Below are 288,358 nucleotides of genomic sequence, written 5' to 3'. Positions count from 1 at the left end.
ACTGGCTACCTGGACAATCGCCCAAAGTGTCATTTGCAACGTTGGAGCAACCAACTTTGGGTAAGGCCTAGAGTAAGAGAAAGACCATTTTTAGAGGCAAGAAAAATTTCAAAGCTATCTAAATCTGTCATGGCAAGGTTTGGCAGCCTTTTTTTTTTAATCCTGCTTGTCAAGTCCATGAATTTTGTCAGTGATCGAGGCATGGGCAGTTCATTGCCAAAAACCAGTTTTGCCAAAAAGAAAACAAGCTCCAAGTGGAGTGTCTTTGGTGATCAATAGTTTTTCTGGAATAGATCAGTGCTGCCAGCAGCAATAGTGACTCACATCAACAGAATCCTGAGTTATTTAAATGCCATATACTACATGTCTTTGAAGTTGTTGAAGATTACCTATGTAGAATACAAGCTCTATGCATCTAAAGAACTTGATTAGTCTAACTGTAAGTATGGCAAACAGGAATGACTATTGAACTATAATATTAAATACCTGCATAACTTAAAGACTACAACTTCATATTAGAATATTAAACAATCTTTAAACAACTGTGCAGCAAATGAGGACAATGACCTCAAAATGCAAACAATGTATAAGTATCTTGATCAGGGGTAGAAATGTATAGGGCAATATGATAAACAAATCTTAAAATTGCATCAATATATAAAATGTCTTAAACAGAGGTAGAAACATGCATGCATATAATCTGAAAAATAACTTTGCATAGGTGTACAAATATTGTAAACAGAAATAAAAGCATATTCAACATAACAAATATAATTTGAATTTGTATCTATATTCGAGACTCTATACCATTACAAATTGTCTATAAAAAATAGCTCACAAGTATTTACTCCATTACTTACTACTATTATTATTAATGTGAGTAAGCTCACACTAATCGACCTATTATCCCATTCCATTTTCTTTCATTTTTTTTGTGAGATCTCTAAGCCTACAAAATTTCCACTCTGACCCCTAGCCCTATACCAGTAATTATCAAGTCCTAGATGATATCCCTAAATCTGATTACAAACTTTGTTGGGGGAAAGGCCGAGACTGAAGGAGGTTCCCCATCAAGGTATGTCAATCTAAGTGATCCATTCATCTAGTCTTTATTTCCCCAATATTTGTAAAACATTTCTTCATTGAGGTAAGTTTGTTCAGATCATTATTTAAATGGTAATCCTTACTTTTAAGTAGCTCAAAATAGAACACGAAGGGCAAAATTTTTGTGTACCTGAGTTTAAATCTCCAGCACTGATATAAAAACCAGACCCTGTGGTGTACTGATGCAGCCCCAGAACTATGAGGATTAAGAGATAAACAGATGTTGGGGGCTCAGTAGCCATTCAATCTAGCTGGCATGATGAACTTCAGATGCAATGATGAACCACTGCCTCAGAAAAGTAAAGCACAGAGCACCAGAGGAAGACAACTGACACAGACTTTTTACTTTTACTTCCACATGAGAACACAGCCAAGAACACACAAAAACACACACCTAACTAACATACATACATAAATATCACAAACACCGTAATTTAATAGCACTAGGATTGGACAACTTACAGCAGGTGTTTAGGGAAGGCAGCCTAATGTAACAGGAGTGGTTTAGACACCACACAATTCTAAACCACCACCTTTAAAAACCTAGCTTATAATCTTACTAAACAATATGTTTGTTAAGAAACAGTAAAAAGCCACTTTTTAGTAGAAGGAGTAGAGACTGAGGACGATTTGAAATCAGAGACAAGCTATAAGCAAAGTATTAAAAAGTTTTATGCAATGATTTTATTAGACTCTCGGGGTGTGTGTGTGTGTGTGTGTGTGTGTGTGTCTGTGTGTGTCTGTGTGTCTGTGTGTGTCTATGTATGGGGTGAGGGAGAGAAACTGAATGTCTACTGGTAGATGTATAAGTGTGTCTATGCCTTATCATATCAGCAACTGATGACTTCCCCATCACGCTCTACCTTATTTTTTGACAAGGTTGTTCACTTAACCTAAATTTGGGTAGACTGTTTGACTGGCAAGCTCCAAGGACTCTCCTGTCTCTACCTCACAGTCCTGGGACAGAAACATGTACATCCAGGCCTAGTGTTTTACATTGGTTCTGGGGGTCCAAAATCAGCACCTTAAGCTTGTTCAGCAAGCACTTTACCCACAGAACTATTGCCAGGCATTTGAAATGATTTGTCAGGCACATTACTGTTGTCCTCCTCTGTTCATGTGCTTTTCCAAAGATGATTTTGTTTGCACAGAATTCACCTGGGATAATGCAATATTTTATGCATATATTCAATGGAATATTTTAATTCTTTTTGTGGTCTACTAGATTGTCGTTGTAGATAACAGAATTTCCGATGGGGTAGGATGAAAGCTGAACATGAAGTTTTATTCATATAAATTAACATTCCATTTAGATAGTGGTTACAGTTTGTTTATCTTTTGTACACTTCTAGAATGATGGCCAGTGGCTGCTCTCTTCAAGGTAGTTCAACATCATGTAATTGCATCACTATAGAGTAAGACACGAGTTAGCTCTTCTTGGAGAAATCTATGCCATGCATATTGAAGAAAAGTTTCTCCTCCACCCACCCTCCACCAACATGTAATGCTATTGTGAGTACATTTGACCAATCAGATATTTAGTCTTGCTTTATCAATTAGTTCAAGGATTGACACTCAGTAAGAGTCAACTCAGGACTATGTGAATAGTACTGTTATAAAAATGTTCTTTTGTTTAAGGGTATTTTAGGTTGCATTTCTATTGCTTACAACCCATAGTCTTGATTAATACTGCAGTGAGATTTCCCCTTTCATACAACAAATGCTTCTTTGAATAGCTTAAAAATGAAGCAGTTATACCTGAATACCAACATACTGCTTCCTTTTCCAGGAGTTGGCATGTGATTTTAAGATCATTGTCGATACTTGGGCCCCAGTCTGTGTTAATAAATTCTTCGTTTTATTTCATGAACATTGGCACTGTTTATCAAAACCAAGAACTAGAAAGACTGTAAAATACTTGCTTGTACATCTGTGAAGCTGAGACATGCATGTGTAGTGACTGATGACTGTGAAGTGCATGTTCTAAACAGAGCAAGTGAGTCCTCCTAACTACCTGCTGTTGTTCCTAAGAGAGCCATAGCATTAATCTGTTAATTCATTTTCAAAACACCAAAAGTATAACAGTTTAAAAAATAAGTCGAAAACTTTCCAATACTGAACCAATAAAAAGAATAAAGTATATGTTTCTTGGTTGAATTAGTCTGTATGAGATGAATGCATGAACACTCCTATTTTAGAAAGAAAAAGAAAAAGAATAACACTTCCAATTTTAGGGATTTTTCACATGAACAAGCTTGACTTGACTTTCTAACCAAAATGTAGCACGTTCTTTATTGACAGATTCAAAAGCATTTTTCATTTTTTACTCTGGAAGAAGCAGTGAGATTCAAGAAGCTGCAGCCTCAAGAAGTGGATGCACTTCCCCGGGAGAGAACTATGGAGCACTATCAGGATCTCCTTGAATTCTTTAGAAGCCAGAGGTCATGCCAGGCTGATGAAAATCCCTTTTGTAAACCCATGCTATTTTGAAATATACAGCAAAAGATATAGGAGGGAAAGGGGAAAGAAACATCATCTCCACCTGAGAACTCAAACTTAACACTATATTTTGGAATATCTCCATTTTAATCATACATGGATCATTGATAATTGGCAAAGGATATTATCAAAATGTTTTAAGTTTAGTAAGATTCATAACATCACTCTAGTGAGCATGGGAACATCACATAATGCAAAAGAAAAACAAGCCCTACAGTGCTTTCTGTTTATCTGACTAAGGTAAGGATTGGGAACACAGAGCATGTGTGACTGAACTTAAGAACACCTGCTTCAGAAAAAAAAGCCATGCCACTTTGAAATGCTAGCTTTCTGGGCTTTTCTGTCAGTGCAAACTCTGGCTCCTTCAGGAGACTGAGCATTTAAAGGAGGTTTGTGAGCAACGTACTACAACTTGCTTAATGGCAACATGGACCTGCTGTGTGCCTAAAACTGGGGCAATGTTCATGGCTTTCAGAGGCAGTGAATGGACTTCCACCATGTTGGACTGGGCAGGTCAAGGAAGCAACATATATACCCTAATAATGCTGCAGCTTTAGTTTTTAAGAATTGCTCAGCATTTTAAGAAGCTGTCTGGGTCAGCAAAAATTACAGATACACAATAAAAACAAATTCAGATGGAAAAGACTCTAAATGGGTCACAGTGTTGGATAAATGTTCATAGCCTTGGGAAAGAGAGGTAAAAGAGTATAGAGGTTTTTAATATATATAAAACAATGGCTTTAAAGAGATAGAGTACAGATAGTCATAGATTACAAGGAGTAAAGAAAAATAAACCACATAAAAACAGAATATGCAAAGAGAGTCTAGATATTATGTATTTTTTGAAATTTGTTACTGTGAAGGAGCTAAATACAGAGAGATATTTCATTGTATGGGCTGCTAAGCTAAACCAATAAATATATTTTAAAGGTATCTTGAATTCAAAATATAGGTATAAGGATATGTTGCTTTGGGGGAAAAAGGTTTTTCTTCTTTGTTTCCACAGAGGATGAGAACCTGTGGATTGCTTCCAAACTAATATGGTTTGATGGACCAAGAACTCCTGAAAGGTTGCCATGAATACCCATAAAAAATTATTTCACCCAACTGCTGACTAAGATGAACCTACCTAACACACAGGATATACCATGAAAGACCTGATTATCAATACCTCCAACCAGCTGGAAGTAGTCTACAGAAATATACCCAAATTCCCAAATATTGTTTATAATTTTTTTTTACATTAAGGGGGGATATTCTATAGAGATTTGCATTGGTATGGTTTATTGATACAAATTTAAGGTCAATTTTGTTTATATATATATACTTTCTAAATGATTCTTTTATAGAGCTCCTATCTCCCTGTAGAGAATATCTATTTTTCCCTTTATTTCAGGAGCGTTTGCTTTTTGGTAGGGGTTGTGACTCAGTGGGTAAATGTACTAGCTAGGCAAGCATAAGGACCTAAGTTTGAATCTCCAAAACCCCAATCAAAGCTAGAGGTATGATGTGTGCATCTGTATTCCCTGTACTTCCACAGAGAGATGTGGGGCAGATACAAGGAAATCCCTGGAAGCTCATGAATCAGCTAGACTGGTCTACTCAGCAACAGTGAAACTCTATCTCACAACAGGCTGAAAAAAGAAGTGCATGAGATTGTCCTCTGAGCTCCTCACACGTAATGTAGCATGCATACACCCACATTATAGACATAAACACACACACACACATGAGTACCTGCTTTTCTCACAGAGACACATGCTAGCATTTGCTCTTATATCATAGCGTAAGGCTTTAGAAATCTCCTTAACATTTTTTTTCTAATTCTAACACTGGGGTAAGATAAACATTAACATTTGTAGATGACCACCCTTTTCTCTGAGAAAATTATGATGATCTTAATTCTTTGGTTGTAAATAGTTTTAGAATGTGTACTTGCATACTTTAAATATTATGGAACAAGGATTGCTGCATAAAATCCAGTGGGATATTAACTATGTGTTTGCTCATTTCTGTTTGTAATCAAACCTAGCTTGGCTAAGACCAAAATTCCCATTGGTCTTCAGTGGATTTGGCTCCAACATCAGTTTAATTATCAAAGCCATGTTGACTACTTAGCACACCCATATTAAATGTGCACCACAAGAGGACAGTTGGGGTACCTGACAATGGAGCCCCCAACATTCTGTTTTCCAAGCTATACTTCTGTGCTCTGTTTCAATTTTACAGTAGAGCCTAGAGACTACAGCCTTCCTCTGAAGGCTCAATTTATCCAATTCCCTTCTTCCTATTACATTTCCTTGATTCCTTGAGTCCAGGAACTTTTGCTACATGGTCATAGTTTTAACCTCCTTAGGCCATTTATATGTCCCATCACTGAATGACCCTCTGGACAAAATATGAGCCAAAAGAGAGGTGAGCACCCCATCCTCCACACATCTCATCTACCTCTTTCACAAGTGCTTACAGAGACAGAGAGGGGTTTGCCAGAGTTTGTTGTCCCCGTGCCACTGCTGCAGTTGCCACTCTGTTCAGATCAGGAAAACTTGAAACAGAAAACACCAGGGGATTGGTCTCTGCTTCACTCATAGACACCCTGTATGGGCTCTAACATGAAGGAGGATGTTTTTCACTGAAACTTTTTCTGTGTATTCAGGATTTCGAGGTGGCAAGAAGCTATGGGAAAGAAGAGGAAAACAACAGAAATCACTTCTGTGTTGGTCATTTTTTAAATTTATATTTCTGGCCTTTTGCGACTGGAGGCGGACGAGGACGGACCGCCATGAAGGTCTCCGGCACACTCCGGGAGTACAAGGTGGTGAGGCGCTGCTTGCCCACCCCCAAGTGCCACACACCACCGCTGTACCGAATGCGCATCTTCGCACCCAACCATGCGGTGGCCAAGTCCCGCTTCTGGTACTTCGTGTCACAGTTGAAGAAGATGAAGAAGTCATCCAGGGAGATCGTGTACTATGGGCAGGTATTCGAGAAGTCCTCCCTGCGCGTGAAGAACTTCGGCATCTGGCTGCGCTATGATTCCCGCAGTGGAACACACAACATGTACTTGCGAGTACCGTGACCTGACCACTGCTGGGGCTGTCACACAGTGCTACCGAGACATGGGTGCCCGGCATCGTGCCCGTGCACACTCCATCCAGATCATGAAGGTGGAAGAAATTGCCACCGGCAAATGTCGCAGGCCGGCTGTCAAGCAGTTCCATGACTCCAAGATCAAGTTCCCGCTGCCCCACCGTGTTCTGCAGCGCCAGCAAAAGCCTTGCTTCACTACCAAGAGGCCTAACATCTTCTTCTAGACCCAGAGACCCACTGAATAAAGTTCCAGAGTTCAAAAAAAAAAATATATTTCTGTCCTGAGTTTCAGAACTATAATTTACCTCCTTACAGGCCCATTACATAGGCCTTCCTTCCTTATTTCCTTCTTTCCTTCTTTCCTTCTTTCCTTCTTTCCTTCTTTCTTTCCTTCCTTCCTTCCTTCCTTCCTTCCTTCCTTCCTTCCTTCCTTCCTTCCTTCCTTCCTTTCCTTCTTTCTTGATTTTTGTGAAAGAACTTTAGCTTTTGGTGGAAAAAAAAAACAATGACTAAATGTATCCTTCTTAGCTGAAATGAGAAACTGTTATTTTGGAATAATAGTAACTGGATTCTGTCCTTCAAATTTTCTTCTCTCTCATTAGTCTACATTTTCAGTTATCAGTTGTGTGTTTTGTACTCCCACAGGGTTAGAGTTTAGCACAGTTTCCTCTCAAATCCTTCACAACGTAATTTCCATCCATAATGGTAGTTTTCTCTTTAAGATAAGTGATTTACCTTAATTTTCTGATGCTTTTGAAAAAAGTTAAGTCATCAAAATTAAATTAATTTTAATACTTCAATCTTGAATTTGAGTATACAAAAGGACAACACAGCGCATTACCTCTTTGAGGTATGCTTTCTTTCTAATTTTTTCCTAAGACTGAAATTCTTTAGAATGTAATTTATGAAACAACTGATATTAAATTTTCTTATTTTGTCTTATTTATTTCACTCACTCTAACCTTTCTTCCTTCTGTGTTTACTAAATGATATCAAAGACTTTTTAAAGTATGTATTTTATATACTTGAAGAGCATATGTTGTCACCTGATATTGAAAAGTATTCAATTTCCAGAAAGAATATATAAAATGTATAGTTTTATGACATGTAAATAATAAATGAAAAAATACTCATGCAGATCTTCTCAAAGCAGTCTTGAAATAAAAGGAAAAATTGGGAGTCCAAGGTCACTGTAACTTCTTGAACAATGACGTAATAAAATAATAGATGATTGGTGATGGTTATAATATGATATATGAGAAAATATTTAACCTCAAGGATTACCTTGTGTAGATAATAATAAATACTCCTACCATGTATAAAGAACTTCATATACTAAATGCTATTTTTTAAGTGTTTCATTAAACTGGGTGTGGTGGCACACACCTTTAATCTCAGAAGTAAAGGCATGAAGACCTCTGTCTTTGAGGTCAACTTTTAAGTGAGTGAGTTTTAAGACAGACATAGAGAAACATTTTCATGAAAACCAAAGTAAACCAACACAAAACAGAAAAAGATGCAATATTAGTTACTTTTCTGTTGCTATGATAAGTAGCATAATCAAAAGCAATGAAGTTTATTTGAGCTAAGACTTTTAGTGAGAGAGTCCATAATGGAGGAAAAGACATGGCAGAAGGCAGTCAGAGCAGGAGGCCCACAGACCACATCTCTAAACACACACAAAACCTGCAAAGAACAACTCACAAGTGAGACAAGGCTTTGAAGTCTCAATGACATCCCCCATAAATGCCACCTGAAACTTTCATAACCAACTGTTCCAATATCTGAGTACATGGGGTGGGAAGTGGGGCAAATCTCTCATTCAGACCACTACATGTGCATGTGCTAAGGGTACAGATGTCATTAAGTATCCATTCTATTTTTTTTTAATTTTTGTAATTCCTGGGATGTAATAAGTATATCAAAATAATCTGATGATTACATTCTATATCAATGCATCAAGATTGATAGAGATTCAGATACATCAATTTTAGTGACTATCAGAACTAATTTTGAGACTCTGAACAAAAGACACCACTTTTTCCTGGATCATTTAAGATGCAGATATAAAGCAATGAACATGCTTGTAGCAAAATTGCTGCCATTATTTTTTCTTGGAATTAATGGAATGAATGTACAAAGAAACTAAAAAATGTTTCAAAAGTCATAGAAACACATATATAAATGCTTGCTCATTTATGCTTAACATTTATAAAAAATCTTTAATAAGGTAAGCATTTAATATATCTTAGGTTTGTCACTAAATCAGAAATTAAGATAGCACACTGTTGGATAGCTTATCTCTGCTTCATGATTACAATGACTCAGCTGAAATATTTGAAGGCTGGAAAGCTGTGTGCTGGAATCATTGGAAGCACATACATGTGAAGTCTGGTATTGGCTGTTAGCAGGGGGAACTGCTAGAAGGGTCAAAGAGAAAAATGTCTATGTAAGGAAAGGTTCTCCCCACCTTGATAGCTAGACTCAGAGTGAAGCAAAGAGAGAACAGAGAGAAGAAATGAGAGAAAATCTTGGAGAGAGTATTTAATATGTAGTACATATTTACAGGGAGCATATCAGAGAAAAAAATAAAGTATGAGATCTCTAATTACATAAGCCAGTTAAGGTTAGATGATTTTTTCCTTACAATTATATCATATAAATAATGTTATGTTTATATGTTATTACACATTCGTCTGAGCAACATCTATGGTATGAGTATGCTTTTACAACATGTATCAATCAGGGTTCTCCAGAAAAAAAAAACTGATAAGATAGTAAGATAGACAGATGGATGAATAGATTGTTTACTTGGTGGATGTAATGATGAACAAATGGATAGATGTTATTATATGTAATTATAATGGTACAGAATCCATGAAGAGGGACAAAGGATAGAAATCCAGCAAATGTAATGATTAAGTCTGAGTCTGAAATTTCTAGAGTAGGTAGCCATGTTAAATACAGAAGAGTGGATGATGTCATCAGAAACTTGAAATTTTGGGGAAGTGAATCTGGCAGCTCAGCCAGGATTTCCACACTGTAGACACAACATAGAATTCCATCTTTGAGAAACTAGTTTCTTCATCTGGAGGCCTGAATTTTTTTGAATCACATTTATCTACAAAATTAAAAGTAAGCACATCACCTGTTGGTGTTAGTCACATCTACTCCACTATGCGACAATATCCTCTAACCCTGAACTAATTTTTTTTAATTTTGAGATCATAATAAAATGACATTTCTTCCTGTTGCGGGAGCTCCTTCTGTTCCTTCAGCCAATAGCCGCTGAGATACCAGCTCATTGGGGTGTGGTCTCTCTCCCTTTAAAAAAGCGGCCACTTCCCTCTCCTCTCTCTCTGGCTTCCTGCTCCACTTCCAGCGACTAGGCTCCTTTCCTGATTGTGCAGAGGGCTGTTTTCTGGGAAAGTGATCTGTAAGTTTTCCCCTTTAAATAAATAACCATTCTATTAATCATAATTCCAAAATGGTGTGGGATTGTTTGTGACGCCTTCACCTTCCCTCTACTTTCTGCCTCCAAACCCTCCTGTATACCACTCCTTGATATCTTTAAAATTCATGAATGTAGTAAGAGGCCCTGTGTTCATTCCCGGCCAATGCACCAGACCAGAAATAATCACACAAAAACTATATTATTTGCAATACTGCTTGGCCAATAGCTTAAGCATATTTCTTGCTTACTCTTATATCTTAAGTTAACCCATTTCTATTAATCAGTGTATTGCCACATGGCTGTAACTTACCAGGCCAAGTTTTATCCAGCGTTTGACAGGGCTACATGGCTTCTCACTGACTCCACCTTCTTCCTCCCACCATTTAGTTTTAGTTTTCCTGCCTAGCTCTATTTTGCTAAGCAACTGGCAAAGACAGTTTTATTCATTAACCAATAAAAGCAACACAGAAGGACTTCCCACACAACATGAATTTTTATTAGTTGTTATTACTATTACATGTAATCATTATTGAATATAAATATGTTTATGTATGTACACACACACATATATATATATAGATATATATATACATACATACAAGCTGCTCATTTGTACAATGTTACTTATTTGGATCTTTTTCAGGACTGATTACTTGGTATTGGATAATCAGTTTGTATGTGCCTTAGTGAAGACTATTCTCCCCCTCCCAGATTCTTCAGTCACCTGTAGTATTTTGTGTAAATTTGAGGCCTTGTGGAATTTTCCCCATCCACATTGGCATTTCTGCTGGTCTTTCCTTGTTCAAGCCATATTTGGGTAGTCATGTTCATGATACTTTGTAAATATTGCTCCTGACCTTACTAAAAGACACTATATCATATCAGACTTTCTGGTCCTTTGGCTCTTCTGATCGTTCTGCCCCTCTTCTTCAAAAATATTAGCTGAGTCTTAGGTGAAAGCATATTTTCTAGACATATACGTTGGGATTGCCTCCACAGCTCTATAATTTGATGGATTGTGGTTTTCTATGGTTGTTTCTTTCTGTTGCAAAGTGAAGTTTCATTGATAAAGAGTAAATACTCTCATATCTGTGGATATAAGGACAGATGTTAATGGATTATTAGGGGTTATGTTGGTTTACTAAAACAGTGGTGTTGTTTGATGTTTCTGTCCTGCACAGTCCTTGTCCTGCCTGATTCCAACAGTCATTAAATCCCAAAGAAATCACACAGAGGTCTACATTAGTTACAAACTGATTGGCCCATTAGCTCAGACTTCTTATTAACTCTTATAGCTTATATTAGCCCATTATTCTTGTCTATGCTAGCCACGTGGTTCGGTACCTTATTCAGCAAGGCAGTTACATCTTACTTCTTCTGTGACTGGGTCAGGACTGTAGAAAGATCTTTCTTCTTCCCAGAATTCTCCTGTTCTCATTGACCCACCTCTACTTCCTGTCTGGTTGTCCCGCCTATACTTCCTGCCTGGCTTCTGGCCAATCAGCATTTACTTAAAATATAATTGACATAATACAGACCATTGTCTCACACCATAGTGGTTATACATTCTTCTTCGATAACCATGATTTCCCTAGAACCAGCTAGATTTCTAACACTACGCATGGTTTCCCTCTTGTAGAATGGGTTATAACTCCAATTAGAGAACTCTTGGTTAATGCCTCGATTTACATGCCAGCACTACATCCTTTGGGTTATTACTTTGTATTATGTTATCATGCCTTTGATGTAGTTCATAAGCATCAGAGATGGCTAGGATGGTTGGTTCCCTCATGCTTTTGGAAGTTTGTAAGATGTCTTCTAATACCATGAAAAATAATCCTAAGGAAGAAAACTTGAAGCTTAGGTAGCCCAGATGTTCTTCAATGTTTGCTACTCCTGACCCGTTTTTCCCTGATCAAGTTGTACACTGCCCTATGTATAAGTATTTGTACCTCAGGTACGTAAATTAAGCCTTTACAAACAATGCATCATTTAAAGAAAGTATTAAAATGACTTTCGGCAATTCTTACAATATACAGGTGTGGATTCTTCACCCAATGGGCTAGTTTGCAATTTAGAAAATCATTTTACTTTGCAGATCCCTCCGTGTCTCCTCCAACATGAATCTATGCCCTAAATTACAGACATGGGCATTCATTATGCCAGGATGGAAAGGAGGGTCTCTACTGTCATCTGTATTCTTCTAGATTCTATTACAATTCTATAAATGGTTCTCAACCTGTGGGTCATAACCCCTTTGGGGGTTGAATATCAGATAGCCTACATATATTTTCATTAAAAGTCATAACAGTAGTAAAATTACAATGATGAAGTAGCAACAACATTATTTTATGATTGGGGGTCACTACAACATGAGGAACTGTATTAAAGGGTTGCAGCCTTAGCAAGGTTGAGAAACACTGTGTATAACCAAAAGGAAATACAAAAGAGGGAGAAAAGATAATCTGAAATATTTACCCTTCAGCTTGTTCCCTGATGGGATTCTACAGTGAGGTTACTTTTCCTTTAAAGCTTCATCATTGTGGACTTACAGAATGTCTTCTCCTTTACCACTACATTCCACAAAACATCACCATAGCATGAATTTTATTGATCTTAATAAAAAGAACTGGAGTCAGATATTAGAGGGTGAAAGATGAAAGATCAGAGAAGCACAACAGGCAGCCACAGTTCTTAACTCTATGAAATCCTCAGACCAAATGGGGCATCCTGTCTCTACAGCTCCTTAGACTGAATGCCCTAAGCTCCTGTCTCAGCCCACCTTATATTTCTCTCTCCGCCAAGACATATCCCTTTCTATCTCCAACTCCCTATTGCTGGGATTAAATGTGTATGACTCCCAAGTACTAAGATTAAGGGTTTGAACCATCACTGCCTGGTTCTGTTTCTCTTTGATATTGGATCAATCTAATATAGCCAAGGGTAGCCTTAAACTCATAGAGATTCGTCTGCCTCTGCCTTCCAAGTGCTGGATTCCAAGTGTGTGCCACCACTGCCTGGCCCCTGTGGCTGACTAGTGACTTACTCCACACTCTGATCCTTGAGCAGGCTTTCTTAGAGCACAAACAAAATATCACCTCACATCACTCTGGAAAAGTAAGTTATCTAGCAAGAATTGTAGCAGTTACCTCAAATGCATGTCATAGTACCTTGATAAGAAACAACTGGTTTGTAAGAGTATAGGAAGGCTTATCTGAAGGTTAGCTAGTTGTTCATTTCCTACTCCATCCTTTGTGTTTTTTGTGTATATTCTCTGTTGATACTGTAGTATAAATGTTTGAACTGCAGTCAGTATAAGATGCTAATAGAACCACATGCAATTTAATTGGATATAGGACTAAAAGGTGGAAGTAGAAAATCATCCCTTCTCATGATTTTGTCAAGTAATTCATTTCAAGAGGGTATGTTTCCTCTCCTGGAAACATTAGGCATGGGGAATTTAATAGTCCTTACCTGGGGAACAAATGGTTGTACCAAGGGAAGAGGGATAGCACAACATTAAATGTTAGTCTAGGAATAAAAGCTATCTATTCCATACTAATCTCTGAACTATTAGGAACACAGAGACTTCATCCTACTGAATTGGTAGTTGATCTCAGTTACCCAGTGGAAATGTCTTGGTTACCTGCAATGGCAGCAAAAAGAACAGCGACTGGAACTTGTGAGTTTGTAAAAGTTCCACTCCGTGTTCCTTTACACATGGCTCTGGTCGATGGAAACAACTTAATGAAGGCAAACAATAAGAATGCATATTCACGGCTGCATGTATGTAGCTCAGTGGTGACACACTTTTTCTGGCATGTGTGAGGACCTCAGCTCAAGACTCAGTTCTGAAAAATTTACATTCTAGAGTTTTAGTCACACTGAAGGGTTAGATGCTAGTCAGGATACTGATAAGCAGTAAAGAGATTACAACTTCATATCAAGTACACTAGCAAACCTTAGGGATTTCTTTTCCTGGTAAGCGTGTGATTAAATTTATTCCATGGTGATGGAGTAGCCGACTAAGACAGCTGTGTTTCCTGCAAAGAAGGAAATGGATTTCCTATCAAGAGAAGTGTCAGGAATGGGTGTGGAGGGACAATGGGCTTAGAGTATTCTGAGTATTCTGTCCATCAGATACACTCAATCACTTTTCACCTTCTCTTTGCTCTGAGGTCATCCCTTGTGGTATTTTCTGATTAGTAGCAGTTGATAGACTCTCTAAGGGGATCAGAGTCAGGAAGGGACACATTGGCAAGTATTATGGCCTCAACCACATGTCACAGATTTTTGTGTGCCTTGAGCACCAGTCTGATCATATCTTTCTGTTGTTCCTAGAACTAGGGTGCTTCATCATCATTGATCCTTCTTAGTTTCCCTTAGTACCTGCCACGAGTGCAAATGATGCTTTCATTAAATTCTCTTCTATCACCATTTGAAGATGCCATCTGTTTGGGACAGAAACATCTTTCCAAGAAGTGATGAGTTACATTTTAAAAGCCTCATGATCATATTTAACCTACTAAAGTATTATTGTTACAACCTGCCTCTGAAGTTACTTTATCCATGTGAACATGGTTAGCTGCTGACACAGTACTCTTGACTTTTGGCTAGCTCTGCCAAGGATGAGAAGTAGTTATAGGTAGTATCAGTATTTCAGAGGGCTTTGTGAACTCTTTATCCTCCTCAAATTAGGCACGGTTTCAAGGACCAATAAGTAAAGCCAAATATGTTGTAATTAAAATAATGCCAGAAGTTATAAGGAAAGGGGTACATAGGTTATCATACTAACAAAGAAAAAAGGATGAAATGTTTTAATTCATTACTTATGAACAGCTACAGAATCTAACACAAAAGAATATAGTTCTAAGAAAGTAACAAACTAAATTGATAAGGAAGATAACCCGAGAAACTTTTAACTTTGCTAAAAAATTCTGGGGTTAATTTAAAAATCCATTTAAGACAAAACTAATTTCCGAGAAAATTAATTCCAGGACTGCACTGTAATGGTCTGAGTAAACAGCTGGGTGGAGCGTGCACGCTGTGATGCAGTACGGCATTGGGGACCTCCCAAGCCATAGCCTGCTCAGCAACTGCTAACAGAGTGGTGTAATAATCGAGGACACAGATAAAATCAGATAAAGATCTCAGACTGAAAACATGCTAAATATTTTAAATAATGCATCTTCTTTCTGAACACAAAAATGTTTTGATCTTAGTGAGTGCCCAAGTTGTCCCACCTCCCACCCAAGCTAAACAGCAGGCAAAACCTGAGTGTTCTCATTAGTTGCCTCTAATCATGAGTTTCTGAAATCCAAAGCTGCAGAGGCATGGACTAAGCACCATCATTGTGCTGAAGCATTTCAGAGACAAATCAAGTTGTAACCAGAGAGAATAATGATCCTTTCAGAAAAGCATATGGAAAAAATATTTCATGATTTATTTAGTCTGCTCCTTTTTACATAAAAATCAACACTTCAAGTCTACCTGAAGATGAACTTTGCTGAGAACTTGCATTTGTTAAAATGTGACAAAATGGGAATTTTCCTATACGGGTTCTTTGGAAAGGTTTCAAGAATAGGCCATGCATATGACCAGATTATGTAAGTGATGGAGAATTTTGACATTGCAGCAGTGATTTTAAGAATCAAAATCAGGAACTCAGGAGACAACTATTCAGTGATTAAAATGCCAATCATGCAAGAGTGAGAGCTGAAATACTGATGGCCTGAGCCCTGGTAAATGCCAAGTGGGCATATTGACATTACTGTAATTCCAGAATTCGGAAGGTAGAAATAGAGGATGCCTACAAAAAGCCAGATATTTAGACTAGACATGCAAGTAAGCATGTCAATCTACTAAGAGCTCCTACCTCATAGAACAAGATGGAGATTGATCAAGAAAGAGTCCCAATGTCTACTTCATTTCTTCATGTATACACACACGTATTTGTGAAGGCACATGTATGTGAGCAAGTGTGTATATACATGCCCATCGTTTCCAGCAATTGCTGGCATAAATTTGCAGTATGAAATGAGATTTTACATTATTAATACATTTTGACAATCTTTTCTATTAACATTTTTATTTAAAATGTAATTGTATCACTTCCCCCCTTAAATAGTTGCTGGTTACCACCAACATGTGAGTGTCATACATGTATCATACTCATACATGGTAATGGCGAATATAAAATTTGCAAAAGTTCCGTTTTAGACTTTTTAATTTAATACCAACATAATTGAAGTCACAGATGTTAGGAAGCTCGTCTGAAGAGTGGTTGATATATTTTGGTTATCAGAAGAAAATTATCAGTGTCATGCCTTAACTCTTTCAAAATGCTTAAATTTTTTTATTTAAAGGAATAAAAACAAGAGCAGAAAATAGTGAAGATGTTTGGTAAATTTAAGAGTCTGTGATATTGTGGCACACTGCCTTTGCTACGTCAGCCATTTCTGAACAGTATATAAGAAACAGGTGAATCTGGATATCGAGTCACAAGTTGAGTGTGAATATGGATCAGCACAGCTAAGTCGAGTGCCTTTGAACACCAGGGTGACTGACATCACAAATTTGCCAAATGGGAAGCAATTAAAGAAACTATTTTCTGAAACGCCAAATGCAATACAATTACTTAAAAATTAGACCCTAGATACTTTGAAATAACCCAAGAATAGCGAACTTAGAGGGGAAGCAAAAAATGAGACACAATTGGCATCTTTACTTCTCATTAAACTGTAACATTTGAAAGTAACATTTTATTCCTTTGTTCTGTTGGGCAGGGACTTATGTTTGCTGAAAATTTCTTGACTTAAAGATAAGGAGCATAAGAGTCCAACTGCTAGGTTTTATTTACTTCTCTACTTAAACAAGCTATCTAAATTATGGTCATCATGGTCATGGTGGCGTCAGAGGATTTGGGAACAAGACAATCACCCAGAAGAAGGGCAGTTTTTCTTTCTAGGTATTGAGACTAATCTCTAGTGTCTTCTAGACATTGTCGTGTGACAGAAAACAATACCTAGAAGTGAGGAGAGTAAGGGATTTGCACAATCTACCACCAGATTACATTTGTACACACAGAGTTCTTCTCCCTTATTTCAAGTTCGGTTCCTCTATTTAATAGGTTAAGGTTTGAGTTACAAATCCTTCCTGTAAACAGTATAAAAATGACTTGAGATGAAGCAGTGATTAATATTTTTACCTTTGATAGTAAGTACAGAAAACAAACAAAACTAGTTGGTATGTCTGATGTGGTCTAACTTTAAGGGGGGCAAACATCACTTAAAAATAATTTGAGCAAAATATTAATTAGTTGGAGGAAAGGGTAAAAACAATTCTGCAGTACTAAAGAATATAGAATAGTTAAAACATGCAGTCACTTCACCTGTTTAGTACCGCAAACATGGGCCTCAATGGGAAAAATTCATTAATTATTCATGTGAATGTTCAAACTTTCCAACATACAACTTGATGTTAAATCACAGTACAAGAGTGCATATAATGAAATTCTATAGGTTCCGTGGAACTCCTCCAAAAGATATGAATATCCTTTCTATGCCAGGCACTGTGTTCATTGCTGCACTGAATTTATGCTAGGATAGTACTTCTGTGCATTTGACCTGTGGCGGATCACTTTAAATGAATTTATCAGAATTCTGTGGCAAGAAAATGAAAAGAACAAATCATTCCAGACAGTAGTAAACCATGCCTGAGCCCTGATTGATTAAACTCACAGTCATCCTCAAGACAGGCTTTCCTTCAGTGTTCACTATGAGAACATTAATAAAAAACATATCCCAGTAAGGGTCAACTTTAGACCGCTGCCAAACTATAAAGAAAACACAGGTCATTCTTCTATGGGTTTGCCAGCCACCATTAGTCATCTTTTTCTTCCGTAGCATGTAGCAAATTTTTTCCACCTCCTATGTTTGGTATTATTCTTTGTAGTTGATATGTGCTCTTGGAAAAGTCAAAATTCATGTTTGCTTGAACAAATCTCACATTCTATAGTTAAAATGTTCTTATAATTCTCTTTGTGCTCTTGTCTACCTAATACCCTCTAGTGCACTGCTTATTAACCCCAGGTATAAGATTCATAGAAAACTTGTAATAGCACAGATTTGGGAGAATTTCTCAGATCCTCATCCATTAGTGAAGAGCATGAAACTAAGATTTTCATTTTCTATAAGTGATGTAGATGTTTCCAATGCACACTGGGTATCACTTGCTCTGATAGCTGGAATGTCAAAGTGTATTTCAGACCAAGAGTTCAACAAACTCATGATTTCAATGTTCATCGCCACACAGAACCCACGATTCTAACAAGATCTATAGAATGTTTTTTTTAAATGTGTCATAGAAGAAAGCTACACATATATAGAATATAAGTTGTCATTCCTAGAGGTCGCCTACCAACGAATCTTGAAGGCTGGAGGGCCCATCCTGCTTATGTAGCTTTGTGTTGGGTCTCTGTTGTTTCAACTAACACTAGGATGCTTGTAGTATTTGGTAGAATTAATCACCATTGTTGCAACTTCTCTTATTCAAGGGTGAAGTCAATTTTCTTACTTTTTGAGTGAAGCTGGATATGTGTTTGCCTGGATCCATAGAATTTGAAAAACCAACATTGTAAAATATAAACAAAAGCCTCAGAATTTTAGTGGATAGGTTTTTTTTTTCTACCAATCTAATATGAAAAAGCGCAGGCAGAAGTGTTCAATGGCAAGGAACACAAAGAATTCAGCTGCAACGAACAGCCACGATCCCTCAGATATAAAAGTGCCTGGATAACCAGAAACTGCATGAATAAAAGCAGGAATAAGACATCTGCCCAACTGAAACCAAAGCTTTAGCATTTAAGCCATGCACTTGTGGACTAAGATACTAGGGATATTAGCAACTAAAATTTCTGTAAAGGAAAAGTATCTATCCTTCTCCTAAATAATTTTCCTTGAGACTCATAAAAGAGAATTATGATAGAAAAGCTCAGAAATTTCTCCATTTTCAACTTATCAACTTTAATAATAATAACAAATTAAGATAAAACAAAATAGCACAGTGAGAAAAATTGGTATTAACTCTTATTTGAAAATATGGTAGAAGTCTACACTAAAACCATCTATCCCCGGGCATGTTTTGGTTGGTAGACTTTTAATTACTGCTTCTATTTCACTGGGGATTATAGGTCTTTTAATTGATTATCTCTTCTTGACTCTATGTACTTAGCTGTAAATATTTGCTGGTAAGCAATAACACTCATTTCAGCAGGCATTACCATCATCAAAACAACCAAACAGTTGTTACTTTTATGAGTAAAATGATAGAAAAATATTCATGTTAAATATGTTCCTGAGGAATAGCCAAGTATTGGTTCTACTGTCCTCAGACATCCAGATCAGTTACCAAGAAGGGGTTCCAGAGATGTGTGAAACCTCAGAAGTAGTCTTCAGAGCCCCTCAAGCCTTTGTTTCTTTATATATACCCATCCATAGCTTTTATGTTTTAATGACCTATTCATATAAAGTTTGAGAAGTCTTGCCATAAAAACTGTATGTGATCCATCTATAACACAAGTTTAAAAGGGTGTAATATTTCTTATTAAACTTCTTATATTAATGAGCTTACTACAAGATCCTATTATGTTTTGACAACAGCAAAAGTTCATATCTGAGGACAATTAGAAATCATATAAAGTAGGAAATGATAGTAAATTATGATGATATATATTTGTAATAATAATAATACCCAATTTCAGGGTTGACCATTTGTTCTTGGATAACCAATTGATGTTCTCTTTCTTGAGAAAGACTATAACAATTGAAAAACAGGTTGTGAATTTGAAAATAAACCAGGAGGAATATATGGGATGGTTTGTGTGGCTGGTTAAATAAGTCCTCATAGTCTCTAATGCTTATGAACTTGGCCCTCACCTGGTGGAACTATTTGGGAAGGATTAAGAGGTGTGGCCTTGTTGGAGGACGTATGTCACCAAAGAAAAGGCTTGAGATTTCAGAAGTCAGTGCCATTACCAGGTAGCTCTCTCTCTCTTCCTCACTCTAATGGGCGAGATGTATCCTTTTTAGCTACTGCTAGAGTGCCGTGTCTGCCTTCCTGTTGCCATGTTCCCCATCATGATAGTTATGGACTCAATCTCTCTGAAAACATTAGCCTCAAATTTAATGTCTCAAGCCTCTTTGCCACTAAGGGAAGTTCTGGCTGATAATTGTTAGGAAGAGTTAGAAATCTACAAGGATGATGGAACTTCTAAGCAGGAGCTAAAGAGTTTTGCCAAGTGGTCTATGGATGTGAAGAAAATAATTTTAATTTATGGATATCTGTTTTGTGGGATAGTATTGCTCTGTTGTTAAGCACCAGAATAGAGGCATAAACAGACAAATAACTTTAAAAATAATACTAATAACCACTGTGTGACTATGTCTAAGTTTATACATACAGTCTTTAAAAAAATTGAGTAAAATAAGTAATATGAATTTCCTATAAAGAAATTACTGGCAGGTTGGAATTATCATTAAGACATGAAACAACCAAGAGTGGGCCAAAATATCAGTCATGGAAATCATTTCAGTAATATATTATTTTAGGATCTGCAACTAGAGGAATACTGCTGGATGTTTTGTAGGGTGGGCTTTTAGTCATAGCATTTTATGAAGGTATGAAGGTTACAAAACTCTTCCCTCGAGTTTATAGGATGGGGGTGGTGGTAGCTTCAGACAAGTGCTTTCATTAATAAATATATTATTATATTTAATATATATATATATATATATATATATAGAATGCTACTGTTGATAGGAAAGAGTTCCAGCAGGATGTCAGAGCCTCACAATACATTTTCTGGGTAAAGTACATTTCATTATGATGTACAAAAGTAGAAAAAAGTCTCAAAGACATTAGCTGGTTATCGGTTTGTAGGGCATATCTGGACTTCAATCTACATTCAACAAGCTAACCTGTAGAGGATGCAGCCGCACTCTGACCTAACAAGGAAATAGGTCCTCAGAACATATTCTATGCTGGGCGGAATCAAGGGTGTTCTCACCAAATACTTGAAAAGTTAAAACAAAGAGAACATGCACAATGGAAACCTAGCAATCATTGAAAATGAGCATGAGATCCCCATTCATTTTGATTCCTCTAGTAATAAATGTTTTCCCTTTTCAAATATTGACACACAGAGAGAAATGTCACTGTTTCCTGTAGGACCACCTCATGTCCTGTCTCTTCCTGGAAAAGAGAAGTCATATGTCAGGCAAAACAGACTGTCACCCTGGTGACTGGGAAACTGTTAGCAGTGATTTCAAAAAGAAGGGGACTGCATGTGGCCAGTCTACACAGAACATTATTGCTGGGATTTCTAACCAAAACTTGCCCTTTTATACATTATTTGAATCCGTGAAAACAAAGCATATATTTCTAGACATATTTTTGAATGCAATGCTCAAATGTTACACATTTGAATCACACAAAGTTCCTTAAATTTGGATGCTGATTTGAAAAGTCTAGTGTAGAACCCAGGATAGCTTTTTAAAAATATTCTCAGGTCACAATGCTGCTGCTGACCTGGAGACAGACTTTGCAAACCCATGATAATCTTGGTTGTCTGAATCTATCAAAGTTAGTGCAGTCTTTATTTCTAAGAACAATACACTGTGTTTTCCTTTTTCATGGAAAAAGAAACAATCAGCATAATAAAGCTATCTACCTCAGAATATTTTGTAATTGTCCATCTGACACCAGGCTGACTTTCAAAACATATAAGAAATAACGCAAAAGAAAAAATAATAAAACCATAACTAATGATAACGGACAATAAATAAAAATGAACATTTCACAAAGGAGGACAAGTAGCCCACAATCCCAAGAACAAACGTTACAATCACGCATTTGCAGTAAAGTGGAACTCAAAATACTGGTGAGATATTACCTTATGCCAACAAAAATGACAACTATCCAAAAGATTAGGGAGAACTAGTGTAGGTGGGGATGTGAACAACAATCACATCGATGATGGTGAGGTTTGTGCCTTTATTATGGAAGACAGTGTAGAAGCCCTTGCTAGACTTATCTAGCAATCCCACTACTGGCTCTATATCCAAGGAAACTGCAATCAATATGTCAAAAGATATTTGTATTCCTCTTTTTATGGCAGGAGATTTCAAAACAGTGAAAACAAACAAACAAAGAACACGATGAAGTTAGAGTGTTCATTAACTGATTTATGGATAAAGAAAATATGATATGTAATCACAATAGAATAGGTTTTAGCTATATCAAAACTTAGCTCCCCTCATTTGTAATAACATGGGGATCACGATGCACAATGAAGTATGACAGGTACAAAGAGACCATCCCTGCATGATATCACTCACATGTGGAATATATAAAGGTCATATACAAAAGTTAGCAGTAGAATGCATCTGGATGATAAAGACAGTATAAGCAAACAGGAAGTGTACAAAGGCTCCTCTACAGATATTAAGTTGCCATTAGCAAGTAGCAAAAAGTTCTGGTAACTTCAGTAGAGTGCAGGTAACAATAGCATATAATATGTTTGAAAAAAAAGCAGAAAAGATTTTGTGTATTTCAACACAAATAAATAACAAATGTTTAAAGATACAGAAATATTGACTTTGATTTGAATTAGCAGTCACTATATATTCCATTGAATATATCTGCATGGAACAGCAGTTTTACTGAAGAAAGTCTGCATGATTCAGAAAAAAATTATCACATTTGTTTTGTCGCCAACTTCAGGTGACAAATATTTTAAATGTTAATCACTTTGACATTAATGTTTCAGTGTTGTCTCAAAGAAAATTTCTTATAAAATTGAGTTCCAAGCTAAGTTAGTTGCCTTGTTTATAGATAATTTAGTTTACTTGAAGGAAGCAAAGATTTATAAATGGTAGTTATTCAGACTGGCATTTGGTAGACATAGTCTCCAGGCTGAATAAAATGAAACAACTGACAGCATTTGTTGGCAAGAATACAATCTGAGTTTCCAAGCAAAAGCAAGATCTTTGGGAAATTTATATCAGTTACAATTTTGACAGCTTCTCAATACAGACCTCTCTAATGAGATTAACAAATGTTACTATTTAATAATGTATAATAAAATGTTTCAACATTTGGAGGAACTGCATAATTCAGTGGACCAACACTTTCCAAATGGCTTATGCATGTTACAGAATCAAGCATGGCTGAATATGCAAAGATGCTCTGAAGACTGTAATGCAGTGTTAATAGAGTGGAAATTTGACCCATATAGTTTCAGTTTCTTTGTTGTTACTGCTTTTAAGAAGTAGATACTAGTAGAGCTTCAGAGTAACCTGCAATGGACTGTGTAAAACTGCTTCCAAAACCTTCCTGGCTCTTTTTTGTAATCACTTATTTTTGTAGCATTGCCATATCTTTGTTAACTTCAAGTAATGCAACCTACACCACAGAGAGACCGAAAGCTGATACATTAATCTGGCTGTCTTCTACTAAGCCAGACATGAAGATATTTTGGAAAAAGAGGAAAGTAATGTCATCACTTGGTGATTTTTTTTTGCCTTGGAAACTCAAATAATTTCACACATATATTCATATGTTGATAAGTAGTGGGTTAATTATTGCTTTTTTAAATATTAATAAGTTGTTTAAATTTTAATATCAATAGTCATTGCTGTAAGTATCAAAGATAATACCTTACATTTAAAATCCTCTTTATTATCCTCAGTTTTTTACATCAAGAATCATGAGACCAAAATGTCTGAGAACCACTGCTCCAAGAGATACATTGTGTTCTCATTGGTTTGGGGATTCTGCTCACGTCCTTGTGTGGTCATCCATCCTTATAATCCCAGGTAGACCATGCATAAACTTCAAAGACTCACTGTTAACGTTTTTTTCTCTGAAACTAAAATAGAACTTGGTTCCTATTATCCCCGAGACATTTTGCATTCTCAGGTAGTAAGATTCTCGAAGAAGAAAGTTTTGTTTGTTTGTTTTGGTGTTTGTTTGTTTTTTATTGAGTTCTACACTTTTCTTTGCTCTCCTCCCTGCCATTCCCTTTCCCTTCAACCCTCTCCCAAGGATCTCATGCTCCCAAAGAAGAAAATTTAATCTATCTGTCTTTCCTAGAATTAGAGATTGAAAATATACCACACTTTAAAGTACATCCTGAAAATCAAAATCTGAAGATGCTTTCATACTTCCTGCCTGGCCCTATGTGGCTTTGAGTAGAAGTGTTTCCCCAGCAAACAGCTGAAATCCTAAGCTCATGAGTTAAACTACAAAGACTGAAAACAGAGGGTTAACCTCAGGTACATGCCATATGGCGATATTATTACCATCATTTATCAGCAGCAGCAGCATGGCCTATTACTTCCATCTATGCAGCATATATGGTTCCTCATGCTTAAATAGTATATGTATACTACTATTCTAGGGAATTTAGTAAATTACTTCAGGCACAATAGTAAGATGTAGGTGTGGTATCTTTCCCACCTTTGAAAAGAGACAATGATACTGAGTGACTGGTTCATTTTAAGTCCCAAGTCAAGACTTGAAACGATGTAGGGTTAATAAAATTCAAATTGCTACTTTTAAGTGAGAATTCCTCAGCTCCTCATCAAGTTTATGTAAAGGAAGTTGATGGATACAGATCTGAGAGGATTTGCCTTCCTTTTGGTTATTATTCTTCTATATCATAATGCATGGAATAGGAAGGGGTTTGTATTAAAATTGGAATCATGATCTGGAATATTTCACTGGTAGAGATCTTGATAAGTTATGAGTCCTTTATTGGGAAGATTTTATGAAATTGCACTGTTTTCTCCTCATGCTTCTTTCTTTGCATCCTGTAACATAAATGAAAATAATGTTCTTATCAATATTTCAGAAACCAATGCATGCGAATTTGAATAGTAAGTCACTATTATGCTTTTTCAAATAATAATAATAATTAAAGAGGTCTTTATCCTGTGAATCTTGTCCAAGAAAGTTTAAGCTAAAAAATAAACAGTATCTCCAAATTCTAGTTTTCAAGAATGAAGAAATGTTCTGTAAGGAGACATTTTTCTCATTGGCCCTCTACAGGAACTTAGAACTTTAACATGAGATCATACACCTGTGAAAGTGTTTCTGAAAGAAACTAAGGTACTATCACTCAGGGATGATATTCTGGCAGAACTGACTTGATACAGAGTTTCTGTGAGTGGTTCAGAGCACCCAGTGCAATGAATAGTTAATATATTCTTAGCCTCTGTTACTGGTACATCAGCAAGCTGATGGCAACTGCTGGCTCGCAGTCAACTCTTGATTAGACTTCCTGACATTGCCTGAAGAAGTGATATTATGTTTTGTTCATTAGAAAGAAATCCTAACGTTGTAGATGCCAAACACTCAGACAGCTGGCAAGTCTGCTTTCAGAATTTTGAAGGCTGTCACATTCTTGGCAAAGGAAGCATCTTAAACCCTATCTAGGTGATCAGAAGCATGAACAGAACTTGGCCTCACTTTCCTCCTTGTTGAACTTATCCAAAGTCCTCGATGGACAAACATAAGTTCTGGGTCTAAGCTGAGACTGGGTGACACTTGTCCTGAAGGGGCACATTGCAGAAGGGGAGGTTCTGAGGAGTAAAACATAACAAGGACCAACACCATGAATAATTTAATTCACAGTTTCCAGCATGAGTAAGGGGTTTCCTTATGCTGAATACAAGATGCCAGGATTAAAGATTCATTTCCATACGTCTCCAAGTCAGTGTCTGTGAAGAAGGTCACTGTTACTCCACTAGTCTCTTCAAACAAACTTTGATCCAGACCTGAGAAAAATTCTCCTCCGAGACCACAACTGACATACTCATCACCACTCTTTTGTGCTTTCTTATAAACATGAGATTGAAGATTTTGCAGGTTACAGTAAATGTAGGATGGTTAGCTTTGTAGAGCTTATATTTGGGCTTACTTAAAAAGATATCACAAGCACAAGTCAACAGAGACAATTGAAGTTATACAAAAGACGATTCTGTAAATAGTATCTATTAATTCTCTTAGAATTTCTTGCACTTTATTTTAATCATGTTCACCCCTCCTCTATGACTCCCATATCAACCCTCACCTCCCTACCCAAAGTCATATCCCCTTTCTATTTCCCCAAGGAATCAAATTTATGTTGCCCATATATTCCTGAATGTGTGGGCTTCCATAGGTTGGTAAATTTACCAGTATCACTTATTTAAGAAAAATAGACTCTCCTTCTCCCCAGCAGCTATCAGTTGGTTTTGTAAGCGGAAACTGCTTGTTTGTTTCCTGACTGCTCAGACCAGAATAATGGCACAGAAACAATATTAACTGTTTGGCCTATTAGCTCAGACTTTTTATTAACTAACGCTTACATCTTAAATTAACTCATTTCTATTAATCAATCTGTGTACCACTTTGAGGCTGTGCCCCCCCCCACCCCGCATAAGGTTTTGGCAGCAATGTCTTTCTCCTTTGGCAGCTACCCACTCTTTCTCTCTCTCTCTATGTCTCTGTTTAGATTTCTCACATGGCTTTATTCTGCCCTGCCATAGGCTGAAGTAGCTTTATAACCAATAAACCAATAAAGCAACACATATACAGAAGGACATCCTGATGTGGGTCTCCTCTATGTGATTGCCATTAATGAATAAAGAAACTGCTTTGGACCTATAGCAATGCAGAACTTAAGTAGGTAGGAAACCTAGACTGAGTGCTGGGAAAAATGAGGGTGGGGTCAGGGAGATACCATGGAGTTGCAGCCAGAGTCTGCCAAAACTTTGCCAGTAAGCCACTACCACGTGGCAATACACAGATTAATGGAGATGAGTTAAATTAATATGTAAGAGATTAGCCAGTAAGAAGTTAGAGCTAATGAAACAATCAGTGATCTAATTAATACAGTTTCTGTGTGATTATTTTGGGTTTAAGCTAGCTGAGCAGCCAGGAATGAACAGTTCCTTACTATAACATCCCACATCATTTCCTCTTTTCTGTATAATTAAAAAAGGAAAGTTTTGACTTTAACAAAGTAAGGTTACATATACAAAAGAGTTGTACAATATGTAATCTATTTACATGTGGCAAATTCAGAAAAATTACTATTTATCCTATCTTTGTGAGTTTAAAGTTTTAAGTCAAATTTATCTTTTATTGTAACTAAAGAGAACTATAACTGTCTTCAACTCTTCAAAGACCCAGAAGGATATAATATTACCTATGTAAGCAAGAAATGCACTGTAAGCAATTTCTAAAGTTCTAGAATTGACAGAGACATCTTGCTGTCTGGAAAATTCACCCAAAGTTCTTCTGTAATGTTGGAGCATCCATCTTCAACCTACAGGCTCATAGTATCCAGGAAACTTTTCCATAAAGCAGGAAATTTGAATATCTGTCCTGCCTTGTAATGACAAAGTTCATCAGTTGCTTTCTTCTGTGTTCTGTAGAATGTCTGGCAGCTTCTTCAGTGGAGCAGGTACACTGAAGGACCTCTCGTCTTATGGCACCAGCACCATAGCTAGGGCTGGTACTTTTTGCATGCCTCCAGTCTCCATACTGGTTTGCGTTTGACTTGAGCTTGTATAGGTCCTGTACACATTTACAACTGCGATGAGTTCATATAAACAACTTCTATGTTGAGTCTAGGAAATGCACTTTTCCTATAGTCATCCAGTACAGCTTGCTCTTATTGTTTTTAAGTATCCTCTTCTGAGATCTTAACCCTGAGGTTTCTAGGAAAGAGTATGAATGATATAGATATCCTATTTATGGCTAAAGATTATCCAATCTCATATTCTATGCTTGTTGACAGGTTGTTGGTCTTGGTGTTATTCACCATCTCCTGTATGAAGAAGTTTCTCTGAAGAGGACTGAGAGATGCACTCATATGTGAGCATGAGTATAAGTCATTAACAATCAGTTTAATACTATGTACCTTTAGCAGAAAAAAATACTAAGTAGTACATTCTCCATTAGTTTGGGGCCATACATTTATTTACTGTTGCATCTCTGCTTTTTAGCAGCCAAATTAAGAAATTTATATTCGTTTTTTAATTTTTATTTATTTATTTTATGAACATGGGTTTTTTTATTGCCTATAAGACTGTACACTGTGTGCATTCTGGGTACCTGTGGAGGCCAGAAGGAGAAGTTGGAGCCCCTAAAACTCCAGTTACAGATGGTTGTGAGCTACTCTGTGGATGCTGGGAATTGAACCTACATCTTCTAAAAGAACAGTCATTGTTTTTACCTGCTAAGCCATTTCTCCAGCCTCAAATTGACATTAATTTTAAAATCACAGATAAAATATAAATTTAATTTAAATTATATAGTTAATCATTATCAAGATTGCATATATCAACTAATGGCTCACTTAACTTTACAATGAATAAGCATGCGAAAGACTCTTATACTTATCTACTAAGCTTAACATTTTAAAGCCCCTAATACATTATGTATGTATGTATTCATGGACAGTGCACCAGGAATCAATAATGGATTATACATCACCACTATGGAAGATAATATTTTATCAATTAACAATAAAATTTGTTCACCAAACTGTGACCATTACATTTTGAGAAAATATATGCAGCAAAATGTCTTTCTATTTGAAAGTAGATAAAATATTTCTAAATATTACTAAACAGTGTTTAATTCATACTGACATATGTGTTTGACACTAAAATCAGCATAGATGGTGTCTTAACAATGTGTGTTAAAAAGCCAGTACATGCAGTAGAAAGAAATCCCAATGCCTTTATCAATGGCTTCTCAGTCAGCCCCTATTGTCAGCCACATTCAGAGAGTCCAGTTTTATCACATGCTCATTCAGTCCCTGTCCAGCTGGATTTGGTGAGCTCCCATTAGAACATGTACACTGTCTCAGTGGATAGAACAACCCCTCGTGGTCCTGACTTCCTTGTTCATCTTCTCCCTCCTTCTGTTCTTCAACTGGACCTTGGGAGCTCAGTCCTTGCTCTGATGAGGGTCTCTGTCTCTATATCCATTCATTGCTGGATGAAAATTCTATGGTGATATTTGAGATAATCATCAGTGTGATAGTAATGTAATCAATGTAATCAATGGCAAGGCCAGTTCAGGCACCCTCTCCTCTGCTGCCCAAGGACCTAGCTGGGGACATCCCCGTGGACACCTGGGATCCCCTCTAGAGCCAAGTCTCTTGCCAACCCTAAAATGGCTCCCTTAATGTAGATATCTTCTTCTGGACCCTAGTATATTTGGATGCAAAACTTCCTAGGCCTGGATGTAGGGGGGAGGGCCTTGGACTTCCCCACAGGGCATGATTCCCTGCCCTTTCTTTAGAAGGGAGGGGGAAGGAGGAGGATGAGTGGGGAACCAGGAGGGGAATGGGAGAAGGGTAGGAAGTATAAATTTTTGAATGGAAAAAAAATAAATTAAAAAAAAACATGTGTTAAGATACAAAAATTCCTTTAAAAATATTTATAGGTCCTTTTCAATTTTATTTTTTTATCATTTGAGAACTTCATACATGCATATAAAGCTCAGAAAGTTCCACATTTACCTGAGCCGTTACTGCCATTTGATGAATACTAGGGCAGGAACAGTTTGCTTTCTTGAGGATAGTGCCCTTGAAAGATGATCTGTGCTGCAGCAGATGGTCCAACACCCATGTACATACTAGTCACACAATTTCAAATTCCATTAGTTAATGTGATAACTGAAAAAGCAAGAAAGAAACCTGAAAGTTAGAAGATGCAAATAAGTATTTCATAAAATTTTTGAAACCTAGAGTTGTAATGCGCAAGTCATCACTAGATGATTTTAATCAATCATTCATATGACATATGCACTTCCATTATTCACAACATTTTATACTATACTACTATTATTAGATTGGACCTGATAGCTAAGTCCATGCCTTTCTTAGATTAATTTAATTTAAGAAAGAATAAGTTACTTTTAAAAGGATTGTAAACTAACACATTTATGAGTGTCTCCATCTGAATTCCAATTGAGGTACTGTGTCCCTCTATTGCCAATTATTTTTATTACATTTTATATATATTTTAACTTCCTGGAAGTCTTGGTTAAAATATGGGTATGAAAAGCATGAGTTAATACAGAATGGTCAAGATTCATTTAATCTTCATGTCAACCTATCAAAAGTTATCCCTAAAAGACAGCTGAGAAGATTTATCAAAACTAGCTGGACCTAAAACACTGCTGATTAAGAGAGAGCAAATATGTCCATATTAATCTTCTTCTATCTTTCAGTCAAACTAATAGAATTATGGTAATTTGCAACTATAATTAAAATATTCATTTCTAAAATCATATTAAATATAAAAGTAGTTGTTATAAGAATTTTAAGTTTTTGTTGGTGACAATCTTTAGATACAATGTGTATTGTTATGATAGCTAATATTGCTTGTCAGTGTAATACAACTGAGAAAAAGTAACCTCTTTGAAGAATTATCTCCATCAGATTAGTCTGGGGGCATGTCTGTAGGCCCCTTTTTTGACTGTTAATTGATAGAGGTTGGCCAAGCCCACTATAGCCAGTGTCATCCCTAAGCAGGTAGAACTTAGCTACTTAAGTAAGATAGCTGATCCTTAGAATTAGAACAAGCTTGTAATCAATGTTTCTCTACAGGTTTTGCTTCAAGCACCAGTTTTGAGTACCTGCCTTGGCTCACCTCAATGGTGGTCTGTAATTTAAAATGAAATAACCTGTCCAACTTAGTTTTCAACCATGCTGTTATCACAGGAACAAGGATCTAGCTAGAATAGACATTGGTACCAGTAGAGTAGAAATTTTACTGTAAGCAACTTGATCATTGTGTTTTCTTTCAACTAATCAAATACTTGGAACCTTGATCTAGCAAACCATTGAATGATAGTACTTAATTTCTAATGGGATCCAGGAGGATAAGAATGCTGCAAAGAATGCAAACAATATAGGCTTGGTTTGACCTTTCAGAAGGAAATGAAGACTATATGACGGCTGTTTCTGATATTTTGGATAAAGAAAACCATTTGCTCTATTCGGACAACAAAACTCAATGCAGAAACCATGGATCAATGCTACTGTTTAGTTGGCGATAAAGAATAACCTGTGATTAATAAGAGATCAGCATCACTGAGGTCAAATCTGGGGGGATTTTCTCAAGCTCAGCAGAAGATGTATGGTCTAAGGGGGCCAAGGCTACATCTCAAACAGGCAGCTTAATTTGACAAGGTAGAAGTCACCTATGTACTACTTGTTTGAGAAGCATGAGAGATAAAAGTTTGAGGGATTTATGGGGAGTAGCTAAGTTCCTACACTGTGTAGTGAAAGTGGCGCACGCCTTTAATCCTAGCACTCGGGAGGCAGAGGCAGGCGGATCTCTGTGAGTTCGAGACCAGCCTGGTCTACAGAGCTATTTCCAGGGCATGCTCCAAAGCCACAGAGAAACCCTGTCTCAAAAAACCAAAAAGAAAAAAAAAGGAAGAAAGGAAGAAAGTTGAGTTCCTGAAAGGAAGGCATCAGTTTATTTGCAATGGAGCTTAGCATGATTCAAGATGCCAGGACTGTGGGATGGCCATGAAGAGCAGAGGCTTTTGTGGACTAGAGTGACCTTAACCTATCAGATAAAATGTATGTACAGTTGAGGAGAAGTTTCTTAAGCCCTTTGGCACCAAGGAGATCAGAAGTGTTTCCCAGATATTAGACAGTTTGTTCTTTGGTTTGTTTGTTTTATAGAGTGATATTAACATATGATCTTAAGGACAGGGAAAGGTCATAATTTAATAGTGATGTGTTTGTATGTCAAGTTGACAAGTAGTAGGAATGTATTGGATAATCTTTTTGACATTGTGCTTAACCTGGGAAGGAGATCCTCAACTGAAGACTTGTCTCGATTATATTAGCCTGTGTCATGTGGCAGGGGACATATTCTTAGTTGTTAAAATTTGCAGAATTTTTTGGCCCACAGTTGGTAGTACCATCTTTAGGCAACTACATCTAGGATATATATATATATATATATATATATATATATATATATATATATATATATATATATATATAAGAACCAGCCAGTAACCAGCGTCACTCCATTGGGTTTTGCTTCAAGCTCCTGCCTGGAGTCCCAGCCTTGATGCTCCTTGATTGTACTAAAGAGGGGCAGTGGGCTGCTTGTCGCCCTGGCTGCTCCGAGAGTGGCCCTTTTGTTTGGTCCTGCCCAGCTCCCTGCTGCCTGGCTAGCTTATGCCCGATATAACCACACAGATACCATATTAATTAAATGGCTGCCTGCCCCATTAGCTCTAGTCTCTTATCAGCTAACTCTCACATCTTGATTCAACCCATTTCTAATAATCTGTATGTCACCACAGGGAAGTGGCTTACCGGGAAAGATTCAGCATGTCTGACCTGGCGGCTGGCTCCATGGTGGTTCTCTCTGCCTGCCTTCTTCCCAGAATCCTGTTCTCTTTTCCCCCCCCTATCTAAGTTTTGTTCTATCAAAAGGCCAAGGCAGCTTTTGATTCAACTAATGAAAGCAACACATAGAAAGAAAACCCTCCTACACCACTTGATAATGGGCTGTAACCTATAAGATAAAATAAATTCTTCTCTCCCAAGTTTGCTTTTTTGGTGATGTGTTTATCAGAGCAACACCACATTTGTGTGAAAGTCGAAATGAAGCATTTGTATAAATGGAAACCTCAAAGAGATGTATATTCCCGACATATGATAAATCTCAATAAATGATGTCATCTTTATGTGTCACAGAAGAATCATGAATAGCATATGCACTGAAATTGACCACAATATAAAGTGAAAATACCATCTCTCCTCAAATCTGTCCTCATGTGTGTTTTACTGAGTGTCTCTTCCAGAAAGCTCTGGTCAGCATCCTTTATCCAAAAACAAGTGTTGGCACACTCCTTACCATGTTGACTTATGCAGTGAATGGATAGAACGTTAACTACAGAATTAGAACTGAAATGAGCCAATCCTATGCCAGATGATTTCAAATAAGAGTGTTACGCCTGCTTGCCCATTTCTCAATCCACCTTACCCTCCAGTGTCTTCCATCAAGTGCTCAACCTATGCATCAAAATTAAGTTTATTAGATTTGTCTGAATGAAATGCTTCCATTTGCATTAAACAGTTTTCATTTGTTTGTTTGGCTTGAAATTCTGTGATCATTGAAAAATGCTAATGTCACATAGACCAGCCAAGTGCTGTTGCTCATGAATATTGGATGTGCTAGAATTTTGCCTGTTTTTCACTTCTTTGGAGCTTTAACACTTAACTGAGCACAATATTATTTATTTCCATTGTTCACTAACCTAGAGACAAAGGTAAAAGGGATGATCTTGTTACTACTAAAGAACAGTGTTAGGTCATAGTCAATAGGAAAAATGTACAATTCTCATTGTGCTATGAAAAAACAAGAAAAGCCTTGAAAATAAAATAGATTGCACACTGACATTGAATTTGCCAAAAGAGCAGGTTACTGTACTAAGGCTAGCATTCTTTACCTTACTAAGCATTCTCCTGTTTGTGGAGTTGGGCATGAATGTTTGGGAAATTCCTGCTTTTATATCTTAGCCTCGCTATTACCTATGTGCCATGTCCCTCACCCAGGTATGGTGTAACTAATTGTATAGTATAGGCTAAGTAATCTTATGTGAAATTCCATACTCTCCAAGTGGCTTATAGTATCCTATGTTTCCTGTTGGTATTCCAATCTATGACTCATATTTCAAAATAAATCTAAATTGAGATAATAAAAATTCATTAATATGGACCATGTTTATAATCTGACTATAACAAGTATGTTATAAATGAGTAAATGTATAAAAGGGCAGACATTTCATTTCTTCATCCAAATTTTCCAAATGTTTTCCCTCTCATTCTGTATGTGCCTATTTTTCTTTGATTTCTGACTGACTATGAACTGAAAGCACTGTGCAGCAGTAACAGTAATGCAATGTCAAAGTCTTGGAGTCGGACACCTGGGTCTACATGGTAAATGATGTGACCAAGGTTTTTCAGGAACTTTTTCAAGTGCAATTTTTTTTTCAAATACTGAGGAAAGTCTGGGAATAGGAGATAATTTTACTAATTAATTGAATTTTCCTGTGAAGTTGCAGAGCAAAGTAGACAAGAATTAGGTCTAAATCAACTGTGTGCGATGGCTTTCTCTTGCATAAGTTCCATGCCTGCAAGCGCATTGTGCAACTTCCTTGACGCACCGTTTCTTTCATCTCTAAAGAGAAAGGGGGAAAAACTAGCATCTAATAAAAGTTTTGTGATGATTTAAAATAGGTGAAAAGTTTAATTGATGGTATAGTTTCAGGAGATGCCAGTTATCAGTGTTTGTCATTGTAACAGAATTAGGGGTGTGTCCAGTGGTGTAAGTTCTGAACCTGAGTTTTAAGTTGCTAATCATCAATTTAGAAATATTTGATATGTGTTTTTCAAATATCACCCACTTACTTCTTCATTTTACTCATCTTTCTTAATCATGTATTGTTTAAGTGCCAATGTAATAAATACAAGGTTAAATGCATCAGTATGGTGCAAGGAGGATCATAGTTTCCAAATCGTAAGTTTGGATGCTTAATGTGGTGGTCTTGGAAAAGTAAACAGTTTAAGCTTTACATGAGATGTTAATGGAGATGTTTTAGAACTGAAAGTATTGATTTTTTGGTATGGAAAATACTACTGCAGAATAGAACAAGGATAGAACAGAGTAAATATATGATGCAAGCCATGTAAGCAAGAACTTTTGAAGCATCATCACAATGGTGATGTCATTGCTTGACTGAGGAATAAGAATAGGATTTAACAAAAGCACATGTGTGCTCAAAACATGGAGGTAAATCACTTAATTTAAATGTGAATGGTTCACTGAAGAGAGAATAACATGATAAGTATGTTGGGACAGTTGATTTGCATGTGGGAGGTGTTGTACATTATCATTGCAAGCATAAAGAACCTATTATGTATTCAAAGTGGATAGAGATAAGGATCAATTAGATACAGGAAGAATTAGGAAGCAACAGTGGCTTCGAGGTGGAAAGTATCAGACGCTGGTGAGATCAGCAGGATCTCAGATACTCTTGGAATCACATTTAACCAAATATATTTGTTTATTGCTCTGTTTGATGGACAAAATTATTTGTATCAGGAAGTAGAATGAAAAAGGAGCTTCCAAGAGCTGACTGAGAACCTAATCAGAGGAAAGGACAATGGAGAGACTGAAGAGTGTGATAATGATGGCTATATGTCAGTTTCTAGCATGTTTATGTCAATGTAATTCAATTACACTAGCCAATAGGATCATCATATAAACTTAATGTTATGAATTGGAGGTACTCTTGTGTATAACTCACAAAAAATCCACTAGAAGTATTAACTCAAATAATATTTTTGCATTGAAAAATAGAAACGATATGCTACAAATTCATGAACAAGATGAAACAGGGAACATGAGGAAGAAAAAAAGAAGAGAGGAAGTTGGGAAGAATAAGGAGGGAAGAGAGCGAGGAAGAGTAAGGAGGGAAGAAAAGAGAGGGAGGGAGGGAGGAAGGGAGGGAGGGAGGTAGGAAGGGAGGAAGGGAAGGACGAAAGGAGAGGGGAGGGAATAAAGAAGGAAGATATGAGGGAAGAAAGCAAGGAAGAAGACTAAAAAGAGCTTTCACAGAAATGGCTTGAAAGAAGAAGGTAAATATTTGTGAGCGGGGCCTTTGCTGACACCCTCAGTTTGAGTGTAGTGAACAAGGAGTTGATTCAGACAATTTGCTGAGAAGAAGGCCTTGCAATCAAAAATACCCTGAAAACTTATTAGAGAAGAAAGACACAAAGGCAACAGGAAATAATTTTAGATTCAACAAGAAAGAGTCCAGCATGCAATCTCCATGGCCTAGGAAAGGACGCAATGTAACTTAGAAACATGAAATTGAAAACAGGCATTGACGAGACGGCTTCTGAGACAAGAGGCCTTCAAAATTGACATAATTTCCAGATCTCCCATGAAAGTACAAAACATAAATCCAGGAAAGTGCATTGGTTATTCTCCAGGTATGGACAAGCTGTCTAGTAGCAGCTCTTCATAACACCCTTCAATTTTACTGTGTAATTGTTTTTACAGAATATCCACGTGTTCTGAATACAGAAACAACTTTCCTGAGGTTGTAGAGAGAGGGTTGTAGAGATGCTAATTGCAGTTGACTCTCTCCAGGTCACCATCCAGGACTGCCTTTGAAGACTCTTGCTGTGAGTTTGTTTTACCTACTTCAATGAGATAGTTTCTAATGCCCTCAGGGTGAAGTACACAAAGCAAACTGATGTTTGTACTTTCACTCTCCTGAGTGAAAAAAAAATGTATGATGATTTAGCATAGCAAAATTCAGTATGGAATATTTGGACAAAATTAAGACTTACTATTTTTAGGCAGATATAAATCTTTCTTATTGATTTTATTGAGCTATACACTTTTCTCTACTACCCCCTTCCTTCTCCTCTTCCCTTCAACCCCCCCCATGGTCCCCAAACTCCCAATGTACTCAGGAAATATTGTCTTTCCCTAATTCCCATGTAGATTAGATCCATATATGTCTCTCTTAAGGTCCTCATTGTTGTCTAGGTTCTCTGGGATTCTTTGCTTTATGTTTAAAAAAACACTTATGAGTGAGTGCTTATGATATTTGTCTTTCTGGGTCTGGTTTACCTCACTCAATGATGTTTTCTAGATCCATCCATTTGCCTACAAATTACAAGATGTCATTATTTTTTCTGCTATGTAGTACACCATTGTGTAAACGTAGCATATTTTCCTTATCTATTCTTCAGTCGAGGGGCATTTGGGTTGTTTCCAGGATCTGACTATGACAAACAATGCTGCTATAAACATAGTTGAGCACATTACTGTGGTACAATTGAGCATCCTTTGGATATATACCCCAAAGTGGTATTGCTGGGTCTTGAGGAAGGTTTTTTCCTAATTTTCTGAGAAATTGCCACGCTAATGTCCAAAGGGGCTGTTCCAGATGGCATTCCCACCAGCAATGCAGGCACGGTCAACAAGAAAAAAACTGCAGCCTACAGAAGATTGTTGCTATTTTTTTTAAAAAAAATTATCGTTTTATGCTATGATACAATTCAATCTTTAAGTTGTAGGAGATTTTAGTTATTTTGTTTAGCTTTGAACGCAACAGCTTTAATTTCTCACTTTTAACCATTTCGCCCTTTGAGGAATAATTTTCTGCACCTCTATGATACAGGACGTAGTGATCACCCCAGACTCACAAATTAGAGTATGTTTACCACATCACAGAGACATGTCCATCAGTCAGCTAGGCCATTACTCTTCCAGAGTGCAGCCCCTAGCATCGATGAATCATTTAGAGAACTATGAGGATTATCCTTTTACAGGAAAATGATTAACATATATATGTTCTTTTAGTAGACTATGAGGATCATGTCAGCATTAACACTGGAAGGAAAGGGAAAAAATCAACTCTTAGTACTGATGAAAGGGTAATTGACAAAGTATATTGCGTTTTGTAATAGTCTCTATCATCTTTGAAGGGCTGGAAAGATGACTCCACGATTAAGATCACTTGTGGCTCTTGAAGAGGACCAGTACTCAGTTCTTAGCACCTACATGGTGGATAACAATCATCCACAAATCCAGGTCCAAAGAATCCTACACCTCCATCCTCCATAGGCAAAAGCACATATGTGGCACATATACCCACTTCAAACAAAACACTCAAACAAATAAATAAACCTAAAAATATATTTGAATCATTTTTATTCTATCTGTCTTAGTTAGGGTTATTATTGCTGAGATGAAATACCATGATCCAAAGCAACTTGGGAAAGAAAGGGTTTGTTTGATTTATACTTTCACATCACTGTTTGTTCCAAAAAAAAAAACTGCACAGAAATCAAACACAATAGGAATCTGGAGGCAGAAGTTGATGCAGAGGCCATGGAGGAGTGTTCTTTACTAGCTTGCTTCTTATGGATTGCTTAGTCTGTTTTCTTACAGAATAAGGACAACTAGACCAGGGATGGCACCACCCACAGTAGTTTGGGTCCTCCTCATTCATCACTAATTAGGCTTTCCTACAGTCCCATCGTATGGAGGTAGTTTCTTAATTGAGGTTCCCTCCTCTCAGATAGCTTAAGCTTGTGTCAAGTTGTCATAAAATTATCCGGCACACTACCCAATATTAACTGAATATACTGACATGGAACTCCTGATTTGATAAGTTGTCTGCATTTCCAGTAACTTGTAGGACAACATTCTGCTTCAGAGAGCCAGTAGTTTACTTGAGACCACAGGTCATGTCAAAGCCTAGCATCTTCAACTTCAGTGGCATGTGGAACATATGTTTTCATTTCCAAATTCAACCTGAAAAGAGTGAACTGAATAGATATCTCTCATGTATGGTTTCTAGTTCTGAATTTGGAAACATCAGGGGGGAAATTGCAAAATGCTGTCCAAAGAGTATTCTTCATATTCTAAGTCCTTAAGAGCTACATAGCTGCTTTTAAGATCTCTCGTCTGGAATACCTCATTAGTTTCTTTTTTTATATATATAAAATGCTTAATGGTTTAGTATTAATGGTTTCTCAAAAATTGATCTTTTAAAAAGGAGTCTTTCAATGCTGTGCTAAGACAACTGGGATTTAAATGGAAAGGATTGTGAAGGTTTCCTTGGTCTGGAAGAGATTTTCAGACCCCTTGCCATCATTGAACTGATGCTGAGAAGCAAGGACAGTGTTGAACAATTAAGCATCATTGATCTTATGGGAGAGCCGCGGCTGAGCTACATCAGTGTGTTCATCACAGACATAACCTTATCCTTTGTTTAGTATGTTAAGATGAAAGAGTTTTACTGTAAACGATAACATGGAGAAGTCTGAAATAAATCATAGCAGCCAAAAAATGTTCTTTAATATGTTTTAAATGACAGAAACTAAAAGAGTAACCACAATTAATTGACATTAGTTCCAATACATTTTAAATGACTAAAACATGACAGAAAACTCAGGCACAATTATATGTAATCTGAGTATTCCCCTTTAGAGTGTTTGAATCTAACACTTATTATCTGTCAGTAAAGTTATACATGCTTCATCCTTTGTTATTTGCCACATTGAAATTATCATATGTGCCTCATTTAAAAATATAGTATACATAAGTCTTTTTAAAGATCTGAAAGTCTCAAGAACTATGGAGACTTACTATAGGATGCATCTTTATTAATATATAAGATATAAAGTAAGATATAGTTCTATAACAAAAATATAGAATTGTACCTAATAATTTGACTAGAGTATTGTTTTCAAAAGAATGGGGAAATGAAGGATTGTATAAAGGTTTATTTTATGACCCAATTCCTGTAAATATGAATATGAAAACAGGAAATTATGTATGAGAACCGATCTAACTTGACTAATTTATTATGTTTTGTCAAGGTTGATTGTCATTATATAAAGATTTTTAATTAAAGGAGAAAGTATATAAATAAAAGAGCCACACATTGCTTTTATAGAATAATTAGTCATTTATAACACAATGTAACTCATCAAAGTAAAATTTGGAATCATGAACCACACCCAGATGTAAGTGACTGGTTGTCCCCAATATCTCTGTCTTATTTTTCTTCTCAATTTATTTGATTTTTTTTCTCTCTGGAACACAGGAAATAGCTATTGCTGCTACTTTTTTGCCCCCGGTGAAAACCTATTTTTTGATTTTGTTTGTGATGATAGAAAGAAATAGACTCAATCTCTTGTTTTAATTCCTTTTCTCTGTCACAAGGCACTTGGTGGGTAGAGCAGTTTGAAGTGAGTTCTCTGACAGAATCTTTCCAGTACTATAATGTTTTTTTGGTTTTTTATTTTGGAAATAAAATACATGGATAGAAGTTGTTTTATGGGTATGGATAATCAGTGTCTTAGTTTCCTTTCCACTGGTATAATAAAGACATCATGACCAAAAGCAACTTCAGGAGGTGAGAAAGAAAGGGGTTGTTTCACCTAATATCTTATTCTACATTTTGAAGAGAAGTGAGACAAGGAACTCAAGGGAAGAACGTTAGGGCTGGCAGTAAAGCAGAAGTCCTGCAGGAGCATTGCTTACTGGCTTTTCCCCTTGACTAGCTCAGCCCAATTTCTTATAAAACCCAGGAATACTTGTAAATAGATTTTTTCTTTGGGCCACCTGTTCACCAAAAAAAGAAAGAAAGAAAAGAAAAAAGAACAAAAGACACAGAGACTTACTGTTAATTATGAAAGCTCAGCCTATAGTTTAGACTTGTGCCTAACTAGTTCTTATAACTTAAATTAACCAATTCCTATTAAACTACATTCTGTCATATATTGCTCATCCTTCTTCCTCTGTGTCCTCTCTCTCTCTCTCTCTCTCTCTCTCTCTCTCTCTCTCTCTCTCTCTCTCTCTCTCTCTGTGTGTGTGTGTGTGTGTGTGTCTGTCTGTCTGTCTGTCTGTCTGTCTGTTTTGTGAGTATATATTCCTCCTTCTACTTCCTCTCTCTTCTTCCTGGAAGTCCAATTTATACCTCCTGCCTAGCTATTGGCCATTCAACTCTTTATTAAATCAAATCACAGCTGAATATCTTCACACAGTAAACAAATATCCCACAACAATTCCCCGCCCAGAAGTGATATTACCCACAGTATACTGAGCCCTCTCACATTAGTCATTAATAAGGAAAATGTCCTACAGGCCTACATACAGATCAAGCTTATAGGAATGTATCTTCCATTAAGGTTCTTTCTTCCCAGATGGAGGTGCATATGTAAAGGTGAAAAATCCTAACCAGAACAATTGAACCTCTGTCAACTTGACACACAAATACATATATCAAATCAGTAACTTTGCATTTTGATTGATCCCCAAGATCTCATGTAAATCACAATATCAAAACTCTTCCATTTTTAAAAGTCCCATAATTCTTAAAAATGTTTAATACTTTATAAGTTCGTTCTTCTTAAAATGTCCAAATTCCTTCTAAATATCAAACATCTCTCATCTGTGATCCCTTGAAAATATAAAAGAAGTTAAATTCTTCTTATTCCAAGAGTGAAGAACCAGACATAGTCACAATCAAAGCAAAGCAAAACCAAACTTTAACAGTGTCTTAAATCCTGTACTTCAATTTCTTGCATTTTGGATTCTCGTATGGTGTTCTGAGCTTCAAAGGGCTTGCATAGCTCCACCTCTTACGCTCTGTCATTTGCAGCACAGGCAGCTTGTGTACTAGTTCCAGGCCGACTTCACCCCACCTGCTGCTGTCCTTGGCAGTCAGCTCACGGTCCTGGCCATCCCAGTATACTAAATCTCCACTGTCACTTGACCACACCTTCACTACTGCCACTCCTGGGCTTTCATCGGGGTTTGTACCCCTAAAACATGGTGCAAAGTTCCAGCCTCTCTCCACCATCTCTTCAATCCTAGCATTCCCCCACTGCAGCAGAGGCTGTACCTTCACCAATGCCTTCTCCTTATGTCACATAGTGTCAAATACAGCTGATCTCTGTGACACCTTAAACCTAGAGCTCCCTGCTGCCAAAACCGGGATCATGCAGGGACTCTTACATTACCAAGTTCAGCAACCAGCTTGAAATTCTTCCTTGCCACCACTGGCCCATAACTTCTGCAATGACAACCTTGGTAAATACTTCCAAGAAGAATTTCCCTCACTAATGCTAGTCTTTTCTCAATTACAGCTGAATCTGACTCTTCAGCTCTAGCTCACCAGAAACTACGTAGTCTCACTTCAACATATATAAATGATGACTTTGGTATTCTTCTGGAGACCTTCAACCCCCCTCTGTGTCATCACAAGCCCTCCATCCTCTGTAATGTCCCACAACAACTCGTGATGCTCGGAACACTCAAGAGGTTTTTCTGACCTAAAGTTTTAAGCTCCTCACAATTTTCTCCCAGCACAGTATCATTTTTGTCACAGCAACTCCCCACAAACCTGGTTTCAATTTCCATCTTAGCTTGCTTTCTATTACTAAAATAAAGACAACATGACCAAAAGCAAATTGAAGGAGGAAAAGTTTGCTTTACTTCACAGTTGCTTGTCCATCACAAGGGCAAGTCAAAGAAGAACAAGGCAGGAACCCAGAGACAGGGACTTAAAGCAGAGCTCATAGAGGAATGCTGCTTACCAGCGTGCTCTCTTTGGGCTCCTTTCTCATACAACCCTGAGCATTCTACCAGAGAAGTCACAGAATGGCCCATCAACCATTAATCAAGAAAATTCCCATAGGCGTGCCTGCTGGTTAGTCTTACGGGGGCACTTTCTCAATTGATGTTCCTTCTTCTGAGATGACCCTAGCTTATGTCAAGTGACAAAAAGTCTAACCACCATGATCAACAAGCATAGTTATACAGACATATTGACCTGCCTTAAAACACATGATCCGGAGACTTTAATAAGCATAGAGGATTCGTTTTTCTTTATTTTATCACAATATCCTGCTCATACTTTCTGTATTGTATACAACTTAATGATTTTTTCAGATATAGTCTAACACATTAACAATTTATATGTCTACTCTTTATTTGAATTTCCTCTTAACATAGGTTCTCAATTACTCATTCAATTCTGATCTGCTCATTATCCAACATCCTATCTCCCCAGTACCTACACAAAACCAACTTGGGATTAGGTTTAATAATTATGTGCTGTAATAATGAATCAACTTCTACTTTAAGTCTTTTTTTCCCTATAGAATTAATCTACTTACAACATTTGAGACTTAACTTTATACAGTATTTCAACCTCTTCCATTTACCTGAGGGAATATTCAGGAACCATTAACTATATCTCTACTTTAGGATATTGTATTACTATCCTTCTTGAATGTAATAAATATTACATCATCATAGTATCCATGTATGTGCTTTTTTTTTACTTCGAGTCATGAAAAATATTCTATTAAAAATTAACAGCTAAAAATTCAAGATGCATGCCTTTAATCCCAGCACTCAAGGGACAAAGACAGGCAGATCTCTGTGAGTTTGAGGCCAGCCTAGTCTTCAAGAGCTATTTTCCAGTACAGGCTCCAATGCTACAGAGAAATCCAGTCTTGAAAAACAAACAAACAAATAAATAAACAAATAATTCAAGAATACAAGAAATAGTTAAATTAGTTTTGACCAAACCATCCTGAACAAGTTTGAGCTCATTAGTCTTAAAGCTAAGAAAAGCCACCCTTGGTTAACACTTGGTTAGAAGTACCTAAACTGTGGTGGTTTGATCATCACCCCAATACTTGACGAAACTTAATTCTCATGATAATAACAATATGCATAAATGGCTTTAGGATGTATGCCATGAAGTCTACAACATCATGAACAGGATTTCCATGTAAAAGAAGTTTTATACTTTGATGGTCTCTTTTTTTTTTTTTTTTCTGCCTTGCCATGTGAGGACACAGTTAGCAGACGTCATCTTGAAACAAATGATACCCTCCTCAGACTCTGGACCTGGTGTGGGAGCATTGTCTGTATTCTGTCAATCATGTTATAAGTAAACACTGATTGGCCAGGCAGCAAATATAGGTGGGAAAACGAGACAGGAAGTACAAATGATGTAATGAGAAAAGGAGAATTCTGGGAAGGAGGAAGTTAATTCCTCCCACTCCTGCCCAGACCACCGAAGCAGCAGGATGTGATCTGCTCCACTGAAAAAAAGTACTGAGACACATGGCTAACAGAAATCAGAAAAAAATGAGTTAATCAAGATGTGAGATTTAGCCAGTGAGAGACTAGAGCTAATGGGCCAATCAGCTTATAATTTATGGATCCCTATGTGTGATTTTCTTTGGGGCTAAACAGTTGTGGGGTACCAGGTGGGACAAAAACAACAACTAACAAGCAGCCTGGCCCCCTCCATGTTACTTGGACCTGCAAGTACATTAATGTTGAAAGTCCTGGCCTCTGTAAATGAGAGAAATAACTATATTCTATGAGCTAAGACACAACAAAATAAAACATAAATTCCAATTAAAACCATGTAATATGTAAAGAAAATTTGGAAGAGTAGTAAAAAAAATCCTACTTGAATATTGGTTTCTTTCAAAAAATTAATTAAAAGATTAATATTTCATTTACAAGTAAGACCTGCATACGGACTTTGTTGTTGATATTCATCTATAAATCTATAACTTTTGAGAAAATGGATTATTTAGCATGGCATGTTAATTTTCTTTTAAGTATAGGGGGTATTTTTCAAATATTCTAATCACACCAAGCAATACAACTCCTGGAAACAAATAATTAAAAGTTATTACATTAAAAGCTGTATTTTGATAGCAATTTCAGCCTGTTGTTTTTGTAGCCACATGCTAAAGACATCTACTGAAACCAAGCTGAACATTCAATGAATGAGTGACTGGATGAGTATATGGAAGAATGAAAATATTTCAGTGTGAACAAGCTTTCTTTGCAGCCTAGTGGGGTTAGATATTCTCATCAGGTAATTTGTAAAATTCCCACTTCAGATGAGTCCTGGGGTGAATGATTAACATATATGTCAATATAGATGAGCATAGGAGGTTTGGGATGAGGTAAGAAAGTAAAATCTTGTTTCAGGAACAAAAGCTCTAAGATTATGAAACCCCAGTGATCACTTAAAATGTACATTTTTAAAGGAATATTTTTGAAGTTCAAATTATATAACCAATAATCTAATTTAGTGGGAAAAATAACATTGTAGAAAACATCAAAATATTAAATGGTACTCTCTCCTCCTACTTTATTAACCAGATAATGTGGTGTACTGCTGTACTGTGTACATCAGGGGGAAAACCAGAGGCAATGCCCAAAAGTATGTAAATTTAGTAAAAGAAGATTTGGGGACGCAAGCTACTAACCCTTATTACTCATCTAATGACTTTTCTAATGTGTACTTTTCCCTTATGACCTCTGTAGCAGACAGTTTATTTGGCTTGAGCAACCAAATTGATTGAGTATGAGCAACTTAAGAAAAAATACCTTTTAATGTCACTTCCCATCTTCTCTTCCCAACTTGCCTTTTCATTCACTCCTGCCCTGCAGTTATGTATATAAGGCTCATAATAGATTTGGTGCAGTAGGGAATTACAACTCAGATCGAAGGTAAGAGGCCAACCCTTGCCAATAGTTTAAGAGTCAGTGAAAGCTGTGACTCATAGTCTCAATCACGAGCTAGATCTAGGAAAGCACACTCCTGTGAGCTTTCATTATGGGGAACTCTGCATTAGGCGTGACCAAAAAGATCTGAAGAAGAAAAAAGGGTTGCACACTAGGAAAAAGTGGTTTAAATATATTCCAGGGAAAGAAATTAGGAATGAATAAAAGCAAGGAGGAGTTCACAGAAAAAAAAAATCTTGAAATGTATCATTCCTCATACCTACAATGTGCTCGTTTGAAATACACTTTTCAGGACCTGTGATGGTTAGTTTTGGTTGTCAACTTCTTAAGATTTACAATGACTATTGGAGCAAATCTTTGATCATTTATGTGCGGTATTATCTACATTAGGTTAATCCAGGTTGGAAAACACATTCTAAATGTGGCCTGTTTCGCATTGTTCGATGGGTTGGACTGAATAAAGGCAAGAGAGCTAGCTCTCTCTGACTCATGGCTGAAATATGTAATGAGACAGACTGCCTTAAGGTTCTACTGCCATGGATTTCAAGCCATGGTGGACTGTCAGACCATGTTGTAAACCAAAATAAGCTCTTCCTTCTTTAGTTTGATTTTGTCAGGCTTTTTTTTATCACAATAATAAGGCAAGTAACTAATACAGGGTTTTGTTACAGCAATCTCTGAAACATGATTACTACAATGTCTACCCCACAATATTGCCTTCCTGCTTGAATGAGAGAATACATGAAATATGCAGAGTTACAGAGCCCCTTCTCAATGGATACATCTATAAAACCCTGCCATACCTAAGGATCAGAGAACACTGATGAAGAGTGGGAAGAAAGATTGTAAGAGTCTGAGGACCAAGAAGTTTGCTAAGAGATTCTCAAGTAAGATCAAAAGCTACACTTATACAGGCTCACCAACATGACAGCCGAAACCTGAGTTTAGTAAAGATGATACCAACAAATATGCCTGCCTGAATCGGAAAAAAAACATAAGGCTTCACGTTTACACAAAAACTGCAGGCAATTGAATAAAGCTGGAAGTAGAAGAGGTGAAAAAGCACATCAATTGGTTCTCCAATATCAGATGATCAGTAACATCACAGAGATTATACAGGTTATATTTGAGAATATATATGTATATGCAAATACATACATGCATAAAGAGTGGAACCAGGACCCATACCCAGTCTACTCTGACCTTTGAGCTACAAAGCTTTAGCATTTTGAGAAAGAAGATGACGCAACTTATCTAGCTAGTTGTCATGTGGTACAGGATTAGTCTTTTTTTAATGTTTTTGTGTCCTTATTTTCCTATCTATGTATAGAAATAATATTGATGAAATGTTTTAAAGTTCCAAGGACAAAGAGTAAAGCTTCTTTCACCCACAATCCCTCCCTGCTTCCCTTTATTCATATTGATGGATATTATTCTGTCAATAGATTCACTCACCTGTAATTGTTGGGGAAAAAGTGCGCTACAGAACACTCTGAAGTGCTCCTTTTTGCCTTCATCTAACAACAACTCTGCTAAAAAAGCCAGAATTGGCTCTATATTTTAAATCAATACTTGTCCTATCCATATCTATAGAAAATAATGCAATGAAAATATTGTAATATATCGCAGACTAATATTTTGTGAAACTTTGCTTCAATCTATGCATGTATATTCACGTGTGCATTTACATATAAATTTATAAATGATCCAGATCACAAAAAAAAATCAAATACATACAAGCATGCAAAAGCAACTGATTAAAAAAAAGGCCATGAAATTGAAGGAGAAAGGAAAGGAGAGTTTGGAGGAAGGAAAGGGAAGGGAGAAATGTTATAGTTAGAATACAATCTCAAAAATAAATTTTTAAAACCACTTAGATAAATATCTGGCAGATGCTTGAGTGCCTCAGACACTTTAAGAGTCTTGTTTTCAACGGAACTCACCCCATCTAGTCTTTTCCATATCCAGACAAATTGCATTACATGTTAATAATTTTAACTGTTTTAATATTCATCTCCATTTAAAAATGACTTCTAAACATCTGTTGAACTGCCAAGGAAATGGACTTTCGGAAATGAACTAGTGACTTAATTTAATACTGTTCAAAGAAAGATACAGCTATCAAACCTCAAACTTGACATAAATAATTTTGGACATTTCTTTCTCTATATTTACCTTTTTATTAAATGAATCTGTATTTGTGTTTTATTAAATATTAAAAAAAACAGTGAAGCAAGTCTGTGTTCTCACTTCCTTTAAATGTTAGTCTGAATTTATTTTCACCACATATTTATATTTATTTTATAAAAGGAAAATATCAAATAATTATCATTATTTTTCAAGAATTTTCTGCCTAAAATATCCTTATATTTTATTATATACATCTTTTTCTACATAGGATCAACATGAATTATGAAGAAGCCTTATTTCCTCTAAGTATTTTTTATTTTCATTTCTTCATTCACCAAAAATGAGCTATGAAGATCAATGGAAAGCATTTCTCAAAAACATACATTGCCCCATAGTAACTACCTGTTATTTGAATAATAATAAGCTTATATAAGAAGTCCAAATGATTCAAATGACAGCTGGCCACAAATCAAAGTAACAAATAATTAATTATTTAGAGTTCAGACTAAGCTACAAAAATGGACTGAAATGAAGAGAGTTGACTCATAGAATATGAGAAACATAAATATGGTTATAAAAATTACTAATTGCAGCCAGATGGTGGTGGCTCATGCCTTTAATACCAGCACTTAGAAGGCAGAGCCATGAGGCTCTCTTTAAGTTTGAGGCCAGCCTGGTTTACAAGAGCTAGTTCCAGGAAAGACCCCAAAGCTACAGAGAAACCCTGTCTTGAAAAGAAAAATTAATTGCAAATTAGGAATACAGAATATCTGTCAGATTATTATTGTCTCTAGAAGAAGGAATACATATGTATAGTTAAAGGTGAGACACAACATTGCATACAAGTGAACTTGAAATAACATTGATCAATCCATGTGAAAATTATTTGAAAATCTTATGTCTAAAGACATCCTACTATTAGTATCTGAGGTTACATGAAGTCAACTAGCTGGCCCTTAAATAAATATGAAAGTAGAGTTTGTGAGAAAGAAACTAATTTTATGAAATAAGCCTGTGGTTTGGAATTCATCTTTCATCTCTTCTTTTCCTCCTAGTGATTATTTTTTTACCATATTAAAATGAGGAAACAAGAAAAATAGCCTACAATTGGCTTTACTTGTATATCTTTAAGGTAAATTTTAAATAATCTGAGCTTAATTTATTAAGAATTAAAAATAGCAATAAATATTATGTTTTTTTCTAATATTCTTATCTCTACCAGTCATTAAAATCAGTATTTCTAGTGAAAATTCCCAAATTTACTCGTATGTTATATAATCATAGCTTAGAAAGTTAGGAAAGGATTGGTGGGATTTTAATTTCAATGAAAATTAAGTTCAAAATATTCTACCATTAATTATATTTGACTGATCTTTATATAGTTTTTCATTCCATTTTTTCTTTTCCTTTCTTTCTTTCTCTCTTTTCTTTCTTTATATAGAATTGACTTCCATTTATATATTATATAGAGACAAAGCATTTTTATCATAAGGGGCTCTTCATTCCTGTTCTTTTACTTGCCAGCTTCTTGTTCAGAACTGAAGGAGTAGATGAAGAAGATAATTAGTGTAATCATGCTGATATCCTGAAGGAGGTCATCTTACTTTGCCGTTATTCGCTGTATGATTCCAGATTCCTTAAGCTCTAAGTTCTGACCTTCATCAGAAAGATGGTTGATGAAGTTTATATGAACACATCATCATGCCATGTGTCACAGAGCTTAGCAGAAAGCATGATGTCATATGCCTTGTGGCACACGGTTTAGCAGAATGCATGAGATCATCATGTTATGTGGTATAGGACTGAGCAGCAAGCATGGTACCAAATAGAGTTTAAACATTATAACTTCCCCCAAGTGTTATTCATGCCAAAACTCCCTTTTATTATTATGAAAATCTAAAGTAATAAAAACTCAAGCAAGAAAAAAGTCTTTATAAAATACTATGAAATATAGCTGAGTACCATCAATTGAAACCATTTCTTAGCATAAAACAGGAAGCCTATATATATTAACATTAAGGCTGTTATTCTTCTAACCATTATCAAACAGCAACTTCCTTTCCATTGGAGTAGACAGTTGAAAGCTGAGTAAAATAAAATATGTAGGAAAAAATCCATAATTGCTTGAGAGAGAGCGTATTCATGAACAGATTAATTTTGGTGCATAAAAAGGTCTCAATTTACAGTGATTTGACTTTGATTTTCCTGATAAAAGTGAGGCATATTTAGTACTTCGAATTTTGACCTTTCTTGCAAGGTAGGCAAATACAGTGCAATATACTCTCGAGGTCCTAGACAACAAGAGTGGGCTGCAGCCCCCAGTTATCCTTGCCAGTGTTGAATAAACAAGTGGCACTCTAGAGTGTGTGGTATTGCTACTGAGGGTCAGTAGGTTAGAGGGATGAGATGCACTTTCAATTTACAGTGCTTTCATCTAACAATGATTTTATCAGAACATGCCCCATTTTGAATAACGGAGCATCTGTGTCTTCATATTAACTGCACATATACAGGATGAATTGTCTTTCAAAAAATGTCACGAATATTATCAATACATGATTTAAAAACATAGACACTACTGTGTAATGTTTAAACCAGTAATCAGCTGTGAGTCCACTTTGTATACATTTCTGAAGCACAAATATGTCCAACTAAAACTCTCCACTACATCTATTTGCATACAGGCATCACTGACTGGACTCACTGGCTTATTAGACAAAGAACACAGAGAAGACTTGAAATTGGGAAGAATGTGGTGGGAGGCTGGGAGGATTTGCATGAGAGTGGGGAAAGTTAGGATCTAAATACACTGTCTTTACGGCACAATCAACAGAGCATTAAAAAAGCACTAAGTGTAGACGAACATTTTCTTCTGTTTGCACCAAATCAGATTCTGATGATTACCTCAGATGTCCACCACTCCAACCATCAGTTAGGGCAATTGCACTCACTGAGCCGGGTCTGCACAGCATTATAAGAAGGCTAGGAGGTATTTTGGGTGGCACATAGCCAAGAATTTGAAAGTAAGCATTCTTACAGCAGAAATAGCAGTAAATACACAAAAAGACAGTCACCTGAGAGATGGTCCCTGACATTCATATTGATGAGTGATAGTATTATATCTAACCCTGTATTGATCTGTTGAAGAACTGATCACTTGAAACCATAAAATTAAGTAAAATCTCTGCAAACAGCATTGGCTACATCCACTTTTCAGCTAAACATGGGAGGGAAACTCTCAAATTAAAACAAGCAAGTGACATCAGATTAGTACCAACATTGACCTGTACTCTAAAATAGGACCTCTTTCCCTGAAAGAGTTATACATAGGTAAGCAGGAAATGAATCCTACTTTTTTCAGGACCCTCAAATGTGGTGTTGTCCTAGGAGCAAAACCTAGGTTACCTCAAATAGCATAACTGGCTCAATGATTTCCTACGGAGAGGGAATATGCAATCAGGTCAAAGCAGGCAATTAATCGGCCTGACAATTATATTTAATATATGAGAAAATTGTCTAGAAATTGATTTCATTGATGCTTTATAAACTTAAATAACAAGTAAATGACTTGGTGTCTAAGACCTTAAGAATTAAATCAAATCTGTAGCAAGGAGAGCTATGGCTTGATTATTGGAAACTGTCCAAGCTCGGTGGTTAAGAGGTGGAGTGTTGTCTTTGCCAGGAGCTCAAGTGAGATCCATCTTGAGCAGTATCTCAGACATTAGAACAGACCCTATGCCTATGCCCCATTTTCTGTTCAATTTTATTATTTAAATGGTAACCAGATGCCAATTTCTATTCTTTCTCTCTTACTCGTTCATTCTCATTCTGTCTCTGTCCAGTCTTTCTCTCTCCTTCTCTTTCTCCATCTCTCTCTGCCTCCCTTTGTCTGTTTCTCTCTCTCTCTCTCTCTCTCTCTCTCTCTCTCTCTCTCTCTCTCTCTCTCTCTCTCTCTCTCTCTCTCTGTGTGTGTGTGTGTGTGTGTTTGTTTGTTTTACTGCATTATGTTAAATGGAACCAAATAGCGCCAGTGGATTGGACTCCTAACTCAATCACTTCTTAATTGTGTAACCTAATGTAAATTGCTTTAGTCGCTGTAGGTTTTCATTTATTTACCTGCCAGTGAGATGCTTAATCTCACAATTTTGTGGTTAGAATTAAATGTGATTCTTTTAGTAAATAGAATGAATAGAAGCTGTTTGAAAGACAATGTGTAGCCATTAACCTGCCCTGGAGCACATATACTGAAGTTTTGGCATTTGTATTAGTTCACCTCTGTGGTGATTTCCAAAGCATAGTCTCCTCCTGGTATTCATATCCTTTTATGTTCTCTTTTGAATGACTAAGCATATCTGTTTGTAAACCCAGTATTAAAGAAGCGTCCTCATGATTTCTGCAGCTAAGCCGTAAAAAGCATTGCAGCTACCATCTCAAGCTCTCTGATTGCTCACTAAGAAAAAAGCCAGGTCATGGGGTTCAAGAGAGAAGACCAACAGAAGGAAGGACACAGGCAGTCCTCCTCCCATCAACTATTGCCAAGTTGCCAATCATACATGTGAGGTGTCCAGGCCTCAGAGAGCATCACGGGAAAGTAGAAGTTGTTCGTTCACCTGTGCCTCTCTCAAACCATGACGTGCAAAAGCAGAGATAACAAATGTTTGCTTTTCTTTTAAGCAACAATACCAATTAGGGCGATTCTTGTGCACTGATAGGGAACTAATGTCATTCTCCTTTGAGTTTTGTTCTGCAGGCTTGATACTACAAACCATCTGTTGATTAAGCAGCAAATTTGTATTCTCAGAGACAAGGTGATTGAATTTGTACAGTCTTCACAGAACACTGTCAGCCTACATACCGCAGGAGCAAGATTCCCAACAATAACAATTTGCTCGGCAGTGAACCATGTGATGGGAAATATGTGGGCAGGGGAGCAAAGGAAGGCAAAGGCTTTTCAACAGCATAAGAAAAGCTGTTTTGAAACAGTTACCTTTGGCTACAGGGATCGCTAACAAGTATGATGTCAGTTCAAGGTTGGACTGGCAGTTGCTAGGCAGACATATTTGTAAACACTGTTTTTGTTTTATTTTCGTTAAGTGTACAATGGCTGCCATAGCAGTTGATGGTTCTGGAAGAGGCTTCTGTGATTGTTCTTGTTATCAGGTGTAGCTGCATGATATTACTGTCCCTCAAAGCCTCACATCTTAGTTTGGTTTTGTTAGGGTTTGACAAAAGTCTCTCTAGGTTCATTCTGACAACCTCCATAATTTCCAAAAGTCATTTTCTTTAGTCCAACAAGCCATCATAGCGCCACACAAGGTTCTAATTTACTTCCACGTTGTTAGTAAATGGGATATTATCTTCTTGTTTCCATTTCCTTCTCCTCGTTTATTAGTCTACATTAACTTTGAAACCTAGCACTGTGGGCTGTTGCGAATATGGGTTTGGGATCTCTATTTTGATGCTTCCCCTCCTAGTTTTAATACGAAGCTTTTGCTCAAAAATGAGGAAGCTTTTAACAACAGAGCCTGAAGCAGCATATCATTTACCATTCAGTTCTTGTAAGTGGAAAAGTAAGTGTGCAGGAGAGAGATGGAGTCTTTCAGTCTCCAAATGCCACTCTTGGCATAGCAGCCCTGAGGCCTCCAGCCAAGTGCTCCAAAATGTTAATTGATGAGTACCCCAGGCCCCAATTTCTATTCCTAAACAGGTCTCCTGTTATTAGCCATTGATGGGATACAATGTTGTGCCAATTGCTATGTTAGGCTTGTGACTCTGACAATGCTTTGCCTTTCTTTTCCTTCATTTTCTTTTCTGCTCTTCTCTTTCTTGAAAAGGGCCAGAGATATATTTTCAGATGTATGTAAAGAACAGACACAGGCAACTGTCCCAGTTACTACATATATCCTAGCCTTCACACGCCTGTGCGTTTTCTGCTTCCACCTGAATGTGTGAGCACGTGACACCAATAGCTGGCAATCGCAATTCATGCTAAATGAAACTCTAATGGACAAGTGACAATCAGTGGCAGATATGAAACGGTTACTGCTGTGTGACCAATAAAAATATCAATGAAATGACCACAGGGCAGAAAAACTGAAAATTCTGAAAGGAAATGGACCATAAATACTTACATAGATTTGAAAGGATTTGTTTCTTGTTACATCAGTAGATTTGAATATTCTGTGTTTTATATCTTATCAACAGCTGGGAATATAGTCTTCTTATTTTTGCCAAGCTAATAATTTCATATAATGTTCAGAGTGATGATGCTTTCATGTCTATAAATGTGTTGTACTTACTCCACAAAGCTTCAAGCTTTGTTCCTTCCTGGCCAGCAGTAAGAAAGCACGTGTCTGTTAGTGGGGAAAATATTTCTTAAGTATATTGAAAACAATTTCAAGGTTGCTAGTTATCCTGAAAAAGCACCTATCTATTTTAGATGTTTCAGACATAGTATTATTTGTATTGTCCAAACTGCCTATTCTTAATAACCAAATAAGTGTTACTAGGACATGAAATTGATTGTCATACTAGATGCCAGTCTGTGCAGATGTTCAAAATAATTAACAAACAGAATGGCATTGGTATAGACAATCGGAATTGGCACTGGAAAGAGCATAAAGCATTATCATGGGTTAATCTGGAGCAAGTAGCTAGGTGATTGGATGAACCTTATTTGGAGGATCCAAAGGAGTGGCTTTTAGTAACAGACATGGGATTATTTTGATATTTTAGTAACTGAGAGGAGCCACATGGAACTGCTGTCGACAAAACTTGATGAGATCATATGGTGCTGTTGCCATTATTTCACCATGTCTATTTTTATATAATGTGTATGATAGTTGGTACCACATACATGGTTACGGAGACCCGAAGATGGAATCAATCCCCAGTGCTGGAGTAACAGATAGTTATCAACTACTATGTGAGTGCTGGGAAATGAACTAGGTTCCACTAGAAGAGCATCCAGTGCTCTGAACCATTTTGCTATCTCTCCAGCAGTACCCCCATTGTGTCAGTGTCATTGTTACTACCTGTACTATGTGTGGGACCTTTATCTGCAAATGCCTTCAGAGATACTTTACAAGCCAGGCAGACAGTCTCATTAATTTCATCACAACATTTTCTTTACCAAAAATGGTCTTATCCAGCTTGCTCACATGCATTATTCAATAACGTTGGCTCTGAGAGGGTTTCAGCTCTTTCCAAATATCATACTTAAGCTGCAAAGACAAAGGCATGTTAAGCTTGTATTTTATAGTCTTTGGTTTAGTATCTAAAGCAACTCCAAATGAGGAAAAGAAAAGAGAAAAAGAGAGTTTAAAAAAAGACTATGCTCTTTCTTACTATACATCATTGCAGGACTGTGAGTTTGCATGCAGGCATTTTATGGAATTTATAGTCTTTTAATATAAATCATTAAAGACTTAAGAGTCTGAAACCCAGACTGAAAGATTTTAAAAGAAATATCCACAGAGCTATAAAGAGACTGACTCTCTCTATAAGGATAGCCCATCTCCTAATTACAACCTCTTACTCTAATTACTAGATTCATGGGTAATAACACAGTGAAAGAAAACAACAGGGACAAAGTTTTCAAATACTTTAAAATAAAAGGAACTAAGATTTATTGCATGTCTATTGCATGCCAGGGCTACCACATGTCAGAGCTAGCTTTTGCACATATGTAGTAAATTTTAAAAGACTATAGTTGGACAAGCAATGTGTGACATTTCTACATATTTTACTATTAACTAACTGCTGACTGGAAAAAAGTTTCCATTAATATGTGTTTTCACTTAGCATTTTAGAGTCCCTATTAGTAAACAAGCAAACATATATAGAAATTGTATATTATGTTGTTTAATTCCCTCAATAACACCATAAAGTAGATTTTAACTAAATTCCCACCTTACAGATAAGGGAATGAGGCCTTTGTGCTGTTAAGAAGATTGTTTATGATGACCTGAAGGAAATGAAGGTAGCTTTGCTGTGGAGCTACACAATGATGGTATATTGAAGGGACTGAATATACTGACAAGGCTTGTGTTGAGTTTCTAAACCGAAATATACCACGAATTGGGTGCTTTCAAACAGTGGAGGTTTCTCATACTTCAGAAGAACTGAGAGTCTAGATGATGTGAGCATGAACAGCCTTAGAACAGAGCCTCTACCCAACTGCAGAAGACATTAATATTGTTTCCTCACAGCAAAAGAGAGCTAAGGTTCCTTCTTTTAGATGCTCTAATCCCACTTGAGAGGGTTCTATCCTTGTGAACTAATTAAGGCCTCGTCCTCACATATAGTCTTACTTAAAGTTTCTGTATATGATGTTTTAGGAGACAAACTTTTAGCACACTTTAAAATTAAAATCAGAGGACTAACAAAAGGCCTCAGTTAGTGAAGTTACTTGCCACCAAACCTGATGACTTGATTTTAGCCCCCAAGACCCACAGGTTGGAAGGAAAGAGTCCCTCAAGTTGTTCTCTGACATCCACAGCTAAACCACAGCATGCACCTTGCCATCTCACACATAAAGAAATAGGTATTATAATAAAAATATCAGAGCTATGATTTTATTTTTAGAATGTTGTCTGCTTTGTCAAGTGTGGTGTATATGGGTGAGCACATATCTGAAGATAAGACAGAGAAGCAGGAGACAATACTTACTGTAGAGAGAACAGTCATTTCTCAGCATCCCCAAAATGTCTTTGCTGAAGTCTGAGGTTAGAATGTCTGGAAATATCAACATGAATCTGTCTTCTTGAAAGTGCAAGAAATGGGTTGTTTTTAGTCATATTATGCAAAGCAGCTGTCACAAGCAATTGGTAAACTCCATACTAAAAATACACAATTTGCCTTTAACTTAGTTTGTGTGAGTAGTTTATTGTTCAGTCTATATATACGGAAAACTACAATGTATGTATATAGTTGTGTATTATCCATGTACAGATATGTGTACATGTATATTAACATATACATAAAATTAGAAGGAACTTCAATGTGTTTTAAATATCTTGCATATCACTATAGAACCTTCATCTGGCAATGGAAGGAGATAGATACAGAGACCCACATTGGAGGACTGTACTGAGCTCCCAAGGTCCAAATCAGAAGCAGAATGAGGAAGAACATGAGCAAGGAAGTCAGGACCGCAAGGGTGCACCAACCCACTGAGACAGTGTGGTTGATCTGAACTGGGACTGATGGAGAATGTGATCAAACCAGACTCTCTGAACGTGGCGGACAATGAGGACTGCTGAGAAGTCAAGGACAATAAAACTGGGTTTTGTTCCTACTGCATGTACTGGCTTTATGGGAGCCTAGTCTGTTTGGATGCTCACCTTCCTAGACCTGGAGGACCTTGGACTTCCCACAGGGCAGAAAAACCCTGACTGCTCTTTGGACTGGAGAGGAGGGAAAGGGGGAGTGGGGGAAGGGAAAGAAAATGGGAGGAGGGGAGAAGGTGGAAATTTTTAATAATAATAATAATCATAAAAAGCTAAAAAATATTTTAGATTACCTCCTAAATAGTTACGTTCTCTCTTCTTTAATATTTATCTTACTTTAATTATGTATATTTTGTGGGGGGATGAAAGGGCCTATGAACACAAGTACAGATGTCCTTGGAGGCCAACGTGCAACAGAGAATCCTCTGGAGTTGGATATTCTGTAGTTGTAAGCAACCAAAAAGGGTGCTGAGCAACAAATTCTTACCTATTTAGAAAAACAGTATATTCTTAACCATGGAACTCAGCACCTTTTTCATTGTTTAAAAGTTTTTAAAACGTGTGTGTGTGTGTGTGTGTCTGTGTGGAGTCGGTCTGTGATGCTGCCATGTAGTATGCAAGAATGGGTGTCAGAAGACATCTTGGAGGAATCATTTCTCTCCTTTTATCATGTGGGCCTGCTGATTGAAATCAGGTTTGGTGACAAGAACCTTTAACCACTGAGCCATCTCAGCGGCCCTCTCGTGTAATGCAGGCCCAGTTAACATCACAGCAGCGACATTGCTAGTGAATGTTTCTCTCCAAGTCGGTCCTTTCTGTCTACCTGAAATTCTGCTGCTCATGTTGACTTGTGCAATTTCAATTCCTTACATTTTTTTTCCAGTTTACCATTAACGCAGGTGTCTCTAAGATTCTGTATTTTTAAATGTTGCCCTTTTTAACTTTATGTAAATGGAGTCATTGGCCTGGTTTCTTTTAGAATATCTGTAAAACGTGGCTGTGTTGATTAGCATTGAGAGGTTTTAAAATTTGTAGCTATATAATATATACATTTCACTTATTCTTTTCATTTTTAATGAATTGATTATCTGCAGGTTCTTGATAATTGTTGCTGTCACTAAGACCATGATACTATACATCACACAGCCTGTATTAGAAACATTAGGTCCTCACCTGGAGTAAAATGGCTACGTTATAGCTTCTGGTGGAGGCAATTCATTTCTACTCAGTCTTCTCTCATTCCTTATAAAAAAGAAGACTGGAGAAAACCATCCCCCAGGCTTCTTGCAACTACATGTGACCATGTCTTCATTGATGACGTGGAAATGCAAAGTAATTGAGAAACATATTCTTCTCACTCCTAACTTTCCGGACACCTGTGCTCTCTGTACTTTTTTTCTCTTTCCACACTCTGTGACACCAGTGTGCCTACAGTTCAGTCTGAGGGTATTGTAGGATTGGAAAATAGCCTAAAATAAGAGACGGACCAAGTCATGAGACAGAAAAATCACTGATACTTAGATGACCCTGGGGAAGAAACCACTCACAAAACGGGAACCTTGATGTGGAAGTACATCCATGAGGTAAATACCATCATCACTGTTTTCAGGACCTGGGCATGTCTTTTGTAATATTTTGGGTATGCATATATTTAAATTGAATAGGTGTGGCCAGCATGTATTTCAAGGGGGTTCTGTTAATCTGCACGCCCACCAGAAGGGCACAAGGTCACCATGAGTGCACCTCATAGCTCACATTTGCTATTGTTGTTCATTTTAATTGACAGCACCTATGCATGACAACTGCTATCTCATTTGGTCTTCTCACATTCCCTTGACTGATTTTTTTTTCTCATGTGATGTTTACTTGACCTATGTTCTTTTGTGAAGTACATGCTTAAGACTTTTGGTCCATTTCTCTTCCTGATTGTTCCTCATATTTTTCAAGAGATGTTTGTGATTTTGGAAGATAGGTTAGCGTATTGGTAAAGTGTGTGCAAATAATTAGAAATCTTTCATTATCTTTATGACATCATGATAACGTTTCTGTCTGAATTAAGTAGACACCTCCAATTTTTACTTTTTTACTTGTTATTTCTTTCTTTTTTTGATGATCTAAAGGTCTTCTCTGCCTTAATAGCATGGAAATGGCAATCCCGGTTAACCTAAAAGCTTCAGGCTCTGTTGCCTTTGAATTTAATCAAACATTTACTTGCCCCATTTTCCAATGTGCTTTTACCACATAAGAGCAAGAAGTAGAGGTCCAACTGGTTGCTATGACACACAAATCATCACAAGCATGTCTGTGGGTGTTTCCACGCCATATGCATGTCATCACTCATGTGGACTGAGAGGGAAGAAATGTGGGGACTAACAGGTTAAAGGCATTTTTCCAGAAGTTGCGTTGGCAGGATTTCAAAAAAACAAAAGTAATGCCGTTCTGTTGAGCACACTATTGTTTACTTATGTGCAGAACAGGTTGAACCTGGTGTAGACATGCTCATGTGCAAAAGACATAAAGTTCTGACTGGAGGATGGCAAGCTACACATGAACTCGAAGGTGTATAAAGGTTGCTAGAAATCTGAGCTCTTAGCTTCCACTCACCTGTTAAAGAATGGAAGGGCCAGGTCTTAGGATACTCTCCTCTCTCTCTTTCTCTCTCTCTCTCTCTCTCTCTCTCTCTCTCTCTCTCTCTCTCTCTCTCTCTCACACACACACACACACACACACACCACACACTAGTTCTCAGTAAACAGCAAGAAGATTGTTGCAATTTAATTTAGAGATATTTTTTAAAAACTACATAGGTAATACAATCAGATGTTGACAAACTGAGAAACCACGACAATCAACAAAAAATGTAAAAGAATTTGAAATTCTTAGATTGAGTAGATGAGATATAGATTAGGATTATAGGTGCATATATATATATATATATATATATATATATATATATATATATGTCAGTAACATATGCAAATACTACAGATGATTATTAGAATCTGTAAATTAGGTTTTTACTAATCACAAAGGGACTGACACCAGTTGGACAGTGTTTCTTAACAAGGAACTGATTGACTAAAGAATGCAGAAGTCTCCTTCCCCAAGACTGAGGACACTGAAATGGAATCTGAAAGATCATTTATCAAGGAAATTACCAGTAATGGCTAATATCTATTAATGCTACTACTGACAAGGAATTATTCAATGTGCTTTGTCTGCATTTTCCCCCTTCATCCTCACGGAGGCCCTACAAGATGTGAAAGATTTTTGTCATTCTCTAATGAAAGGGCTGAAGAGCAGCGAGGTTAAGTAATTTGCCCAAAGTCATACAATTTGTAAAAGGCAGAAATCACATCTATCTTGTGTCCAGAGTCTAGATTTTCACCCGCCCAGTTTCTCACTTGTCAGTGTTGTGAAAAGATTTGTTGCACCAGGAGAGAAACTCTACTGTGGGGGTTTCTAATTCTGAGACTACTTGGGTTTAACATATTAAAAATGTATCCCCCCTAGATTCATAAAACAGTATAGAAAAGAGAAGCTGAGCGGAATATGAAAACGGGTAGGTGGCATTTCAGGAGGTTTAGATGACATTTCAGGAGGAAAGGGAATATCTGCAAAGATCTTACGTGCAGGGCATTGCTCCAAAAAAACCACAGTCCTGACAGGTTGTAGGCAAAGGACACTTCCTGGAGGTTGTGCCTACATGAGGTGATGAGGGAGTAGGAAGTGGCAAAGATATAAAACATACAAAATGATCCTGCCTGGCTGAGGTGTTACTGTGTAATCAAAATGAGGTTCTAAGAGTTACATGTTTGTGACAAGGAAGAAGGAACTAAGAGAGAAATAGCTTTTGCCATCAAGTGTCAAAAGCCCTGCAACAGTTTTACTTCAGGACATTTTTTTCACAGTTAATTAACACTTCTCCATATTGAAATTTAGTAGCAAGAGGATAGTAATAAAATCTAAATGGCAAATTTTAGGCATTCATTCATGAGAGCATTCAAGTAAGAGGCAATGAGTGCTACTACTATTTACACTTTTCCAGGAATTAGGGAAAATGACATGAACAAAGTATTCCTCCCTACTCCTCAAAAATCAGTCTTTTTACAGATACTAGCTATATTCTCTGCATCAGGAAAGCACACAAATAAACTACACAGACATGTAAAAGCTAAGCTGTGATACGATAGTCATGAGATGAAAAAGCAAAGGAAGAAAACATTGAAGGTGAATGCATGTGAAAAACTGCTGAACTGTCATAGGAGCTTAAGTGTCTGAACAGATAAGAAGGAAAGCCATCTAGAAAAGAGGATGTGTTGAAAGCATGTGAGTGTAGGTCATGCTTATGAGTCATAAGCACTGTGAAAGTCTCTCCACAATGTGGAGAGGATGGTGGGCGAGTCACTTCCCTTCTCTTGCCTTCATTTCCTCATCTTTGCAACGTAAATCCTAATATTAGCCCTCCTTGTCATTTGAGATAGAGTTGTGCTTCAAATGAGCCACTGAACTTGGGTGTGGCCTTCAAAAATATCAAACATGGCATTTCATTTTACTATAAAATATTATTCATAGTCTCAAAATTAATATTCTCAAAAATTTCCCTCCAATTGTCTAATTGTCAGGATAAGTGATATATGTCATCATGCACACAGAAGCAGATACATATACAAAATTGGATAAAGAATTCTGCTATTGAGTGTAAGGGCATATACGCATGGGCCCCAATCCAACTCTGATTTTATAGAATCCATCTAGAATGATTACCTGACTAAAAGAATAAGTATGTCTGTGGTTGAAACTCAAGAATGGTGTACTCAGAAGCTCCCAGAAGCCTGTGAGTAGAACTGGGAGACAGTTTCCCTCCATTCAGCTTCCCTGGATCACCGAGAATATAGCAAATCGCTCTCATTCACCTCTCCAAATGTGAGGTGTTCCTTCTATGTCCAGAAGCCCCAACAACATGGAACTTGTCAACTCTGCTTATGGTAATAAATCTCTTCTCTGCAATTCTCCTGACATTCTAATTCCTCCCTGAACATAATAAAAAGGTCATTTTCCACCTGAATTCATCTTCTCCACGCTATCTTATATTTCTGCAAATCCAAGTTTCAACAAGTTAGATTTCATTCCATCTCGAGTATTTTATTTGCTTTAACCAAGTAGAAATACCGACTGCTGCCCGAAGCCCTACTCTAATAGCTCAAATGGGGATTATATTTTATTGTCTGACTGTATAATGCAGACACATTTTGAGAACAGAACTGCTTTTTTCTTCTTGAGTGACAGAGAATTAAATGCTCCTTTTCAGATATTGCCCAAGGATTTCTTATAATTTTGTTTCCCACATCAGCTCAATAATTTTTCTATGTATCAATTATGCCCCGACCAACAATTCTCACCTAAATTTAAAACAGTTCCCCAGAATCCCTAAGACTGAACATGTCTTTTGCTTTACAAGAAAGTTTAGCCATACTGCCTTGTATTTCAGTCTTGCCTCTACTTTCCAAGAGGATGGGTTCCAATGGTAGCCTTAAAAGAGTTTCACATTTCTGCTTCCTGAGAATTCCTTCCTGTAGAAAGTAAGTGTCTCCTTCAGGTAGTTCTGGATATTAATTGAAATGTAATGGTCCTTTCTAGTGAAGATTATCCAGAAGATAACATTTTTTTTTCAGTTTTGTTTTGGTCTTGTTTTTAATGTAAAGTGTAGAACTATTGGGGCATCCCCAGGCACAAATTTGAAATTTGGAAAAACCTTTGTCTCCTTGTCCATAGTGTGGGGAAAAAAAAAAGCCTCCATTTGTTTGTTTTGATTTGCAGATCTGTGAGTTTGGTTAAGTAAGTAAACCCCTCCACTTCCCTAAAATGATTGGTCAAAGCTTTGTGATTAGAAAAGCAGACTGTAAGTTTTTTTCTGAGAAATGAAACCCCTGGATGGCTGGTGGTCCACACCATATGTTGTCTTCTGCATAAGACAGGACACATGGTTACTCTGGAGAAAGACAGTTCACCCAGCCTCGCAAGAGGCCTCATCATTGTTAAGAGCAATGTTAAATGCTGTGCTGTAGCTACCAGACACTGTTACGCCATAGCCAAGCCCTGTGCTCTGTCTGCTTCCTGGGTGAAGCACAGTGGTCTCAGTCATCAAGAAGAGAAAGAGGAGGGACAGTTGGAGACACAGTCAACTGTACAGTAATATCAGGTTCTCCTCCTCCTGCTGCTGAGACAGCAAGAGACTGGTTGGCAGAGATGAGCTATTGTAGGAAGGAAAGTCAAGAGAAGAGAACAGGACAGCCAAGTCAGTTTGCTTGCCTGTTTGGAAACCGGTTCAATGAGACTCTGATCTGCTGAAGAGAAGCTCAGAACTGCATGGAGCATGGAAGGATGCAGGGCTTTGGGCATGAAAGACAATATAAACATTTGCAGTAACAAACCTTTGCCTGTGGCCTCCCATGCTGAGGAAAGTTCACTTTAAGGGACAGGGTAAAGAAAAGACCAGCAGGAAGCCATTTTGTCACTGTTGAAAAAAAAATGATAACCACATTTTGGTTTTGCTTTTGTTTTTTGTTGTTGCTGCTGTTTTGGTCTGTTTTTCCACCCTTTTGCTTAGCTCCACAGTGAATCTGCCAGAACTTGCCTGAAGACCATCGCGTAGGTAACTTTTAAAAAGTGAACATGCTCTTTTCTTTGAAATTAAGACAGCAGTACTTCCTTTATCCACTGGTTCATTTTCTCTTTTAATTCATCCTCGGTCTTAACTGATTAATTTATCTCAGATGCTCTGCCCTGTGCATTAGGTATTCATCTTCCCAAATGCTTCCTTGGTATGCTATTCACATGGAAGTCCCTTTCCAAAGGACTTCTTGAGCCATTGTCTGTGTCCCTTGTATAGATGAAGTCATTCCTTCCTCCTTCCTTCCACAAGAACACAGATTTTCAAGGCTATCCCTTGCATTCCATGACCTGACTGAGCTGCTGTTGCCTTCAGGCTGCATAGGACTTCAAAGGAGGCTAGCTTTGAACATACTTAGAACTTTCAAGATCTGAAACCACACATTAAAAAAATCAGAAAAAATAACAACAACAAAAACCAAAAAAGCAAAAATTCTACCTCAGTATCTGCTAATAAAAACAATCAAGAAAGCAAGATGTTGAGCCAAAACTCGGAAAAAGCAAACTGTGGCAGTGTCCTGTACCCCTAAATAAGCCTTTTTGTTCTCCCTCCCTTTCCTGCCTTTCCTTTCCTCATCTACTCCCTGCTCTCCACCAGCACTCAAAATCTGACATTCCAACTTTAATTCAACGTTGTTGACTCTGATATGGAAAAGGATCTAGTTTTAGTTATTTTGGCTTTGCTGTAAGGTCACACAAGGTACTACCAACCACTCTTTCTATAAGCAGCCGTCAAACACTTCTTAGGTGCCAGACAGTGGGAATTGGTCCAGGGGCTAAAAATATAAATGTGATTTCTTTGGCATCACCTTTCTTCTCCCACTGCCCTGCCTGCTATCTCCTCCAGAGGAGTCATCATCGCTCCCATTAATATTCATGAATATACGTCAAGCATTGGGTGGGAGCTTTACCTTTACTTTGTCATTTGTGTTATTACAAGGATCCTAGGAGACCAGTAGGATATTAGCTCCCTTTTATAGGTGAGAAAACTGGGGATTAAAGAAGCTGAGCAGCTGCCTCAAACTCATATATCTAATGTGTGTTGATGCAGGTGTTTGTAAACGAGACAGTCTGACTCCAGGATTGTGGCACATCCCTTCTAAGGAGTCACTGTTTTAGTGGAGGAGGCAGACGTGTAAACAGATAAATATATCAAAGAGCTAAGTGCCAGAGCTGTAGAAATACAGAGGCAGCAATGACTAACATTGCCTAGGGGAATCAGGAAAGGCTTAAAAGACAAATTGACATGGGAGGTGGGTTTTGAAATATGAGTAGAAACATCTCAAGCAAACAAAGACTTGAGTGTGGGAGGTATGTTTCAGGCTGAGGGAATCTCATACGCAAAGGCATGGTTGAGAAAGACTGCCATGGTATGTTTGGGAAACAGTGAGTTCATGAGAGAATGTTGACATGCGAAACTGAAGAGAGCCAGAGATAAAACTAGATGCAAGAATGTAAAAGTGTTCACAGTTTCACAGACTTGCTTTCACTGGACTTTTATTGGGAAGGTACGATTATTCCAGCACAGGCTTCTGTTGTTCTGATTTTAGGAGACAAAGGAGTGTGTGTGTGTGTGTGTGTGTGTGTGTGTGTGCCTGTTTTTTTTTTTTTTTTGCTTTTGATGAGTAACTTTATGATGAGTAGAATTCTAGAGAAAAAAAAGAGGAACCCAATAATACGACAATATTATAAAAATCATGTACAAATGTGTAAAATGACTGTGCTCTTAGATGAAAACAATACAAAAATAAAGGATATGTGCTCTAAAGAATATTGGCATTAAGACTTCTAAGTGTTTTGAGAATGAAAAGCTGGAGAAGGCCCACAAGAATTCAGACTAAGAAGGATTTTTAAGGGCACTCATTGTTCCCTTCACTGTATATGCAATGCTGGGGATCTCACATCTCTTAACCCTGAGCTACATCTCTTAGCCCAAGTTGTCTAACTTAAAGGGTATACTTTCCCTATGGGCTTTAGGAAAATTAAAGTCATACAGTCAACCACTGATGTCACCTCCTGTGCTGAGACTACTTTCCATACATTAGTGTCCTTTAGAACTGTTGACCCTCAAGACAACTTTGCTGTTGTCATGCTATTGTGCTAAGATTAAAATGCATCCACGGTCTGGGGAATCAGCTCAGTTGGTAAAATTTCTGCTTTGCAAGCATAGGGGCTGGAGTGTAATTCACAAAAATTGCATGAGAAGCTAAATTTAAAACACCGAACCCACATTTTTTAGAAAAAAACTAGCGATGTTATAATCTCAGTACTGTGTAAGCAGGGGCAAAAAATCCCAAGGGCTCATGGGCTAGTCCAGGCAGGCAGACAACTTCTGAGCCAGTGGGAGATACTAACTTGATGTGTGATTCCCTTCTGTATGCTGTGAATACTATTGGTTAATAAAGAAGCTGTTTGGGACCTGTGATAGGGCAAAAGAGTAGAGTTAGTCAGGGAAAACTAAGATCCATGCTGGGAGGAAGAAGGCAGAGTCAGAAAGAAACCATGGAGCCCCATCAGAGAGACTCTGAGCTTTACCTAGTAAGCCACAACCACATGGCGAGACACAGATTAATGGAAATGGGTTAAATTCAGATATAAGAGTTAGCCAGAGCAAAGAAAACCAGCCTACAAACCACAATCCCAGAGAATTTAGACAACAATGAGGACACTAAGAGAGACTTACATAGGTCTAATCTACATGGAAAGTAGAAAGTAAAAAAAGACAAGATCTCCTGAGTAAATTGGAAGAATGGGGACCTTGAGGAGGAGAAGGCTGAGGAGAGGGGAGAGGCAGGGTGGGGAGGAGAGAAAAATGTAAAGCTCAGTAAAAATCAGTGAAAAAATAAAAAAAAAAGAGTTAGCCAGAAATACGCTTAAGCTATTGGCCAAACAATATTGCAAATAATATGGTTTCTATGTGGTTATTTCAGAAGTCTGGGCGGCTGGGCAATGAACAAGCAGCCTCTATACAACAAATTGGCACTCCAATATGTGCTAGCTAAATCCACTTAAAACCTGAGAGAGTTTGGGAAGGAATTCTAGGCAAATAAATAAATAAATAAACCCACCATACTTAAGCATGGCTTAATGCTGTTGCTCCTTTAAGAGAGGTTTTCCTGATTCAGCGGTAGCAGAAAAAAAAATCTGTGCTGTTTTGAAATGGTGGCTTCCTGAGCCTTGCTGCCAGAGCGAACTCTGGTTCTTCCAGGTGGCCAAGCACTTGAATGGGGTTTGTGAGCAGTGTGCTCCAAGTTACTTGGTGGCAGCTTGCACCAACTGGTTATCAGAGTTGAGGTGATGAGCATGGCTCGTATCCAGCAGTCTCAGAGGCAGTGAACAAACCTCTTCCCTGTTGAACTGGCCAGAGCCAAAAGGCAAAGCAGCCTTGGCCCTAGTCACACTGCAGCTTAGCATTTTAAGAAGCCTTCCTGGTCTGAAAAGGATTGCAGATACCCAATAAAGACAAATTCAGATGGAAAAGACTTTTAAATGCATCACAGTTTTGGATGAATGTGCGTAGGCTTAGGAGAAAAAAAGAGTAAATGGGTTTTGAAAAAAATCAAATAAAGTCTTCAAAGAGACAGAGTATAGATAGTCATACATTAAAAAGAATAAAGAAAAATAAGTCACGCAAAGATGGAAAATTCACAGAGAGTCTGGATTATGTATATTATTGTATTGAATTTTTTTACTGTGAAGGAGCTAAGTACAGAGAGACCAAAGCTAAATTTAAAACACTGAACCCACATTTAAAAAAATGCTAGTGATATTATAATCTCAGTACTGGGTAAGCAGGGGCAAGACAATCCCAAGGGCTCACAGGCTAGTCCAGGCAGACAAATTCCAGCCAGTTAGAGACACTATCTCAATAAACAGAGTAAATGGTCCATGAGAAAAATCTGTATCTCATGTTGTCTTCTGGTTTTACATGTGTGCATACATGCATGCATACACACACGACATGCATGCATGCACAAGCACATGGGTAGATACATATGCACATACACAATAAATATTTTAAGATTCCAAGCCTGTAGAGATGACTCAGAAATCACGAATACTAGTTGTTCTTCCACAGGACACAGGTTTTGATTTCAAGCCCTCACATGGTGACTAACAACCATCTGTAACTAAAGTTCTGTGGGATACAATACCTTTTCCTGGCCTCTGCAAGAAAAGCACACATATGGTACAAACAAAAATTCACACAAAGCACACACACACATATAATTAAATACTTTAGACATTTTTATTCCTTCACATTCTAGGGTTGTCTTCCCTAGAATTAGCTGCCTTTATCTTTGCTCAATACATTCCAACCATTACTGGTCATGCGTTTCTTACTGGCAACCTACACTAATAAATGGATTTAATGTAGATTCTTTGCGTAAGAGACACACTAAGAAAGGTACTATAATAATCACATTTAAGAGCTAGAATAGTGGTTCTCAACCTGTGGGTTTTGACTCCTTTGGGGGCCATATATCAGATATCCTGCGTATCAGATATCTACATTACAATACATAACAATAGCAAAATTATAGTTATGACATAGCAGCAAAATAATTTTAATATTGGGGATCATTATAACTTGAGGAATTATATTAAAGGGTTACAGTATTAGAAAGACTGAGAACCACTAAGATACAGTTTTATGAGAAAATAAAACAGAAAACATGCTTGATATCTTCATGAAACAAGAGACACAGATAATGAAAACTTCCTATAAATGATACTAAAATCAGAGGTAGGGAAAGCACCATTGTGGTGGGTTTGCTTGAACCATAGGATGAAAATGTTTTATATTACTGGAGAAAAATAACATGAATATGTGAAATAAGTCTCTTAGCATTGCAGAGCTCCTAAATGAATGAGCTGAAAGTTAACCTGATACCAGACTGCCTCACAAGTACTGCAGTGCTCATTAGTCAAGACACAGATCAGTTCCATGCAACCAATCCTCAAAAGTCAAAACAAAATTAAAATAACAACAAGCAGAAAAGGCAATTTGTAGTGTTCAGTAACTTTCGAGTGCTATAGGGGAAATACCATGGTACCATATTGGTTGTCTTTAAGTTGCCTGCATGAGTAGAAGCAGATTGAGGACCTGTGTACTTATCCTGCGGATAATCATTTCCACCATGTAAATGGAGGAGGAGGTACAGGAGCAGTAGTTTTAGAGGCAAAGTGTCAGAGAACTTGGGCAATCTTTGTAGAAAGATTTCACCGAGTGAAAGCTGAACTAGGGATTCCTTTGGTATTTTTAAGATGGGCAGATGAGCCAGCTGCCTTTCCATGAAGTAGAAAAATGGGCTTAGGATAATCTAGGCTGGTACTTCCTTAACATTGCTATTCTTGAAAGGTTGGCAGTTTTTAGAAGAAGACAGATAATGACTTATATTAAGAACTTTTGCCAAGTCCTTGTCTAATGACTATTAAAACTGACAGCATATGACATTAATCACAAAGTTAGATTAATCAAAAAGCTTAGCCCAATATGAATTTCTGTGGGTTTTTGTTTTCCGCTTTTCTCATTCCTTCTGGCAAGGACAACAGCAAAAACAACAACGAAGGTAATATATTGATTAAAAGATGTGCCTTGGGGAAAAGCGTAGCAAATGAAGTTGAAAAAAGTTACTTAGTTCTCAACCTTCTAAGCCTACTTAATATTGACCTTGCATGCAGGAGTAAGAAATACATTCACAAATACTTTTCATTTTTCACTTTATTTCACATGTCTTGGAGAATAAAACAATACCAAAGCTTCATTATTCCACACAGACTCAGTGTATATGATAGTGACAAGAGCAAGCATTATCTGGTACCTGCATATAATTCTTGCCCTTTGCATCATTAATTGAGAGGAAATGAAAGTAAAACTAGATTCCCCAATGGTATAGTATTTCTGTTTTGTCTTTTGTTTGTTTGCTCTTATTTGCTTGCTGGATAGAGAGATATATGGGCCTGAAATTTAAACAGAAATGAAATTTGATGCACCTTAATTTTCATGGTTGGCACACAGATGGCCACTCACTTATTCTTCATTCCTTCATGCATAAGTTGTCATGACTTCTCATTTATTTCAACATCCTACCTTCATAGAACATACAGAAACATGACATTAAGTTAGAAGGAAATGAAGGCAGAAGGTAAATTAATTGTTTTGAGCTGAAAGGGTAAATCAGCAGAAGAAAAAATTGAAATTTCATAATTTGAATTGGTATGGATGGAAAGAGCTGCCCCCATGGAGGAAAAAAATGCTGAAAGTTTTCATTCCTTCTATGAATATCCCATAAGCTACAGAAGGTAGTCTGGAAGAAATAAACACATACAACTCAGTTCTGAGTGTGGGGGAAAGATCTGAGTTACTCCAATCTATCTTTTTGTCATGCTCTGTGGTGAGATCCCCTCTACACTCACTTCTCAAGCTGCCCCTGGCTAACTTTTTGCCTTTATTGGGAGAATTGATGAGATGAGTGTTCATTTAATCCTGAACTCAATATTGACTTCAACCTTTAAAATCTTAAAAAATAACTGGAACACACACACACACACACACACACACAACTTTGAAATGTGGAATCTCAAAAGTCTGAGAAGTATATTCTTTGGAGATTTTCTAACTGCTATGTTAATTCTTGGACAAAACTGTTTATTATTTGGGTGCTGTCATAGTTTTGGTCAACACAACATAAACCTAGACATTTCTGGAAAGAAAGGATCTCAAATGAAAATTGCCTCTATCAGAATATCTTATGGGAGTGTCTATGGGATATTTCTTTGATTTCTAATTGATGTCAAATTGCTGAGAGCACTCTGCGCAGTACCTTCATTAGGATGTGGATCAAGGCTGTATAAGAAAGGTAGCCAAGCAATTCAGAGGAAGGAGGCCAGGAAGCATCATTCCCCCATAATCAGTGCTTCAAGTTCCTGAGCTCCTACCTTGGCATCTCTTAATGATGGACTGAAATCTTCAAGCAAACAAACACAAACAAACAAAAAACTTTCCTCTCCAAGTGGCTTTTGGTCCGTGTTTACCACAGCATTAGAGAAATAAATGGCACCAGATACCATTCTCTTTGACAAGAGAAATCATTCTTAGGCCCAGAGATGTTTATTAACTAGTTATAAAAAAATAAATCCATAATCATTGGTCAAGTTCCTCTCCTCTACCTCCTGTTAGTTAGCTAGACTAAATGGCTAATTTTGCGCATGCCATTTAAAACATGTTAAGGTTTTTACATCTTTGTCTGCGCAGATATTTTAATATGCACTGCTTTTCCTCACAAGCTTCTCACCTTGAGGTACAACCATTAGGTGAATTTCCTGCCCTTATAAAGAAAAGCAAACATATTAAGCACCTGCAAGAAATTTTATAATGCTGGACAATAAGTTAAATTAAATATTTGTCCTACAGTGCTGTGAGTCAAATAGGTTATGAGTTGTCTATGTTTGTGGAATCCATTGCTCAGAATTATAACTGTGCCAAATTTACTCCATAAAGAACAGAGTATAAAGAACACCAAGGCTTAAAATCTTTAATGCTGTACTAAGTCTGTAGACCTTGCAATATTGGTACCGGATCTATAATCTTGCCTTAGTAAAATGCAGTACAGAACGTAATGCAGAATGTTTGCTCTGCAAAGGGTTCGGATAAATGTGCTATATTTAAAATTGACTAATGCTGTCTCATATACATCCTGATTTTTTATTACCCTTCAGACTTTAACTTAAAAGTTTTAGAAATCTTGTATAGTTCCTCTAATTGAAAGTTTTCTTTCTTTCTTTTTTCTTTTTTTTTCTTGCATCTAAACAAGAAGAATACCCAAAGCTATGGAATTTTTGTTGAAATTTTGACTCTTGAGACCTGAATTACCTCAACTGTTCTAAGAGCTATTTCTAAGAGCTATTCTAGAAAGCTTTAAAGCAGTGATTCTCAACCTGTGGATCATGACCCCTTCACAAATCCCTACAGTTGAAAACATTTACATTACAATTCAGTAATTACAATAACAGTAGCAAAATTACATTTATGAAGTAACAATGAGAATAATATTATGGTTTGAGGTCATCACAACATGAGGAACTGCATTAAAGGTCATAGCATTAGGAAGGTTGAGAACCACTGCCCTAGAGTGTCTCCAAAGTAAAGTGAGACTTTAGGCTACGTACTAAAATTCAGTCAAAAGAACCCCACCTTCATCTGATTGCTAAGTACCTTGCACAATGATTTCTTTGTTCATTCACATATTATTGAATTCATTAATCAAATGGTATCATTTGCGTTCTCTATGCTATCTGTTGCAGACAGAACATGGAACAGAAACAAGCCTCTGCCTTCCCTGAGCTTTCACTGCCCTAGCAAGACAGAGAATAACCATCAAAATATGTGTTTAATATACTTTATGATAATAGAGACTATAGGGAAACGTGAAGCAGGAAATACAGGGCATCAGTATCTAGGACCTGGCATTCAGTTGAGAGTTTTTATTGTTGTTCTTGGAAAACTTAACTGAGAAGGCAAAATATAAGCAAAGGCCTCAAAGGTGGCAATGTAATGATCTATGTCAACGGATGGGGGAAAGATTTCCAAGTCATAGAAATATCATTTGCAAAGGCCCTGGGATGAGTGTACAGCTGCTCTAAATAGGAACAATGAAGGAAACACTCTGATATAAGAAGCTATAACAATGGGGAGAATGTGAAACTGGAGTTCAGATATATAAGAAGGAAAAGGCCTGTTTATTTATTATATAAATTTAAATGTCTACTTAAATTTATATTTATTTAAATATAAATTTATTGTTTAATTTATTTACTTAAAATATAATTTGAAGTTGAAGATTGTTGAATTTCTTGAATATCCCTGAACAACATTAAAATTTCAATATGTTTACCTGAATTATGTGATCAATAAGTCTTGATTCAGCATTGACAGTCTGGTTTTGATACTTAAAATGTCTTTCCTGTTCAGGAATTATAAGTTTCTCCAGTAACTGACTTTTAATACTCTCATGTAAATCCAAATATATTGCATATCAAAGGAAAAACAGAATGGATTGCCAAGACTGGTACTTGATGTTCCTTTGGAGAGGATCATGATTTCTACAGTGATTTGTTTGTTTTTAACAGTGAAATATACATTATTACACTATACTAGAGCTATTATTTTTGTAACTGGTATTACTTAAATACGTGTTTTATATAACGAAGGAAAATTTAGTGTATAATAATGAAATAGAGATGACTCCTGTGAGCTTCTGGAATCGAGTTGAATTTTCTCATCAGGTTCTGTACTTTCACACACAGAGTGAGTCACTTTCTGCATTTTCAACTCTAAGAGAGCTGTTGATCTCAGTGGAAAGTCTAAACCACCTAGTGACTTTTGAGCAGAAACTCTTACATTGTGTTGTGTTAGAGTTTTGATTCAGTTCTATGCACTTACTCAAAACCCTAATGAGTTATGAGTGTTTAACACACTGAGAGTTTCTGACATCAGTTTTATAGGTGTAAGTTCCTTGGCCCAATAGCTTTGCTGGGTTCTTTCTCCATTCCTCATGTCTAAGGCAGGAAGCAAGATGACTAAGTGGATTTGTAGTTGCTCTGAAATAGCTATGCATGTCTTTTTGTACCTAACAGAGAACACACTGCAACCTGAAATAAGAGTTGAATATTTACCAAAGATTTTGAAATCTTTTGCCTTCCTGAGTTCCTATGGTATGTTTACTAGCTACTGAGGGCATGAGCAGCTGTATCTTAATTAATTGATGAATAATGTTACTTTTAAAATTAAAATTTAAAATTAAAAATGAGATAATTAAGTCCATTGGAATATGCCTTAGGAAGATAGATATTTGTAATTTCAATACATATCTGAAAAAATTTGAGAAATAAGTTACCTAAAAAGAAAACTTAAGATCCAAAAATAAAGGAGTTTTATCCTGTATTTATACTGCCTTTGAGATCCTTGGAATTCTTATAAATCCGAAGGCTTAATACAAATCCTACTTATTCTTCTATATCAGTCTTTGCCATCAATGTTTTATAAGCATTTAAGATAGTCACTGTGGTGGTTTGAAAGAAAATGTCCCCAAAAGGGAGTGGCACTAATAGCAAGTGTGGCCTTATTGGAGGAAGCATGTCTGTGTGGAGTCAGGCTTTGAGGGCTCTTTCTCTCAAGCTGGGTTAATTTAAGATGCAAGAGCTAGCTAAGAATATGCCTAAGCCATTGGCCAAGAGTGTTGTAATTAATATAGTTTTTGTGTGATCATTCAGGTTTGGGTGGCCAGGAAACAAAAGCACAGTTTTCATTGCACTTCTCTCAGTGCGATAGTCAGTGAACTTCCTATTGCCTATTGTTAAGATGTAGCACTCTCAGCTCCAGCACCACCTCTGCCTGCAGGCTGCCATGCTCCCCTCCATGCTGAGTATGGGAAATTGCAAAGAGTAACATTTTGAGGAGAAAAAGAGCACCAGGAAGTGGAATGGCTCTAAATCCTATATTCCAGGAGAGAAACAGATAAAGAAATGGAATAAAGGAAGTGGTAGCCCAGCTAAGTTTCCAACCTGTGGAAAGGAACTAAAGAAAAATTTAGAGCCGCGTATGGTGGGGCACAACAAGTTCAAGGACAATCAAGCTTGGGCCCTAAAGAAAAACAAAAAGCTGGTGAAGATTTAATTAAACAAGGGGGCTATGTTCCAGCCCCATTAAGCAGCAGAACTTGGCAGCTTTGGCCACGTGGTTCTGGCTTTAGAGTTAAGGATAGAAGAAATGGGTTAAAGAAGTTTTCTCCCAGCCTAAGACAGTCTCTGAAGCCAGGCATTTATCAGGGAGGCCTGGTAAAAAGGCCATTGTGTGAAGCTGAAAAGTTGCCGCCTGGATTGCTTGGAGAACCCAAGATGTTATAGATGCCGGAGTCATGGGATAGCTGCTGGTGAGAGTTGCTAATATGAGTGAATCCAGTCCAAGAGTAAGAAGTGTGTTGCAGTCAAAAAAGCTCAATGGAATTGGAGATGTGGAGTATTTTGACACCAAACATAAAGATGCAGAATTTGGAATTTGCCCCGCTGGTTTTTGGTCTTACTTTGGTCCAATATTTCTTCATTCTTCGTTCCCTGTGTTTTGGAATGATAATGTATATACTGAATCATTATAAAGTGGAAGTATGTGATCTGCTTTTTTGATTTTGATGTTACAGTGGAATTACAGCTAAGAGATTGCCATGCATCTCAGAAGAGACTTTGTACTTTGAACTAAGTTTAAGAGTGTTACAAATTATGTGATTTCTTTGGGACTTAACGACTGTGGGGAACAGGGCAGGACAGAAACCCCGACAACAGGCTACCAGTCCAGTGTTGGTGCCATTCACAATGGACCAGGTCATCCTACATCAGTTATTAATTTTTAAAAAAATGTACTACATGTCTGAGTACAGCCTGATGTTTTAGAATCATTTTCACAGTTGGGGTTCTTTCTCTCAGATGATTTTAGCTTGACATAAAAATTAGCCATCCCACACCTAGACATACACTTTCACAAATAGGGCTTATGAGGACGTACATTAAATTTGTTGCCTCCTTTTGGGCAACATACATCTTTGACAAATATAGAGAGATACTCTGATATACTAGAGTACAGAATACATTTCTCCAGTTTCCAGACATTCTTTGGTGAAATTTTAGCTGCAGTAAGAAACAGTTTTGATTAGTCAGTGGGGACAGGGGTGGGTCTCCTCTACTTGTTAAATGCATACATACTTACCAGAGAGTTTTGGCACAGGATAATGGGGTTTGTTTTATGAAGAAATAAGATCATGGCCTGAGCTTTGGAAGCGGGGTGTTGAGTTCTGATCTCAGTAGACACTAAATAAGAAACATCTTTCATATCAGATCACTTCTTTGAATATACAACCATGGTTGATGATAAATTATTTTGTGCTCTATGATGTGAAGTTTTTCTTATGTTTTGGGTAACATGAAATGTCTCCATCCCGGATAAGCAGTTTTTCATTTTACCTCTTGCCGTAAGGAATACCAATGCTCTGAACCAAGACCAAACTGAGAAATATCATTGGGATGTTATATATTCTTGACGTTCACAAACATGTCCGTGATGTCGATGCAGCTAATAACTTCCCTCTTAATAATGAGGAAAGGAGATTCTCAGCCCTGCTTACTAGATTCTGAAAGACAAATTCTCTCTTATGATGGTACTAATTTTAATTATCAACTCAATACAACCTAAAATAATCTGAGCAGAATGCTGAAAAGGAATGAGGGATTTTCTAGATAAGGTTGGGATTATCTAGACAAGGTTTAGGATGTCTAGATTAGGTTGGGATTCTCTAGATTAGGTTGTGATTGTCTTGATTAGGTTTGGGATTGTCTATATTAATCTGCCCTGTGGGAATGGCTACCCAGGTACTGTCATTATTGTTAATTGATGAGGGAAGACCCCAATTACTGTGGGCAACACTATTCCTCAGGCAACGTTTCTGAATTATATAAGAAAAGAGAAATCCAGCTGAGCAATAAGCATGAATGTGATTTTTTTTCTCTATTCTTGACTACAGATGTGATATAACTGGTTGCTTTGAAGTACTGTTTTGACTTCTGGGCAATCTGGGTAACCTCTAAGTTTTAGCGGAATCCTTTCTTCCTATTCTATGACTGGCATTTTACCACCACAAAATAAAAGAAGCTAGAACACCTTCCTGCTGCATTGCTTTGAAATCCACATTCCCTTGTTCACTTCTGACTCTTGGCTGTTATTCATGAATGAATGTCATTTCCCACTCTCACTTCTCATGCAGGACTCCACAGCACAACCAGACAGTGTTTGCTGCCTAATTAATGTCCTCAAGGAAAATCATGCTTGACTGTAGAGCTGTTATTAAAACTTTGAGAAGATGGAGGACTTTATGTCTAAGTGGAGACCCCATATTCCCAAATGTATAAAGTTACTGTAACACAAATCCAGTAAGCTAGATGGGTAACGGTTCAAAACTAGAATCAGAGGCTCATCAGGTCTAGAATTCTAGCTTACTTGTTGCTTTAAATCATTGTGAAGCCTTGAGGAAGCTACTTCTTGTTCTGCCTTCAGTTTCTAGTAAGTATAATACTGACAGAGTTTTTTTTTGAGGGTGAATAATATTTATTGATTCCACAAACATTGCTTGGAATTTTCTAACATGAGCACTCAGCAAAAGTTGCTAATTAGCTGAGATAATTTGGTGGGCCTCTGATCATCTCCTAATTCCAGCTAATATAGTCGGATCTTGTCTCTTCCTCTGTTCTTATTCTCATACCACATCCTTCTGCTACATTCCTATCTTGATATTTTATTAATTTATCTAATACAGAACAATGCCATTATTACTTTTTGTGATCCCAGTTATATATGAGCTTTGGCCATTTAAATTATTATTCCAAGCAGTTTACCAAGACATTTTACTATAGTAGAACATATTCCTCATTAAATGACATTCCGAAGACAACTGACTATAAGTTTATATAGAGAGAAACATATATATATATATATAATATGTGCATAAGTCTGCTGTGCATATTACATGCTTGCATATACAGTCAGCTATTTCAGGAATCGTGTGCATATTTAATATCTGCAATTGATACATTTTGATGTCTCTTTAAACGTGACTTGCTAATGTTTCACCACAATTTAATTTGTGAGAGGCTGATTTTTGATCAAGGTCACCCACTCAGTGAAAATCGGGACTCTCCCTAGGCTCTCTCTATTCCCTAAAGCCCATCACCTTCTACTGTGTCTGGCCAGTGTCCTGTGTGAGCTCATCTGATCACAATAACCAATCCAGTCAGCCGGGAACAATGGCTATCCCCTTTGCAAGTAAGGTTTTGAGAGGTTGACTTGACTGTGAGCATTAGAACCAGATCAGACTTTCTTTCTTTTATTTTTTTCAGATCAGACTTTCTGCCTTTTGTCATTTGTACAACTGTATACTGTGCTGTTTCGCCTCAAAATAGTCTGTCTTAAGATCCAGGAGAAATACAGGATGATTTGTACTAAAACATCCAACTGAAGGCTGGCTGCAGTTAGAAGAAAAATGCCCCAAGGGAATCTAGCAGGATTCCCAGGAGCATGCCAGCCGTTTAGCTCTGTGCATGGAATACAGAGTTAAGGGGCATTTGCCTCCTAGCATTTATCCTTCCTGTTGATTCATAAGATGCAAATGAAATGGAAATTTTAAAACCGCGTGGGAAAAATTACTTATTTTCAGAGAAAAAAATATAAGAGATCCAACCTCGAATACTGTAAACGCGGGGAGAACTAGACGGAGAGATTCTGGGAGGAAAAAAAAATCACACTCGAAGATGGAGTTTAATAATTTCAAGCACGAATGGAAAGGAATTCGAAGATGACTGTGTGCGCGCTTGCGTGCTCGAGTGTGTGTGTGTGTGTGTGTGTGTGTGTGTGTGTGTGTGTATGCACGAAGCTTTTGCCTGCATACTGGGACACCCCCATCTCCACCCGCAGGTAGCTGGTGCTTCCCAGCCTTTTGAAGACGGAGCTCTGTGGGACTAGTTAGCATTCTCTGCCTGAGTGTGGCTTCTCACAGGGGATGACCCTGTGATGCACGAAAGACTATTTAATGCCCTCGCGAGCTGGTTCACGGACCAGGATTTTATATGCTACCGGCGTAAGAGTTGTAATCCCGCATTCCTGAGTTAGAGCCACTTAGGGCCCCAACAGCTCCACCCCGGTGTTTTAGAGGAAAATATTCTTTCATGCTTTCTGCCTGAACTGAAAGCGGCACGGTTTCCTGATGCGAAGCCTGGGAGGTGGTTCAAGCATTAGCAATCGCCCTAGAAGCCTGCCCATCTGCTGGGTGCCTGGCTTTCTGGAACGGACCAGGAGGAGTTGGCTTTTAACCCGAGTAACTGGGTTTTGTTTTGTAACTTAAAATCGCCTCCTAATTAAAAATAAACATGACACCTTTTTTAAAGGGACATTAGGGAAATCCTTGTGGCGAAGTATAGTATGGTATAAAGTCCTAATTCTCACTGGGAGGGAGATGGGGGGGGCAGAAATATCTTCTGACTTTTTGGTACTGGATACTTGTCTAAATGATCTGCTTTGAGGATGTGCGCGCTAGCTGGGACTAGGGGTAGAGAAGAAAGGCTAATTAGAGAAGTAAGGAAGTGGCTGTTTCCATCTTTTCCACCTCCTTAGTCCTGGTCCAAGAGGACCAAATTTGCTCTCCTCACCCCCGCGGAGCTGCCCCAACAACTCCTCAGAAGCTGAAGGCGGTATCCTCACCGAGGAGAAAAATCTCTAGGAGTGAAGCCAGAGAGCTGGGCTTCCGGATGGAAGAAGATAGCTATGTGACTAGGCGGGGCGGACAGCAGATGGTCGCAGATTGTGTGTCTTGGGGGCGCTGAGAACCCCATGGCAAGAGCCAGTCCACGGCGAATCCAGACGGCTCTGCCGGGGTTCGCAAGCCTGCTCCCTATTGGCGGGTGCGCCCTTGGGAGGCGGAGTCAAGGACAGCCCCGCCCACCCGAGCGCGGGAGTTGGGGGGGGAGCAGGGGCGTCACGCTCTCCTCCCACCCGGGACTGCCAGCTCTGCTCAGTTTCCGACTCGGTCCTGCAGCGCCTCTAGGCTGCGGCTCCGCGCTCCAACCACCTGCTCCTTGCCGCCGCCGGGGAAGCAGGGCGGGAGGGAGGAGCGGGAGGAGGAGGAGGAGACAGGCAGCTTACACACGCCTTCCCGTCCTCCACTCAGAGCAGCCCGAGCCCGCGGCCGCCGCCACTGCTCCAGCTGCCGCCGCTCCAGCCACTGCCGCGGCTGCCACCTGAGGAGACCCACGGTGCGAGCCCAAGGCGCTGCCCCGCCGACCCCTCCGAAGTCCCCGTGACCCGCGGACGGTGCGACCCTCATTACTCTTCTTATCCTCTCCTTGGCAAGAAGAAAAAGTAGCAGAAGATAGCAGCCAAAAAGCACCGCGTCCACCTTGACTGACTACTGAAGCGTCGTCTCCTGGAATACGAGGGTCTCCTGTCCTGGGAGGAGCAGCCAAAGACACTGAGAGAGGGCGTGGAGGGGGAGGAAGGAGTTGCGGATTGCGTGTGGAGGAAAGTTGCGTGTGGCTTAGACCCGACGGCGCAGCGCCACGATCCCCCAGGGACCGTGTGTCTGGAAAAACGCCGCCGTCCCTTTGAGTCGGGACCCACGAGCGAGCGGGCCCCGTGGGCCCGGGGACGACGTCCCCTTCTGCGGCGTGGACTTTGTGGGTGGCCCTCGAGGAGGAGGAGGAATATGGCACCTAAGGTGTCCCCTTCTTGCCGTCTGATTTTCTGCCTCTTGATCTCTGCCGCGGTCCTCAGACCAGGTAAGCAATGGCCTCTGAGCAAGCAGCCCGACCGTCGACCGTCGCTGTTGCTGTGGCCCGGGGGCGGTTCCCTGGGTGACCTGGGGACTGTGCGTCCTAGCGCGTGGTTGAGAAAGTAAGGGAGCCATAAGGCGCGCGGGGACACGGACCTATCCCTGGAAACAGTCACTTGTGTCACACGTTTTAGGCTTGACTGGTCTGTTCAAGTTTGGACAGAGAGAGCTAGCACTGAGAAAAATCTCCAGGAACTTTGGATGAGGCTTAGCTTGAGACTGAGGAGCCCCCAGGATTTGCTGTACTCTCTCCCCCGCAAAGTCCCTCCAGTCTCTGGGTGTCAAAGTCCACGTCACTGAACCCAGGGCAGTTTCCTTTTGCTTGGCTTGAGCTGAAATAACTGCCTGCACTTCGTCATGATAAATCCCCTAGTAACTTCCTCTTGATCATAATGTAAGACCTGAGAGGGAAGATAGGGCAAAGGGAGGACTTTGACTATCTCGGAAAGGAAGGGAAAATTAACACTGAAATAGCAGCTGCATTGTCTGGTGGGTGGTGAGTGTAGGGTTGATGGCAGCCGAGTCACGCAATGTGGACTGTGTTAGCAGGCAGGTTTGTGAGCCCTGTATGAGGGATTTCTTGATTTCCACACCCAGCGATAGCGCCTCAGTTCTCACCATTGAGTCCTCGAAAGAAGACAACAAAATTCCCACCAACCAGAATATCTTGCGGGGAATCCCTTTTCTCACCCTAGGGGACATCCCTAGCCCTGGCGTCCACCAGCTGGCCTGCAGGCTGACACGCCAGAGTCCTGCCCTCTCAATTGCTCCCCTAGTCTCTAGTCCAAGCGGCAGGTACTTTTCCCTGTGGAGCCCTAGATCTAACCGTTTGAAGTTTTGATTTTACACCATTTAGGGGCTAGCTAGGGGTTAAACTACTACTCCCTGTTATTTTGCCTTCTGTCTGCTTCTCTCTCTCTCTCTCTCTCTCTCTCTCTCTCTCTCTCTCTCTCTCTCTTTCTCTTTCTCTCTCTCTCTCTCCTTTCTCTCTCTGCCTCTCTCTCTCCCCTCTCTCCCCTCTCTGTCTCTCTAGTATTAAATCAAAGAGGAGGAAAAACAGGACTCACTTTCTTTCCGCATCTTTGCATCTTTTATTCTTGTACACCCCTTCAGTGTTGGCGAGCTGAAGCCACTGAAGAGGCTTCAAAGGCTAGGAATCTTCCCCAGGAAGGAAGGGAAAGTAAGGAGGCCACAGGAGCCTGAGATCCTCGGGGTTTCGGAGCCGCTACTGGGGGCGGAGGGGGGGAGGGGGGAGTGTGTGTGGGCTGCCTTCTCCATATCTCTATATCAAAGTTGCATTTCAGGGTGAGGTAATGAGCTTACTGATTCTGAGGCTGGGAAAGACCTCAGTGACCAATCTCAGGCTCTGGGGCGGGGACCCTAAAACCTGAGTAGCGCCAGATTTAAGACAGGTAGGGTAGAGTGAAAACATTCAGCAGATGAGCGCCTGGCCTCTCTTATCTTGCACAATGTAGTCTCACTTTTGGGGGGATCCCAGTGTAGGATGGGGGAAGGGCACCTTGGAACCTAGGATAGAGTCAACTAGAGAGCTTGGGGGCCAGTTTGTGAAATGTGACCATCCACACGCCTATCTCCGCTCACTCCAGGTTCCGAGACTGTCACTTACACTCCCACCCCCGGACTGCAACACTCAGCAGTTAACCTTTCATGCGGTCGCGCTGGAATTTATTTTCAGTTGGTCCCGTCGAAAAACAGGTTTTTCTTCACTCGGGACTGCCAAGAGGGGAGAGGTTCCGCTTTCAGACCTGATGGCCTTTCTTTCTGCACCGCAGGCTCCAGTCCAAGTCACCAGCTGTGCGCTTTCCCGCAGGAGCGCGCCTGCTGATCCAGGATCGCAAGCCACAAACCCTTAAATTCATTTTCCCCCAGAATGATAGCGCTGACGTTTTGCAAACTTCTCCATGGAATGTCTGTGTGCTTTCAATGGAGAGATTATGGTTCGAAGGCACGGGGTCTCCCCTAAGTGAGTCCTGGACTGGAAGAGCGCCTCCTGCAGTGTCCTCTGCAGAGAGAAGTCTTGGGAGTGAGGTACTGCCTAGCTTCATCCTTGGGACTCATATTCCTGGCCACCTCATTTCTGGAGCAGTTAGAACAGTATGTGTCAGGTGCCAGGGGACAGACGCTGCTCCTCCAGGTCTTTTGACTTGTCGCTACCGCAGTCGTCACCCATATGGGTTAGGCCTCTTGTACAATCTGTTTTGAAGGTAGAGGGAGGCAAGAGTTCCAGCAACAAAATTTGAATATGATAAAGGCATTGAAGTGTGTGCTCAGCATCCTAGGTAGCCAAAATCTCATTATTCTTGCAGAAAGAGCGTCAGCCTGTGGTGACATTTTGTACTGCTTTAAGGAAAGCTTTCCCTGGTTGTTTGCAAGGAGGTGTGGCATGGCAGTTAACTGTTTCTTCTCTCCAGTCAGCTGAGCACAACCCTCCCTGGGATTTTTTTCATTTCTCAGGATACAAAGGCTCACTGTAAGACTTAAGGACACAAAAAACGGTGGGGTACCTCGTTTACCAGTTTATTTCATCAGGTCTTTGGGGGGGAGGAGCCATTGAAATCACCTCCTTTTAGAACATTCACACTAAATTATTAAAATGTATCAATTTTGCAACCATACACTCCTTTATAAGCACTATATGCTGTTGTTTATGTGATTTATTTAATCAAATAGCAATTTACAACGTAATGGAGTACTGCTTGCAACAGATTGCTTTTCTAGGCCTGGCTCAAAACCTATATCTCCATTCGGGCACTCAAACATGACAAGAAACATTTTGGGGTGTCAGCTTTCTTCTATGTAAAGTTAAAATTGGGGGGGGGGCGCATAGAATCTGTTCCTTGAGATTTCCTCCAGTTCAGACACTGTTTCTTGAATTGAGGTAAAAACATCTGAACTGACAGAATCATTTTCCAATAAAGTGTTTATTATATTCTCATTCTGGGCAAACTTCATATGAATTGTATTGCTAGAAAGGTTTCAGTGTGTATCCCAATTACTAACTTTCTCCCTCTATAAATTCATGAGAATGTGTTGCTCTTATTCTTCCAGGACCAATTAGGACAATCAAAACAAAATGAGATGTGTGTGTGGGTGGTGGTGGTGGTGCTGGTGGTGGTGGTTCATCTCATTCAGTCAGGAGACGAGAAAGATTTTAGACCATGGGAAACCTGCTGGAATAGCAATCTGCCTCACTCTTAACTGCATGTGTAGTTCTGGAATTAGGCATAAGCCAACTGGTACTAAAATGCTCATGTAACAGAACGTGTTCTTCTAACCTTAATGGTACTCATGATATAGGGAATAGAACACACCAAAATCTTCATGTCATTTTAAGCTATAGAAATCCAAGCTATTTTGCATTGCTAATTCCCAACTTTTCTGACATTTTAGGATATTTGAGCTTACTTTTTTTGTGATAGAAATTCACATGTGAATGTATGTATAGCATTGACTTGTGAAGTAGGCAGTCAACAAGAGGCTATTCAGTAGTCTTAAGCACTATTTTTATTGAAGCTGCTATTCAGAGAACAATTTCTTACCTCTTGCTTCCAAGAATGCAGTGACCTTGAGATCTACTGCTCTGCCCCTGTTTGTTTCCCATCCACAATTTTTTCCTTTTATATAATCCATGGTTCCGATTATAATGAGATTAATCCTTCCACAGAAATTTATTTTGGAAAATTTTAGCAGTAAGAGGTGATAGATTAAAACTTTAATATATTGTTCACAAAATATTTTTGATTTAGTCCACTTAGTTATCCCTTTATTGTTTTATTAAAAGAGACCAAAATGCTTTTTTCCTTTATCTTAGTTCCCTTCTCATGTCCCCAATTCTCATGCTATTAAATTTAGATCTTATTGAAACTGAGTGCTGAGTTGCAAGCATGTTTTCATGTGAAATCGCAGTATTTTAAGATAGCATTTTGAATGCTTTGTGAGCATCACACCTTCTAGTCCAGACATACCTCTTCTGTTCTGACCATTTGTTTAGCATCAAATATCAAAGAGCCCTGTAACCCAAATAGACGCAGCCCATTTGAATCCAAGAATATAGAGGGGAGCCACTCAGGCTCCCCACTTTAAAAGCAAAAGTGCATCTATACCTTTGTACGGACATTAGAATCAGTACCTTGAAAGTGTTACTTTTGTTTTCCCTTGTCAAGATGTCACACAGCTCCACGCCGTTGCGGGGACAAGACTTTTGTGACGCACAAAGATTACATCATTCACTGAAATAACAAAACCTACCAAGAATATTTTCTTGGGAGTGGTGATAAATTAATGTTTGTTGATTATTGCTTTCAAATTACAGCTTATTTTATTTTCAATGAGAACTAAAAGGAATGAAAATGTGTTCATTTCTACTTTTATTTACTTTCTTTTTGAGGAGAATTTTTCTTTCCCTATGGAGAACAAAGTGAAATTTGAATGCATATATATGTATATATATATATATATATATATATATATATATATATATATATATATATACATTCTGTGCTCAAGAAGAGGCTGTTGCATGCTATATACAAAGCTGTAGTCTACAATTATTCAAGTATTCTTACTATATGTAAAGTGCTACATATTTCTAGAGTTATAAATATTTTCATTTAGCTAATTATGTAAATGACAAATCTCACTTTTTTACTTTTTGTTGTTCACTAGAGTAGTATACATTTTAGAAAGAACTAGTTCAAAAATGTTGTGATATTTAGTCATTGTTTTATCGTAACTTATTATCATTGCCCATTTTTGTAGTGTATGTTCCAAGAATGAAATTAGCTTTTAATGATTCTTCTTATTTATCTAGTCAGTTCTCAATTACCCATTGCATCAGTAGGAAAATCAGAGTTGCAGGCAGTGCATACCAGTTCTAATTAAAGGATTATTTAATGTGACTTTAAGTTGAGTTAGTTACTTAATGAACATACCTGTATCTTGTCTTCTAAGGGTTGATTGTATTTAAAAATAATGAAATCAAACCACATGAAGAATAGATGGTTCCAAAATTGAGTGTCTAACTTCTGCCATTGGTTTCTCCTTTCTCATCTCTGTTATCTATGGCTCTCCAAAAAGTGTGGTGAATTCTTGGTCAAAGTAAGACTATAAGACTAAAACATCATCAGATGTAATTAAGTTTTAGAATCTTTTCAGATAGAAATACCGTAGGCTCTTGACAGTTACAAGGCAAGCATCCTACGACCATACTATTTCATCTGATCTTCTAATTTGTCCAGTCACATGTCAGTCACTTAGATGGACAAAATCATACTTTCCAGATTGTGTAAGATTTTCCCTTCCCTAAGTGACCCTTTCTTAGCAAACTTCTTCCATTATTTTATATGAGTTCCTATGTATAAATAAAGAGGCGGTTCCTTTTTCTTGATATAAACTGGATTAGCAACTTGGTAGATTGATTCCCCAAAGGCTATTTGCATACCTGCTCTTAGTAAACACAGCAGAACTTTCAGTGGAGTTCAAAGCCGTTTTAAGGAGTGGCAACCAATAATGTGAAATTTATAAATACCAGAGCGAAATTGAATTAAAAGAGGTTTATAATTACTTTATTGTGATGATATAAACGGAGACGTTATCTAAGTTTGTTTTAGGACATTAACTGCCATTCCAGTTCAACATTTTGAGAACATAAATCTCAAAGATCTCTCACTTCACAAATCAGTATAAAGAGACTTTTCTTCTGTGCTGAGAATCAAACCAAGTGCTTTTCACGGTGTGTACAAGCACTGTCCCACTGACTTATTATGCGAAACCTGATAGAAACAGATTTTTATCCAGATAGAAACAGATTTTTTTATTCTTGTGAGTATGTAGATTTCAGGATTCTAGGCTCTCTCATTCAAACTATAACTACTTAAATGTAACATCTGCCTTTATAGAAAATCATCATTGCAATAACCAAACTACGTTTTGACATTTTCCTTCCCCAGTACTTATCTGTGCTTGGCCTTTGCCCTTTTGTATCAAGATATGTGTTATTTGTCTCTTATTGGACATGAACCTTTACAATATCACATAACTTCATCTACTGATCCTTCAGTCCTACAAAGGGTTTGACACCTGTAAGCTGATTTTTTGCACAAAATACATATACAGAGATTTGTATGTAGCATCATACAAATCACCCCCTACTCAGGAGTTAACAAATTTCTCTTCCTAAAGAACTTGGAATTAAGGGTATAGTATTGCTCTCTGAGAACTAAACTAGGAAACATAACCATATTGAAAGAACAGTTGCCTGAGGGAGCAAAAGGAAACCATGAAGGCACAGCAGCCCTCTCGGCATGCAGTCACCCAGTGCTCTCCAGGTAGTGGTTGTTACACACCTATAGTGTGCTTCGTGAGAGCTCCTTGTCGTGAATGTTTAGTTACCATTCAGTGTTACTGAGATTGATAATTCATTACTAGTAGGGTAACCATGCCTCCTGGTGGAACCAAGGCAGGATGGACATAGAGTATGCTTGAGGTTCTACTGGGTATGATAATTGACTGATTGATTGACTGTTCGATTTGATTCATTTTTAATGGCACTGTCTCAGATTTTATCCCACTTCTTTTTTTTTTAACCATAATGCATTAGTACATGGACTGTTGAAGTTAGAAAGAGTCACTCAAAATTTTTGTGTCTTTGTTTTCTTATTTGTGCTGGTGGGAATCAGACCTCAGGCCCTATGCATACCAGGGAACTGCTTTAACTTTCAACTTCAGACTCCTCCCTTTGGTTTCTGGAATGAAGTTTGAACATCAAGTTATATGAACCATATGCTCCATTTTGGGTGTTGCATATCCTCCAAAGGATTGTGTGTGAAAGACTTTGTCCCCAGGATGGCAGCACTGGTAAGTGATGGTATTTTGGAAAAAGAGGCCTAGTATGAGGCCCTTTAATTACTGAAGGCACTAATATGGAGTAGTTTTCTACCCAAACCTTTGCTTTCTTTTCTTCTCCCTGGCTCAAGATGTAGACAATTTGTTCTGTGGCATACTCCTGTCATGAAGTACTGTGTCAACACAGATCAAAAATAATGGAGCCAACTGAATTCCAACTAGAACCTTCTGAACTGAGATTCAAAACCTTTTCTCTTTGTAAGTTAATTATATCAAGTATTTTATTATAATAGCAGAGAACTGACTAGCAGAACATAATTATTATTATCTGCTCTGTCTATATGTTTACCTTACTGTACTTAACTATAAAAAATACATTTCTCATCCTAAAAAAATTTTCATATTCCTAACAGTTTAAAATTTAAATGTCAGTTATAGTGTAATTTTACCAAGGGATCTGAGCTTGATTCTTGTAGAGCACAAGAAAGACAGAGTTATAGCCTATTACTGTAGTGAGTTTGCTCACCTAGATCCATAGTAAAAAAAAAAAAGGAATGAGGCAAAAGAAAGTGTGTGTGTGTGTGTGTTTGTGTGTGTAAGAGAGAGAGTCAGAGAGACAGACAGAGAGAGACACATGCATACACAGGGACTTACCAGTGTCTTCCCTTAGAAGTAATTTCTTACTCCTAAAATCATAACCTATAGAATGGGAAGATGGAAAGTTTCAAGTGGGAGAGAGGAGACTGAGACCCAGATTCATGCTTTGGAATGGCATAGAGTATTGTGGGACCTATAAGTAAAGAATTTGTTACCAGTCAATGGGCACATTGTTGGCCAATCCAAATTTAAAATTCATAGCTACTCAACATATATAGCATTCAGTAACTGCCGAGTCCTCAGACTGCACAACAAAGCGCTGTGCTTTGAGAGGAGGAAGTGGACCAATATCTAGGAGGCTATCTCTCCAGCACTGGGTTCTTTGCGGAGCAGAAACTTGGCCAAAGTATGTAACTAGAGCAAGGGAGGATTGCTAGGTGTGTCAAAGAATAAAGAACAGCTTACGTGACAACAGTTGGGTCTGGTTGGGGTTAGGATAAACTTGGAAATGGTTTAGAAGTGGTACCTGAGGCACGGGCTAAGGAGGAGCCAAGCAAAAACAATAGGATCAGAGAATGGAAGGATTAAGGAGACTGGCAGGGGTGTGGTGGTGTTGGGGGGTGTAGAGGGGTGAGGGATGTGGCTCTGACAGGAGAGAAGTTGTATCTGTTCCGTTTTAGTGAAATAAAACAAGCTCTGAAGTTGTGAGAGACCCTGGGGGATTCTAGACATTTCTTCAGACTTTCCTGCAACCTGATAATTTGCTTGCCAGTGTGAGGCTCAGAAAACCCGTTTCATCCAACTACTCACACAGTGGCAGATTTTTGCGCATACACTCCCCTCCTTTAGGAGGAGTGAGGACTCATTATATCCACATTTTTGCAATTTTCCTTTTTCTTATGAACACAGTTTAGAGATGAAGAAACTCTGTCATATCAACACATTTGCTCCACCTCTCCTAAAACTAACAATAAGTATGAATTTACTTATATTGAGTCATTGTGATGAACATTTTGTCACTTTTGAAAATATTGCTATTCCCATATTTTTATTGTAAATAGAGCAACAGACATTCTTCTATGGGCTGTTTTCCATATGAACAATTATGTTGGAAGGAAGATATTTTGAAAGTGAAATTACTGAGTTATTTAATACTTTCATTATTTAAAGAGAGATTCTAAAATTATATTTCAAAAAACATGCTCCTTCTATAATTGTGTTATTGCCATATAACAAAAATAAAAAAATTGATTTAATATAATCAAAAGATACTGGAAAATAAAGTTATGAGTAATGAACATACATAAACAATATACATATAGAGACCTGAAGTTACAAATACATTTGTGCTGACTTCATTGTACACAGATGGAGCCAAAATTGATGATGGAAAGTGTTGCAAGGAACTGCTTGTTCCTCCTGGCCGCCTAGAACTGAAATAATCACACAGAAACTATTAATTAAATCACTGCTTGCTTGGCCCATTAGCTGTAGCTTCTTATTGGCTAACTCTTACATCTTAATTTAACCCATTTCTATTAATCTGCATATCACCACAAGGTCGTGGCCTACCAGCAAGGTTTTAGCACATCTACCTCTGGCAGCGGATCCATGGTGTCTCTCTGACACTTTCCTTCTCCCAGGATTCAGTTCTGTCTTCCCCACCTACCTAAGTTCCGCTCTACCAACAGGCCAAGGCATTTTCTTTATTCATTAACCAAGAAAAGCAACACACAGACAGAAGGACCTCCGACACCAGGAAACCTGACTCAGATGAGTTTTTAAAATTATTGTTCTTTATATATAACTTTACAATTAACTTATAGAATACCTAACTTTTAGAACATCAGCTGTAGTTGGTAGCAATGTTTTCTTTTATTTACAGATTGGCTGGCTTGAAAGTAGATTTAGAGGAAGCCATATGTGTGCCTTGAAAGAATTTGACATTGCTTTTCCTTAAGCAAGTGTTCATTATACTTGTGTTCATTCACTGAAGGTACAGCACACACTGTGGGTGGTCTAACTAACGCCATTTGCAATGCCCAGACAGGAGATCTTACTGAGCAAATTTCAGGTAGTTTTAAGTAAATCATATTTTGAACAGTACTTCCAGCAATTCTGTGGATCAGGGTCATCATTTTTATTTTTTTGTTCATGCTGAAAAACAGCATTCTTTACAAACACTAAAGAGGTTAATATGTGTAAACACATTTCACCCTGTAATTTTTGTACCTATTAAGAAAAGTCAGAGTGAAATATATTTCATGATTATTTTTTTCATAGAAAAAGGCATAGCAGTCTATATTTGGAAAGTTTCCACCAAGAATATGCTGAAGATAACAATTTTAAACCAAACAAAATTATGTTCACAGAGGAGTTAAGATGTAGTTTCGAACTTTTTCTGCTTGTTATTTATGTTTTTATATTATAGTTATTAGTTGGTGTGCTCATTCGTGTGTGTGTGTGTGTGTATGTGTGTGTGTGTGTGTGTGTGTGTGTGTGTGTGCCCACAGCTGGAGGATGGAAGTCACAGGATGACTTGCTGGAGTCTATTCTTTCCCTGTGCTTTTTGGGTCTTGCCAATCAAGACCAAAAAAAAAAAAAAATCAGATTATTGGGATTGAATGAAAACACCTTTGTTCCAAGAACCATCTCACTGGCCCTTACTTTGGTTGTAAATGTTCAAGTGTGTGACAGTGTACTTTACTCTGAAGACATTTCTTCTATCTACTGATAGAGCTGACTATATATATATATGTGTGTGTGTGTGTGTGTGTGTGTGTGTGTGTGTGTGTGTGTGTGTGGTTTTTTGAGACAGGATTTCTCTGTGTAGCCCTGATTGCCCTGGAATTCACTTTGTAGACCAGTCTGGCCTTTAACTCAAAGATCTGCCTGCATCTCTTGAGTGCTGGGATTAAAGATGTGAGCTATCACTACCCAGATAACTTTTTTATATTTTTATAGAGCTAACCAGGATTCTTCATAGCATAGTATTTTTTGATATCAGATCAAGGAGAAAAATAGAATAAATTTTTACATTTATCCTTGTATATAACCTGTTTGACTTAGCTTCTGTGGATGGTAACCTAGTTCTCAAATATGTTATTTAAGCAATGCCTGTTTAGTGCAAAATTCAATCATGTGTCTTATTATGCTAAAATATAAAATAAGTATCTGTTTATGAAGCAGACTATGACTCAATTATTTTCCCTTTGCTGATAATAAATGTCCCCCATAAAAATGGTAAAATAGAGGGAGAAGGAGGGGGCAATTGAGAGTCTCAGGATTGACCCAAAATGTTGAGAGGTAAATCATTAGAACTCTAGAACTCCTTAAACAACAGCTTCCTCTTGTAGGTTGTATGAAACACACTTGGTGTTAAAACCCATTCTGTACTTGCAACAGTCATGACTCATGGCTTCCAGACTGAACGTCACCTAAAGAACTCGAGAACGGCAGCTGTGCACAGGTGTTTTTGCCATTTTATTGTTTTGTTTTTTGTATCAGGTAGTTTCCCAGCATTTTTCTGTTTTTTTCATTGTAAGTTGAGGATGATAGTTATTAACTTTATTTGATGTGGCTGTTCAAGAATGTATTGAGGTACTTAAAAACTATGCATTTTAAAACTCCATTAGTTAATAAGTTTTGCTGTGTACAGCAAATTATCAGAGGAAATTACCACAGGTAGTAGATAACAAAGGTATAGTAATGCATGAAGATGGAGTTTATTCCCATTGACAAAAATAGTGCATGTCTTTGTAATAATCTGTGATAAATATTAAAGTAAAATATATTTACCTGACTAGTAGACAACGTATGTTTTTCTAATTTTCTGGATTTCTACAACAAAATGGCATACACTCATAATGCTTGCTTCCTTATTTTCTCAAACACTTCCTTAATTCACACAGATATAGCCGTATTTTCACTCTGCTCATTTCATGGTGTCTTCCATTCTAGGTTAGAATGTCAGAATGTGACTTCTGAGCTGTGAAACTCATGTCTCTATGCTTTACTATCCCAGCTCAGTGGGCCAGTGGCTTTACCCCATCTCCGAAAGAGCCCATGCCCTGAGGATGTGTGTCTTAAAATGAGGGCCACAGGAGTGTTGCCAGGAATGAGAAATCATTACTACACATAAACCTCACTCAGTGTTGTGTGTGTTAGAGCATATGGTCTTAATAAAGGTGACTATTATTTATATATTTTATTTTTAAACTTTCCCCTCCAAATATAATTAATATGCTTCCATTGGTAGAGAGAAGAGGAACCGCAGATTCTTTAAAATTAGGAAACTGCCAGTTCTAGTGTCTGTCCACTCCACAGATGAAAGTGCAGCCCAGTGACGTGACTATAAAAGGAACTGAAGGAAACAGACATGGTGTGACTTCTCCTGAATGCCCTTCTAACCTCCCTATAATCAAATCCTGTCTGTTGCCGTGGCTCAAATCGTGCTGCTGCCTGCTTACAATACAGTCAGGGCAAATGTGAGCTTTTAACCTAGCCCTTGCGGTTCTTATGATTTTCATTCACAGTCTTCCTTGGAACCCATTCTGGAGCTATAGTTTTAAATATGCCATGCTCTTCCATTCTCTGGGTTGCTTACACACATGTCTCTGACCTCTGTCTTATACTACCAAACTCTCTCCTCCTGTCCTCCCACACACCCTCCTTTAACGGAATTAGCTGTGTTTCCATCTTTAGTCTACCTCCAAAGACTTCCCCCAGAGCTCCCTGAGGCTCCTGTCCTGTGCAGCTCCAAAACTCATTTCATTAATTCTTGTTGTTTATTTATTCTTACTTCTCTTTTTTTCAAGAGTCTTCCTTTTCCTGGAGACAGGGACAATGACATAATAATCTTTCTCTCTTCAGTGTATTCTGATTTATATTTCCCTGGTACCTGTACCACTGTGTAATTGAATTAGTCAAAATTTCAATTCTTTATAATAAAGGAGACATAATTTTAGAGGCTTACACTTATTTACTTAGAGGAGAACTCATGTATCATGGCACACATGGAGTCCAGAGAACAACAGGGAAAAATCAGTTTTTTTCTTTCCATCATCTGGGTCCTCAATATGGAATTTGGATCATCAGGCTGGGTGGCACAATCTTTTACCAGCTGAGCCATCCCACAGGATTAGAAGCACATTTTAAATAACAAAGTATATTCTAATATGAATACAAAATAACTGTAAATGGAACAGTTTTCATTTTCTTTTAGAATTTAGAACATTTAAAAACAACTTCTTTTAAAACATATGCACTACTTTTGTCCAAGCACTTGTGAGACAGGGGCAGGCAGATGTCTAATCGTTAGAAGCCAACCTGGTCTACAGATTTTCAGGTGAGCCAGCACTACATAGTGAGACCCTGTTTCAAACAAATAATTAATAAAATAAAATAAGAGCAAAATCATTGCCCTAGTCTACCTGAGGCATGCAAATGAAGTGGAAAAACAAATGAAACATTTTTCTAATTGTTTTCAAGTATCAATACAGATTAACATAAAATAAAGTAGTTCTATAACTGGGAAACAGTCCTGAAAACTGTCTTCTATTTTGCATAGTCTATACACTAATATGGGGTCATCTATGTCTGTAGGTTTCTGAAGACAAATTAACTGTACTTCTGTTTCCAATTAGTAGCACATGCTCAAAATTGGCAATGAATGGTTGGTATTATTTCTATTATTTTAAGTTTTAGCTTATATTCTCTTTCTGTGTGTGTGTCTCTCTGTCTCTCTGTGTGTGTATCTGTGTACATAGACAGTGTAAAAGCCTCTGAGGATGACTTTCTGGAGTAAAAGATTTCATTAGCAGATTAATCAGTCACTTAGGCACATAACACATATCACTATTAATGCTTTTCAAATACATTTCGATAAAACAGTTGGAAAAATTTTGATGTTATAGTTTGCAAATGAATTGTAATGATGACTAGTCAACAACTTTCAGAAAACACCCAAAGTTGGGAATACTGGGTAATTCTTACAGTCCCAGCACCGGTAAGGCTGAGGAAGGAGATCAGGTACAAAGCTTGTTTGGGATAGGTGGTGGGGTCTTGTCTCCACAAAAAGATATTTGATTTTTACTGCACAATAACCTTAGATCTGGCAGGAAGGATAGGTGGGCAAAGGCTGCTGCCACCAGGACTGTCTGGTTAGGACAGTTGCCTTTATCTACTCTGAGTTAGCTGTGCAGTGGCTCAGGTATTTCTTCCTGCCAAGTTGGGTACAGGCTCCATTTCTGAGAATTATTCCTAAATTGTTGGAGGTACGCCACTTGTTTCACTCCCGGCTGCTCAATCCCAAAATAATCACACAGAAACTATATTAATTAAATCACTGCTTGACCCATTAGCTCTAGTTTCTTATTGGCTAACTCTTACATCTTAATTTAACCAATTTCTAGTAATCTGTGTATCGCCACGTGGCTGCGGTTTACCAGCTAAAGTTCTGGTGTCTGTGTCCAGCGGGGCTACCTAGCTTCTCTTTAACTCCTTCTTCTTTCTCCCAGCATTCGGTTTATTTTTCCCTGCCTTGCTCTGTTCCCCTATTAGCTCTGCTATAGGCCCAAAGCAGTTTCTTTATTCATTAATGGTAATCAAGCACACAGAGGGAAATCCCACATCAGTAAGTAGCACTTAATTAAATCCATTCTCATGAGTTTAGAACATTACTCCTCACACTGAATTTTTGTCCAGCTTTTCCCCCCTCTGTAACCTATATCCTTATCTCTTTCCTCTATTTCCCATGATTCCTATCACTAGACTTTAGACCCTGCTTCCTCACAGGCCTGTAATCCCAGAGCAAACATCTGTCTCTGTTTTCTGGCGAATGGTGGATTTTTCTTTTCAAACTCAAAGTTTCGTGAAACTTGAATTGTATTCTTTACTACTAAGCTAAGCACACGTGGGAGCACACTTGTGGGCACATATGTGTAAGCACACTGTGGACTCAGTCATACGGAAAGGACAGGAAGAAACTGATATCGTTTTTTGCTCTGTCACGCTCAGCAACATCTCCGATTTAGAAAGCTTTCATTCCAGACGCTTTCCTTTAACTCCAAAGCAAGCAAAGGTAGTCTGAACAAATTACCTAAGCAGCATTATTTTTCCAGTGTTAAATCTGCCTGCACTTAAAGTCATATTAATTCATGATTGTTCAAGCTGATGAAGTATTATAGTTTCCTTCTTATTTGCACCATAGTTAACTTTCTAAAATAGACGTTCGATGATTTCTCCATGAGTAGATAGGATAACATGGGAGTAATTCATGTTTTCCACAGTGGTAGGTCATAGTCACTCAAGCTATTTTCAAATGAGACTATTACAGGAATGTTAGGTGGAAAGAAAAATTAAAAAAGAGTCCTTTCTGTTCACACATACAGATACACACACACACACACACAAATATAGAAAAGGAGGGAAAAAAAGAATGAAACCTTCAAACAAAACTCAAATTCTTGAAATGTAAGATCTTCTTTTGTTTACCTCTTGGTTGTTTATTCTGCATTCTGAAAATATTGCCCAACCTGTTAGCTTTTGTTCATTTGTAAGTTCCAGGGTACTGAATCTCCTAAAGACTTAACTGCATAACTAGTGTGCATATTCAACAACCACAAATCCATATTATCAAATAGCATTTCTTTACAAATAATAAAATGAAAAACTTAGAAAACTGACCTTATGATAACATCCCATGCACCTCATTGCTCAGTGACTTAGCATCTAAAGTGAGAGTTGGTCACTGCAGCATCTGTAAAGGTTCAGGGTCATAGTTGTTCCTGGGCTACTGAGTGTCTGATGATGAAGTGACGTGGAAGATTGGAGAGGGAACGGAAGGCTTGGCCTTAGTTCTCTATGGGAGTTGGGTTAGTCACTATGTATTTTGCTTCTGTAAGTATTCCCTCGTTCAATGGTTATATTAGACTGCTGCATGGTTGGCTCTCTTCCATGACAATTGTGTGATTTTGATCACTGCCATATAGAAATAATCACTTCATCATCTCTGTTCCGTATTATTTGTGCATTATTTGTCCTCATAACTATGCATTATTAAGAGCTAACCATGTAACACTTTGCAGATTGAGATCCCCAGTGATAGTGGACCGTAAATAAAATAATTGAAACATTGAAATAAAAAATATGATACAAGCAGAGTGTGAAATTAGGTTAGACAAGGAACAGAGTAAGCTTTCCCCTATGCCTTGCTAAAACTAGGTTTCTTTTATGATTGCCTTTTTTTTTCTGTTTAAGAGAAGGGCTTGTTATGCAGCTGAAAGCTGGTCTGGACAGTCCTCTTTCACAGTGCTTTAGAGTTGCATTTACTGACATGCACCTCTAACTCTTGCTAAAGAAACTTTTCCTATGACTGTAGTATAGTGCTTTATTGAATGCAGTATGGTTTACTTGAAGTTGAAAAAAAAATTGTAATTGACTTGCAAAGAAAGAACACAACTGATTGATTAAACATTCAGAATACGTGTCTGTAAGGAAAGAGACCTGGAGAAGAAAGGATCAGTGGCTGCTAACATATAAAAGGCACGTGGTTGCTCAAAGCAGAAGCTAGTCCCTTCACTTAGTTTGTTGTTTTTCAAAGAAAGATCAGGCACCATTATATATGATAAAAAAGCAAGAACAACGGATTACAATTTCTAATTCTGCAGATTTTTCTTGGATTTTGAGCCATTGAACCTAAATCCTTGTGACTACAGAAATATTTGCTTAAGAAAACTTATTTTGAATGAAGAAACCATGCATTTCTTGCTTGTTCTTTTGATCTATAGAGTGAGCTCATTTCTAACTTAATGATTATATTACAAATGGTTTTCACCACCACACCCTATGGATCTCTGACTATTGAAGGTTTAAACTCAAGAGGCTTCACGGTCAAATGTTTTCTTTTTATTTATTTATTTATTTATTTATTTATTTATTTATTTATTAAGGATTTCTGCCTCCTCCCCGCAACCGCCTCCCATTTCCCTCCCCCTCCCCCGATCAAGTCACCCTCCCTAATCTGCTCTAAGAGCAATCAGGGTTCCCTGACCTGTGGGAAGCCCAAGGACGGCCCACCTCTATCCAGGTCTCCTAAGGTGAGCATCCAAACTGCCTAGGCTCCCCCAAAGCCAGTACGTGCAGTAGGATCAAAAACCCACTGCGAAATGTTTTCTAAAGAAAGGGATGAAGAAGGTGTGAAGTTGATTGGGGGTAGAAGTGGGGAGGTTCTGGAAGGAGTTCTGGGAGTTAAAACAGTCAACGGTATATGTTGTATGAAAAAACATTTTCAATAAAAAAATAAGACTTACTTAATATGAATGAAATGACTTTATTAAAGATTGTATAAAAGAAAAGAAAAAGAAAAAAATTAAAACAAGTTACATAATTTGGCAGATCCCCATGCTGCCTCTAGGTTTCTTTTCTTATCTGCAGAGGAAAGAATAATAGCAATTACTGGAGACTTTTGTTGAAAGAACGGGGTGAGATAATGTTTGGAAAGTGATTAGCAAAGTAAACACAAACAGGACAAGCCTGGGAATGCTGGCTATTGTTGGTTTTGCTTCTATTGTTATTAACATCTTAAGGAGAATTTTTTAGTATAATAGGCCTTCTAAAGAGAGGTTAGATATTCAATGTGCTCAACCATAATAGAAAAAGAGGGGATCCATGCAAGGTAGAAAATTTTATTGTCATAATTTTGTTTGTCTTTATTTACTAAGATATTTAAAAGTAAGAAAAGCAGAGTGGCAGAATTATGTGCATATATTTGGTGATACTAAACAAAGAATGAAACACATTCATAAACAAATTCATTACATGTTTCTTGCTCATACTCACCCAAATGGTTATCTCTGTAAAAGATACCTGGGAATAGCTAGCGATCATTTTTCACTCTAAAATCTTTCATATGATCATAGTATTTCATTGTTTATTATTTAAACTGCTAATATAAACAATATTGTAAAGGTACTACCACCAAAACTGTAGACAGATATATTGTCTCTAGTACTAATGAACTTAATGTGAATTAAGAAACCAGGACACAAAAGTAGATATGATTTTTTAAAGATTTGGTGACAACTGTACACCTTTTTGTTTGTTAATTCTTTTTCCTTCCTTTCTTAAGATATGTGATAAGATTCTGACTTATAATAAACTTACAGACAGAATTAAAGTGATTCTCCATTTTTATTGTATTCAGGTATCAGTCACGTAAGATGAGGTTGCTTAGATTGTTTTTTGGTTGATGGGTTAAATGATTTGTGCATAAACATTTAACTGACAAAACATCACCAAATTGTGAACAGTAGAGCCCAGATATATTAATGTAAGTCTATATGCTATGGTACGAAAAGGACTTGAGAGAAAACTGAGGAAACACGGATTCAAGCTTCACTATCCTTGACTTCTGAGGCTGGAAGCAGATCACGCTTTGTGGAGGACATTATTTTACATGTTTCTGTCACACTATTTCTAGAGAATTTTTCCTTCAGTTCATGCAGTCTTAATTATTAGACTTTGATCAAATCAATTAGTAGATGGTGTATGCTTACACTCACTTAACAATTCTCTAATCAATTGAATTCTGATAATTCCTGATGTAAGTAAAATTACTTAATATTGTTTAATCGTGTGCCTAACTTAAGATATTCTGAGAGCCAGTGTTTGAGAGACATTGTTTACAATAAACTATATTACACATCAAGATACATTGTCCAGGTTTGGGCTTATTTGCTTTCCAGTACCTTCTAGAACTGTATTTCTACATTATAAACAAAAACACACAGAAAATCATAACATCTAAAAATAAAAGAAACCTACTATTCATTTCCATAGGAAATATGACTTTCAATTTAGATTATTCAAATCACAATCATAAGTTCATTCAGATATAGGCAATCACTAATTAGGAGGAAAAGACAATACTAACATTATTATTGTTGTAATAATTTTCTGTTGAGTTTGATAACTTGCCCTTCAAAAGTGTAGCAAGCTTAAGGGTTTTCAAGAATACTCCTCACCACAGTGGATATAGAAAAAAAATGTAATTATTTCAAAGTTTAGCTATCTATAGTATAAAATATTTCTGTTATTCTAAGTTGCTGCTTAAAACATGGAAAATATTATGCCTCTCTTCTTTGCTGGAGATTCACTGGAACAGTGTCACTGAGCTAAATACCATGACATCTAGAAAGTCTCAGAACAACAGTGTTGATTTTCATTTATTTTAAATTCACATGAAATATTTGCATAACGCACAGAATTCAGAGAGGCTCCACCGTGCCTCGGTCTCTGCATGGCTATTGTCTCTGATCTTGTAGAAACAGCACTCATGAAATGATTCTCAGATGATAGGCTTTTGGAGTAATGGCTTCATAGTTTTAGAATATATTTTGGGATTAAGAATTCCAAATTGTCCTGGTTTCTGATCCTTCTTTTGTGTCTGACATTTTGTTCACAGGTAGGAAAAAGCTAATTTAAAAGCTATTAGACATTAAAATATATGTCAACATGTTTATAAAGAAACAACTAAGAAGCAGAACAAAAAAGATATCAGAAAGAAAGATAATAAAATTAAGACAAGGTGTAAACTTGTACTTTTTAAAATTTAAAAATGCAGCTAACACCTGCAGGGAAGTAAACCACAATCCTGGATTATTTTAATTGACCTCACTCATCAAGTGTTGAAGCAGGACTGATTTGAGTTCAAAAAAAAAAAAAACAAAAAAAAATAAATAAATAAACTTTCAGTTTATGAGCTGAATGGCATGTGTCCCCAGGCCTTATGAGTCTGTCCAAATCACAAAACAAGTCTAACTACTACTAGGGCAAATGGTGCATGTGTTTTTACGAAAGAGATCAGTTCATTTCTCAAGAGTTCCGAGCCAGTAGCCAGCTTTTGTGCTCTAAGTAAATACTACGATAAGAGGTTACATGGAAAACAAACAGGTGAGAGAATTCGGATTTAGTTCTTAGATAAATGAAGCCACTCTAAAGTACAGAGTATTGGGGCAGTAGCTTGGCTGTGCTTTGTTCCATTCTTTTTATCCATGACTGCCCATGATGCATGTCTCATTTCCTGTGTGTTGACACCTGAGATCGTGTTACACAAAATGGATGTGGGGTGGGAGGGAGCTGAGGTCAGCTTAGGTGTCCTAAGGCTTGTGTCTGCTCCAGTCTGGAAAACACTGCCCCACAGTTCCGGATAAATACCCACTGCCCACACTTCTCTCAGTCTGCCCTTTCCCCTTCAGCTCGTCCCTGGGCAGGTCTCCACCTTGCTGTAATAGTTTACATTGACTGAGGTGTCAGAGATTCCCTGAGACTCCTCCCTTCCATGCTGATTTGTAGACCTGAATTTAAGAGAAAATTTTGGAGCTTGTCAGTACAATGAGGAATACTGAGAACTCAAGAACAATCGCAGAGGGTTTTTGATCCTACTGCACGTACTGGCTTTGGGGGAGCCTAGGCAGTTTGGATGCTCACCTTAGGAGACCTGGATAGAGGTGGGCGGTCCTTGGGCTTCCCACAGGTCAGGGAACCCTGATTGCTCTTAGAGCAGATTAGGGAGGGTGACTTGATGGGGGAGGGGGAGGGAAATGGGAGGCGGTTGCGGGGAGGAGGCAGAAATCCTTAATAAATAAATAAATTAAAAAAAATTACAAAAAAAATAAATAAATAAAATCCTACTGCACGTACTGGCTTTGTGGGAGCCTAGGCAGTTTGGATGTTCACCTTACTAGACCTGGAAGGAGGTAGGAGGTCCTTGGACTCCCCACAGGGCAGGGAACCCTGACTGCTCTTTGGGCTGATGAGAGAGGGGGAGTTGATTGGGGGAGGAGGAGGGAAATGGGAGGTGGTGGCGGGGGGGAGACAGGAATCTTTAATAAATAAATAAATAATAAAAAAATAAATGAAAAACAAAACAGAAATGAGGCATATATCAAATTCCTCACGGCACAGATGGAAATAATGTTCCATAGTTTAGAATTACAGAGTATCCTCTTAGAACGACGCTTCCAGAGCTTCTGCAGCCACGTCTAGATTCACTGTCAAAACAAAATTGGTTTTAGGTAATACCGTACCTTTCCCACTTTATATCAACTTTATACCAACTGCTGCTATATACAAATTGCATCAAGCTATTCCCTACATCATGGAAAATTATTAGTGCAGTTTACAGATGTAGCCAACTGTCTCTGCTGAACCCCTCACAATGGCCTTGCTTTATAAAGTGGCACTTTTTCTTAATGCAGAAAATAGGCTTTTCGTAACTGGTGAAGTAAATATGAACTTATATTATTTACCATGTTCCACAGAGATCTTTCCTAATTTGTCACCATAGTTATGTTAATGAAAAACATATAAGTGAGAGAAGCTATAGAAGGTAGAAGGCTGCCTAGTGACCGAATCAGAAATGAGGGCAGGAGCAGCGTCAGCTTCCTCTTCCCCCCCTCTTAGAATTCATTCTTTATCTATCAGTTGTCTATATATTTATCTTCTATTTTTCTGTGTACAATCCTTTCTTGATCATAAAGGAAAATGACAGCTATTCATACTTAAATTTAATTGGCTTTTTTCGTTGTTGTTGTCACTCAAAACAGTAACCAACCTGTTTTTGGCTAATTCTGATTTTAAATTCACAGGGAAAGGATTCTCATTGACTCAGCTTGACTCAGGTGTGTCAGGTAAGACCAATGAACTGGGAATGAAGCAGGGACAGTTGGGTAGCTTTCTACAAAAGTCCAAGGAAAGCTCAAGAGAGAATCTGGAGAAAGACTGGCAAGGCAAGAAGCTTAACTGACAGTTGTGAGGCAGCCCCTGAGTAGGACTGCTGTGCTGGATAAAATGAGTAAGACTAAGGTCTGCTTTGAAGATGTTCAGGAGAGCAGCAGCTCAAGAAACTTCTGGAGTATACTACAGCAGAGAACAGGGCGCAGCAGGGTTTCGATTAAGTAGCTAGGTGATTTTGTACTTATGCAATATTTAAAAGATAAAAAAAATGTCTGGGGTGAAAATGAGGCAAGTGGCTAGCAAAAGGGGAGGAAGAGAATTTAAATGAGTGAAGCCCGGTTAAGTCTGAAAGGGAGGCAAAAACATGCTGTACAGTGGTTGTGGGCTTAATCCGCAGAGACAGAATCAAAGACAAAGAACACAGAGTCCAAATAGCAATGTTAAGTTAAATTCTCCCGTGGAAGACATGACAATGCTTTGGATAATCACCTGTAGTATCAAGTCGGACTAAAATTAAGTGAGACCACAGCGTCTTCCTTCTCCAAGCCTCACCTGGTGTCCGTTCCTTTTCCTTTGTCGTTTGCCCACATGTAATTTTATTCTAACTGCAAGTAAAAAATCATTTAGATTGAACGTTTTAGAACAGCTGAAAAATATGGTGCCAATGAAATTTATTTGCTAGTACACCAAAATACCAACAATGATTTGGAATACCTCATGAGACTGACAGTACTAAGAATGTATTTTGAGCAACTACTGCAATTCAGCCAACGTGCTGGATAGGTTGCTTCTGTCCAGAGATGAGCGAAGAATATATATATATATATATATATATATATATATATATATATATATATATTTACCTTATAATGTGTTAGTCTGATGGTTCTCAAACCTGGACATACATTAGAATGACCACAGAGCTTGTTCAAATGGACTTTTTGGTCCAATCCCTAGAGTTCCCATTCACTATTTCTGGCTTCGAGGTGGGGAATTTGCATTTCTAGAATTGTCCATGTGCTGCAGATAAGACTCGTCCTGGGCACATTGGGAGAGCAGCTGTGTGAGGAGGCACAGACTCTAGTTGACTCTTCACTAGTCAAAGCACACTATGAAGCACACCTGTCTAGTTATTGCCACTAAGAGAGGACATTTTCTATAAATCCAGTCTCATATCTGTGTATTGTTTAGCTGTATAACTTAACAAAATTATCGATAACAAGGTCAAATAAATACAGTGTTCAAAGACGAAGGCTCCCAGTTTACTCAGTAAAAATATTTCATCAGCTTTTCGGCCTCATTTCTAATTTAGCTGTTGCTTTAATTTAACATAAAACTTTTCCTTCTGGTCTTTGGTAAACATCCGGTCTTCGATAATCTTTGAAATGGGATGCCCAGTGGTTCATTTATTGCAATAATTAAGATGGATAACAGCGTGCCTGCTGAAATGACTGCACTTGTGTTCAGTGTGTAAATTGTGTCCCTGCTATGAAAGCCTCTTTTACTGCTTCTGCCCTCGTCCAGTCCCTTGCATTCTAAGCCATTAGCCACAGCATGTTTTGGAAAGGTATTTATAAAGAAGTTGGTCACATTTACCAAATTTTGATAATTATTAATTCATGTCTTCAATTTCTTTTAGTACTGAGGATTTCCTCTCAAGTTCATTCTGCCAAAGGGACAGGGTGGAAAAAAGAAAAGCCTTCTAGGATTTGTAAGCCTATTTTTTATTTTAAAATCTTCCTACTTTTGGCTTGTTCCAGTTTTCATCTCTTCAGTTTATGACTCTTATGTGACTATGGGCAGTTTACTCTCAGTACGTACAAGTGCAATGCCAAATGTGGATTTCTTATACGATTCTGAAAGCCCATTAAAATGGAGATAGCAAAAGACTTGAAAAAATACTGCTTGCACTTGCCACCTTTTTTATTTCAAAACTCTATGTACTTCAAGCTCTAAAAAAGTTATTCAGATAAATGGACATTAGTCAGGTCATGTTTGCACCCATCACTGCATTCAGAATATTTCAGTTAATATGTGTTTGCTTTTCCAATTTAGCTTCAACGGAAATTGAACTCCTGTTGCCCACCTGTTTTAGGGTAGTTCATTGTTACCTTTACAGTATTTTTTCGTTTTAAATATTGTAGATCTGAAAAAATAAATTATACTCCAGAAGTTGTCAGAGTGGTATTCGTTAGTATCTATGTCAATAGCCTGCTGAAATAATTTAATAACTGAGTAAGGACTGTCCACAGGCAAAACAAGCTCACAGTCGCATAGGCACGCTCTTATTAACCTGCTTATGCTCATGGTCTGCGATCCTTCAAATGTCTTATTGGGTTTCACTAGGAAAACAAACAATAAACCTAATGGAATAAGCCAAAGACTATACTGAGTTAATGTCTGTAGTAAATATTTTTATCATCTTTATGATTTAGTGTTATATCTTGATAGATTTATGATTTTAGGCTAATTTCTTAGGTTGTCTTTTCCTAATGACCCAAACAGTAAGGAAAAAAAAAACCTGTCTTCCCTGGAAAATATAAACGAGCTGCTTATACAAAGACAACAAGACTTACTCTGTTTGCCAAACTTTGGCTCTTTTTCAGCATTCTCCGTGGGCCTGAGAACACAGAGCTCTCTCACTTACTAATGGCTAAAATTAACTTGCTTATCAGACAGCCTGCATTCCTTTGTGTGAAAACTGCTCTGAAGAGGAGCTGGATTTGTCCTTGATCTCCTCACCCTCCTTCTCATTGCCACTACTTCTCTGTCAATGACTTGTTACTATCTTTATTTTTATTTATCTACTAGTATTGCAGTGCCAGGAATAGAAGGCAAAGCCTGGCCCATTGTAAAATTACTCTGCAATTAAAAGAACCCCAACCTGTTTTGTCTTTCTTTTTTATGATGATTTTGCATGTTACTCCGTTTTAAATTGTAGCAACTGACAGGAGTAGCTACAATATTCTGTATAAGGTAATAAAACACTTTGCAGGCAAACTTAAATAATCAAAAGAAGAATGGGAAAGCAAATATTCCTATTTCAAATCCTCAATACTGTGATGGAGTTACCACTTTTGGAGATATTTGAGAGCTTTTATTCTGCCACTATAAAACAGATTTTTTTATTTTCTTTCTAATTAGGCTTTCAAAACTGCCTTTGCAGTTCAAGTATCTAAATATTCTAGATGTCATTTTATTTACGAATAGCAAATTAAAGTATATAATATTTATGTCTATACATATTGCTTCTACATAAAATGTATATTGTATATACACACATATATAAAACAATACATACATATACAGATACTTTGGTGAATTTTAAATTTTACTTGGCATCTTAAAGTAGTCTAAAATAATAGAATGCTCTGACACAATGTATCATTTACACTTCTATAATGAGTTTATTAATATCCCTTTGTAACATACATTTGAAACTATGATACAGAAGTAAGAAGAATGTTGAAAAGATCTTAGCCATGTTATGGAGTTGAGCAAAAGGCTCTTGGAATATATACAGAGGGAAAGAATCAATCCTAAACAGATCTGAAGAACTCTTCAAGTGAAGGTTTCTATGTAATGGGGTTGAAGTTTCCATGGTCAAGTGAAAAAACTAATTTACTTATTTTTGATATCTTAGGTAAACCAGTGACCAGTTTTTGCTCTAACTACCTAGTCATGTGTATTTGACCAAATATCACTAGTCAATTAAGTAATAATCCCTAGGTCTAGGACTCTGCCTTTTGTACTTTTTGGAAACTTTTCCACAGACTCTTAGTGTAGCTATGATTAAGAACCACTGCTTAAATGAGACGAATAGAGAAACAGTAATGACTGTGTGATCCTGTGATGGGAGTAATGACAAAAGTCATCGAAACCAAGTGACTGTAATAAGACTTGGGAATTTTACGAGATTTCCCCATTATACCAAAGGCAAGTAAGAAACTTCAGTTAGATTATCCAATGACTACATGTATACTCAGTGGAAATTTTTGTTGTTATTGAGAAATATGTCAAAAATTGTCACACTAAGACTTCCCTGTCCTAAGCATGAGTAACTATTATGTCATACATTGCCAGTGGGAAGTGTATGAATGCTATGAATTCAGGCCAGATCAATACGTTTAATAATTTATTTTTAGAGAAGTTTTAGGGTTCACAGCAAGTTGTAATGGATGGCACAAGGGATCATCATGTACCACTTTCCCTACCTTACTGCTGAGACCCTTCACTGCCAGTTTCCCTCCCCAGAATGCTATGAATGCTACAGCTCAGCATATGTACCTGCCAGAATTGATAGTTTAGATTGGAAGATTTTCTGGGTGTAGGAAGTGCATAATCACATTGATATTTATTTTTAAAATAGAGGTAACCACATGATTTTGAATTTGATATTGGTAACCTTAAAATACTGCATTTATTGTATCTTAATAGTCACCTTTGGATGTTATGGGGGCACCTTAACAGTGAGTGGGCTATACCACTGGCAGGTTCGGTCTCTAAGATTGTCAATCTGGGTCACCCAGAATTAACACAATGAGAAACACTGGTTGGGCAGGCTGGGAGAAAAATCACAAAGATGTGCGGTCTAGTTGAGAAAGGAGGAAGAGTCTAATGTGGCATTCCCTATAAAACTCCTCAGAGGATTAGTTGGTTCAAAATTAATGGGAACATAAGAATTTTTGTCCACTTAGTGTGTTAGTGTTACCTGTGTGCAGAGGAGGGCAATGCATGTGTGTTTGCCCACCCAAAGTATTGATATCAGGCTCTGCTAACTTGGAATGCTATCAATAGTGGTGTTAATTCACTAATAAATATAAATGTTGACCCCTGTATTCTGTTTGCCTGTCAGAGGCAGGTAGGCTTCAATTGACATAACAACATCTTAGCAACGCCTAGACTGAGAAATCTAATTACATTTTGGCTACTGTTAAACTGCCTTATCTCCATGCTTTAGGCACTTCGTGTATGAAAAAATGGTAGGCGAAAGCCTCCTTCACCCAAGGGCTTTCCACAAGGAACAAATCCTAAAAATGATTATTGGGCACTTTAAAGTTCAAATGGTTATGAAAAGTTAATTATTTTTTCACTATTCCACTGACATTTGTACATGAGGAAAACCCAATATTTTTCATTATAGAATTGCTAATGGAATTTAACATTTTGTTTATCACTACAATTCTCAGTACTCATGTACCCTTCTTCTCCTAACTCAATATTAGAGTTAGTTATCATCATACAATATTGAATGATATTTTTGTTATATAAGCTTTCAAATATTCATGTTAATGGAAAACCTTAATGCATATCTTACAAGACATCAGCCTGTCAGAGAGCGATCTCAGGAAGGGAAAGGACCAGAGACCCAGAGTCCCCGATCTGAATAAATATATTGCAGTATTTTTGTCAAGTGGCTAATTTTTTTTAAAGATTTAGGGATCTAGGATAACCCAGCTGAACTAACTATGTCATTAAGAGGAAGTGAGAGTACTAAGGAGGCATTTCCCAGTTCCACAAGACATTTCAAATTCCAGTTCAGTTGGATGCCCCAATTACTAGAAGAAAATGCATTAGCCCGAGTATAAATAAAGGCACGAGCAGCAGAAGTAGCAGCAATGGTAGTAGTAAGCCAATACCAGGAGCAGAGCCTTCGGTAGCAGTCACAGACCACAGAGACATAAGCAACATAGTGACTACAATTGGACAAGGAGAAATAATAGCAGAGACAAAAGAAGAAATGGATATGATCTATTGATGATTAATGGTGTGCCAGGCATCATGCAAAGATGTCTTTATGATATAATTCCTTTAATTATCAGAATGGTTTCTGTATCATGAAACTCTTCATTTTAGGAAATATTTTCATACAGAACCTATTTTACCAAAAAACATGAGTAAAAAACCCATGGGGAAATGTATGCTACTTATAGTTTAGAGGCGCCAGCTAGTCACTTGACTGGGGCTGATCAGACCCCAGTCTTTGTTGTCTTTAAAGGTTCTCTTGTCATCTGTCAGCAGAGAGCTTCTGAGGCTAAAGAGAAGAACATAGTTTTGGTTTTGAGCCTAGCTTTTAACAGCTAAGCCATAAATGTTATCTAAATAAAATTAAAGAAAAGAGCAAAGAACATAGAGATTGCTATGTGTTACAGGTTTGAAAAACCAACAGAGGAGAGAGATAAAAGTCAAAATGAAAGAGCTAAAATGAAATACAGTAATTTTCTACTCAACAGTAAAATTTAATGATCCATAGTCATTTGATTGAATGTATGTAAATATTAATTCTGTGGCATGGATTATGTTTTAAAAAAGTACAAACTGTGATTTAGATTTGGACTTTTAAAAATCCCATATTTTTTCTTTTCCATCTGGGATGACTGACAATCTGCAGCACTACCTTCTTCAGAGGGAAAGTGACTTACATATGGGCTAGAAGTCAGTATGAGCACAAAGCAAATGATGCATGTATTTCATTCAGAAACTTTTCCTACTTCAACATGCTGGCAAAACATTAAGAGAGTATGTGAATAAAAGTCTGAAATATATATATGGATATATGATAGCTCTGCTTTGTTTCTTCCTTTGTAAAATATGTATAAAGATAGCTCAGTGCTCTATTGATGAAGTCAATTCATTGTTAACTGTTTCATAGAGTGAATGATGTGTGATATGCATCAATGAAGGTCGTATTTTAAATGAACCTCTGATAGCAATATTTTACAGTTTAGGCTAAGAATTGTCTAGACAGTATAAAGGAATACATCTATCCAATGTTTCTTTCTAGCATTAATTTCTGCCTGGGTTGACTAGTGAATACAGATATGAAATTGTTTTGCCATCTTTATATGCATTTGCATATTATTCCAATCTTGCAGACCTGCAGGGCTGTGTGGTAGTTTAAAATGTGTCAATTCTATAGTCAAATATATAATTTTTATTTTCTTCTCTAGTAGTTAATAGGAAGTTGAAAATATCACTTAATCCATCTATAGCCTTACTGTCCTCTGTAATATGAGAGAATTGATGGTTATCTGCTATGTTTCATATAATTAAGAGTAAAACCAAGTCAGCAATCTCTGTGATTAACACAGAGCAGGCTTGCCATTGACTAAGGAACATGTCCACAGTTTTTCTTTATTGCAATGTATATTTGATCATCATAGGACTCCTAGTAATTATAATCTTTTGTTGCAGGAAAGCAAAAGGAAACATGAATTGAATTCAATATGCACATTACTTTTTAAAGAAAATTTGTAATGATTGAGAAGGGTAATGGCCTAGTAATTAAGGTGTTAATGTACTTAGGCCTAAGATGGACTAGTCATGCCCTAGAATGTCATTCATACAATATTATTTAGTTCAATTTAGAATTTTTAATGCCTACCTTATGCAAAGCACCATGCCCAATTTAGGCAAGGGGAGAAGAAATATAAATAGATTAGGCATAGTTCTGGTGACTTATAACACAATTGTTAACAGAAACAGAGTCATAGACAAATGCCTTTGAAGAAACACATATGAAGTTAAAAGAGAAAGATTTGCTCTAAGTGGGATGAGTCGGGCAACCCCTGGTACAGCTGGAATGGGAAAAAACTGCTCTAGGGTTTAGTACACTCTAGGAAAAAAATTCAATTCAATTTAGACCTGAGGATGCATAGCACATTTTCAGGGAAGTTAATTTCAATATACTTTTGTACAACTTTATTTGTGAGGTGGTGTTTCTGTAGAAAAATCAGATGTCAGTGTATAGAGGCATATTATTTGTGTTTTAATAAATAAGATTTGCCTGAAGATCAGAGGGCAAAGCAGCCACACTAGTCAGCCATACAGGCCAGGGAGTGATGGCACACACCTTTAATCCCAGGACTCAGGAGACAGAGAGGGAGGAATCTCTGAGTTCAAGGCCACCCTGGGCTACACAGGAGCTATCCAGAAACAGATCCACGCGTTTGTGTTTCACATCTTTAATCCAGTGTTTGGGAGTCACACACTTTAATCACAGCACTAGGGAAGTGGAGACAGAAGCGAAATGGCTGGGCAGAGAGAGCAGTATAAAGAGGAAGAAACAGGAGCTCACTGGAGTGTGGAGTCTGAGGATTCCTGGAGACAGCATCTCTCCCTTTTGGTCTGAAGATTTGGTAGAGGTAAAAGGTCTCTCGTGTGGTTGACTGCTTTACTTTTCAGATCTTCAGCTTGAACCCTATATCGGTCTCTATCGGTCTCTGGGTTTGGTTTTTTTTTTTTTTAATTTGGGCTACATCAGTGCAGCGATAGACAAATACAACAGAGTTATAATTACAATGAAGGTGGATTTGAATTTTCTTTGGATATATAAGGAACACATCAAATTTCCCGAAGCAAAGGAATGAAGAGATCTAATGTTTATGTGAGAGAGATGTCTATGATGCTAGTGTGTCATGTGTGCATAGAATGCATTTGGAGGGATAACACAGTAGTAGGTACTAGAAGATGACTGTTCTAAAAAGTCTACTAATGTGTCTTTATCACTGCAGCAAAGCTATAACGAACATAAAACATTTGCCATTCATTTATAAGATTACTTAAAGTGAAAAAAGTCTCAAAAGAGAAAACAGACAAAAAAAAAATAAAACTGGGTTCTAAGAAGATGTATAGTTCTATCAAATATAAGGGGTTGTAGTAAAATAAAAACTAATTTATATACAGACACTTTAATTCAAAATGCCCACCCTTATGGTTTTAATAGAGAACACATAAATGTTTGCATGGCTGTCCAATCCATGGCTTTGGGGTTAGTCAGCAGGTTGCTTTCTTACAGAATAAAGCTATTACTGGAAAAAATGTCAGTTTCCTATGTCAGAGCTAGTTCCGGGGAACTTGCTATCAGTGCTTGTTGTCTATCTTTAACTATACACAGTTTCTGGTTTCCTTTTATTTACTTCCAAACACAGGCTGAGGAGTGTGTATAGAATTTTCTGATTTTAGGACAACAGCGTTTTGTACTTCATACTTCATTTTTTGGAAAATTTTCATCTTACCTAAAGAATCCTTATTTCCTGACCAAAGTGAAGACCCGTGATTTAGGCTCCCTGGAACTGAACATGGTTGGTCATGTTGTTGTTGGTTGGTTGGTTTTTACCTTTGTTGTGTCTCTGGCCTTGGAAATTTATGGTTGCACTTCCTCAGAACACTATAAGAGCTGCACTTCTGTCTAGGCCACATGTGATGAGCATGTTGAGACACCTAACTTGCTCTCATTGAATAAACTTGGTAAAAATATCACTGGCTGCATCTTATGCTCTCTCTGGAGAGCTGTACAGCATTTTCAGGATCTCAGTCATGCAAGATAGCACTTTATAGAACAGCTGGCAGTATGTGAAAGCCATAACTGGCGTTGGTGCCCTGTCTGTGACTTCTGTCCTTCAAAATGTCCTTGCTACTTTTTTCACTGAGGAATAAATTACTTGGACTATCTTGGAGTGACTTTTAGAACACTACCAGAACTCTTGGACATCTTCAAGCACTGTGACATTTTGTTTCTCCTTAATGTTTTCTTTCATACATTCTATCCAGCTGGCATTGTCTTATAGTAGCTCTGTGATATTGATAGAGCTACATACATTTCAATTCTTACTTATTCCATTAACAAAATTGAGAGAGAGTAATGAAAAATTAGATCAGAGGTTATATTAAAATGAATTTTCATATATAGATATGAATATAGTTTATCTTGGATTATATATAATTGTAACATATAAAATTATATATGTTTTATTAAAAGGTATAACTGTATATAATACATATATAATTTGTTCAATAATCAGTTGTTTATTGAGGCAGATTCTCTCATGGAATCAGAGGCCTGCCATTTCCATCTAGTTTAGCTCTCAAGAATGCTTGTCTCTGCCTTCAAGTTCTGGGATCATAGATGTCTACCAGATATGTCTGGCTTGTTAAGTGGATACAGGGGATTCAAACTTTAGTCTTCATGCCTGTCCAGCAAGTGCTTTATTCAATGAGCTATATCCTCAGTCTCATGTAACCGTTTTTTGTTTGTTTTAGCGTATGTGTTTGTTTGTTTAATCGTGAGATTATAATTTAGCTGCTTTGACCTTCCCTTCCCTCTCTCCAGGCCCTCCTATAAACACTTTTCAGTTCTCCTTCCAATTTATGACCTCCTTTTTCATCAATTATTATTGCATGCATTTATTTCTAAATGTAACCCGTTGCAGTCAATAAGATTAATTGCATGCATGATTTCAGTGGTGATTGTTTGGCACTAGAAAATTAACCAACTGATGAATTGGTGTGGTCTTCCCTAGTGAGGAGTCCCTTTCCTGCTCCTAGCTTTACTCAGTTGCCTATAGTTGTTGGAGTGGAGTTGATGTCCCATGGTCTTTTTGCTATCCAGTTCGGCAGACTCATAAAAAAAAAAAAACACACAATTGTTTTTCTGTTAGCTATCTGGAAAGGCAGGTAGACCACCATCCTACAGTCTTTAGGCCAGGGTTTTGCGATGTATTACAATCTGATCTGACCTTGAATTTATCCTCCTCCTGACTTAACCTTGTGAGAGCTGGTAATGCAGCCGTGCAGTAGTGCATCAGGGTAGAGCAGTCTCCTGAATTATTTTCCCCTTGTTTCCACCCACCGTATCGTACAGACAGTCATCCAGATAATTCTGCTTATTCTTCTCCTCACTACCACTCGCATCTCATTTGCTTTGTTTGTTTATGCTGTCATCACTCCAAGGTCAAACTACAATCAAATCATTTCTTGAATTAACTGCTCTGTTATCTAGTTCGTCCCTCCATGTTTCTCTTTCATGATTTATAAGTAATAGATCATAATATTTTCAGAAAGAGTTTAGAAAATTTAAATCTGATGATGTTACATCTTGCTTAACATGTTTTCTGTAGCCTCCTACCTCTAGTTTAAAGTCTAGAATTATTGACCCCATTTATATTAAAACCCTGGCACTTCTTTCTCTTGGCTTAATTTCTTATTGTTCACTTGCTCTTTACCACCTTGGTCCCCAGGGATGAGTTTTTGTGAACTTGCTTGATTTCCTCCCAGAGTCACCCGGCCCTCTCACACAATGCCTCTGCCCACCTCACTTGAGCCTGGGAGGCATCATTGAGTCTCTAGCTCATCAGGAGTGTGAGGATGCACAGATGTGAGCTTGTTCCATTTTGACTGGAGTTCAGAGAGTTTGAGCTTATTTTTGCTCTTTCAAAGTTGTTCACAACAGGTGTGGCTATAAACTAGAAACCCTGACTTGGGGTGTGGCTACTTGATGTTTTGGACATTAAGATGGCCCATAGAGGTGGATCCACTCCACCCCCACCAAAGGTCAGAGAATTCAAGCCTATTCCTGGTCCTTCATTTTAAAATAGGAGGTTTGACATAGGGAGTGGCTGCCTACAGGATACTTGGTCTGGGTGTGTTCACTGCACATTCTGCCCCAAACATCAAATGCTTTACTCAGGAAATAGTGGCTTAATGTCTCCAGTATTGAAGGTCTGATTGACCTTTCTGTCATAGTAAAGCAGTCTTTTGACTTCTTCCTCCCTTTTGTATTAGGGAATAAAAGTCTGTGAAAGTTAAACATGGGCAGATCCAGTATGCAGTATTCACTAGTTGTCCTCCCAGTACTACCCTGTTCCTCTCTGTTTATTTCTTATCTCTGTTCCTCCTACCTAACATTTCTAATCCACATGCCTCTACCCTGGAATGTATGAATCCATTTTGTCCGGACTACAGCAGAAGTCACCACACACACACACACACAAATGTGGCTTGTGAAGCAGAAGGTCTAGTAATGTTTTCTGAAGTTTTTCTGATAACTCCCATGCTCCGAATCTCAACCAACCCTGCTACCCTATTGTTATGTCCTATGGCATTTTATAGTATAACACCACAAACACTGTGTTGCACTTCCTATTTCAACATGGGATATTTTTTAAATTGTTTCTAAGACCTTTGAAGTCAGAGACAATTTCACTTTTTTTTTTTTTACCAATTTGGTCTGAATATAAAATATGGCTGAAATTTAGTATAAAATCGTTATATTCAGAGGAGTATGATTATTGAGTTAACTGGATGGATGTTAATAAAAAAGATTAAATTCTCTTTTCAGACCCCCATCTCAAATATTGGCTTGACCACTTCCTTATTCTGCTACCTTGAAAGTGTTTGTTAGTCTGTTTGTTTTTTCTTCTATCAGGAAATAGTGAAACAATTGTACTTGGTGTAATGGTAAAAATAAAACGGCACCTTTCCCCAAGGGGCAGCAGTGGGCAGCACACCATGAGGGGCAGCGGATCCCAGGCACAAAGCTGCCTGGTAGGTGAGAGACCTGGGGGTCAGTCAGTCCCATGAGGAGCCCTGTAGGCTGAAAGACAGAGACGGATGTACACGCTGTGCAGAGAAAGTGTTTATTTATTTAGTGGGTATGGAGGAAAAAGGGAAAGAGGGGAAGGGGGAAGAGCAGAAGAAGGCAGAGAGAGAGAGAGAGAGAGAGAGAGAGAGAGAGAGAGAGAGAGAGAGAGAAACAGAGAAGGGGGAGAGAGGAGAGAAGAGAAACTACCTCTTCGGGAGAGAGATTTAAAAAAAAGTAGGAAAGCTAGCAGACTAGAAGCTGAAGGAAGATTTTCTTGCCTTGGTAGACAGGGGAGGGAGTGGGCGGGACGTGTCTCTTAAAGGAACAGGACAGACTATTACACTTGGTTCATAGTCATTGTGAGAGTTAAGTGGGTAAGCATGCAAATCAGTTAACATTTTCAGAATGTGCTTTCTATAAATGTTACTTCTTCTTTTTGCCATTTATATGCATGGTTGTTCTGCTGACATGCTGTCATTTTGACCGCGGTGAAAAGAATCCTTTTATCACATTACGTATCCTCTTTCAACAAGTAGATTATCGTTTTTTTTCCCTTTTGCCAGTGTTTGAAAGTCTGTTAATGAGTCAGTTTAGTATTGGAGAAATTATTATCATGTTTCTCTTGAGGGATAGTTTTTGTTGTTGTTTGTAATGGTTCACAGAAATAGTTGACCTAATGGTTAAATGTACCAAAATATAGTCATTTTGCTGCTGTGCAGGGCCTGACTGTGTACTGCATTTGTGCTGACTCAGACTTCAAACTGTGCTTCATTCTGACATCCTATTACTATGTAGCCATGCGCCTTCTTCCGCACACAGTTCTTTAAATTCATCTCATGTGCTCACCACTGTAAATCCTGCATGGTTTTAAAATGTCTCTAACTTGTCTTTTTAAAGGTAAGACCCAGCATAATGAAGTTGAAGGGGTTGTCCTTCGTTGTAATACTAAAATGCAATCTTTACTAGCTGTCCATTTTTAAATGAGTTTTCACTTTCATACATGGGGTACTTTGTGTGTTAGCTAGCTGTTGTTTAAGAATGTAAATGTACAAAAGGCATTGAAGTTAATTCTCTGTTCAGAAATAGCAGAGAGGTTGTACTTCTTGAACCCACAGTCAAGCAAAGGTGCCTCTTTTTGTCAGCTTGCACTCTCTACCATGAGATTAAAAAGAAAAGAAATTTAATGAGAGATCACATTTGTTCCACCAATCCAAGTGTCCTGAGGCAGCAGACTGCTATGGTGAGGGACTGGACCATTTTTTTTTTTGCAAGTTTGTGGTTCTATTTGTTTTGTTTTGCTAAGTTAATTTGGTGTCTTACAGCTCATCTTCCTCATAATGTGAGGGGGATCTAGCATTTTAAGGCTAACCCCAGAATACAAATGAAGGATTAAAAGTTGTGTATTTTAAAAAAGAATATAATCACAATAAAATCCAATATTGCTACTGTATTTAATCTTAACTTCACCTTCTTCTGCTCCCTATATTTAGTATAGAAAGAGAGCTGCTAGTCACAGTTGGAATTTTCCCTGGGCTCTGTGTTCCTAGACACCAAAGTATAAGACCTTCTGTTTTTGTTTTTGCTTTTCTCAGGTACCATTTATCCATTTATTCTGATCATTGTTCCTACAAATATAACTCCTTTATTCATTTCCTTACCAAAATTTTCTTGAACAGTTGATACCTTCTGTTCAGATCGAATCCCAGAACATGTATTGGGTCTCTGAGTTCTGTAATTACTGAAGAGATAATTATTACTTTGCATAAAATTGTAGCGTATCTTTATATACAAAATAAATTTCCCATCATTTTTCTTTGAAAGGGGGTACAATGTGACTTTATAGTTTAAAGTTGCTGTTCCTTACTGAATTCCTGGAAATTGCAGTAAGGTCAAGATCACTGAGTTCAAGAAAAACCTGCAGCAGCTATGATTTCTGAGTCACATTCAAATTGATGCCACTTATTTTCATGGAGGTATTTGAGTAAACATCATAATAAGACCAGACTTTATAAGGGATGGTTGTTAGACATGTAAACCAAGAGTGAGGACCAGGGAGGCACTGATAATCCTGTAACACAAATGGGTAGAAAAAGAATTATGTCCAGAGTGGGTATCACTGCTTTCAGCTCAATGGCTGGCAAGGCCATGTCCTTATCTGCATTATCCAGACTATAATAAGTCAATGACGTTTCCTCATTCATTTTCATAGAGAAAGTCGAGAGGCAAATAAGGAAATGAGTATAAAGTGTCAGATTTTGTTAAGTCTTAAAATAGATAATAATGAAATTTCCTACAGGATTTTTTTTTAGAATAGAAAACTAGAAATTATAAGTCCCAATGGAATCTTATTTTCTAGTTGAAATGTCTGTTTCTAATATGAGTTAGCAGTATATTGTGTCCAAATCTAGAAAATGGATGTAAAAATTCAATTTCTCTAGCCAAAATAGTAATAATAATAATAATAATATAATAACAATAGTGATAATTAAGAATATTTGATGTCAACAGCTATGTTTCAACACAGTCAAATAGTGAGCACAGAACTCAAGGTCATTCCTCCAAATGAACTTCGCCTTTCAAATTCAGCTATATGTCTGACACAACTCATAGATTCAATGTTATCGACATGAATAATGACAATAGATGAGTTTAAAAGGAGACAAAGTCTTTAAGTATGTGTGGGCAAAAACGTATCTACTGTTCCAGAGTTGTTATAGAATTTTAGGCAGAAAGATTAGCAGCCATGCAACTGCTAATTGTGTTTTACTAATTACTAAAAGGCAAGTTTACCATAGAGAGAGTTGCCTTGTTTCACACCTTAGAAGGAATTCTCTGGGGGTTTTCCATTTCTTTCTCTTCTTTCTTTCGTTTCTTTCATGTTTCATTTTCAATTTTATTTATATTCACTTTTCATTCATATAAGTAAGTTGAAATTACTTCCAAAAATAAAACTTATGTTGAAAATGTATTTTAAATATAAGACAAGAGAAAAATATCAGAAATAATTTAAAAAGAAAGTAGGCACTTTTAAACCAGGCATATGCATGAGGTAGTACCTGTTAATACAAAATACCTTGTGAAGTAACATCAAATAGTAGGGAGGAATTTGGTACTGTCACAAAATAAGATTCTATAACAAATACAAGCTACTTAGCCCCCAGGCTTCTCAACAAAGTCATGTCTAAAGCAGGGACAATAGAACATGCTTTAATATTAGAACAATAGTTACAAAAAAAAACAAGTATGGACATCATCTTATATTACTTCCTACACATAAAAGCACTTATAATGTTCTGTCTACTTTCCTTACATTACTCTGAACCCAAACAAAAGAGAATAATGAGCTGCTTATGCAACTTCCATTTTTAAAAATATAATAGTGTTCATTTGAAGACACACTTGTTTATAAGACTTAGAGAAATGGGATAAACATAGATTTATCTGCAGCTTGACATAGAGGTAGATTCTTTAAGTAATCATATTTATTTTGATTTCCCATAACAACTGCAGCAGAGTCCATTAGCATGTAACTGATTTTGAGTTATGTTTATAAATAGCTAAACTGAATTTCCTACATAATTTTGGTGATCTGTCTTAATGGAAGTAAAAAGGTCTAATGTGAACTCCATAGACAAAGTGGAATGTCAGTAAGTTCTTTGATAAGAATTATGGTACCTCCTCATCTTTAATTTCTAAGAAAATTTTCATTTCCCTGAGGCTGAGGAGATGGCTCAGGGATTGCTGCACAGGCAGAAAGAAGGGCCTGAGTTCTGTCCCAGCACCCATAGATAAATCACCTGCAGTAACATGCACTTGTCATCTCAGCACTAGGGAGGCAGAGCCAGGAGTCCTGGGGACTGCTGACTAGCTAGTCTAGCACATAATTGATGACCATTAGATTTAGTGAGAAATTCATTCTCAAAAAATGGAACTGGACTATTGATTGATGAACACACTAGGTCCTGAATCCTGGGCAGTATGTGTGCAAGCACACATTTGCATACACACATGTACCTGCAACACCCTTATATACGTCAACACACAAACACACTCACAGACACGCACACACATACACTATAGATTAAGAAACAAATGAAGTCAGTATAGTCATTTTAATGGAGAACTGAAGAGTCAAAACGTGAAGAGTCAGAGGGAAAGCTCATAATTTTTTGTGATTGTCTTTGTCAGGTATCAGCTTCGTTTACAATGGCATGGATAGGAATAGCTAGAGTGTAATGCTTCCTAAGAGTCACAGATATGCCCTTATCACACAAACAATAGAAAACAGATACATAGAAGAAACACTACCCTAATGTGGAGTGCATGACTGCCTATTTCTTTGGTTCAAAAGGACAACTTCCTCCTTCCTATTCACCATATATATAAAACTTACAATATCATAGAAAACCTACCCATTTTTCTTTAAAAAATAGTTAATAAGTTGTTTTAGAAGTACTCAGAGCATAAATAATATTCTTCATTTCATTCTCATATTTTGATTATAAAAAATGTTTTGAAAACTATTTTCAATAAAATCCAAAGACATATTTTGATCTGGCTTCCACTATTTAAGAAACAAGTTTACCATGCTCATATTTCTGGGTCTGGGTTACCTCATTTAGGATTTTTTTTTCTAGTTCCACCCATTTGCATGCAAGTCTCAAGATGACATTGTTTTTTTTAAAGCTGAGTAGTACTCCTTTGTATAAATGTACAATAATTTCTTTACCCATTCTTCGACTGAAGGGCATCTAGATTGTTTTCAGGTTCTGGCTATTACAAATAATGATGCTATAAACATAGATGAGCAAATGCCTTGTAGTATGACAGAGCATCCTTGAATTTTGGGAAATACATGGCCTGTCAAATGACAACTTTCATCATAAGGCCCTCTATTTATTAAGGTATGTATCATTCAGAGATATCGTACCATATTCCACAAAAGTACCAGATTCTCAAGAGCATGTGATAAAGCAAAGGGAATACTTGACAGGGCAACAAAAGAGGTCTTGTTCTCTACTAGTTATGATGCTCAACTACTTAAGACTAAGGCCAGAGGTAGGAATACTGCTATGAGAACTGAACCAGAGAAGAAATACAACTGGGTAGAGAGGTAGAAGCTCTATTTATTGGTTCAAAAGAGGAACAACAAAAAACAAAGGATTTACCATCTCTGAAGGCATAAAAAGGGAAGAAGATTAGTGGTTTTAGATACTCTGAGTTTGTGTCTTGCATTGGGAAATCAGTGTTTGATTACTGGGAATTCTATTTTTAGAATTGGTAACTGATATTGGAAATGATAAATAGCAGTGATTCTCAGCCTTCTTAATGCTGCAGCCCTTTAATATAGTCTCTCATGTTGTGGCAACCCCACACATAAAATCATTTTTATTTTTACTTGATAAATATAATTTTGCTACTTTTATGAATCATAATATGAACAAGTGATATTCAGGATATGTGATATGCGACCCCCATGAAAGGGTCATTTGACCATAAGGCGTCGCAACCCATAGGCTGAGAACCATAGATCTATTCCATATACATGTACCTGTTCCTCAGACTCTATGCAAGCAACGATTTCAAGTATTTGAAGTTTTACTTCTGGGAAACAGAAAACTAAGTCCTCTAGGGTAAGAATCATTTTTTTTTGTTATAAATGAAGTAATTCTTTTAGAAAGCCTGAGTGTGGGATTCAGCCTTCAATTTTTGCCATCAGATTTGCTGTGTGAATTAAATGGAGAGAGACCACACAGAAACAAAGAGAAAATTGGTAGTGTTAATGAGAAAATATAATAGGAACTGTTGTGATTTGAAGTCTGTAATAAATCAGCTTCATCTTTGTATTGAACAAAGCATTAAAAACACCAGATTCTAACGACACGTATTCTTTTCATAATAAATTTCATTGTAAGATATCAACAAAATTTGCAACTTGGAGGTATACATCTCTCAATTTTTGAAATGAAAACACAAATAAGTTAATTGTAATAATATATTTACTCCCACTCCATCTCTTCTATCCTAATGAAAAGTGAGCAAGGAAATACGTTCCATCAGAGAAACACTACCGTGGAACTTCTCACTCATGGAAGACTAGATTCTACAATCTCAAGCAATCCATGAAATTCAAAACAGAACTCTCCAATCTTGACCTAGTGAAAACAATTCCAGAAACATTACTGTCCATTCTTGGTCAAAAATTGATAAGGTCAATGTATGCTTACTTCAATTTTGAGGAAAGACCCAGTTTTGAACAACTTTGGTCTAAGATAAGCATATTTTAAAGCAACCAATGATTCCAACATTATATCTAGTGAGAGTTTTGATTCATTCAAGTAGAAAATTTGGTTGACTTTCACAATTTACTTGAATCAGTGCACGTTTGGAGTGGCAATTAATAAGTTTAATGCTGATGAATGTTTTCTTTTCTACAAGATAATTTGTAGACTTGTGACAAAGAAAACTGACACTTTGAGGTCACAAATAATAAATAGAGAAAAAAGAAAGTACTTTTCCTCCATTCTGTGCACATTATCCTAATATGTTCAGTGTGGAAGATGTGATCACATCAGTGTTGAATTGGATGTCTTTCATACATTGTGGAGCAGAGTATTGAACACTGACAAAACAGAGCAATTTTTTAAATAACCTGTGTTCAAATTACTGCTAATTATGAAATTATGCCAGATGAACTCATTTTGTTCTCCAGTCACTTCTTAAAGAGTTACTAGGACATAAAATATTGAGTGAAGAGAAGCATTAATGACAGAAGGAGCAAGCATAGCCATTACACTAGGGAATGACAGCTCAACATCTGAATATTCTTTTCAGAAATGATTAAATTCATAACTAACAGCTCTACGAGTTGTGCTCTGAAAATATAGTAGCTATTTCATTTTACAGTGTGGTATATAGTTAAGTCATATAATTTTACTGGAATCTTCTGGAATAAGCTCTTACTCTTAGCACAGAAAGAAACAACTGGCCACAAGGGCATCTTCTGAACAGCAGGATAAGATAGAAATTTTGTACAAAAATGTTTATTCCTATATTAAAGAATGTAATCAAAGTCTCTAGAGTGAGGATTTTATTGTTAAAATTTACTGCAAACATATACTAGTAACCTTAGATCTTTACTATAGTATTTTTGGGGTTTTGTGTTTAAAATATTTCCCTTACCACAGTTGAATAAAAGTAAATAAAGCAATTTGGAGGAGATGGCTCATCAGGTTAAGTGATTGCTACACACGCACGCACACAAGAATCAGAAATCAGATTCCCAGAGCCCCCAAAACCTGGATGTGTTAGAACCCCACTTGTTATCCCAGTTTACAGGAAAGCAAACTCCTGAACTGGCTGGATCTGAGAGCTCTGACTTCAGTGAGAGAGTCTGCTTCAGGGAATGAATTCGAGAATAAAGAGACTCCTCATGCCACACACCCACATATTCACACAGACACATATATTTGACCACATGGGAACAGATATGCATGCATGACCACACACATACGTGCGTAATAAACTACTATTGTATTATGATAGAATTCTGTATTTATTATACTGTCCTGAAAAATAACTTTAGTTATTTGAGACAACACTGGTGTAATTCAAAGAAGTTTGTGAAATACAGCAATCCAGGCAGAGAATGATAAATGTTACCACACATGTATGTGGGATTACTTTATTAAAACAGAGATTGCATACCAGAGGCTACAGTGGAAAAGAACAGGAAAATGTGAGGATGTTGATCAAAACGTTCAATGACGCAGTCAGAGTGGAGTAAAATCTTTTAGTAATTTATTGCATTGCCTGGTGACCACAGTTAATGATAATGTACTTTATGTTTTCAAACTGCTAAAGGAATGAATTCTAAAATACTCTAACTAGAAAATGGAAACTTGGAGATGTAATAGCTATATTGATTACTTGACTGAAGAGTTTTCACAGTGAATACACGGAATAAACCATCACACTTTATGAGTATGCACAGTTACTATCTGTCATTTAAAAACCAAGACCTTCAGAAAATTTTTATTGTTCCCATTTCTTGCCTCTTCTATTACCAGAAATTAATAGTTATTCTTTTTTTTATTGAAAGAAAAAAAAGAAATTCCCACCTCCTCCCAGCCTCCCATTTCCCTCCCCCTCCTCCCACTCTTCTCCTCCCCCCACTCCTCTCCCCCTCCCTCTCCAGTCCAGAGAGCAGTCAGGGTTCCCTGCCCTGTGGAAAGTCCAAGGTCCTCCCTGCTCCGTCCAGGTCTAGGAAGGTGAACATCCAAACTGGCTAGGCTCCCACAAAGCCAGAACATGAAGTAGGATCAAAACCCAGTGCCATTGTCTTTGGCTTCTCATCAGCCCTCATTGTCCACCATGTTCAAAGAGTCCAGTTTTATCCCATGCTTTTTCAGTCACAGTCCAGCTGGCCTTGGTGAGCTTCCAATAGATCAGCCCCACTGTCTCAGTGGGTAAGTGCACCCCTCGTGGTCCTGACTTCCTTGCTCATGTTCTCCCTCCTTCTGCTCTTCATTGGGATCTTGGGAGCTCAGAAAGATGGAAAGAAAAGAGGATCCTGAGGTTGGCAGAGCCATGGTTTTCCTCAGTATCCATGGCTCTGTGCCTGTGTTGCCTCACGTGTCTGCCAGTTGCCTGGAGAATAGTTTTCTAGGCTCCTGGCTATCCTTACTTGAAGAACATGTCCTTTTCTCCCTGATGTTCTTGGCAAGGGTGCTGTGTCTTTTATAGTGCATCATTTTACCAGAATCCTAGATAACAGACTTCCTTTGCTTCAATATTTTCTACTTGGAGTACTTTGGAAGCCTGTTGCTTGGCTTTTACTCTCTAACTCGTAACCCTGGTAGAATATGGTTTGCATTGTACGAGTCCTCAGAAGCCTACTGTGACTGTGCTTGAATAAGTTCCACTGAGTAACCTCATAACCATGTCCACAAAGGCTTTATGTTAATTTCCATGATCCCATGTTGGGTACCGTTTGTTGGCTGGAGTTTTTGTTCTACCAGCCTGCTCCCAAATAACCACACAGGGACTTGTTATTAATTATGAATGCTCGGCCAATAGCTTAGGTGTGTTCCTAGCTCTTACAACCTAACCTGTTCCCTATTACTTTTCCATTTATGTGGTATTACATGGCTCATTGCTTGTTACCTCATTTTCTATAGTCTTGCTCCTTCTCCTTCTGGCTGCCAAGTCTGCCCACCTCCTTTCTAGCATCTCTCAGTCTGGATCTCCTACCCAACCTCCTTCTGCCTGGTTTTTGGCCAGTTAGCTCTTATTAAATCAACGAGAGCAATGCATCTTCATAACATACAAAAGGATTATTCCACAGCAAAATGCTACATTTGTACATTTTCTTTACTAAGTGTATTATGCATCAGTTCATTATTTCCTCATGTGAGGACCATTATGAAAAATAAAGGTAGACTAATACTGATATCTGCAAGTGGATAGAAAAACTAAGAAGTGGCAAAGAGTACATGAGAGACAATGATGTAGGGTTCCAATGCTCTGGAGCTGGCCTCCAGTCTAGAACTGACTGATACATGGCCCCTCAAAAGAAGAAACCATCTTTTATTTTTATGACTCAGTCACATCTCTTCACTTACATTATACAAATGAAAAAAAAGAAACATTTTCAGAGAATTTACATTGGAATTTGTACGAATTAGACAAATCCCAAACTAAATGTGATCCACCATACCCAGTGGTTAGACTCTGCAAACAGAAATTGTCTGAGATTATAAAACACACATGAATCTCAAGGTTTAGTTGCTGATAATTGTAATTCTATCTGCAAAACTCTATTTATCCTCTTAGAAATTAATATTAGGATTAGTCACAGTTTCTGTGATCTGTCTTATGGTTGCCATGTCAGTAGACTCTGACAATCTAAGAATTTCCCTGAAGCAAATACCCTGGAGTTCACTACCAAACAGAATCCCAGGAAACCAAACAGAGAGTGAGCAAAAAATGAGAGAATTGTTTTATTAAATGTCATCTCCACCTGTTTCAGATATGTTTACCAATGCTTTGTGGATGTCCTGGGTTGTCTGAAACCTACTGAAATAGGAGCTGACAGCTGTTTTGTGGTCACGCTGAAAATCTCTCTTATCATATTAAATACTACAAATAATGGCATAGTATTAAAATAATAATCCACAAGCAAGAATCTCCATGAAAGGTTTTCAGCTGCAAGAGGTAATAGCTGGTAAGCAGATCTGTAGTTTATTAAGTTAGCACTGTAAATACAAAGCAATATTGGAACAGCTGGTGTCTCTGTGATCATACTATTAATCTTCTCCACAGAGAGTGTGACAAGAAGTGATATTCATTAATAATTTCAGAAACTGTTCACAAAACTCAATTGATGATGCAATTTGCTTGTTATTTCAAAATCTGAGTGGATTCCATTCATTTAAATGCATCATAGAATTAAGCTGATTTCATACATGATATTTATATTATATTTTAAACTATAATACTATTTTATTTACATATAGTAATTAGTTGTCTGCTAAATTAATGTCTGCACTGGTACTGTTAAATTAAGCAAATTTTGAAATTTTTAAAATGACACTTGAAAGTTCAGATGAACCTATTTTGACAACGGAAGTGATGATAAACAATAAACAAACAAATGAAGAGTGCATAAAAAATAGTTGAGTGCAATCAGTCCTTCAAATCCTTGAATCTATAGAGGTTAGCGATTATAAAGTGGATATTTTATTGGTACATATTCTCATAAACACTAGCTTATTTTCAAGTGTTTGTGTGTGTGTTCATATGTGTCCCTAGATGTGTGTTTGGACAAGTGAGAGTTGATGCGTGGAAGTCAGGAGTCAATATTGGAAGCGTTCCTCTATTGTGCCCCACATTACTTTACCGTTTGTGGCAGAATTTCTCACTCTTACTGGAGCTCTGTGGCTTGGTTAGACTGCTGGGTCAATGAACTTTGGAGATCTGACTCTCCATCATTCCCTCCACTTCCTTGGATTAGCTGAGAGTACAGGTGCCTTCTACCATGCCCAGCTTTTACTTGGATAATGGAGATACAAATTTAAGTCAATGCAGGCAAGCATCTTACTCAAAGAGCTCCAGCCCTTTGGGACATTGTATTTTTAAACAAATATTTAATTTCAATATATTTTGTGGATTTATACTGTAAGGCCATGCTTTATCATCCATAATAAGTTCTGCCTATCACCAGCATCATCTGTTTGTGGCACGATAGTTACAATTCACGTGTAATACTTACACATTATATTAGTGAGCTATTATTTTTATTAATTAATTAGTATTCACAAAATTCAAACTTATTCACATTTTCTTAATTTCAATAGAGGTAGTTTTTCTAGGGGATATTTAATTCTTTGTTCCATTTGCTGATCTTGTCACAATAGCTCAAATGTGTTCTTTTTTGTCATCTGTGTCATTTTAAGGGGCACTTAACAGGTGTTTGAGTTAATATTCTTTTACTGGGAATTTGTCCAGTGATGATATTAGGCTGGGAGTAAAACTACTTCTTCAATAAAGCCACACAGGCAAACATGTTATTCTTATCATATAATACCCTGTGTACCGACTCTCTCTGAGTTTTGGTGTTTTTTATTATGTTTGATATGTGGATCATTTGGAAAATTAGCAGTTGTCAGAGTTCTCCAAGTACTCTTTTCTTTTTTGATTTTCATGTATTTTTTGGAATGAAGTTACCACACAAAGTAAATATATATAGTGATTGTACACAAATCCCACACCTCCTGCCTTGAAAGTCAAAAGCTGTTCTTCCCAATGGGTAAGTTTTCAGTAATTATATGCTGCCTCTTTGAGGGTAGACCATGTATGAGAATTATTTCATGTGGAAGATCTATAAGTTCTCCATTTTAAGTGTTCATCATTTATAGTGTTGGGATGGGGTCATGGGTACTTAGTTATACTTAGGGTTAACAGTTAATTACTGGAATGTATTTTGCCTTCTCACACATTCAACTTACTGTTTGAAGGGCTTATTTATGAGTGAAATTCACAGTAGCTTTACAAATACATTGCTGATATTCAGTAAGTTGTCCTTTCAAGTAAACATAAGTTCAGAAATGGGCTGGTAGACTTCTTGATTTAAAATAAGATTCATACCTTATCCAGATCCACTTGATCCTTATTTGGAGATGGCCACCTACACTCATATAGGGCTGGATAGATGACTCAGCCATTAAAGGATAGGCTCACAACCAAAATAGGATACTATCTTCTATTTCCTTATTGAATGTTTCCCCTCAATTGTTGTCCCTTGCATTCTAGAACAAAAATTGATCTTTGAATAATATGAGCTCAACAAAAGATTTCTCTGTGTAGTTCTACCTAGTCTGGAGCTGCCCTCAATCACAAGATCACAAGAGAGCTGCCTACCTCTGCTCCCAAGTGCTGAGATTAAAGGCATGTGCCACTATGCCTAGCAAATATACCTAGAATATATATATATATATATATATATATATATATATATATATATATATATATCAACTAATGCCAGCATTGAACTATTTTCAAGTATATTAAGCTGAAGAACTTTGTTCACAGTATTTCAAGACATTGGTCACCTACGTCAGTGGGCATTAAACTGTAATTTATATACCGTAATTTCATCTTGCAAAAGCAGTGGAAATTTGTGCTTATAGCTATGTCACTGGGTAAGATAAATTTCTCCAGTTGTTATAAGTTTAGCTCTTCTGCAAACTCAAGATGCTTGTCACAGATATTATGAACAATGACTAAGTCCTTGATGGTAAACTTAACGATGAAATGTACTAAATTGATCAATGGATGTTTAGTGTGCAGTTTTCCTGTCAGAGAATGCCCTGGTCAAAGCACTATAGCAATTCAACCACTTGCTTTTCATGAGAACCTGAAAAGCACTTTACACAGAATGCATTCTTAAGAACTATGTCCACCTCCAATTTCCTATTTTATGTTTAATGGATGGTGCTAAGGAGAAGGCTGATCTTTTAAACAGAGCTTGGCATTCCATTCATCACCTCAAGAAGTGATATGCACCATCAGACATGCTGAAAGATGAATGATAGGCAATGTCTTTACTTTGTGTGATGACATCTGATGATCCAATCACTGCCCTTTTCATCCTAGATCAAAAATGGTCTTTGCTTAATATGAGCCCAACAAATGATAGATACAAAATGGTGTTATTAGCAGGATTAATACACACACACACACACACACACACAGAGAGAGAGAGAGAGAGAGAGAGAGAGAGAGAGAGAGAGAGAGAGAGAGAGAGACGTGTATTTGGTTTTTTGAGACATGGTATCTTTGTGAGTGAAGAATTCAAGTAAAAGTGCTGGTAGCGCACATCGTTAATCCAGTACCCGGGAGACAGAGGTAAGCAGATCTGTGCGTGTGCGTTCGAGGCCAGCTTGATATACAAGAGCTAGTTTCAGGACAGACTTCAAAGCTACAGAGAAACCCTGTCTTGAAAAACAAACAAACAAAAAAGGGAGAGGGCTTCCAGATCTGTTGCTACACAAGAGATTGAGTAAGAACAATGGAGGTGGTTAGTTTGTACTCTATTTCCATCTCTTTAAGTATCAGCTACTTACTGCTTTTCCAAAGGAGCTACACAGGAAGCTCTTAATTGGAAGGATTACAGCCCTTAAGTATAAGACTGTGCTTGCATTCACATGAGGAATTCTATATGATTCATATATACTTTTTAATCCTGCCTAGTCTTTCCATGAAGTGAGTCTCTCTTTAAATTCTTTGATATTAGTGGAGTTAATAATATATTGTATTAACACCAAGTCTTTCATCCAGGAAACTTCAAAGTGCTTTTTCATTGACACACACCATGGTCATTTATTATAACCACCAATTGTTTTTATGACTGATATCAAACTTAGGAAACATTAAGGGTATAAAGTATAATTTGTGATAAATTTTCGAACACACAGCTCTTCATCGTAACTAATTCTCTTCTCTCTTTAGAGTTTGTGATGAATTAGAAGGAAATGTACTTCCACATAGCAGCTGGCTTTGTAACATCTGCTTTTTTATAATTGCACTTTAATGTAAAATAGCTTGTCTTGATTTTAAAAATATATTATAGGGAATATTTTGTCTCAGACTTAAGGTTCCCACAGTAAAAATTTCATATATTAATATATGCAAATATATTCTACATTGGCCTTTTAATCCTCTTGGGCAATTACTGAAATAATTCATAGACCTGTTCTTACCAGTAAGGAGGGATAAATTAAATTTGTCAGGACACCAAAGAAGCATTAGATAAATTATGTTCCATCAACCTAAAAGATAACTAATTCTACAGAAACGAATCTGTTTATGACTAAACTCTTGGATTAAGCTTATATTGGATTTTGAGGGTGCTAATGAATCCACTGTTTAGCCAGCTCTTATTTAGCAGAGCACAGTATAAAATTCCTTGCCACTCTGCTCACGCATTATCACAGGGATGGAGAAACTAAATTGCTTTTCTACATGTGACTAGAAATCTAAGATCCAATCATGTTTTAAAATTCTTTTGTGATTTTAAAGCACCTCTGCAAGAAGCAGCATTTGGGAACTAATAAAAATCGCAATGCTCATTGTCACATTGCAGTATTTGCCTCTGTTGCTTACACTGACACTGCATGGGCTTGTTTCTTCACTGCCTTTAATTGTAAAATAGGGGCAAGAATGAATACACTTGAGCACTTTGTGGAATTCATTGTTTTTTTTTTCCCTTTCTACAATATGTCGTGGTTGTTTTCTATTGGTCAAAGAAACTAGGGCTTGATCATAACTTACCTCATTTCCAGAGTCAACAACACTGGCAAGTTGCATGAGAATGAAAATGTCACCCAAAGCTATGGGCCGGAAAATGAATGCTCTTCATTTTTCTGAAATTTAATATGAATAAATGAGAAGAATGACAAACAGCACAGGTCATTTCTGAGTGGAGACTAATTCTTACCATTATTTTCTTCCAGTTGTTATTTCAGGACTCAATGTTGACCTAATGCTGATTGTTCTATTATGTATAGGGACAGAAGTATTAGATAAAATACTGGAAGATACATTTATTATGGTGAAGTGTTGAATAAGGAGACTCTATTTCACACCTTAGTATATAAAGGTGAAGTTTATTGGGTCATATAACTTCAAAATAATGATTTTTACAAGCTATATCCTAGAATATAGAGCTTACAAGAATGCAAGATAGACTGCTTGCCACCATTTGGCTAGGTTTTCCTTAACCTGGACAAAGTTTTTTTCCATGATATTTTAGAAGGTCAGGCAGAACAAACGTTTCACTCCACTGTATTTGTGCAATGCCTCTTCCTTAGTTAGTAACGAGTTCTGCAGTCATCTGCTAGGAGTCACATATGTGACATGTCCATTTGGGAAGCCTGTGGTTCATTCAGTGAAATGTACTATACCCATGGAGCTAATAACAAACATATTCAGCTCTGGAGTTTGCTGAGGTAGAGGACGGGACTAGGACTACCTGCCTGGACTGCACAGGATATTATGGAGGGATTGTGCCTCTGGTCCCAGAAATGAGTACTGGACTGGCACTAGTTACAGATAATCCCTTCCTCAGAGGAAGAAGACAAGAGAATCATAAAATGAAGTACTATTCTTTCCTCTTTTTTCTTTAAATTTTTTTGAAAATTTGAAACATAAGTACTTTATACCGTTTTCACCTTTTCCTCTCTCCATCCAACTCCTGCTATGCCCCAAACTTCCTCTCAAATTATTTACTTTGTCTTAATTATTATGGACACACACACACAGTTCTGCCACATGTGTTGATAGAGATTGCTGATTTGTTTCCCGGTCTCCCAGACCTGAAATAATCACTCAGAAACTATATTAGTTATAACACTGTTTGACCTATTCGCTTATGCGTGTTTCTAACTAACTCGTATATCTTAAATCAACCCAACTCTATTAATATGTGCATCACCATGAGGTTGTGGCCTACAGGCGAGGTTCCAACATCTGTCTGCTCCAGTGGCTACATGACATCTCCTTGGCTCTGCCTACTCTCTCCCAGCATTCAGCTTAGTGTTTTTTCCTATCTCTATTCTGCCCTATCACGGACCAAAGAAGTTTCTTTATTCATTAACTAATAAAAGCATATACAGAAGGAAATCCCACATCACACATGTTTATAAACTTAGTGTAGTCTATTTAGTGTTGCTCATATGTATACCTAATTAGAAGTACTACTTTCTCGGTAATGTATTTTCAGTGTTCCTATTGATCATTGCTCTAAGGACACAGATACCATACATAGGAAAAACCCCTGTCCTCACATAATTTACTATATTGGGAGAGGCAGAGTCCAGGTATTAGTGCACTATACATAATATGGAAATTATTGGATTGATGTCAATCTAGACACTGTCTTTCTAAGATTATTTCATTCCTGACTTATAGTCACCATACTTTTCAGCATGTACTATATTGGTAGAAAATTTGTAAAAAAATTCTCCGCACAGCTGAATATTGCCTATATTAGACACCAAATCTCTAAAGGTGTAGTTATATAATTTTAAAACCCTTACAATATAGATCTTTGAATTTCATTAGAAAAATGAATTCTCATATGCCTTTTGCATGTTTCTTTAGCTGTTCTTTAGAAACCTTTTCTCACTTTCCTGAATGATAAATGTTTCTATGAGAATAGTATAACTCCGTGGCAAAGATAAAATTAGTTTTTATTCTCTTTTTCCTCCAGAGTTCTTCACAGTCCCCATGGACTGGATGTTTGAAAATGACTCTGTAGTGATCCTGTTAGTACCTAGAAGGATACTTTTCCCTTCTTTTCTACAGAGTTAATAAAAATAAAACAATTTTAAAACATCTTTTGGTTCTTTGTGAAAAAAAATGCTTGGTGGCTCTTGAAAGTGAAGCATCAGAATGCTTCATCCATAGTGGTTAGAAGGGAAGAAAGTTTTAATACACAAAGGCATTCTGATTAACTCCCTCTGATTAACTCAACTGTATTAGATGAGCCTAGTATCACAGTTGGTAGACACTCTAATTAGCTATAAATTTTAAGGAACTACTCTTGTAATAGTTTTGCCAACTTCCTGGAATAATAAGCTCTTCCAGATTCCCAGTTTTACAATCCCCCTCCAGGGGAAGAAAAGAGAATATAGATTAGCATGAAAAAGATATGCTTTTTGCATATTCCCTAAAAATTTGTAGAAGATACTAGGAAAGTGTTTTTAAAAATGGCAGAGGAATATAGAATATCACTCTTCAAGTATACGCTGCAAAGTCAAAGCAGCTCGTTTTTATAGTTAATTTTCTGAATCATGTCTTAGTGCTCATGGATTATAGTAGGAAAATGGATTCTTAAAACAATTATTGCTAAATCCAAGTAACATACATTTTGAAGAAAAAGGTATAGTCTAAACTTAAAACTCATTAGCAAATAGATAAAGATGGCACACATTCCTTTATATAATGTGAAAACATCTTTATGCTGTGATTTAAAGTATATTTACCATCTTTTAAAAGAAACAGTGTTCACGCTAAGATAGCAGTTCTCAACCATTAGCGGGTCAAATGACCTTTTCACAGAGGTCGCCTAAGACTATTGGAAAACATAGATATTTACATTATGATTCAAAATAGTAGCAGAATTACAGTTAGAAAATAATTTTATGGTTGGTGGTCACTACAACATGAGGAACTGTATTGTAGACTCAGAGCAATAGGAAGGTTGGGAAACACTGCCCTGAGGTATGAGCTTCATGTTGCAACTTAGAGATCCTTTGCTTTAGAAGTTGATGATGAATCTTTCATTTTCATAGTCTGTACAGTGGTTTACGACTTGTTTAACATTTTTGAGTTTTTATAACTTCTACAATTTCTGATATAATTAGCTTTTAACATTATAATGTCTTGGCTTTCTTCTTATCTTTGTATTTGAGAGACGTTTGTCATTTGCTTCGATGTTAATATGACTCTGCAGATTCAACAGCATGTGTGTGCAGTTTCTATGAGGGAAATTTGAATGTACAAATGCTAAAAAGAAAATGTTCCCCCTCCTCAAGGATTGATGTTGCAGTTGAGGCTGTAGAGATGGCTCACTGATTAATTCTGATTACTACTCTTGGAGAGGGTTCATGTTCTGGTCTCAGCATCAGCTTTAGGCAGCTCATAGCTACCTGTGCATACACATACACACAACTAAAAATAAAATAAATTTTTAAATACTACATGGCCACGAATAAGTATTATACAATATTCTTTATTAGATAAAAAGAGTTATTGTTCTTTGGATATTATCTTTCTGGTTAGTGTTGAAATGAAAAAATATTTAAACACTTGTTCCTTTGATGAATGATTCACCTGGGCAAAGGTATAGGTAATGCAACTGTATAAAACAATATTAGAATAATGTTATACTATGGTGGAACAATATATGAGAGTTGAATATATAGTAGTCATTGACTTTTCTCCTATTATCAAAGTGAAGTAGTTGGAGAGCCATCCACAATGACTGGCTCAAACAAAATAGGTTTCTCCTTATTTGCTGGTATCTAAGGCCCAAACTGGAATTAGAATAAATGACAGCAATCTCAATTTCTCAGTAATGAGGCACCAAATAATAGTATAATGATTACTTCAGCATAGGTTATATGTAGGCTTTATAGTTTTTATTTAAATTATAAACAGATATTAAAATCAATGATTTGTTCTAATGATTCAGATTGGATTGAAATCCCTGATAGGTCAATTGGATTATTTGAGTGACTTATGGAATTAAAATATATTTTAGCTTGTTAGTCAATGAAATAAATCATCAATAAAATATGACACTCAAATACATTATATGTAGTGTTTTTTCATATATAGAAAATCATATGCCATGCTCCTGCTATATAAGCACTCAATAAATCATAATTGCTACCATGGAGATAAGACTCCATTCAATTCTAAAATAAGCTTCTGATTCAGTTGGGAAGAAAATCACACCAATGAATGGACCTAGAGGCTGCGCAGTCTAGACTTAGCGTGGAATTCTGAGCTGCCTGTGTTCTAAAGAGGAAACGGAGCAGTTTTGTTCTAGGCTTGCAGAGGTCAGGCACAGTGAGACCAGGAAGCAAGTGTCTAGGGCACAAGAAACCGAACCCCAGGCAAAGGGAATCATGTCTGTGGCCCATTTTCGATTTCTGAAGGAGTCTTCTTGGCTAAAGATCAGGACAAAAAGTTGTTTCAGGAGAACAGACTCCGGTGGCTGCAGAACTTGCTACATTTCTTCCTGTCCTTATTGATCTTGGGTCAAAAGTAGGGGACGTTCCAATCCTAATGTACAAAAATCACCAAAAATACAGTTTGTGATTCTTTGATCATTTCTCAATATTCCCAGGAGATTTTTCTTAAAGGCTTCCAACTTGAATAGCAAAATCCATGAACAGTCAAACCCCTTGTGTAAAATGACATGATATTTGCATTACCAGGAATTATCACTTCGTGAGTAAAATATGTAAACTGAAGTCTAAATTTCTGTGGCTGAGAGCTAATAAAAGCCAAATAAATTAAAAAGAAAATTGAATTAGTTTGTATATTTTTCACATCACTTTTTCTAATTCATTCTTGAAAAGTATGAGAATAAATAGATGAATGAAAATAATTTCAGTTTACATGTATAAAAATTTAACATGAAAATTAAGTATTTTTGTTTTAGTAATCTATATAAACATTTTTAGCTGACCAACAGTAGTCATATGTATTTATAGGGTACAATGTGATGTCTAGATTCATATATAACTTGCACAGTGGAAGCAAAGCCTGGTAGTCAACACATTACCTAAATATTTAGCACTTCATTATGTACGAGACAGTAAACGTCTCCTTGTGCTATTTTGAAAATTCGATGATTATTAATTCTCATGCTATTCTGCAACATACCATCAAATTTTATGGCCCCTATTTTACGGCAACATTGTATGTCTTGTTAGACCTTTCTGGTCCCTCCTCCCACCTACTTCCCCTATCGTCTGATAAGCCTCCATTCTACTTTCAACTTCTTTGAGGGAGCCCTGTTTGGATTCCATATTAAAGTGCCTGGTTTTCTTTCTGTATCTGGATTGTTTCACTTAAAATAATGACCTCCATGTCTGTTCATTCGTGGCAGATAAAAGGATTTTAGCTCTCATGGCCAAGGACTATTTTCTTTCCGAGTCATTCAGTGATGGACATTTAGGCTGATTCGCCAGCTTCTCTGTTACAGATAGTGCTGTGATAATGTGATAGTGCCTCTATCTCTTCACGACATTATTTTATTTCTTTCGAATAAGTACCCAGTAATAAGATTATTGGATTACACATTAGTTCACTTTTCTTTTTTTTTTTAAATAGAAACCTTCATGCATCAATTGTTATAACTATACATCAATATATTTTAGAAATTTTCTGAAAATATGCATTTGTATGTGATTATTTGGTAATTACATTATTTGGTAATTATATTTTCAAATCTTATCTTAAAATAATCTAATGAATAATCTCTAAATATACATGTTATTTTTTTCCTCTCATGACATTGCTGACTTAATTCAGAACATGAATCAATACACTTTAGTAATACATCCAACTTGTAGCATTGACAGTTATAATAATGATAGTTATTTCCTCTGTTTCGCTTTAGAGTTCAATACAGCAAATGAAGCATACTGCCGAGTTTAAAATGTTTATAATTCTTCCGTAGAATATGTAGGAGTCATTTATTAATTATGTGATTATTGACACTAAACACAGGAGACAATGTTTAATGATGAAATTCATGAATGACTGAAGGCTGCCCATTGATTTTATTTGTAAATATAAAGAAATTTAGAAAGTGTTCTTTCCTCCTACAGCATTTGTGAACATAAACATTAATGCCGCAGAGGCAATTTTCAGCATCTTGTTTACTTGAAGCTTGAGTAAAACTTGGTGAATTTTCATTACCTAATAAATCATTTTTTTGATTTTATTTATTTGGTTATGATCATGATGCATCCTAAGTTATATGAAGGTATGTGCTTGTGTCAGGTACTTTTCATTTCAAAATATTTTTATATTCACGTTATAATTTCTTACCTGTAGGAAATTGCCAGTTATTTATTATCTATTCAGCAGGAAGTAAAGGTCATTTGATATTTACACAAACTACATTAGTCAATGAAGATAAAGTTGATCAGACTAATAATATTCTTCTGGGATAAGAAGCAAATAAACTCATACTAAAGAAGCTCAGTGAGATGATTTAGAAGGGGAAGCAGAATCAATAACCTTTATGTGAAGTGAGTGACAGACAGGTGAGGAGGAGACCAAATAGGAGGGGGAAATCCTCCTAGTAGGAGTACCTGGGACAGGAGAAATAAATGAGTCCTTGAACAATCTGAAGTTGAGGAACACGCTGTCTAGTGTCTAAAAAAAATACAGTTGAGTTTTGCTGACTTGTTTCATTTTGCTTACATTTTAGAGTGAAGCACGAAAGAGTTGGGAGATGAGTTCTGAGAAAATGTCCCAAAACTGTAGCTTCCCAAAGGCTAGAAAGAAATGACCCTGGGTTGAGAATATATCTTTGGAACACCTGACTGGAAGCTTTCGGTCATAAGCAGAAGTTGGCGCAGTTGCTGGCAACCTTTAAAGGGTGGGATTCCTGCCTTTTTATTTCCAGTATGCCCTAGGGAAGATGTTAGCAAAGAGCACAGCCCTGCCATCTCCGCTGTGTAATCAAGCCCCGTTTATCTTAATAAACCTAGCTTAAAACCAAAGAGGTAGAACTGTCAGTTCATGGTTACTATAAATCACCTCCATCAGATAAACAGATTGCCTTTCTTTTTAATTACCTGAGCTCTTCTTCTGTCGTGTGTGTGTGTGTGTGTGTGTGTGTGTGTGTGTGTGTGTGTGTGCGCGCGCGCGCGCGCGCGCGCGCACGCGCGGTGGTAATGGTGGTGGTGGCACAACGGCAGCGGTGGTGGTTTGTGGTGGTATGGTGGTGGTAGCTTTTGTTTGTGGAGGTTTGGTGTGAGTTTTCTTGGCTGTCTTGGCCCTGTAGGGGTTATTGAATCTGGCTGATTGAGAGACTAGAAATGGTTGAGGCATGGAAACAAAAAGGAAGGTAGGGATAAAGGAGAAAGCAACCATGGAGTAAAACACTATGTCTGATTTTAATTGGTGCTTCTGCCTTTTTAACCCTTTCTAGAATGTGCACTATAAATTGTTTTATTTGAGTTAATGCAAAATACTGATGTCTGGGTGTTTTACCTGGTTCTGTGCATCAGTCATAACCATTTTGATTATCAACAGAGGTGCAAGTACCACTTTAACATTCGTAAAAGGTTCATGATACTGTGACCAAACCCAGTGGAGATAAAAGCTGTACGTTCTCATAGCACAGTCTTTTGAGGGGTTTTAAACCTCTCCCTTAGTTCTGAGCTAGTCACTGAGATTTCCGTCTACACATATCTTAGCAAACCCAGTTAATTAACTGATCCTGTAGTGTTGGTCCCACGGCCGAAGCCCCCTGGCTTAGCCTACACAAGTACCGATTGAGGTTCCTGCTCTCCTTCCTCATTATAGGAGAGAAGACAGAGCAGAGGAAAGCAAGGCCACCCTATTCATTATGTATAGCTCATTAGTTTCCTGTCAACTTCCCTTTGCCTTTAATCAATTGAAAGAAAACAGCCTTACAGCTTTTTAGGAGGAATCACATGGGGCTGCAGTTCATCGGCACTCTGTAAAGTTACTTTTAAACGTACAGGCGACCTCCAGTCTGCGTCTTCACCATGTTGCCTCCCAAGCATCCTGTGATCAGTAAGAGGAATGGTATCCCACCCCCTCACAGCTCACCCCCTCTTCTCTGTTTCTTCCAAAAACCACTTAGTCATCTCTAAAACACGTTCCCCTTGCAGTAGGCTCCAATCTTTTCTATACATTTCATAGAAGAAAGACAACACAGCTCATTAGTGAAATATGCCTGTAAAATAATGAACTAATCAGATTAGTCATTCTAAGGCTGGTTGTTCTGAAATGTCTGTGTGAATGCTGTATTGTTTCAAAGGGTTGCCCTGAGGGAAGTGGTATTTATTGAGTAGGTGTTGCCTTTCATGGAGGTTCTTCCTGTTATCGCCTTTGGACTAATACTGTTTAGAATTTGTATTAGAGAATTAAAACCAAATTAACAAACAGTGTTTGATGTCATCACTATATTTTTAAGTATGTATATGTGAATATCTTGGGAAGAAAAATAAAAGTTATAAAAGGTCGATACTGAATTTGATACTGATTTGATTTTATACTGTTATATGAGGTTAGGATGCAGCCAGAACTGATCTACCTTGAATCACTTTAGCCATGAGAAATGTCTTCCTCTTAGAGACTCTTTGGCTTAAGTAAAATAATCTTAAATGTTTTTTTAAAGTATATCAAAGTGTTGCAAAATGTTGAACAACTAGATTTTCATACATCATTGAAAGTGTCGCCTCTGTCTTGCTTATCATAGACAAGGGTGAAGATGAAATATTTGAAAAACAGATCTTTTTAAGTCAACAATTCTGGCTGAAAAAGGAACAAATTAGGTTCTCATATAGGAAGAGGTATCTGATGTATTACACATTGTTAAACCAGGTTTAGTGTCTCACACCTGTACCCAAGACTTGGAAGGCTGAAGAATTGCTGTGAATTCCAGACCAGCCTGCACGCTCCACTGTGAGACCCTGTATCAAAATGAAAGCATCCAAATATATCATTATAGAAAGGAGAAATTGCAGCTTAATACAAATGGTTTCTTTCCACTTAAAAAAAAAGATTTTATCTATATTCTGAGTGTAGTATTCTCTCTCTCTCTCTCTCTCTCTCTCTCTCTCTCTCTCTCTCTCTGTCACACACACGCACATATACACACACATCCTACATAAAATTAAGATTTTTATGTACTATTTAGAAAATGAAATTAAAACATCCATTTATATACCAAATTTCCCATTAAAACATCCATTTATATACCAAATTTCCCATGAAGACAAGCACATATAAAAAGTATTTTTTGAAACTGTGTTTCCACCAAACCAGCCTTCTTCAAATCCCAGAAGTCTTTCCCTGTCTCTGTATTTCTATTGTATTAAAAACCATACTTTGCAGTGTACAGGGTCTGAATGGAGTGGGTTGTGCAAGTGAGCTGCCTAAAAGCTGAAAAATATTGAGAATCATTGGATTAACCTGTAGCTATTTGAATGATATTGAATAACAATAACAGGTTTACGATGGGATTTAATTATTCGTTAATAAAAATTCTATCTGGGGTTTTAAAAATTAGATATTTTAAGCCAAGAAAAATACACATAATGATGACAACTATTTTTGAACTGATGATAAAACAAAGGCACACGTGCTTCTGTCTTATGAACACTCCATTGCAAAAGCTCTTTGCTCTTTCAGAGGCTTCAAATGGGTCTGCACACACACTTGCTTACAAGCTTAGTCTCAAATAAAGCCAGTTATAACTTCTTTCATTCTTTGAAGCAAATTCAAAACTTGTACTTTCATGGTATTAAAGACATGAATTAAATAGTCCTGTAAAGCCAAGTTTCTTTTAATCCACACCCAAGTTTAAGGACTACTGTCACAATGCCTGAAGACACAGGCCTTAAAGAAGACCTAGGGCAATTTTTATAACTCAGTCTCAGAGCTGTGCCCATGTAATACCTTCAATACTGTCAGTTCCTTCAAGGACCTTTTGAAGATCTGACAGAATGGCATGAAACATACACCATATAGTGAGAAGCATTACTTTTATTAGGTTTCAAAATAGTAGTGATTGTGTTGTATTTTACCTTGCATTCACGTTCTTTACTGCAAAATACTATGATTACCTTTGATAATAGTGACCAAATATAAAGGTAATGCAAAAGGGCCTCAAAAATCACCCTATTCTTCCCCAGATCCCTTCCCATTCTGAAAAAAAAAAATATGCTCCCGTTTTAAATAGACCTTTAGAAAGTACTCTTGTTCTGTGTTCTTTATCTCTTTGCTCTGATATCTTGATTAAGATATAAAACTTCCCAGCTCAGCAATCCCTGATGCACATTTAAATCACAATATGGATTCCCTCAACAATACAAAGTTACTTTTCATTTGGAACTATTGAAAGCATTCCTTGAAAGAAATCACGTATCTGTATAGTGACTACATATACACACAAATGTGTAGTGTCTTCTAAATCATACAGGAGACAATCACCAATTTAATAAAATATAATATATAAAACTGTCTAAATGCAGGTCTGTGTGTTCTAAGATTAAGTCTTAAGTATCTTCAGCCTGATTGTGTCGTAATGTTCGGAAAGAGTGAAAAGTACAAAAGAAAAGGAAAATAAATCGCATTGAGATCATCAACAGAATCAAGCCATCATGTATTTTGTGTTTATTCAGTCCCTGTGAATGTTGATTACCTAACATATGCACAGGTCATTTTCTCTTTAAAATTTGCAAGAGTTATCTAAAAAGCCAGATTTAAATAAAAAAATAATACTTTCAGTACAAGTGAATCTTTCAGAATTTTAAGGAGAGTATATTTTTGAAGACAAGTTACCACCAGTCCTACAAGAAGAGCTACATTTATGTTTGTGAACTTTTTAGGTATAATTTTAAAAACTTTTGCATATTTTTGAAAAACTCTTTGCTATTGCTAACAAATAGAAATGGTATGGCCAATGAAAGAAGACCCGGTCTTCCTTCCTTCCTCTTGTCTGTATGTCAAAATAAATGTCAAAAGAATAGAAGGCTGTAATAGTTTTTTAATATCCTAAGAAATAGGTCAAATGTATAAGGAGGGAGACACTAGACATTTGGTATTTCTGTTAATTATATGCTTTTTAAATTGAAACTACCTACTTTAATCCTGGTCTCTAATTTTCCACAACTGTATTTTTAAGCCATGAACTCATGTAATAAAAACACTGCTCAAGCAAACCAAGCATAAATGCATTAAAAATAATTAAAGAAAAAGAGGGCATGAATTTGAAAGAGAGTGTGGGTAATAGTAGATATAACTAGGAGGGTTTGGGGAAGGAAAGGGAAGGGAAGATTTACATGATTATATTCTAATCCAAAACAATCAAAACAAAGAAATGAAGTTAGTATTGTGATGCTCTAATACTTTACAGACCTGACTTTGTAAACACAGTTTTTAGCTATCTAAAGTTGATCTGAGTCTAACGCAATTATTAAATCATAAGATCATTCCAGTTCTGATTAAATGTCTTCCTTTGATCATTTTAGTATAATTTTTACATATAGACTTTACTATATTTCCTCCACTTATAAAACCCCAAAGATAAACTTTTTTTTAAAAAAAAAAGGAAGGGTAAAGAGGATGTGAAAAAGAGTAAAGTCGGTAATGTATATATGTGAAGGTGTCATAATGAAGCCATTATTTAAGGTTTTAAAGTGATAAGAATGAATACATGCTACAGTGGAGCATAGTATCAGTTGTTGATTATTGCCTTTCTGGAATACCTTGAAACTAAACTAAACTAAAATTTCTTAATTAAATATAAAGGCTCATTGTATTTTTTTAAATATCTATTAAAAATAAACCTGTAATCGCCTAAATCCCTCCCCATTGGCAGCACTCTAACGTCTACCTCTACACATGAAGCTGCCCTTTAGTCAATTCCAGCTTAGAGTGATGAGTAACCATGGCTCCATCCTATATTCTCCATCAGTGACAGAGAGACATTTGCAGGCCCTGTCTCCTGGAGAGCTCTCCCATAGGTAGAGTTGGAGTTTCTGTAAGAGAGTTCCTTATAGGAACCTAGTCTGAACTCTACATTAAAATTAGAAACTGCCAGTTCTATGGGATTGACAAGGCAAGGTTTCTTATCTCTGGGATTTTATGCACTTCCCCCAAGAAGACTGGCAGGGAATCCATCTCTGGGCAAGAGGGTGACAGACCCCCTTTGATGATGAGCACCCACAGGCACAGCGGGCAGGCTTTTGCTATTCATCGTACTGCACAGCTGTGGCAATGGCCTCTGGTCAAAAAATGGGGGAGGGCTTCAGTTTAAATGAAAGGGAAGACAGTTCCAGAGAGGGAACTGCTTTAGACTCTGGATTTCTGTCCTCTGGGAAGCCCGAGGTTTACGATCTAACCTCTGTTTTACTGAAACGTCATAGTTAAAGCAATGTAGCCTAACTTCTGTAAGCTCACGCTGAACAAAGTCTCGATGGTCATGTTCTCATGCCTAGAGGATATACGTGCACATATGACTATCATCATGCTTACTCAAGTGGTTTTATCACTGTCTTCTCTGTCTCTGTCTCTCTGTCTGTCTGCTCTCTCTCTCTCTCATTAGATCCTATGCTTACCATAAAATAGTTTGTTGACCCATTTCCATTAGTCTTACATCCTCTGCTTTACTTCAGGATCATCAATGTGGAAGATTTCTTTAACGGTTTGAGAACCTGAGAAGGGAATGTTCACACATGTAAAAATGTCCTGTGCAAATCTTGAAAAGTATGCAGGCATGTTCTCTAGTCATGTTTACAATTATTGAAAGAGACTCTATAGCTGGAGACTATCTCCAGCCAGGCAGAACTAAAGGCACCTAAGGAGTTAACCCAAGTATATAAATGAATATGCTAATCAGTGCATAATTTATCACTGAAGAAACATATTTATTGTGTCCGCTATTTGATTAGATAGCTTCAATGTTCAATTAATCAGTTGCCTTTCAATATCATTCCCTGAGCTGCTTAATTAATCTGTAGCTCTGTAACCCTATTCATCCTCGGAGCAGTTACTCACCCCACTTCAAATGACAAACCCAGGAACTGTGCCACATAAAGACTTTATGTCAATGTCAGGCGAAGGTTGATAAGTAGCTACCTTCTTTTTTTCTTTATCGGGTTAATCAAACCAATCAGCCTTATAGGATTTACATTTGTCAGAAAATTTTAATGAGTTGAAACTAATGAGGAATAGAAGAGACAAACCAGCAAGAGAATGTTGGCTCTCCTTGGATACCTCAAGGCAGTGTACTACCTTTTATTAAGTAGGGTATGTTTCCTCCTGATTTTCCAGATGAGGAATTTGAAACATACCACTGATTGAGCAGAGACCCGTCTCTGACCCTGTGTTCATTAGCTAGCGATGGGGGATACAAACCCCCATCTTTGAAACAACCTGTGATCTACACATTTATTGCCTTCTGGGAACCATTTAATCCTTCCCTAATGCCATCAATAGTTACAGTAAAGTTCTATAAATGTTTAGTCCCCCCGAGATGATCTACATATGGCATAAGCACCTAAGACACCCAGGATTTTAATCACATCTTCATTAGATCTTGATGTCCTGATTTAATACCATTACATTCAGCCATTAAAGACCAATACTTACAGCAACAAGAAAGACCAAGAATAATTAAATTACAAGTTTGACTTTAATATATATGTAATTCTGAGAACTGTAGCAGCCTTTTGACAAGTAGTTTTCATTTCCTTAACAAGTAATAACTTATCCAATAATGTTTTCCAAATCTTGCTCATACCCTGAAAAGACTACAGATTTTCTGAGCTTATTGGCTGTTAAGTTTTATTTTCTTAGCAACTAATTCTATTAGCAACCAATACCAAGCAACAAAGAGATTGATTTGGCTGAGAATATTAGAAAGTATAAGGGTCCAAACAAACTGACCCATGGTTGGCTCTAAGTATTGAAACATATCACCTTAATGTCATCTTTTTACAATTTTTTAATCATGATTTCCTCTGTATTGATTTAGTTTTTAAAGGTGATCTGATCAATGTTCTATGTTGCTTAGAATGTAGACATTAAGTCAGTTTGCCTTTCTTTCAAGGTAGTTCCTGAAACTGTCAGCCAGGTGCATCCAAATAAAATGAGAATTTTGGAATAGGGTCCTCCTCATTCCGCAGTAATAGCACCTAAAGTTGAATGCACACATAGTAATGCTCATGAAAGTCTGTTGTATTAGTGATTCACTATATTAAAACAAACCTTTGCTTAATTGTTGGAAGAAATTAAGTCAAACGCTTGCTTTTTATGGTACTGAAACTGAAATACCATTCTTGGAGCCAGCAAGATAGCACAGAGGGCAAAGATACTTGCCAACACACCTGATGATCTGAATCAAATCCTCAGGACCCACATGGTAGAAGGAGAAAAAAGTACGCCATGTGTGTGTCTCGTGTGTGTGTGTATGTGTGTATGCACACATACATTAAATAAGTGTAATGTTCTACTTTTGAGTCTTATGATAAGTATAAACTGGGGTACTATTTAAAAATTCTGGTTTACATAAAAATATTTATTAGAGATAAACATTTAAAATATAAATGCTGAGAATGTCAAATAGATAGCAAACAAATGTGTATACATGGAGTGGAATGGCTTATAAGATACAAATTATCATAATGATGTCATTTACTAAATTGAACTTCAAAAAAATAATTTCAGTGTATTGGTACAAGCTTCCTTTCATAACATTTTCTGTGTATTTTTAACAAAAGTACTATCACACATTTGTAATGATTGTTTATACAAGCTTGAGGAAGATCTATCAAACAACTGTGCATTACTTCCCTGGAATCTACTTCTGTTTTTCCTGTGGTTCCATAGGATAGTGATATCCTATGCATTCAAGTGCTAAGAAAATGAGGAAAGTAGAACAGAAGTGAATTAAGTCAAATTGTTAAGGTGTGTGTGGGATTGCTCTATAGCTGTGGGGAGAGGACCCATGAGACCAGTACCCCGGCTTAAAGGGAGGTGTGCTGGCCTGCATCTTCATATTCAAAAGTACAGAAATCAGAGCTCTATGTTACTGGTGCTCTTTCTCCTGTCCTCACATCTTCTCACACACTGTCCATTCTTCCTGGAATGCTCTTCCGCCCCTGAGTAGTGACCCAGAAAACCCCTAGCATTCCTAGAGGGTGTTGTCAGGAGTGTCTTCCTGTCATAAGGCTAACTAAGTCATGTCACTATCACCATACTTACAAGCTTGTATCAAGAACACTTGTTAAGTCACTTTGAAATTTTAATGACAGTGACTGTGTGGGGTCCATTTCTATATCCCCGAAATCTGGTAGAGTCTTAGGAAAATCACAGGTAAACAATACATATACCTTGAATGAGCAAAAGGATACTAGAAAATGCAGAAGAGACCTGCTAAACATACTTGTTATAAATAGAAAAATATTTTGGAACTCTTTTGTAACCTTTTCCCTTGTATTCATGTGTATTTATGAAAAAACACACATTCTTGCATGCACATGTACACATTTTTTGGACCAGCAGAGTGTTTTCCACAGTCTCCACTTTGAAGACTTCCATCTCTTTAGAGGGATTGAAGATCATTACCTAAGTCTAAGAAGCTGTTTCAACACAATACAAAATCTATGTTGGGCCAGAGTAAGCTTAAGGGTTTTTTTTTTTTCCAGATTCCCTGAGCTCTGCCTAATGTTTGGCTATGCATCTGCATCTGTTTGCATCAGCTGCCAAATGAAACATCTCTGATTACAATGGAAATGGGCACCAATCTGTACATAGGAGAGAGAATATCATTAGGCATTATTACATTGACTCCCCCACCCCAGTCATGTTTGGTTCTATCCTACATCTCTGAGTGATCCACCCTGTGGGTCCTGGTGCACGGGGCAGTTTCAGAGGTGGGCTTATTTAATCATAAGAGGGGCAGAAAGGATTGTAGGAACCAGAGGGGGTCAAGGACACCACAGGAAAACCCACAGAATTAACTAACCTGGACTCATAGATACTCACAGAGAGTGAACTGAGAACCAGGCACCCTGCATGGAACTGACCTAGGCACTCTACGTATATGTTACAGTTGTGTGGCTTGGTCCTCTTGTGTGACTCCTAACAGTGAGAACCAGGGCTGTTTCTAACTCTTTTGCTGGCCTTTGGGACCCTATTCTTCATACTGGGTCTCCTTGCCCTGCCTTAATACATGAGGAGGTACTTAGTCTTATTACAACTTGATATGCCATGTTTTGTTGATACTCATGGGAGACCTGCCCTTTCCTAAACAGAAACGGAGAAGGGAATTGTGGGGAATCCACAGAGGGAAGAGTGGAGGGAGAGTCAGGGAGGAGAGGAAGAAGGGGGTGTTTAATTAATTAAAAAAGATTTATTAAAATTCTGATGATTCTGCATTACTACTTCAAGTACAAAACATGCATTTGATTTGTAAGAATGGCTGAATCACTGTTTTGTTCTGTTCTGTTTTGTTTTTTTTTATTTGGTTTTTTTTTTTTTTAAAGCCAGTCAAGTCATGTACCTTTAGGTGGGTCAATGGTAAATCCTATTTCTGTTAGTACATACATAAAAATGCAACAAGCCATAAATAAGGATTGCTTTAGATAACTGTTTTGTTTTTGGTTTAAGGGATCAGATTTTGCTTTGGGTAATTAACCCTTTGTCTGTCACGTGTGTTTTGTGTATACTTATGTACTCAAACTTTTAGTTTCTAATACAGCTTAATTGACAAATTATTTCAAAATTACCTAAATACAAATAAGGGCTACCTCCCTTTGCTACCTGAGGCCTTTCTGATGAGCATTTAGTGAAGCAGATACTGGACATGATTTTTCCCTTTCATCTGTGAAAGCTAGCACTGTGCACTGTCTATTAATAGCTCTGAGAAAACTTTTAATTTTGAATCTTCCTTTGCGTCTCCTCATTCAGTTGTCCAACAAGCTACATTTTACTGCTGAAATAGCTCTGCTGTGAGATTTTCAACTGTCCCTTTAGCTGGGGCTCATATTATTGCCCAGAGCATATTGCTCATCTAAAAACGCCTTTCCTACATACATACCACTTAACCATGGTGCTTGTAACCATGCCCCTGAAGTTACCAAGGAGATAGGCCAGAATGTTTGTTGTACTGCTCATCTTATGTCAGTGCTGAGCAACAGATATAAAATTACTGATTCTACTAAAGAGGCCACTGAATGACTCAATGCTTGCTTTACATTGGTGACAAACTGACCAAGTGTCAGTGACAACTGGCAATCTGGTCACTAAGATCCAAGCCTTATGATTTAATGTTATTGGTTATTGCTAAAATTGTCCTAAACTTTCACTTCCAATTAAATCATAAACTACAGGATCAACCACATGGCATGTTTTGTTTTGAAAATACTTTGTGCACAGTGAGGACTCAGCTCGTAATTACTGAGTATTAAAAGCACATCAACAAATTTTCCTGTGGTGTGTTTGAAATTCCAAAAATGGAGTCCACATTGTTGTACGTTTTATTAAGGAACTACATAGAAAGAGTAGGTTAGCTTCCTAGGGACATTTCTCTTCTTAGATGTTGTTCTTCTCCACATTATCCAACACTATAATTGATCATTGGGCTTGGCTAGGGAAAAAAAAAAACTAACTGGTGGGGGCAAAGGCTTACCCAGCAGAAATGCCAGAAGCATATTTTAATGGATTTTCTGAAAATAGGAAGGTGCACAAGAAAATCTTCAGGGAACTTAAGTTAAGAAGCATCTTGGGCCAAGGGGGACAGACTCAGAACAGGGTGGGAAAAGGGCAGTCGGTTGAGATAACTCTGACAGACCATGGTGGGCACTCTGTTTGCCATGACTAATTGCGAATTGATTGGCCATGCAGAAAGGTTATGTTTTATTAAGGGAAACCTTTCTCCCTTTTGTCGTTATGAAATACGTTCTTCTGCAGATTGTTATTCCCTTCCCATACTAAACCCTCATTAATTTATAATTTACCACATTGCTTTAAAAGTGCTGCCGAGATTTCCTGTTTCTCTCACGTGTACTGCCTCTAATAGAGAAAGTCAAGTCGGATACAGGCTAAAATGCTTCTTGTCTCAAGGGCTGCATGCCAGACATGCTGGTGCCAAAACTTTCCCCCAACAGTCTTTAGATGTTGTAAATGTTTCAAAATGCCATTTGCAGGCACTGCGAATATGAGTCGGGCTCTCCGGTTCTTTCGCTATTGACTGTAAATCGACAGTGGTTTTCAGAATCTGGAGGCAAAGAGAAACAGCTTCCTAGGGAATCTGTATTAAATTTGAGGACAATAATCCTCATGGAGTGGGGGCTCACAATTTCATCAAGTACGGATCTCGGGTCAGAGGCAATAGAAAGGGAGAACAGGAAATAAACACCTTTACCGTCATAATCCTCTCTGCCAGTGGATTTGACAGAATCTGGGAAATTGTCAGTGGGAAAGAGGGGTCAAAATGGCTCTCTCATTTTTGTTTGTCAAAAAAGAGAAAGGAACTCAAAAAGCAGAAGTTTTAGCAGCCATGTACTTCGAATTCCATTTTGCTGATATGTAGGGAATGTGAGGATAAATCAACAATGTAAACATTTTACTATTCTCTAATGTGAAATTCCTAGGAGATACGTAAATATAGTTCTAAGTTCTTTTATTATTATTATTAATATTATTTTCTAAAACAACCTTTTCTCATTTTACATACCTATCCCAGTTTCCACTTTCTCCCTTTCTCCTGTTCACCTCTCTTTTCCCCCACCCCAACCCCTCAATCCACTCCTCAGAGTGGGAAAGGCTTCCCAACGGGTGTCAACAAACTCTGACACAACACTTTGAGGAAGGACCGAGGCCCTCCCCCATATATCTCGACTGAGCAAGATATTCCTCCAAAAAGAATTGGGTCCAAAAAGCCGGTTCAAGCACTGGAAATAAATCCTGGTCCCATTGTTAATGGCCCCACAGACTGCCCAAGCCTCACGTCTGTCACCCACATTTAGTAGGGCTAGTTTGGTCCTGTGCAGGTTCCCTTGCTATCAATCCAGAGTCTAAGACCTTTGTGGGCTTTCAAATATATTTAGAATGTGTATGCATGCATGTATGTACAATTGTTTGTGTGTGAGCATGTGTTTGTATGTGAATGTTTTTGAATGTATGTTTTTCCTGAAAATAGATTATTTTCTCATATAATATATCATGACTATAGTTTCCCTTCCCTCTACTCACCCCAGTTCCTCCCCACATCCTCTGCTCTCCAGAGCCATCCCTTCCTGTCTTCAGTTTAAAAGAACAGGCTTCTAAGATATAATAGCCAAACACGAAAAATAAAATTAAGCAAAAATTTCCATATTGAAGTTGTGCGTGGCAACCCAACAGAAGAGTCCCAAGAGTGGAGCAAACAAGATTCAGAGATTCATTTGTTCACATAACCAGGAGTCCCATATAAATAAATACTAAGCTATTATTTGTTATATATTTGTTGCTAGAGGAAGTTTCTGTGATGATGACTGGATAAAACACTAATGTGTAAGTATAGCAGAATATCATTAGGAATCACTTTATTGATTTGTTTGTTTTCAGACTAGTCTTCTTTGGTTTTACCCTAGGTGTTATCTACTCTGGTTCTTGGTTACCCAAGCAGTGTTGACTATGGGTTCCCTCTCATGGAGTGTGCCTTAAGTCAAATCAGACATTGGTTGGCTACTCCCCCCAAGTCCTGTGCTACCATTGCCCTAGTATATCGTGCCAGACAGATTGTAGCCAAAGGTTTTGTGCCTGAGTTGGTTTCCATGTTTCTCTTTTAGAAGCCAGCAAGTACCCTCTCACATGGAAGAGACTAGAAACAGAAGTGAAGGGTCCATGTAGATATTAGTTTGACTTCTCCATGTTGCGTGAGTTGTGTGGTTGCTTTTCTCAGCAATATGTCCCTGTTGTGAGTATGTGGAGGGCAACCTTTTGTCTTGGCATCAGCATGGGTTGATGGTGAATTCCATGTGACCCTTTGGTGAACCATTCAATTGAATACAACCCAGCCCCTCAACTGAAAGGTTTGCGGGGCCACAGGAGATGACCTGTTGAAACTCTGTATCCTGGCAGTCCTCATTAGGGTCACTTTCATAGATTCCACAAAGTTTCCACCCTATTAGTTTTCCACACCACAATCCAAATGCCCCCAAATCCAGCCATCTCTTCCTGTGCACTCAACCCACACCTGATCCCTTCCATTTCTGTCCCACCCATTCCCAATCCACCCACAACAACTATGATTTCTCTTTCCCAGGGAGGTCCCTGCATTCCTGTTAGACAGTTCCTCTTTACCTAAACTCTCTATCTCTATTGGCTGTAACTTGGTTATCATTTATTAATGGCTAATATCACTCTATAACTGAATACATGGCACATTTGTCTATCTGGGTCTGATTTACCTCACTCAGGATGATTTTTTTTTTAGTTCTACCCATTTCCTTGCAAATTTTATGACATCATTTTTAAAATTATTTATTTATTTTACATTCCAATCACAGTTTGCTCTCACTCCTCTCCTCCCAATCTTTCCCACCTAAATCCCCTTTCATTTTTAACAGCTGAGTAATACTCCATTGTTCAAATGATCCACATTTTGCTTTTTCATTCTTCTGTTGAGGGACATGTAGGTTTTTTACCATTTCTGGCTATTATGAATAAAGTCAATAAAATCAATGAACATGATTGAGTAAGTTCCCTTGCTGTAGGATGGTGTGTCCTTTGTGAATATGCCCAAGAATAGAATGCTAGGTCTTGAGAGATATGCCTATGTATTTGGGCTTTATTAGTATTTTATGAAGGATTCACTCTCATCAACATAGGGTCCAGAAAGATACGATCAATATACAAAGGAAGCTAAATGTAGAAAGATAAGAAAGTCCTCAGATCAATCCTATAGTATCTATTCAATTGATGTTCATAACTGACAAATAAGAACACAGACTTAGTGTTACTTAACCTTAACCTTGGTTTTTTTTTCCCCTAGAGAAAGCTACAAACTATCTTTTCTTAAATTTCGTGCTAATATTTCAACTTCTTAAGAGTTAAAATCATATGACAATCAAATGAAATATATATTTGATATAAATTTACTTTTACAGACTGATAAAACCCCTGGATTGTAGTGTTTAAAGGACTTACAGTAAGTAATTCAGTAGTATAAGCGATCACGTAATTTGATACCAAATAAAATAAAATGAGAGTCAGTGGGTGAACTTGTAAGTGTGCTGGAAGAGGGAAGATCAATGTTGGCAGAGGTTTAATCAGAGTTCCACGAAGAAGTGGGGATTTCCCTGAAACATGAAGGTCAGGTTGTTATCGGCTGGAATAAACAAAGAAGAAATAATAGAGATGATAATGTGAGCTGAATATAAATGGCTTACTCTGAGCAAAAGAGTGGACTGGAAACTTTCTAACTCAGGACATTGTTTTATTTCCTCTAATCTTACCTCACTAAAAAAATACTGTATGCTTCCTTAGAAAATATTTATTAAATATATGCTATGAACCCAGAATTGTTTCAGACTTTGAAGTAGGCTTCAGGTTGATTCTATATGCATGTTATTTCTTGCATGCAGACATTGGTTGGATGCAACTTCATTCCAAACTGAACATGATAAGTAACACTCACCATGCTTTATATAAACTAGAAAGACATCAAGTTCCTGGAGAATTTCTGGAGTCCTAATATATGAACTATTAATTCTATACCGTGTGAAATACTTGTTTCGAACACTAGGGAAGCAAATGTGAAAAAGGCAATGTCATATTTTCCATAGTTTATATAAAAATATGAGTAGTCAAGTTCATTTTCTATAGCACTATGCAGCCATTGAATAAATGCTTACCAGAACATACTAAAATTAGCATGGTAGTATTTTAATAATTCATATATCCATTTGTGTAGGGAAGTACATGGATATTCATAAAGATGAGTAGAGAGAATAAAAAATGGTTTCAGAGAAGCACTACTGGAAATATCAAGAAACACCTTTGAATATATATAATCTACCTTTCATTTTACAGAAAAGTAAAACAGTAACCATGTATACGCATTTTGAATGGCCTTTCAGCTTCTTCAAATGCGTTAATATCTTTTTAAAATATGGCATTATGGTTTGCATTCAAGTATATTAAATAATCAAAGGACAGTGGGTACATAATACAGAGTGTACATCATAATGGGGTTAAAAGGCAATTACTCAGCTAGCGAATGAATGTGAGATAGTACTTAGAGAAACTTGGTCCAAACATTCATCGCCTATGGCACAGTAGTCTGCAAAATATAAAGTTAGCAAAGCATCTATACGGATATCTCAAATCTAGTATTACTTTTAAAACACGATCAAACATCTGAGAGTCATGCCAAGAGCTGGAAATTTTAGGCAGCTTAGTATAAAGTATGGACTTACAAAGCTTGCAGTGCATAACATTGCATTAACAAACTGCTATTGCCAGCCTAACCTTGCCATCTATTTCTCACAGATATCCTATCCAGGCATGTTTCCAAGACACACAGAATATAAGCTGTGCACTCTCTCAATTTAACTTGAAAACCAAGGAAGATCAGATCCATATGAACAAGAAAAATAAAGTGTCAGTGTGACCATCTTGAGTATTACTTTACAAAATGGCTTCTTTATAACTGGCACACTACATAACAAATATAATGCGATTTAGACTTATTTTGTTGCATACCTTTTGAAAACCATACTTCAATCATGGAAAGTGGTAAAAAAAATCAATATTCACATAATACATTGAACTTAAAAATGTATATCCAAAATGAATTCCAGCATTTGAACTTTAGCCATATTTCACCTCCCTCAACCCCATTTCTTCTCCGTCAGCACAGCGTTATCTCAGGCCGCAGCCATTAAGGTGGTTTTCTCTCTGTTCCTGACTCTCTTGCATTCATTTTGCTGCCTGCTCTGGTAGAATTTTTATCTTCACAAATGTGTTACCTAATTTGTCTATTTCTGTGTCCTGTAAGCTTTTGTCTATATGCTAAAAAGTTAATGTTACAGTTCCTTCAGTTTATAAAAATCAAAACTAGGAGTATTGATAGTGGTAACTTCATGTACTTTTTAAGGTAGTTTTGTGAGATATAGAACTTTCTGGCTTATTAGTCGATAATTTCTAAAAATGTGGATTTGAGGCATGTAAGGAAAAGAAGCTTGATTAACGGACACTTGCATTACAAGGCTAAGTAATAGATTCTTCTTAGAAGTTAGCATGTGCGATTGGTCTTAAAAAATCTTCCGTTGGTTTTTGGATTTAATGCAGATGTCTCCTTCACTTTCACAGTAAATGTGTTATAACCTTCCCCTAGAGTACTAGGATATGGATTTGGAGAAATCAGAGCTATTCGAAAAATTGAGAGTTGTTTTTCTTTTATGACTAAACTGCTCTCCCAAAAGTCACTTAGTCAATGGTAACAAAGTTTCTGGGTCTGCAAATTACTTTACCTTGATGACTGACTACTGGTTAATTTGCATCCCTCATGAGAAAGGCCTTTCTAATACAAAGATACTTTCTTCATCATGAGTGAATGAATCTATGTCTGAAAAATACCTTCCCTTCCCATTTTTGCCTGTGAACAGTATTGCTCTCATAAAAGTGGCCTGTCAACCTTCCTACCACTGATGATGAGTACACAGAGCAGGTACCAGACAGGAAATAGATATTTGAGTGTATTTTTTCCAATTATATTATTAGAAAATATTAATAAACTACCTCATTCTTTTCATGAGCCTTTTCAATTAAACCTTCTACTCAGAGGAATGTTAGACTGTGAAATTTGGAACAATTTCAAAAATATTAATAAGTAAGTTTATGTTTTCACCTTATGTATGGTATTAATTTCAAAACAGATACAATCTCTATGTACAAATTTTATTTGTGGGAGAAAGGTAAATATTTCAGAAAGGTGAATTTTCCGCTTAGCACAGACACTTTGAGGGATTTTGTCTCTTCAAGACAGGAGAATCTCAACCATCAAGCATTGTTAGTGTCTCTGGGTGAGGAGACAATTTCTTTATAGTTTCTCTTTTATAATTATGGGCACCTTAGAAACTAACATTTAACTTTTGATATGGAGATGTCTTTAGTATAATATGAACTATTTTATTCTTTGGAGGAATCTATATGTTACCATCAAAAATGTCTCTTCATTTATGGAGTAATCCTTTTCATAAAAGGTGACCTAGTTTTTTGATTTAGTGAGATTTTAACATGAGGATTCTTTTTATGTTCCCAAGTGTAGATCCAAATATGATAATGGTAGAAACATTATCACTGAAAGTTTAAGAAAGACAATTGTTTGGGGAAGCAGTGCATGCTAGCATCTAAGAACACTCTGATTTATAGGTTGCAATTTTGTGAAGAACAGTTTCCATTTCTCGTCAAAGGATATGTGCCTATGTTCTTATAAATGAAATGATGTCATGTTTAAAAGCAATGATTACCAAAGAAATGAGAAGAGGTAGAGTCAGGTAATAGAAGAGATAAGGATGGCTTTGTCAAAGTGAAAAGCTAGTTGAAACTGCTAAGAAGCACAGGGCCAAAGAGGCTATGAAAAGACTTTGAAGGTTCAAAACATAGCGCAAGCAATGGAATGGTTTCCAAAAGAGGGAAAACATCTGAGCTGTCATTACTGTTCTAAGTGGAAATGGACTTTCAGAGAAGTGTTAGTTCAAACTGTTACACTGCATTTTCTTCTCTAGAAAATTCTGGGCAGCTAGGGGCTGGATGCAGGGAAATCTGAAGACATGGTGTGACTGAGATTAGTCATGGGCAAATGGGTTCAGGAGATGATCAAAGTGCAATAATAATTAGGACGGAGTAAAGTGTGTCAAGAGAATGTCAGCTTGGTGAGGATCAAGGGAATGGGCAAAGCTCTGACTAAGACACTGGCTGTTTGGGGATTGATGTGTCAGTTCTCACTCTATCTTCAAAGAAGGACCATATTTTTATTAGCTACTTTCCCCATTTCTGTGATAAAGCACCTTAACAAAAGCAACTTGAGAGACAAGAAGTTTATTTTAGCTCACAGCATGCTGAGAAAATCATGATTGCAGGTACTTGAGGCAGATAATCACATTCACAGACAGGAAGCATAGAGTGACGAATGCTGGTTTGTGACTCACTGTCACCTTTATCTTCATTCTAGGACCCTCCACTTAAGTTGGGAAGGGACATATGTATTTAAGGGAAGGTATCTGGGTGAAATGAGAGAGAAGAAAGAGACAGTGATGAAATTAAATTTCACTTAAAACATTAAATACATTAACAGACAAAAGATGCTTCTTACTATCTCAACTAACCCAGTCTTCGATAGTCTCTCACAGGCATGCCCAGAGGCTAACCTAATTCAAATAGAAGCCTCACAGTTTTGTCTGGAGGCTTGTCTCCTGTGTTTTTCTTGATCCTCTAAAAATTAATCAATATCAGTCATCACACTTTTCATCTGAATTCATTGGCAATAATCTTCAGTGTGTGTAGGAAATGTTTCATTGTAGTTCCGGCCCCGAATATTTTTTTGTATTCTTTTATTTTTGAGATTATAATATAATTACAACATTTGACCCTTTCTTTTCTTCCTTTCAAACCCTCCTATACACCCCCTGTGTTCCCTTGACCTATTTTTTCATTCATTGTTGTAATATGCTTATATATTCATCAATATAATCTGCTGAGTCCATATAATGTTACCTGTATGTATGTTTTCAGGAATGATCACTTGGTATAGGATAACCAATTGATGTGCTCTTCTCTCGGGAGGACCATTTCTCCTACTCACAGCATTCCTTAGCTGCTTGCAGTTTTTTGGGTGGGGCTGAATCCTCATGGTCTTTCCTAGGTCCATTTTGGCATGTTTATTCTTGCTGGGTTTTTTTTTCCTTTCAAATTAAGGCTACTCTGACTATTTTATAGGTAAATATTTATACACATTTGGTATTGAAACATTTTCAGACATGTAAAATATTTCTCTAACTTTTTGTTCTTTACAAAAACATATTGTTCCCAGACCAGACCAGACCAAAATCTTGACTATTGCACATCAACTGAAATACATCTGAGTTTAAATATAAGAAATCAGTGGGTTTTAAACCTCAACTTTACAGTGGCTTCTCACTAGCAAATAATGATGGCTTTAAAACTGCATGCTTACTATAAAATACTGGGCTTGTCTTTTTCTTTAAATCAAAGCAGTCTATGTACAGTTTCAATTTTTTATTAATTTTCCTGTTACCATTTATTGCTGGGCATGGAAACTCTAACTCAGTGATGTGGTGCCTGATGCCTTCTTAATCCTGTTCTGTTATGATGCTTTCTTAACTCCTCATCATTTGGAAGGAACTCTTGCCCGTGAAGGTTGAGATTCTCCTCATTTTCAGTACTTTATCTATTTTATAAGGGCCTTCTGGTCAACTTGAATATTCTCCAAGGCAGCATGGATAAATAGACCTGGGTAGCTGTGCTTTTAAATACAAATAGTGGACCTTTCAGTAATTAGGGCCAGAGACCTGGCAAAGGTGTTCTCTATCATCGCCCATCTTCGCATTTTTATTTAATCATTATCCAATTATTATGGCTTCACTATATTCTGAAGATTTCAGTTCATTCTCAAGAAATACTTAAGTACTTTTCCTATAATCATTTGTTCTTCTGGATTAAGAAAAAAATTAAAAAGTTTTATTTTTCCCCAGTTCCATTAGTTATCAAAGCCATTCTTTCTCATGCACCATGTGAAACTCAAAGGTTAACTTGTTCATAGAATTTAATCAAGAGGTGATTGTAGTCTGGTGTCCTTAGACATGTGGAATGTGTCCTTAGACATGGGGAATGAAAAGGTTACGAACTCAAAGTGTCTAGAACATTGTTTCAGCACATATTAATTAGTGGCAAATGACCTGAATTGATTCTGTCTACATCTGGTCAAATGAACAAGTAGATATTTGACTTGCAGTCTCAGATTCTAGAAGCCTGGCTGTGGGATTCTCCATCAGAAATCCCAGGGTTGAATAATAACTCTTTGAAGGACTTAGTATTTGTTTTAGAAGTCCCATAGAGTGAGTCACCCCCTCCAAGAAATGATTGATACTAAACAAGCCATCAGAATCTAACTGTGGAGAAAATTGTAACTGTATCGATTAGAAGATAAAATAGACAGAAATAGACTTGAAATGACATAGAATTCATAGCACCATTTAAATAGGTATGGAGCTTTGAAGGTGTCAATCGCTCAGAATTTAATTTTCTCAATTGTAAATGAGTATAATACTTGTTGGGACTCAGGGGTGTTTTTCCAGGGATTAGCCTGAGATGTTCTTAAGGAACTCTGGGAAATACTCTACATAATATATGATCAGTTTTTTTTTCTCAAGCACTGTGAGAAAATAAATTTTTACATAGTAAGCAAGGGATGCACTTGTGACTAGACACCTTCAGAATGTTAGGCTACAGTTTGAATATTTAAGTCACAACAAGAAATTTCACTAAAACTATTAATAATCAAAGTATAATTAACCAAGAAGTTTCATATTTGTCAGGAATGATTAATATATGGTTTCTGCAACGTTAGTGTCATGTGACTTTTCAAACATCGAAGAGTATCTATGTGTTTTTGTGGCTGTGGCCAGAACAGTTCAAATTGAACTCAGAAACAATTGTTATGAAGTATCTCACTTTTCAACATACCACTGTGACTCCGGCTAGCACACATCTTTAGCCAATACCACCTTGTAGATCTTGTATAACACCATCATCTTCCTCACTCCCCTTCAGTATTCCTGATTGTGGAGGTTAGAGACTAGGAAGCACACATGAAGGGCCCTTTTTCATGTTTATTGGATAATGGAAAACAGTGGTAATTTGCAGTATTAGTGCTCAAGTTGTTTAAATGTAGTAAGAGATACCAGGCCCTAAAACAACAGAGAGGTACAGCACAGCACTAATTCCATCGGTGAATTGTGTATGTCGTATGGGAGAGCAAATGTGGAGTTCGGGAAAAGGAGAATGTCTGCTTCAAATTGAACATAGACCTAAAGTTATTTCAGGAACTTTGGCCAGAGGGTTTTATTTTACTACTGTATTTTTTTTTCTGGTACCACATCAACATGTTGTAAACAATTTGAAAGGATGCTAAAAAACACCTATAAATTTTCCATTTAATGGAGATAAGTGAAAAAGGAGTACAGCTGATCAGCCACTGGGTGATTTGAGAGTGATGCTTTGATCCAATGAATGATTTTTATTGCTTAATGCCTTTCCAGAGGAGTGGAGAGAGTCAGTCCCATGTTTTATTTTTTGGAGGTCATATCACATCTGAAACTTTGGCCATCATCCATCATTTTCGATGTCATGAAGAAAAATTAAAAAATAAACACCATTTTTCAGTCTTCAAACATTGCAGAAAAATAAACTCGCCAATAAACACATTACACACTGTGGTTGAGAGTCACATTCATGGAAGGTGACTTTAGAATTTGCCAGACCATCTCTCTTACCTTTCTAAGAAGGAATTCCTTACCACTGTAATGAAAAGGAACCATAAATAATGAAGAAATGTATATAAAGGAATGCTAGGTTTAGTTTGATGTCATGTTTACATTTAAAATGTGAAGCACTTCCTCTAGATGTGTTAGTGTTTATCAGGGCAAATTTTACACACCCACAGCAAAGTTTCCAACTTTTGATACTGTATTTTCAGTCTTAGAATATCATTCTTTATAATTTCTCTGAATCATTATTTTATTTATCTTGAGCGTAAAGTTTCTTGTCCTAAGTGTCATTATAGAAGAGTTTCAAAACCCTTGCTTGCTATTGGAGCATCTGGGTCCCAAGAGAGAAGTTCTCCTCAGTTAATTTTTCTCAAACAAATTTGGGTAATAATGCCTTGCTTATCTTACAGATTTAGCAATTTTGAATTTTATATAGGATATTGTAAATTATTGAATAGATATTAGATTTTGTTGTTTAAATCCAAAGAGGAGTGTGTATGTGTGTGTATGTATGTACATATATATGTATGTGTTCTTTGTCACAATTCCATATTGATACCCCTATCAACATGGGCCACAACTGGAATGCCTCTTCAGAGCTTGTTTTTTCCTAGATAGCTTGGAGTCCTGTAGTTTGGCAACATTTGTATTTAGTGTTTGCCCCACTTCTCCTACCAGGCTCTCCTTTGCAGGATTTACCTCCATGTGCATGGCATTCCCTATGTGGTTTTGTAAATCAGTCACACTAGAAGAATCACATTTATGTATATGACCTGAATGCTCAAGAAAGGTACCTAAGCAAGAGCTCTGTAGAAAGTAGCTCAAGTAGCTCAAAATCATCACTTAGAACATGCACTGCTCCGACATCACTCCTCTACATGAAGACACCCAATGTTCCCATCACAGTGGTTTCGTTCTTCTCCATGTAGGTATCCAGTTTCCCCAGTACCATTAAGTATTGTAGTTTGTTTTTAAAATTAATACTATGTATTTGTAGTATAACTAACTTGAAATCCATATGGTGATAGCTTTAGTATTTCCTGTTTATTTATTTATTTATTTATTTTGCTTTTCTTTATTGTATTATTTGAGAGAGAAGTATGTTCAGGCCTAGTAGGAAAGAGGGGATCGGAGGATGACTTGAAGGCATTTGTTCTCTTTCTACCGCATGGATCCAAGGCTAGAACTTAGGCCATCAGTATTGGTACAAAGTGCCATTACCAACTGAGTCATTTTTCCAGCCATCCCCCCAACACACACAACGTTCTTTTGCCTCAGGATTGCAGTGATTATTCATGATCCTTAGTGCTTCCAAATAAGTTGTAGGATTTCCTCTTTCTAATCCCGTGAAGAATGGCATTCAAATTATGTGGGAGTATTGTTGAATCTGTAGATTGCTTTCAGTTAGATGGCCATCTTCACAATATTCTTTCTACGCTCTATGATGCTAGGCCTTTTGTCTTACCTTTCTTTCAACTTCTTTCTTGAGTCTTTACCAAGTTTCATTATAGAGGTCATTTAACTTCCTTGATTAAATTTGTTCCAAAGGTTTTATTTCTTCTCGACTGTGAAAGAAAGAGATTGCATTTTTGATCTCTTTCTGATCATGTTTATTGTTGATATATTGGAAGGCTACAGATGTGAATGTTAATTTGTATCCTGACACTTTTCTGAAAGAGTTAATATTAATAGTTTCTAGTGACATCTATTTAGGGTCTAATGTAAATAAATTATATCATTTTTAAATAAAAATAATTGGGCTTCTTTATGTCTTATTTCTATATCTTTTATTGTCATCTCTTACGATTTTAGTTAATACTTCCATCACTATATTGAATTAGAAAATATTACTAAAGTCTTAAAGGAAAAAAGGAAGAGATCATTTAGTAGATTTCTGTGTAATCCTCTTCATCTCATATTGTAGCAGTCTCTCTACGACACTTGCCCTCTCTGAGCTCAATTTTCATATGTATAAATTAAAAGTGAAAATTCTTGTCTTATGTGGGACATTGAATAGTAATAATACCATAAATCTAATAGGCTATGCACACGTTATAATACACATACATTTTACTATGACTGATGTGTCACAGATGTTCAAGAAGTGATTTAAAAAATTTGCTCTACAGCTTTTATTTAAGTTGAAATTTCTACATTTATCACTTCCCATATAAAGTCTTAGAAGTGGTATCAGGTATTACTATTGAAATAATTTATGCACAGTCAGTTACAAATATTATTACCAAATAAATTGAAAGCCTTAATAAATATGCAGCTGTTCTTACTTCTCTTTGGTTGAGAAATTTATCTTCTGTGCTTTCTAGATTAAGAAAAGATGTAAGCGCTCTTATTATAAAACTATCCTGAAATTTTCTCATTCCTTCTTTATTATATGAGTCCATTTTCCATCACTTTAATGGGAAAAAAGCAGTCTACTTTATAGAGAAAGCTAAAGCTCATGATTCTGGAGTGTCAAGGGTGTGGAAGTGATACTGTCTTAACTGTGATGAACACATTATGAAAACTGGCACCACAGTAGTGGGAACATATGTGGGAGTCAAGACCACACTGCAGGACAGGATGTGAAAGAACAATTCAGTATTCAGACTCAGGGTATCATTAACACTAGCTCACACAGGAGCTAACACAGGCTCCCAAGAGAAGGCATCCTCATAACTCAAGAGCCTCTCCATAGGCGCTTAAGAGTCCGGCTACATCACCCATTCTTGGAACCAAGGTTTCAACACTTAAACCCTTAAAGTTCAAATCGTACCTGGACCATAACAATAAGAATGAAAAAGAATCTTTGCAATTAACTGATAACTCAGCAGGATGGTCATGGGTAAATGGAGTTATTTTGTGCCAGTATGTTCTACATATGTATCAAGAAATGGCTTAATTAATAGAGGAGTTAGAAGTTAGAAAACAAATTAGTGGTTAATTATGATCAAAATAGTTCATCTCTTACAAATTAGAAGATATTTTTTACCAAAAGGTTAGTTTATAGTTTTATGGGTACAGTTTAGTATAGTGTTCTTTCATCTAATTTTCTCAGATGTTAAGTAAAGAGAGAAGTTAGACAAAGGAGTGAATGACAGTTTATTTAGAGGGTTGGCTGCAGTAAATACAAACTTATACCACTATCCCCAAACTGTACAATAAATATTGTTTTCTATAATGATGATTCTGAATCAGACCATCCATCTCTTCAGATATGTTCACTGTCTTCTATTTGTTATATTTAATAAACCAAGAAAGAGACCACATTATTTTTAAAAGATTTTCAAGAATGATTAAAATGAACTTATGTATCTTATCTTTTGTGTGTTTTAAGTTCAGGAAAAAATTTAATGGTCCGTTCTCTGAGCATTGAAGTATATATTTTTTGAGGGAGATTTTTTTTTTCAACCAACAAGCTATTGTATGGAAGGTTTCATTTAGTTTTATACTAACTATCTGTCCCGATTAGAAACTTTTAACTGCCCAACAGAGAATAAAAGTGGAAAAGAAACCCACCCCCAAAATATATGAGCTGTTCACTCTCACACACATAAGCTAATTATTGATTTGTGAGTTTTAAATTAGAATATTGCTTAAAGGGATTTGTTATTTTGAAACATGAGTTTCATAATATAGGAAATAAAATTCTTTACAGTTATTAAATAGATTGAGTTTGGAGGGCAGATTTAAATCTAATTTTGTTAATTAGGTTTACTAATATAACAGAAAAAAATCAAAGAGAAAAGAAATTTATAGACAAGAAAAACAGAATTTTCTGAGAACCTCTTGGCTGTAAAAATCTTAATTATTATCCTATAAAAATATCAGCAAATGGAAAGGAGGTCATAGTAAAAGGAATCAACCATAGAATGAAAGATATAGTGATGTGAAGGACTTTTGCAAACAGGCTGCTTAATTTTAAATGATCTTCTTTCAGAGAGAGGGCTGTTAGCCCAAGTTGATCATCTGAAATGTGAATTGCAGCATTTGTACATGATTAGTAGGAGAGAGATTCATTTGTGCCCTTTGGTAAAATAACTGGATTAATAAAGGAAAACGTATGCAGAAAATAAATGTGATGTTTTTCTTTTCATTTATTTTATTTTTGGAGCATTTTTTTCCTTTCACAGGAAATTACTAAGCCAGAGAAAAATGTAGGCTTATCTACAAAAGTAAAAATAAACTTTTATAAGCTACTAGGATTATTTATAATTACGTAGTATGTATAGAATTGAATGTTGCCCAAAATGTGATGCAAACCCAGACATAGGCGATATGTATGTATGTGTGTGTGTGTGCGCGCGCGCGCGCGCGCGTGTGTGTGTGTGTGTGTGTGTGTGTGTGTGTGTGTGTATATATATATATATAATTTAACTTAAACTTATCTTAGTGGTCGCATACTGGAGGATTAGTTAGATTTTATCATAAACTCAGAAAGTTGTTTTTACAGTTTTCTTAATCATTGTCTGGAAAAGCTGGTATTTGTCTGATTCGTCATCTGAGAAAATTGTAGCGCCACATCCAGGATAACATTCTCTAGACTTGGGTGAGTTTTGAGGATTTCAATTCACAGGCATATTTGACCAGCAGGTTGTACACCCATTTTATGTTCTTTATTGCTACCGGATCATCCCCCTTGTGTAGGCCTAAGCTCATTCCCAGGCAGTACTACTGAGGCTCGTTCTCTTGTGAATTAATGTCTTCAGATTGTTTTTGCTGACTTGGAAAAGAAATGTATATATACTTTCCCTGAGTAAGAACTAATTCTCTAAATTATGCTATATTACTTTTTGGAACAGAATAGGTCAAAAGAACTTGCAATGCTCAATTTAAGTCTTTCAGAATCTGACTTAATATCATACAGTCCTTGGAATTAGTTAGAAGATAAGTTTCTATGATGTTCCTAGAGCTGGTTTAGTTCTACACCAAAGTTATACATCACCTAGAACCCTCTTTTTGTATTGACTTCTTAGCTGTTTTTAATCCTGGATAAAGAAGCACAAAGTATGATATATCTGCCATGGATCTAGAAACTGAGAAGCAAATGATATAAAACACTATTATATCTATCAGTTTTACTGCCATGCCAGACAGAAAACTTCCTGCTGGGCAGACTAAGATGACTGAAGAGTTAACATACTGGGTAATTTACCAAAGATTATTCTTCCAACACTAAGAAGTAAAACATAGGATCGCAAGTGTTATTTTATTTTATTGCCCCCAACTAGATCTAATATACTCATGAGTTCTAAACTTTCTCATTCATGATGAAAATGAGAATATTTAAAATATAGCTGGGGTAACTAACTGGATAACCTATGAAAAATGATTAATAAAATATAAAGTCCTTTATAAATAAGGATGTTTACAGTTATATTGAGTAGCTATTGTATTTTAGAACAATGTGTTTTAAAAAGGTAGAGCTGTTAATAGAGATGAAACTTGATATCATGGTTAGCCCGGTAATAATTTCAATTTGGGCTTCATTGCTGTCTTGCATATCCTAGTTTCCAACTAAAATATCATGTGCTAATAGGTTACTTTCTTTAGTTAGTTTAGACTAAAACAATTTGATACGAAAATAATAAAGTATTTCACCCTCTCCCCATCTCATTTTGACTTCCTGTTCGCTAACCTGTATTGCATGAGCTTTTACTGCAGTTAGACCCTTATAAACTCTTACTCTTTGGGCCCTTTATTTTTCCATGTTTCTTTATTAATCACGGTTCAGACTTCTGTTATTTAAACCCAGCTATCTGTCTATGCAGACTTACACACAAACTGATGGCGATAGCTGGACGAAAATATACAACTACTATGATTTGTCCCATGTAAAATATGTGACCTCAAATGTCGGATGAGGAAGAATGCTATGGAATTCCTTTTTCAAGAGCTTATGTTTTTCACTATACATATCATGTTTAAGGAGGGTATGCTTAGGTCTACAAGGTTTTTTGGTATATTTCATCTCTTCTACCATTGTCTCAAATAGATGTCTTAAAGGCATTTAGTGCAACTAGGCCACTACATTTCAGCTTTTCTATAATGAGCGGAAACAAGATTTTTAAAGGTATATTGACTGGTGGTTTATATAAGTATGGGCCCCAAAGGTTCAGAGTTTTGAATACTTTGTTACCAAGGAGTGGCACTCTTTGGAAGGACTAGGAAGTATGGCTTTGTTGAAGGAAGTGGTCACTGAGGGTGGGCTTTGAGCTTTTAAAAGGCTCCTTCCAAGTCCAGAGTCTATCTCTTCCTGCTGCCTGTGGATCCGGATGTAGAACTCTCTGTTATTTCTTTATCACCATGTCTGTCTGTGTGCCAGCAGGCTCTCACCATTGCTGTGAGACAATGGCTTTGCTCTGTAAAGATTTGTTTCTTGTACTTGTTTAATAAAACGCTGATTGGCCAGTGTCCAGGCAGGAAATAGAGGTAGGGCAATGAGAACAGGAAAATTCTGGAAAGAGAAAAGGTCAGCCTGCAGTCGTCATCCAGACACAGATGCACTCAAGATGTGACTGCCTTACCGAAAAAGGTACCAAGACACATGGCTAACACAGACAAGAATCATGGGCTAATATAAGTTATAAGAGTTAATAAGAAGCCTGAGCTACTAGGCCAACCAGTTTATGATTAATGTAGACCTCTGTGTATTTCTTTGGTACTGAATGACAGTGGGACCTGGTGCAAGAAAAACCTCTGCTAACACAGACTAACTAAACTTTTGAAACTGTAAGCAAGTCCCACTTAAATGTTTTTCTTTCATAAGAATTGCTGTGGTCACGGTGTCTCTACACAACAATAGAATACTGTCTAGGACACTGACTATCTAAAGTCTCCACTGCATTCAATTAGTCCAAAAGTTATTGTCATCCAAAATTATGCTTTTAAAGGACAATATCCAGATAATTAGTAGTTCCATCCTTATGACTACGTACCTGTGGTTCTATCAGTACCTATAGGTTTGGGAGTGTTTGGTTTCACTGTCGGTAATTGGGAAACTATCCTTTGAGGTTTAAGCAATTACCCACAGCGTGCGCTGTTTTTCCAACAACATCAAATAGATTCTGTAGACTTTGTTACAAGAATCTTGATGCTCTTCTGTTACCTCCCCCCATACGTTTGAATTAAAGATGCAATTAGGCTCTGAACAGACTGGCTGGCATGCGCTCTGCATGCCAACTCCTCTCTGGTATGCATGAGGCAGCTTCCTTCATCTGTGCATAGGCTCGTTCAACAAAAGCATTCTTGCAGTGGATGGAGGTATTATGTGGAAAAATCTTCTGCTAATGTATTTCTCTGGTTACATGGGAGGATGTTCAGGCTGATTAAACTGTTCCTGGAACACGAAAGTAATACCTAAGAGATTTACAGCAACCATATGTAACTTCATTTATAATTGGCCTAATTTACTAAGAAACTCTGTTTTCAATGATAAATTAATATATTCAGATGTCGTCCTTTTCTTGTAAAAAAAAGAGAAAAAGAGAAAGGTGAGAGAGGGAGAGAGAAGCAGCATTGTCATCTCATATCCATAATAGATTCATATTAATGAAATAAGATATATATCAGCTGCATTGAAGAATTTTGAGTACGTTGTCAAAGGACACGCAGGCCTTTAAATCAAAATTCTTTTATTCTCTCACTATAATTTAGCTATTAGAATTACGGTTTTAAAGCAGGGAGTTGACGGGGTGGCTCAGTAGTAAAGCACTTTCTGCCTAAACGTGAGGACCTGAGTTTGAATTTCCGGGTTCCTTGTAATGCTAGATAAAGGAGCATGCATACGTAGACCCACAGTTTTTTCAGCAAGATGGAATACAGAGACAGAAAACGTCCTGGAAGCTCACGTGACGGGTTGTATTTCTAGCAGAGAATAACAGAGACCCTTTCTAAAAAAGGTGGACAGCTGAGATTGACACCAGATGTTGCTTGCTGACCTGAACAGATGTGCTGTGACATTTTTATGTATCTCCAGTCATATGAGTCTGCACATGCACACGTAAACACACAGAGACACAGACAGAGAGAGAGACACATATTTAAAATTTTAATTTTTTTAAATTCTAAAGATTTAAAAAATTGCTATTTTTCACAGCAATAAAATGAATCCTAATGATATTCTATTAGACAGATAGATCAGTCATCATCAGAGAAGCTTCCTCCTGAAGCAGATAGGAACAAATATAAAGACTCACAACAAAATAATATGGAGAGTGAAAGACCTTGTAACATTCATCCCTAAATGGAATATATTCATCAAATCTCTTCCCTTGGGGCTCAGGGAACTCTGCTGAAAAGGAGACAGAAAGAATATAAGAGCCATGGTAGGGGACGAGGAAACCAAGGAAACAAGGCCCTCTAAATCAATGTTATCAAAGCTCATATGAACTCACAGAGACTGAGGCAGCATGCACAGGACCTGCAGCAGTCTGCAAGGGTTTGCGCTATGGCTCACAGTTTAGTGTTCTGAGGGATTCCTGAATACGTGAATGAGTGGGTCTCTGATTCTTGTGACTTCTCTTGGTCTCATTATCTTCTGTTTGTTTTGGCCAATACCAATGTGTTGGCTTTTGTTTTTATCATATTATGGTGGGTCGAATAAGAAATGACCACATACACTCACGTGTTTGAATGCTTGGCCCATAGTTGATGACACTGCTAGGAGGTGTGGCCTTGTTGGAGGAGGTGTGGCCTTGTTGGAGGAGGTGTGGCCTTGTTGGAGGAGGTGTGGCCTTGTTGGAGGAGGTGTGGCCTTGTTGGAGGAGGTGTGGCCTTGCTGGAGGAGGTGTGACCTTTTTGGAGGAGGTGTGGCCTTGTTAGAGGAAGTGTGTCCACTGTAGAAGCAGGCTTTGAGGTCATATGTGTATGCTCAAGCTACGGCTAGTATAACAGTCTCTTCTTCTGCCTGTGCATCAAGATGTAGAGCTCTTAGTTCCTGTCTGCCTGCACACCGTCATGTCCTGCAACGGTGGACTAACCCTTTGAAACTGTAAGCCACCCCAATGAAATATTTTCTTTTATAAGAGTTGCCACGGCCATGGTGTCTGTTCACAACAATATATCCATAACTAAGATACATATTATATTATTATATTATATTATAATTCCTTAGAAGAATGCTTGTTTTCTAGTAAAAGACAGAGAGGGAGTGGATCCAATGGGAAGTAAGGTGGGGAGGATACTAAACAAGAAAAAGAAAGAAGAAATACTGTTTTTAGTCACTTTTTCCCAGTTTCCTAGATCTTGCAGCAGCAGCATGCTCAGAGGGGGCTGGGATGAAATCAGTCCGTAGCCCTCCTTCATGCCACCCTTCTGAGTGCTACCCTTTTCACATTCCTAAGGTCAGACATCATGTCAATAGCCATCTATATTCATCACTTCCATATCTTTACTTTTGACATATCATTTTGAGGGTTTTTGTTGTTGTTCATTTGCCTGTTTGGAATTTGTTTGTGTTTGTACTTGAAAGTGAACCCAGGGTCTCCCATTTATTAAGCACACGATCTATCATGATTGCATCCCCTATTACTAGAATCTGCTTTTATCAACTTTCAGCCCTTGAAAAACATTGGCAGTGGCCTTGACAAGCCAATGGCACTTTTGCATCTTTGTTTTGCATGACTGCTCTGGAGATTACAGATGACTGATTGTTTGTCTTTTCCATTAAAACCCCCTATATTGCCAGGAAGCATGCTGCAAATATGGGGTCCTCTCTCACCCCAGCTTTCTTTGTCACTCAATCTTAACCATCCAATTTTGAAATACAGGTTCCTTGTACCTGTATTGATAAAAGTCCTTCATATTATGTACCCCTACGAGAAGCAAGCCTAGGTATCATATACCCAAATGGGAAGAAGTCCTAGAAATTAAATGAGTGGGAAGCAGTCCTGGATATCATGCACCCTCTTGGGAAACTACCCTTTTATCATACACCTGCATGAATAGACAGGCTGACTATCATGCATCACCTGGCATATTTTGGTACTGTTATTTTTATGCATTTGCATTCACAAACCTGACTCTTTAAGCTTTTGTTCTAATGATGCCCAAACATATATCTCTGTATCGATAAAATCTAATGTTTACACCTTTATATTGAGTTGTATACCTATTGTTTTCCTCCAAATATCTCTCATCTTCTTTACTAAAATCTAAAACATCCTGATACAAGCCCTCAGCTTCCTTCTGCAGGTCTCTGCTTATCCATCTTCCCCCAACTCTGTAAGTGACATCGCCAACCCTTGGGTTGGTTGAGTATAAGCCTAGGAGCTCCTTTGTTCATTCTGTATCCATTTATTTAGACTCTCATGCAAGAATATACACTAATATTTCATGTATATTAGTGTCTATTTTGTGTTCCATGTATAAAAGGCTTCAAGTTCAGATATAGACATCAAAAACAAGTATCTTTTATAGTTAACCACATATTTACCTTTTCTAATGCCCTTAATTGTCTCCTAAAGTTTTGAGCCTATTTTCTCTCAGTTGTCCTTAGAATGAAGGGTGAATGCAGGCATTTCATTCTATAGAATATTTTTGCCCACCATGCAATTCTGTCCGCAATGACTTTCTTCCTTTCAATATTTTAAGGATGTTGATTTTCTGTCTTCCTGCTCCAGTTGTTTCTAATTAGAAAACAGAAGTCATATGACTCTTTATTCTTTTCCAAGCAATGAATCAATCGTCTCTTGCTGATTTCCAGATTTTCTCTTTGTTTTTAAGATGTTTGATAATGAAGTCTCAAGTTCTTACATTGCCATAATCTAAGTGCCTATGTTTGCTTTCTTTCTCTTTTCTTTCTTTCTTTCTTTCTTTCTTTCTTTCTTTCTTTCTTTCTTTTCTTTTCTTTTCTTTCTATTCTCTATATATTTATTTTTCTTTACTAGAAATGACTTCTCTGTGTAGCATTGCCTGTATAGACTGGAACTTACTCTGTAGACCAGGCCTCAAACTAAGAAATCAGCCTGCCTACATCTCACAAGGACTGGGACTAAAAGCATGAACCAATATACTTAGTATAGATTTGCTGTAGTTCTTAAAGCTGAAATTTTATGCCCCTCACCCAATTGAGAAAATAGTCAGTATTTCTTCTACCCCATATTTCTCCACTATCACTTTAGGATTCAAAGACATTCATGTTAGAACTCTTTATGCTGTGCATAGGCTCTTGAACACTGTTAATTAGCTTCATATTTTTCTTTCTGCTTTAAAATATAATGAACTAAGGTGTGTGTGTTTGTGTGTGTGTGTGAGGTGTGTGAGAGAGAGAAAGAGAGAGAGAGAGAGAGAGAGAGAGAGAGAGAGAGAGAGAGAGAAAGAAAGAAAGAAAGAAAGAAAGAAAGAAAGAAAGAAAGATGTGTGCATACTGTGAAATCTGAAATGGGTCTTAAGAGGTGGTTTTGAAATAGAGTAGGAGCCTGAGCCTTTGACCTTACAGAAAATCACAGAGCTCAGATCCAAATCCTCCCAGAGCCTGGCTTCAGCAGGGCAGTCATTGGAGATTGTTAAGGGCCATGCCAGGCTAACGTGCAGCATAAGCGACCATGTCAGGGTAAGAACTGTTTTCCGTGTGCAGCATGAAGCTTGACTCTAAGTCTTTTCTTCTTTTTCTTGTTTTACTTTTATATGCTGTATTTAAACCCCTTGTGTGTTTGAAATAAAATTTCAAGTAAAATGTATTTCCTAGGACGAATATATTCATGTTGGAAAGTACTTACTAGGGAGACAAGTCCTGTCATTTATTACCTCAGTCCCACAAAGTGATTCAACAGAATTGCTTCAGGGGGTTCTTTCCATTGTTTCCACTCTTGTGCAAAGGAGGCACAAGAGAGCAGCATCCTCTCCTCTGATGGATGAGACTGTGTGCCAGCCGCGGCAGTGCATCGCTCCTCACACTGCCCTGTCTCGACCCTCCAGAGAGCCCCAACGTAGCACAACCTTGAGGCATGAGAGACTTGGGGATGTTTGCTTTTTTTTCTCTTGCTAAGACTATTTATAAATATAGGAAGCATCAGCAGCTGTGTGAGAGAAAAATGGAATGTGTCTTTTATCGAAAAAGTTAAAACAAAAATTGCTGAATGCAGTTGGCTGGACAAGACAAGAGAAGCAAATATCACTAGTTTTAGAATTTATACACAACACTACAAACTGCTTATTCCCCAACCCCGAACTAAATCCACGCCAGTAGCCTATAATCTATAATTAGATGATATCATCTGAAAACAAGGAGGTTGAGGACAGACTTAGATTATCTGTAGCTTACTTCTGCTCATTTCCCCATGTGAAAAATAACTATAATTTCATCTTTCACTAATGGAAGCAGTAGTTTACAATCTCTTCCTGTGTATGGAACATTAGAGCATTGGTGAGCGGTTCCCATATTAGAGATGCAATAGCAAGCACAAGAATACTTAAGGATAAGTGGGTTGAAGTGGCATTTAGTTCTGAATTAGTGGTTTTAGTTTGTCTCTTTCAGGAAGAATAATGCTATGAATGTCCAGAATCCAGACTGAATTTACATGCTATCATTGCAAAAAGGAACCCCAGTCAAGAAGTGTTTTTATTGTACTGAATTTCTGCTTCTATTGCATTAGATAAATTAAAGCAAAGGGTGAAACACACATGTGTAAGAATATAATGAAGCCCATTACTTTGTACACTAAATTAAAAATTAATAATGAAACAAAGAAAACAAGTTATGTATTTCAATGTTGAGATTCTTTAAGCAGCTCATTTAATAGGAAGTAAAATGGTATTTTCTCGTTTAAATCAATGAGAAAAGAGGTTATGAATTAGCAAAGAGCTAAGAGGAGTATAAGGATGAGTTTTGGAAGGAAGAAAGTGAAGGGAGAAATGATTTAATTATATGACATTTTAAAATAGAATGAGAAAGACATAAAGTTACATGTAGATAAACATGAAAGGTGATTTTTTTTTTGCTGTGTTATGTTTTGTTTTTCTCAATGAAAGGGATCAAAGCCATAACCTCTAGCAAGTGCTTGGTTACTTATTGACTTTTGTCCTCTCACAACAGTGGATTTTTTGATAGAACAAATATAAAATTACATTTTCCTTTGTCTTGCTGTGTCTTATTCTTTATAAAATCTTAAGGGTATTTTTGAACTAGTTGGATAATATATTAAAGATAAATAGCATCTTGAGCTCCAATATAAGAAATGTGTTGGCTTCTTCACTACTTACTGAAACATACCTGAAACTTCTGGATTAAATGAGGTTTGAAATTTGTTTCATTAACCATATAAACTGCTAAGAAGAAATTTCAATAGAAACTCTGAAATTTTGTTGAAAGCTTGAATGTTTTTACTAACATTGATTAACATTATAAAGGAAAATGTTTATAAATTCCAAATAAGATCTTCTGAAACATAAAGAATGTGTTAGGCAATGATGAGTCATTATTATTGTAAGTATATAACTTGTCCTTTTCAGAATAAATATGTCATATAAAGATCTCAGAAGAGCTTGACATTTTGAATAAAACTATATGGTAAGACCATTCCAGAAAGGGGGTACACATCACAATAAATCTGAGATTGAAGTTATCTTGAAACTTTATCGGTATATTTGTACAACCTTTAGCTCGTCTTAAAATGTGTCTCATTTTAATTGCATTGCTCATACTATGATATTTTTTTTGTACAAAGTTTATATAACAGTGTAATTTTGGTTTTTTTTTTCATGAATTCTAACTAAAATCTGTAGTTAGGTTATCACTGTGAGTCATTAACTTTTCACAATAAACACTGAGCTGCTTTAGAAAAACCTGAGTCTCAAGGGATCCTGACTACCTGGGGAGAATAGAAGCTATATTGGTCACTATGGAAACCATTACGTTTCATATTGCTAAGGTAGTCAATTTAAAGAGATTCATAGAAAACAAGCTAGAATATAAATTTCATTTTTGTTCTAACATTTCTTGAAACTTCTGCTTAAGTGAAGGAACTCTTGTGGTAGACAGGCCCTGCAGTGGAAGAGAGCGTGTATCATACGGGTATGTGTTACAACGAAAAGATTAATTACGGGATGACACCTTAGTCACTCATTTTTATTTTATGTATTCCCCAATGAAACATTTGTGATTTACCTACTATGTGTTAGGCATTATAGAGCATTACGGGATAATGGAGGAATGAAGATTACTTGACAGGCAGCAGTAAAGAATAGTAGGAACACTTTGAACTAAGTTCTGGGGCTATCGATGCTAGACAAATCCAGAAAGATTCCTATATCCCTTATTTGGTTGCCTCTATATATGGCCAATTTTAGTAACCAATTGGAAAATGTAAAAGGAAAAACCCACTGATGATAGGGTGAGAGGAGAATATAAAAACCTTTCGTTCACTTGGAATGCTCTATTGAGTTTAGCGTGGCTGGGGACTTCCACTGAGAAAATTTATAATACTGCACACGTGGTTCTAGGTCCCAGGAGCAATGTTGCAGCTGACTATACAGACTTAGGGTAAGCCCTGAAGGAATGATATTGCCAGTGTCACCTCGGGGAAGCCAGTTAAAAAGCACAGAGTCTCTGGGGAGATGGCTCAGTCAGTATACTACGTGCCTTGAAAGCATAAGAACCTGAGTTGAATCCTCCGAACCCATGTGAAAAAAAAATGAGGTTTGATGGCGCATACCTATATCCCCAGCACTGGGGAGGAAGACAATGGTGTAGCCCTGGCATTGCAGGACTGCCACTTTAGCCTACTTGAGAGGTTCCAGATTCAGTGAGAGGCTCTAGTTCAAAAAGTTCCCACTATCTGAGGCATGATACCTGAGATTGTCCAATAACCTACACGTACACATGTGTACCTGCACTCAAACACACATGAACACATATACACAGACATATACACAAATGGATGGCAACAAAAACCAAACAATTTTTATCTAATTTGCAGTTTCCCATATGCCAAATGTTTGAGTGTAATTTGTCTGCAGCTTTATAAAACCCAATTGCATTAGGAAAAGTATTTAAAGTGGTGAATTGTTAAGTCTCTCAGTATCCCTCTTGGTTCTTTTTCCTTACTTTAAAATAAAGTGAGGAGGGTTAATCAAATAACGTGGAAGTACTCTGCACATTCCAATACGTCATGTACAGTGTTGGAAATAGCAAGGAAGACACTGTTTGTCAGATGCAGTCTTAGGAAATAAGCAAACATAGCCATCAGCCATCTAATGTCAAGTTCACATTTTGTATAAGAAAAGCAGGCATATGAAAGCATATTCAAATAGCACTAGCAGGAATGTTCAACAACTGAGTATCTCTCTGCTGGATGCATGATTTCTATTTTGCAGAAATTGGGAAAATAAATTGAGAAGATCCATAATTGGCACATTAATCACACAGTTGTCACACTTAGATTGTCACAAAAAAAATCATCATGTTTTGGGATAACTAAAAGGTCAGTGGATCATATAGTCATCTTGTCTCATGAAATCATATTGGCAACATGACTTCATGAGACAAAGTGGTCTATGCTTATTCTTTGCACACGATGCTTAAAGTATATATCAAAACAAGTTTCTTAAGGAAAATCAGTGTGGGTGACTTTCAAATAGTCATTCTCACCAAGAAGACCCAGGAAGTTGTATATGTTACTAGCAGGGTGAAGACAATGATGAGAGAGGACGAGAGATGGAGCTTTAGGCTTTGAAGGCCTTTGTTCCTGGTAGCAATTACGCCAGGTGTGCAGGTAATATGATTTTAGTGGAAGCATGTTGAATAAACAGATGCCACGGCCATGTCCTCCATAATGAAGGCTTTGCTCAGGCAGAAAAACATTTGGCAGGTTAGTGAACTGGTACCTGCTCATACCTTAGGAAAGCAAATATTTTTTAACTGACAGACCAAAAATGGCTTTTTTTAAAAAAAAAAAGGATGGAAATCTTGAAAAGATTCTGAAATTGCCTAAAAATTAAAATATAATTACCTGGTTTTTTATTGCTTTGTTTTCACCTACTAAATTTTAAGTTATTGAAATTATCTAGATTCTGTTTCTCATATGGGCATAAAACTAATAAGAAAACAAAGCTTTCTATATCTGATGGAGCATGGAGGAAAGCTATGGCAGTGTGTCCAAATCATCACAAGCTGGTCTTGGTCCAGTAAGACCTTGTGTTTTGCCTTGAGGGTGGTGCTAATAAGGGTTCCAAAGAATCTTCTATTAAAATCCAGAACAAAATCCCATAGATAATCCTTAATTTTTAGATGACAGTCAAGAACACAGGGGGGGTGTTATGTGTCATTATGAGAGAGGGAGTGAGAGAGAAGGAGAGGACAGGAAGATTGTACATAACAAGAAAATTTAAATAATTTGCTTCATAAGAGTAAAAATCAAGTCCTGCAAGATGAAAGGCAGGAATATGAGATAGAATTGGGTTTGGGTCAGAGCAAAATGAGAGAGAGAGAGAGAGAGAGAGAGAGAGAGAGAGAGAGAGAGAGAGAGAGAGAGAGCTAAAAACAAATAAAAAAAATGGGTAGATAAAATGCTATGTCATTTTCCCTAGATAGTGTTCTCCATCTGCCTATGCTTTTGAATGAATGTGATAATGAAATTATGTTTTTGCTAACATTGATTTTAGGTTAGCCAATGTGAAATTACCTACACATGATCATTTTTACATGAAAAGAACTACTTTATATTTTTAAATATCATTTGATTTATCACTAAGCACTCTAATGATAAATGTTAATTTCATAGCTTAGATGGGTGACTTAAAGAAAGCATAAAATTATACTGAATCAAAATAATGCCATGCAGTGCTAAGCTGGGGCTCTGCTGCATAGATTAGCACAAATTATACCAATTTGCCTAAAAGAATCATTTCTAAAATCAGATTAGTACAGGCTTGTTCCTCTTGAATTTTTACCTACCACTAGACTGATAACAAGGTCAGATTTCTCATTAGAAAATTATTATGTACAAAAATTGGGGGATTAAACAGTTGTTCCAAGAACTTTTAGCAAGTCTTTAAAATTAAGATTTCCTCTATCTTTAATAACTTTGGACCTGTCTAGATTTAAAGTCTTTAGATGTGAGCTTTGATCTTCTCATGTTTCATAAACCAGCACCCCACGGGGCTGTCATGGCAGTAATAGTCCTACTGGGAGAGCCATCAGTCTGCTGTATTGAAAAGAGAGCTTAAAGTATCGTGGATACTTCTAAAGCTCAGTTTGAGTCCTAAGAAGCATTTTCTGCATAGTGCATGCTTACTGTACTCAGCTATTTGAGGTGCTATAGCACTTACTAAATTTTCACATGAATACTCTTTTGTGAATAAAACCATTGTACCAGATTGTAAAGCCCAGTGTATCGTCTACTTCCAAATGAGCTTCACGCAGGCGTAGATTGTGTCTTCATACTATTCTTATGTGATCACATCCTTCTTCTAAAAGTAGAAGGTAGAAAGGGAACAGGTTGCATGACAAAGTCCATATAAAGGGGGATTGAGCTTTTCCTTTAAATAAGGAGAGAATTGTTCTACATCATTGTGTGTTATTGTATGTTATGTGTATATGCATTCATATGCGTGTGTGTACATGTGTGTGCATAATGAACATAGGCTCAGAAATCACTATCAAGTGTCTTCTTCAATCACTTTCCACCCTATTTTTGTGTAAAGGTCTTTTACAGAACCTAGAACTCAGGTCTATTTTGGCCTGGGTTGTCAAGCCTAGAAACCTCAGGAATAGCCCTGTCTTGGCCTCCCCAGTTCAGTACTGAGAATAGCATCATGCTCGCTACAGTTGGCTTGTTTCTTAGGTGTTAGAGGTTTGCACTGGTCCTCAGTCTTACCCTGAAAACACTTTACTCTTCTTATTTGCCACTCTGCATCACTGTAAATTCTCATCTTACACATCTTAGAGCATACACATTTGTTAAAACTGGGCTGATATTTAGGATGCAATTTATAGTGGAACAAGATACATGCACCGACAGCTAAATTAATTCACTAGATAAGAGGCACTTAGGAAGGGTGGCTTCTGACAGTTAACCAGACCAAAGGAATTTTTGAAATTATAGATGGAAAGCTTCTTCAGGAAATAAGTTCCATTTATCTTTTAATACTAATTTTAAAATTAGCAGCGTAAGGTTTAACTTTTAAATGTACAGATTATATTTTTAAAACTACTTGAATTAAAATTATTTTAAGCAGTGAATTGATCGTATACTATCTTTCTAAACAGAGCACACAGCATGCTTACTTATTTATTAATTCAGTTGTTCTGCTAGGCTAAGATTCAAAGTAGGTTACCAGTAAAGCAAGAGAATTTCTGCCTCGTTTTGCAAGAGTTTTATCTTTATGCCCTAAAAATAGGGAAAGCTTTCATTTGGGAAACTAGCTAAGATTTGAGAGTCATGAATTTCAAACACAGAATAACTAGTTGTGGGGTTTTTTTTCTTAAATTTATTTAAATCAAACCAGGCAAAATGCTTTTGTGTCCATTGCTACTTTCCTTTACCAAGACTCCTCTCATCATCTTTCCTCTGTATCTCATGCTCAGATCCTTATAGAGAATTCTTCCCAAGTTAGATTTCAGATAAATTAGTATCCCTTGCTACAGATGAATTTGCATTTTTCCTTAGATCTTTACAGTCTCAGCCCTTGGCTAGCACCTAACTTGTACCAAACAGAGTATATATGTCTATATCTAGGAGGAGCCTTAGACTGAATTTCCTTTCAGCAGTGCCAACTTCTGATTTATGCAATACATAGGCAATTAGGGAATGAAGTATTTGTCTCATATGCACCACTATCTTCTATACAGAGGGTGCAAGAAAAACAATGCAAAGAAGACAAATAATCTAAGAGCTGGAAGAGACCTCATGAAATGAGAACTGGGGAAACAGAAGAACTGTCAGGCATGGTTCTTTTGATATAAGCCATGACTTCCTAGCAATTGTACTTTTGTCACAAATAATGCTAGCATTTCTTTATTTTTGTTTGTTTGTTTGTTTGCTTGGAAACAGTGTTTCTCTGTAGCTTTAGGGCCTGTTCTAGAACTTGCTCTATAAATCAGGTTAGCCTTGAACTCACAGAGACGTGCCTGCCTCCTGAGTGCTGGGATTAAAGGGTATTCCACCATCTCCCAGCTAACACTAGTACTTCTTAAAAGTAAGTATACAACAGAGAGGGTATACAGTTGAGTCTTTTTCTCTTAACTCCAAAAATACAACTATAAAGACACAGTTGGAAAACAAAATCCACTCAGGAGAGCTAGTGATGGAGGGAGAGAAGACTGAATTGAAAAGTTAAAAAGACTTCCTAGGTTGAGCCAACAATGAACAAGGTCCTTGAAAAGATCCTTTCAACCTGACTATACAGGCCAATGGAGACAGAAATGGGGAAGAACTCTAGGGGAAACAAATTCTGGTTTAGGAACTTTTCCTACAATAAAGACAGAACTAAATGTGAGCTATTAATAAATTAGAACTTTAATAAAAGAGTTGCTAATGAAGACATGTTGGGAGGAACAAAAGGTAGACTAAATCCATTAAGCACTGTTTATATTAATGTGTGGGGAAAGACGGAATTCAGGAATTTCAACAAGGAATCAAGTGGAGGGAATAATTGAATAACAAAATGAATATGTAGTTCTACACAAAGAGAGAATACAACATATTACTGCATGATTCATGAGAGAAATGAGTTACTCAACTCTGCATTTCTTTCCTATCTTTCAAAATGGGGGGATTGAACTGAACCAGTATGATACATAATACCACTTGATGTTCGAAAACAGCTGTTTGAAGACAAAAGCAAGCCTAGTACCAGATCCATTTGTAAACAATGAAATCAACAGCTTGTTTAAACCATATTTATTAGCGAAGTATTTTTTTTCGAATACTATATTGTACAACAAAAAGACTCCCCGAGACTGGACTGAAGACTAGCAAAAGGAAGAAAAATGAGATGCAATAACATGAAACCATGATGTCTTGAGTTAAGATAGCCAATCACACCCAAGACTTCTGTTTGGTATTGCTGTGTTCTAATTCATAGCTCTCAAGCTTGACCTGCATACAAAGCATCTGCGATATTGCCAACATTCTGATTCAGTAGGACCTGGTGGCAGGAAGTGCTGACAATTTTATTCTCTACGTGCTCTCCTGTGATGTGAATAAACACCACTGCGCTTTCATACTGCAGTGCACATTATATTTTGATGACTTCAGGTGAAAAAGCAAATCTGTGTGTATTGTATTTATTGAAACGCCAGACGGTTGGCGTTGGTGACAATAGTCCTCCAGAACTAGCTTGTATGAAGACATTTGTTCTCTAAACTATAGGACAACAGTTATCAGCCCTCTCATGAGACACATGATAGAATATACTCGCCACATTACCGAGGCTGATAAAAAGTCAATGGGGTGTTCAATGCCATTAAGAAAAATAGCAACCCAAAATGTCAACACATATTTTATTAATATAATTCTGTAATTAAATGGATATATTTTAGCTATTTTGAATTTTTCTCCTCCAGGACATTTCATAGCCCTGAAAAAAATACATACATAAAGAGGTGTCTCTGTGAATCCACATATTTACTATGCCTTTAGGCACGATCTGATCTGTTTTATTGAGATGAATGTGAGCTTGATTCTCTTAAAGCTGGGCACGAACAGAGGGAACAAAAATCTTCCCGCTGTTCAAAAAAGTAAAACTTCCTTTGATACGCTTTCTGTGTTTCTCTGGAGCCCTCTTGACCGAGTCACCACCTCCTGACTTTCGCCCGTGTTGTTCTTCACATTCCAGCCATGCCGGTGTCCCTGGAGAGAGTAACCCGCGTGTTTTTGCCATCATTTCTTACCACTCTCATTGGACTCCTAGACAATAGTTTCTGCTCTAAGATATTTTGTTCACCTACCAAAGACTTTTAGAGAAATGAGATTCAAAACTGGCCTTGCATTCATCTATTTCTTTTCAGAGAAATTCTTGTTTCCAAATCTCTTCCTTACTTAGGCACTGTTGACAAGTTTTCGTTATCTCACATTTTCTAGATGCCAATGCTGTTTTTCCTTTTCTGTCCCAACCCTTTCTCAAACATTCAGCTCATGATTTGTACTACACGAGCGATGTCAAGTAGCCATGCTAAATCAAATTGTTTTAATTCCACAAAATAAACAGTAAGCAAGTGGCAATTCTGGTTTGCTAGGGGACAATGGAAGACAGAACTCTTTTGACCTCAGCATATTTTGAAATAAAGAAAAAGCATTGTTTTTCCTTAGTTATATGTATGTAATTTCTGACTATTTATTTATGGTAAAGATGTAATGATTGTTAAGATATAACTTTGTGTGTGTGTGTGCGTGTGCTTTTTTGTGTATATGTTTATGAAGTGCGTTATGTGTGTTATTTAGGAAGAATAATTGAGAAGAGAGTTAGAGATAGGTTGGAAGTAAGCATTGTGGTTTATAGATAAATATTGTCAAACTGTAATTCAGAAAAGTCACAAAATATTTTGATGGTTCATTTAAGCCAATATAAATTCTTTTAAAGAAATATTATAATATTGTATTGGCAATATGGCACTATGATAAATTGGGAATGAAATTAATTATTCACACCTCAGTGTGCTATTTTTCTCACTAAGTAATTAAATTAATACAGGACTATTAGAACAAAAGAGGAAAGAAAATAAAAAGCAGGCAGAGAAAATAATATCGAAATTTAATATTTGGGCTCTAAAACTTCACTTTATTCCAAATTCAATTCTGACCTCATTTTAAGTATTCTAGCAATTAGAAACATTTACCTTGATATGTTTTAGGATAAGTTCTAAGTACTATAAAATCTGGGAGCTCTGAACATTTTATAACCTTGCCACCAAAATAAGACAACTGCACTGGTGTCACATGATATGAAGAAAGCTACCTGGTGTCTTCCTAACAACACATGACACCAAATTCCACATCAGGAAGCAGGAACGGCTAAAATGTAACCCAGCTCGTTGGGTTCATCATTAATGTTGAAACACTTGAAAACACTTGAGGCTGCCAGTGTCTTGAATTCTTTGTTAGTAGAACAATGTTGATAAGAACTGAAGATCAAGGAGAGCATTTTAGCTTGGTAACAGTGAGAGTGGTCAGGAGTAAAGCTGTTGGGCTTTCAGCACACAGAGAGAAAGTAGGAATATTTAGAGAAGGAATGTGTATTGGTAGAAACCTCATTGAAAATTAGAAATGCCAGATACCAACTTTTACTTTTATTTATTTATTTTTTAAATAGTTTTTTTCTCATATAATGATGATTGTTTTTCCCTTCTGCTACTCCTCTCAGTTCCTCCCCAACTACCCTCTCATCCCATTCCACACTCTCTCTTTCTCTCATTAGAAAACAAGTTTCTAAGGGATAATAATAAAATAAAACAAAATCTAACATATTTGAATAGGACAAAACAAATGAACAGAAGGAAAAGAGCCCAAGAAAAGACACAAGAAACAATATAGCTGCAGAGACTCATTAATTTGCATACTCAGGAATCCCATAAAAACACTAAACTGAAAGCCATAGTATATACACAAAGGACCAGTAGGCTAAAAAGAGAGACATAAATAAATAATAAAAATTGGATACAAAATAATAATAAATTGAAAATAAAATGATAATTTTTAAAGTCCTGACACTACATTATGAGCCATGAAACCTCAGAAGATGCCATTGAATTAATCTATGTTGTCGAATTAATCTTCTGCAGAGCATGCAGTCTACCCTTAAGAGTACTTTGTTTCCTAGTGAGACTCCCTTAGAGTAAACTAAATTTTCATTTACAAGTGTTTTATCAATTGGAGATAGATTCTGGTAAGGGATGGGTGCTAGTATCCACTTTTCATCTCTAGGAGCCTTGTGCATTCTGCCTCAGTCTCTGTGAGTTCTTAAGTGCTCTGGTCATGTTGGTGGAAAGGCCTTGCTTCCTTGGTATCCTCCATCCCCTCTGCTTCCTACACTCTTCGTGCCTCCTCTTCCACAGAGTTCCCTGAGCTTAGGTGAGGGATTTGATGGAAATGTCCCACATAGGATCGAGTGTCACAAGTCTTCTCACTCTCTGCCTAACATCGGGCTGTAGGTATCTATATATGCAGACACCAGTTTTTAAAAGAGAAAAAATATTGCAACATTAAATGATGATTACATTTAATGATGAAACAGAGCTTTACTTAAGATGCTCAAGATGCAGTAGGATACTCGTTGCTCAGCAAGCATTCAGAACCGGCTTATATCTAAAATTACCAAATATTAACCTACATTATGATTGGAAACAATGGATTTCCCAAGAATAGATTAATGGGTATCTAAATCAAAATAAATACTGAAGACATTAAAAATTGTAATACTGTCTTAAGTTAAAGAATATATGCAGACTTTTTACAGGGAAAGTAAGCTAAGACTGCTTTTCCTTTCATGTTCTCTCTTAATTTTAAGTGACAGATTGTTGTCAAAGCATAAACACCTCAGTTAATTATAAGCTTCTAGTGGTGAACAGAAGTGATGATAGCTTCCCTTCAAATCTCTTTAGAAATCCCTACTTTAAAATTACTCCTTTTACTCATAGGGCACTTTCAAGAAGATAAATCAAGAAGTGTGATTCATAGAGATTTTTCTACACATATAGACACTTCACAAATCAGTGCTCAAGTTTCATAATGCACTGTAGCTTAGTGTAAGTAATGATAATTGTCATATTTATCTACTTTGTAAATTTACAAGTGAATGAGGTCATGGCCAATAGTTTCAGCTTATAACTAAATTAAAACTCTATAGTTTCTCCTTGTTATTTAACATCATTTTATGTTATTGTCTCAGAGTCATTCTACATGCATGGATAAGACTGGGAAGGCAGCTTATGGGTAAAGTAGTTGCAAGGCACACAGAAGACCCTGGATTGACCTTTATTATCATGTAGGAAAGGAAAAGAAGAGGAGAGAAGAGAAGAGGAGAGGAGAGGAGAGGAGAGGAGAGGAGAGGAGAGGAGAGGAGAGGAGAGGAGAGGAGAGGAGAGGAGAGGAGAGGAGAGGAGAGGAGAGGAGAGACAAAAGAACAGAGAAGAGAGGGTGAAAATTAAAATTATAAAAAGAAAGAGAAAGAAAAGAATGAAAAGTTGATGACCACTTTCTAGAAGGGTCAACTCTGTTCCAGGAATTTGCAGAGAACTCAATGTCTTAATCAGCATATACAAGAAAATATAAACAGACTTGAAAAGGATAAAAGTCAATACAAAGGGAAGTTGGTACTATAAACACTAGTACTGAACAGACTGTTCTCAAATCTGTGCTAGTCCACATTGCAGTGTAAACATTGGTTTTCTATCTCCTCCAACATCTACAGCATCATTAGACTTCATGTCACAGTCACCACAAGCATCATTCAGCATGTCTACTCTGGTCTGCCCCTCTCTAAGAGGCCTTTTGACATTCTTGGTATTCAACCCATTGCCAGAACAGAGTGACTGGGATTGATAAAGATTATCTTTAAGTAAAACTGATATCCAGTGTTATTAGTAGAAGTGTTTCCTCCCAGCAATCTTGCCACTCATTCTACTCAGTAAAGTTAGATATCCTTGTGGTTCAATTAAAAAACATCTGTCCACTTGTGGGGAGACTGAACTACATAAGACCGAATTCAGAGAAATAAAACCAGGAGTAACCCAGAGGCGGTAAAACTGGCCTAAATAAGAAAGAACTAAACAGGATTCCTATCTACCGTTCCTCTTACTTTTTCAAGCTGTTCTTAGTTGAGTAAACTTCAGAGAAAAGAATTCGGTTGAAGTGCACTTCTCACCTAGACCAGAGGAAGCATGAAAGTGCTCTCTTCAAACAACAGTGACTCATTCTTGCCAAGAAAGGAGGACTTTGAAACCTCACCAAATATTTTGAGGATGAGAAATGGTTTCTTTCTAGACACTTCAAGGAAGAGAAACAGTCCCCATATATTTGAAATGATAACTGCATGTCCATTAAGTTCTCTATTATTATATGAGAGCATGTGTGCGTTTCTGAATTTGACACCACTTTAATTTATAATAATTTGATGTAGGTAATGCATATGTTTTCATAGAAAATATTTTCACATACAGGTATTATACTGCAAAATCCTGGTTTTTTTCAAGTAAAAAAAATCACTAATAAATAAAATGCCATTAAAAGCCAATAATCTTGGCTATCCTCCTATTGTCTACATTTATCATAACATAATCAATGTTTATCCAAATTACACAACAATAATTGCACTCAGATGTCTATCTGACAGTTGTCATGAATGTCCCAACTTTTCATTGTAAGATTTAATAATTGAACACATATGTTTGCCAAGAATTGCTTGAGTCTTATTGTTTAAGAGGAAGACAGGCTTATCCCTTGTAAAGTAGCTATGAAGGGTGAGAAAGACTACTTTCTCACGTTCATCATCTGCTTACTGATGAAATGCAGGTAAAATTACTCTTATTTTGTGCTTTGTGAAGGAGAGAAACATAGTGTTTAACATGTGTTTAAGATTATACAGCTGGGAAGTCATAAACAGTAAAGTTCAAACACAGATATTTTTAAATGAAGTATTAGACTTCGTTCATACCACCTATGTTCTACCTCACCATCTGTACCTTCTGGTCATAAAAATTATTATATACAATATGTTGTGAAGTTGTCTAAAGCAACTATTCTAGGAAACTCAGGAGTCACAGAGCCAGGAAGAGTCACATTGTAGCTTCTCTAAGTTGACAACCTAGCCACTATCATGTTGTTGCTATACACTTGGCAAACACGAGTAGAAGCCATGTCTTTATTATCACAATACATCTTTATTAGTCTTGCCATCATATAGGTTGGTGTTATTTCCCTTTGGTAAATCCTTATTGTATGATAGGATACAAGTGTATCACATGGGAACTGGAGAATGGTTCAGCAAATGAAGGCACTTGCTGCCAAGGCTGACAATCTAAGTTCAATTCCTAGAACCCATGTGGTAGAAAGAGACAACCAACTCTTGAATGTATGTCATGTCATGCTTGCACATACGTGAACTCACACACAGAATAAACAAATAAGATGTGATTTATAAAATCACATAGGGTATCATATAATAACTGTACCACTTTCTTTTCTCCTTTCTCCAACATATTAGACTAGTGTTAATACGTCCACGGTTCTCTTTACCACATAAATCGTATATATGCTCAGACATTGGAAAGTCACAGTTCTCACTTTCCTTCAGGCAAATGAATAGCAGAAATTACATCAAAATACTACCACTGCACTACTTCTGAATTAATGAAAGTAATTAAAATGCACGAGTTAAATATAATGTTAAATAACCATAAAATCTCAGGAGAGTGCACTGGGCATACCTCAGTATAGAGTGCTTGTTTAGCATGTGCTATGTCCTGGGCTCTGCTCTCAGTACTGAAAAAAAAAAGCAGCAAAGTTGAGTTTTCAAAGTTGCATGTACATGCCTTACATATATTCTATAAGTATTTTAAATAAAAGATAACAAAAACTGATATGTGTGGTGCCAGAAAGATTAAAAGATATGTTTAAAAGTCATTATAAAGTCAAATTATAGCTACTAGAGGATATTAAAAGTATGGGGGAAAAAGAATCTATAGAAATTTTCCTGCCACAGAATTAAATGATTTAGTCAGTGAGCCCATAAATATTTTAGTTGTTGTTTTCTTTTCAGGGCATGCTTTTTGTTCTTGTTGTTTTCCGTGGTTCTTGTTTATTTTGTGGCATGGTTTTATTATGTAGCTCTGACTGATGTGAAACTCACCGGGAACCACACTGTCCTTGAAATCACAGGGCTCTGTCAGCCTCTTCTTTTTCAATTCTGGAATTAAAGATATGCACCACATGTTGGGTGTGGAATAGCACTATTTTAATCCCAGCATTTCAAGGCTGAGGCAGGCCAGTCTCAGGCTAACCTGGTCTATAAAGAGAGTTCCAGGACAGCCAGGACTGTTGCACAGAAAAACTCTGTCTTAAAATAATGAAGGAAGGAAGAGGAAGGAAGGAGAGAAAGAGAGAGAGAAGGAGAGAGGGAGGGAGGGCGAGGGGAGGGGAGAAAAGGGAGGGAGGGTAGAAAGGTAAGTATGTATCGCTAACCTGGTGATTTACTTTATATCAATTATTTCCAAATTCTAGGTTAAAAAGAAAATCTCTGGTAACTTTGCCAATACATAGCATTTATTCTCAACCATATATTGATATTTTTAAAGTCCTATATTGTTTAAAATATTTATTTTGTTTAAAAGTGGTTTATAAAACAATTTATGTCTGCCCTACATACCAATTGATTCCTATTCATTGATTAACGTTTACTAGGATGAAGAAGTATTGGTTGGCACTGTTTGTTTTTCAAGTATAGATGCAAATGATTAAGTAGGGAAAACATTAAAAAGGATGGCAATAAAGCTAAATACATTTCCTCATGGTCCTTCTGGCTGAAGCCGATGTGGTCTCTAGGAGGAATGAATAACTTTGCCAGAGGTGCACAAATTCAAACATAACTGACTCTTTATTCTTTGTTCTTCCTGTTCTATACCCAATTAATTACAGAATCCTCAAGGAAAACACATTTTACAATTGGAATTTTAGAACTGCTTTAGTCTTAATGGGTTCTGGTCCTTTTACGTTAATAGACTTTCTATCATTTTTAAGGTCCAAATTGTTTTATTAAATAGCTGCTTTGTTTCCAAACCTGTTTGCTGAAGATCAGTGAACTGTGAGTTGCCTTCACTTATACATTCTACTTAAAGTTGTCATTAAAGGCTGGCAGTCCCAGGACTTACTTCAACTGAAATCTCCTATTCTCATTTTAAATATTCTGTTTGATTTATCCCCATGGTCTTCATAGTCTGCCAAAACAGAATTTCATCTTTACAATTCTACACACGATAGCAAATATCTGAATCATTTTGATTATAGCATGAGTCAGTAAGCAAATTTCTAAGACAAGTTTTACTACCAAGGTAAAATAGCAGTTTACTTTTAGTTTCATTTGTATGGTATCCTTGTGTATACATACATGTTCTTGTGTGTGTGTCTGTGTGTGTGTGTACACACAGTTGTCAACATCAAATATCTTCCTAAATCTGCTACACCTGTTTAAGACAGGCTTTCTCTCTATCTTTCAGAGCCTAGAGCTTACCCATTTGGCTAAATTGGCTAGATATCAAGTCCAAAGAGTCTTTTGTCTCTGCCTCTCCAATGCTGGAGTTACAGAAATGGGATACCATGCCGTCTTTTCTTTCACTTGAAACATAGTTAAACATACAAAGCTGATACAAACTTGTTAAATAATAAAATGCCTAGAGTCTCACGCTGATGTTCCATAAACTAACTTTATATCAACTGCTTAAGTGTAATTTCAAGTTGCTCCTCTGTTCTTTGGTTCTAATGTGAGCATTTGACAAAGAAAGATTGCCCTGAAGCTTGCAGTAGACAATAATTTCCATCCTGTTCTCAACTCCAGTGAATGAACTGCATGGGAAATCAGAACAGGCACTCATCTCAACACCACGATGCCTTGCACTCTTGTTAGTGAGTGAGTAGAGAAGCACAAGGAAGAAAGAGAGTCGTCTGCTGTGCAGTCAAGGCACCACTTAAGACAGACATAGCCTATTTTACTACCCTTCCTTCCCGCCAGAAAATAAATGAAAGGCTTAACTGCAAACTGAATACAGTGTGTGTTATGCTGGGAGAAAATTATTGAAATAAAAAACTGTCTACTTCGGCAGCACCGGATGGGAATGATGCCCGAGCTCCCTTTACTGTTGCCTTTTCTGTACTCCCTTCTCATCTTCTCATCTTTCCCCCTCTTCGGGCTTCTGTATTTCCAAGATCTAGTTTTACATGCAGTGGGTGGTTAGTTGAAAATATTTAATTCAAATTTTTATTATTCTCTAATTTTATGAAATATGAAAAAACACTAAGCTGATATTTACAGTTTAATTTTGAGAAAGGTAATTTGCCCATACATTCTTCCCTATGTATTGCAGCTGGAAGTGTATTGTCATCATCAGGCCCTTTTCATCAAGGACTCCAATGCTCAGGACAGTAGTTTCTCTTATTTGTAATTTCACGTGTTAGAATTATTTGTGGTTCATTCAGGTTCAAATGCAGTAAACTAATATTTTCAGTAACAATTTACAAACTTTAAGTTTGTAATGGTAAAATCTTGAGCCCTCTGGTTCCTTCTCACCCAGGACATAATTGTTTTCTACGTCCAACAAGCCCTTGCTGTGTACAGTGTCCACACTAAATGGTCTAGAAGCAGCTGTCTCTGTTGCAAGAACTTTGCCATATGGATATCTTAATATTTATGTTCAATTACACTGATTTACTTAATAATGATACAAGAATAGTGATGGTGATCATTTTAATACAGCATATTCTTCTAATTGTGCAATGCTCTTCTTTGATGCTATCATTAATCTCTTTCTGTGCTTGATATACAAGGTAAATTTTATCACATTTACACACAAACATGTGTACACGCTGTATGTGTGTCTCTCTGTGTCCACATACACACGCATATGATTTGGTATGACCTGAGGAGCTTTGCATCCCCTAAGAAGTATTAAATGTATCTCTTGATGAGGAGTACTAAAAAAAAAAAAGACAACTTAGAGGACTGAAAATTGAAAATTTATGAAAAGAATATGGGACTAAGAGTTGAAAGATTACTTGACTAAGTTCTTACTTAAACATATGAGATTTTCTAGTCTTCTACATCTTTAACTCTACAGTGAACAACCTACATCTAATAAACTCTAAGACATGTCTCACTTAGGTGTACAATGACTGTTTCCAAACCCTGATAAAATCATAATAATATAAATATTACATAGACACAGCATTTCTTTATGTATCAACCTAACCCATTCCAGGTTCAGCCAAGAGTGTTTGGGAAACACAAAGGTCTGAGTAGCCAAAATAAATGCTAATGTTCATGAACTAAGCCTTGTTCTAAGGAAACTCCAGGGGCCTCTCACTCAGGGTCTGTTTATTCTTTAAATAGCCTCTCCTTTTAAGTTTGATTATACTGTTTTCAAAGGCCTGGCACTTTAGTGGCAAATTGGGAAGGGAGTTTGAGGGAATGGACTAGAAAGAGGTATGGGAGAAAGTGCTTTGTCAGCTCTGAAGTGCTGTGCAGGTGTTTGTGGCTGTATTAGCAAGAGTGACTGACACCCGGCAGGAACTATGATAGGAAATATTAACAAATTGGGTCAGAAACTGCATAAAAATGCAGAAGTCCTGTTTGGGTGGGCTGCTCAGAGCAGCAGTGAGTAGAGGTACTCGTTCCGAAGATTGCCGAGGCAGTCACAGAGCTGCCGCCCTGTGCATGCAAATGCTGGTGGAAAGGACTGGGTTATCAAGGAAAAACACACTCACAGCCCACATCATATTGGCTGAAGACACTATGCACTTGGAAAGTGCATTTCAAAGCACTCTAAAAGCATCCTCAAAGCGCTGCCTTTTGACTCGATCTCAGGAGTGCATGCAACCTGCATCCTGCCCCAAATGTAAAGAACTAGAGAATGAAAATGCAAACGACACACAAGATGGGCAATATTACAAATACTTCGGAGATTCTATCTTCATGATCTTGAATAATTATACATTCGTGTAGTTTTGAAATGGCGTAGAATTTTTATTGTCCCCAGTAAAAGCAATTGAGATAATAATTTATCCTGTTAGTTTTGGAATAAAAAGAACTTCTGCTTGTGTCAGGATTTCTCCGATGCCATTTTACCCTCACGAGGTATCCCAAAGGTTAAAAATCAAGAACCTGTTAACAGCCAGACTGTGTGATAGGCTTCAGCCATGGAATAAACTATGTAATAATTTGTGAGATAGAGGTAACCAGTCTAAGGGAAGCTCACGTCATAGCTAAAAACAGTGGTCAACAGATTCACAGTCAGGGCAAGCAGGAAGGCTCAGCAGCTGGGCTCTTGCTGCCTACCTTGATGACCTGAGCTTATCCTATAGGAATCCACGTAGTGGAAGAAGACAACGGACTCCATGAAGTTGAACCACCACAAAATAGCACTCATTACACACACACACACACACACACTAAAAAGAAATAAACAAAATGGAATATATATACATATATTCCATGTATATATTTGTATGTGTATATATATATTTCACATATATATACAAATATGTATATATATATTCCATTTTGATTATTTCTTTATTATATGTAAATATTTATGTGTGTAATATATTATAATATATATATATATACACGTATATCAAATACAACCAGTCAGAAACTCAAGTGCTTCCAGTGGCATTACTAAGCTGTTAACAAGAAACTCCTACAGCAAACGAAGAAGTCTGACATACTGTACTCTAAGCTTTTGTCAGCGAAATCAAAAGCAATAGAGTTTCAGATCTCTACAGACAACCAACTGTATACTTTCTTCTTAGTGGGGAATGTGAATCCAAGAACATTTAAGCTTTTTGTTCTTTTACACAAAAGTTAGCTGTGACACAAGAAAGCAAATAGTAAGTGGTAAAACCTTGATTATTTAGTTTCTTATGCTGGTGCTCTTGCTACAGAACTGACATTTCCTGTTGTGCTTTTTAAAAGAATATTCATTTCTATTTTATGCATGTGAGCGTTTTGCCTGCATGTATGTATGTGTGATGTGTGTGTGTTCGAGCATGCACACATGTGTGCATGCACTCATTCATTCTTGTGCATACCCCCCAACTGCTGAGTACAAGAGAGAATGTTGGATCCACTGGAACTAAAGTTCCAGACAGTTGGAAGCCACTGTGAAGGTGCTCAAATGGAACCATAGTCCCTGAAAGGGCAGCAAGTGCTGCTAACCACCACGCTAGCACACCAACTCCTAGGTTGGATTTTAAGTAAAGGTATTGTATCGTTATTCAGCTTCAGTCTCAGACATTTCAAAAGGAAAGCTTGTGTGGTTATCAGTGTCTTCTATGGTGGGTGCTTGGTGCGATACTTGGGGAGAAAATTTCTGAGTCAGGGCATCTGGGAAGAGAAAACAAAAGTGACTGAGTGGCGAATAGGAGAAAGGTCCTCTTCCAGGCAGCTGCAGGTTAGACAGATGGATTGACTTCTAGGCAGGCCAGAGAACTTTGCTCAATTACCCTTTTGTACAGCTTGCGCAGAAGCACACGCACAGGACAGACTGCAAACTCCCAGGTACCAATGACATTCCAAAGAGCTTTCTGAAGATATAAAAATAAATCACTCTGTTTTCCCCATATAGGAAATGCACACTGCATCATGTCACCCTTGAAGTTCACTAACAAGTGAAGCTAGCAACAGTTGTCCTTGGCAACTAACTTAGTCACGTGACACCTTGAACTGGAATACCGATTCCACACTACTGCAATGTCCTTACACTTGATATCAGAGAATTACAGCATCCTCCATTCAAACAGAAGTGTTTTCAAAATACTCTGCAGCCCCCCAATTAATTCAGAAAATTCCAGAAAGGAAGAATAATAATGATGAATTAAAAGCAGAAAATTCTAGGGCTTTTTGTGCATTTTAGTTTTGGCCCCTTTGTCAAAAGCTCCAACCGGTAAACACAAAGCTCAAATAAAATGGAGAAGGAATTATTTAAATTCTCCTTTGTAGTTTTTCTATTACCATTCTCTGGAGCATACAGCAAACAGGGCTTGAAGGTGTTAAAGCTTTTTGCATTAACAATTTGCGTTTAGAAATCTAGGCACCTAACACCACTCGTGTTAATATTTGCTTTGGACTGTTCTGCGTATTTAGTCTCAAGCTTCTCCAAAGAGCTAACACAAAAAGTCCGCATTCCTGTTTGCCCAGCTAGTGTGTGATTTCACACATTGTGTATTATGCGCTCCCACAGAGGTTGTGTATTAGCTGGTCTTCAAGTGAGCAGTGTACTTAGCTCTGTTGGGAAATGTGAACTTTGTAGCTTCAGGAAGAAGCAGACTTACAGAAACTCACATCGATTTCACTTTGGAAACATTCATCCCGTCTCATTTTTTTCTTTATTTTTTTTTCTGTCTCCTTTTATTCATCCCCACTGCCCTATTTCCTGACTGCTGTTGTATAAGCAATTGAAGTTCCTGTCAGGGCTCTCTGACTCTTGGGCCTTTGTTAGCTGGTTTTTGTCCACATCTCTGGTAATAATAATTATCAAGAGTAAAAACCTGTTGACATCCTTGCCATCCTCAACATATCCTAAAATTCCCTTTTATCACCACATTTATTGTGAGATAAAGTCTGAATTCTTTAAGCTTTGGCTTAATTATTTCCAGGTATTTTACCAGATCCCTCTTGGCTATGCATCTCCCCACTGCCTCTCCCTGGACCCAGCTCTTAGCCAACACCAGCTACACAGATGAGACCTTGTGCTCTCTTCAACTTTCCACCTGAAGTTCTCATCGGTGAGGACTCATTGCAAATGTTCCTTTCAGAGCGAGACCTTCTACATCTACCCATCAACCCTCAACTTCTCGTACAATGCTGGGCACGCTGTTCCATTGCCCTAATAAATATAAGTCAGGCATGTGCAGCAGCCAGCAATTAGTGAGGCTGTGCTGCCAGACAAACACTTCTTAGCGAATCTTAATGCATATTCATCTGTTAGATTAGGAACAATTGTGTGGGCTTGATACTGCCATTGTCCTTCATTTTCTGGCTGGACCGTATAAGCACACACCCGTTAAGTAACTCCTAGAGATTGCAAGTCTTGTTAGGCACAGAGCTTGAAACAGGCTGACAAATTCTGAGCACAAGGACCATGTTTTAGCTCTTAGTGCTGTTTGATGTGTGTTGTCTAAAAGAGTGTCTTATTCTCTTTGGGAGATTAATCTGCCATACTATAGTGAACCAAAGCTTTATGTCAATTTTATAATCAACATAAATTAGAACATTTTAAATTAAGTTTAATTGCATAAACATTATAGAAATTTTTATTTTTATCTTTAATTTTTTATATAATATACTCTGATCATACTTTTTCTCCCTGATTGAGCTCCTTCCCAATCCTCTTTACCTTCTTGCCCACCCAGCTTTCTGTGTTCCCTCCCCAGCTCCTCTCTTGCAATAATAATAATAATAATAATGACAAAAGACAAAATGCCCAAGCATAACAAAGCAAAAACATGCTAAAGAATACATGGAGTTTGTTTTGTATTGGTCAACTGCTCCTGAGTATAGGACCTGCCCTGGAGTATGGCTATCATACCAAATGACACTCCATTGAAGAACTGAAGGAAAAGAAAAATTGATTTTCCTTTTGCCAGCAAGTGAAACATTGAAGGCGTAAGTCACAAACAATGCCACACCGGTTTGGAATTATGATTAATAGGGTGGTATTTATTTAAAGGGGAAAAAACTTACAGATCACTGTCAGCCCTCTGCGTAACCAGGAAGGAAGTCAAGTCACCGGCGGAGCAGGAAGTGAAGAGAGCGAGGAGAGGGAAGTGGCCGCTTTTTTAAAGGGAGAGAGACCACACCCCAAGGGGCTGGTATCTCAGCGGCGATAGGCTGGAGGAGTGGGAGGACCTCCCGTAACACCTCCCCCTTTTGTTTAAATAAGAGAGTTCTAAACCTACTATGAAATTATATACAATAAGTACAAATATCCTATTCTAACTAGCTTAGGTCTTGTATAATAAATAAATTGGCCAAGTCATGAGAGAAAAGTAACTACATCTATATAGTCTTCAACCCCATCGAAGATCTGAGAAGGGAAATAATGTTACCTGGTTAATTAGGAAGTTCAGTAAAACAACTTCCAAAACATGCAACAAATCACAGAGACAACTAGCTACCTAGGCAATCACCCAAAGTCACATTAGCAGTGTTGAAGCAACCAACTTTGGCTAAGGCCTAACATAACTGACACACCATTTTCAAAGGCAAGCAACTTTTCAAAACTATCTTACCCTGTCTTGGCAGGATAAGACAGCCCTGTTTTATCCATTGATGCATGCTCTGTATCTTTGTCAGTGGTTGAGGTATGGGCATTTCTTTGCCCCAAGGCCAGTTCTGCCAAAAGGAAAGGCTCCAGGTGGAGTGTCTTTGGTGCTCAACATTCTCTCGGGAATAGAGTGGTGTTGCCAGGAGCAATTGTGTCTCACTACCACAAAACTCTGAGTTAGATTAAAGGCCATTTTCTACAGCTCTTTGAAGAAGTTGAAGACTATCTATACTGAGTATAATCTCTATATATCTAAAGAACCTGATTAGTCTAATTATAAATGACAAACTTAGATGACTATTAGTCTATATAATTCTCAATATCTATCTAACTTAAAGATTAAGACAATAAACAACTGTGAAACAAATGAGGACAATGACCTCCAAATATAAACAATGTACAAATATACATTGCAGTAGGTAAATATATATCAATACACAAACATTATATAAGTATCTTAATCAGAGGTAGAAATGTACACAGCAATATGGTAAATATATACAATACAATATATGTCAATACATAAAAATGTTTTAAACAGAGGTAGAAACATGAATGCATACAATAGTCAATACAATTTAACTTTGTATCAATATACAAGAATCTATATCAATATATTTGTCTAACAACAGTAACTCACAATTACAAATCTATTATCCCATCATCCCTCTTTTTTTTTTTTTTCAAAATGATCCCTGAGCTTATAAAATTCCTCCCCCAACCCTCAATCGTATACTAATTATAATCAACCCCTAAATGATGTCCCTAAACCCAAGGGCAAACTTTACTGGGAGAGGGGACGTCGTCCTCTAGAATTACTTCCAGCTGTCATGGGGGCGACGTTCTTTCTGGGGGATCCTGTGAAAGTAAAATGATGGTTAAATTTCAAGATCAAGTCTTTTAATATTGCCAATAGTCTCTGAGTATTTTGTGCAGGTCTGGCCAAAATGTTGTATAAGATGTGCACCATTTCAGCTAACCAAGTTGGAACTGTCTTGTGCAGCTGGTACCCAAAGCAGGTCTTGTTGTAGCGCTATCAGTATCATGACGTCATATCAACCAGGTGGAGTTGTTGTTATGGGGCCCCATCTTCTTCCTGGAAACTTCAAATGTCACTTCAGGAAAAACTCATTGTTCATTATGAAAAACTTAAGCATTAATCATATAGACATATATATATATTCAATGAAAGACATGATAGATATATTCAATGAAAAGTATGATAGATATGAAGAAAAGCAAAGATGTTTTCTAAACTCATATTTCTTTCTGTCCCACATCATGGCTCTTGACATGAGACAGAAACTCCAGAAACTCTGGGTTTTTCTCTTACTAACAGGCTTGGAATTGGAGAGGGACTGAGCCAGAGTCCAACTTCAAAACCAGCTTTATAAATTTAGAAATATGGTTTAATATTACTTACACATCCCATTCAGTTTTCTTGATATTTCCTATCGGGCAGGTATTTTTCCATCTGTCAGTATCCAAACATCCAGGGTCCCTTGAATTTCTCAAAGATGAGTGTTTTCCTGTGGAGATAAGAACAGAACCCTGCCCCCATTCTATATGTTTTTCTTACCATCTGTATGAATATCATCATTGTAGATAAGTTGTCATTTCTCCTTTCCAAGAGGTTTTTCCTCTTCAAATCGAAACTTTATTAATTTTGATGGTATCCACAATTTTTCTTCTCCTGTGGAAACAAGAGCAAAACCCCTTCCCCAACGTAGCACATCTCCTGGCTTCCATTGAGAGGTCAGCACATCTTTGAAATAAATCGGTTGATTTAGTTCAGCAGACTTTTCCATTATCCAATGTCTCTCTGCTGCTGTCGTTCCTTTCTCATTAGCGTTAAGAAAATTCAAGGTTAATAAAGCATTATGTAATCTATTTCTGGGGGTATTTTCGGTCCCTTTCTGTTTGTTCAGCATATCCTTTATAGTACGATTTGATCTTTCTATAACTGCCTGACCTGTAGGATTATTTGGTATACCTGTAATGTGTTTTATATTATAATAATCAAAAAAGCGTTTCATTTTCTTAGATACATATGCTGGACCATTATCTGTCTTTATTTGCGCAGGTATACCCATGATGGCCATAACTTCCAATAAATGTGTGATTACTGAATCAGCCTTTTCTGAGCTCAGGGCAGTAGCCCATTGAAAACCTGAATACGTGTCTATGGTGTGGTGTACATATTTTAATTTACCAAATTCTATAAAGTGGAACACATCCATCTGCCAGATTTCATTTCTCTTAGTGCCCTTTGGGTTACTCCCTGCAGGCAACGGTGTTTGATTATAGAAAGAACAAGTAGGACATCTCTTTATAATGTCCTTAGCTTGTTGCCAAGTAATGGAAAATTCTTTCTTTAGGCCTTTACTATTGACATGATGCTTCTTATGAAATTCTGAGGCCTGCAACACACTTCCAATCAATAATTGATCAATCTCAGCGTTGCCTTGGGCTAGAGGACCAGGCAGACCTGTATGGGACCGGATGTGTGTTATGTACATCGGACAAAGCCTGTTCCTGATTATGTCTTGTACCTGGATAAACAATGAAGTCAACTCTGTGTCATCTGGTATAAATTCAGCGGTTTCAATATGCAAGATAACTCTTTCTGCATATTGTGAATCTGTAACTATATTAAGAGGTTCTTTAAAATCCCTTAGCACCATAAGAATGGCATATAATTCTGCCTTCTGGACAGAATTATAAGGGCTTTGTTCCACCTTACTCAATTCATCTGACTTGTAACCTGCTTTCCCTGATTTATTTGCATCAGTATAGAACGTACGGGCTCCAGTTATTGGAGCATCACGTACAATTCTAGGAAGAATCCAAGAAGTTCTTTTTATGAGGTTAAGTCTACCACTTTTGGGATAGTTGCTATTAATTTCTCCCAAAAAATTAGCACAAGCTCTTTGCCACGGTTCATTGTCTTCCCATAACTTTTTTATTTCTTCAGTAGTAAAAGGCACTATAATTTCTGCTGGGTCTATACCTGCTAGTTGACGAAGTCTCAGCTTACCTTTTATAATTAATTCAGAGACTTTTTCCACATAAGTTTTTAATTTTTTACTTGGTTTATTAGGTATAAATATCCACTCCAAAATAATATCTTCCCTCTGCATTAGAATCCCTGTAGGAGAAATTCTGGAAGGCAATATGACTAGGATGCAGCTAAGATTTGGGTTCACCCTATCCACATGTGCCTCCTGTAATTTTTCCTCAATCATTGTCAGTTCCTTTTCTGCTTCAGCTGTCAGTTCTCTTGGACTATTCAAATCTTTATCACCATCTAAGGTTTTGTTTAAATGAACTATTAGATCAGGTGTTATCCCAACAGCTGGTCGTAGACTGGAAATGTCTCCTAACAATCTTTGGAAGTCATTAAGAGTCTTTAACCGGTCTCTCCTAATTTGTGCCTTTTGCGTTTTAATTTTCTCTAACCCTATTCTGTAACCTAGGTAATTAATAGAATTTCCTCTTTGAATCTTTTCAGGGGCAATTTGTAATCCCCACCTAGGCAAGACTTTCTTTACTTCTTCAAACATCCTTTCTAAAGTATCTTTATTTGAATCAGATAACAAGATGTCATCCATGTAATGATAAATAATGGACTTGGGGAATTGTTTACGAATTATTTCCAATGGCTTACTTACAAAATATTGGCACAGTGTAGGACTATTGAGCATACCCTGTGGGAGGACAGTCCATTGATATCTCCTATTGGGCTGAGAATTATTATAAGTAGGCACTGTGAAGGCAAATTTTTCTCTATCCTTTTCTTGTAACGGTATAGTGAAAAAACAATCTTTCAAATCAATAACTATAAGAGGCCATCCTTTTGGTAACAGAGAAGGCAAAGGAATTCCAGATTGTAGTGAGCCCATAGGTTGAATTACTTTGTTGACAGCTCTTAGATCTGTCACCATTCTCCATTTACCAGATTTCTTTTTTACAACAAACACAGGAGAATTCCAAGGGCTGGTTGATTCTTCAATGTGGTGAGCATCTAGTTGCTCCTGCACCAGCTGTTCCAATGCCTGTAGTTTATCTTCAGCTAGAGGCCACTGTTTGATCCATATTGGCTTCTCAGTTAGCCATTTTAAAGGTAGGGCTGTTGGTACCTCTAAAGGTTTGGTATTTGCTGTATGTTCTTGTACAGCCTGAATGGCTAGTGACCTTTTTCCATAATACCTCATCATATACTTCCCAGAATTATGAGTTCCTGGAACTACAGGAATGTTAATCTGGGTATTCCATTGCTGTAGCAGGTCACGGCCCCATAAATTTATGGCAATATTGGCTATATATGGCCTTAGTCTTCCTATTTGCCCTTCGGGCCCTATGCATTCAACCCATCTTGTGCTTTGTTTTACACGAGATAGGGTTCCAATTCCCAGGAACTGAACATCAACCTCTTGAAGAGGCCAATTCGGATGCCAAGATTCTGGGGTAATGATACTTACATCCGCACCTGTGTCTAATAAGCCTTCAATAAAAGTGCCATTTATACAGACTCTTAGCTTTGGTCTTTGATCATTAATAGAAGTCTGCCAAAATATACGTTTACTCTGTCCAACTGGGTTTTTTGACTCATCCTCCACATGGATTTCATCATTTAGACCAGTATTACTTTTTACAGCAGAAATTGGAGCTTTTAATTTTCTTGGTGAGGCACGTTCTCCACTGTGACTGGGAATGACTGGGCCACTGTTGGCTTGGGGGCCTGCGAGAGGCCCCTCAAGGAGTTTCCCGACGGTATCGGGTTGCCTTGTTTGTCTGTTGTTGACCTGCATTCATTGGACCAATGTCGGCCTTTACCGCATCTCCTACATATACCTGAAGGCCTAGGTCTCCTATCTTTGTCATTCCCAGAGGAGATAATATTCCTAGAAATTCTGTGCCTGCAATCCCTTTTCAGATGTCCTAATTTACCACAATTAAAACACCTGGCAGTTTGATGTCTCCTCATTGCTGTGGAAATCGCTTCTCCTACCCAAGATTCATCGTTATAGCTAAACGTCTCAACATTCATCGTATGCTGAATCCATTCATCCATAGGTGCTGATCTAGACTTTAAAGGCCCAATTATCTTTTTGCATTCTATGTTTGCATTCTCAAAAGCTAGAGATTCAAGAAGTATTCGTCTAGCTTCTGGGTCTGTTACCCCTATGTCCAGAGCCTTAATTAATCTTTGCAAAAAGTCAATAAAGGGTTCTCTCTGTCCCTGCCTAATTCTGGTATATGATTCAACCCTTTTTGCTGGATCTTGTATCCTATTCCAAGCATTTAAAGCTGCTTGGTGACATAGACACAGTACTTCATCATCATAAAGAGCTTGGACCTGTGGATCAGCATATTCTCCTGCACCAAGAATTTGGTCTTGGGAAACCTCAATACCTTTTGCTCTTCCTTGCTGTTCCATATGTTTGGATTCTTCTCTAAAATAAATTCCAAACATCAAGGAAGGTCCATTATCTAAAACTGCAGACACTAACTGATGGAAATCATGGGGGGTAGCTCTAGCATTAGAAGCCCAAGTCCTTATCATTTCCTTTACGTATGCAGAGTGCAAGCCAAAATTAACAATAGCTTGCTTAATTTCTTTTAGATCATTCATTGCTATTGGCGTCCATCTAGCTTCTCTGACTCCCTTTGAGCCTTTAGAAGTTGACGCTTTGTCAGAATTAAGTATAGGGTATGCTGCTAAAACCTTTGGTAAGCCAGTTCTAATAGCTGGTGTTGGCATTGTATCCTGTCCTTGTGCCTTATTACTCTGTTCACCAGCTCCAATCATTTCTTCAATCATTTCAAGTCTTTTTATTATTGTCTCTTTTGAATCCTTAATCTCCTGACCTGCATGAGTTTCTAGTAAAGATTGTATGGTTCTTAGGAGTGCCATGATCTTCCTAAATGATAGAATATGCAAAAGAATACTAAAACCTAGTAACCAGTAAATTAAGTTATCCCCATAGTCATATAAACCTTGCATGATATAACCCATTGTATTGGTAACCAGAACAGTAAAATTCGCGTTGGAAACGGGAACTGCCATATTACCTATTATCCAGCAGGTGGCGCTGTTGCCAAGTCTCGACGAAAACACGGTCCTGTTTCAGAGTCCGCCTAGTATTTGTTAAAAACTGGAAAATGTAAGTTGCTCAACAAAGTAAATGTAATTAAATCAATTCCAGAGATGGAACCAGAAACCAGAATCCAGGGGTAGAGAAGAGCAACCTGGAAGCCGCTTATGCCTCCACGTGACAGAGTCACCCTGAGGGGTTGCAGCTTTCAGCAACCGCGTGCTCTGGTTCGCGCCACTTAAGAGCTGTGCTTGCAAGGGGGATTTAAAAACGACTCAGAAAAGAGCAAACCAGGCGGGCAGAGACTACGTGGGCCTGTGGAGTTTAAATCCACAGGCAGCGGCTGAGGAAGCAAGGGCTCCCGCCAAGCTGAACAAGCGCCCGCCAAGCCGAACTTGCGGCCGCCAAGCCGAACTTCCGGCCACCAAGCCGAACTCGCGGCTGCGAGCCGGGAGAGGTTCTAAAACCAAACGTTGGGCGCCAAATGAAGGCGTAAGTCACAAACAATGCCACACCGGTTTGGAATTATGATTAATAGGGTGGTATTTATTTAAAGGGGAAAAAACTTACAGATCACTGTCAGCCCTCTGCGTAACCAGGAAGGAAGTCAAGTCACCGGCGGAGCAGGAAGTGAAGAGAGCGAGGAGAGGGAAGTGGCCGCTTTTTTAAAGGGAGAGAGACCACACCCCAAGGGGCTGGTATCTCAGCGGCGATAGGCTGGAGGAGTGGGAGGACCTCCCGTAACAAAACATGAATTCTTTTTTTTTATTGATAAAAGGAGAATAAAGAAAAGAAAGAAAAAAAAACAAATTTCCACCTCCTCCCAGCCTCCCATTTCCCTCCCCCTCCTCCCATTCTTCTCCCCCTCCTCCCACCCCTCTCCCTTTCCCCCCACTTTTCTCCCCCTCCCTCTCCAGTCCAAAGAGCAGCCAGGGTTCCCTGCCCTGTGGTAAGTCCTAGGTCCTCCCCCCTCCGTCCATAGCTAGGAAGGAGGAACATCCAAACTGGCTAGGCTCCCACCAAGCCAGTACATTGCGTTGGATCAAAACCGCGTGCCATTGTTCTTGGCGTCTCATCAGCCCTCATTGTTCGTCATGTTCAGAGAGTCCAGTTTTATCCCATGCTTTTTTTGGTAACAGTCCAGCTGGCCTTGGTGAGCTCCCAGTAGATCAGCTCCACTGTCTCAGTGGGTGGGTGCACCCCTCGTGGTCCCGACTTCTTTGCTCATGTTCTCCCTCCTCTGCTCCTCCTTGGGACCTTGGGAGCTCTATCCAGTGTTCCAGTGTGGGTCTCTGTCTCTATCTCCATCCATCGCCAGATGAAAGTTCTAGGATGATATGCATGATATTCGTCAGTATTGCACATGAATTCTAATTGGTCTTAATAATGAAAACCCAGAGTCAGATATAGGGGTTAATGTTGAAGATCAGAGAAACAGAATGGCCAGCCACTGGTGAATTCTTACTTCCACCAATGCTCAGACCAAAGGGGTAATCCTGTCCTCAGACTGCCTCCACAGACAGCATCCTCAGACTGATTGCCTCAGACTACACTGCTCCTCAGACTGCATTGAGTTCCTGTCTCCTCCCACCTTACATTCCTCTTGGCTGAGCCATATCACTCCTGGCTCCACCTCCCTAGTGCTGGGATTAAAGGTGTGTCAGCCCAAGTGCTGGGATCACTTTTGTGTGAGCACTGTTTCTTTTTTAGACTGGATCAATTTTGTGTAGCCCAGGGTGATTTTCAACTAACAGAGATAAAGTCCGTCCCCCGAGTCCAAGTCCTGAGATTAACAGTGTGTGCCACCACTCCCTGCCTCTAGTGGCTTAGTTCTGCACTCTGTTATTCTGGCAAGTTATTCTTAAAACACAAGTAAAACATCACTACAAAAAAAGTATAAAAATAGCTACTTGGTTAGGGGTGGGACACCCCCCCCCCCCTCTCCTTTCCTTTCTCGCTCTCAGTACTACTGAATCTATTCTGGTCTGAGTCCACAAAAGTATTCCGTGTATCCTGCCTCAATGTCTGTGAGTTCATATGTGCATAAGCCTATTGTGTCTGAGAGATGCTGTTTCCTTGAGTCATCCATGACCTCTGACTCTTACAATATTTTGCTTCCTCTGTCACAAAATTCACTGAGATTTGAGGGAATGGGTTTGATGTAAATGTCCCATTTAGGACTGAATGCTTTCACTCGCTTGCACATTGCCCAGCTGTGGGCCTCTGTGTTAGTGTATATCTACTCCAAGAAGGAGCTTCTCTGATGAAGGTTGAGAAAGGCACTCATCTATGGCAGAAGGAGAATGTCATTAGGGGTCATTTTATTGCTGTGTTTCTTTAGCATAATGATAGTATTGGGTTTCCCCTAGGCCCATAACCTATCTAGTCTCACGTTTTTAACCACTTTAACAATGCCAGGTATGTGTTCTATCTCAATGAGTGGGCCTTAAATTCAATCAAAAAGTGGTTGGTTACTACTATACCATTTGTGCCACTATCGTACCAGCATATCTCTCAGGCATGTCTCTGTTTTAAGTCTCAGCATTTGTATCTGGATGATACTGATGATTACTTTTTCCATCTGGTAGCTTGCCTAGTACTCCCCATCACTATGAACACAAGTCAGGAGTAATTAAGCTTCTATTTAGGTACCACCTAGACTTTGCAATGTTCAGTGACATAAGTGGTATCTTTAGCAATATAGGGCTTTATTATCCACTTGTGGGAAGCATCTGAGAGACTTGGCAATAGCCTACGATGTTTAGATTACTCTGTAGGATCCCTTTGACCAATGACTCAACAAAATGTAATGCATTCTTAACCCTGAAGGTTTTACTTGGCAGAATAAGCTATCTAATTGAAATATTGTCTCCCTCTTGCATGGTAGCTCCATTTAGATTTTTGTCACATATGATTACATTTTAGGAAGTATCTAGAGTAGTATCTTTTTTCCATGTATTTTCCAAATGGCCTGTTGTCTTAGCTGTACCTTCTCGTTTCCCTTCTTTTCCCCCTCTCCTCCATACCTCTTCTCATTCAGCCTCCTTGAACAGTATATTCTATTTTCCCTTCCTTGGGAGGTCTCCTCCCCCAACATCTGTACGAGGAATTTAACCATTGAAGTTGTTTAGAATGTGGCACATATCTTGGAAAGGTAAAAGTTAACATCTGAATTTAAGAAAACACATGCTAAAAATCATTCTATCTCGGTGGCTTAGTTTGTCAACGTCTTTTCTAAGAAGCATGAGTGATCTGAGTTTCTATATGGGACTCAAGCACAGTAAGCCCAGTCAGTTTCAGGGAAATCTTTTTTTATTATTATTGATTTTTATTGAGCTCTACATTTTTCTCTGCTCCCCTCCCTGCCTCTCCCCTTAGCTTCAGGGAAATCTTCAGTGTGTAGCGTTCTCTAACTGTGCAATTTTCATTAGCTGTATGTCATGCTGGTTCGGAGTTTCATAACGACAGCAGTCTTTGAGCACCGTTGGCTTTGGTAAACCATCCCTTTCATGTATTGCTATAAGAAACCCTAAAAATGTTCATTGGTTCAACAAGACAGAGCGGCGAAGAAACATGGGATATTTGTCTTTTGGGCTCTGAGTCACCTCATTTGGGATGACATTTTCTAGCTATATCTATTCAATTGCAAATTTCAGTTTTTTCATTAGATATCGTTCCTTAGTGAGTTACAAGGCTGTGGGTCTACTCTAACATTAATCCTACTCCCTCCCCCACCTATATCCCACTCCACCCCACTCCCAATTCACATCTTAGAGAGGGTAAGGCTTCCCATGGGAAGTCAACCAAATTTGGTACATCAGTTTGAAGTAGGACCATGGCTCTCCCTACTATATCTAGGCTGAAGAAGGACCCCAAAGAGAATGGAGTCCAAAAAGCCACTTCAAGCACTGGGTATTAATCCTGGTCCCACTGCCGGTGCCGCCACAGACTGCCCCAGCTCTACTCTCCCCACATTCAGGGGGCCTAGTTTGGTCTTCTACAGGTTCCCCGGCTGTCAGTCTGCTGTCAGTGACCTCCCACTAGCTCAGTCAACAGTTCCTGTGGGTATCCACATCATCGTGCAAATTTCATTTTTCTTAACTGTCAAATAATATTTCACTGTGTAAATGTACCAAATTTTCATTATCCATTCATCAGCTAATGGACAGCTAGGCTATTTAATCATTCACTTTTGTGACTAGACCAGCAATGAACATGAATGAACACGTATTCCTGTAGTAAATCCTGAGGATTAGCAAATGTTTGGCGTGATCAATAATAAAAGTATCTTTAATTTTAATCAGATTTACTCCAGGCTTCTTTTGTAAAGGATATGTATTATATCCTTTATGCTTTTTTGTTCATGTCAACAAAAAGTCATCAAATTTAAGTATATATATATATATATAAGTAATATATATATAAGTATATATAAGTATATAAGTATATATAAGTATAAGTATATAAATATATAAGTATAAGTATATAAATATAAGTATATATAAGTAATATATATATATTACTGTGTTCTTTTATTTTAGGTATTTCCTCCATCCTATGTTAGTTTTAGTGATATATATATATATTCATTCAGAAATTGTTTAATGTTACAAAGATTCAAGGGAAAATAGCAAACTTCCACAATGATATTTTTTCAGAAATTAAAGTCTGTCCATTAATTTCATGGAACACATATTTTTTCAGAAAATATTTTAAAACTATATAAGTGGTATTCTTGTCTGTTCTAAACATAGAGAGGAGACACTAAGACTGAATGAAATTCATATAGTAGATAGATAGATAGATAGATAGATAGATAGATAGATAGATAGATAGATAGATAGATAGATAGATAGATGCATATATACGTACATACATAGATTAATAGATAGATGGATGGACTGATAGATGATAAATTTTTTAGGACTTTTAAGAGAAAACTAATTTGAAAATCACCAAGATTTTACATAGAGTGGCAGAATCCAAGGATTTACTTCTTCTCTGTGTAGTTTGTTAGGTTTCCAGTGAATCACTTCCTGGGGGACATTTTAGTTCTTTCCAGATGAGATTCATAACCAAAACATGATATAACCTTCAGTCCTTCCTGAGATTCTTAATAGCTCATGTCTATTGCTTGGCATTCTTCGAAGGTGTAAGAAAAGTGAACTTTTATTTAACCTAAATGACACCATTGCCTTTAAAAGCTGTTAAAAATAGCAATGCCAAAGAGGCAATATTATAATATCCAGTTAGGGGAATTTGAAGTATCATTATCTCCCTGAGCAGTAACCATTAGCTAATGTTCAAAGACATTGTGTCTTTTAAATAGAAAGCTGAAGCAAATCTATTATCAGCTCAGTGGGATGGGTAATATGTGGAAACATCCTCACAGAAAAACGGTGGAAGACCTTCAGTCAGACAGGACCGTCCCAGCAGAAAGGTGTGGATGCTGTTGAATGTCAACACCAGCCCAGTTGCCTGGAAATTAGGATTCCCTCCCCAAGACCAAAAGAATTTAGATGAGACTCTCTAAATGCAATATATACCAAAAGCTAAAGAAATTATATACATTGTACATCTATAGTTTTAAGAACTATCTGGGGATAAATATGTAAACCTTTTCAAATACCTTTTGAAGGACATAAATGAATTGTACATAATAGAAAATGAATTCATGACATTGAATTATTCTCCAATAAATACAAGCCTGGACCTTTTATTTTGAACCCTGGATCTATCATGCTCTGGTTTGATGAAGTTAGTTGAGTCTTTGGGCTTTACATGGTAGATGCTGTACTTCATTGTAGTCAAATGAAGTAACATGATGCTTGCTCCTTATATGAGCTTCTTTGCTCATCTTGCTGAACTTTTGTGAAGCCCAGCTCCTCCCAAAATTGTACAATGCATGAGAATATTAGAAACCGCGATAGGTTATGTAATACTATGAGGTTATTATTTAACTTACTTTAAGTTACTTAGTGTGCTGTTTCTTGGACAATTTGATGCCTGCAGCAGAATGTTGATGCATACACAGATCTTTATATTATACATATACAGAGATATGGATTTTATAAATATGTAAACCAATGAACAGATCCATCACCTCACTGCTGTTTTGGTTGGTGGGGAAAATATCTGATATCTACTCTCTATATTTATCTCTACAATATCTCATCACTATACTTTCTATTTTATGTAGATATGAGGTGATATTCTTTCTTGCAGTTTTGATTATCATCTCTCTGCGTAGGGACATACAGCACTTTTCATGTACCTGTGGGCCATTTATAAGCCTTCTTAGGTAAATGTGTCTGTTTGCAGCCTCCCCCCCCCCCTTTAGAACTACCTGTTTCTTTACTATTATGTACAATGAATGAGTTCCACCCTTAATTTTGAATTTAGGAGTGTTTTGTTTTATTGGGGTTTTTCTTTTTGAATTTTGGATATTAATTTTGTGCCCGATATAGCATTTTAAATATCTTTTCCTAAATATTTGAATTATTTCATGTTACAAAGATCGTCTCCCTACTCAGTGATTTTGAGTAGAAACTTTATAGTTTGATGTAGTTCTGTCTGTTTTGGGGTGTTTTGTTGTTCTATTTTTTAAACCTAGAATTTGGTGTCAAATCAAAAAACAGTTTGCCACAAACACTATCCAGGGGATTCTCTTTAGCTGTGTTATGACTTTGGTTGTGACATTTAATTCTTTTCTTCATTTTGAACAACTTTTGTACTCAACAATGTACTCTTTAATTTCAAAGTCCACTAACCCTCTATGGACTTTTTTGTTTTAACCGTTACTTTGTCCATACTGAAATCATAATTTTCTAGACTCCATTAACCTACCTACAAATTTCAGCGAGTAGTATTTTGGTCACCGTCCTTTTTTCCTCAGTGTGTTAGTTGAGGTGCTCTTGGTGACAGGTGTCAAATGTACTTTGCCACAGTAACATTTGGTATTGATAACATCTATGTGAGAAACAATGAGGGAGCTCATAGCCTTAGAGAAATCATTAGAATATAGTGTAAATATAACCCTTGGTGGAAAGGCAGGGGCACACGGCTGAGTGAAGGTCCTCTAAAGCACCTTGTTTCCTACAGTGTTACTGGGGATTGGAGAGTGAGCTAGGTGGTCACTAATGTAAGAGAAACTCCCATCTGATGAACTTGCCATTTTAGTATTCTTGTTCCACTCAGCCTTCTGCTGGGAACAGCTCATTGAAAATGCGGCATCAGCATACATGATTTATACAGAGCCATAGCAATTTGGTAAGTTAACATTTCCTAAAACTAGAAGTCAGTCATGCGCATTTTTATATCAACTATACCCTAAATAACAACAGAAAAGACCTTTTCTTTTGTCATGGCTTCAACTTGGGTATATGACACCAAAAGTGATGACAAAAGAATGCATGCCACAACCGTACAGAAAACTACGTAGCTGCAGGCACATCCTGGGAAGCAGAGAGGAGTTCAGCAGTAGGGTTTGATAGCCCTGCCCATGGGCTCAGACTGCAGTGAAGTCACAGACTGCAGGCCCTGCTTCCTTTACACACGTCTTCCTTTCTCTACTTATGCCATTGTTTTGGTGCCTTGTCTGTAACAACTAAAGTATAAAGATTCTTAAAGGGAAAGGATATTAAGTAAATTTGAAGTCATAGGCTAGATATGTGTCATTTATGAATAAGAACTGGATGCAGGGATCAGAAGATAAAGTTGTCAAAGAGTTAAAACACTGGGAAATGAAGAAAAGTTTTAAAGCTGGAGGCAAACTTTAGGGGCAGATTTCACCCATCTTACAGCGCTTCTCTATTCTGACACCCTTACAAATGATAAAATTACCTTTCAATAGAGCTTCGTGTATTCCCTACTCTTCTCATCACCTTCCTAAATTATCTTGTTCTCTTTCCCACTTTTCCTCCCACTCGTCAATTAAGAATAATGACTGTCAGAGAAAATGGAATATATGAAAAGTTATTGTTAAAATATTAATAGATGGCAGCATTGTATCTCTAAGTTCCCCCATCCAGTGTTGCCCCAGTGAGCTCTGGTGTACAAAAGCCACAATGGACAGGCTCTCCTTTCTCATGTAGTACTTGAGGCTACACAAGATTTCTTAGGACAGGAAAATGATTTCAACTTCATATAAATTCTCATAATGCATGATGCTCGCTGATTTCTTAAATTTCTTTTCAAATGTTATCTTTCCTGTATTTTTATTCTTTTCAAAAACATACCTTGGACACACTTTCCCATTTTTCTTTCACATTCAAAACTGAAAATAATTCGAGTTTCGTTTTTAAGGAACAGGGAAAATGTCATAGAAATATAATTGTCTTCCTAAGACTTTAACTTATATTGAAAATGCCCTGAGACATGTCTATTAAAAGCATGCAATTTTCACAAATCTAAGTTTTGGGAACCAGCCAGCAAGCTGCACCAACTATGTGGGTCTCCTTATTAAATAGTTTTTAACCTTTATGATTTATCATGTTTGATTGTACAGCTCGATAGCCCAGGGAGATATAGGAAATGTGAATTAGGATTCATGAGGAAAAAACAAGAAAGAGCAATTTCCATCGATGCAAACCTTTCCTAAACCTACTTAGATACTTAATGTAAAATATGCAAAATCCAGTATCCCAAACAGGATCGTTCAACCGACCCGGAAGCAGATACCAACTAAGCTCATTTGGAACCCTGTCAATTCACTTATCAGCCTTGCTACTTCATTACTTTAATGGTAAAATAAAATTTCTATGTCTGTTATTCCAGTGGGGTTGTACATTTAGTCCAATGCTAATGATATCCAATTAAACAAGCTCTTATTAGAGGATACTGTCTGTGAAAATAGTGGTGATCTTACTGCTTAAAAATCTTTGGAATATATTTTTCTAAGACTCTTTGAGGACCATTAAGGTTATTAGAAGTTTGTTATTTGGGACTTTGACATAGCTATAAAAGAGACCTTTGATTTTTCTCCTATCAAGATGTCCTTTGTTGTCATGGTATTACGTTATTTCCAGAAAACAAACTTAATCGTGTCACAATAGATGTGAACTCTCTCTGAAGACAGGCTCTTCTAAATTCCAGAAGTTTCCATTACTTCAGATGATGCACTTAAAGTCTTTTGTGAAGCCTTGGAACCACATTCTTGTTGATGGTGTTTGTGTGAATACAGTACTGCTATTCTTCTTCTTCTTGCTAAAGTAATTCAACTGTATCAACAGTTTCAATACAACTTACATGACGAATTGTACGGGAAAAGTATGATTTCTGTCCACTAACACAGCAATGATACTCTTAAATAGTTAAACCTGGAGAAAATATGCACAATAATGGAGCCTAAATGTCTGCGTTATCTAAACCCAGAGAGTGTTTAAATATTGGTTTCTTTTACTTCTTCTTTATATAAACTAGCTCAAATAAACTCCCCAGGATTCAAACAGTAGCAATATAGTATAAGAAAGTAAATTGAGGGAATTGGCTAATATAGAAAGTAATATTTTGCTAATTATTTTCATTAAATTGGCGAAGTCTCTGAGTAGAGAATTCTTCTTATATAGTATCTCAAAGATGTAGCATCAAGTCTAGAAAAAATAACCTTTAAGTGATTCATTATAATTTCCTAATCACATAAATAATTTATCATTTTTATCATGAATAACATACAAAATAAAAGAAAATATAATTAAGCATTTATCTATCATGAGAATCTACTTTAAAATAAAAATTAAAGTGGCTAATCTTTTTATACACATAATTTATATTTTTGGTTCCCTGTGTAGCTCTTACCTGCAAAGGAACACAGCATGAAATATTAAGTGTTTTTCGTTAAGCTTGTCAATGATTGAAGAACCTGTGCTTTGGTACACTGGCATGGATATAGCTTAATTAAAATTACATAGCTTATAATCTTAATTATATAGCTTAATTAATTATAGTTTAATCAAAACTCATCCCTTAGGAATGAGTGGTGACTTGTAACACAGGGATCTCATTGTGGCACAAGCATGTGGGAATTTCGTTCACCTTCCCATAACAAATTATGTGTGGAGTTACTGGAAGAGAAAAAAAAACATCAAAATATTAGAGCCATTAGTAACATTCCAAAAGTAAGTCCACATGTTTTAGTTTTTTGTGTGTGTACATTATAGTCCATTAAATAATTTCTAAGCTAAATTATTTTATTTGATTTGAGCATTTTGTAACAGTCCTTTAAAATCACCACAGTGTTCCTCTCCACAAACTCTGAAGCTAGGTTCTCCTTCCAGAGAAATAATATGTGGGGTTCTGGAAGGTTCAATACAGAGAAAAGATGTGGGCTAGTTACTTCAGCTTGTACAGTATTTGAGGAAGGAGTTGAATAAGGGTCTTATGGAGCCCAGGCTAGCCTAAAACTTATGATGCAGTTAGTATTGTCTTAGCACCATCTCACATGCTCTGGAATTGTACGTGTACAAGACCATGCACATCTAGCTCAAACATCATGTGATTCTTCAAACTTTAGGGTGCTTCATAAAATTTCAAAATGAAAATTCGAGAATTGTCATCAAATAGCACCCAGGTTAGAGAAAGAGCTAAAATGGAAATTTCTCCCACCTTTCTCTCTCTCTCTCTCTCTCTATATATATATATATATATATATATATATATATATATATATATATATATATATGTGTGTGTGTGTGTGTGTGTGTGTATGTATATATATATATATGTATATGTATTTTCTTTCTTAAATGATGTGTGTGTGTGTGTGTGTGTGTGTGTGTGTGTGTGTGTGTCATTTAGACAAAGAACAATGTTGCACTTAGCTCTTTGATCGTATGTGTTTTTTGGAGCTTCCTTTGTCTGACTTCCAACAGCATTTGGCACTGAGTGACTTTGCGTTGCTCAATGAATTAATAAACTAATGATTGAGTAGTTTAAAATTTTTAACTGAAATATTTACATAATGAAGAAATATAGTATATTTGTTCTCATTTCTTCCCAAGTTGTTCTTATGGAGAATTGTCTACATAGATACTGTTTTTTATATTAATATGCATTTAGGTTCTCTAAGTGTTTAGCATTTGTAGTAATGCTGCTATAGCTAATCGTACATATATGCAAACACCATTGTAGGAGAGAGTCCTCGTAAGAGAAGTGCTAGATAGAAGAGCATTTTATACTTGATACTAGCAAATTATGCTTCGCTAAATTCAGTTCAGCTTAGAGTGAATTTAGCGATCTTATTTTTCATGTAAGTTACCTTTTAGCAATCTTATTATTTATATCCTCATCATATAAAGTATACATTTAGTACTCCATTATCTAAAGTACATTTGTATACTATTTAAGAGGACTCACAGTTGCCTTAAAGTTCATTCATGGATCACAGAGATAAGAAATTCTGACAAGTACAGGAAAATCTGTGTCCTGACTGAAAGTTTAGGGAGCAATTCTCAATGAAGAAAAGGAAGGGTACACAAGCTACATTTTGTTTGTTTGTTTGTTTCTCTGAGCATTGCTTAGTTTCCTGGGGTTATTTTTTGTAAGGTTGTGGCCTCATGATCTTTGGCTTGCCTGTTGTTGTGGTCCGTGTCAGCCCTTGTTTAGGCAGTCATGTTTCTGAAACTTCATGGGCACAACGTTGGAAATTCCTAGAAGACATAATCTCACAACCAACTCCCTGAACCTCTGGGCTTTACAATCTTTCCACTCCCTCTTCCACAATGCTCCCTGAACCTTAGGTGCAGACGATATTTCGTGGATGTATTCATTGAGACTGGTCTCCACGAGTCTGCATTTTGATTGGTTATGGTTTTATGTAATGCTCTCTGTTGCAAAGAGACGTTTCCTTTCTGTTAGGGGAGAACTACACTTACCCGTGGGTGTAAGGACAAAAATGGAGAGAGTAGTTCGGGATTGTGCTGGTTTAGTAAGGTAGTAGTAGTAGGTTCTCTTAAAAGATGCAAGGCTTCACTTCCCCAGGGAAGAGTTCACCATGGATCATCTAATATCACGTGGTCAGATCTGAAAATATACATACAAGCAACATTATACAGATTGAGGTTATATTTAAAAATATGTGTGTGTGCATACACATATATGCATGTAACAGCAATTAATGAAAAATAAAGGCCATGAATTTGAAAGAGAACAAGGAGGGTTATATGGGAGGGTACAGAGGGAGACAAAGCAAAGGAGAAATTAAGCAACAATAATTATAATGTCAAAAAATGATTAAAAATTGTTGCTTTTGTGTAATTGCCTTAAAAAAAATCTTACTCATAATTTCAACCAGCTTCAAGTAAAATATCAACGCAAATATTGATGCTAAAGGTAAGAAGAAGGATCTGGGGAGTTGGCTCAGTGGTTAAGAGCACTGGCTGCTCTTCCAGAGGATCCAGGTTCAATTCCCAGCACCCACATAGCAGCTCATGACTGTCTATAACTCCGGTTCCGGATGAATCTGATGCCTTCACACCAATGCACATAAGAATAAAGTTAATTTGTGAGCTGGTTTTCTTTGTTTTGTCTTTAAAAACCACTTATGAGTGAGTACATTTGATAATTGTTTTTCTGTACATCACTCAAAATGATGTTTTCTAGCACCATCCATTTGCCTGCAAAATTCAAGATGTCATTATTTTTTTCTGCTGTGTAGTTATCCCAGAGAACCTAGAAAACAATGAGGACCCTAAGAGGGACATACATAAATTTAATCTACACAGGAAGTAGAAAAAACAAGATCTCCTGAGTAAATTGGGAGCATGGAGACTTTGGGAGAGGGTCGAAGGAGAAGGGAGAAGAGGAAAATGTAGAGCTCAATAAAAATAATTTAAAAAGAATGAAGTTAAATAACTTATTTTTAAAAATCAAGGAGAAAGTAGCAAACACCAGTATCTACTGCATTTTGATGGAGAAGCGTTAGGTTTATTGGAGAATCTGGAGAAAGTGCCTGTATTAATTCTTGTGAAAATCAAAGATCTGTTCTATGGAGACTAACAAAAAATTGAATTTGCCTTAAGAGAAGAAACCCTGCCACCAGCACTTCTTGCTGCCCCCTCCTGCGATGCTGCTTTGAGGCAGTAACCTCCCTCTTATTGAAACCTTCTGTCGGTTTCCAGTCAGAGGAATGTCCTCTGAGGTGCTTCAGCCAATATCCCCAGGCTCATTGCTGAGATTCCTTTTTGCACATTCCTGCGGCACATACTTTTGTTGATATACACCTAATATTAATTCAGTCACGTCCTTCAAAGAAACAGCCCCTTTTTTTCATTTATATGTTTCCTTCACAAAGAAGCCCACCTAGCACACTGCCTGAGGATGTTTAAAAACCACTTGGTGCATGACTGAATCTATAAACAGACAGTCTTTAAAGGATGCAGAACATCAATCAGAATAGATGGGCCCAAGGATTGCTAAAAAATGAGGTATGATGAAGCAAAGCTTAGGATGGGGAAGGAATGTTGACGTATGCAGCATTATAGGCCAGTCTATGTCTGCTTCTGATGTACAGGTAATTTTCAACACAGAAGTGCAAGTTCCAATAAATATTTTGACCTTTGTTTATGCAAATATGTCACATAATAGGGAGTATTATGTTGACCTATAATCTAATAAAATGATAACTACTTGGAGCATTATAAAACACCAATTTTTGCAAGTGAAATGAAGAATACATATCTTAAAACACAATCTCAGTTAGTAACTAATCTTTTCATGAGACAGTCATTTTCTTCCGAGTATTATTCCTTAGCGTCCTGATCACCACTCTAAAATGTCTAATGTGGCATGTTTTTTAATTATAAGAAGAAGAGAGGAAAAAGAAGAGAGAGAATTGCTGTTTTTCTTATTTAGAGTGGTAACAGTCATATATGAGAGATAGGACATGACACCGTGAAAGGAAACACTGAGGGTAAACTTTGAGCAAGCATTCCTGATACCAAATGCAAGTTATCCTCTAGGTACCCAAGTTAGTTGAAGGGAAGTTGACAAAAAATAACGTAGAAGGGGGGGGGGGGAATTCTTCCCTCTGTTTGTCAAAATGATATTACATTTTATCAGACGCTTTCCCCCATCCATCATCTGTTACAAATTACCTGGAATGATAGCCCCTTATACTTCTCATGCACACAAACACGTTCCTTAATTTACATATATGCTTGTGTTGTGGAATATTAGTTGAAGATGTGCTGCATTTGTTAATGCTGTCGAACATTTGTTTAATGATGCAAGGTGTGTTACATTTCTTTCTGTCACATTTGTTTTAGTCTGTGAAACTGTATTACTTTACCTGATTGGTCTGCTAAAGAACTGAATGGCCAATAGCTAGGCAGGAGAAAGGATAAGAGGGGCTGGCAGTCAGAGAGAATACATAGGAGGAGATATCTGAGAAGAGAAGATCCAGCAGGAAGAAAAAAAGAGAGAGGAGGATTCTGGGGAGCCACCTCCAAGCCAAACAGCCAGATATGGAACAAGAAGGAAAAGAAAGATACACAGAACTAGAAAAAGGTAAAAGCCCAGAGGCAGCCGGGCGATGGTGGCACACGCCTTTAATCCCAGCACTCAGGAGGCAGAGGCAGGCAGATCTCTGTGAGTTCGAGACCAGCCTGGTCTACAGAGCTAGTTCCAGGACAGGCTCCAAAGCCACAGAGAAACCCTGTCTTGAAAAACCAAAAAAAAAAAAAAAACCAAAAACAAACAAACAAACAAAAAAAAAGCCCAGAGGCAAAAGGTAGATGGGATAATTTAAGATAAAATAAAATGAAAATCTGCTTAGAGATAAACCAATCTAAGGCCCGGAATTCATAAACAAGAAATGTCTACTTATTCATAAATAAGAAATGTCTATTTATTGGGGAGCTGGGTAACAGGCCTCCAAAAGAGAAAAGACTCAAAAAACAGCCAACAACACATGTGAGTGTAAAGAAAGTCTTAAGGTCTAGTTTGATGTGACAAGTTACCAGAGCCATTCTGAGGTGGATATATTCCAGTGACTGAATCATAAAATAATAGTGTTGGCCAACACTTTCAAGATATCTATTTCATTGCATATCTATACTTTCTTATATTAAATAAAGTATGTACAAAATGTGTGTTTTACAATTAATTCATGATATTGACCCCATACTAACTGGCTTGTGAAGTAAAAAAATAATCTTTGTCGTTTCTATAATTTGGAAATCAAATTTTAAGGTCTGCAAGTCAGAGCCATCTAATAGTTTGTTTTATTTATATTATGTATAATATGTTTCTTTATATTTATTTATGTTTATCGTTAATAGTTTAATATCTACCTTAATTCAGTCATTATTTTGTCACACATTAAGATTCTATTTTACTTTGAAAATTTCTTCATTGATAACCACAGTTTCATGGAGTCTAAGATGCCAATAGTTGCAGTGTAAGCCAATTTCTGAATGGATGAGACTGGTGGTAATTTTTCATATGAAAAGACATTTGTCACTTCTATAGGCTTTGAATTTTCATAGTGGGGAAGAATGGTAGTGCCAGAGATGCCACAAACACTTCACAATATGCAGCCCATTCCTCTTACAACGAAGGTGGATCCAACCTTAAACGTTGGTGTAACCAACCCTGCTGAAAACTGATATAACAAAATATTTACACTTCATCTAGAGCTGCACACATACTGTCATAATAAGGTAAACAGGAGCATCACCACAATTATATATGAAAACAGTCAAGTATGCACGAAGGTGGTCTTCAATGACAAATATCCGTGTATGCAATCCCTCCTGCAGCAATTCATTTGTTCACGGAAGTGTAAAATATCAGTGAAACTGGAATTTAGTTCTTACATCACAAGCTCTACACCCATTATAATTCCAGTTAACCCTTTTGTGGCACCCAACAGAGCTGCAGAGCTCAGCGAGTGCTTCTAAGGACGATGATGCTATTAAAATATCAGAGCAATAAGTAATAATTATCCGTGCTAAATTACAGCATGCAGAAGTACACCAGTGTACTGATTCCCATTCTGTCCTCTCTATTATTGTTTTTCTGCTTGGACTGTGACATCAGAGGTTGAGGTCCATCAGCGATATAAAGAAAATCATTACTCTGACCTTTAGGATTCATTTATATGGAAAAGTCATTTGCCGCAGATATGCTAAAAATCATTACATTCATGATTATTTCTGTTGGAAGCCAAAAGTGTGAACCTAACTTATAATTCTGTATATCTCTTTTGGTTTCTGTTTTAAATAGTTTGCTGGAGAAATACACAGTTAAATTGCGGTGCACTTTATACTTAGCATTTAAGATTCTCTAGATCAGGACTATTTGGTCAAGATATATTTTTAAATCCTTTGTTTATTCCACTTTATTTTCGTTCCACTTCTATTATTTTTTTTTCTTTTGGCTGATAGCACTTCATAAAGAGTGCTTTAATTATACCCTGCTTCTCAGGCATAAAAAGTTTTATGTTATTTTTTGTCATATTTTTGCTAGCAATTATAATTCACTAAAGTATCTTGAATGTTCAGAGCACATTTTTTATAGAGAGTCCTCACCCAGTTAAAATGCAGGTACAGACATGACATGGGCTGAGTATAAAAGTGCATACTTGGCTAGGGAAGTGACTCTCTTGGTTAAGTGCTTTTCTTGCAAGCGTGAGGATCTGTGTTAAGTCGCAGAGGGTTTTTGATCCTACTGCACGTACTGGCTTTGGGGGAGCCTAGGCAGTTTGGATGCTCACCTTAGGAGACCTGGATAGAGGTGGGCGGTCCTTGGGCTTCCCACAGGTCAGGGAACCCTGATTGCTCTTCGAGCAGATTAGGGAGGGTGACTTGATCGGGGGAGGGGGAGGGAAATGGGAGGCGGTTGCGGGGAGGAGGCAGAAATCCTTAATAAATAAATAAATAAATTAAAAAAAAAAAAAAAAGAATGGCCACCAATATGGCATAGGTGGATCTATCAGCAGTGCAAGCAAAATTAAACCCTCCCAACACAAAAAAAAAAAAAAAAAAAAAAAAAAAAAAAAAATAAATGTGCAGGAGCTAAACAAAAAAAAAAAAAAAAAAAAAGAAGAAACTAGGTAGGATGGCTTATAGGAACACTTACAATCTGTAGTATCAACACCAGGAAGGTTGGGGGTGTATATATCACTTGAGCTTCCTGACCAGCCAGTCTAGCCTACTTGTTGAGTTCCGGTCCACTAAGAGATCATCTCATAAAAAGACAGATGGCACCTGAAGGAAGACACTTAAGGTTGTCCTCTTTTATCCACATAGCCACACCCATTCATACACATGTACAATTGCCATATACATGTGCACATACCCTTGTACACATGACTAATCAAGCACATACACAAGTGTATTGTGTGTGCACAGCCAAAGTCCACTACTTTAGTTTGTATTTTCAGATATGACAGTCGGCTTATGTTTTCCATAGCACCCAATAATCTGTGAAGCACAAAACTCAATAATTTAATCAATGGCTGTTACAGGAAGAAAACTGCAGAAGAATTCTAGTAAGTTGAACTCAACTTTCAGATTTGGTAGTTTAAAGGTAAAAGGCATTTTCTTCTACAAAAGGTGTAAACAGAATCACTCAGGACAGAATGTGCTTTAGTTCTTGGTGTCCCCTCATCTCCAAGATCAAGACTCTCTAGGAGTTAGGACTCTAATTCATCACCAAATCACAGTGGTCTTTCCAGTTACTGTATCTCTAGTGTGTTAGACACATTAGCGCTTCCATAGATGCAAGCCTTTCTTTCATCTTTCTCTCAGATGAACCTGGGAGTCATATGCACTTAAAGGATGCGAGCCGATGACTGTAGCCAACTCGAAAATTGATCCAAAAGTAAGCACTATTATGACTCCCTGTGCCATCCAAGGTACTCGTTCTGCTTTGAATCTGGGGAACAGGTTCCTGTCTGTAACTGCTGGCCTTTTTCTGCTGCCTCTCTTCTTGTCGTAGGTCTTATTTCTTATTTTTTGTTCTTTCTCCCATGAGAATCCTGTCCTGGTTGATTTCAATATGGCATTTCACTATAAGATTTGATCCATAAATTTTCAAAACAATTAAAGCAATGCTTGGACTTGTGTTTATGCCAGATGATAGTGGCCATTTTCTGGTATCATTTGCAAATCAGAGAACAGAAATAGGTCTCAGTCTCACTGGAGAGGGAAAAGAGGCGTAAGCTTTTTCTTCCCTGAAGTTCCATACATGAACTACCATGAAATGGGTTTGCTCTTAGGTTGTCTTCTCCTCATGACTGGAAATACCATGGGAGGACAAAGTCCATGCTCTCAACACATGCAAGTTATAACGTGGTTGCCTTCAGAATATGAGGGAGCATGAAGATCTCAAAGTTCCCGTTTATAAATTCTTTCTGACTTTCAAAGATATTAATCTGATAAGCAAAATCAAAAGGATGTCACCACATTCAAATGAAAAATCATTTTACTAAATTCCTTAAGGGTCAGGCATTGATATTAGATACGAAGTTTAAAACTGCTTGTTCCTTTCTCTGCCATAATTTGCTTTCATCATGCTAATAATACATGATATTCTTCAGATTCACACAGCCTTAAATCCTGTCATAAAACCTGGCATATGTAGAGCACATTCATATTCTATAAGGGTAGAAGAGAAAAATCATCTCTGAAAGGAGCAATGATTAACATTTTGGAAAAGGCTTTTGCTTGCTTCCTTTACCTTGGAAGGAATCTGATTGCAATCTCATTGGAATCTGATCTCTGCGAATTGTTTGCATTGCTTGGCACAACAAAGGAAGGTGTTTTTATAACAATTGGAGCCTGACACAGATGAAGGTGAAATGACAATTCAGCATCTTATTCAAGCACCTCACTATACAACAATGAAAAAAGCAAAAAAGCTGAAGTCCTAGACTTCCTGTGGCTTGGTTGACCTGCATCTGTGCCAGCTCACAACTTAAAATACATAGTGAAAATTTCACATTCAGGAACCTGCTACAGAAAACCAGAATGACGTCATGAATTAGAACAGTTCACTCAATGGAGGTGTGCATATTGGGAATCACACACCTAGAACTCCAGCATTAGAGCTGGTGTGCTCGCTTGTGTGATACGTGCCTAGCAAGCCCAAGACCCTGGGTTTAATACTTAGCACTGAAAAATGCATGAAATAAATCCTAAAAGTAAAACGTCATTTCTTCTTTTATGATCCTCTGATTTGTATGGTTTAGTGTCAAAGGGAGTAATAACTTCAACATTGGGAACAGAAAACAATTGGAAAGTTTTAAGGTTATTTTAACAGATACTGAGTATATAATGAACGATTTTGTGTGTGCCTTCACTACCAAATACCAAATAGACATACACCCTGTGCCTTCACTACCAAATACCAAATAGACATACACCCTCATTGATTCTGTTTAGTGTTCTGTATCTGTCTTTGAGAGCGTGGTGGCATGTGGAGGAGTGTTTAAGATAGAATTTTTTCTCTGTGTAACAGCCTTGACTGTCCTGAAACTTGCTTTATAGACCAGGCTGGCCTTGAACTCACAGAGATCTGCCTGCCTCTACCACCAGAGTGCTAGGATTAAAGGTGTGCACCACCACGCCCAGCTAGTATCTTGTATATTAACTGGTTTGTGCTATTTATTTGCTCCTTAGATTCTTACTCACACTTAAAGAGAAAGTTGCCTCCTTAACCATTTGCATTTTGGAATAGGAATTCTGTCGTCTTTTTTACTTACTAGCATGAGTGATTTCAATCCCTGTGTAAGGCTTTTGTGTATACTAGGCAATTAATGGGTGACAGTGAGCGGTGGCATCCACCAGTGTGGCTGTTCGGAAAGTCCCCAAATGGTTTTCTTTATGGTCTGCAGATTGTCTTAGCTTTACCCTTTAGCACCACCTGCTGGACTAAATAACATCTGCGTATGTGTTTCCACTGCAGATTAAAATAGCCCCTTCATGCTCTATACCTACCTGTGACGTACCTTGTGGGCACCACCCATAAACTTTTTCAACTTTTAAACATAATAAGTCAAAGTATTTGTGATGTTTCGTTGATACCGTTGCCAATGAAAATACCAAAATGATTTTTTCTTTAGAACTAGCACATGCGAGTTTGACATATTTAAAGAGTAGGATGTGATGTGCCAATATGTGTACATAATATGTTCTGATGGAATCAGGGTAATGGGTGGTTTCATTAACTCCTTAATGCTTGCAAGCTCCTCTCATCCAGTTCTTCATAAGACATATGGCAGAATATTGTGAACTGCATTACCTTGTTGAGCTTTTCAGGGCTGGAAATTATCCCTCTTAGATGTATTTTTTTTTTTGTATTATCCTCCCACCTCTCCCTCTTCTTCCTAACCTTTCTAGGCTACCATAATTACTTTCACGTTGACCTTTTTTGGGAAGAGCATGTGGTATTTGTCTTTCTATGTCTATAAAGCCTTAAGGATTTTTTTCAAAACACCATGACTATAAGCAGATGTAAAAAGTGTTTTACATTCTTAATCAAAATTATTCTTTTCCTATTTTAATTGTTTATTATATTTCTCAATAAAGGATGAATTGACCTGTTTCTGTTTTTTTTTATTCAGATTAACAAACACCAGTTCCAATTAGGTTGACTCCCAAATGCAGCTACCCACTTTGTGAATAATTCCTTGTGAGGGGTTTTCAAGCTAGAATTTTATCTTGTGAATAATTATGAAAAAATAAAGTTTAGTTTCATTTTTACCTATAAAATCAGCTATTTGAATACTGTCTTCTCTCCATCCAAATAAAATTGGATTTTGCTCTTGCTTGGACTAGTTTTCAGTTCTTGATACTTAATTTTAATTTGATGATAGGTTCAGTGAAAATTATCTCCAGCTATTTTGAGAACATTGAGCATGTTATTTTTGGTGCAGCCTCGTGTTTCTGTGAAATATATTCCTAGTAAATACGGTGAAAACATAATTGACTTGTAAGTTCTCCCATGTTTACCTGCTACCGTTTCCGGACAACACTCAGAAGCTCTTTTCCCTTTTTCCCAAAGGCCTTGGATGGTCCACTGTCAACTCAGCTTACGGAGATACCATTGTCATGCCTTGCCGACTCGATGTACCTCAGAACCTCATGTTTGGCAAATGGAAATATGTAAGTGTGAGCCTCTTGGGACTTGCAGAACTGACTGTGGTTTTTAAAATATAATTCTCTCTCTTTTTTGGAGAGTATATGAATATGTAATACTGATATAATGCTAATATTCACCTTGCATACCTATATAAAAAAGAATTAATGTATTCAATATATCAAAAATATTCATCTTTATATAACTAATGCTATTTTTATATATACCTAATAACTCAAACTTTGTACATCATCTTTGTCTGAAAACTCCATATTTTAAGTGTTGGAGGCATAAGGAAAGGCAGAGTTTGGGAGTATTAACAGGGGAGTACAGTGCACAGTTTTGTGAAGAAGAGCAGTCTCCCTTTACTAGCGTCTGTGTAATGCAGCTACTGCAAAGGTAAGATGTAGCAGTACCTAGAGACTCAGATTTCCATGGGGGACGGGCAATCAGCTTTGTTTCTGTTGCTGAATCTTCTTGGTGTGTGTGCATGTTAGAGATAGCTTGTACATTTAACATTGTTGATTTTATCCATTGCTTACACTTAACTCCATCATATTCTGTCAGGTATAACTGTGCAAATAGGCCTGGAAAGGGAGACTAGAGATCCTGGTAGGTGGGTGTGGTAGTCTAGCTAACTTTACCAGATGAATGCCTCAGTTGAACACAGTTCAATAGAAGGTGTCTTCGTGGTACATTTCCCTAACACCGGGCCACAAGAGACTTACTGCAGTGAACAAGCTTCAAGTAGAGATGTTTCCTGGAACACAAGAGCAGGCTTCCCTAGTTCCTGAATATTTGCAGATGTTTTCACAGGGGAACATTGTTGGTCACCAGATGATTTATTAACTGTTTATTGCAGCATTTCTTAGAACAGTAGGTATGTTAAAATGCACTGTGAATTGTATGAGACCTTGGTTGGATTAATTTGTTAGATTTATTTGGCCACAAGCATTTTTTACCTACAGTATTTCCATAAAAAATATGTTATACTAAATACATTTTTTCAAAAGTGCCTAGGCTTGCACTAAAGGGGAAAACTGGCATGTCCTTTCACAATATGAGCTCTGAAATCTCACCAACAGGGTCGAGACTCTTCCCATGGACAGGTGAAATGGGTGTATTTTCTTTCTATGAAAATGAGATATCTTCTTCACAATGTTTTGTGAGGGATAAATAATTAACTCTTAGCACTAGTGAACAGTAGGTAGCAAACAGCTTCAAGAAGTCAACTATTCCAACTCTAGGACTCAATATCCCAGCCATACCATTCATATGTGTCATAAAAAAAAGAAAAAAAAAGAAAAGGAGGATACATAGCAGACTGTATCTCTGTTCTCATTATGGGGGTCATTCCAGGTAATTCTGAACTCCTTCTAGTTCTCTTTAAAAGAGGAGGAGTTATGATAAGAGAAAGAGTCTATTCGAATTCCTCTGGTTCCAAGTATCAGAGTCTACTAACCCACTGAACCAAATTTACTATCAAAGGAAATGGAATCAACTAAGAGAAAGAGAAACCTAGGTGATGATAGCACATCCTAAGCATATCATAGGGACTAGAAGATTAGTTTTTGTACTTCTATGTTTGTTTTTAATCTACTTTTTAGTTGTATATTAAACAAGACTACACCATGCCCCTTCAAAACAGCCACCGATGTCCCACAGGTGTGAGACGAGCTCCAACACTGAGAGCTTTGCCCTTTCATTTTTCCTATTTCTATGAACCTGTGAGTGATCCAACGGCCTCACTTCATGGGAAGTGTGATTTTTCTTTCTGTAAGCAAAGAATTAGGTGGTGATGATACAACAACACCACCAACAAAAGTCATGTAGAACAATATGACAAAAGAAATATTATTCTGAAGTATGAATTACACTTGCTTTCACCATGTATTGTTATTTTAATTTTTAGGAAAATCCCGATGGGTCCCCAGTGTTTATTGCATTCCGATCCTCTACAAAGAAGAGTGTGCAGTACGATGATGTACCAGAGTACAAGGACAGATTGAACCTCTCAGAAAACTACACTTTGTCTATCAACAATGCGAAGATCAGCGATGAAAAGAGATTTGTGTGCATGCTAGTGACTGAGGACAACGTGTTTGAGGCACCTACACTAGTCAAGGTGTTCAGTAAGTAGACTAAAATAGAACCGCTAAGTGGGGTGATGGCTGGTGTTAGAAGGTGTTCTTCAAGTAGAAGCTTGAGCTCCCTGCAATGCCTCTTCACAGGAAGCTATGTGTAAGGAAACGTCCAGAGCTTTTTATTCTACTTATGCACACTGGCAACAAGGAAGACAAGTCTGGCATTTCAATAGGAGAAGCCCAGTGAGGAGTTAGAGCAATAACCTTAGAACAGTGACTTTCCCTGGGATGTAAAATGCTGCCGTGACAATGGGATAATGACCTCTAAGTTCCCATGATTTGTTCAATGAAAAAAGTTATAATGTTTATATAGATACAGCATACATATAAATGTATAAACGTTAGGGTGAACCATATCAAATTGTCATTTGAATATATAAAAAGAATAAAACAAATTTAAGGTATTCTATGATCTAGAGATCTAAGAAATCAACTTGTGTATAGACATACATTTGACATGTTTATGCATGTATGTGTCCTTTCTGGCCTTCAATGCTTGATGATTCAGTTTTTAACATGTTCGCATGGTTCATAAAAATTTCCCCCAAAGAATAAAGCTCCGTACACTGAGATTGTTCAAAGGATTACAAAGGGATTGTAACAAAAAGACAAAGTAGGGTTGGAAGAAAAGAAACTAATAAAAGGTACTCACCATAAATTACTATAGTTATCATGACATAGTGACTTCACCTGATAATATGTAGTTAATGTTACTGTGCAAATCTCTATATAAATGAATTACTTGAGATGTATAATTAAAGTAGTTCTTCTTTTAAGATTCAAATAAAAAGTCCCACCTCAATTACATCATGATGTTGTAGAAACTACAGTAGGAAAAATCAGGCCTAAAAATTTTCAGAATATCAGTCTTTCTTAATTGGGAAGAAGGTCCTAATTTCCCACTTTCCCCTCTGTTTTCTGGTGGCTTGACAACTCCCAGAAATGAATAAAATAAATAGTAAAGAAGGAAAACCCTGAGGCCTCCAACTGGAATAAGCAAGCACGGATTTTTCGTGTTTCTCTTTAATAACCTATGCAGCTAAGTAGAGCCGTCCCTTAGGTATTTCTGTAAACTTCAAAGCTCCAATGGGTTCACGATGCAAATTCCAAGAGTACTAATACTGTCAAAGGTAACCTTTGTTCTCCAGAAGAGCCTTGTAAATGCACATTACAAGTTTCGGTTGATTACCTTTTAGCTTAGGAGGCTCTTTCCAGAAGCCATCCACACTTCCCTATCGTATTTTAACCAAACCAAGTCCCAACGGATTAGGAGCTCTGCCTACTTGCACAGGGTATGGGAATTTGCCATTGGCCATGTTGGCTTCTGAATTTTCTTTCTTTCCCTTACTTTATTTTGCTTTGATTAGAGAGATGGATGGAAGATATGCTAAGGGCATTTTTCCCTAAAAGCAAAATAACAACAACAGCAACAAAATTGCCATAGGCTTTGATACCGGAAATGCCAAGAAAGTGGGTAAACTAACTCCCAACACTGATCATTATGTAAATTAATTTGCCATTTTCACACTTCTATAAATTGTGTTGAAGTGATCGAATTTCAAGGTAGTACACAAACAAGTCAAGAACATTCCAAGTTATATTTAGAAGAATCATTTGTGACATTTTCCAAATGTTTTTTTTCCGTTAAAAACCTGCCACATCAATATCTATAAGTAAAAGAGCCAGTTGGTCTAATTTAATAAAGTTTGTAAGCTGCATTAGAGCACAAAAGCTTTCTGTGATGGGGAAAACGAACTCACATGCCACACACCGCCAGGACCCCTGCCCCCTGCGCTTTTGAATGTTGTTGAAAACAAAGCCTTTCCCAGTAACAGAATTTGCATTCCAGGCTGTGGGCCAGGGAGAATTTACATAGCAAGTTACACACTCTTGAAAATGGCGTTTTATCTGAGAAACCACACAAAAAAACTACCAAATGCAAGAAAAGGAATGGCACTATTAAAAGATCATGCAGGAACCTCACTCTTTTCCTTGAATTATGAATTTACTTCAGGCCACATTTTGGGAATCCAGCTGTAGCTGTGGGTGGGAGACTCTCATCCTATGCGTGGATATATTTCAGTCACTTAAGGGTTACTGTGCTCATCAATCAGTCCTCTGTTTCCCTCTGTTGAATCACCTAGCAACGTGGACCATGTACGAATCAAGCGTGGCTCATGCGAGCCAATCTCAGATCAGCCTTCTGTGAACTGGCAGCCCCAAGAGCAAATTCAAATTGCTTTTTTTCGAGGCAGAGGGACTGACTGATGACTTTACCTTCAATGTAGGCTTGTTTGCTTAGTTTGAAACCACATCTCTGATGGAAGAAATCATATCCCCTAGTCCAAGCAAGTAACGTGCCTTGTCACCACTAATCGGCTCGTGAGTGGCATCAACATCAAACTGCCTTTGCGTTTAGTGCCCATTTGAGAGTAATAAAACTATCTGGAAGCAAAATTAGACCATTGAAAGTTCCCAACGGTTCATTTCAATGATTGTGCAAAAGGCTCAGAGGTCAAACAGGTGCCCAGAGAGCCAAATGGCTCTTAGTGATGAGTTGGGAAAATCTGTGAGCTGGTTGCCAGAAGACCTTGCTTTGTCAGGGCCACCACTAAGTTCTGACCTTGGCAAGTCTTTTTGCCTGCCTCTCGAGTAAAATGAATGCTTTAGATTACACGGGAGACCTTTTTAGTCCACTACTCAAGCCTTGTCCAGAAACTAAGGAGCTGGGACAGGCACTGTAAGAAGCTGTTTCTGTTCAAGTGGTTAGTTACAGTTCTACTCACTGTTTCAATTATTTACAATAACTTGTTTATGACAGGAAGAGGGGGGAGGAGGAAGAACTGGAGGAGGAGGAGGAGGAGGAGCAGGAGAAGAGCAAGCGGAGGAGGAAAAGGCAGCCTTATCCACTCATCCACTTCGGAGGTTAGGTCTGACTCCAGAGCCAGCCTGAAGAGCATATGAACACCCATCCAGATTTTTTAAGCGTGTGGGTCAGCTCTGAGCCTTTGCACACGACAGTCTTAATTTGTCAGCTATCTGTGCTCTGGTGCTGTTCTGTGGTAGTACAAGAAAGCCCGTTTCCAAGACTTTGTATATATATATATATATATATATATATATATATATATATATATATATATGTTCAAGTCCAATCTTCAAGGCATTGGCCAATTTGTGGAGGTTCTGCACATCATTTCATAGCTCCTACTTGGATATGATTCTTAAGGCTTCATTGATTTGAAAAATTGAGAATTTCTCCTCCCTCCAGTGGAAAATTGTTAAACCAGAATATAGTAAAAGAATATTTTCAAGGGGAAAGAAATAGAAAATGAGCTACCTAACAAATAAGATCTAAACTGTACATTACAGTTTGATTCTTTCTTTTGGGGGTGGATGGAATGAAGGAGACTGAAACAGGGTCTCACACAGCCCAGGCTATTCCAAAAACATGCTATGTAGCCAAAGCCGGCCTTGAACTCCCCTTTCTTCCTTCACTTCCAAGTATTGAAATTATATGCATATCACTGTGCCCGGATCACTTTGATTCTAAAGACTAAAAATTACATTTCCCCATCTAATGAGAAAAATACAACATTGTTCCATGGATACACTAGCTTAAGTGCTTGGTGACTATTAAAAGAATTCAATTGCCAATGGGAACTGAGAGCCTCACCTCTGCACCAAACCTCCAGGACATTCTCTCTTCATATTCATATTCCTGTGTGTAGTTTTACACTAATGCTCAGATACTATGGGTAGCAAAGAACACTTGTAACCAGAACTACCTCTTCACATGTACATTAGATGGCTGGGTGCCCGAAATGTAATTTTTAGGAAGGTATTGATTTCTACTTTTTTCTGAAAATCAATATTCATAGCATTCACTAACTATAGCCGGAGAGTTAGAATTAGGAAGTGGGCTATCTATTTTATTATATTTATTTCTGGTCAGTCATTTTCTATATACCAGTGTCCTTCTTCTCCAAAATTAAAAAGAAAAAAAAAACTCTTACAAAACAAAAAAGGAAGAGGAAAGCTTCTGTTTCCGGAGCACTTGACCTTCCACAGCATTTTACATATTGCTTAGCCTTTAATTATTTGTGGTAAGCCTTCAAAGGATATTAATGAAAGCCTGTGATCTCATTAATTAAAAAGGAATCACGTCAGCTTTACTTATATTCCATTGTTATAGATACTAGCATACAGCACATGAAGCCAAAACACACAAATGTGCTCGCATGCTCACAGGCACGTATGCATGCTCACACCTGCACGTGTGGCAAGCTACTACCTTGTCCCGAGTTCCAGAGCTTACTCTATGATTTACTTTGAAAATCTCACTGTCCTGTAAGTTCTAATGTACCACCATATTGTGTCCCTATGATAACATACTTCTAGCTACTTCCTTTGAGACAGCCAGCCCAGCAAGGAAGAAAAATGTGATTTGAGACATAATTCTATAATCAATACATGGTCAGACGAGAAGTTCTAGAGAGATTTCTCGGCAATTTTCTGAAGCTAACTTTGGCTTAATTTTAAATTTTTCATTTTCACTAATTAATGCTACAAGCAAATTGGTAGTGTTGCTTTTCCTTCAATTTTACACTTGGTTATGAATCCTTGAATCATATTAAAATATAATTCACATGAAGTTCTTTTAAACAGAAACACTAGTTGGGAATCAATATGCAATCTTGATAAAATAGTATGTGTCCTTTTAATGGTTCTCCAACTAATATCCATTGATTGTTACAAGGTAATATGAAAGAAAATTACATCAAAATGTAGTTAATACAAAGGGTTTGAAACAAGAATCTAAAGAGAAAATAACTCAAGGATATAGAATAGGTACTATTTTTAAGTTAGCGTTAAATCTCAAAACTCACTGTGACTCTTTCAAAGAAAACATGTGCAGAAATTTAAGAATTACTAAAAGTTAAGCATCCTTTCACCAGAGCTCTTCTTCCTTCCTTTCTTTTTTCTTCCTTTCTTCCTTCCTTCCTTCCTTTTTTCCTTCTTTCCTTCCTTCCTTCCTTTTTTCCTTCTTTCCTTCCTTCCTTCTTTTTTTTCTTTCAACTACATTTTAATTTTATCTAAAAACAACAATAAATTTTAGAAATAATGCAAAGTCATTTGTAACTTTGGCATACATACAGTATTAATGCTTTTGTGCCTATTAATAAAATGTTACCAGATTTAATTTTTAAAAAATAGGTAACCTTGCTATGTAGTTAGAGGAAGCTCAAATATGAGCTCAGTATTTTTTCTGTACTACTCAGTGGATTAAAAAGCAGCGAAATTTGTCAAAATTACCCAGTAAGCTTTTATTCAGAGCCTCCATTTGCGTGATTTGCAAACCTCTCTATGTTTTCCAGGCGTATTACTACCGAAGGGGAAATTAAACGCCAGTTGCCTTTTCCTTTCTGTTAATTTTGACCTGTTTTTAAAAATCAGATACATTAATTAATGTGCTCTGTCTCTTGAGGTTTTGATGATTGTGTCACTTAAGAACTGGCTTCTGGGTCTTGAGAGCTTTGGTTTATTTAATTAAGACCCAGGAATTTTCATTTGTTTAAATATTCTCAGTGCAATTGTCTCTCCAACATATTAAATGTTTGTCTTTGACAGCACAGATTCTAAGCAAAAGTCACTGTTTGATCAATAATTCAGTTTTAATTTGAAGTGTGTTCCATAAAAATGCTGAGAGCATTAAGTTGTATTGACATGAGAAAGGATTTAACATCCATTCCATATGTTGCCTCCACACACTAGTGACTATTTTGAATAGAGATTTTGTTGACGTTTTCTAATATATGGTCACATTCTTAGCACCCAGGAACTTGGGCACCACTTCCTGTTTTCACTCACCTTGATTGTCTGTCCTACTTCTTTGTATTGCTGATTTCCTGTCTCCCTCGTGTTGTCTCCAACTGTGGTTATCCTTGTAAGACTTCCATTGGTGGACTAATAATTCTAAAATTTACAGCAAATAGGATCTATAAGCAAAGTGCATGGGGTCAAACAAGTTGTATTCAGTGTTCTAATATAAAACAGCCCTGCAAAAGGGAAATTAATGTGAACATGAAGACTGTTACTTTGTTTTCCTACATTCTAGTACCACCCATTTTATAACTCAAAAGGTTTTTGTCTTGTATTTCTATTAAGGTCTGGTTAGGTAAGTTCTTTCAATTGAACCGCAAATTAAGTAATAAATATGCAAAATCAATTTAGTGTAGTGTGACAATCAAAAATAATTGAAAATATAAACACTAAAACTATGAGAGGAAAAATTATTAGTTTCAGGTGTTAATAAAATAAAAATAACTCTATTCTGAATGATATGAGCTCAATTTACATTCTTTATAAACTAATTAGCTGAGTTGCTTGTTTGTTGGTTAGTTGATTTCTTGAGACAGAGTTTCTCTGTGTAGCCCTGGCTATCCTGAAACTCGCTCTGTAGACCAGGCTAGCCTGGATTTTAGAGGTTCATTTGCTTCTGCCTCCTGATTGCTGGTCTTAAAGGCATGTGCCACCATACCCAACTTACTTGATCCGTTTTTAAGTATAAAATTCTTCATTAATAGGAAACTAAAAGAATATAAATCCTATACTGAGACTATACAAAAAACTAAGAAAGAATAAACCAAAAAACCTCAATAATCTAATTGATAACTGGGCAAACAAACTAGACAGCTCTGAAAAGTACAATTTGCCAATAGATATTAGATTAAAAGGTTTTACATTCATGGCCGCTAAAGGATTGAAAGCCAAGACTACATTATGATTCTTTTCTATCCTAGTGAGAATGACTGTTATTAGGAAACCAAAAAATAAATTCTCATGAGTACAAGGAAAGAGAAATCTTAGAGAAAGGTAGTAGGGATGCAAACTAGTTCAGTCACTGTGAAAATCAGAATGATGATTCCTCAATGAACCAAAAACACAACCACTAAAGGATGCGACTGTACTATCTTTTAGGTTTGCATTCAATGAAATCCATGATAAGATAGAACAGAGATAGTTGCACTGCCTTTTTTTTTTTTTTTTTTTTTTTTTTTTTTTTTGGTTTTTCGAGACAGGGTTTCTCTGTAGCTGCCTGTCCTGGAACTAGCTCTTGTAGACCAGGCTGGCCTCGAACTTCCCAGAGATCCGCCTGCCTCCGCCTCCCGAGTGCTGGGATTAAAGGCGTGCGCCACCACCGCCCAGCGTGCACTGCCATTTTTATTACAGCATTATACCCAACAGTTAAATTGTAGATTCAGTTCATATATCCATCAAAACATGAGCAGATAGAGAAAATAAAGTGTAAATCTATGTTGGAGGGCGGGGGCCTGTTCGTCCAGGCCACCCTACTAGCTTAGCCCCAAAATAACTACAAAGAACCTGTATTCATTAAATCACTGCTTGGCCCATTAGTTCTAGCTTCTTATTGGCTAACTTTTACATTAATTTAACCCATTTCCTATTAATCTGTATATTGTCACGTGGCAGTGGTTTATAGGGAAAGATTAGGCATGTCTAATTCTGGTGGCTCCATGGTGTCTCTCCCATACTTCTTCTTTTTTCCTCCTAGTATTCAGTTCTGTCTTCCCCGCCAACCTAAATTCTGCACTATCAACTAAACCAAGGCAGTTTCATTATTCATTAACCAATGAAAGCAACACAAAAACAGAAGGACGTCCTACACCAAATCTAGATGTTATTACTCATTTATTCGGCAAAAAAAAATTGTGACTGCAGAAAATGGAAAAGAAAAGATCATCATGTTAAGCAAAATGAGATAGGCTGAGAAAGATTAATGATATGTTTTTTTCATATATCTGCTATCTGTGCTTAAAAGTCTAAGGTTTGAAGGCATAGAGGGTACTATTTAGAAAAAGTGACCAGTGGGGCCCATACAGAAGGTGACAATGGGGATAAATAAGATCAAATTCCATAATATAGTTGTATGAGAGTGTCACAATGAAAGTTTCTATTATATTGAACAATGAATATACACTAAGAAAAGCAAAATCATTTTAAGACATCATTCCTGAACTTTTAATCAAGTGTCCCTGAAATTACTTTTAAAAATGTATTTAAAGAACTTTCTATAAAATCTCTGTCCTCTATCTCAAGTTCCAAATTGAAAAGATTTTCTCATATTTTCATAATTTTATAAGGTAAGACAAGAGATAGACATTGGTTTATTTAGGAAATTGGCTTGTGTACATCACTATATAGTTTTCTCAGTATTTATTACTGCATTTCTTACACTTCATTGTGCCTAAGAATTCCCTTAGTGTTTGTTAACATATATAAACCAATGGAATTTTCTCTGGAGATTCTGGGAGCTTCTTAAGCCTAGAAATGTATGTTTCAAATAAAAACCTTTGTGATTTGGATTCATATGCAGTAACATCCTCAAGTAATGAGTCAGAGGTCTTCAACTTAGTAAGTAGAAAATACAATTGTAATCAACTAGAAATAACATATCCTAATTAAAACAGTAGCCTATATTTACCATCAAATTCATATTCACTTCATAAAATCCAGAGAACATTGAAGATATGTAATGGAATTTTAATTACTTAAAACAATATTTGAAGTCATAAAGCAAATACTTGAATCTGTATTCTATGCAGTATACTTTTTTCATAGATCATATGTGCCGTTTATCTCTTCTGGTATACTTAAACCTTTTTCTACTTAACTTTAGAGCAACCATCTAAACCTGAAATTGTAAACAAAGCACCATATCTTGAAACAGAGAAGCTACAAAAGGTGAGAACTTGTTTGTATTAATGGCTTTACTCGATTTAGATGCCCTATGACCAGACAAACAATATTTGCTTGCTTTTATGGAGTTCACAACTTCAGGTTCAATCAGAGAACACAGGAAGTCATAGTGGGAACAGTGTAATCACTGTCCATTAGCAGGTGTGCTTATTTCTCAAGAGACGAGTCTTTCGGATGTGGATGTTGATATAGAGTCTGTAAAAAAAAAGTGATTTTTCTCCATGCCAACGTTGAGAAAAGCTTTCAAACAAAATGAAATCATGGGATATGAAGAGTGTGGTCTTTTTGGTAAACATCAATCTTTGGTGTTTCAGAAATTTGGGTGCTAAAATTCAAAGCAAGAGAGAACATTAGAAAATAAATCTGGAAAGGTAAAATCTTCTGAGATTAACCAAGACTTATGTAATATTTAGACTTCATTCTATTAATGTAACCTAGTCTAGGTGTGAAGTGCATGCTGAGAGACAAAAGAAATAAACAATCACATTATCACAGGTGTGAAAGGAAATAGAAATGGTAGGCAGGCAAAATAGAGTTCCACATGTAAGCACATCAATTGGGTAATGATCTCATCCTAATTGACTAAAATACCTCGATATTCCTTTGTTTTGTGGGGGTAGGTAAGATTAAGCTTTTTGAATCCTATTTAATTTTACTGCCCAGTGTTTGATAAACGTTGAATAATTTAGTTAAAACTCACTTGAAGACTGAGCTGGGGATTATGGAGTATCGTGAATATTTATACCTTGAAATGAAAATGAAATTGGAGAGGTGCCACATTTTAACACTAAATGTTTCTTGCATTTGAAAATCTATGAACCACAGCAATAATCAATATTAATATGGTTATAAAGTCATCTAGTTAGTACTAAAAATGAATAGCATCAAAACAAATTTGGTAATGCCTACTGGATATGATTTTATGTATAGTGGAAAGCTTTATTGTGGGTTTTTAAATGGGTAGGACTGTAATTTTTCATATGAATTATTTTTATTCAAGATTCAAAGGGTAGTTTCGTAGTCAAAAATGGAAAATAAATTGTTTAAGACACTTTATTTCCTGAAGAAACTGAGGCTTCCGTGAAATAAGGATTTGGAACTGTTTGAAATGAGGAAATTTTCTTTTTCATTTTTCAGTTAGGTGACTGCATTTCAAGGGACAGTTACCCAGACGGCAACATCACATGGTACAGGAGTGGGAAAGTTCTGCAACCCCTTTTAGGAGGTGAGTCTGAGTCAAGCAATGAATGTGTATTATATAGGCTACCCACTTTATGAGCTGTCCAGAACTGAACATGCTGTCTCCCCTTCTCTATCTACAATGTACACTTCAGTTACACTAAGAGCCTCTTAACTCATTCAGTGGTTAGACACCATTTTATCGCCGATGTGGAAGAATTGGAAGCAGAAAGCAGTATCTCTATATATGGCATGTTCTAAAAGTTAATTAAATTGAGTGGGAGATAGAATTTCAGAATTCTATTTTTGCCTATGCCTCTGACTCACAGGTTTAAAATTACATCTTACCTTGTTGAGTGTCAATTTTCTCTCCTGTTAAAGACAATTAGTAGGACAAACTCACCTCTGAAGTGTATTGGGACATTTACTTATGGATTGAGGCTTTCCAGTGTTAGCTTTCATCATTGGTGTTCTTGACTTTCTTTAGAGGTGGCCATACTTTTGAAAAATGAAATTGATCCAGTTACTCAGTTGTATACCATGACTTCATCCTTGGAGTATAAGACAACCAAGGCTGACATCCAAATGCCATTCACTTGTTCTGTGACATATTACGGACCCTCTGGCCAGAAGACAATCCATTCGGAACAAGCAGTCTTTGATATTTACTGTAAGTAACTGAATATACAATTATGTAATTGTAATGTATTAGAAATAATATTTAAAAACTTTTAATCTTCGAAGTTCTGATTCAATTCCTCTTAATATTCTGCTGTTAATCCTCACCCCCAAACTTTTATGTGCAAATAATCTTTTTCTTGGAAAGCATGTAGAAAAAAATGTTTACCACTTAACAATAGACTCCACTTTTTCACACATTATTTATTAATATGTGTTCTGTACTCTATGAGGTGTTATGTTCTTTAAAGGTTTGATCTCTAATTTGATCAATTCCCTCCAATACTCTTCAGTCATAGAATATTGACATGTGTTTTGTAGGAATTCCTAATGCCTACTGGCCATTTCCTTAAAAAAGTGACTAGCTTCCTAAGTTTAAAAATCACCAAAACAAATATTAAGACTTGGGAAAGTGGCTTCAGAAGGAACTTGCAGTACGTGAGTACCATGTAGAAAGATGTGCAGCTGGATGAATCCTTGGATGCATGAGAATGACACGATAATTCCATGTATATATGGGGAGTGTTTGGCAATGAGAAGACAGCACAGGCCTCTTGATGATGCCACAAAGTAGTGCATTCAAAGAGGTTGTTCTTCTAGCTGAGGATCAAGACACATCAAAAGGAAAATGTCAGTGTGAGATTGCAAGTGATAAATGTCATGGAAACAGACTGGCAAGTCCTGAAAGGTCATGTGTTCCAGGGCACTGATTTTGGAACTCTTGAACACATTAGTAGAATAAGAAGGAGTTGCTAGAACACAGATTACTGAACATCACTCAAGTAAAAAGATCCAGTGGATGTAAAGAGGTGCTTGCCGGCGAACTTATTTAAAAAATGATATAGTAATATTATTGCTAATAACCTATTGAGAAAATATGAAAAGCCATTGATGTAGGGAGACTTGGAGGCAGAGAAAAAATGATAGGAGAGGACATGCAAGAAAGAAGTGGATGAAAGCATCCAACCTGAGGGAGTAGAGTAAGATGTACTAGTCCTCCTCTTTAGTTTCTGTGTTCACCTTATTTCTGCCTCTGGTACTGACTTCACACAACCATTCCTGGTTCCCTGTGCTTTCTGCAATGATCACTAAAATGCTATTCCTGGCTACTTACTTTTTTCTCCTCACCCTCAACAAAGTTCTCATCAAGCTGCCATCGGAAGTCTCTTCCTAAAATCTGCATCCTCCCTGTGACCAAACTTCTGTATGCTCAAATTCATCTTCATGCTCTTGGCTGCTGTATTCCCTAAGTCTGTTTCAACCACAGTCATGCAGTATATGTCAACATTCATCATCACACATTCTATTGTACTGACCACATTCCTCTGTGAGAATACAATTCCCATGCAGTCCCGTGTTGGTCTTTACCATATAACAAGCCCCTACATATTCTACAAAATATGGTTCTAGAAGGAAACCATCTTGAAAGATTCCCAGGCTCTAACATCTAGGTTTTATCTTTTTTGCAATGTCTAATGTTACATTCTAAATGGTTAAATTTGTTTTTCTCATAAATAGAGGAAATTTACTAAAGCAAAGAGCATGGCATTTCTCTACTTTATAATTCTTGCACATTACTTACATTCATCTAAACTAATAAATCTTTGGGTAGAAGGATAAGTGAATAAATAGGTGTGTGGAAAAAATTAATACACTAATTTTGTAGGGGTTCATGTAAGTGGTGAAATATAACTATCTCATTTTATGTAAATTCTCGATAACCATGTGTAGTAAATTAAGGCATGCTCATTTCAAATATTTAAGTGTAGGAAATGTATGAAGGATTTTGAATATCATTATAATAATCACATGATTATCTTTGAAACCCAATTTAGAGAAAATAGCTATGAAAGAGTTGAAAGGGAAAGAAAGGCTCAAGGTGAAGGAACAAATGAGATCTGATAGCATCATTTCTGGTGTAGGTTAATTAGGGCATAGACAAGGAAAGTTAAGTGTGACTAGAAGGGAAGAATCAAATGTAAGCAATAATAATGCATGAATCACTTAGACTTAGTACTAGAGTGGATTAAAGGAGGCAAAGCAGCAAGTCAGGATAATGGGAAGAATGATGACTTATTAATAAGCAGAGAAAATCCAAAGACTGGGCCAAAAGAACAAGTGATCCGCAGTTTGTTAGGCACACAAGCAGCCCAGAAAGCTACTGTAAAAGTGCAAATGTGTTACAATAATCCTCTGATCAGACTTCAGTTCTTTGTCTTTCTAGTACAGACGAAATTGAAAAGGGTTGCAAAGGAAGGACTTTGAAATAGAAGAGGAAGTCAGACACATCAGGGTCCTGACTGTTCTAACATCAGCCTTGATCAAAGATGTGCCAATGTTCCTTTCTGAGAGAGGGTCACATCAAAGTGTGAACCTGACACACATTACAAAAGAAGTTGTGATGAGCCCCACTATTTTATGCAACTGAAGTATACCAACAAATAAAGGAAAAGGAAAAAGAGAGAAGTGGGTACAGGATGAAAACCCAGAAATGGCAGCTGCCAGTGAGATGCTAAAAGCAAGTTTTATTTACTTCTTCCACTCTACTGAGAACTGCTGGTTGGAGAACTACCTGCAGCAAACCCAGAAATAAACACATGCAATGAACCTAAAGCAGTGTGCAAACCTCACTTTTAGTCTAAGGACTTAGTGATGCTCAGATGCCCAGTATCAGAGGCAATCAACAACAGCAGTTCTAAGTTTTCTTCTGCGTTTAACTTAAATGACTGCAAGAAATGGAGGGGGGGGCTTCTCAAACTACAACTTATTAGTTTCACTTTATTAGCTAATAATAAAATAGGTCTTTGTAGAATATTCTGTTCATAAATCTTTATTGTCTTTTTGAGGTATATATTTTTCTTCACTCGCTTCTCATCTTTTCCCCTCCCCTTCAACCCTCTCCCATGATCCCCACACTCCCATTTCCCCAGGATATCTAGTCTTTTTCTACTTCCCATGTAGATTAGATTTATGTATGTCTCTCTTAGGGTCTTCATTGTTATCTAGGTTCTCTGGAGTTGTGAATTGTAGGCTGATTTTTCTTTGTTTTATATCTAAAAGACACTTATGGGTGAGTTCATGTTATATTTGTCTTTCTGGTTCTTGATTGCTTAACTCAATGTAACGTTTTCTAGATCCATTTATTTGCCTGCAAATTTCAAGATGTCAATATTTTTTCCACTGTATAGTGCTCCATTGTGTAAATGTACTATTTTTTTCTTTATCCATTCATAAGTTGAAGGGCATTTAGGTTTTTCCCAGGTTCTGGTTATTACAAATAATGCTGCTATGAACACAGCTGGGCACATGTCCTTGTGGTATAATTGAGCATCCTTCCAAAAGTGGTATTGCTGGGTCTTGGGGTCATGAATTTCAAAACAGGAAGATACTCAATCATTATTCATTTTTGTCTATCTTCCTCAAAATTCATCTTTCATGGCATTATCCAGCTATGTAAAGCATGGATGTTAAGAAGTCATTCATGTTTAAAGCCACCACTACTTCCTGTCACTGTCTGCTTACTGGATAATGTTCTACTGTGTGAAGTATTTGATTCACTTGGCATTCGACTGTTGGGTAGTCCTGTGTGTTAAAAAATACTCAATACCTCTGTTTTATCTGCAGAAATTAGCCACTGTGTAATAGGAGTTATGTCATGTCTTGTTTTAAAGAACAGAATAGAATAGCAACAATATTTACGGACCATAGAACAATTTCAATCACTGTCCTTCACTGTCTCTGTCCTCTGTCTCTGTGTCTGTCCTCTACCTCTGTCTCTCTCTGTGTGTGTGTGTGTGTGTGTGTGTGTGTGTGTGTGTGTGTGTGTGTGTGTATGTTCATGGAATTAATTTTCTTAAGTAGATCTGTCCTCTTGCATGCCAAAAAATACTACTGGTGCTGTTTAGCTCATGTCTCTTCATTTTACTTTTATTATTGTATAAGAAGGGCGTGATGGTATCCAGTAGCTTTAGTGGCTTTGCTACCCGATTTAGTCTTTCCAAGCTATAAGATTCATATAACACCATTCAATTTCCTTATAATGAAGTCACACGGTGAGATTGTTCTACTGGTCTTTTACACATAAAATAATTACAGTCATTGCCACCTCAGTTAAAGACATTTTGCTAAGAAGAAATTGATTTTTTTTTTTTATGTAACACGGTTCTTTGTAGTTTGCTCTAACTAAGATTAGTACTTGGTATAGCAAGTGGCTATTAACTTCAATCCCTCTATAAAAAGATACATTTAAGTAATTACCATTACTAGCTTCTCGAGAAAATTGTGTATAATTTAGTCATTTACATTGTATGCACAGAGTAATTTGGTACTTGACAAAAATGGTTAACTTCTGCTTGTGACTCCTGCAGATCCTACAGAGCAGGTGACAATACAAGTGCTGCCACCAAAAACTGCCATCAAAGAAGGAGACAACATCACTCTTCAGTGCTTGGGCAACGGCAACCCGCCTCCTGAGGAGTTCATGTTTTACTTACCAGTAAGTGCTTAAGCGTTGGTTGAACTTGACGACTATCATTTTGTCCTATTGTCTGGCTTCTAACTGGCATCAACAATTGCATGTACTTGGGTAGCTAAAGTGAGAAGAACGGGTTATTCTTGGGAATAGAAAACACAAAACACCACCTGTAGAATTCCGTTGAAAGCTTTTGTAACCCCATCCCCTGTCCTTTCTTCTTTTCCATGATGTTTAGAGAGTTCAGATGTAAAGAGGAAAAAGAGGCGACCACAGGAAACCATAATTGCAGAGACTCAGGGTGTAATCATCCAAATAAACACAAAATCTGCCCTTCAGAAGTAGATCACTGTAAAATCAAAAGACATGATTGCAAGTGGTCTACTGTGATTGAGGATCCATCCACCATCAGGCTGCGCTGGACATGCTCAGATCTCTTAAAGCAAAGACAGTTCTGTTGTGTAGTTTAGCTAGAATAATCCTGTGGGCTCCTTATCACAGTACTTCTCATAGCTGAAAGTAATGGTCTGCATCCGGGATACTTTTGGAAATTTCTTTAAATATTTTCATTCATCGTAATTTGGAGCCTAACTGGAAAATAAGTGTTTTCACCACCTTCTTACTGAGGAAAGCTATATGCTACCAAATAGTGCATTTATTTAGTAAAAACTGCAATAGTGGGATTACTATGAGTTCCCTCACAGCCTGGCTGGTGGTATTTCACAGTATCACCCACTGCATTACTGAGAACATCTGTACAAGAAGCTTCTCATAAAAATAAATGTTGGCAGATAGCATTGTTTCTCCTATTAAATTTATATACTACCATTTTCTCATTTACAAATACAAGTTTTCAAACCAACTTTCTACTTTGACTATGGGGGATTTAGAGCCAAACTCATGTTCTGTCTTTAGAAATTGTTGATTGTCTTGGTTGCTGTTGGCATATACTCCTGCCCTCTCTATATTTGCTCTCCTCTGATTGATTCCTTTCTTTTGTTCATCTTCGTCCTTAATGCTCTTTCTCTTTTGATGCTTTTCATTCTTCTCTCTGCTTCCTTCATTTCTGTCTACCATTGTTATTTGGATAAATGACTGGCTTTCCCATCTGCTTGTTTGCTTTCTCTCTGTCCCCATCCTCTTTGCTTATCTCCCCTCTTCTCTTCTTCCCTTTTTTTCTCTTCCACTTTTCTTCCTCTCTCTCTTGTTCTCTATCTTTCTTTGCCTATTTCTGTCTCTGTCTACCTGTCTCTCTCTGTCGCTCTCTCTCTCTCTGAATGAAACTAATAGCCTTGCACATGCCAGGCAAGCTCCCTGCCATGACATTACATCTCCATTCTTCAGTTCATTGAGACAGTCTCACTATATAGCTCAGTCTCTCCTCAAACTTGCAATCCTGCCCCCAACACCTGAATGCTGCAAGTAAAGGTGTATATCCCAAGACCCAGTTCATGTTCTCCTTTAGAATTTCTCAAATGTATTTATTGGTGTATATATAGGGGGAAATGGGTATATAAAAACACTGCTTTAAAATTCATACTCAAGCTTTGCTCAAAAAATAAATAAATATCAATAATATAAAATATTCCTTCAAAATTTAGTGCCAAGCTATTAATTGTTTCTCAGATGTTTGTAGAACAAATTTTAATCATTTTTGTCTAATCAAAAAGTTTGGTCACTTTTTTCTCATATCTGAAAAAATTGTACCTTCCGCAAGAATTATAATCGTTCTTATTGTTGCTACCAAGTGTAACCTTCTGACATTTTGCCTCCATCCAAAGGGACAGCCTGAGGGAATAAGAAGCTCAAATACTTACACACTGACAGATGTGAGGCGCAATGCCACAGGAGACTACAAATGCTCGCTCATCGACCAAAAAAGCATGATTGCTTCAACAGCCATCACAGTTCACTGTAAGTCCCCTCCTCAGGACCTGCTGCACCTCAAAGGCATCTAATAATATTACCTAGCTAACTTTTCTAAGTGCAGACTTATATTTCTTAATCAGTTTGGTTTCCGTTCACTCTGTTAAAAGTATCAGAAAGGCTCAGCTTTCATGCAGGTTACCACTGTGACACTGAATCCTTGTGTGAGTCTGGGAACTGCAAAGTTGTCGATGGTGAAATCCTTTTTCTAAATGCCTCAGTTTGTTGTAGTACTAAGTAATTTGGATATGATCGTTAAATAACTAATTATGTATTGAAATGTATGTACACTGAATATATAAATATATACGTATAATATGCATAATTTATTTCATGCAGTTCTGGAGATGGAACCCAGGGTTTTGTACATGCTAAGTAAGCATTCTGCTATTGAGCTATACCCCTAAGCTCTCTTTAGATATTCTTGATATTAACAAGATTTGCATTTTACCAGGAAGAATGTAGATTATATATCTCATTTTTAAATTACCGAATAATATTAGCACTCAGATCCAGGCAACACAAAGTTACTACATATTCAGCACTGGGAGATGAAATAGAGGTGACTAAGAGCTAAAGCGTAATAAATTGTTGGAAAGTTAACCTCTTCAAAAATCACCTTGAGTGACACCTTTTATTAAATTTTAATCTACTTGGAGGACTCCAGAGGCCACAAAATTATATTTAGTCCCAAAGAATACTATAGGGAAAAAGATCCATTAAGAACAGCCGTGTGTAGGGCTGGAAGATGGCTTAGTGGTTAAGAGCACTTCTTGTTCTTGCAGATAACCCGGGTTCAGTTCCCTCGCACTCAGATGGAGGCTCACAAGTATTTGTAACTCCAGTACTGAGGTCCCAATGCCCTCTTCTAACTTCAGAGGTTACCAGTCACACACATGTCTAACATATATACATGCAAGCAAGGATCTCATCCACACAAAATAATGAAATCTTCGAAAAATAAAAAGACCAGCCATGAAACTTGAGTGACTTCTTTTTTTTATAAATCACAAAAGTTGATATTGCTAACATATCAGATGCTTCTTAAAAGTAATGATTTATTTTTTTTATTGACACTGCCACATGATAAGAATAAAACTTCTACATATTTTTAGAATAACAGTGCCTCTTGTTTAGGGATGTGTGAAAGGCTGAATGAACTTTTCACCCAACAATGTAATGAGAAAGATTTCTCCTAGAAATGATCTGCCATAGTCCTACAGAGCACCAGGTGACTTGGCTTTGTTTTGTATTGTAAATGAGATTTGGCAGTAGTGAAGACAGGGTACTGAAGAGCACCAGAGAGAATGGCCTGGAGTCTAGTATAGGGTTTTCTGCAGCACAGGGATTTTGAGGAACTCGAAACATCTGTAAGCTTTAAGCATGAAACCTAGGCTCTCCATCTGACCACATTCCCTGAATGCAAACACCAAGAATTTGTCAAAAAAAGCATCACTAGAGAACAATGTGGAGGACCTGGAGCTCACAAACAGTCAGAATAGAATTTGCTTAGACAGAGAAAAGGAAGAAAACAAAGTCAAAAAACTTTAAAGGAAACTGCTCTAAGCCCATGCTGCTGTGTCCTCAATTTACAATGTTTGGAAAACATACAGGTAAGGAACTAAAGCTGGGAGGGAGACACAGGAGGGCTCAACAGGGAATAATACAACCATATGGTGGCTTATGATGCCTGAGGAGTCCTGGTGATAACAGTGAAGTACTGAAAACTGTTCACAGCCAAGACCTTTGTTTCTCTGTTCTCATGCTCAGAACAATGGTGCTGTTTTTCCCCTCTCTGTGGGCCAGTCACTCATGTGACCATTTATCTAACCCTGTTCTATGATGGAAATTAAAGGAACACAGCCTACAAATACAATACCCTTGAAGAGTCATCTGATATCCCTGTCAATCATACTTTGAGACTAGTTTTTGATATTCCAGTTCCGTAGACTTGTGCTTATGGTTGAGAGTTGTTAGGTACACAGACACACAAAACCTTTAGAGGGGAGAGCTGTTCTGTGTATGGCGTGTAGAATAGACAGGGGGGGGCTGGACTACAGACTACAAGGATGAAGACATGGTGGCAGCCACATCATATCTCAATGATACTTTATAACAGGAAGGAAACTCAAACAAAGTATGAGGAAGGGTAATTGAATTTGGTGCATTTTATTATTCTAACACATTCTTGTTTTCATAGCTAGACTGGAACATTGGTCTCAAGGTCTGAGCATTTCCTTAAGGGCTAAAGAATGATTATACTCATCATTATGTTATTCTACAGGATATTCTAAATGAAAATTATATTTTGCCCTTTTATCTTTGGCTCTTTGTTTCACAAAGGTGGGATTTGTTTCCCTTTCAAAAACAATTAAGAAAAATGTTGGTGGAGAAGCAAGATCCATATATGCACAGGGATGCAGACCAGACCTCACAATGACACCATATTCCAACAGTCCTGAGTTACTGTTAAAACAGCAGCTCTTCCTCTGCCAAATCTGACAGAGATGCTTCACTGGAGCCTTCAAAGTCAATTTTATCCTTTAAAATCATGTGTCTTCTCAATGACAACCTCTTGACTCTACTAACAAAGGCTCCCAAGTTTCCCTTCCTTTAATTTTCATACAAACATAATTCACCCTAACATTCTAATAAAACCACTTTTCTACAAGATGGCAGAGCTATTAACATTAGCGTAAAGTAGAAAATATGTGATTCCATCACTCATTTAGTAACCATGTCAAAGAGTCTTGATATGCCAGGCCCTGGGGATAGGCCAGAGGAAATCAAGGCATGATCATCACTCTCATGATGTGTACTACTTCATAGCAAAATCAACCACTAGAAATGGCATTGTTGGGGTGGAGGAAATACCTGAGTCAGTACATTGCCTAATCATGAGGACTTGAGTTCTAGTCTCCAGCAATCAAATAAAAAGGCATCTCTAGGTAGAAGTCTGCAAGCCAAGAAATGGAGAGGAAATATAGGGTGGGGAGACCGCCAGATCTCTGGAGCTCTTTGGCCCCCCAGTGTAGGCAAATTGATGATTTTCAGGTTCATGATTAAAGACTATCTTTAAAAATAAAAATGGGGAAATATAGGAAGACAGCTGACATTGACATCTGGCCTCTATAAATATCTGCACCTGAGTACATAATACCCATATGCATATGTACACACACACCAACAAGTTATTACCACATCTATACATCATACATATTCCTTTTAAAGAATGACACAGAAAATGATTGGCAAACTGTAATGAAACCATAAAAGAGAGACAAAATGCACAAAAGATCTTCTGGTCTAAACTTAACTCTATAGTTAGATATACAAAGCACTTAGTTATCAAGGAGACTACAACAGTGTCTTGTACAAAGATTCTCTTCTTTGAAACAAGTTTGATTCAGTTCTCTTTACTCCTGCAAGTGTTTGCTTATGCTATGACTTAGTAGTAGTTCAACATGTAATTAAGAGACCTGAGTGTTTAATAGATTTGTTACTAGGTTCTGACTTCATAATCCTTTCCATGTGCACAAAACCCAAAAGGTGAGATAGTTCATCGGGCTACTCAGTGTGTAGTACCGCTGACCTATTGTGTTGTCAAGTCATCATCGTGTATGGATATTCCATTGGTGCCTAGAACATAGGAGCTGTAGGACAGTATATGTTCAATTGAATTGAATTTTCTTCCTACAAATAATATTACAAGTTTTATATTTAAGAAATCATTTTTCAACTGAAAGGCTCTACATCCTTAGACATGCTTATCCTGTGCATTTTTAAGATTATCTGTTGAAAGGGTACCTAATAATAGGTCTTATTCAAAATTTCAACTGCATGGAAAATGGAATCACAATTCAAAAATAATTCAACTATTTGTCAATTTTCTCTGAGAAACATTTGCACTATCTCATAGTTTTCCCATTTATCACCTGCTGTCTAAATATATGTGATTTTCTACTGCAACGCCTCATCAACTGCTTTTTGTGTTTACCTTCTCATTCTTCTTTTTTTCTGAAGTGAGCTGATTTTTTTCTTAAGGTGATAAGTTCCACCAGAAATATTTACGTGCACCCCAAACATCAATTATGTTAACTAAAAATCAGTGCATATTCAGTTCAGTCGTCCATGTGTTTGTCCAAGTTGGCATCAATGCTGGCTTGTAAGGCTAAGCAGAATCTTCTGCAGTCCAGTCCATTTGTCTTACACACACATAAGTCAGTTCTGATATTCAAGTATGCTAGAAGAAAAATGATTTTTATTCTTATGTTTACTATCTTGCCTTCTTGTAGTTTTCAATTCAAGCAGGTTTTTTTTTTTCCTGTCTCACAGATTTGGATTTATCCTTAAACCCAAGTGGGGAAGTGACCAAGCAGATCGGCGATGCCCTGCCTGTGTCATGCACAATATCTGCCAGTAGGAATGCGACCGTGGTGTGGATGAAAGTGAGTCCAGATCTTTGCTGCTTCCCTGCTGCTTAGGATGGGTTCTTTTTTAGCACCCTTTGTATTTTGCTTTACATTCTAGTGTGCATGTTTATGCTTGGCTTGTATGCTCACATCTAGGTGCTATTTCACACCTCTCCTCTCTAGTGTTTGTCAAACCACAGTAAATTATAGAGGCACTCAGCTTCACTGTGGCATTGCTAATGGATGGGTTGGAGCTTAGCTTGGTGTGTTGCTTTATGATTATATAATGAAGAGCGATCCACCATGCATGCGCACACACAAGCACATGCAATTATGTACTTTAAAGATGAACCTTTTATAGCACATTTTAACTGCCAATATTTTGATATCCTGCCAGGTAGCATCTCTCTGAAAAAATGCAGCCCGTTCATTACTTTTCCCATCATTTATATTGAAATCCAGGCAGATAAATCAGAAAATTTACACGTGAGAGTAGAGGCTCAAGTTCAGGCTTTCTGGAGCATGACTATTGTGCTGTGGTTACACCATTCTTGCCTCCCCTTTGGTGCTGAGAAAGCTTTTCAATCTCTGAAAGCAGGTCCTTCTGAATGATGAGCTCTTTGATACTAAGTGGCCCTTTCACCTCTAGACCTTAGGAAGCAATTAGAACACACTATGATCTTTCTTGGGATTTCCTTTGTGAGCTCATGTAGTCATGACTAAATCAAAGACTGTGACTTGGGTCCCAGTCATTTACATTTGTCGAGTGGGAAAGGAGGATGTATAATTGGTGCTTTGAGTCAAGCTTGTCCTTAAAGCAGAAGTCTATGTCCATGGTACCACTGTTTACAACTTTGGCTAGTGTTCCCCAACACTCATCGTAAGCATGGACAAAGTTATGAGAAAATAAATATCCACATAATTTGAAACAGGGGTTAAGATTATCTTATAATGATCATGCTTGATGTGGAATTTTCCTCAGTATGCTGTGAATATGTTTTATTAATGTTAGTTAATTAGTAAAAGTCTTTTGGGCAATGGCTTAGCAGAGAAAAGACAAGCATGAAATCAGAACAGAGATAGAGAAAGAGAGAATAGGTGGAGTCAAAGAAACACCATGTTGCTGCTGAAGGAGGACACGCCAGAACTATACCCAGTAAGCCACAGCCTCATGGCAAGACACAAAATAATAAAAATAATTTAATTCAAGATGTAAGAGCTAGCCAAGAGTACGCTAGAGTCATTAGCCAAACAGTGTTGTAATTAATATAGTTTCTGTGTGATTATTTGTGTCTAGGCAGTCAAAAATGAAAGAGCAGTCTCCACCTACATCATGTAGGCATATTCTTACTAGAATTTCTTCTTGACAAAATATTATTATATTGTTATCTTAATGCTAGATTCTCTTCTTCCCTCCCTCTTTCCCTCCTCCTCCTCTTCTTCCTCCTCCTCCTCCTCTTCCTTCTTCTTCTTCCCCTCTCTCTCTCTCTCTCTCTCTCTCTCTCTCTCTCTCTCTCTCTCTCTCTCTCTCTCCCTCCCTCCAGTCTCCTGGTCTCCCCTCTCCTCTCTCTGAAAAAGTGTCTCACTTACTAACCTCAAACTAGCTGTGTAAACCCAGCTGGGCTCCGACTTGTGTGTGGTGGGATTAAAGGCATGCACCTCCACACCCAGGGTTCTCGCATTCTTAGAATAGTTTCTTTCACTCCCTCTTAGGCACAATCTTTTCACCATCTGTTCTTCTCTTCGATAATTACACCACCACTCCTTATCATCCTTAGGGAACACGTACTATTTATAGTGCTTAATGGTCACAAAGCTAGATAACTTACAAGCAAGTAGAACAGTCAATGAATTTGAGAACTATGTCAACTACTTTAAACATAAAATGCAGTTACTCCTTTTGGTTGAACCTTAATGTCATTATTGCTCAGCAACATTCTTACTCAACATTAGTTGATAGGAAATTGAGCAGAAAAAAATTCTAGTGTACAAAACCCTATAATCTTAGAATTGTGTCTTATTATCTGTTTTTAAACTTAAATTCCTAAAAATATGATTATCTTTTGATGTCCAGTAACTTTTTAAAAAATTAAATGTTTTTCTTTTTAGAAATTAAAATAGTTGTCTCGAAGAAACAATAAAAGGAAAAGTAAAAAGCATAAAAAGGTTTTGTTACTGAATTTTTCCATAATTTTTGTTTTATAATGAAACACCAGTGTTGATAGCCATTCAGATCAGATAAGTCTTGGGGATTTACGACTAGCCCTGTTTAGATTCTGTGAATGGCTTATGGAACAGTCCTAACGGTAAGTAGGGACTGACATTTGAGACGTTTCTCAATATAAACCCATTGCACTATTGATATAGTTACAGCCTTCAAACAATTAGATAAGGTAAGAGTAAGAGCCCATTTCCCCATATATTTATGGATATATTAGGGTGTGTGGGGGGGTGTGTATTCACAATTGTGGGGCTGGAGAGATAGCTTAGTGAGTAAGAACTCAATTCCTTTATTCAGTGCATAAGGATCTTATGGTAATCCCCAGCACCCACCAGATATTACTGTGTGTCTGAAACCCCAGCATTGGGGTTTAGAGACAGACTGATTCCTTTAGCTCCTGAGTCAGCCATTCCAGCTGAAAACGCAAGCTTCTAGTTCAGTGAAAGACCCCATCCCAACTCAATAAGACAAATGACATTAGAGCAGGACAAGAGATGACCTGCTTTGATTCTCATATACTCATACACAGGTGTAGTCATCCACACATCCAGGTACACGTACCACAGATTTATACCGCTTTTGTGCACACACACATACATACATACACACATACACACACACAAACACACACACACACACACACACACGTCACTCACAGTGACTAAAATAAAAATAAATAGAAACAGAAGCTGTGCCCTCTGAAGTAATGCACTCTGCGTTACAGGATAATATCAGGCTTCGATCAAGCCCATCATTTTCTAGCCTTCATTATCAGGATGCCGGGAACTACGTCTGTGAAACGGCTCTTCAGGAGGTTGAAGGGCTGAAGAAAAGGGAATCACTGACACTCATTGTAGAAGGTAATGAACTGAATCAGCAGCAATTTTTTTTTCTTTAAGAATTTGATATTTGGTCTCTTTTAATATTTCAATTGTAACGTCTCAATTGTAACAATATTTTAGGAAAACCTCAAATCAAAATGACGAAGAAAACTGACCCCAGTGGCCTGTCTAAAACCATAATTTGCCATGTGGAAGGGTTTCCGAAACCGGCTATCCAGTGGACCATTACTGGCAGTGGAAGTGTCATAAACCAAGCAAGTATTTTTCTTCCTCAGTGCTGCCCCTGGTCCCAAGCTGAGTTTTGTTTAGGTAACTGAAGTGTAGGCTGGTTTGGTTACCATATGAAATATGCAACATATGCTCAGACCAAGTGCTTGCTGACATCTTAATCTTCTCTGAAGGAGAGCGTGCATCAAAGAACACATTTAAATCCCAGGTCCATGGATTTAATCCCCAAACCACTAAGTTGTGGTATCTGCTTTTAAAAGAATTAAAACTGGATGCTTCTCCATGGTCATTAATTCCTGAGGAACGGATAATTAAATCATGAAGGTATATACTTTTCTGCGCCATAAAATGTACAAGAGCCGCCATTACTTTGCCTGTTTACATGTGTTTAAAGGATATAGCTTATTGAATCTGGACTCCAGGGGTAGTGACCCACATAGTCACTGCTTGGAAATACATGGTCCAGTTTGCTGATTAGAGGGCTAGGACCGGAACAAGAATAGCCAAATGTAATATCTAGGTTGTACACGATGTTAATCTACATGTAATATCTGTAGCCTTTGTAAGATACTCCATTAGCCATAAAGATTTTCAACTTACAAATGCTATGAATATTTTCTTCTTAATACAAAGTCAGACACAGAAAGAGAGAGACAATAAGACAGAGAGAACAAACCAGCCTATTAAAGGGTACAGGGCTTTAATTCCATTAATTAATCTCTTTGGGTGCTACTATAACGTTAGTTAAGTTTTCTCTGTAGCGGTTCTCATGTCTGCTTAGATCATTAGAGCCAGTTAAAGAGCTACAGGACATGGAATCTCCATTTCAGGTTTCAGCAGACACATATAAAGCAAAAAGATGCAAATTAATTTTAAGCTGAAAACTCTGTATTTCCCCTGTGGAGAAGCAGGCCACTGGTTCAGCTCATATAATATCATTAGCTAAGCATGGTGGATCTGGACTCTTGTCTATGAGTCATACAGATACATTTGCATTTGCTCAAGAGTAGAGAGCCCTCAGAGTGGTCACGCTTGAAGCCAATGAATCCTGACTGGATTAAACACATTTTGAGACACGCAAGTAAAACATCCATTCCTGGGAGGGCAGGGAGACAAGGAGACCAACACATCTGAGAAGATGCATGCTTCTCTATTCGGAATAAAGACCCGAATTGCTGACAATGTGAAGAAGTACTTTATAGAATCGGATGCTAAAAGTAACATGCTCAAAGCATATAAATGTTTTCTCCCTGATCTGCTGTTTCTCCCTCTTATTCAGCTAAGTGCCATTGAAAAAGAACCTGTAGGTATGGGTAATGCTGATGTGGAAAGTAGAAAGAAGAAGAAAAAAGCGCACATAAATCTGATGCATAAATGAATATAATAATGTAAAAGGCCATGCTAGAAGGAAGCGAGTAAATTTTTTTTTTTTTTTTGGTTTTTCGAGACAGGGTTTCTCTGCGGCTTTGGAGCCTGTCCTGGAACTAGCTCTGTAGACCAGGCTGGTCTCGAACTCACAGAGATCCGCCTGCCTCTGCCTCCCGAGTGCTGGGATTAAAGGCTTGCGCCACCACCGCCCGGCCCCGGGCGTTGTTTCTTACATTTGAAGGTCACACATCCAGAGATGCCCCCATCTGTGTCTCAGGACCATCAAATGCATTTTAGTTAATCCTTAAGTCACCACTAAAGGATCTACTTTTTTTTTTTAATTTAGTACAGGGAAGTTCTGAGAGAAACGATGGTTTTATTTACCCATAAACAATTATTATATTCCTTGAGCTTTGATAAAAGATTTAAGGTAAGAGAATAGATACCCATTTTGCAAAGAATTAAGATAATAGAATAGATGTTCACAGCAAAAAAAAAAAAGCCCATTGACCATATCCACAAATAATTAAATGCTAATATTCCCTGAAAGGAAGCTAGTGATTATAATGACTAATAACATGCTTTGAAACAAGTATCATGGGAAAAGCTTAACTGACACTGAGCATCTATCAAAAAGAAAAGTTTGATGGATGTGTTAAAATTCCGAGAGAATATTAGACAGATAGGTCCCATTATTGCTTTACTAATCTCCTTTCTGCCCGCCGTTACCATAAAGCAGTAGAGGACCTGGATGGTCCTTATCTGCAGTTTCCCCATATCCTTAAGCACAGACAGTAGGACAGCACACCTTCCCTGAGTCATCTACCACTGCTCTGTCCCAGACTTGTAAAATGCTTTTCCATTTCTAAACTCATCTTCCTTCTTCTTCCAGACAGAGGAGTCTCCTTATATCAATGGCAGGTATTATAGTAAAATTATCATTTCCCCCGAGGAGAATGTTACACTAACTTGCACAGCAGAAAACCAACTGGAGAGAACAGTAAACTCCCTGAATGTCTCTGCGAGTGAGTATTTCATTTCTGGCATTAAAACCGTAAGAAAATTTGAAGTTATTCTTCATTAGCTTTACATCTTCAGTCCCATCTCCCTGTACTGCATCATGGTAAGTCTCATACATTTGTTTTGCATTTGATATCATCGCCATAAGGTTACTTTTCTTTTTTTCCTGGTTTCCATTCTACTACCCTTGTTTTCACAGTTGAAGTTATTTCATATATTAAGACTCGGACCCTTCCCCTAACACAGGAATCCCTCCAAATGCAAGGGAGAATAAGAAATGGGCGGCTCCTATCTAATCCATGCTGTGGATACAAAGTCAGATAGTTCAATGATTAATTCTAGGCACTTTTGTACATGACACATTAGATAAATTTTTAATTCTGCTATTACTTTGCATTACAATGTATTGTATTTTTATCCTACCCTTACTTTATACAGAAATGCCATGAATTTGACCAATTAACAAATTAGTAGGGTAAAAAGAGACATGGGAATTAATGAACTCAGCTTGGAAAAGTCTCCCTTCTCCCATAATTTTGAATCATAATGGAAATAAATGAAATTATCTTAGATAAAACTGAAGAATCTGTCAGTATTGAAATCCTAGTTTATGTACTTTTGAGGGAGAAAAACATTTTGAAAAATATGATTTATTGGAAAATTAGAAGCCATTTTCATTTCTGTTACTATTCCTGTTGCCGTTACTATGGCAACCCTAAATCAGTACTGGCCGAGAGTAAAGTTCACTTTTAGACAGGATGTTAGCTGACCTGCTGCCAAATGTTTATTTCTTGATCAGTTGGAATCCTTGCATTAGTAGGTTATGAATACAATAAATAGGAATTTGTAGGACAAAACAATTTCAAAAGATAATGGCCCCTAACAGATGGACTAGAATATAAAGGCCCAGTGGATTAGCTGTAGAGCAAAAGTAAACAAAATTAAAATACAGTCATTGACTTCTCACAACGCAATTCTGTGAGTATTGATTTGTACTATCTAGAGAGAACATATCCTTTTGCATTTTTTAACTAAAAAGGTATTTTTATCACTAACCTGTTGAAAGAGATACTTCAGCTTTTTCTCAGTATTTGAAACAATCACTTCAAACTTTGTACTCCCTGAGTACTTAAGACCCTGAATTTTCTCTAACATCATAGGGAATTCTGATGCAGACTCAGGCACACAAGAATATTTGTGTAATTTAATGATAATCCACAAGAGCACTGAGTTTTAACTGTACTAAGATCATAGCACAATCAGAAACTTGCAAGTCTAGCAAACATCACATAGGGTAGGGTGCTGTGTAATGTCTCGAGCACCCCACTTATAACCTCCACCCCAACTCCTTCTTTGAGAACCTAATTAATAGTAGTGTCCTTGATCCTAGAAAATGAAAATGAATTCTCCTAAGCGGGGGCAGAAGAGTTGAGAGACACAACATTGTAGACTTCATAGGGGCCAACTTGCTTCTCCTAGAAAGAAGTTCTAGTGAAAGATATAGACAGTAGGAAATTAATATAGATTTTAGATAAATATCATAACTTGTTGGTTGTAAATTTTCTCCAATAGATTCAAACATTTGCATTTTAACTACTTTCCTTAAAACAAGATTAATTCCCTTGTAGGAATGTTCTTGCTCTATCCAGTGTGGTTTTCCTTTTCTTTACCCTTAGTTGTAGAATAGCTGTTTTGACTAAGTATTATTACATCATACTATAATGGTAAAGGTGGCTTTCACTTATCCACAAATTTTGTTTTTAATTTCATATTAACATTTTTCATTTCAGTAAGTATTCCAGAACACGATGAGGCAGACGATATCAGTGGTAGGTACTATACTGCAGACTCAACTCTCCTTCCTTGACTATCAGCTCAAGATCTATGAAGTGTCCCCGTATGAGTGATTTTCTTAGCTGTCCAAATTTGACTTGAATTACAATATCAAATGAGACAAGATAGTCAAAGTTCTAAACTTTTCACCCTTTAAAATCACCAGTTTGCATGTAAATCATGATAGTGAGCCTTAGTCATCATTAATAAGTTAGAACGACACCAACTTCATTTCAAACTCTTTAGCACTGGCTGTAAATGCACGGATTTTTCTTCTTTCTTGTAGATGAGAACAGAGAAAAGGTGAATGACCAGGCAAAACTAATTGTGGGAATTGTAGTTGGTCTCCTACTCGCTGCGCTCGTGGCTGGTGTCGTCTACTGGCTCTACATGAAGAAATCCAAGTAAGTTGCACAGAGGGGTTCTTGGTCTTCACCGCCTCCAACTTGGATAACTCCAACATGCTAATTGTGTTTACCCCCACTATGGATGTAATTTCTATAATAATACAGATGCAGCCTCCAATTGGGCATACCATGCTTTGTTTTACTTTGCAGTGACTATAGGACTAACATCAGGGGTGTGGCCTGAGATGTGCTTGTGTCTCCTCATCTTTCTTAGTCAGCATTCTGAATGCCGCTACTTTTGCTAGTGTCATTGATTTCTGCCTGGGTAGATTTGTTTCTTAAGCACACACTGCCTAAATGAAAAACATCCTAAACTTTTTGTGTGAAGTTGATGGAGATTAGTTAAAAAGAAGTTACATATTTCAGGGATTGTGAATGACTGTGAATGTCTGATCTGACCAGAAAGTAACTCCACTGATATGAGGCTGCCTCCCTCTATTCTAATTGAATAACTTTATTCCACGTAGAGACCTAATTAAGACGGGAAAACGTCATTACGTTGGCCTTAATGAAAACACTGATTAGACAGAATACTACAAATGCATTTAAGACACTTTAATAAGTTTAAATTAAAAATGATTGAAATCATAAGGTACACTGTGGAAGACAGACCTTAAAGATCTTCTGACAGTGATTTTACCGAATATCTGGTTAAGCTGATGAAAACTATCAGTAAGTAGATGTCAGCCACTCTGTATTAGTCAAGATTCAGGTGCACATAATTTCTATAAGATCTACGCATCCTCCCCATCAGGCTGGTAACACTCCATATGAGTTTGCAGTGTCTACATTGCCAGCACAAGGGGACATGGAGTCCCATATTTGCATGTTTTGAAAGGCTTTAAAAGTATATCTTATAAACGAATAACTGTTTTTATGATAGAATATCTATATCTGGTACCAGCCTGTAACATAATTTTAGGCTTTCACTATGTCTGAGTTAATCCCTCTAAAAATTCAAAAACTATGTTTTATGAAGAGAGAGTGTTAAAAGATAAAGTGAGCTCAAACCTATAATCTTAATCTCATCCTCTAAACATGTCCATTTCAATCTGAGTGGAGTTTCCTGGCAGGGAGGCACCGCTGGAAAATGTGAACGTAACAAAGAATGATAACCATACATTGACTGCTCACAATACGTCTGTAAAGTAGACACCATTTTTATTCATATTTTAACTGTGAAAGAGACTTTATTGTGATGGCTAATTATAGTGGGCAGAATTATTTGTCTTACAGGAATGATAAGGCCTTACCATATCTCATGATGCTTTGTAGCCTTTTTCTGTAAAGATTTTTCCTGTTGTGTTTGTGACTGATATGCATGATGTCCATTCCCATATGGAGCCATGGTCACTCCTCTTTATACAGTTAAATACATTTCAAGCCCTAAGAGAACTCTTAATATTTTAGTCATGCTAGTGGCCAATGTCTCATCAGACATCAAATGTCCTCTGAATAAAAGTGTGTCTGTGTGTTACGTGAACTGTTACGTGTAGCAAACAAAAAAACTCAAATCACAGATAAATAAATGTTGGACACTTTGTTTAACAATGTGATTAGGTTAGACCTCAAACATTCCCTTTAAAGTCTGTCATTAAATTAAAGGCTAGTCCTAACATGTGACTGCTACTTATTTGAAAGATGTGCCAGATTTGATAGACTTAATACTACTGGTAATCAATGTAATAAACTGCAGCTCTCATCATTTCAACATAACAGACTTTTAGGAAGAATGTGAGGGATGCTTCAGATTTCTAAGTGCCCTTAATCCCTTCCCGAACCTCTAGAATAAGCTGACTTTTGTGCACTATGAGTGAGTGTTAACCCCTTAAGCCACTGACAGAGGAAGTGCAGACTCATCATTTCAGTTCAGAATCCCCAAGACCAATTTTTGCAATGCAGTTAGCAAAGCAATGGAATTTTAACAACACTGGAGAGATGGTCTTTGAATTAGTTATGGGAAACATCATTGGGAAAATAAGAGAATCAGGGGTTTTTTTTTATTTCAAAGTAGAATTGAAGAGTATGTTCATTTGTATACTTAGTGTTTTCTCATATTCCATATAAATTCATATATATTTGCTACTTCATCAGAACTACTTTTCAATTAAGAGTCCACATGTGACTTTACCTTTGTGCATTTTGCATCCTCCCATGGGGAAGGAACATGCCACAAATTCAGGGATGGCGTATCCCTCCATTTGTATTAAAGATGGGGCTATCCAAGTCTGGATCTTCTTTTCTTTTCATTTCTTGCTCTTTTTTTTTTTTGCACTTAAAATTTGGCAAGCATCCAGAAGAGAAAAACAAAAAGAAAATGCCCCATTATTCTCTCAAACCATAAATAAGGAACTAAAAGGGACCTAGGATAAAGAGAAAATGTTGGCGTATCTAGCTAATTACAATGTCACTGGCCACTAAGTGCAGAACCAGGACTTTCTGTGCTATTGTTTGGATCTGAAAGTCCTCTGAGGAAAGGGTTCACGTCAAAATAGAGCATTTATAGTTTTAAAAGATCGCAGTTTGCTTCCTGTGGAAAAATATAACTACCTGGCCCTGTCATGATTAACCTTGGATTTTTGTGCATTTAGGAGAAATTGAAGTTATTAATATCTCACAGACTCAATTCCTGCACCTGTAGCATGTAAGACACATGTGCCTCTTAGCATTAGTATGTGTGTACACATAAATTAAAAGCTCAAAAAAGCAAATTATCATTGTTTCTGTTTTCCTTTCCAAGGTAAAGGGAAAATGTCCCTCTTCTTACCATGATCCAGCTTGTTTTCTGTATCAGTATTAGGGATGTTCACTGATACAGAGCCAAGCTGTAGACTGCAATGGGAACTTCTTGTTTATATGGAGTCAGGGTTTCTGGTTGTTTGTTTGTTTGTTGTTGGGTTTTCTTGTTTAGTTTTGTTTTTCAATGAAAGGATTCTATTTGAGACTCTGAGAAGGTAGTTTCTAAAGTGAACAGCAAATTAGAGGAGAAAGTCCCAATTACACAAGACAAATTCAGCAAGGGGATTGAAACACTGAAACAAAACAAAAAAATATTTGGGGGATTAAAGAAACAATAAGATATTTTATCAGAGCACATTTTCTGGAATAGCTTATGATCATTAGTCCTAGGTGGCCAACAGCATGTCGCAGATGCACAGAGCCCAGGAGCTGCTCCATCCACAAAGCTGGATGCTTCAGTAATGGCAATGAGTTCAGTAATCTTTAGTTCATATCTGAAGGACAAAGAAGCAGATATTGATGCTATTGAAGGATGACAGGACAGTATTGGAACAGATGCATTCACCAGCAACAAGCAAAAGTCATCAGGCAGACAAGCAATGCCCACCTCTTCCTGTGGGACCACCCACCCGAAGGAGCTGCCCAGCCCAGGGGAGGGTCTTCCCTCCTTGACAACCTCCTGAAATTGTCTTAACAGATCCACCAGAGGCATGCCTCTTTAGTTCTGATTTCTCCAGTTGGTAACTGGGATGAACCATCACATACAAGGTTGTGGATTTTTTTCATGAATGGATACTGAATTCTGTCATCTCTCAATATGACTTATATGATTTTCTTCTTGAGTTTGGATTGAATTAATTAGTTTTTAAATGCTGAGTCATCCATGTACAACCTGGAATAAATCCCATCTGATCATGGTGTTTGTTTCTTGTACATTTTGGATTTGATTTGTTAGTTTTATTTAAATTTCAGGAATTCTGTTCCTGAGAGATAATTTCCTGTCATTTTCTGGTAGTGTATTTGTCCAGTTTTGTTATCAAGGTCTTGTTGACCTAGCAGGATGCATTAGGAAATAATCCTTCTCTCTTTAATTTTACAAAAAGACTATAGAGGGTCAATATAACTTCTCCCTTGCATGTTGGTAGAATTTATCATTAAATATATCAGCCTGATGCTTTTTGTTTTGAAGTGGAAGGTCATTACTTGCTGAGTCCTCATTTTAAGAGCTATAGAGTTCCTCTCAAGAGTAAAATCATGCTTGATACCAGGAATTTAGCCAGTTACATGGGGCTAGTAAAGTCATGGATCTTAGGGAAACCTACAGCTGCCACTTCACCAAACCAAAGCAATCCCTAACTATATTTTAAGTATTTGTCCTTTTTATCGTCATTATTATTATTATTTTATCTTTATTTTAATCTTCAGTCTTGTGCTTACTGTGCAGTCTGCATACTAACTGTTAGCTAAGATACAAAGGCTAGTTCCTGATTACCTTTTTTAACAGAGGACATGTGCATTCCTTATCCTAGTGAGGAATTTCTCAGAACGGCCTCAAAGTCTAAGCATAGTAAATTGAAAGTGGTAGCAATAAAACCAACTGTTTATTCTTCTCCAAGTCACGAAATTGCTGCCCACTGTCAGATAGGATTAAAGCTCTCTCCACCACCTCTGGCTTTTTATTAACTTTGGCCCAAGAAAAGACTCATCCCACTGACAGCTGTGACCATGGAATAGGGGGAAATAACTATTATCTTGGATATGCCCCTAATCACCTGCATAGGTGTCAAAGGTCAGACTGCTTGAACTGGCAATTTTCCACTGCCAAAGTGCTCGTCCTGAAAACTCATAGTCTTGGCACTCTTATGTGGTGTAAATTGGGCACACTAGAAAATATAAATCACAGAATTTAACCCTGCAGTCAGGAGGAGTTAATATTTCCTCACACTCAAACACGGCACTGAACACATGCCTGTCTGTTTTTGAAAACCCCAAAACTTACTAAATAGCTACAATATAAATTATTTTATTTCACAGATATAAAATTCTCTATTGTTTTGTTTTGGTTTTGCTTTCTCCTTTTATTTCTTTCAGTGATAGCCCTCAGCATTGGTTGAACCTATATTCTCAAGAACCCCCTTCACTTTCCCACTTCCCCACCCCCACTAAATTATTGTTAAAATATTAAAATAAAACCATCCATAGAAGGCAGCACCGATGACATTTCCACCTTCTCTGCTAAAGACTTCAAAGCGAGTATATAATCACTTGGTGATATCCCTGAAGAGTCCTGAGACTGTCTGAAATTACTTTAATGGCTTTAGCTCCTTCACAAAACTGCTTTTTCAGATGAGCTAAGACATAGATTTGAACTGATCTGTTCAGTAACCATGTGGCCTTTGGCAACAGCTCTGTAACATCAGGTTGTTGAGCCCTGTGCCTCACCTAGAACTTTCTCATGAACATATGTGGGTGTTGTTCTTTCCTCTATTTATAGAGAACCAGAGTTTTAGGAGGAAGGATGTGCCCAGGGTCTTGTAGCTCCAAACTGACACCAATGCACATTTTATTTTGTTAGGGTTACTGTTGCTATGATGGAACACCAAGACCAAAGCAATTTGGGGAGGAAAGGGATCATTTGGCTCAAACGATCATCACTGAAGGTAGTCAGGACAGTAACTCAAACAGGTCAGGAACCTGGAGGCAGAAGCTGATTCAGAGATCATGGAAGACTGATCCTTACTGACTCACTTCCTGTGGCTTGCTCAGCCTTAGTTCTTGTAGAACCTGAGACCACTAGCCCAGGGGTGGCACCACCTACAATGTGTAGGGCCATCTCCATCCATCACTAATGAAGAAAGTGGGTTGCTCACAGCCAGACTTTATGGAAGAATTTTCTTAATTGAAGTCTCTCCCCCCTGCTCAGATGACTTTAGCTTTGGTCAAGTTCACATAAAACTAACCAGGACATCCACTAACCTCAAGACCACCACTGCCACCACCACCCTCCCGTCTAACAAGTTACACTTCATGGTGAAGGATAGAATTTCTTTCCATTCCCATCTTAGTTTACTTAGTTTAATCCCGTCATGATTCTATGATTTAAATTTTCTTTTACAGTCAAAGTAAACAAAAAGTTATTGATGAAAATTTAAGACAAGCAGTGATCATAATTTATAGTTTAATCTATTTGTAAAGAGCACGTGCTTTGTAAGTGCTTTGTCCTTCAAATGGGTGATAAATGCTTTGCAGAAGAGAGTGATTTAGAGAATAATTTGTCTTTGTCATTTGGAGTTGGAGTTCTAACCCTTGTAATTTTTTCAAATCTCTGGAAACTTTCCAAAAATAAAAGGTATTTATTCCATAAAATTCCATCTAATTTTGGACATCATTCACAAAACAAAAACCAAAATAATTTTTTTAAGGGAAGAGAACTCTCAAACTCCTACACGATGGGAACTATGGAAATTCAAGGAATACTGAGATCAGGAGAAATAGTCTCCCCCAGGGAAGAGTACACAACTGGCTATCCAATACCAAATGGTCAGCCCTGAAAACATACATACAAGTAACATTATACAAACTAAGCTAATTATATCTAGAATATATATGTTTGGATGCATCTGAGATGTTTGTGACTTCACTTAACTCCAGTCCAGTGGTTCTCAACATGTGGGCCGCAACCCCTTTGGGAGTCAAATGACCTTTTTACCGAGGTCACATATCAGATATCCTGCCTATCAGATATTTACATTACAATTCATAACTGTAGCAAAATTACAGTTATGAAGTAGTAACAAAATGGTTTTCTGGTTGAGGTCACCACAGCATGCAGAGCTGTATTAAAGGGTCACAGAAATAGGCAGGTTTTAGACTGTTCTAGTCTTACCATAAAGGAGTATCTACCGACAGGAAGTTACATCATCATCTTCTTCCACTTTCAATTTTCTGGATTTATTTTCTTTGTTCAGAGTTTCAAGTTGTGAACTTTTGGAATACTTTAATGATGTATTTTTTAATGATGTATTTCTAGATTGTATTTTTTAATGTAAAATAATTAGTCATTTTCATTTTTCTCAAACTTGGACTTTCATCCATTATCTATTCATGAAACCCCAAATGTTTGTGGATGGGAATGTTTTAATATAGACCACAAGTTGTTGAGGCTTGACTACCTTTTAAAACCTTGGTCTGTGCTGGGAAGGGAGCTCAGTGAGCAAAGTTCTTGATTTACAAGCACAGTGACCGAAGTTCTGTCCCCAGAAACCACATTCAAAATCCAGGGTGGGTGTCTTACACCTGTGATCCCAGCACTGGAGAGGCAGAAACAAGTGGATCCTTGGTACTCTCTGGCCAACCTGTCTAACACAATTGACAGGTTCCAGGACAATGAGAGGTTTAGCCAGAGGGAGAGAAAGAGATAAATATAGGTGGATGGTACTTCTGTAGGGACACCCAAGATTATCCTCTGGCTTCCACATACATTTTCACACACACAAACACATGTGCCCACAAACATATACATACATACATGCACACATGTGTGCACATCCACATAAACTTTGCTCTTTTAATTTTAGAATTTACATTGAACTATTTTATAGTTATATTTTTATTTTCAATATTTTTTCTATTTTAAAGTTTGAGGTGTTAATAAGCTCATCTGATGAATTACAATGATTTTGTAATTTCTAATTTTTATTAACTGGTTCCAAGTGTTTGATCTGCCTTTAAAATTTCCTGTTTCTCATCTATAATGCCTGTTTTATGAGCCTTGGTTCCCTATTTAATTACTCAGGTTTGTATTCACCCAGTTTTCATGTTATTACAGTGACATTGTGTTGCAGGGGGCAGCCTGCTTGTTTGTCCCAGCCACCCAGCTAGTTTAGTCCCAAAATAACCACATAGAAACTATATTAATTAAATCACTATTTGGCCCATTAGCTCTAGCTTCTTATTGGCTATTTTTTACAGCTTAATTTAACTTAATTAATTTCTATTAATTTGTGTATCGCCATGTGGTCGTGGCTTAGTGGGTAAAGCTCTAACCAGCGTCCATCTCAGGCTGAGGATCCAGGGCATCTTTCCCACTCTGCTTTCTTCCTCCCAGAATTCAGTTCCATCTTCCTTGCCTACCTAAGTTCTGCCCTATCAGGCCAAGGTAGTTTCTTTATTCATTAACCAATACAAGCAACACATAGAAAGAAGGACCTCCTACACCAACATTGTTCTACATCATTTTAGTAAATTTTCATTGGTTTCTAGGCATTTTAATATTTGATATTACATTGTTACATTCTGAGTTCTATATGAAGTGGTACTCAAACTGCTTGCAAATCAGCTTGATCCCTTTGAAGCTTCATTTTAAATTTTATTAGAATAGCATATCCAATTTAGGAGACAGACAAAGAGTCAAGGAATCCTCCTGGGATGTCACATGATCCTCTCTGAAGTTTCACCTGTCTCCAGTAATTCCCTTTACCTCACTCTGTCCAAAAACTGGTCTTTTCCTCTTTAAATCACTGAGATGCATACGCTGCTTGGGCTCTCATTTTTGAAGCACAGTCCAGTAACTGTGTACTGGCACAAAGTCCACGTGATCTGAGAGTACACGTCATTTCCTTTTCTTCCCTTTGAAATCACAGAACTTTATTTCTGTAACTACCTCCTTAAAACTTTGAAGTATTCATTTTTTATGTTTTAATACTTTAATATATTTATGACCAGAGAGTTAGGATAGTATATATTATTTCCACATTCTCATACATACTAACTGAGAGACCTGCTATCATTTAGGTAGGGGAAAAACACAGGTTTGAGAAGCCTCATCCAAACTGCACCTAAGCCTCACATTAGCAGAGAACTTGGTAGAAACATGGCAATTTCCCCTCATCATCCCCATTTAACGACAGAAAGGCAGGATCTTACATGCTACAAACTGGATTATATGATGCCCAAACAATTTTCCTAGACAGTGTCAACAATAAAAAAAAAAGAATTGAGCAAGCACAGAGTAAACATATACAATAAATAATCAAGAGAAAATTAGAGAAAAAAAACAAATAACTACCTAATGAGAATGCCACAGTCAATCATCAAGAAGGCTAAAGTACCCGTAAATACTGCATTAAATACCCAGAAATCAAAAGGACAGGCAAGTAAGGCAATAAGAAATAGGACAGACCCACCGAAACAACCTAAATTATGTGTCTCAAGTCCTAAAAAGCTAAAGAACAAACAGTGCCTACTGCTATAAACATTACAGACTTATAGCTGAGTTTCACTAAAAGGCAAATACCAATGAATATGTACATTATGATTCTGCTAATCTATAAATTACATGAACAGCTAAAACTGTCCTGTGAAAACTGAGTTTGTGTTAATTTGTGGGGGCAGTAGTACCTGTGAGTGAATGTAATGGTCTACCACTGCTTACTATTCTGAATTCAATTCTATTTACAATAGGCAATTTTTCAAAATTCACTGAATTTTCCTCATGACAGGTATATTTAACTTGGGTGGGTATTACTTTTCAGTATAGCATTTTTCCATAGATTCACAGATTTACTGACATCAAAACCAGTTTTCCCATCTTTATATTTGTAATCTGTATTAATTAGATTTTGGGGAGGGATGGAAAAATCTCAGATAAACAACAAAAGAAGGAAAACTTTATTTTGGCTCAAGAATTTCTGTGGTTTCCATTCCACATTGGCTGGGCCTACTGATTTGGGCCTGATGAGACTCATGTTAATGTACGCCTATTGAGATAATGAAGCTCCCTCAAAATATTTTTTAACTACCAAGAATAAAATGATAACAATTGTTTCTCTAGTAACTTGGTGAAAATTAACCCAACTTACATCAGAGTCCAACAAACTTGTACAATCTGGTTTCAAAATTACTTTTGTATCATCAATTATTTTTCAATTCTACTTAAAGAGTCATTTATATGTTTTTCTTTGCAGTGTGTTGTTTTCAGTCAGTCCTCACAGATGTATAATAACCTTACTTTTCAGAAATATTTTCAAACTAGAGCAATTTTAAAAAAAAATGAGTGACTATGTGATATTTATTTCATTCTCCTCTAGAACTGCATCAAAACACGTCAACAAGGACCTTGGCAATATGGAGGAGAATAAAAAGCTAGAGGAAAACAACCACAAAACAGAAGCCTAAGAGAGGAGTGGTTCCAAGTCTCCAGGTAAGTAGGACTTGGGGGGTGTCCTAGAGGCGACTCCTGGGATGTGGGGAAGCCCTGTGGGAATGAAACCCAAACTTCACTTGCTAATGCTTCTTAATTATAGCTCCCCAAACAGAAAGATGGCTTCAAAAGGGACCATCATTGACTCATTGCTTTCAGAAGAAAGGCTCGTTCCAGTCCCCTCAACCTCCCCAAAGTAATTATTATCCCTGAATAATAAAATCCATTTTGGGGATTCTTTTGACATCTCATTTGCATTTTGTTTTTTAATGCCAAAAAATTTTGCCGCACACAAAGAAGCTTTATTTTATGAGTTGGTGTTTGGGTTCAGTAAGCACAAACTCTAAATTTATTTTTAAAACCCATTAGAATAAATTTTAATATATAAATACTTTAATCCAAGGATATGGCATAATTGTGAGTGTATTTACATAGGCATCTCTTCACTCGTTTTAATGAAAAGGCTGACAAGCTAGTACACATGCACACATACAGAGGCTTTCTTCTCGGTAGTAAATGTATACTATGTTTGTATGAGTACATATGCACACAGGTACCTACATGTACAAACACATGAGCATAACATATGTATTAGTGCTACATATATTGCATATATTCATCTATATTAACTGCATCTGTACAATTTTTAAGGTGGTCTTGAAAAGGTATATGTCTCAGTGATATTACCACATACAACTTGATCATTTTCTTTTTGTGCCCCCTTGAGACCAACAAAGGCATCATTTGAATTAATTAGTCTGTGTGTCACAGAGATAACTGCTACCACTAGCAAGGTGTAAAAAGCCCAACTGCACCAGGAGATGGTAGCATACACCTTTAATTCCAGCACTCAGGAGGGAGAGACGAGTTTGAGACCAGCCTGAGCTACAGAGCGAATTCCAGTGCAGCGGTGAATACAGACAGGAAAACTCTGTCACAAAACAAAATGAAGCAAAACAAAACAAACAAAAACAAAACAAAAAAACTAACAAACAAACAAAAGCCCAATGCTGTGAACTTTGGGTATAGTATAAATTAATGGCAAGTCACAGTCTGAATGGGTCATTTGAGCTGATTTCACAGCAAAGACAGAGGACATGGGAAAGAATTACAACTGGAAGGCTGTCCCCAGGAGAGAAATGTGACAGAACTGAAATGAGATCAGTTTACAACGTCTATTAGCTGGACTCTCAAAGAGATTGAGGAGTGAGCACTAGACTCATGTTCCTACTCTGCTCGCTGGGACCCAGATACCTCCCTGGCACGTCACACCTTCTTCTCTGTCACTCTGCTCTCTTTTTCTCAATTCCATGTAAATGCACTCTTTGTTGGCCTCAAAAATGGGCTGCGTTCCATCTCACTGTAGAACTGAAGACACGCCCCACAAATTAGACTGTGATATAGGCATGGATGCATTTTAAATCTGAAATGTAATGAGATATTCTCATTATTAATGACATTATTAAGAGGGGAATTATTATTCCCCTCTTATCTTTATACAAATTAATCATGTCTTGCAAAAGGAGGACAGGAGAAAGGGATAAAGGAAAGGGATTGAAGGAGGGAAGAGAGAGGGAGGGAGGGAAGGAAGGAAGGAACGAGACGTCATCAATTCCAAAACCGTGTAGTAGAATGAGTAGGGCTGGGTTGACAGTTGACTCAGGATATCAGGGTTCTACAAATAATCCCTTCTATGATGTAATTATTGCCACTTTTAGACCAAAGGATCTGTTGATGGTGAAAAATGACTGTTATGGTAACTGATATGTTTTCTCATTTCAGAGAAAACCCATATAGACAAATTGAAGCATGGACATGGATTGTATTTAAGACATATACAAAGACAATGACAGCAATTCATGGTTCAAGTATTAAGCAGTTCATCCTCCCAAGCTGTCACAGGATCTTAGAGAATTATCTCAAGTGAAACAATGAAAAAAAGTTATAAAATCAAATAACAGCAAGATTTGGCAGCCATGATAATAGGTCATATGTTGTATTTTGTTTGGTTTTTTTTTTTCTGTAAATGTCTGCACTAAGGATTTCCTTTCAGTTTGCCTTTTATGTAAATTTTTTACGTAGCTATTTTTATACACTGTAAGCTTTGTTCTGGGAGTGGCTGTTAATTGGATGTATAATGTAATGTTTTATTTCAATTGTTTATATGGATAGTCTGAGCAGGTACGGTTCTGATTCTGATTGCTATCAATAATGCCTCAAATTTTCTTACAAGGACCTGAAACCCAAAGGTGGCCGTTTGCGAGGTTGGGGACATATACCTCGCCCAATCAGAAGCTGGCTTCTTAATTCTGAGAATAGGAGGCCAGCCCAAGCGAGAGTCAGGAGCACTACAGGGTGTGATGGCCTGTGAGCCTCCAGCATGCTCTCAGAAGCAAGTCCCAGATACAAACATCAACACCACGTGAATGATACTCCCCAAATGACAATTCTGTCTTCTCTGAAGAAGACATGCACAGAACTTGGGTCACATTTACTTAACAACACCTTCTAGGAGATTACACTCAGTCAAAAGAAAAGTTAGGAAAAAAATAAGAAGAAAACAAAAACTAATGTGTCCGAGAAAGTTGGAAAAAATGACAGCTAGCGTTCCCGTTTTCACAGATTACAATGTAAATCACTGTAATTATAATTGGTGTTAAATCCTTTGGGTTATCCACTGCCTTAAAATGACACTTATTTCCTTTAAAATAAATAAAATAAGAGATATCAGTCAGAATTGCAGATTTATAACAGTGGTCATTATTAAAGCTGTGTTATTTTCCACAGAATATAGAATATATATATTTTTTTCGTGTGTGTTTTTGTTAACTACGCTACAGATATTGAATGCACCTTGAGATAATTTAGTGTTTTTAACTGGTACATAATTTATCAAGCAGTACATAAAAGTGTAATAATAAAACGTCTATGTATCTTTAGTTACATCAGATTTGTAACTTTATAAACATGTTTTCTGCCTGAGGAACTTTTTAAGGAGGTAGTGTACATGGGAACTTTTTGAAGTAGACTGAATGAGGGCCAGTAGCAATTTGTGACTAGACTTTAATCTTTGCTCTTTCAGGTAGACGCTTGGTTTCTGGGATTACACTGCACAGCCATTTTGTCTGGGATTTACGTGTATAACTTTATCTGAGAAAATAAAAATGACTATTTCCAGGTATAGCACTATGTTCTGTGAGAGGAAAAGAAAATGTGGGGTTTGCCTTTAGACTCAAAGATTAAGCTGTTTTGAAGGCAATAAGAAACTAATCAAGATTTATCTGTGAAGGAGGTTGGGAATAATCTTTTGCCACTTCTGTGTATGGAGAGATGTGTCTTTGTACATTTGTAACCACTTGATATCTGAGCAATAGTGTCTCAGCTTAATAAAAGCTTCCTATAGTACATTGGTATGGACTAAATACACAAAATATTCTATTAGACTTAATGCTGTATTAAATATGGGGGAAAAGAAAACATGTTATTTTGCCTCTAAACTTTGATTTACTGAAGTTTTATTTGGCAAGAAAAAAATTGAATCTTGATCAATATTTAAACCAAAGGGAAAAGGGAAAAACAAAACAAAACCAAAGTTCTTTGTTTTGCATGGCTAAGCCATTCTGTTTATCTCTGTAAATAATATGATTTCTTTTTGTTTTCTTTTCTTTTTCTCTTTAGAATTTTGTTAAAGAAATTCTAAAAGTTTTAAACACCTGCTTTCCACAATAAGCCATGAACACTACAGTGAGATTAGTTCTGTATTATTTTTTTTTTGCTTGTTTTGTTTGCTTATTTTTTTCCTTTGGTTTGGAAGATCAAAGGTTTAAAGTCTTACTCCTAAGATGTGTTTGCAGAAAAGTAACAGGGCAACAAAAAGAGAGTGTTTACTTCTAGTCTGGCGCGGTGTACACTTGTAATTGTAACTGAGTCCACGAACAGCTGTTATAGCCTAGACAGCAGCAGGAGAGACTCAGAGCTCTCGCGCAGGAGCCGATGTTTACAAGAGAGGACGGACAAGATGACCACTTCTGCATCAGTGTCTGCATAAGGAGGAAGCTCGGGCGCTCTTGAGCAACTCCGCGTGCTTTCATGCAGGAAGGAAGCTAATTTGCAGTTCTACTTCTGGGGTTTCTTCTCTCCAGTTGTACAGTTGGCCACGGGTTTTTAACCAGTTCAAGGTTCACTCCCTATATGTAATTATAGGAATTGTACGTGGAAATGGATTAACATATCCCTCTATGCCTAAAAGAAAATAAAAATGAAATATGTCTTCACATATCTCTCATAGATGTCTGCCTCTTGTCTGCAATGGGATGGTCATGTACAAAATGTGATTTTATTTAATAAAAAGTGTAAAAGTTGATGTGATTGTCCATCCTTCTGGATTGGATTATGAAGGAATAAATGTACCTGTACTTCTTCCAGTCAGGAAGATACCTTGAGTTCTCACCAGTGGCAGTTTCTCAAGATGTCTTTCTTGACTGATAGGGCCACAATGCCCAAGGCTAACCCATTTTGCTATCCTTAGTTTTTAATTAAGAGGACCCTCAGTTAATCTTTCTTTACCTCACTTTAGGTCACCATTTGAAGTTATCTAGATATGAACTTTCATAGAAATGTGCCTTTTTTATTAAAGTAAGGTTGATATATATATTCAAGGTGAAAAGTAACATTTTTGGAATAATTAGCCCTCTGGCCATAGTGGCTAAAGCGTGGAATCCCAGCCATCTTGGAGGTTAAGGTCAGTCACCAGGAGTTCCAAACTAGTCTGACCTACATCAGGAATTCCAGACCAGCCTGCACTAACAGAGTAAAGCCTCATCTTAAAAAGTTAAGGAAAAGCTGGGCTGTGGTGGCGCACGCCTTTAATCCCAGCACTCGGGAGGCAGAGGCAAGTGAATCTCTGTGAGTTCGAGACCAGCCTGGTCTACAGAGCTAGTTCCAGGACAGGCTCCAAAGCCACAGAGAAACCCTGTCTCGAAACACCAAAAAAAAAAAAAAAAGGTAAGGAAAATAGTTAAGAGTTTGACTTCTCCTTTTCCGATTTGTAGCCCCTTGATCTCCTTTTCGTTGTCTTGTTGCTCTAGTGAGGACCTCAAGAACTATATTGAATAGATATGGAGAGAATGGACAACCTTGTCTTGTTTCTGATTTCAGTGGGATCGCTGTGAGTTTTTCTCCATTTAGTTTGATGTTTTCTGTTGACTTGCTGTATATTGATCTATCTACATGGGAAGTAGAAGAAGACAAGATCTCCTGAGTAAATTGCAAACATGGGGACCATGGGAGAGGGTTGAAGGGGAGGGGAGAGAAAAGGAGGGGAGCAGAGAAAAAATGTATAGCTCAATAAAATCAATTTTGAAAAAAAGGAAAAAAAGAAAAAAGTTTGAACCCACCCCTTTTCTAGCCATTCATGAATCCTCTACTCACCAAACATTGTAAGTAACATACATCCTCACTTCCCAGTGGAAGGTCAGGGTTGAGTGCTGTGACTCCCAGAAGCGCATTTCTGCATCAGCCTGACGCCTTGACCCAGACTGCGTAGACCTCAGTTTCTCAGAACACACTCCTTCAAGTTAATGAAATGAAAAGATAGTAATTTACACGTCAGCTGATGGGACCAAAAAGATGATAATTTTAAGATGACTTTATAGTGGTATTATATAATTATTCTACTGTATATAAGTGAATGCACTTGAAAAATTTTTTGATATTAAAATATAATGACATCTCTCTCTCCCATTTCCTCCCTCCATATCCTCCCACATATTCCTCCCTACTCTCCTTCAAATTCATGGGCTGTTTTTATGAATCATTATTGTATGCATATGTATATATAAATAACATATATGTACACATGTATACATTTATATTCTTAAATCTAACCTGTTTAGTCTGAAAATGCTACTAGTATGTTTCTGTGTTAATTATTTAGCACTAGACAACCATGCTGTGCTCCTCCCTGGGGAAGGTCACCTCTTCTGCACCCTATTTTATTCGATATCACATTTGTTTGTTTTGTTTTTCAAACAGGGTTTCTCTGTGTAGCTTTGGATCGGGCCCTGAAACTCACTCTGTAGACCAGGCTAGTTTCGAATATCAGAGATCCTCAGGCTACCAAGTGCTGGAATTAAAGGCCTGTGCCACCACCACCAGGCCAACATCACATTTTAAACACACACATATTGCTGTCGTATTTAAGAGACTGTAATAAGACAGACATGAAGTAGATGTGTTATTTCTCTGTTTATTGACTTTCTTCTCTCTTGATAGAGATGATGCTATAATCCTAAGCTCACAGATGGAGAGAAACTGAAAATATTTGTTTACAGTAACAGAGGGGTCAGGTGGTGCAAGATGGTCCAGTACTTATGTCCAAGATTTCAAAGTGCAGGCTGCACCTGTTCTATACTCATCACCTCTCTTGTAAAAGTATACATCCCTCACTATGAAGACCCCAGGAAGACAACTTCACATTCAGTACCCAAACATTTCCTCTATTAACCATCAGAATCTCATTGAAATTAAGATAATAAATAAAAACCATAAAATTTTATTCAGAAGATGAATTTTTGTGTAAAAGACAGTTGCTTATAAATCCTAAATCTGAGGAATCCGATAGTAACTAACGCTATCTTTATTTTAAAGTGTAATACAGTATACTTGACATTATATGCATCACATAAGAATGTATTTCCGTAAAAGTAGGGTGGGTTTCTTATGTAAGCCTTTTTACAAAAATGTGTTCTTAAAATACACTTTCTTCGGGAGGCATGAAGGCAGAACCCTGGAGCACATTTTCCCTCAGTCCTCTGTCTTCACCAATTCATCACCCTCATTCAAATCCAATTCATTTCACCCTAAATTGCCTTTCTCATTTTTCCTTGTAAATGCCTTTTACATTCAAAAGTATTCATAGGAAAATGAATGCATGGGCACAGAACTTTAAAAGCACATCTCATGTTCAGGTTATTTATCTTGTCTCTCTTTGTTAGCTGTCTCTGGGGAAGGTTTTACTTTGTAACAGCAGGCTAGTAGAATGTGAGAAATGATCTCCAATTACCAATATAGACGTATGTCAACATAGACACACGCTGAAAGGACATTTTAATCTCATGATGTGCATGAGAAAACGATTTGATTAACAGAAGAGGAATTCATTTAAATAATCACAACATGGAAGTAGAAAAGGAGTGAAGATAATCATTGTGTGAAGGAGTGAAGATTCATCGATGGGTGGCATTATACAGTGGTTCAAGGCCACCTGAAGGCCAGCAACTGCAATAAACTATACACAACTATACATAATTGTGTAGACTCCATACCACTAATAAACACACGAGGGCCTCAGTGCCATCAATTAGTATTATATTCTCTAAAAGTCTTGTATTCTAGACATCAGATGCTATGGTATCCTAAAGCAAGCTTTTGATAAATATATGCTTTTGAAGGTTGCCACAGCCCAGTTTGGACTATTTGGCAATCAAATAATCAAAGTGAAATCTCAAATCTTCTTATAAATATTTTCCCTATGATTCCTTTTGGGGGTAGGCAATGGTAAATTGAGCTTAATTATCAGTTGAAAGTACCTGGATTTACAAAGAGATGAGAAGTTCATTTTCACAGAACAAAGTAGATGGAATTAGTCCTCTACTATGCTTTGAATTCTCACCAATGGAGAAATCACAATTCTTTAAACAGAAGATAGTTACTACTTGGAATTTGATTTCTGGCACTCTCCTTAGAGTTAACGGTTAATTAAGGAAATGGAATGTTTTAGTTAAGAAAGGGTTTATATCTGAGAAATTGGGTCATTCCAGAATGGTGAGCAATTTTGGAAAACTCCCTTTACTCTGAAATTTGAGGCTTCTTTCTGTGTCTGCAACCACCAGCAAGTTCCTCCTTCTTGGTTTGATGGTCTTTGTCCACTGTCAGCTTTAAAATAGTTTTATAGGGGAAAAAAGGCATCATTTATTCAATCTGATTCCAAGGGAAATGGCTATTATTTTACACATTTTAGTTTCACATGCAATAATCTTCCTCTCATTTTCCTTGAACTGTTTTCGAAAACTGGGACTCAGACATTTCCTCCAGTGGCTTTGTTATTCTTCCTTTCATTCAGCTTTAATTTTTCTTGAATAAACTCATTGTATCATCAGATACATACTCCAAAATTGTTACCACCACAATATTATATTCTTGTTGACTTGTTGACAATAATAATAAGCATTATTGGTGCACAAAGGATACCAGAGATTAAGAAATGTTCTTGTTTAGTGAGGTTTCTGTACCACAGTGGTATGATGCTAAGATTAGTTCCTTCAAAGTCTTTGTCCACTTACTCCTAAGGCTCAGATGGGAAGTAGCTTCTGTGCTTCAGTCCCACAGCTGCCTACCCTTACCACAAGTCACAGAGCCCCATTCCTAAACAAAGAACAAGAGACTAATGCTTAAACCAGAAGAAATGATTTTCCCTGGAGATGAGCCCTCTAATTGATCGTCCAATACCAAGTAGTCAGCCCTAAAATCATATACCCGCAAGTAACAATAAATGAACTGAGCAGGTTACATTATTTATTTAGGCATAAGTATCTGTGTGTGTGTGTGTGTGTGTGTGTGTGTGTGTGTGTGTGTGTGTGTGTGTGTAAGAATAACAGAGAAAATGAAGCCATGATTTCTTGGAGAAAGGGCATACATGGGAGGAAAGGGAAGGGGGAAATGATGCAATTGCACTTTAATTTTAAATTTTTTAATTAAAATATTCTAACTTTTGATCTAATAGGTTAATCACATTTGTGAAAAGTAATTGAAATGGGCTTTACCAGTAGTTTGTTTTCTATTTTGTAAATGAAAGACCAGAATGAAGTAACTGAGGTTTCCAAGGATGGGTGGTTATAGAGAGGGAACTGATAGGTTACAAATCGGGTCTCACAATCAGCCAGAGATTTTAGCTGCAAATCATGTGAGTTTATAAGCACAGTTAATTGAGCAATAGCTCTATGATGGCATTCTAAGATGAATCATGCAGTTCTACTGTCATCCTAAGTCTGCACAGTCTTTGATATTTGCCCTAAGGTTCACAGTATCATTTTAGAAGAAGCAACCACAGTATTGTTCTTTCTCATTCACACAATTTTGTGCAGAATCCAAAAGACTCCTTTCCAATTTAAATATCTTTTCAGAAACTGTTTTGTTCTGGGTTTGCATGGTCCTGTTTTCCACCAGATGTCCAAGTTGTACACTCTACAGTGTTCATACATGTTTTTCATTGATTTTATAGATCCTCTTGGAGAAGGTTCAGAGCCTGCCTTCCTAGCATTGACCAGAATGATTTGCCTTGGCCACTAAAATGGTGGGGAAGTGAACACTTGCTAATTAATTCTAAGCTTCCCACCAAGTTTCTTCTTGCTCTTTTGTGCTTCTGTCATTACCTTAATAGAGGCCAGTTGATACCTTGAGGATGGGAGAGGTGGAGCAAATGGCCATACCAGGTTAGATGCTAACCCACAGCTCCATGGGAGGGTCACCCAAGATCACCTGATGTCAATCAAGATAACATGTCTCCCAGATGGCCTACAGATGTGTGTGATACATCAATAAATGATTAGTGTTCTAGGCCACGGAGGACTGAGTCTGTTGTTACTCAGTAATAATTCATATTTGCCTTCAAAAGCAACAGAGTTTGAAATAAACTGAGTTCCTGGTTTGCTTATTAATTCAGGAAAATACCAACATTGTAATTTTACAAGGTTTATGTATATTTTATTGACTTCATGGTGAAAGTCCTTTCATACTTTGAAAATATTCTTCTCTTCTCTGGTCTTTCGGGAAGCAGTACTTACCTGTGGCTCTCAACCATTCCTACCCTTTTGAATTAACATTTAATGTCAGTTTTAGTCTGACCAGTTGACTATCAAGACATCTGTCTACATATAATAGTATGTGATGGTGATATGTGTGACTGGCCTGGCTGTGACATACATTTCGCCTTTTCATTGTCCCAAAAGTTCGTTATTCAAGATAGTTTTGTATAATTGCTGTCTTTATCTGCCCACATAATTACATGACAATACCTTTCCTCCAATTAGAAATTATATTCAGCTCAGATATTCTGCCGGCACCACACTTCTCACTAAATGTTAGAGTCCTGAAAAAATAGTCTCAGCTCAAAAGGCCTAATGAGGTTTTCAGTAATTCATGCCATTGGTCATTAGGACAACCGCACAAATCCGCAAGCACTCAGGTCCCCAAACACTAAATGCAAACATGAAACTAAAAGAAAATCTTAAGTGAAATTTCAGTAGTTTCTTCATTGTTTCATTAGACTTTTCCGAGGGTTTCACATGTCAGGTACCTATCTCTATTCCTGTAAAATTGCTCAGTGGTAGGGATCAGGAAAAAGGTGGAAAAAATAAAGAGAACACTGTTTAAAAACAAACCATACAGGAGCTGTAAAACATGCCTACACATAGGTAAACTTTCACCAAATGTTTCAAAATGTTCTGTCTTTCTACCACATCCCAGATAACATAATGTTGATGTTGATGTAAGGGCAAAAAGGGTGTGTGTCTGTTATTGTCTGCAAATGGCTATTCTTAAGGAACACATATGCTTATTAATTTAACAAAAAGTAATAGGCTTTAGAAATGAGCAGACTTTGAGTCACAAGGCTCACCTGATTACCAGTAATGAGACTCGGAGCATAACACCCAAACTTTTGTTGCCTCACCTACAGAAAAGCAGAAAGACTAACAATATCAGACCTTGTCCTTTTTGGAATACAAATGACCCAAAATCTCTTAATCTCTATATATTCTCCAGTTGTGAGTCCATAACTAGATATTGTGCAAGGATGGGAGACCATGAAACACTCCTGAACGGGATTTCTTTATCAAACTCCTTCACTCAGGACTCAGGGAACCATGCCAGAGGAGTCAGAAATATTTGTAAAAACAAATGGGGATAGAAGACACTGAGACAGTGTTATCCAGACACAAAAGGACAGATGCACATATGAACGAACACATATGTGACAGCAAGCATGGGGCCCTCACAGGGCCAAGCCAGATAGGGTCCCAACACCGAGAGTCTGAAGTGGACATGATGCCCCATCCCTAACCAAAAAGCTATCTCCAATTGACAGCTGCTTGCAAAGAAAGTTTGTTTTCTCCATTGGAGTCTCACTGGGTGTGTAATTGAAGTTTGAGGATAGGTAACGTGTCCAGAAGTAGATGGTCCACGCAAAACAAACTCAAAGATACATTTGGAGATTTCTTTTTGTCTCATACTCATTGTTTAGACATGTTTTTACCTTATTAGCCTTTTGTTCGTATATTATACTTTACGATTCTATGTTTCATGGGTTTTTATTGGTTTTTGTCTAGGATTTTTGCATATGTATGTGTTTATTCTACTTTTTGTTTCATTTTCAAAATTCTGGTTTGTTTTGTTTATTTTCCAGAAAGATAAAGAGAAAAAGGTTTGGAGATGGATAGATGGGGTATGTGCAAACTCAGAGAAGATGAGAGAGGGGAAACCATAGTCAGACTACATATACTAAAAAATTATTTTCAATAAAAATAGAATAATGTAAAAAATAAGTTTAAAAAGAACAGCTTCTCTGAGGATGGCTGAGGAAGTGAGGATGTATGGGTACAGAAGAGTATCGTCATTTGATTGCTATGCTTTTTCTCACTGTGAGTGCTAATCACAATTCTGGGTAGGCCTAAAGCCCAGCAGTAGATACCCAACACAAAATGAATCCATTAGCATTTTGATAGACATTTTTCCCTACATTACTTTGTCGTATATTTACTTATATACTTACATATTTTGGTTTCTCTCTCTCTCTTTCTCTCTCTCTCTCTCTCTCTCTCTCTCTCTCTCTCTCTCTCTCTCTCTCTCTGTGTGTGTGTGTGTGTGTGCGTGTGTGTGTGTGTTGATGTTGGTTTGTTTGCTTGTTTTTATTTTATTTGTTAGTTTGTGCTTTTTTTAAAGAGAGAGAGAGAGAAAGAAATGGTATGTAGTTGACTGGTCAGGAAGGATCTGAAAGAAGATGAGGATGATTAGAATCTATTGTATGAATTTTTTTTCAATGGAAAGGAAGAACGTATATGCACACATTACAGAAAAAGTGACTCTAGAGTTCACACTGAGCACAAACTAGGTTACTATAAACAAGAGAAACCCACCTCACCAGCGAGGACAGGTTCAAGGCCTCTTTTCCCATCCAGGGATGCGGTGTCCGAGAACTGCTGATTTGATGGGCGGAACTATTCTACATGATTGATTCTTGTGCAAAGGTCAGCTAGCTCTTCAAAGTTATTCCTGGAAATGATTTCAACATACAAATACTTCTGATTTTGCTAAAGTCAAGCCTGACTAGTTGTTGGCCAGTAAGGTCAAAATTTGTCACAGGCAAAGAGAGCACAGTATGTCCTTCCTTATAGGTTCCCATCACTTAGCTCAGCTCCTTTACTTTTCTCTCTGCTGTAATTAACAATAATGTGGTCATTATTGTTAATATGAGACTTGGTGCAGCTAACACTCATGAAGGGATGTTGGTGTGAGGCTTTCTTTTACTTCTTTCAGCTGAGTTTCTGAATTCTTCTGGATCTTATTCTATGCAGTTATATCATCTGTGCTAAGTTCTGGGAAAATGTGATAGAACAAAGCAGCTTTAACTTCACATGGCAGGAGCCTTGAAGGCAACTGTAAATAAGAATCTCCCTCACTTTCTTCTCTGTTCCTCTGCTTCCTCATTGCCCAGGCTCCCACCACAGATGGCTGAAGCTTCAGACCCAGGAAAAGCGTGAAGGGGAATGGAGAAAACAATCAAGATCCCCTTCTTTGCCAGACACTGAGAACAAAATGAAAAACAAAGTCTTCTTTTGTGTTGAATACTGTGCTGCTAACTAACATCTGGCCTGGCACCCTTGCTGAAGCAAGCAAAGCTCTCATAATCTCGTGTGTCTATAGAATTGATATTTTCTGTGAGAGATGTAGAAGTCTATGTGCTGCCCAGGTTTTCACCCAGGGCAGGAACTTAAAACAAGTCTGTCTTCTGCTTGAGTGTCTGTTTCTTTGAACTAAATGTCAAGACATAGACAAAAACAAGTAGACCAATTGTTCTTTATACCACATTATTACATTTACCGATAGCCTTAAAAAAGGAAAAATGGCCGGCTGAGGTATGGCATCCATAAGAGACAGCATATTGTTATGTTTTGTTTTTTTAAATAGGTCATTGCAGAAAAGAATTGAGCTAAAGGTAATAATCTTTTTCTGAACATTTATCTCTCAACTCCTATTCAAGTCTTACACATATACCGACTAGATTGACACCAATTATCTGATCAACATTATGACCGAAGAGATAGTCTTCCTATTGTGGATGTTACAAATCCTAGTTTGTAGTGAATCCATTTCCACTGTGACTTACTATGTACCTTAGTTTTACAGAATCCTCTCCTCACTGCCACTGGTAGTGGATTTAAAGGATTTGTTATCTATGTCAATCTGAGTCAATGTTTGATTAGAAAACGAGTTACAATGCAATTCAACCTTTACTGGATTTTTTTTCAGAATTAACACATGCCTAGAATCTCCTTTCTTGACTGTCCCTTTATCCCACACAGTGTATAATTAACATTCAAGGACAATCATTCAAAATGCAAATATTAATACCAATGGCACATCTCTCCTCTAGAAGCTAGCAGCTTTAATCCCTTTTTATTAATTTGATTAATGCAAACTACTGTATGTGACTGTGAGGCGACAGAGGCAAATCAAGGTGAGCACACTGAGCCATTTAAATTTCTGAGGAATTATATACTCTTTAGCATGTGAGATCAAGCAAAGAAAAAAAATAATCTTGTGTAGAATAATAGATTTTTTTCTCCATAGAAGAATATAGGGAATTATTTGCAAGTTCAAAATGACTGTGTGCATTCTTACTCTCCAAGATTTAAAAAGAGGAAAAATAAAATCTGTAACATACCCAACTGCCAGCAAAGGCAGCTTAGTTGGCCAAGAAGACACATGCTAAGTGAGAGGTCATTTAGACTACAAAGAACACCCTAGAGACATATAACCAAGATAATTATAAATCTCATTTATACTTCATTTTCTATGTAAATGATCTTTTTATATTTCTCTGCCATCATCTTAAGTAGACATAATATTTTTCTTTTTCACCTTGAAGAGTACAGAATAGTTTATAAGAGATAGCTTGCACTGTACTTTGGTTTTCAAAATTATCACATGTGTACAGACACACATAATTTATTCAGGTAATACATAAAAACAAGATTTTTAATTCAAATGTGAACTATCTGAAGAGTCTAAATCAGTAGTTTGAAAAAAACTACAATTTATTTCAACATTGTCAACCCGTTTGTATGTTCATCTAAAATGTCTTCAGTTTCCCAGAAATGATTTTTATAATTTTAAATTGTCTTTCTTTAAAAACCAAACACCATGAACAGGTAATTTTCATTTATTTTTTTAAATATTTATTTTGCTATTTTATGTGCATGAGTGTTTTGCCTGCATGTATAGATAGGCACCGTGTGAGTGAGTGCCTGTTGTCCGCAGAGGTCAGCAAGGGCATCAGATACTCTAGAACTAGAGTTACAGATGGCTATCCAACACAGGTCCTCTGTAGGAGTAACTGCTGGGCCACCTCTCCAGCCTGCAGTCATCATTTTATTTTCTAATGGTTTCCAAACACTAATATCTAGTGTATGACTGACACTCAATATAGCTTGTGAGGAAAAGGAAAAGGTAGGAATGAGTGGTACATGGTTACATAATACCCAGTTGAAGAGTGTCTGTCGTGCAAGATACTAGCATGATTCTACCTCTACAAGGCTGTGATAGGCAGTCATTTTTTAGCTATAATATTTCAGCCATCTTAAGGCAATCATTTTTCATTCTCACATTCCATCATCTCTGTAACTGAGACACTAGATCTGGTCAATGACCTCGCGCTTTGCTGACAGCAGCCGTGAAAACGTTATTGCTTTATATGAAAATATCAAAAGTTTCAGCACTGAAACTTGCAAAATGAAATCTGAGCATGTTGCAGTTGAAGTCGGGGGCGCCTTGGCTTGTGCAAGCTATATGGAGCTTAAGGGCAAAGTACCTCTATTTCACTGTAAAATTGATTTAGGAACCTAGCACCAGTGGACCTCAATTATATTTTGCCCTGTGATAAGACAAGGGAAATTGTACAAAGAAACTCAGACTTTGATAGACATTCACCGAAACGCAAGGTAGAAAATTTATTCTTCAGATTTTAAGAAATTTTAGGAATTCTTAGGCAATTCCCTCTGCAAATATGACTTGTTAAAATAAAGATGGGAATGACATGTGTCTAAAAATGCATACTTAACTAGTCACAGATGCAATATATACATCTATAATGATGCTTGAGAAACCAAAGCATAAAAATGTTTATGTCTGGTATTCACAGTTAACCTGGGAAACAAAGGAAGATTCTCACAGTTTAAAATTGAGTGTCATAGAGCTGGCCCTGCTCCTTGATAGTCAGTACAAATGCTGAGCTGTCCCTGACCCTTACTCGGGCGGTTCTGGGAGAGCACCGCAGGCCCACCCCAACTCCTACCCCTTCTATGAGCTGCTAAGGCACATGAAGGGTCCAGTTCTACGGAACCATAACTGCAGGATCTCCATGCCTCTGGACAACAGCAGGATATCCGAGGATAGGGATAATGTAGAGAAGCCAGAGGCCTTGGACCCAACAACTACTCATTGCAATGAAAGCCGTTTGTGCAAAAGAGTATACTGTGTGACACCATAGCACCCAGTGCACTATGACAAACAATGTGTGATGGACAGATGAGTAAATCGGAGGAGCTGAGCGCAACACAAGTGTAGCAAGAGCTGTGACTGGTGTGAGAGACGGTTGCTACTGATGGAGGAGCAAGTGCTGCCCAGAGGGGTCAGTGAGGTTTTTTTTTTTATCTTAATTTTGGTTTGGATGTTTTCTTTGGGGGGGGGGGGTTTACAAGGGTGGAGAGCAGGAGGACTGGGCAATGAATGGGATTCGGGTACATGATGTGAATTTCCCAAAGAATCAATTTTAAAAAGTTACATTAAAATAATAAAGTCTGTGTAACAGTAAAAAAATAAAAAAAATGGGTGTCTAAACGGTATTAGTGGAGTTATTTCACTAAGTAGTAAACACAGTTTTAATGGACAAAACAATGTTATAAATTGATTGACAGCCTTTTACTTTTTGATATATGAAACAGTTTTGAGTCTTAAAGTCGATTAAATCTGAAGCAGTACAGTACCGAGAACTAACCAAAATATGTCACAAAGAATGAATAGCATTCGCCAAAGAAATGCAAACAGTGCTCTCGTCAGTGAACTTGCCGCTCTGCAGTAGAGAACTCATTGACATTGGACTTTGGCTGTCCTGAGTGCTCACAAGAAGTTCTTTAACTTTCCTGATGTCTTGGGTTCTTCACTTATAAAATGATGTAACTTATTTACAATCCATTGCAGGAAGGCTTGCTGTAGGATGGAAGTGAGAGCCAGAAACTAGGTACCCAATCTCTGAAAATTTATTAGCAGTAATTAGTTTTGGGAATTGTTTGCAAATCCACAGCTTTTGGTAATATATTCCAGGGCCTCCAGCGTGCAGTCTAAATGTGCTGTCACAGAAACAAGGTTCCTTCTCTGTCCTTGTGGCTCCACCCTTCTAATACCCCTTCCCCATCTTTCCTCATGTCAAACTATAAAGTTCGGCCCTCGCTATATATTCAGCTCATTTGTCCCCCTGTTGTCTCTGTAAACTCAAAGTAAGATGTGGATGCTTGAGTGGATTTAGGCTCAATTATTTGGGCCTTGTAGGTGGTTTGTGCCCTATCGGGAGGCTTGCAGTATCAGATTGTCTCAGTTGTTTAGACCAAGAGTTCAAGGAGTGACAAAATGACCCTCCCATCACGTTTTTTCCAACTGGTGCTTTGTCCCTGTTGGTTTAGCAACCATTGATCAGCATTGATCAGATTTATTTTAAGTTAGAAACTGAAAGTTTACGATTTTCTAATTCTTGCTGTACAAATTAAAAGAGAATCTTCCAAAAAAAAAGAACACAAGAGCACAAACTACTTATCCCCCAAATTTCTACACAAAAGAGGTAAGGATGCCTGCTTTGTATCTGTATCTCCTTCTGCAGCAATGAAATCAGATCTAGTGAGCTCCAAACAGTGACCCAAGATTGACTAGTTTTCCTGTGTGACCCATAGGAATTAATGGAGTTTTTATGTTTTGTGTATTCAGTGGCATTATAGTTGTTCACTTTGAAGCTCTAGCTATCTGAATTTCAGTTAATAGAATAGTTTCAGTGTAATTTTTTTCTTGTGCAATGTAACCAGTATTCTAGATACATCCTTATTTGCTGTCTCTCTGAAGAAGGACACTAAAGAGAAATCCCACACTAGCTCAGAATTGAGTATAATAAAAGGTTATTTATTTAGGGGTAGACTCACAGATCACAATCCTCTGCACAAATGAGGAACAGGAACCGAATCTCGCATCCAGAAAAGAAGCTGAACCAGCTCTTTAAATCAGCATATATAATATAAGAGGCCACACCCCAGTGAAAGGGTAACTTAAAGGCTACTGGCTGTAGGAATTCCTACAGCATCTCTCTTTCTCTCCTTCTCAATTTATCTCTGCCTCTTCCTAATTCAGAAACTTTCCATGTGCACTTTTGGTCTATTATGTGAAACCACTATGATGTGTTGCCTCACTAGCAACAGAATCAACTAACGGTACTAGAACCTCCAAACTGATGCGGTAAAATATAGCTTGCCTTCAAAAGGTTCTGGTCTCACTGTTTCTATGATAGTAATAAGCAGCAGTTGTGAGGGCTAATAGGTCTAACATCTGGAGAGATTGCTAGTAGGATATAATTCAGCGAAGAGCTATATCTGTGGGGTGAAAATTGGGACAGGTTTTTATTTTGTTGTCTCCAGGAAGCACTGATTGTCCTATGCAGAAAGCTTACATTTTGCTCTTAAAACTTTGATCCTTGGAGATGACATCTTGCCTCCCAATGGAAAGTAAGTTGCTACTTTCTCTAGTCTACTTATTTAGATATAATTACAGGTATCAAGATCCTTCACAGCAAGGAATGATCACACATTGGAGTCAACTGCACTACTGTGTTAACCCTAAGAATGACCTTTTGACATTGGCCATTTGAAATCTTGTCTGCAGAAAAAACTCATATGTTTGTGGAGCTTAATTATTTATCTCTTTAATTTATTTCACAACATTATCCATCTTTACGGGGACTTCTGAGAACTTCTAAACCTCAGTATTCTTCTGAACAATGCAATAAGAATAATAATGATTTATTTAATATTGATAATTCATGAAATGACATCTGAAGTTTATTCATAATCACACTTTTGCATGATTTTTCTAATCATCATACACCCAAGGAAAACAAACACTTACATATTCACAGAAACTTTGGGTGGCTGTAACAAGTTTCTGTCACTATGGAGTATCTTTTAAACTCCCAAGTCAAAAAATAATATATGTTATTTTGTCTATGGTAACTATAAATACTTAAAAATTTGAAAGATCATTCTCACCAAATAACCCTATGTGTGAATTTTATTTCCATGGAACAATCCTGAAGCACGTTTTCCCCATACACTGTTGTGATTAAACCTGGGACCTCAATCATGCTGTACAAGCACTCGAGTGCTGAGTTATTAGATCCGCAAGCCTTCTTGTTGTTTTAGATTTTATTTTGAGACAGGGACTCACAGATTTTTTTATAGGTTAGCCTTGAACTCATGATGTAGCCCAGGCCTTCCAAATTTACTATCTTTCTGCCTCAACTGCCCCAATATTAGAGATCACAGGTGTGCACTGCCAAACTTGGATGCTTTTATGTTTTTATGAGTCATTTCTACTTCCCACTATCCATTACACAAGCGATCACCTCTTTCATCCCAGACAGCTCTGGCCACAGAAAACACTTCTAATCCAGATAGAAGCAGCTATGTGCCTTCCAGGACCTTTTGACCTGGGAAGAGAGAAAGAAATCCATTTCTTCTTTCTACTACAGGTAATGTAAACATCGGAGTCAAGGTATCCATGTGGAGATGCTGATTAACTGTGTAAAACTACACAGTGCCCACCCAAGGAAGAGAGCAAGCTACAGTTTGCTTATTTTCCTTATTGCTGGTTACCACAGGCTCCACAGATCCCCAAGATCCCTACGTTTCCACGTATAATTTATTTAAATTTCCCTTGCCATAAACTGGTCTGGCTCCATTTCTTGTAATTTATAAAAGAAGAATTCTAATATATGCACACATGCACAAGTTTTTCCCTAAAAGCACAGACTGTGAATATTAAAAATATTTTTTATGTTTTATAGGATTGTGCACTAGAATAAGCTGGGGCATTTCCTTCATATATGGATTTCTTTCTCCTGCCTAAGCTGATTTTAAGGCTCACAGAATCTGCTGGTGGTCATCAATTACTTTCAACTTAAACTTTGAAATTAACTTTTAACTGAGTAAATAGAATTCAACTAAAACAGGGAGGTATTCACTGTTGGTAACATCAAAATTCAACAATGTAAAAGTAGGTCAAATGAATTTAAAAAGAAAGTGTGATTGCTTTTTCTCATATCATTTTGCCTCAATTTTTAAATTCAAAAACTGTGCTAAATAGGAGTTGTTTTCCAAAGTACTCCAAAATCAAAAATTCCTTAGGAGGAAGGAGCCACAATGTTATTCTAAATAATTAGAAATGACTATCACACATCTACCCTTCAATCATTTGTGTGAAATGACTGGCATCGAACTGCATGGATTAATCTTCCAGCTTCAGTTTATTTTTTATGGGCAGCTGAGGAGAGAGAGCCTGAAATGGCCCGATCCTATAGCCATACTAATGAATATCTTGCATATCACCATAGAACCTTCATCTGGCAATGGATCGAGATAGAGACAGAGACCCACATTGTAGCACTGGACTGAGCTCCCAAGGTCCAAATGAGGAGAAGAAGGAGGGAGAACACGAGCAAGGAAGTCAGGACCACGAGGGGTGCACCCACCCACTGAGACGGTGGGGCTGATCTAATGGGAGCTTACCAAGGCCAGCTGGACTGAGACTGAAAAAGCATAGGATAAGCCCGGACCCTCTGAACATGGTGAACAATGAGGGCTGATGAGAAGCCAAGGACAGTGGCACTGGGTTTTGATCCTACTGCTTGTACTGGCTTTGTGGGAGCCTAGCCTGTTTGGATGCTCACCTTCTTAGACCTGGATGGAGGGGGGAGGACCTTGGACTTCCCTCAGGACAGGGAACCCTGACTGCTCTTTGGACTGAGAGGGACGGGGAGGGGAGTAGGGATGGGGAGTGGGGGGAGGGGGAGGGAAAAGGGAAGCAGGGAGGAGGCGGAAATTTTTAATAAAAAAAAGAATCTATTTAGCACATAAAACTCACTAAACAAAGCCAGAACAAAGTCCATGCCCATGAGAAAGGGCCCCAATTTTTTTTTAGCTTTTGCAAGGTGGCATTTCTGAAATAATTGAGACAGCAGGAGAATCGTGTTCAAGCAGCTATTCAGAGTTCTTCCCTGGACAGACACAGGGAGGAATCTTTAGCAGAGCCAAAGGAAAGCATATTCTGGCTTTCATGTTCAGGGCTTCCTCTAGCTCACCACTAGCCCATCCTGGTCCTAAACTTTGGTGAAAAGAAGTTCCTTTTCTGATCAAACAATAGCCATAAAGACAAGTGACAAATCAAAACCTTCTGTGAAGCATTCTAAAAGAAGAACTCAATAAACAGAGACAATAGGAGGATGCTATGACACTCCTGTAACAGCTGTCCCCGATTTTGTCTTCTCTGTAGAGTGACTATGTAGCCTCCCCATCCCCCTGGAATACAAAAACCTTCTGTGCTGCTCTGCTGGGGAAAGACTGCTCCCACTGTTCTCACATGAGTTTTCAGGTTGTCTAGCAGTTCATTGATTTTCCAGGCTCTCTGGCTGCCCTGGGTATGCTTAACTCCCAATTCTTCTGCTCCAGGGATAGAAATTTTCAGCCAAAAGAGTACTAATGCTTAAAATGAGCTCTGTATTTAGGATAAGTGGTGATGTAGGAGGAGGCTATTTGTTTGTTTTCTTGGCTGCCCAGACTCCCAAAATAATCACACAGAAACTATATTATTTAAATAACTGCTTGGCCAATCACTTAAGTGCACTACTAGCTAGCTCTTACATCTAGTATTAACCCTTTTCCAGTATTTTATATTTTACCATAAGGCTCGTGGTCTACCAGCAAGGTTCTAACTTGTCTGTCTCTGGCTGCAGCTCAGGGCTTTTCCTTGACTCTGGCTCCTTTCTCCCAGCATTCAGTTTAGTTTGCCATGCCTAGTTCTACCATGCCCTATCAACAGGCCAAGGCAGTTTCTTTATTCACCAGTGGGAGGTACCGTTCTTCCTGTGTACTTCCCCCAAGCATAATTATATGGATTGCATTATTTCCATAACTACTGTTCCTCTAAAGTTGTGTAAAGTTTACTGAAGGTAGCATCAAGCAGTGGGAGGGGCTAGGAAAGAGACAGAAGCAAAACAGGCCAAAGAAAGGTAAGAGTAAGAATTCACGCTGAAGGTATATACAGAAAATATACTAAGCAAGTCTCTATGGGTAGCAGAAGATTAAACAGCACTGTGCATGAGTTATATGTGAGTTATTCTCCACTGGTGCTGTCACTGAAACTGAAATAATCCTTTGCTGCTACTTTGTATTACTACCTCCATGTTAGAATTAAGGGACATGAGTCTTAAACGGCATAAACCCACACAGACAGACAACACAGACCATATCACACTGTAAAACCCATATCCAAAAGCTGTATTTTGCCTCAAAGATCACTCTCTCTCTCTCTCTCTCTCTTGGGAAGACAAGATTCAAATTATGATGCTTTACAATCCTATGACTAAATAGTAGAGATAAATGTCAATACTTTAAATCTTGAGGATGACTGGAAATTTCCTATGAGAAAACCTGAGCATTAAGATTATAATTGGCTTTCTAGATAAACACAAATGCTAGGACATTTGGCATACAGTTGTAATGATGGGCTTTTTAGGGCCATGTGAGTTCATGAAACTGCAGGAAATAGACCAGTTAAGGACGTGACCATATGTGTCCAGTCAGAAAACAGCCTAAATAGGCTGCCAGCATCAGTTCAGGCATTTGATTTGAGCTTCTTCTCTTCCGCGTAGAAACGGTCAGTTGACTGTGGGCAATACGGCATTTCTATCTGCTAACAGCACATTCCAGGGAACACTTGTGTGGCCATCAACAGCAGCTGCTGCCTGGGAGGAGATAATGAGTGTCCATCAATCACTCAGAGTAAGAAGTGATGTCTGGGGCTACAGCCCACTTATTCAAGCGTAGTATCCTCTTGTGTAGAATGAAGATTCCTACAGTAGAGATTTACCAGTAAATGACAAAAGTCATTGACATTTATTTGTCACCTATTCTTCCCTAGATACTTAGCATTAACTTCTTAATCCCAAGAGGTTAAATATTACAGCCCTATTTACAGCCCTCCTTGCAAGGTTGGCTCACGGTACTTGATCATACAGTGTACGTTTTACCACCAAGCTAGCCGTTACCTTGGAGGCCAATAACAGCATCCCTAATAGAAGAATAACATAAAACAGCAGTAGCAACAGCCAACTTTTTGGTCACATTTCTGTTTCCCAGACGTTATGTATAGATGAGCTCCTTTAAAATAAAGTAATTTTTGAAATTATGACTCGAGTCATGAAGAATTTTACCTTTTCAGCCCTGAGGTCGAGTCAGTGACTTCATCTATATGTAGTGTTGGGTACAGGTACGGTTGCGTATGATCTGATGGTGTTAGTCAAGGAAGGTATCTACTGAGTGGTGGATTCATTATTGAAGTTAAATAAAGGGGAAAATATTTTTAATGGAACTGTGGAGCTTTATACAATTGTTCATCTCATCATTGAGCATGAATGTGTCTTATTGGGTAGAGTTGTCATCTGGGATAATGCTTTCCATTTGACTGTTCATTTATTATTAATCATATTACCACAGATTATTTCTTGTAGGTTTATATTCATCATATATTTTGATCATATATACATATGTATAAATGCATGTCCATATGGATGTGTGTGTGTGTGTGTGTGTGTTCTGGAATGTTATTTCACAAGTGAACCCTCACAAAGGACTATACTCCAGATACTTGTATGAACCTGCACATATTACAAAGCTCGGGGAATAATTGTGGAAGCTATTTCCTAGACTAGAAGAGGGAAAAGACTCTCATCAAAGGAGATTTTTTCCCTCATGGTTCTATCACAGCCCAGCTCATCACTCAGTGAAAGGATTAAATGGTGTCGTTCCTTCCTCCTCATTGAATAAGGTTGAGTAGATACACCTCGTCTTAGGTCACTGTGTATTTCTCTGCTGTCAGCCCTAGCTTTGCATTCAGTTCCATCAATTATTATTATTCAATTAAAGCTGCACCACAGGCCAGGTAACACACTTACCTGTATCTATCATTTCTCCTTCTGAAAGCTACCTTCTGTTCAGAGATGAGAACTTTCCTGAAGGTAAAGAGCCTGCACCCCTCTGAGATTCCATCCATGAAATTGATTTTTACTTTCATTCTCAACTTGCCCTCAAAACACAGATGCTGTGCTTAAGAGACAAATTGATCATTTTATTTCAATTGCACACAGATGATGTTGCAAAAGGGAGCAGACCTTGGGCCATTAGAACTCAATACTTGGTGGAAAGTGATCTGCTTATCAATTAAAATGAGAAACTTAAACCCCTCGCTGTTACTCATTGTCACACTAATACGAAAAAGTGTATCTGAAATGCTACAGTGTTGACTATCACATTCATTCCTGTGAACTAAGTCTAAAACAGCGTATATAAGATTAACATCGTCATTTACATTAGAAGGCTCTTGTCCTACTTTCTAATAATTCCAATGTATTTATCTCTTACCACAAGCCACATGAAATGCCATAATCAATAAGGCAATAGATCTGATTGCTGCTTCCACCATATACTACGTGAAACCATTTACTATTGATATTATTTAGGCGATTTAATGACCTCTTTCTTTATACAATGCCCTTTCATTGTTTTTGTTGTTGTTGTTGTTTACAAATACGTGGCATTTGGAACATTTGCAGTGACTGAAGACAAGTGAAAAGTAGAAAATACAAACAAACCCGGGTGGGGGAGAGAATCTCTACATCTTTCTATCCCTTTGTAGTTAATTGCTCTTTCTAAGACATTCACTCTGTTCCAGTTTTGTAACTTTCACCATGTTTGAAAATAAAGAGAGTCAATAGAAATCAAGATCTAGGACTGGCTTTCTGCTGGAGGCATATGCAAAGCAGAGAGCACTCGGTTCCCAAAGCACATGGGTTTCAGGCCAGGACTGTGAGCTTACTTCCAACCCCAGGCTGTGTAGCAAGATCCTTTCTCAAAAAAAAAAAAAAATTAAGAGAACTAATTATAAGAAAAAGGCAATCAGGATAAGTAATAGTCACTTTCATGCAGGACTTTGTAACTAAAGAATAAGAAGGGGCTTTTAGAGAATAAAGGGGTTTAAGAAGGTTATGGGTGGGGAGAAGAATCCGGTTAGGAGATGAAAAGAACTTTGCTATTCACCAAAAGAGGGTGTGAAATCCCCAGAGGTAGGGGCCAGGCAGGACATTAAGATGCATCTGTATTCAGTAGAACTATTGTGGGAACCTGGGCTTCTGGACCAGGTAACCAGGGGCTCAGTCTGGAGAGTTAGGTCTTCATATGCTCCATACTCTGAGGTAATGCGGTAAGCTACAAAAGCAGTCACAAAATTTCCTCAACCCCTTGTGCACATGATTCTTCCCTTTTAAAAATAGACTGTAGTTTTGGGGAAGCATTTCAAGTTTGTAAGAAAATGGTGCAAAAATTACAGACTTGCCTATTTCTTCTGTGCTCTAGCACAGTTTCTCCTAGTATCATTTTTTTACTTCTTTTTATTTTATTTTTATCAAATTATCATACAACTGTTGGGGCTCTCTATGCATCTTTGTGTATATATGACATTTTATTCTGCTTAATCATTTATTTTGTTTTTTGAAATTATATTACAATTAAATCATTTCTCCCTTCTCTTTCTTTATTTTTTATTTTTGTTTTTTGAGATAGGCTTTCTCTGTAGCTTTGAAGCCTATCCTGGCACTCGTTCTGTTGATCAGGCTGGCCTCGACCTCACAGAGATCTACTTGTCTTTGCCTCCCTCCTTTACTGTGATTAAAGGCATGGACCACTACCATCTGACCTCTCCCTCCTCTTTCCTCCATCCAGGTCCTTATCTTGCTGAAGCTCTCTTTCAGATTCATCACCTTTTTTTTATTTATGTTGATACATACATTACATGCATTCGTGAACATATCAATACAACCTGTTTAGTCTGTATGATGTTACTTGTATGCATATCTTCAGATTATATGGTATTGGATAAGCAACTGCTGTGTTCTCTCCTGGAAGGAGACTATTTTTACCATGTCTGGTATCCTTAGTTGCTTGTAGTTCTTTGTGTAAGGTTCAGAACTCATGGGCTTTCCTCTGGTCACTTAGTCATGTCTACTATTGATGGCCTTGTTAAGCTCATGATTAAGCAATCATGATGGTGATTGCTGCTTGTATATCTGTGTGACAAAAGGTGTCACATGTTTGCCTGGTAACTTTAGAGGTTATCAGATGTCCTGGAACTGGAGGTTACAGAGAGTTATGACACATCATGTTGGTGTTGGCACTCAACCTGGGTTATCTGGAAGAACAGTCAGCACTCTTAACCACTGAGTCATTTCTCTGCCCCTGCTCTGAGCTCTTTCTTTAAGTTCCTCTCTCTTTCTCTTCCTCTCTATCCATATATATAAATATATATATATAATAGCTTTCTCATTCATGTCATAAACCATCTATACTTCATTGAATCTCTGCTTTTTATATAGAAAAAGGGTTTGAATTTTTAAGAGAATATAACGATAATCATTTTTGCGAGAGAACTGAATCTGGTTACACAGAAACCTGTAGTCATAAAAAAGAAGATAAATATGACTGAGTTGGTGGTAAGTGACCTAGTCAAGTAAACCATACCTAATAGGTCACTGGATCAGATAATTGGTTTGAAAGTAGTTAATGCTAAATGTCATACCACTTAATGCCCCTGCAGGAGGAGGCCCCTAATTAGTTCCCGGCTGCTTAGCCCCAAATTAATCACACAGAAACTGTATTAATTAAAACACTGCTTGTCCCATTAGCATTAGCTTAATATTGGCTAACACTTATTTCTTAATTTAACCCATTTCCATTAATCTGTTTATTGCCACAAGGCTGTGGCCTATCAGCAAAGTTTCAGTGCATCTGTCTCTGTGGCTCCATGGCTTCTCCCTGACTCTGCCTCCTTTATCTGGGCATTCAGCTTAGTTTTCCCCACCTAACTCTGTTCTATAGCAGAGCTATAGGCCCAACACAGTTCCTTTATTTATCAACAGTAATCACAGCATACAGTGGGAAATCCCACATCATTGTTCCACTGTGAATACACGTTAATCACTTCTGTTTCTATTAAATATTAACTGATACGTCACCCATCACAAAGATCTTATTTGGCTACATATTCTAATTATTTTCTCCCACCCAGAAACAAATCTATTGTGCCATAGCCTATTGTACTCTGTTTCATATTTATTATTTCTAATATTTTTCCTGTAATTTGTTTATTTTACTATGTCACACTGTCCTGCCCAAAATGCAATATCCATGACAAGTGCATGGATTTCTTGGTGTATCTTCAACTTCCAATTCAGTTCCTAATCTTAGGAATTCAATGGATATTGGAGAGCTATTGACCAAACCAAAGACCAGAAAGTTTATGCATAAATGGGTTCAAAGATGAGGGCATAAAATTCTGTTCTACCTCAATAACAAGTGACTCAGATTCTGGAATTGTTGAAACCTTATGTAGATAGCACCTTTAGATTCATCTATGAAAAACTCTGACACATAGAACTGCAGGCAAACATAATAGTTGAAATGTAATAATAATCAAAATTTCATTTGTCATTTTGACAATTCTAAAGATATTGTTGGAGTTTGGCAAATGACACCTTGAAATGAACTGCTCTGGACTCCAAAGAGAGCAAGCCGGGAGCAGTAAAGTCAGAGAATGGATTTCTCTGGATTCCCTGTTCCCCTAAATGACAGCGCAGCCAGGTAGAATTTGATTGTTCTAAATTTTTTCCCTTTGAACTTATCAGTTGGGAAAGACAGATATATTCAATAAGAAGGAATATTAGATTTGAGACCATACCCAAAGCCCAGAAAACTGCTATTCATTTTTTAATTTTTTTGTTTTTTTTATTGCTTTATAAATAATACCATTCAAAATTTCCACTTTCTCCCTTCCTCCCATTTCCGTCTTGCTCCCTTACTTCCCCTCCCTCTTCCTCTCCAGTCTTAAGAGAGGGCAGGGTACTCTTCCCTGTGGGAAGTCCAAGGCCCTCCCCCTCCATCCAGGCCTAGGAAGCTGTGCATCCAAATAGACTTGGATCCCAAAAAGCCAGTACATGCAGTAGAGACAAATCCTAGTGCCATTATCAATGGCTTCTCAGTCGGCCCCAATTGTCAGCCACATTCAGAGAGTCCAGTTTGATCCCATGCTCCTTCAGTCCCAGTCCAGCTGGCCTTGGTGAGCTCCCATTAGATCAAGCACACTGTCTCAGTAGTTGGAGCCCCCTTGTGGTCCTGACTTCCTTGCTCATGCTCTCCCTCCTTCTTCTCTTCATTTGGACCTTGGGAGCTCAGTCCAGTGCTCCAATGTGGGTCTCTGTCTCTATGTCTCTACTTTCTCCACAAGAAAGAAGGTATTTAAATTTCTGACTCACTCATGGGCACTCGTTCTTCTTCAGTGCTGCCATGATGTGATGCTTATTTGC

The 288,358-nt window shown here is 37.3% G+C and overlaps 1 protein-coding gene and 1 pseudogene across 8 annotated transcripts; both read left to right on the top strand.

Moving 5' to 3' along the window:
* The first annotated feature begins 6,385 nt into the window (after window positions 1-6,385).
* Window positions 6,386-6,917, top strand: LOC142839275 (large ribosomal subunit protein eL20 pseudogene; annotated as a pseudogene).
* Window positions 6,918-78,935: 72,018 nt separating this feature from the next.
* On the top strand, window positions 78,936-264,582 carry Alcam (activated leukocyte cell adhesion molecule). 8 transcript variants are annotated; one of them, XM_075964283.1, is made up of 17 exons: window positions 79,139-79,751; window positions 100,915-100,956; window positions 218,780-218,880; window positions 220,767-220,986; window positions 229,700-229,764; window positions 230,917-231,004; window positions 231,446-231,628; window positions 236,004-236,131; window positions 237,889-238,021; window positions 242,369-242,481; window positions 245,391-245,526; window positions 245,629-245,762; window positions 247,997-248,129; window positions 249,915-249,953; window positions 250,244-250,361; window positions 260,192-260,304; window positions 262,087-264,582. In XM_075964283.1, exons 1-16 carry the CDS (start codon window positions 79,679-79,681, stop codon window positions 260,277-260,279), a joined length of 1,794 nt encoding a protein of 597 aa, XP_075820398.1. In that variant the 5' UTR covers window positions 79,139-79,678; the 3' UTR covers window positions 260,280-260,304; window positions 262,087-264,582. The 8 variants fall into 8 exon arrangements, with proteins under 8 accessions (XP_075820431.1, XP_075820452.1, XP_075820398.1 ...); XM_075964294.1 differs by having other exon boundaries at window positions 79,532-79,751; window positions 245,629-245,766; window positions 248,001-248,129; XM_075964316.1 differs by lacking the exon at window positions 100,915-100,956 and having other exon boundaries at window positions 78,936-79,751.
* Window positions 264,583-288,358: the final 23,776 nt, after the last annotated feature.

Source organism: Microtus pennsylvanicus, chromosome 1 (genome assembly GCF_037038515.1).
Source record: "Microtus pennsylvanicus isolate mMicPen1 chromosome 1, mMicPen1.hap1, whole genome shotgun sequence".
NCBI classification, from domain to species: domain Eukaryota; kingdom Metazoa; phylum Chordata; class Mammalia; order Rodentia; family Cricetidae; genus Microtus; species Microtus pennsylvanicus.
The sequence above is the reverse complement of the archived record's forward strand: the minus strand, read 5'-3'. Positions and strand labels throughout refer to the sequence as shown.

Excerpts from the sequence above, each read along its gene's own strand:
- Alcam (XM_075964283.1), top strand. The coding sequence starts at position 79,679 with ATGGCACCTAAGGTGTCCCCTTCTTGCCGTCTGATTTTCTGCCTCTTG. Across the intron at positions 229,765-230,916 it reads AAACAGAGAAGCTACAAAAG|TTAGGTGACTGCATTTCAAG; the intron begins GTGAGAACTTGT and ends TTCATTTTTCAG. Across the intron at positions 249,954-250,243 it reads TGAGGCAGACGATATCAGTG|ATGAGAACAGAGAAAAGGTG; the intron begins GTAGGTACTATA and ends TCTTTCTTGTAG.